Here is a 288,358-nt window from a genome sequence, read left to right as displayed (position 1 = left end):
GAGGTACATGTGACAAAGATTTTCTCTCATTCTGTAGGATCTTTCTTCATGTTATTGATTATTTCTTTACTGTGAAGAAGATTTTTTTTTTTGTACTGGAGATTAAACCCAGGGGCACTTAACCACTGAGCCACATCCCCAGTCCTATTTTTATATTTTATTTAGAGACTGAGTTCCTAAGTGCCTTGCTCAGTTGTTGAGACTGACTTTGAACTTGCAATCCTCCTGCTTTAGCCTCCTGAGCCACTGGGATTACAGGAGTGCACTACCTTGCACAGCTGTAAAGAAGCTTTTTAGTTCAATTCCATCCCATTTATTGATTCTTTTTTTTTTATTGGTTGTTCACAATATTACAAAGCTCTTGACATATCATATTTCATACATTAGATTGAAGTGGGTTATGAACTCCCAATTTTTACCCCAAATGCTGATTGCAGAATCACGTCGGTTACACATCCACAATTTTACATAATGCCCTATTAGTAACTGTTGTATTCTGCTACCCCATTTATTGATTCTTGATTTTACTTCTTGGGCTTTAGGGCCTTGTCAAATCCTAAGCTAAACAATACCCAAGTGTCTTGAGCAAATGGGTTAGTAAAAGAAGTGCCTATACTTCTAGCACAGTTTTCAGTACTTAGGCACACTAACATCTCAAGAATTCATTTCTGCTGGAGGTGGAAGTGCACACCTGTAATTCCAGCAATCCAGGAGGTCGAGTGAGGAGGATCACAAGTTTGAGGCCAGCCTCAGAAACTTAGTGAGGAATTAAGCAAATTAACAAGATCCTGTCTCAAAATAAAAATTTAAAAAGGACTGGAAATATAGCTCAGTGGTTAAGTGTCCTTGGGTCAATCCCCAGTGGCCAAAAAAAAAAGAGAGACAGAGACAGAGAGACAGAATTCATTTCATTCCTTATACATCCAACAGATATGTGCTAAGCACATGCTATGTTGCAGATTCTAAGCGCTTGGGGCATATCCATGAGCAAAACATGCCTTACCTCCTAGAGCTCACATGCTAGTAAGGGAAAGCAGTTGACAAGCCGTAGTTGACAAGTAAGCAAATCAAATAGTATGTCAGAGTGGCTAAGTTCTGCAGTGAGGTGAGAGTGGGCGAATATGCTACAATGTTAAGAAGGACGGATATAGGCCTCATGAAGAAAATCATATTTGAGCAAAGGATTGAAGGAGAATATCCAGGGAGGAGTGTTCCAGAAAGTGGTAAGCAGCAAGGTGAATGTTCCCAATGTGGTGTGTGCATGGTATCCCGGAAAAATAACAAGGAATGAGGCTGGAATGAGCAGAGGGCACAAATGTGTGAGGTTAGGAAGATAAGAAGAGACTGTGTACAACTGGAAGGATTTCAGCCTTTGCTCTCAGTGAATTAGAAGATGTTGCAATATTTTGAGCAGAGGAGGGTTTGTGAGCTCTCTGAAGGGTTAGTAGTCACTCAAGTTGATCCCTTGAGAGCAGACTAGTAGGGTAAAGGCACAAACAGGGGAAACTGTAAGGAGCTTTTGCAATGACCTTCAGCAAAAAGATGCAGTGCCTTGGACCTGGTGATGGTGGAGGAGGAGGCAGGTGGTTGGATTCTCTACATCCTTCCAAAGGAGTCAGATCTCCTGAGGGGGTGGTAGATATTTTATCAGATATCATAAACATATCTTTTTTCACAAAAGATAGTCAAGGAAATCAACCATTTTGTTGTGCAGAGTATTCTCACTGAGTTGATCTGTTGAGGGTGCTTGTATGGAGAACCCAAGATCACTGGACCAGAGGCTATAAGTTTAGATTTTATGAGTTTAGCAACTTCTTGTCTGAGTACATTACCCTATTATTCAGAAGGTCATAAAGGATTTCCTTACATATTGTTGGAAAACAGCTGGAATTTTTCTTAATTAATGCAGAAATTTTATGTATTTATGAGGTTCCCATATGATGATACATGTATACATTGGGCAACATTCAAATCAGTGTAAGCTCAATAAATAAATTTAGCAAAATATGGGTTAGGGTGGTAGTTCAGTGGTAGAGTGCTTGCCCAGCATGTGTGAGGTACTGGGTTTGATTATCAGCACCACATATAAATAAATGAATAAAATGAAGGCCCATCAACAACTAAAAATACATATAAGAATTTTGTCTTTTAATTAGCAAAGTAGCAGTTTACAAAATCAACAAACAAAAGTCAATATTTTTCCTATACACCAATAGTAAACCTGATGAGAAAGAAATCAGGAAAACAATCCCATATACAATAGCCTCAAAAAAATACCTAGGAATAAATCTAACCAAAGAGGTGAAAGACCTCTACAATGAAAACTATAGAATGCTGAAGAAAGCAATTGAAAAAGTCACAAAAAGGTGGAGACCTCCAATGTTCATGGAGAGACAAAATTAATATTGTTAAAATGATCATACTAGTTGGGTGTGGTGGCACATCCCTGTAATCTCAGTAGCTAGGGAGGCTGAGGCCATAGGATCACAAGTTCAAAGCCGGCCTCAGCAATTGCAAGGCGCTAGTCAACTCAGTGAGAACCTGTGTCTAAACAAAATACAAAATAATGCTGGGGATGTGGCTCAGTGGTTGAGTGCTCCTAAATTCAATCCCTGATACAAAAAAAAAAAAAAACGGTCACACTACCAAAAGCAACATACAGTTTCAATGCAATCCCCATCAAAATACCAATAACATTCTTCACAGAACTAGAAAAACATGATCCTAAAATTTTTTTAGAAAAATAAAAGACCAAAATAGCCAAAGCAATTCTAAGCCAAAAAAGCAATGCTGGAAGCATCACAATACCTGACTTCAAATTATACCACAGAATTTTAGTACATGGGGGTGGGGGGATACATGCACCAATGGAGCAAAATAGAAGACACAGTGACAAACCCACATGGACACAGATATCTGATCCTTGAAAGGGGCACCAAAAGCACACAGTGGAGAAAAGAGAGCTTTTTTAACAAATGGTTCTGGGAATACTGGGTATCCATATGTAAAAATGAAACTACAGCTCTTTCTTCACTCTGCACAAAAGTCAACTCAGAAAAGGATCAAAGACCTAGGAATTAAACCAGAAACTTTGCAACTCCCAGGAAAAAACATAGGCTCAACACTCCAACATATAAACACAGGCAAGAACTTCCTCAATAGGATCCCTAAAGCTCAGGAAATAACGCCAGGAATTAATAAATGGTATGACGTCAACTTAAAGTTTTACACTGCAAAGAAACAATTAGGAATGTAACAGCAGAACTTACAAAATGGGAGAAAAAAAATCTTTGCTAGCTACTCTTCTGGCAGAGGATTAATATCTAGAATATATAAAGAAGTAAACACCACCAAAAAATAAATAAATAACTCAACTAATAAAAGAGCAAATAATTAAACACTTTTCAAAAGAAGAAATACAAATGGCCAATAAATATATGAACAAAGGTTCAACGTCTTTAGTAATTAGGGAAATACAACTCTAAACTATTCTGAGATTTCATCTCATTCCAGTTAGAATGGTGCCATCAAGAATACAAATAATAAGGAACTGGGGTTATAGCTCAGCGGTAGAGCACCTGTCTCACACATGTGAGGCATTGGGTTCAATTCTCAATACCACATAAAAAAAATTTTTTTAAGTAAATATAAAAAACTTTTACAAAAAAGAATACAAATAATAAGAAATTATGGAGAGGATGTGCAGAAAATGGAACACTTTTACACTGTTGGTGGGATTGTGAATTTGCAGAACCACTGTGGAAATCAGTATGGAGTTTCCTCAAAAGACTAGACATGTTACCAACAAATAAAAGCCCAGGACTAGATGGATTCTCAGCCAAGTTCTACCAGACCTTCAAACCATTTCTCAAATTTTTCCAGAAATAGAAAACAAGGGAACTCTTCCAAACTCATTCTATGAAGCTAGATATCAAAACCAGATATCAAAACCAGACACAGAGACATCAAGGAAAGATAACCTCAAACCAATACCCTTGATAACATAGATGCAAAAATCCTTAACAAACTACTGGCAAATCACATACAAAAAAAATATATTAAAAAGATATTGCACCATGATCAAGTGGGATTCATTCCAGGGATGCAAGGTTGGTTCCATATAGAGAAATCAATAAACATAATTCATCATATCAATAGACTTAAAGACAATATCTCAATAGATGCAGGAAAAGCATTTGATAAAATTCAGCATCCATTCATTGCTCAAAACACTAGAGAAACTAAGGCTAGTAGGAACATATTTCAACATTGTAAAAGTTATATATGCTAACCCCAAGGGCAACATCATTCTAAGTGGATAAAAATTGAAAGCATTCCCTCTAACAACAGGAACAAGATATGGATGCCCTCTTTCACCACTTCTATTCAACATAGTGCCTGAAACCCTAGCCAGAGCAATTTGACAAAAGAAATTAAAGAATTAATTAGGAAAAGAAGATTTCAAACTCTCCCTATTTACCAATGACATGATTCTATATTGAGAAGATCCAAAAAACTCCACTGGAAAGCCTCTAGAACTCATAAATGAATTCTGCAAAGTGGAGTAAAATTAACACCAATAAATCAATTGCATTTCTATATAGTAATGACAAAACATCTGAAAGAGAAATCAGGAAAAATATTCCATTCACAATAGCCTCAAAAGAAAAAATGCATGGGGTCAATCTAATAAAAGAAGTGAAAGATCTCTATGATGAAAAGTACAGAAGAGGGCTGGGGTTGTGGCTCAGAGGTAGAGTGCTCTCCTAGCATGTGCGAGGCCCTGGGTTCGATCCTCAGCACCACATAAAAATAAATAAAACAAAGGTATTGTGTCCAACTACAAATAAAAAATAATTTTTAAAAAAATTACAGAAGACCTAGAACAAAACTGAAGAACTTAGAAAGTGGAAAGATCACCCATGTTCTTGGATAGGCAGAGTTAATATTGTCCAAATGGCCATACTACCAAAAGTGTTATACAGATTTAATGCAATTTCTATTAAAATCCCAATGACATTGTTCAGAGAACTAGAAAATGCAAAAATTCATTTGGAAAAATAAGAGACCCAGAATAGTCAAAGCAATTTTTAGCAAGGAGAGTAAAACAGGAGATTTTTCACAACACCAGATTTTAAATTATACTAGAGATCTATGTAACAAAAACAGCATGGTATTGGCACCAACACAGGCATGTAGACCAATGGAACAGAATAGAAGACACAGATTAAACCCACATAAATATATATCTCATACTAGACAAAGGAGTCATAAATATACATTAGAGAAAAGATAGCCTCTTCAACAGATGATGCTGGGAAAACTGGAAATTCATATGCAGTATAATGAAATTTAACCCCTATATCTCACTGTTCACAAAACTCAACTCAAAGAGAATCAAAGACCTAGGTATTAGACCAGAGACTTGCACCTACTAGAAGAAATATAGGCTCTCTATCATGTCATCTCAGGAACAGACTCAAGTACAAGAATTAATAAATGGGTTGGTATCAAACTAAAAAGCTTCTTCTCAGCAAAGGAAACAATTAAGAATGTGATCAGAGAACCTGCAGAATGGGAGAAAATCTTTGCCACCTGCACCTCAGAGCATTAATCTCCAGGATATACAAGAACTAATAAACTTAACACCAAAAACAAATAAGCCAATCAATAAATGGGCTAAGGAACTGAACAGACACTTCACAGAAGAAGAAATACAACTGGTAAAAAAAATATGAAAAAATGTTCAACATCTCTAGCAACAGAGAGATGCAAATTAAAACTACACTGAGGTTTCATCTCACTCCAGTCAAAACGGCAATTATCAAGAATACAAGCAATAAGTGTTGGCGAGGATGTGAGGGGAAAGGTACACTCATACATTGCTAGTGGGACTTCAAATTGGTGCAACCACTCTGGGAAGCAGTATAGATTCCTCAGAAAACGTGGAATGGAACTACCATGTGACCCAGCTATCCCACTCCTTGGTTTATACCCAAAGGACTTTAAATCAGCATACTAGAGTGACACAGCCATATCAATGTTTATAGCAGCTCAATTTACAATAGTTAAGCTTTGGAACCAACCTAGATGCCCTTCAACAGAAGAATGCATAAAGAAAATGTGGTACATATACACAATGGATATATTACTCAGCCCTAAAGAAGAATAGAATTATGGCATTTGCTTGTAAATGGATGGAACTGAAGAATATCATGCTAAGTAAAATAAGCCAGTCCCTCCCCCCCAAAAAACAAAGTCCAAATGTTCTCTGATATGTGGATGCTAAACAACAAGGGGGAGTGGGGAGGGGAAGAATAGAAGTTCATTGGATTAGACAAAGGGAAATGAAGGGAAGGGAGGGGGGATAGGAATAGGAAAGTCAAATGAAATAGACGTAATTTTCCTTTGCTCATATATGAATATAAACCAATATGTAACAACAAATCTCACTATTTTGTATTATATTAATGCATTATTTTTTAAATGTGGGAAAAAATCAGGGTAAGCTCAGTTATAGACAGTTAAGACAATAGTAGATGTTCAAATCTTCGACACAGGAGTTTGAAAAGTTGGAAGTATTATTCTAGGCCCAGGAGTCAAAATCAGTACATGGACCTGGGACCCTAAGCCAAGCAGGAATTATTTTTTGTTGTTGTCATTATTAATTGTAGTTATTATCTTTTTTTCCTTTTTATTGGTGCATTATAATTATACACAATAGTGAGATTTGTTATAATATATTCATATGTGCACATAATAAAACAGTATGATTTGATCAATTTCATTCCCCAGTACCTCCTCTTTCCCTCCTCTCCCTTCCCCTCAACCCCTTCTTCTATTCTACTGGTCTCTCTTCTACTTTTTTTTATTTGTTCTAATTAGTTATACATGACAGTAGAATGCATTTTGACATATAGTACACAAATGGAGCAGAACTTCTCATTCCTCTGTCTGTACATGGTGCAGAGTCACTCCAGTAGTGTCATCATACATGTATACAGGGTTATCATGTCTGTCTGGTTCTACCATCCTGCCCATCCCCATACTCCCACCCCTCTCCTCACTCCCTTCTGCACAATCCAAAGTTCCTTCATTCTTCCCTACCCCCACCCCCACTATGGATTAGCATCCACTTATCAGAGAAATCATTCGGCCTTTGGTTTTTTGGGAATTGGCTTATTTCTCTTAGCATGATGTTCTCTGGTTCCATCCATTTACTTATAAATGTCATAATTTCATTTTTCTTGAAGGCTAAGAAATATTCCATTGTGTATATGTACCACATTTTCTTTATCCATTCATCTGTTGAAGGACACCTAGGTTGGTTCCATAGTTTAGCTATTGTGAATTGTGCTGCTCTAAACATTATGGGGCTGCCTTACTAGAGTATGCTGATTTTATGTCCTTTGAGTATAAACTGAGGAGTGGGATAGGTGGGTCAAATGATGGTTAGATTCCAAGTTTTCTAAGGAATGTCCATACTGCTTTCCAAAGTGGTAGCACCAATTCGTAGTCCCACCAGCAATGTATGTACCTTTTTCCCCACATCCTAACCAACACTTATTATTGCTTGTATTCTTGATACTTCCAAGCAGGAATTCTAAAGCAAAAATATATCCTTGACAATTAGCCCTTAATGACTGGAGCCAGTCCTGGGGCTGAGAGGAGATAGCTTCTCCCAGGCATTGCACCCTGTGGATAGGGGACTATGACCTACACAAGGAGGACCCGTCACCACCTTCTCCTAGGACCCACAGTGCATGCAGTCCATGATACTGCCACCCGTCTTGGCCCTAGTTCACCCTCTGCTTACGTATGCACACCCAAAAACATCGTGACAGTTTTGAGGCCAGTGGAAATCCCTAAGGACTGATCCAGGAGATAACAACATAATTCTGTCAAGGACCTGGGATAGTTTGGATAAGCAACCCCCAAAGTGGGTTCATGGTCTGGTCTTCAGTCTTTGGCACTATTGGTAGAGGCTTTAGGAAGTAAGGTCTACCAAAAAGAAGTTAGGTCTTTATAGCCATGCCCTTCTCTTCCTCTTTCTTGGCTTCCTGGCTGACATGAGGTAAACAGACATCCTCCACACTTCCGTCATGTTGTACTGTGCCACCACAGACCAAAACAACAGGGCCAAGTCACTGTGAACTGAAAACTAGGAAATTATAAGTCAAAATAGGCTATTCCTCCTTTTAAGTGGATTCTCTCAGGTATGTTGTTACAGCAATGTAAAGCTAACTAACCCAGGGCCAGATAATAAATAGAGTGTCTAGCATGACTTCTCAACTCTGTTTTGTAGGACAGAAAAAGCCAGAAATGATACGAAAACAAATGAGTGCAGTTGTGTTCCAATTAAAAAAAAAAATTATGAACACTGAGTTTTGATTTTTATTTCATTTTGACCTGTCAAAAAAAATCAACCATTTTTAAAATGTAAAAATTATTCTGATTTTCCTAGCCAAACAAAAAATAGGCAGTGGTTGAATTTGATCCTCCAGCTATAGATTGAAGACCCTTGGACCCATGTGTCTTAGGGCTCCAGTGACTGTGGTAGAAGGGAGGCCCTGGTTCCTTGCTCCATTTGGGTACAGCCAGGCCAAGCACAGAGCTTGCAGGTGGTGCTAAATGCAGTTGTCTTTATGCTGGGCCCTCAGCTTAACAGTGACTGATGTAAATCAGTTATGCCCTGTGAGAGTCCTGGCAAATGAATCAAGAGATGCTACACACCACAAGGCACCTCTTCTTCATGGCACTTTACTGCCATCTGCTGGAATATTGCTATAAAATACTCAGCTATGAGTTTGTATCGTGCCTCTTGGAATTTTGCAAAGTGTTGTTTACTCAGCTTAAGCTGTGGCCCTGCATTCAGGAAATACAGAAGAGAAATCAACTAATTCATGGAATTCCCAGAAGTCATCGTGCAAATAGCAAAAATATCTCAATCCCATATCTTTCTAGAGTTTGGGGGAGAGGAAACAGAAGGGAAAAGAGGAAAGGAAGTCATCTGGTGCTCTGCAGATATAGGAGGTGGTTTGCAAATAAGTGAAAGTCCCACAGACATGCCTCAATCAGATAGATACTAGAGATGAAGAGAAAGGAAGAGTCCATCCACGCTTCCTACTAAGCATCACTTGGTGACTCTGCTCAGCTCAGTGCTCTGCATGGCACTGGGTTCTGTTAATTCCAAAGGACTTCAGGGAGAACCAGAAGAACCTGAGAGAGGCTATGTTTTCCCTCCAACACTGACCTTGGTCAGCACTTACCCCACTCCTGCCTCAGATTTTGTCCCTTAGTGGGAATCACACTACTAGATGTTGCTATCTCGTGACGGCTGTGTTACAACATCATAATTATGATCAACAATCCTTCATCTAAAAGGCTGTAGAAATAACAGAAGGTGAAAGGAGAAGGATCGGTTAAACTGCAATAGTGAAGGGTAACAGGAAAGCCATGAAACACTGGGAGATAGTTGGTAACAGAACCCAGGCTTCTGGGACCTTACAACAAATCCCTGACTATCAAATTGAAGAGGGAAAAGGTGAGAGACTGAGACCAAGGGATGTTTGTAAAAACTATAAGCTCCACTGTCTCTGATTTAAAACCAAAACATTTGCCTTTGCTCTAGGGAACAAGGGAAGAGAGAAATGGAGTGATTGTTTGGCCCTGCTCTCCCAGTCTTCTGGATGCTTCCAGAACTTGTCAGCAAGGAAAGAGGCCAGGTCAAGACCCCACAACAAAACAGGTGTGCCCAGGATCCTCGAAGTCTTGGGAAACCTCTGCACATGTCCTAGGACATGGAGAGCCCTCTGTTCAGCCTGGAGTGGGGGCAAGGAAGGGCATCATGTACAAACATCATAATCCAGATCTGATAACACAAAATTGTCCCAAAGAAAAGCAGGCAGGTCCCAATGTTATGACAGCTGCAGAAGGCAATGCAATAATAAAGTCATCTGCATGGGGACAATGAGTCCTTTATGGTAAAAGGCTGATTTGGGGGAGTAAGGCAATACAAAGAGGCAGATTCGTCTTCAGATCTCTGGAGGACCCCCAGGAAGGAATCATTGCATGAAGGGCTGAGTATTATGGTTCAACACACACTTTTCTGCCACAGGCTGACCAAGTGCTTGCTCAGATTTAAAAACTAGTTTCTATGACCTCATCCACTTATCATGATCAAATTGCAATGTTGATGCCTCTTTCTATGAACAGAGAGTTTCTGCTGGCCCTGGCACGTGGTAGAGATATGCTTCTTGGAGCACAGAAGGACAATCCACATAATACACATGGCAGACAAATCCCAGGCCTATGCCTGATCCCAGTCTGATCTGAAAAGGAAGGCAGGAGCCTCCAGTGACTCACTGGCCAGTGCTTTCTAGAATTATCTCAGGAGGCTCAACAGCAGGACTCTTGGGCTCTCATCTCTCCTTCCGTCCCAGCTGCTTTTTACCTCCTGCCATGCCTTCACTGCAAGTGGGCCCCCAGGAATCAGGTTCATAGGGACCAGCCACCCTTGGCCACCTTTGCAAGAATTGCTCTGTCTGGGAGGGGAGGGGAGGGGGGATAGTAGGGGATAGGAAAGGTAGCAGAATACAACAATTACTAATAGGGCATTATGTAAAATTGTGGATGTGTAACCGACGTGATTCTGCAATCTGCATTTGGGGTAAAATTGGGGGTTCATAACCCACTTCAATCTAATGTATGAAATATGATATGTCAAGAGCTTTGTAATGTTGTGAACAACCAATGAAAAAAAAGAATTGCTCTGTCTCCAGGACACCGGCACTGTTCCCCCATGCTAATTACCAAACTAAAGGCATAAAATCCTCCCCAGCCCCCAGCAGCCCACCACACTGTGGAACATAGATTGTCACATTCAGTGAGAATTTCCTGAAGACACAGGAATAAGCCAAGGGAAGTTTAACAGAGGTAACCTAGATGCAGGCTCTATAATGAGCCTAGAGTCCCCTAATTGACCAACCACCCGCCTGACTCAGGACTGCCCCCATATGGCCCACCCACAGCACTGCTAGGGCCAGGCTTTGGCTCCATCCTCCCCTCTTGCTGTATAACCAATGTGATCCTGCAATCTGTACATGTAGAAAAATAAGAATTCATACCCCATTTGAACCAAATGTATGATATGTCAAGATCATTGTATTGTCTTGAGCAACCAATAAAAAAAAAAACAGTTCTCAACTTATTTAGAATCTCAACATTTAGGGTACATTTACTGTATCAAGTCCAAGTCCTGTCCTGGAATCCACCACTTCCCAGGATGAGAAGTATCCTGCCTCCATTAAACTCCAGAGAAGTCCCTGGGTTTCAGATGTGGTCAGGGTTCAGAGTCATCCCTCAGCATTCCCAAGAGGCACAGAGGGTGGTAATGCAACCTGGACCACAAGGGCTGGCGTACTCCTTCCATATCCTGAAGTATTCCTTCCAGCCAAAGGACTTTCCCTTCCACAGAGAGACCCAGATGCACTGATGCTGTGTGGAAAGGGAATCACTGTGTAACCAGAAAATAGAGAAGATACATCCCCAGCCTCTCATTCCACAAAGACCATCTAGGTGTGAGCCTGAAGACTGAAAGGGGATGAAGCAGATAGATTCAGGGCTCAGGTGTTCATCATCCACCACCTCCCATTCTCATTCACAACATGTGCGTACCTGTGACACCAAAAACTAAGGGCCTGTTTTCTTTGCATTTCTAATTGTGTCTCTCTGTGCTTTTGTCTTGTGAGTATCTCTATGTCTCTCTCTCTCTCTCTCTCTCTCTCTCTCTCTCTCTCTATATATATATATATATATATATATGTATATATATATATATATACATATATATAAATATATGTGTGTATATACACACATATATATGTATGTACTATATATTTTATATATATAAATATATATATACACACACATACACATATATATATATCACACACACAGACGTACCCCCAAGTATTGTATATATTTATATTTTTATATATATGTAAGGAAAATGAAAAGAAACACAGAGACGAAATGCAGAGGCAGAAAAAGGAAAGAAAGAGTGGCTACTGCTCCAAGTAGCCACGTTTATTTATATCAAAAGTTACATAGCTTGTTAGTACCATCACTCCATTATTATTTAGTATTTCTTTAATCCCAGGTACTATTCAGATCAAAGTCTGGGCTGATTAAGACAGTCCCCTTTTCTCTAAGGACATTACCATAGTAACTAGATACTGCACCTGTATAGTTATCTCACTAGCTTCAAGAGAAACTGCTGGGCATTCCAAGTGTGGGAAACAGAGTGCCTGTTACCACCCCCACCCCAGGACTTTGTTCACCAGAGGAACGCTTCCCTGTACATTTCCATGGTCAGAATACCTACATATATACACATATCTGTGTGTCTTGTGGGTACCTGTGTGTGTCTCTATGTAACTGTCTCTATGTATCATTATACCTGTGTTTACATCTGTCTCTGTCTCTGTGTGTCTGTGTGTATCTGTGTCTCTGTTTCCATCTCTGTGTCTGTGTGTCTCCATCTCTGTATGTATGTCTAGATGTGTCTCTCTGTGTGTATCTAGCTCTGAGTGTGCCCTTCCAAGGTGAACAGGGGGAGGAAAAGTTGGGGAAGAAAGACTGAGACACTGAGACCTGCTCTCTCCTCTCCACTCCATGCTGAGTACTGCAGGCCTTCCGGATGTACAAGTTAGACTCCATCATAAAGTCTGAGGGTTTGTTTAGGACTGAGACTGAAAGACACAGCAATAAGCTCTCAGAAAGGCTGTGCCACCAGGCCTCAAGGGAGCAGTGGGGATATCAGATGACCCCCCCACAGTCCCCTCTCTACCCAAAAGGCATAGAAGGGGAACCTTATGTTCCTTAGGCCAAGAAGGATTGAGAAGTTGGGCACCTCAGTTAGCTCTAGAGTCTTAAAACTAGAATGCAAGGAACTACATCAAAGTTCATCCCAACAGACAGTTTTCATGAGGCCAAGGTGGGTGAAGATGCTGTCACTGCCTTAGTACATCTCTGTCCCAAGGAGCCCAGGGACCACAGACACCGTTCTAGAGCCCTACCCAGCCCTCAGCAAAGGCTCCAGAGAATGCAAAACACACATGGGAAACAGGCAAGGTCAGCAGAGACCTGGAAAGACCAGGGCCTTAGAAGGGACCAGCCCACACAAGGGTACCTCAAGGACAGTTGTGTCAAACTCTAAGCTTTACTAGCTAGTATCTACCCAAGGATAAGGGGAGGGGCAGCCAGAGAGTTTTAACCTAAAATAGCTGAGTAATCACTAACTTGGCAGAATTAACCAGGAAGTGGTTGACTGGTCTCCATTGACCATAAAAGAGAAGCAAGACAAGAATCATGAAAATAATGGGAGTTTTTTTATACCCGAGTCCTCTGAGATCTTTGGACACTGCAAGGCATTTCTCACAGTCAGCTAGTCTGTTCTAACTCCCCTGAATAACTAACTCCCCACCAGGGCAGCACCAGGCAGAATCCACATCCTCTTTCCTTTCCCAAAGGGACACATCTGTGGTAAGTTGTCCTACCAGTGTGACAGAAGTCCAAAGCAAAGGGGAGAAAGTTCCATCTCCACTCCGTTGTAATCTATGCTCCTGGCTAGAGTTAAAAATCAATAAACTTCAAGCCATAAAACAGAAACCAAGCCTCTGCAAGCTTTTCTACAGTTTGACTTGTAGGGTGTCCTTCAGTGTGACCACATCGCCCTCTGCTGGAAGCTTCAGAACCGCCAGACCCTGGGTGGCTCTATGGTGACAGCTTTTGCAGGCTCAGTGTTATACTGCTTCAAATGCACTTGCCAGGCCATCTAAGTAGCATGGTTCTCAGCGCTTGGAAATCACCATGTGTCAGTTACTGACTCAGGCCTGAGGGACAACCAGATGCCCAGAGCGCAGACCAGGCAGATGGACTATGGGTGCTGAGCCTGGGCCAGCAGACAGCTCAAGTAAGTGACCTTTGTCTCCGTGTGGGGACTGTTGTAGCTGGGTCTCCCAGAGCTATAGTCTCCCCTCACAAAAGAGGAGGCAGGGCAGGAGTCTGAGGTGACTTCCTTCTGAGCCCCAGGAAGCTGCTAGGACCAGGTTAGGGAGGGGACCCATAATCTCTAAGAAGGCAGGGATACCTCTGAGGAAACTTCAGAGAGGAGGGCAGCAACCGAAGCCACACAGTAAGAAAGAGAGAACAGTGTAACAGGCACTAAAGGAGGAGAGGAGGAGGAGGAGGAGGAGGAGGAGGAGGAGGAGGAGGAGGAGGAGGAGAACGACTTTATTAAATTTCACATTCAAAGCATCCTAAATGTTCTACAGCATAGGAATGAATAAGTTTAATACATATACAGAATTATACTATTTGCCTCTCTACAATGATGTTTTAGAGTTTGTTATAATTTGGGGAAATTAGGTTATAGTTAATAATATCCATTAACTGAAGTCAATTTTTATTTACTAATATGACCACATGTGTATTTTTCAAATGCATTCAAAAGTACACAGAAATTTCAAGGTGGTTTTATTTTCTGTTTGACAAAATTCATGACACAATTTTTCCTCTTTGTATTTTTCTGTATTTCTCATCTTTGTATTAAAAAGAGAAAGAGGAGCTGGGGTTATGTAGCTCAGTGATAAAGGGCTCGCCTAGCACATGTGAGGGACTGGGTTCAATCCTCAGTACCAGTACCACGGAGGAGGAGGAGGAGGAGGAGGAGGAGGAGGAGGAGGAGGAGGAGGAGGAGGAGGAGGAGTAGAAGGAGGAGGAAGAAGGAGGAGGAGGAGGAGGAAAGGGAGGAAGGAAAGAAGAAAGGTATTGTGTCCATCTACAAAAAAAAAATAATGAGAAAAAATTTGAAACATTTGGAAAGAATATAGCAAAAGTACAAGTTCCCCAAGAAGACATGCAGGTTCCACTTTAATGTCATATATATCTTAAAAGAACAAATTTAAAAAGAGGGGGAAAAAAACAAAAAAGGAGGAGGAGGAGGAAGAAAAAGGAAAAGGAAGGAGAAAGAAGAAGAAGGAAGTGGGAGGAAAAAAGAGAGGAGGGGGAGAGGACACACAGGTTAGAATGTGACCTGTGCAAAAAGCAAATTCCATCTGCTTCTCAAAGAGGTCTGGGCATCTGCACGATGCCTGCCTCCTTCGAAGGACCAGATGCACAAGAGCTAAGGGCTGGCATTTGACTGTCCTCACTTCCTCTCAAACAGGAGGGTGCTGTCTGCTGAGGAAAGGGTAGCAGCATAAGAAGACCACAGATTCTGGGGAGTAGAAGAGAGACACGTAGGAGACAGAGTCACGTGCTCAGAAGCATGAATACCGGTGCTAGACTGCCTGGGCTGGAAGGTGCCACCTCCTTGCTTTAGAGCAAAGGACAACCTCTACCTTATTGCCTCCATGAGTGACTGTCCTCCCAAAAGGTACTAATGACTACCTGCCTCCTAAATCTGTGGCGAGAGGTACACAAATCAGCATCCACGGAGCCCCTGGCAGAGGCCAGCACAAAGCAAGTACGCAGCAAGAAAATGGTCCGCAGGGGTAGCTGACGAACTTTGGAACTGGGCATGCGCACTGCCTTCGCAGTCCATAGCCGTTCTGTGTAACTTCCAGGAATGAAAGACCCACAGAGAATCCATTCGTGCAAAGTGTGGATGGAAACTGAAAATTCTCCCACTCTGCCTAGACTTCGTGCTCACAGGACTTTTCACAGAGTTCTGAATTGTTCCCTGCATAAATACTATCTTAATTATAAAGGGAAAATTTTTAAGTTTAATTATTTACCTAAATCTCACTACTCTCAAATTATCCTTTGCCTTTTCAAAATGTCTACCTCCTATCCTTCCTCTCGTTCACATATATTTTGACATAGTGCCAGTTAAGCATTAACTCATATTCTAGGTTTTTTTTATGGAAATGAGTTTGGGGGTAGGTGGGTAGGAAAGGTCAGATTAAATACATATGAAGGGTTGGTGATGTAGCTCAGTGGTAGAGCAATTGCTTAGCATGTGCAAGACCCTGGGTTTTATCTCCAGCCTTTAAAAACTAAATAAAATAAAATAATAAATGTATTTGAACCGAGGTAGCATCATAAAGCTCCTTTGCAGGCACAAAGACAAGAACTGAGGGAGGAATCACTACTGGACTGTATAACAAGTGCTATATTGGTTGAATATCCCTTTTCAGAAATGGTTGGGACCAGAAGTGTTTTAGATTTTGGAGGTTTTCAGATTCTGGAATATTTGCATAGAACTCTACCAGTTGAGCATCTCTAAACCAAAAAAATCTACCTAGGAATTTTCAAATAGGGATTCACACTAAGGATGCTCAACCTGTATTCTGAATAGCCAATCATCAAGAGCAAAATCAAACTCACATAAATCATTTGAGAAAATATTCACCCAAATGAATTTGGTGTGAGTGTGAAAGTTTTGCAATGGATTTGCACAAATTACCAAGTAATAAATGGGGACACTGTCATTCAAACAATAAATAAACAGATAAAATTAGGTGGGCCCTGAAACTACTTACTTGAAGGGGGTGAGAAATTAAAGAAAATCACTAAACCCAAGTAAGAGAGGATATGTTATTAACAAATTGAATGGAATAAGAGAAATGAATACAAAACACACACACACACACACACACACACACACACTTCGAGAGAAGATAGTATCATTTTAACACCACACTTTAGTTCACAGAATAAATAATAAAGAATAGGAAAATCAGGGGAAGTGGATTGAGGGAAGCCAAAATCATTAAAGTCTTACACTTACATAAAGTACAAATAAAGTCTGATATATTTATTGCCATTTTTTTATATATTTACAATGAGGCCAATACTGTTTTAGGATAACAACCATATGATCAAAAGCGGGCTGATTTCCTGCCTAACCTTATCTGCTGCCTCCATTCTTCCCTCTCCAACACTGCCCTAGTTCATTTCTATTTTTCTGGATTTCTACAGTAGACTGCTAAGTGTTCATTTGTCTAAACTACACAATTCACTGTGCATGTTAGGCACCAACAAATAGTAAATGTGGGTATTTTGATATATTTGATTTGAATATGTTAAGTTTTTCACCTATATAAGTATAATATAAGTATATCTGCACATCAGGTTTTACTGTCAGTCTCGCTAGATTCACTAAAGAAATTAGGAAGGCTAATAAAAAAAAAAAAGGGACTGGGGATGTGGCTCAAGCGGTAAGGCGCTCGCCTGGCATGTGCGGGGCGCTGGGTTCGATCCTCAGCACCACATAAAATAAAATAAAGATGTTGTGTCCACCGAAAACTGGAAAATAAATATTAAAAAAAAAAGAAATTAGGAAGGCTTTCATTTTTCTGCCCCTGTAGCTGTTCTGAAAATTGTGTATGGGATAGGAGTTGTCTATTCTTTAAAAACATAAAATGATTTGACCAGGTATTTCTGGTTTATCCTGTTTACTTACTCATTTACTCTTGCAACCTATATTAGTTGGATCTAGCTACCATAACAAAATATCATTAACTGAGTGATATAAACAACAGAAAATTATTTCCAACAGTTCAGGAGACTAGAAGTCCAAGGTCAAGGTGCCAGTTTATTTGGTTGCTGACAAGGGCTCTTCCTGGTTTGTAGATGGATATTTACTCCATATGTCCTCACTTAGCCTTTTTTGAGCACGAAGCATGCATCTCCACAGATATATTTTGAATGTTTATGTTACCTCCAAAATACATATTGAAACTTAATACTAATGTAACAGTATTAAGAGCCTTTGGAGATTAGGCTATGAGTGTTCCACTTCCATGAAAAGGATTAGTAACCTTACAAAAGGACTAGAGGGAAATTAGCTAGGCCTGTTTTAACCTCTCTGCCATGTGAGGACATAGCATTCAAGGACCCACACCATGACTTGCTGTTAATTTGATCTTGGACTTCCCAGTCTCCAGAACTGAGAGAAATAAACTTATATTACTTATAAATTATTCTGGTAATAGAATTTTGTTATAGCAACACAAATGTACTAAGAGACCTGATGTCTCTTCTTCTTCTTCTTCTTCTAAGAATCCGTACTGTTGGATTAGGACCTACCATAATGATTTCATTTAACCTTAATAATCTGCTTAATGTCCCTGTCTTCAAATGCAGTCACAGTGGGTGGGGGAGCTTCAACATATGGATTGTGAGGGGTCATGAGTCAGTCCACATCAGCTTTCTGGCTGGCCAGAGGATAGTGTTTCCTGGCACACTTGGGGATGAGTTAGGGATGGAATGGATAGTTCTGGCCAAGAAACAAGCAGAGTGATTTGTGTCATTTCTGACCTATACATTTACTTGCAAGTGTAAAATCTTCCAAAGCACTCTGATCTCTGCACCATGATAACTAGAAGCTCTCAGAACAGTGACTGCTTTGTCAGCTCAAGTTGCTAAATATCTACAATGAACAGAGTCCTCTTGTAGTTGGGTGCATGAAAATAAAATGGAAGAGAAATACACTTTTTTGAATTAATTCACTAAAATTTGGTATTTTTACTGGTACATAATCTAATCTATTCTCACTGATACAACTTCTTTGAAGATCATTTTAATAAAAGTATAATTTATATACAATAAAATGCAAATTATTCACTTTGATACATTTTTGGTGATTATATTACTCTCTGACAACTACTCCAAACAAAACATATTGTATGTCCATTGCCCCAGAAGTTTCTTCAAGCTCTTTCCAGCCAATCTCCCCATCCTCTCCCATTCAAAGAAACTTCTCTGATTTCTATCATTATAGGTTAATTTCTCTCCCCTGGAACTTCATATAAATGGGATCATATTGTAGGTATTTATTTGTGTCTGGTTTGTCACTCAACCTAATGTGTTTGAGATTGAGCCATATTGTTGTGTGTCAGTTGAACGTTTTCTTTATTGCTTATTAGTATTCCATTGTACTGATAGACACCATCACAATTTATGTGTCCATTCTCCTGTTAATGGATATTCAGGCAGATTTTCCTTTTGGGTTATTACAAATAAGTCTGAAATGAACATTCTTGTGCAAGTATCTTGATAGACATGTTTTTAAAAAAAAAAGAGAGAGAGAGAGAATTATTTTAAAGAGAGAGAATTTTTTTAATATTCATTTTTTAGTTTTCAGTGGACACAACATCTTTGTTTGTATGTGGTGCTGAGGATCGACCCGGGCCGCACTCATGCCAGGCAAGCGCACTACCGCTTGAGCCACATCCCCAGCCCAATAGACATGTTTTTATTTCTGTTGTTGTACACCAAGGAGGAGAATTTCTGGGTTTTTAGGTAGGTATATCTTGAAATAACAAATAGGTGTTTAAAGTTTTCAAACTATTTCCCACTCCTTTCAACAATATATGACTTCTGCTTCCTTCATATCCTTGCCATATTTAGTTTTGTTTAAATAATATTTGTTAGCCATTCTAGTGGGTAGTTGATTGTTATTTTAACTTTATTTCCCTTAAAACTAAATGAAATTGAATACGTTTTCAACTTGTTCATGTTGTTTGACCACTTTACAATTGGGTTGTTTGTCTTCTTACTATTTATTTGTAGATGTTTTATATATATATATATATATATATATATATATATATATATATATATATATGCTATAGATAAGTCCCTTGTTGAAAAGATTTGTAGACATCTTCTCAAAGGTCCTTGACTTACCTTTTAATTTTCTCACTGGTGGCTTTTGATAAGCAGAATCTTTTATTCTAATTTTTTTATTATCATGGCAAAATAAATGAATAAAATTTACTATTTTAACCATTTTTATATGCATAGTTCAGTATCATTAAATACATTCATGTTTTTGTGCAACCATCACTAACATACATCTCTAGAACTTTTTAATCTTCTCAAACTGAAACTCAGTAATCATTAAGCAAAAACTTCCAATTGCTCTCTCCTCCCAACCTCTAGCAACCATCAACACCCTTTCACCTATTATTCTAGGTACCCTGTGTAAGTGAAATCATAAAATATTTGTTGTTTCATAACTGGCTTATTTCACTTTGTAGAATATCTTTCAAGATTCATCTATGTTTAGCATGTGTTAGAATTATTCCTACTTAATTTCTGTTTAATTTTATATGTCTGTGTCATACTTTGTTGATCCATTCATCTGTATTTGGATTTACATCTTTTTGCTATTGGGATAATTCATTACAGACCTTGTGTAAATGTTTGTTTAAGTCCATGCTTTTAATTACTTTGTATATAGGAGTCTGACTATATCTTTAAGTTGCCGGAAAACTTCAATAGTACCAATGTAAACAGCCCTCTGTATCCATAAATTCTGCACCCTCAGTTCAACCAACCTGTAGATTAAAAGTATTTGGGAAAAAAAATTGTGTCTGCACTGAACATTACAGACTTTTTTCTTGTCATTATTCACAGACAATGCAGTATAAAACTATTTATATAGCATTTATATTGTATTAAATATTATAAGTAACCTAGAGATGATCTAATTATATGAGATTGTGTATAAGTTATAAGCAAATACTGCACCATTTTACATAAGAAATTTGAGTGTCCAAGAATTTTTATATTCTCGAGGGATCCTAGAATCAATCTTTGGATTCAAAGATAACAAAAGATGGGGGCTGGAATTGTGGCTCAGCGGTAGAGCACTCGCCCGCCCAGCATGCGCGGGACCCGGGTTCGGTTCTCAGCACCACATAAAAATAAATAAATAAATAAAGGCATAAAAAAAAGACATCAAAAGACAAGTGTTTCCCTACACATACAGACACAAGTTTAATGTTTAACCATCTTAACTAAGCATTTATCATGCACTGTAGCTATAACTTCTGTAGTTTGAGGTGTGACAGTAAACAAGTATGAAATTTTTTCTTCTTCATGGTTTCCTATATAGATGATTTGTTCTTACTGTTGATTTGTCCTTACTGTTGATTTTTAACAACTTCAGCACAGGACTTTTTTGCTTTCCTTATTAGGTAAAGTACTTTTACTTTTTCACTTAAAAGAAGTACATCACGACTTCTCTTTGGCATTTCTAAATTGCCAGCATCACTGTTCTTGCTCTTTCAGGTCATGATTGAGTAAAATAAGGGTTGCTTGATGGGACTGGAGCTGTGGCTCAGTGGTAGAGTGCTGGCCTGGCATGTGTGAGGTCCTGGGTTGATCCTCAGTACCGCATAAAAATGAATGAAAATAAAAAGATCCATTGACAATTTAAAAATATCTTTAAAAAAAATAGATAAATAAGGGTTGCTTGAACACAAGCATTGTGACCACAACAGTCAATCTGATAACAAAGACAGCTAAAGGCAGGAAGTGTATGGAGTAGATGTCCAAAAAGATGATTCTCATTCCAGGTGGTTGGAGTGGACAACATGAAACGTCATCACACTACTCAGAATAGTGTGCAATTTTAACTTACAAATTGTTTATTTCTGGAATGTTCCATTTTATATTTTCAGATCATGGCTGATCATGAGTAACTGGAATCTCAGAAAGTGAGACCACTGCATAGTCAGAAATGGAATTGCAGGATCATAGGTAATTTCGTGTTTTTAAAGAACTGCCATACTGATTTCCTCAGCAGCTATACCATGTCACATTTCCACATGTGCACTAGGGTTCCAATTTCTCCACATCCTCACCAACACCTGTCATTTTTGTATTTTGTTTTTGTATAATATTCATCACATTGGATGTGAAGTGGTACTATCTAAATTTTTTATCTGAATTTCCCCAATGATAAAGATGTGGAACATCTTTTCATGCGCATGTTGCCATTTGTATATTATTTTCTTTGAAGAAATATCTATTCAAGTCCTTTGGTTTTTTTCTTTGTTTGTTTGTTTGTTTTGTTTTGTTTTGTTTTTGTTTGTTGGTTGGTTTGTTTTTGGTACCAGGGATTGAACCTATCCACTGAGCCACATTCCCCAGCACTTCTTTGTATTTTGTTTAGAGACAGGGTCTCACTGAGTTGCCTATGGCCTCACTAAATTGCTTAGACTGGCTTTGAACTTGCAATCCTCATGCCTCAGCTTCCTGAGTCACTGGGATTATAGGTGTGCACCACCACATCTGACATTTATTCATTTTTAGTGGTAATACTTTTATGAAGCTAAGTTTATTATTTTTAACGATTAGTGGGTTTTTGCCTAAAACTCTTTGCATACTCTAAAATCAAAACAACAATCTCCTATGTTAACCTCTTAATGCTTTATGGTTCTAGTTTTATTTCTAGATCTATGATCCATCTTAATTTTGTGAATGCAATGAAGTAAGGGTCAAAGTTCATGTTTTTCTAAATGAATATTTAGTGTTTAAGCATCTTTTATTAAGAAAGATTTTCCCCTTTGGGTGAACTTTATTGAAAATCAACTATGCATGGGTCCATTTCTTGATTCTCTATTCTGTTCCATTGATTTATGGATCTGTTCTTATGCTAATAAATACTGACTTTACTACTTAATTTCTAAAAACTCTTGAAATCAGATTAGATAAGTCCTCTATCTTTTTCTTTTAAAAAAAATTATTTTGGCTCTTCTATGAAAATGTGGGAGGTAAGCCAGGAGCCTCTTCTCTATCAGAGAATGCAATCAAGCTCAATTTTTTATCTTCCCTGTCTACATGGTTGTCTTTGGACGAGTGAACCACATTCCAAATTTCTTCCATTTTTGCTAAGGTTAAGCAGGAAATCAGCCTACTTTTGATTCCACAGTTATCTTAAACCATGATTAGCTTTATTTAAAACATATATTAAAAAATCAGCAATAAATACATGAAATTTTATTTGCCCTTTATAGAAGTATAATATTTTAATGATTTGGGTTTCCATTGTTTCCCAGATTTTCCTATTCCTTATTATTTAATCTGTGATCTGGAACACAGTTTTAAAATGATACTATCTTCTGTCACAGTGCGTGTGTGTGTGTGTGTGTGTGTGTGTGTTGCATCTATTTTCTTGGCCTATCCTATTTATAAATCCTTTTCTTGTTGAAATTTAGAAATTTACTGTCCCATCCCTCAAGTAGTTTGGGGCCCACCACAGCTTTTGAATTCTCAATAAGACTGATGGTACTGTAGAGTTTCCAGGTTCATACAGTGCTTTCTATTGAACTTTCCAGAAAACAGATTCTGAGACAAAGTCCTGGGAATAAGCAGTTTGGAAAGCACATGCCTTGGGAAACAAGTCAAGGAAGATAGGACTGCCAGTCAAAGATGCATGAAAGAATGAGTTACCATTTGCAGTCACACCAGCAAGGTATGAGGGTACCCTTTTCCCCACATCCTCACCAATGTTTATTGCTGATTGTATTCTGAATTGTTGCCATTCTGATTGGAATGAGATGAAATATCAGTGTGGTTTTGATTTATATTTCTCTAATTACAAGGGATTTTGAACAATTTTTCATATATTAGTTGATCATTTGTATTTCTTCTTCTGTGAAGTGCCTGTTCACTTCCTTTGCCTTAATTGGGTTATTATTTGGGTTTTTTGGTATTTAGTTTTTTGATTTTTTATATATCCTGGAGATTTGGAGTTAAGGTTTTTGTTTTGTTTTGTTTTGTTTTGTTTTGTTTGCTCTATCTGAGGTGCAGGTGGCAAAGATTTTCTCCCATTCTGCAGGCTGTCTCTTCATGTTCTTGATTGTTTCTTTGCTGTGAAGGGGATTTTTAGTTTGATACCATGCCATTTATTGGTTCTTTTTTTTCTTCCTTTTTTTAAAATTTGTTTCATTAGTTGTACATAACAATAGAATGCATTTTTACTTATTTACATAAACAGAGCACAACTTCTCATTCCTCTGGCTGTACACAGGGCAGAGTCACCAGTAGAAATCATACATGTATACAGGGTAATAATGTCTGTCTCATTGTATTGTCTTTTCCATCCCCACAACTCCACTCTTCCCCTCATTCTCCTCTACACAAACCAAAGTTCTTTCATTCTTCCCATCTTCACCCCTCACCCCACTATGGATCAGCATCTGCTCATAGAGAAAACATTTGGCCTTTGGTTTTTTTGAGATTGGCTTATTTCACTTAGCATAATATTCTCTAGTTCCATTTATTTGCCTCCAAATGCCAAAATTTGATTCTTCTTTAAGACTGAGTAATATTCCATTGTGTATATATACTACATTTTCTTTATCCATTCATCTGTTGAAGGACATCCAGGTTGGTTCCGTAGTTTAGCTATTGTGAATTGAGCTGCTATAAGCATTGACATGACTGCATCACCCTAGTATGCTGATTTTAAGTCCTTTGAGTATAAACTGAGGAGTGGGATAACTGGGTCAAATGGTGATTCCATTCCAAGTTTTCTGAAGTATCTCCATACTGCTTTCCAGAGTGATTGCACCAATTTGCAGTCCCACCAACAATGTATGAGTGTACCTTTTCCCCCACATTCTCGCCAACACTTATTGCTTGTATTCTTAATAATTGCCATTCTGACTGGAGTGTATAATGCCCCAAACAAGATGAAGTTTCCCCACTCTAGAAAGTTCTTTATGCTCCCGCACAGTCTGTTTTCCTCATCAGGTCAATGCTATTCCAATTTTGATCAGATATGCTGTTTTGACTATTCCATACTGATGGAAACATAGAGTCTGCTCTTGTTCAACTCATTTTAACTATGTTTTTGTGCACAGAATAAAGATTTTGAAATCTTAAAAAAAAATGGGCTAGGGATGTGGCTCAAGCGGTAGCGCTCGCCTGGCATGCGTGTGGCCCGGGTTCCATCCTCAGCACCACATACAAACAAAGATGTCGTGTCAGCCGAAAACTAAAAAATAAATATTAAAATTCTCTCTCTCTCTCTCTCTCTAAAAAAAATTAAATTAAAATAAAAGGAATATATCACCACTGTGAGAAAACTGGGTGCAATTCCACCGGGGTCCTTTGAGAGAATGTAGAACACAATTCAAAATGTTTGACAGAAAAGGGGACAAGTTGGAATGCTGCTCTATGAACTCTTATTTCACTGGTTGAAGGTAGCTTATGGAAGATTAAACCCCCAGCACTTGAGACCTGCCACATTCAGAGAGCTAGGAAAATTACTGTGTCCAAAAGAAAGTCTTCAAGCAAAGAGCCAAGGTTCTTGAGATGGGAGGTTTTCAAGATATAGGGATTGTCCACTGATGCTTAAGGTAAGCTCAGAGGATATGAGAGGGTAGCCAAAAGCATCTTCTACACTTTATATTTTACAAGCAGCATGAGGGACTCTGCCAAGTGAACATATTTTAGAATGACTCCATCATGGTGCCTATGCCCCAAGAACATCTTACCAAGAAGACTTCCAGGTATTTGAACAAGAACAGGGTCCTAAAATTATAATAGCAACTTCTCCTTTAGTTGTAGAAAGATAATAGAAAAATATTGTGTCTCTAATTTTATTGGACACAATTTTATTGGGTCAATAAAATATTTTTAAAAGTAAAATATGTTTGTTATGGTTTGGATCTTGAATGTCCCCCAAAGGCCCATATGGTAAAGGCTTGGTAGCCAGGCTGTGGTACTATTGGGAGTGGTGGAGCCTATAGGAGGTGAGACCTAGTGGAAGAAAGTTAAGTCACTGAGGAGCACACCTTTGAAAGGAATATTGGGATCTTGCTCTTTCTCTCTCCCTCTGCTTCGCAGCAGCCATGGAGTGAGTGTAGCTTTGCTCCACCACATGCTCCCCACCATGATGTACTGTGCCACCACAGGCCCAAAAGCAATAGAGCCAGCTGATCATAGACAGAAACCTCTGACATCATGAAACAAAAAAAACCTTTTCCTTCTTAGAAGTTGTTTATCTCATTTTTTGTCACAGCAACAGAAAACCAACTAACACAATTTTCCAAGTAAATATTTTAAATTTTTATCACTGTAGGCATTTCTGCAAATGCCATTCAGAAATTTTAGGAAAATGTTTTCTGAAAGCTCTTTTTATGAATTAAAACAGCACAATCCAGTGCAGGGGTGCACACGTGTAATCCCAGTGGCTCAGGAGGCTGAGGCAGGAGGATCAAGAGTTCAAACCCAGACTCAGCAACTTAGCAAGGCCCTAAGCAACTCAGTGAGACCTTGTCTCTAAATAAAATATATAAAAGGGCTAGAGATAAGGCTCAGTGGTTAAGTGCCCCTGGGTTCAATCCTCAGTACCAAACACACACACACACACACACACACACACACACACACACACATTTCAACTCATATTGCAGTAAATTATATTTTTAAAGCATTCTAGTTAATAAACTAGAAAGTTTAAATGCTAGAAAAGTCTTAAGTAAACATTTACCATCATTCAAAATACTAACAGACTATGGTGCTTTTTAATAATTGGGACTTCTAAATAATAGGAAGGATTTCAAAAATATAGAAGACAAAAGCAAAAACCTGGGCTGGGGATGTGGCTCAAGTGGTAGCGCGTTCGCCTTGCATGCGTGCAGCCCAGGTTCAATCCTCAGCACCACATACAAACAAAGATGTTGTGTCCGCCGAAAACTAAAAAATAAATATTAAAAAAATTCTCTCTCTCTCTCTTTAAAAAAAAAGAAAAGAAAAGAAACACCATCCATGTCCATCTCCATCTAACTTGTTATTCCTTGACTGTGTTCTGTCCATCCCTTTGATTCATTCATTAACCCATTTAATAAACAAATTTAAAAAAAGCAAAAACCTATGCATTCATATGTGCATAATGTCACATTTGTCATATATTTCAACTTTTTAAATGAAAAAATCTCTTCCAAAAATGCTAGAACATAAACTATTTTCACAGTTAAAGCCTACTCTCTGAGTGCTCAGAAAACAGCAGTCCTTTATAAAGTAAAGTATCAAAGTAACCTTCACTCTATAATTTATCTTCCCTCTTACTGGGGAGGGAGGGGGTACTAGGGATTGAACTCAGGAGCACTGGATCACTGAGCCACATCCCCAGCCCTATTTTGTATTTATTTAGAGACAGGGGTTCACTGAGTTGCTTAGCATCTCACCATTGCTGAGGCTGGCTTTGAATTTGTGATCCTCCTGCCTCAGTCTCAAGAGCTGCTGGGATTACAGGCATTCGCCACTGTGCCTTTACTCTATTTAAATGAACAAAGAAAACTTCTGTTTTCACAAACTTAATAGCCACCAAGGCAAGTTCAATTGCTTGGAAAATACTCTACATTTGATGTGCCTGGCTTCCATATTTAAAAGATGCACTCAACTCATCAGATTTGGAAAGATACCCCCATTGCCAAAATTTACACCCACACTCCCTCCTCTGAAGTTATATAAATGTGTTTAGCATTAATAAAAATGTTCTTGGTCCTGAAGAACTTAGGTCTTGACAAAATATTTCAGATATTTTTAAAAGCTCTGGGCTGTAGGCAGCTACATATGTGACCTACAGTATTAGTCAACAAAATGCCTGACACAGACTGCTTATGAAGTAAAGAGCCACTTCCACAGTTCTACGGGTTCAAGTCCAATATCAAGTGGTCCTGTGATTCTGGACCTTTGGTGAAGACAAACAATGGCAATGGTGGAAGCATGTGTTGGAAGGAGAGTTCACATCTCAAGCCAGGAAACAGAGAGACAGAGAGACTGAATTCCCCCAGTCCCCTTTGGGAGTATTCCCTCAATGACCTAAGACCTCCCACGAGGCTCCACCTCTTGAAGATCAATAGCAGCCCACAGTATGGCCTCCCTAGGGGCCAAATCTTACCAAATGGACATTTGGGGGATAGTTATCCAAACCAGAGCCTCTACCAATAAAGATTGCCAGGGGTCATGGTCAGGGTCTTCCAAAACTGGTTCTACACTGAGTTCAATCTTTACTATACTTAGAAGTGATCTAATGCATGTTAAAAATCTTCCGCACACCTGAGATAACTTCAAGTGTGAAATTGATCAAGTTCTGTTCTAAGATTTTCTTTTCTTTTGTTTGTTTTATTTCTTTGTAGTTGTAGATGGCAGAATGCATTATATTTTTTTGTTTATTTTTTATGTGGTGCTAAGGATCAAACCTAGTGCCTCACAAGTGCTAGGCAAGCACTCTGCCACTGAGCTACAGCCCCAGCCTAAAATTTTCTTGTAAATGAAACAGAAATATAAAGAAGGAAACTGTCATTGAAATGCTCTTGTTAGATGACAGTTTATTAGTAACAATCTCTTATTTATCTTGAAAGAAGAATGATTTTTATCTTCAAGTGTAAATAATCCAGTAATCTGAGTTTCAGATTCATCTTTTAAAGTCACTGTAAACTTCAAAATCAAAGGGACAGTCCACAAGACTACCCTCAATTAAAAATTTAGGGGTACTCAAAATCTTCAGTTTGATCATTCACTAGATAGACTCACAAAACTCACTGAAAGCCATTGTACTCATAGCTATGATTTATTGCAGTTAAAAAAAAAAAAACTAAAGTCAGCCAAGGCAAGAAGTTCATGGGGCAGAGTCCAGGAAAAATGCCAAATGCAGTTTCCACTATCCTTTCCCTGAAGTGTGAAGGCAGCAACACTTTCCCAGCATCCATTTGTGACTATATGCACAGAGCATCACCAACTAGGAAATAGCACTCAGAGTGTTTATTGGGACTCCATCACACAAGTATGCTTGATTGCCTGCATGGATGACTTCAGTCTCCAGGCTCCAGGTCACCTGGAGGTTGACAGATACTGCACAACCCCAAACCCACCCTGCATCATGTTATCCCAACCTGGAGTGTTCAGGTCCCATCCTCATAGATTCCACAGTGTGGCAACCTTCACCTCAAATCGTATTTTAGATGATCCCGTGTGAACCAACACCTCCAGGCAAACAAATACAGTCCTGTCAGCCATGATATGCTAAGGATCATCTCCCAGTAAAAGGAGGACAAAAGTCACACCTCTTTTTGGACAGTTAAATCCTTTACTACAGAATCATGAAATCAGCTATGTAATTTCAGTACTGTATTTTAAATTTCAAGAAACATGTTTGAGTAGACTGAGGTACAAAATAGAAGACACAGAGACAAACCCACATAAATATGGTTATCTCCTACTAGACAAAGATGCCAGAAATATACTTTGAGGAAAAATAGCCTATTAAACAAATGGTGCTGACAAAACTGGAAATCTATATGTAGCAAAATGATATTAAACCTCTATCTCTCATCCTGCACAAAAATCAACTCAAAATGGATCAAATACTTTGACAGTAGAACAGAGACCCTACACCTATAGAAGAAAAAGTAGGACCAAATCGTCATCATGTCAGCTTAAGACCTGACTTCCTTAACAAGACTCCTAAAGTGCAAGAAGTAAAATCAAAAATCAATAATTGGAATGGATTCAAACTAAAAGGCTTCTTCTCAGCAAAGGAAACAATTAAGAACGTGACCAGAGAGCCTACAGAATGGGGAAAAAAAATCTTTACCACATGCACCTCAGATAGAGCACTAATCTCCAGGATATAGAAAGAATTCAAAAAACTTAACACCAAAAAACCAAATGATCCAATCAATAAATGGCCTAAGGAACTGAACAGACACTTCGCAGAAGAAGAAATACAAATAACCAAAAACATATGAAAAAAAGTTCAGCATCATTAGCAAATAGGGAAATGCAAATCAAAACTACACTGAGGTTTCATCTCACTCCAGTCAGAATGGCAATTATTAAGAATACAAGCAATAAGTGTTGGTGAAAAGGTACACTCATACATTGTTGGTGGGACTGCAAATTGGTGCAATCACTCTGGAAAGCAGTATGGAGATACTTCAGAAAACTTGGAATGGAATCACCATTTGACCCAGTTATCCCACTCCTCAGTTTATACTCAAAGGACTTAAAATCAGCATACTAGGGTGATGCAGTCATGTCAATGCTTATAGCAGCTCAATTCACAATAGCTAAACTACGGAACCAACCTGGATGTCCTTCAACAGATGAATGGATAAAGAAAATGTAGTACATATACACAATGGAATATTACTCAGTCTTAAAGAAGAATCAAATTTTGGCATTTGGAGGCAAATAAATGGAACTAGAGAATATTATGCTAAGTGAAACAAGCCTATCTCAAAAAAACCAAACGCCAAATGTTTTCTCTGATAAGCAGAAACTGATCCATAGTGGGGTGAGGGGTGAAGATGGGAAGAATGAAAGAACTTTGGTTTGTGTAGAGGAGAGTGAGGGGAAGAGTGGAGTTGTGGGGATGGAAAAGACAATAGAATGAGACAGACATTATTACCCTATATACATGTATGATTTATACTGGTGACTGCCCTGTGTACAGCCAGAGGAATGAGAAGTTGTGCTCCATTTGTGTACAATATGTCAAAATGCATTCTACTGTTATGTACAACTAATGAAACAAATTTTAAAAATTAGAATTTTTAAATTTGTTTAAATGTGTTTGACTATTCTGAAAAATGCTTAAACCCTTGAGACTATTTTGACTATTTTAAAGCAAAAAATCATTACTTGTTTCTTGCATCAGTGATAACAAATGAAAATAAGCTAAATTTAAGCTTTTCTTAAGAAAGAAAATGGGGAGGGGAGGGGGGATAGGAAAGGTAGCAGAATACAACAATTACTAATAGGGCATTATGTAAAATTGTGGATGTGTAACCGACGTGATTCTGCAATCTGCATTTGGGGTAAAATTGGGGGTTCATAACCCACTTCAATCTAATGTATGAAATATGATATGTCAAGAGCTTTGTAATGTTGTGAACAACCAATAAAAAATGTAAAAAAAAAAGATTAAACGGAAAAAAAAAAGAAAGAAAATGGATAAAAAAAATGTGGCATCTATACACAATGGAGTACTACGCAGCAATAAAAAATGATAAAATCATAGAATTTGCAGGGAAATGGATGGCATTAGAGCAGATTATGCTAAGCGAAGCTAGCCAATCCTTAAAAAACAAATGCCAAATGTCTTCTTTGATATAAAGAGAGCAACTAAGAACAGAACAGGGAGGAAGAGCATGAGGAAAAGATTAACATTAAACAAAGACAAGTGGGGGGAGAGAAAGGGAGAGAGAGGGAAAGCATATGGAAATGGTAGGAGACCCTCGATGTTACACAAAATTACATAGAAGAGGATGTGAGGGGAAAGGGGGGGAAACAAGGGAGAGAACTGAACAATAGCAGATGAGGTAGAGAGGGATGATGGGTGGGGAGAGGAGGGGGGATAGTAGAGGATAGGAAAGGTAGCAGAATACATCAGTCACTAATATGCCATTATGTAAAAATGTGAGTGTGTAACTGATGTGATTCTGCAATTTGTATTTGGGGTAAAAATGGGAGTTCATAACCCAATTGAGTCAAATGTATGAAAGATGATATATCATGAGCTTTGTAATGTTTTGAACAACCAATAAAAAAAAGAAAGAAAATTAATAAAAACAAAAGGATGAGAGAAAGGCAGATTGTTTATGTGTCCTTACAGTTACCTTGAATTTTAATATCATCACTACCAATGGATTTAATTTTCTTTTTTAAAAAGTATTAGTGCTGCAGATTGGAGGCCATTAAGGAGAAACCCCAACTATATAGATGTGGGATTCAGGATTGGATCTTGGAATCGAAAATGAAAAATAGAGGAAAAGCTGGTGAAATTCAAGTAAATTCAGTTGTTTACTATTGTGTTCTACATCAATGTTAATTTCTTCATAAGACAGTTGTTGTCTTAGACAGTTTTCTGTTGCTGTAAAAAAAAAAATCTAAAACTACAAAATTTATAAAAAGTAGAAGTTTACCTGGGTCACAGTTCTGGAGGCTAGAAAGTCCAAGAGCATGACATCAGCATCTGCTTAGCATCCAGAGGGGGCCTTCCTGCTGCATTATACCATGGCAGAGAGTATCACATGCCAAGACAGAGTGCCATATCTGGTCTCTCTTCCTCTTAGAAAGCCACTGATACATTATGGGGTGTTAGAGTCTGTAAACAAGTCTGGATGGCGCCTGGCATTTTGCCAGAGGGAGTGGTTTGTGAAGTAACGCCAGCGAGCCATTAAGTGTGGAGATTCCTTATTGGTTGACTGCTATATCTAGTTTATGCTAATTAAGATAAGCTGTGTGGAATGTATAGATACCGCTCCTGTCCTACAATAAACGGCTTCCACTCCTGCCGTATCAACATACACAAGTTGTTCGTCACCCCACCCCCCCACCCCCCCACCCCCCCACCCCCCCCCCCGTTATTTTGCTGCAGCCAGACTGCGGCAATGGGAGCCCACTCTCTTGATCTCATCTAATCTCAATACCTCCCAAAGACCTCCTCTCCAAATTTAACATATGACTTTGGAGATTAAATTTCCAACACATAAATTGGAGGAGGGGGGCATATTTACACCAGAGCAATTTTTTTATCTTTTTTGATCAAGCAACTCTAACAAAAAGTATGTATCATTTGCCCTAAAGATCACTCAAATTCACCTTTGCCATGTATAGAACCCATCCATGGAACCCAGTGAAGAACCCTGGCTCCAAGGGACACAGCTTGGTTCTCAAGTGTGGGAGGAACTGGAATCCAACAGAAGATCTAAAGAGAAACAGCTTCTAGTTCCCACCTTCAGTTTCATTCATGTCTTTACCCTCTGGCCGCTTGTAAGAGGACTTCTTCCTACAAAACATATGAATAAATGCAGAATTTTGTGCTCCACCCTGACATGTGCTCAGAAGGTTTGTTATGAAAGAGCAACACTCACTCATAAAACAAAGGGTGTTCCTCCTCTTTGTAAGCCAAGCAGCACCATAAACTCATCCTAAACTGCAGTCCCACTCAAAGATACAACAGGATAATCAGCAATGGACACTAGAACCTCAGTAGGAAATGATGGCCTGACCCATACCCCTGGAAATAGATGCAAATATATACTAAGTGTGGTCATCTATCCACTTCTTATGCTTTTCCTTGCACCTTTTAGTTTATAAGAAATTCTATCAAGATGTTCAAAAAGAGCACAGCTATCTAAAAGGCAGAAATATCCCTGTAATCCCAGCAGCTCAGGAGGCTGAGGAAGGAGGATCGTGAGTTAAAAGATAGCCTCAGCAATAGTAAGGCACTAAGCAACTCAGTGGGACCCTGTCTCTAAATAAAATACAAAATAGGGATGAGGATGTGGCTCAGTGGTCAAGTGCCCCTGAGTTTAATCTTTGGTACCAAAAACTAAATAGATAGATAGATAGATGGATAGATAGATGATAGATAGATAGATAGATAGATAGATCTACCACGCGGCCTGCGCAGTGGTTTCATTAATGAGGTTCTGGCATTCAGTTAGTTAGAAGAGATCAAAATAAAACACACAGACAGTACCTTATTTTAATGCTAGGTCCGAGACGGCTCGGTCTCCCTGTTTCCCTGCCTCCAGCCGCTCAGCAGGGCAGCGAGGATTACTCTGGGCTAGCAGGAGAGAGAGAGAGCGAACACGCCGGGGATCAGCCTTTTATTTGGGGGAAACAAGAGATTCAGGGGAGAATTCCATCCAATGAAGGTTGAGGGGGGGCTGTACTCCAAGGTCAGGGTCAGTGATTGGGTCTCCAGGGTCAGTGGTTACGCACACCCCCACACGGATGGGCTCTCTCATCAGGAAAGGGTCGGGATAACTCCGACACAGCCAGAGTGCCTCAGGCCCTTAACGGGAGTCACCCAATCACGTGTTAGAATGGCTCCCCACATATTCCCCCTTTCTATTCTTAACAATGAGGCGGCGGTTCACTCTCTGGAGTCCCCGGATTCTTGATTGGAGGACTCGCCATCCTATAGTTACAATACAAAAGAGAATTAACAGCAAAGAGAATAATCCAATAATGTACCAAGCGGAGTGCTTAAGAATATTTCCAGGGTTGAATCCATTTAATTCCTTCAATATTTGGTTAGCCAAAGAAGAAGGATCTGAAAAATCAGCTCTATTATTTTGAATGTCTTGGATATGGTGATGAAGTTCCAGAATATCCAAGCTATTATTACTATTTTGCCAAATACCTAATAAATGGGTTTTAACCTTCTCTCAATCCCAGAGAGAAGCATTGTACTTGGCAGCTGTAACACATACATACTTATAATTAGCATGGCATTTAAGCCTTTCCTTAAATTTTAAGGCTGAAAGTTCATTACCAATGTTAATAACAGTCGCCTCTAAGGCGTTTAATTTAGTTTCAATCCTTTCATCAATATTTACTTGATTACGCAGAGCCTTGGAAGTATTTTGAGCTAAATTATTAAGAAATTTTGCATGCTGAATATTCTGAGACAATGTCAGAGATGCAGAGACGGTTGAGGCAATAAATGAGACCAGTGCTAAGACACCAACAATTATGACTCCAATAGCACGTTTAGGTCTTGTTAGCTGGGCATGAATTTGCTGCAGAACTTGTAAGCCAGCATCAGCATACCATGGCTCTGAAATATTAGCAGGTAATAAAACAAAAGAGGGCTGATGAAGTATCAGTACTCCTTTTGCTCTATTATACCTAGAAATACAATTAGTTAGGTTGCACTTATTACAAGTAACAAAATATCTATTATTTATCCATTTAACTTTTACATTTCCAATAATTAAAACATAAGGAGATTGGACACAGGCTCTTAGGCCATAGCAAGATCCCTCTTTACAGTTCTTGCCGACAAATTTTGGTAAAGGTTTGTCTGTAAAATGTAAATATTCTGAGGCAGCAATTAAACGCCAAATATCTTTTTGAATACCTCCTTCACTATAAGTCAAAATATTACTAACAAATCCTGCAGGTGTCATAGCAGAATTTCTTCGTAATTGTCTCATCAATTTTTGGAGACCAGTCTAAAATATACCCACTAGCTTTAGACACCTTATGTTGTACAGGAAAGGTATTTACACAATTCATCCATTTAGGAAAGGTGCCAATTTCAATTATAGAACTATTTGGACAGTGGGGTACCGGTGGAGGTTTTGCAGAAATGACTGGCTTGTTATGGGAAAGTCCCATCTTAATTATTGATCTAGTATTAGGTTTTAAGTCTCCATAAATAGAATTATTTGTCAGTCTAGGTTTACCAATCGCTGTCTTTTCTTCAAATGATACTTTTAGACAGCCAGCATGTTTATCATGTGACCAACATAAAGGTAATTGGGCACTGTAGCCAGAATAATTAAATCTAGTCACATGATTGGGAGTAATATGAGCATCTGTAAATCCTCCCATCATGAATGAGTCATTAGTAAATACTGGAATAGATTCTCCAGTCCACACAGCTGGGTGTACCAGGGGTGGATCTGGGAAATATGTCCAATAAGTGTCTACTTGATTCCCTTTTACCTGACAGCCCAGTAGGGCAATTACTGTCGCTACCATCAAGACTGGGGTCCTGTTCTTTCCTAGGCGTCGAAGTATTTGGGAAGCCTGGGTTGTCAGTTTCTTCACATCTTTCCACGAAATCAGCTTCTCGGCTGGTTCAATCTGGTCTTTCTTCATCTTTTTCCGATATCTCCTCCTTCTGGGTTGTGGCTCCTCCGTGTCTATCCTCAGTCGCTTGAGTCTGGGTTTTATCTCCTCCATGTCTGATAGCACGTTCAGGCACCCAGATAGGACGAAAAGCACCTTCTGGAAAAATACAAGCATGCCCTCGGCCCCATGATATTACCGGATCTGGGCCCTTCCACTGACCAGTCTGTAAATCTTTCCACAGAACTTTGCCTAAAGGGCCTGTCACTGAGGGAGACATTTGTCTCTCAGCAGCAGTGTGACCTTCTGTGTCACAGTTTAAAAAATTTAAAACAAATAAGGCATGATTAAGGCTATTTTGGGGAGTCATTATCTTATTCCCCCTTTTTAATTTTTGTAATTGAAGTTTAATAGATAAATGAGCTCGTTCTACAATGGCTTGACCTTGGGGGTTATAAGAAATTCCTGTTTTATGATTAATTTGAAACTCTTGGCAAAATTGTTGAAAAGCAGAGCTTACATAAGCTGGAGCATTATCTGTTTTAATCTGCATAGGACACCCTAAAACAGAAAAAGCTGCTAAGCAATGAGAAATTACATGTTGAGTATTTTCCTTAGTACGTGCTGTGGCAAAAATAAATCTAGAATAAGTGTCCATTATGACATGCACATAACATTGCTTATCAAATTGAGGAATATGAGTTACATCCATTTGCCATATTTGATTTGGTTTTAATCCACGGGGATTTACCCCTGATGGCAGAGATGGAGTGTAAATAACACATTTAGGACATTGGCTTACAATCTGACGAGCCTGTTCTCTGGTAATACTAAATTTTTTACGTAAGCTAGAAGCATTTTGATGATGCAAGGAATGGGAAGCTAGGGCATAGTCATATGAAGACATCTGTTGACAAAAAGCTACTAATTTATCAATATTATCATTACCTGCAACCAAAGGTCCAGGGAGGCTAGAATGTGCTCGGATATGTCCAATAAAATATGGGTACTTTCTCATTAGCACTGTCTTTTGTAAATTATGAAATAATTCAAATAACTCCTGTGATGAAGTAAACCCAATAACTGAGGTTTCAATATTTTTGGTAACTCTGACTGTATATAAGCTGTCAGAATAGATATTAATAGGCTCATTTGAAAAATAATCTAAGGCCAAAATCAGGGCTTGAAGTTTTGTCCTTTGAGCTGAAGTATAAGAAGTTTGTATTACCTCTGTGTGAACACGGCTGAAGAAACCTGCCTTACCAGAGCTGGAACCATCTGTGAACACCGATAAAGCTCCCTCTATTGGATGGGAAAGTACAATCTTTGGAAAAATAAGTGATGTTAATGATGCAAATTGTACAATCTTATCACGAGGATAATGGCTATCTATCTGGCCAGGGAAATCTGCAAAAGCTATCTGCCATGAACTAGAAGTTTGAAAAAGCCAATTAGTCTGTTGAACAGAAAATGGAATAATTATGATATCAGGCTCAGATCCAATTAATTGTAAAATCCTAGTTCTACCCTTAATCACTAATTGAGCTGTAGAATCATGAAAGGGAATTAATGTCTTTTGAGGGGAATGAGATAAGTAAATCCATTCAATAACTCCTAATTTTTGCCATATGGCTCCTGTTGGGGTATGTTCAGTTGGAAATATTAATAAATATATTATTTCTTTAGGATCTATTCTAGTAAGCTGTGCATTTTTAATTGCAATTTCCACTTTCCTTAAGGCTGCTTTGGCCTCCAAAGTTAGTTGACGTGGAGAGGTTGGAGAAGGATTTCCTTGTAATATCTGAAATAAAGGACTTAACTCAGAAGTAGTTAACTTTAAGGATGGTCTTAGCCAGTTAATATCTCCTAATAGTTTTTGAAAATCATTAAGGGTATGTAACTCCTTAACTCTTATCTGAAGGTTTTGAGGACGGATTGTACTCCCTTGAATTATCTGACCTAGATATTGAAAAGGAGATACCTTTTGAATTTTTTGAGGAGCTATACTTAAACCCATAGTTGTAAGTGAAGTCTCTAACTGAGTAAAAATTTCTGAAAGTACTTCTGAATTAGCATGGGCCAATAATATATCATCCATAAAATGAATAATGTATGCATCAGGGAAGCTATTTCTAATGGGATCTATTGCCTGATCAACATATTTTTGACACAGGGTAGGGCTATTACGCATTCCCTGAGGGAGGACTTTCCAGCAGTATCTTTTAACAGGTTCCTTAAAATTAACTGCTGGGACAGTGAAAGCAAATTTTTCACAATCTTTAGGATGTAACCTTATAGAGAAAAAACAGTCTTTTAAATCTATTACCATCAAGCTATAATCTAAAGGAATGGCTGTGGGGGAGGGAAGTCCTGGCTGTAATGATCCCATAGGCCGAATTGCCTGGTTTATTGCCCTTAAATCTTGTAATAATCTCCAATTTCCTGACTTTTTCTTAATAACAAAAATAGGTGTATTCCAAGGGCTAAGTGTTGGTTCAATATGACCAGCCTGAAGTTGTTCCTCAACTAATCTATGAATTATTTTAAGTTTTTCCCCTGAGATGGGCCACTGAGAAATCCAAATAGGCTCTTCTGTGAGCCATGTAATTTTTTCAGCTGTCTTAAGGATCGGGGAAGTACTCAGTGCCCCTAATAAAAATTTTGTCTTGAAGTATTTACTAATCCTTGTCGTGGAGACTGGCTTGTAAACAGATATTCTTCCTGAAAGTTTTCCCTATCATCTCCAGGAAAATACCTTTGATTAATTTCTTCAACTGACCTTATAGAATTTGGGGTGACTAGTAGCAGTCCCATTTTGGCTAGTATATCTCTTCCCCATAGATTAGCTGGTAAAGACTCTAACACATAAGGCTTAAATATTCCACTGTTCCCATCAGAATCTTCCCAACGGAGATAGTTGGCACTTTGAGCAGGCTGTGAAATTTTTTCTATTCCTTCTAGATTAGCTGAGGCTGTATGCAGAGGCCACTGCCTGGGCCAAAATCGGCTGGACAATATTGAACTATCAGCCCCTGTGTCAATTATTCCTAGGAAATTTTTATTATTAATTCTAAGTTTTAATAAAGGGCGTTCTTGTCGCACTAACTGGGACCAATATACTCTGTCCGGCGGTTTAGAAACTGAATCTGCCGGCAGGTGCCTTTCTGAGACACAAGGCAATAATATTAATTGAGCAAAAATATCCTTTGGGGTGAGTCTTAGGGCATAATTGGATCTTACAGTAACATATAATTGCCCTTTAAATTCTGAATCTATCACGCCAGGTATTACTTCAATAGCTCCCTTTAAATTATTACGCCCCAAAATTAAACCTACAGTATTTTCAGGAAGTGGCCCGAAAATCCCAGTAGGGATTTGTGTTGGTCCCGTTTCAGGATCTAATTCAACTGTCTCTGAAGGTCCTAAGAAAACTGTCTGTGATCCATGTCTCTGCTCCGGTAAAAATCGCGGACTGTCCTGGTCGGCGCCGCTAGTGACGTCACACTGTGCGACGTTTCCCCATATTGTTTCTGGGCCCGGGGAGGGGCCGAACGGAAGTTTTTTGTCCCCTCGCTAGGAGGAAATACTTGTGGCGAGAAGGCGGGCTCATCCGCGCCACCCGAATCAACCATGTGGCGCCGAGTCCTGCAATATCTATTATCGCCAGTAGATGGAGCCCTAAACCTAAATTTGCGTTGGCGACATTCGTAGGCGAAATGACCGGGTTTTCCGCAAACGTAACACTTGCTGCGGGACTTCTGAACTGAATTTTGTGGCCCCAAAGTTTCCTTTAATACTGTTGCTAAGGCTACCGTTTGCAACTGAGTGGAATCTAAGTCAGAACACAAGCGAATATACTCAGAAATTGTTCCTTTCTTACGATGGGGGCGGAGAACATCTTGGCAAATTTTGTTTGCGTTCTCAAAAGCCAATTGTCTAACAATAAATTCGCTAGCTCCTGGGTCTCCGATGGACCTGTTCGCAGCCTGATATAGTCGGGCTACGAAATCTGAATAAGTCTCACTGGCACCTTGTCTGATTTTGGTAAGAACTAAATTGGACTGGTCCTTGGGGACAATTTGCCTCCAGGCACGTTTTGCACAATCAGTTATTTGATTGTACACTACAAAATCATAATTTAACTGTCTTTCTAAATCAGCAAAATCTTCAGTCCCTAAAAACATCGTTACTGGCGTTTCTATGCCCTGTCTTCTGTTTCTTTCTGCCTGTTCATTACAAAAATCAGTCCAGTAAGTTTTCCAAAGTAAGTAATCTCCCCCGCTCAAACAAGATCTGGCTAAAAAAACCCAGTCACTAGGAGGAAGGGGTTGTGAGCAGATATTTTCTATCAGACTCTGAACAAAAGGCGAATTTGGGCCGTACGTTTCACATGCATTTTTTAATTCCTTGATAGTTTTAAATGGAATTACAGCATGAATTCTAACTCTCTGATTTTGCTCATCAGTTTGCTCAAAAACTGGAAAGAGGTGAAAACCAGTAGTATCCTCCCCCATTTCTTGAGCCTTCTTAATACCTTGCTGAACTGGGGTAAGAAAAGTCATCTTTAATTCAGCACACCTGTTAAATTTGGTTCTTCTAGCAGGTATCGGCTGAATTTTAAAGGCTTGGGCAGGTGGTGCTAAATGCAATCTATTAAAATTTCTCTCTAAGTCCTGAGTTTCTATGTCTAATTCTTCTTCCTCAGACTGCGAGCTGCTATCAGACTCTGTACTATCGCCATTTGGAATTTGGGTTTCTAACTCACGTGGCTGAGAAGAAACCTGAGCCCCGCTAGGAGTTTCCTTTGTATTTTCCTCTCCAGGAAGATTGGTTACCACTTCTGGAGGGCTCTCCAAGATTAGAGATGCTTCTTCTTTATCATGCTGTTCTGTATAATCTGTCTGCGGGCTAGCTTGCACATTTCTAACCTTTGTTTTAGCTCCTAGCGCTTTTGTTTTAAAACGGCTCAAAGGAAAGGAAATTAACTTAGCCTCAGGCTGATTTTCCATTTGAATAGACCTAATGGCTCTTTGAATACCTCTCAGAAGCTCTTCTGGTGGCCACGGACTCTGGTCTATGTATTCAAAGAGACAAATTTCTAGGGCCGTCCAAGTTTTCTGTATATTCTCTATGCCTCCAGGTATTTCAGTAGAAAGACAAACTCTCTGTAACTTTCTTCCTAATTTCTCCCAAGTAAGTAAATTTGGAGACTCTTGGTCACAAAACCAAGGACAATATTCACCTACAATCTTTAAGAATTGCAATAACTGAGTTTTCTTTATCTGTTTTCCTTTCTGATTAATTATACTGTCTAAAATAGTTAGATACATTTCCTTATCCGAAGAAGTAGAATTTCCCATTTTAAGTAAATTAACGTCTCTTTCCTTCAATAGTTCCTGGTACTTTTGTGACTCAAATGTCACTTTTTTCTTTCTCTTATCTTATTTCTATTTTCTTTATCCTCTTTATTACTTTTGTGACCCAAATGTCACCTCTTTCTTTTCTTTATTCTTTATTCCTTACTTTCCTTTATTTTCTCTTTATTTCTTTATTTCTATTTCCTTATCTTCCTTTCTCTTTATTTCTTTCCCTTAATCTTTTTAGCGCGCGCTCCCACTCAATTTAACTAATTCAGAATGCCCCCCTCTTGGGCGCCAATTCTACCACGCGGCCTGCGCAGTGGTTTCATTAATGAGGTTCTGGCATTCAGTTAGTTAGAAGAGATCAAAATAAAACACACAGACAGTACCTTATTTTAATGCTAGGTCCGAGACGGCTCGGTCTCCCTGTTTCCCTGCCTCCAGCCGCTCAGCAGGGCAGCGAGGATTACTCTGGGCTAGCAGGAGAGAGAGAGAGCGAACACGCCGGGGATCAGCCTTTTATTTGGGGGAAACAAGAGATTCAGGGGAGAATTCCATCCAATGAAGGTTGAGGGGGGGCTGTACTCCAAGGTCAGGGTCAGTGATTGGGTCTCCAGGGTCAGTGGTTACGCACACCCCCACACGGATGGGCTCTCTCATCAGGAAAGGGTCGGGATAACTCCGACACAGCCAGAGTGCCTCAGGCCCTTAACGGGAGTCACCCAATCACGTGTTAGAATGGCTCCCCACAGATAGATAGATAGATAGATAATAGATAATCTGAAGCATGCACAAATAGCTTTCATAAGGAGGAATGATTTTCATTTGAATGGTGTAGGAATTCTGAAGGGATAAATCAATAATGTTCATCCTAGACTCATGAAGTCCAAATTCATAGTATCCTGAATTTGTAAATCAGGTAATAGAGTAAACAGAAGACAAAAGAACAGAGGCAGCTTCAGTTTGTCCAAGGAGAGACTAATGTGATTTCAGGCCCTGAGAAATAGTTGAAAACTCAAGATACATCTGGATGGCTCTAGCACAGGGTTCAACTGTCTTTTCAGAGAAATACACAGATTTCTTTATCCTCCTGGATCCAGCTTCTCAGGCCTGATCACTGACCAGAGGACTGGGCAGGGTTTGGGAGTACCTGAGAGATGGTCAACTTTCTCCCAAGTATTGGCCTCTATGATAAACAGAGTAGGATGAGGGTTTGGAAGCTATGAGAAGACTGGTTAGTTCAGTGAATGTACACAGTAGCTGCAAGGTAAGGAGATAAGCACAGTTATTAACAGATGTCTTCAGAAGCTTACATTTCTAGCAAGGACTGGTATAAACTCAGAAATTGTTCTTATAAACTCTTCCAGAGGGGGCTGGGGATGTGGCTCAAGCGGTAGCGCGCTCGCCTGGCATGTGTGCGGCCCGGGTTCGATCCTCAGCACCACATACCAACGAAGATGTTGTGTCCGCCGAGAACTAAGAAAAAATAAATAAATGTTAAAATTCTCTCTCTCTGTCCCCCTCTCTCTCACTCTCTCTTTAAAAAAAAAAAAAAAAAAACTCTTCCAGAGGGTCAAAATGCTCATTCTATCACTCTAGACCCCAATGCTCGGTTCAGAATTAATATAGCAGTGAGGCTTGAGCTTCCCTTGAGCTTGGCCATCTCATGGAAGTTCCAGGGGCAGTTACTTCCTTCAAAGGAACCAAGAATCTTTCCAAAGCCAGAAATTCACCTCAGAAACCTGGACACTACAGCTTTCATTCTGCATTTAGGATATAATTATCTGATTTTTCCTGCCAAGGAAAATATTTCTAATAGTAGTATGTATACATTTGAGACTTACTATACATATGTCTAAATGTTTAATCAGAATAATTGTCTCAATTTTACACTTGGAAAAAATATCCATTTCTAACTCCCCTTTGCAGTTTTTGCCATTCAATAGTTAGAGGGAAACTTTTGTTTCAATTTTAAAATGAATAGTCAATCTAAATCTTGAATATTTTTCTTTTAATTGTGTGTGTATGTGTGTGTGTGTGTGTGTGTGTGTGTGTGAGAGAGAGAGAGAGAGAGAAAGAGAGACAGACAGAGAAATAGGGAAGGAGGGAGGGAGAGTTGTGCTTGGCTGCATTTCTATTTAAATGTTTTTTCTTATTGATTTGTATGACAATTGCTAATATTTTCCTAGCTCTTCACATGTTAACTTCATTTAGTGATATTTTACCCATACTGAGTAATCTTTTTTGCACTATTTCTGCCTTCATTACCATGGTTAGGAAAGACTTTCTATGCCAAGATTATAAACCAATAATCCATCTGTACTTCTGAGCCTTTTATGGATCTGTGTCTACAATCTACATTTAATCCATCTGGAGGTTATCTTGGTGTTAGCATAAAATGACCAAGCCGGGTGCAAACTTCACAGATCAGCACAGCTTTTATTCAGCAATGAAATCATAATGTGATGGACCCACTTTCCTAGTGGGAAATGAGCTGCTGGCCAAAGGGGAAGTCTGGCTTATATGGTTACACTGGGAGATGACTTAATTATTGACAGAGCATGTCAGTTTGAGCACTCAGGAAAGAGATTTGTTTTTTACTGGGCAATGTTGTGAGAACTTGAGATTTGTTTATACTGGGCAATATTTTGACTTGGAGAAAATGGAGGGTCTGGGGTCAGTGGTCAGTATTTATCTCTTTCCCTCCAGGGTCCCATTGCACTGTCGCTGGGAAAGGATTTATTTTGGGAAGGATCAATGCTTTGGCCTCCTCCCAGAGGCTGTCATTCTAGGCTTGATGGATACCTCCTCCCCAGGGATTGCCTTGCCACTGGGAAAGAACATATTAGGAAATGATCAATGTAATCAGTGTAACCTTCTTCCTCACTCCCTCTTCCCAGGCCACACTATTTTGTGGTTTGTCATTTTCCATATCTTATATTGGTATAGTAATTAAGTAAACATTTAACTTTACTTTTCCCCGCAAATGGCTGGACTTCTGTCATACCACAATTTATTGAATTATTTTTCCTTCCCCTAACATTTTGAAATGGCTGTGAAGTTTGAGGAATAATTTTGTGACAAGCTTTCAACCCTACACTGCTGATGGGATTTTCCTTTACCTCTCACTGAACACCCTCCTTCCTGCTAATTGCCTTCAAATGTGGGTTGTGACTGAGGACCTGGTCCCATTTAGGAACTTAGCAAAGACTGGTGTCTATCTAGGGAGAGCTGGGTCTCATCTGAATCTCATCAACTCCAGTCCTAACCACTCTTTTCCCCACTTTCCATTCAATGTATCACTTTCCTGAGACCACTTAAGGAAATTTTTGTAGATTTAGGAGAGAAACATGAATATAATTCCACTTCATAGCCACCTTTTCCCACCAAATACTTGGCATCTACCTTCATGGCAGTATCTGAAACTTGTCCTACTCCTACAGCTGGTCTTGGCTTCAATGGGACCAATATACCTGGAGTGACTTCAAGATACTTGGTGCTGGAGTGGGGTTGTGGCTCAGTGGTAGAGTGCTCGCCTAGCACGTGTTAGGCCCTGGGTTCGATCCTCAGCACCACATGTAAAAAATAAGTTTTAAAAAAGATATAGTGTCCAACTACAACTAAAAAATAAACATTTAAAAAACAAAAGATACTTGGTGCTATTTATCAGCAGGGGAAACATTCCTAGCCCCCCTGAGGGAGAGCACATGAATCCTCACCCACACAGAGCTCTGGGGAATGGAGAACAATTACACAGGACTATCTCACCAGACACAAAGACTGGGCTTTGGAGAATAGTAATGTCTGTTTGTGGCTGCTCCAGAAATAACAGAAAGAGAGGTGATTGTGAAGGAGGCAATCCAGGAATCTTTGCAGTGCTGCTGAGGTGCCCTCCGGGAATGGTGAGCGTCTGGGCAGTAGCAGCTTGGACTTGGATTCTGACCAAAGTTTGAGGAAGGTGGTGTGTTTCTGTTCTGTCTACAATGTCAGTACCCTCTCGAAAAAGCAGAGAGGATGTCTTGCTCCCATTTGTGTTTCCAGCACTTAGCACAGCACCTGACACTTAAAACGGACTCAACTCAATGTTGAATGAAATGATTTATTAGCAATATTAATAACACTTAGGAATCAGCATTATTTCCATAACACAAAAGCATATTTGTGAAATTAAATATTTCTTTTGTCTAATTGATATGTGGCTTTGGAGTAGAGAACAAGCTCACAGTAACAGGAAGAGTTCCTATGAAGCCCTGCATTCAACAGGATAGACAAGAATACTGAGTGCGGGACTGGGGCTGTAGCTCAGTGGTAGAGCACCTGCCTCGCATGTGTGAGGCCCTAGGTTCCATCCTCAGCACTGCATAAAAACAAATAAATAAAAATATTTTGCCCATCTACAACTGAAAAAAATAAAAAGAAGAAGAAAAAGAATACTGAGTGAGTACTGTGGAGGCACTAAAAAAAATAAGAAGAAGAAGAAAAAGAATACTGAGTGAGTATTGTGGAGGCAGAGATCCCCAGAGCAGTACAGTTCACCACGAAAGAGTGCTCCAAGAGGAAGCCAGGATCTTGTAAAAGTATATTCGAAGGCGGCTTAAGGCATTTTATAGAGCCTTTATATCATGGATATTCACAAACAACCGTGTACCCTCCCAAGGCCAAGGACTTGGCTGCCTGTGTTCTTGACTTTCTTCAGAGAAGCCCCGTGAAAAAGGGTTCCTGCCCCAGGTACTGAATCATTTTCAGGATTTATAATTCTCAATTCTTCAGTCACATCTTTATTTAAGAAAGATCTGAGTTGTTGCTCTAGGAAATAGTTTTCTCTCCGTAATCCTTAGGTCCATGAATTTGTTCTGCATTCACGAAGTCCTACCCTTGGCCCTCGAGACGCGAGGTCGCCGGCCGTGCCCCGATGCATCCTCCAGGCTCTGCGCCCCGGGCTCCCACCGTACCCAGAATCCCCAAGCTCGTCAGTGGTGCGTCTACACGGAATTCAAGACAATCCGCTGCCTGATGGTATCTCACCCTTTATTCCTAGTAAGAATTCTTATTAAATGGATCGGAACTGTGTCCCAAATTCTTCTACATTTTAAACGCTACTCGGGTTTCAGACACCCAATGACAGAACACTTAAATCTTGGCCCACGCAGTGACTCAACATATAACTTCTGAGAACCAGAGGCTTAATCGCCTGCTTTGTCCCAGGACTTTTCCTCTCTCGAAACCCTGCCAACTCTGTGCCGGCTTCCTAGCCTCGGGGGGTTCCCACGCCGCGCTCACCCCGGGGCGCACTTTCACCCCACGCCGCTCCCACCTCAGGTCTCGCGCGCCGCAGACTACGCTTCCCACAGTGCCCCGGGCCGCGCGCGGGCTCCTGGGAGCTGTGGTCCGGCCGCCGCGCGGCGCGGCTGAAGCGGGCTTAGCGCCGGCCTTTGTCTATCTGCTGGCGCGCGCCGCTGCGGTGAGTGAGGCCGCGGTCGGGTCCATGCGCCCGGGCGAGGCGGGGCCGCGCTGTCAGGCCGCCGCCCCTGGGCCCTCCATAAGCAGGCCGGGCCCTGAGGGTAGCGGCCCACGGCCCACAGAGAAGCGTCCACTGGGCTGGAAGCAGGAGGCTGAGTCCAGGACGCGGGGCGGGCCTGGGGGCCTGCGGCAGGCGGGGAGGGTCTGCAGCGCGTAGCTGGGCCCCTAGGACCGCGGTGTCGGCAGGGCTAGGCGTTGGCGAAGGCACAGCATTCTGCAGAGGGAAGGGACACAGGCAGGTGCACACCCGCCGTGAGGGTTCCATAGAGGGACCCGAAGAAGACACGGGCCCCTAGGGAGGTGAGGAGACCCTTCTGGGTGGAAAATAGGGAAAAGATAAACTGGAGTTGGGTGTGTGTGTGTGCGCGCGCGCGCGTACACACACACACACACACACACACACACACGCTACTAATTCTGGAACTCTACCCCAAGAGGCCCCCCAGATGAGAACTCTAGATCTTAGGCCTTAAATCTGTAGACCCAGTTAGAGATCTCACATTTAGCTCTTCTGTTCTCCCAGGAGCTACTTGATAAGAAAGATATTAATCTATTCAGTAAATGAGGTAATAGAGTCAGAGCAGATTGGTTATTTGCCCAGGTCAAACACTGAGGAAGCGAAGGCAAAAGTCCCAGTTTCTAGGGACCTAATTCTGAGCTTTTTTCAAAGGATTCTATGCATTTCTGATAGGAAAAGCAGTGTATTCTGTTATAAAACCAGTTTCTTCCAGAATTTGATTCTTCAGAGAGGGGACAATGACAGTTATCCCCTTATTAACCAAGAAGGTTCTGGAGACACAACTGAATTGTTATTTGTTTAAGACCTCACAGGACGTGGAGATGGAGAGTTGTAGGTTCTACCCACTTGATCTGACTAAAGCCTATTTTCTGGAGTCCTCAATAACAAGAGTCCATCCCCATGCAGCAGGTACCATGTAGTTTTCCAGTGACTCTTGGTGGATGTGCAATTGTTGATCAGTAATACCTTGAACTCTCAAGTGAATTTGCTAGCACTTTGACAAAGTTGGAAGTGCATCCTCCAAGTAAGAGTTCCTAGTCATCACAACATATAGCTAAATATGCAGTTATCAAGAATGCTCAGGTTAACAAGACAAAGAACTGTAGTATCGTAATACTAATTCCTTAAATCAGGAGTCCAGCATTTTGATAGGACATATTAGAGAGAAACAAAGATTATACATTAAACCATTACATAAATAAAGTATAACAGTTCAGAAATTAGAGTCCTGAAGTTAGAAGGAATATTCCAAAAGGGAAAAAGTAGAGCAGGAGAGGGGTGGGCCTGGGTCTAGAACTTCCTAAGAATTGTTCAAAGGTAACATGAAATCCCTTATTTGGTTCTTATAATCTAAGAGAAACTGGACAGGAGCCAGTTATGAAAGCTGAAATGTTTTTTTTTTGTTGTTTTTTTTTTTTTTTTTTTTAGGATTCTGAATTCTTTGGGGCTTAGAAAATAGCAGGCAGCAGTTAGGAAATGGAAGATCCCATTCTCATGCCAAAATCAAAATACAAACAGGAGTGACCATTAAATGGGGAGAAAATATATATATATATATTTGTGTTCTTTGCTTTCCTGCCTCCTATTTCCTTCTAGACTCATGTCTGTGTGGTCCTTTTGTCTTTGAGCGCATTTTACAGTGACTTTATATATGATTATGGTTATATCGAGCAATCAAAATGTCCTTTTTCTACTCAGTTCCTGTTTATCCTTCACACTTAAAAATTCTGCCTTTTTCCGTTTGTTGTTTTGTTTTTGTTTTTTCCTCCTTAGGTGCTCAGGAACAGCCCATGGAAGAATTATATGAAGAGGTGGTGATTAAGATTATAGAGCAGGAGTGGACATGTTTGGATTTCCAACAGCTACCCTGCTGGACTGTCATGGAAGATATGCCCAGAATGTAGCATTTTTCAGTGAGTGAGTCCGCTGGTGGCTGGGATGTCTTCTGCACACAGATACTCAGAGTCCATGTCCTCAGCACTGGTCTTCAGTCTGAGGAAGCAGAGGAGACGTTCCTTTGATGGAGCTCACTGTTCCTAGGGCTTCAGAAAAAGCCTGCAAGCTAGAGGGCTATACTAGCCCTCACATGCGTAGAAATAGTCAGAACAGAGCAAGAGAACAGTCTAGACATGGAGGTAGACTCAAAGTAATATCAGAATGAGTGAGCACCTTTAACTGTCAGCACTATCACTGGATAAGAATAAAGCAGGAAATAAGGAGAAATTTTCCATAGGGGAAAAAAAAACAGTGATGAATGGATCCATATTTAAAGCACATAAGAGGCTCAGATACAGGACAGTATTGGAAAATACTATTGATACCTACATATGAAGTTTGAGAATAACTTCCAAACCAAAATTTATTTTAGTTCCACCATAGCTTAAATAAACTAAAAATAGTATAGATTTTAAAGGAAGGAGTTTGTTAGATTCTATAATTTCCTGGCTATATTTTAATATCAGATAAGTTACTTAACTTCCTTAAGCTCCAGGCCTTCATCTGTAAAATGGAACAATGAGCTCTGACTTGTACAGTTGCAGGTATTAAAGACAATAGATGTATAAAATCTAGGATTGTGCTACATATTTTCTAAGGTCATAGCGCTTACTCCACTCTTAAGAGCAAACTTAAGGAATAGGGTGGAATTGGGTTGACTTTTCATGGAACTAATACAGCTTGTGTGTCCGGAGCCCTTGCATGCATTGGTCTCTTCAGGACCCTTTGCCCAATTTTGTACTTTTTTTTAAAGGGGTACCTCTAAAGTTTTAAAGCTTTAGACCCTTTACATCCTGGAACCACACCTGTTTAGGAATCAGATAAAGCTTGAGTACAGGGCTCTTGTGTGATCCTGTATGTTTTCCTTGATTTTCAGAGCCTATTTTCTTACCTACAAAATAGAGGTAATTTTGTCTACCTCACAAGATTATTCAGAAGACTAAATTAAATGTAGAGGCAATACACAGCTGTGGAGTATTCCAGTGTTTGAAACCCACCTCTAACTTATTTAGCTACATGGTCTTGACAACCTCCCTATGCTCTCTTTTCCTGATCTGTAGCAATCCCATAGGATTAAATTATTCCAGGATTAAATTATCTATGCAAAGTTCATAGTCTAATGCCTGGCACTTAATAAGCACTCAAACGATTGTGTTTCTATTTTCCATATTCTTCTCACTCAGCATATTGGTACCTCTTACATGACTTCCCTCTCATTTTATCAGATGTGATGACAGAAGCTCACCACAAATATGATCACTCTGAGGCCACAGGATCCTCAAGCTGGGATTTCCAGAATTCTTTCAGAAGAGAGAAGCTGGAACAAAAATCCCCAGATTCTAAGACACTACCAGAAGATTCACCTGGAGTGAGACAGAAGGTCTATGAGTGCCAAGAATGTGGAAAGTCCTTCAGGCAAAAAGGTAGTCTAACATTACATGAGAGAATTCACACTGGTCAGAAGCCCTTTGAGTGTACCCATTGTGGAAAAAGCTTCAGGGCCAAAGGCAATCTTGTTACACATCAGCGAATACACACGGGAGAGAAGCCTTATCAGTGCAAGGAGTGTGGGAAAAGCTTTAGTCAGCGTGGTAGTCTGGCCGTCCATGAGAGACTCCACACTGGACAGAAACCCTATGAGTGTGCCATTTGTCAAAGAAGCTTCAGGAATCAAAGTAACCTTGCTGTTCACCGAAGAGTTCACAGTGGTGAGAAGCCCTATAGATGTGATCAGTGTGGAAAAGCTTTCAGTCAGAAAGGAAGCTTAATTGTTCACATTAGAGTCCACACAGGTCTAAAACCCTATGCCTGTACCCAGTGCAGGAAGAGTTTCCACACCAGGGGGAATTGTATTCTGCATGGCAAAATCCACACAGGAGAGACACCCTATCTGTGTGGTCAATGTGGAAAAAGCTTCACTCAGAGAGGAAGTCTGGCTGTGCACCAGAGAAGCTGCTCACAAAGGCTCACCCTTTGACCATTCTATTCAAAGGAAGTTTTATTTCTGAATTAAGGATACAAAACCCTCTGTTATTGAGCTGCATATCCAGTTCTATGGAATGAATGGAGAATATTCTAGGAAGACCAGTAGGGCAAACAAACTTTTTTCCTTATCCTCAGATGAGTATGAAAAATAAATGTCTTGTTTATCATTATCATGTATTTTTCATAATTTGTCATGTATTTTTCATATTTTGACTTAATTTCCCAGGGTACCCTCATTAATCTAAAGTCATACTAGAGATTGAGTATAGTAGATACAGATTTTAAATTTGTATTTGACACCATCAGCCTTTAAAAATATCAGCCCCTAATCAACCCCAAGGTCATTTTCTTCTCTACATATTCAAATTAATAATTGTTTTGCATTCAAGACCAGTAGGTGGAACACAAGGGGCAAATTTAATTAAGAATTCTCTTTGAACATTTCATTACCTGGATAATGAATCATTACCCCAATAACCTATTCTAAAAAACCACTCTGTCCATAGCAGAAGCCTTAGCCTTTTCTTACAAAAGAAGTTTCCTTTCCAAGACTACAAAGGTTTGGAGTTTGTACGTTAAGATTTCCTTCAGTCCTCCACTTCTAACAGTAATAATTTGCCTGTACCTAAAGAGCTGACAAGTACAACTGTGCTCTTTTGAAGAATCATGAACTGAAAAACATAATGACCCTCCCTGCCACTTTGGCAACAGTAGCAACATATTAGGGTTAGGATCACCTAGAAAGGACATAAGTGTCCTTATTACTAAGCCTAGACTTTCAATTTATAGTCAGTTATGACATCCCACTCTTCTAACAATACTATCCTTTTCCTTCTACACACAGAAAATAAATTTGGAAAGATAATTTGTTCTTTATTTTTTTCCCTCTAGTGTATGAGATTTGAAGAAGGTTGTAGAGAAGTTGGTTTTGTGAGGAATTTAGACTTCCAAATGCCAAAATTTCATGATAGCAAATCTTTATGATCTAGAGAAGTAAATGAAATCAAAGGGCATTATGGATTTGATTATTTTAAAAGAGTAGTACTCCCAGAGACATTCTGATAAAACTTGAAGATGTATGCAAGATTGTGATAATATCCTCATTTATGATAATCACACACTGGAAATTACACAAATGTCCAACAACAGGTGGGGAATGAACAAACTGTTTAATATACATACAATAAAACAATAGCAATAAAAAATCTGATATTGGCAACTTATGACTGAATTTCAGTCCAATGTTGAGTGAAAAAACCTAAATACACATACATGCAGATATAGTGTATAATTCCATTTATATATCTTCACATGAAAAAATGGGAATGATTTAGAACAGACACAAGAATTTTTTAAAGTGTTCTATACCTTACTTCAGGTGGTATATGGAAGAGTATAATTGTTAAAATTCATTGAAACCAACACTTGAGAACTATGCATTTTATTATATGTAAAATATATATCCATAACAATGAATCAGTTCTTAAATATAAATATTGCCCACAGGTTCTTTGACACTAATTCATGAAGAGATGGGGTAAATATCACCTTCCTTTTATCTGGATTGGCTGGTGACTGCTTCAAACAATAGAAACAACAAGTGATGCTATATCACTTCCAAAGACAGGTCTGAAAAGCCCTTAAAAGTTTTGAAACAATTGCTGGGTTCTCTTGGGACACTTGCTCTTGGGGATCAGCCACCTTATAAGAACGGTTCAAAAACCACTATAGTACACAAAGTGCATATTAAGTGAGCTGAGCTCCCAATAGATAGCCAGCATCAACTCCCAGCCACAGGAATGAGTTACTGCAGATGTTCAGCCCAGAAGAATCATCAGATTACTATAGCCTTGGCTGAGATCTGATCGATACTGCATAAGAGATCCCACAGTGTCAACCCACAGTGTCATATCCACACCATTGACTAGAGAATGTCCCCTCTAATCAATAAGCCCATTCATGTAGTAGCAGAATGCATTTCTTAGTGGTAATAGGATTGAGGCTCCCTCAATCTTACTGGCTGAAGTTTGTCCTAGGGCCATCTCATGTTCTCAGCTACCACATGGCAGTTTGCTTCTTTAAGTCCAACAGAAAAAAATTTCTCTTTCCAGTCTGCTAAGAATAGTCTTATGTGACACAGCTTAATCATAGCAGTGACATTCAATCATATTTGCTATTCCCTGTCAGTTTGAAATGTTGGTTCTACCCGTACTCAGGATTATACAAGGGCATGACAGATTGGGAGTAACTTTAGTGTAATCATTTTCAAGGGCTTCTAGAACAAAGCATTACAAACTAGGCACCTTAAAAACAACAAAAACCTATCATCTGACAGTTATGGAGGCTAGGAATCCAAAATCCAGGATGTCTTCAAGGTCATGCACCATCTGAAGCTTGTTGGGCAGAATCCTTCCATGCCTCTTTTTTTTTTTTTTTTTTTTTTTTTTTTTTTTTTTTTAAAGAGACAGTGAGAGAGGAGAGAGAGAGAGAGAATTTTTAATATTTGTTTTTTAGTACTCGGCGGACACAACATCTTTGTTGGTATGTGGTGCTGAGGATCGAACCCGGGCCGCACGCATGCAAGGCGAGCGCGCTACCACTTGAGCCACATCCCCAGCCCCTCCGTGCCTCTTCTTAACTTTGGTTGGATTGCTGGAAATCTTTGGTGATCCTTGACCAGCTGCAAGACTTCATTTTCTTTCTGCATATGTAGTCACATGGTGTTCTCCCTCTGCCTGTGCCTCTGTCTGTCTTTTTTTTATATGGACACCAGTCATATTGGATTATGGGCCCATCCTATTCCACTCTGGCCTCATTTTAACTACTTAAATCTGCAAAGACTATTAACAAATAGATAACATTCTGAAGTATTGGGAGATAGGACTTTTTGAAGAACACAAGTGAACCCATTACACTTACCATGTGTCTACCACAGTATCAAAAACATTACTCTGAAGAAATTCATGTAGTTGTAACCTAGTGGTACTCCAACTACAGTTCAAGGGCATCAGCATCACCTGGAAACTTGTTAGAAATGCCAATTATCAGGCACAGATAGACCTATTGCACCAGAAAATGCAGGGAGGCAGAAAAAAAAAGGGACAGCAATCTGTTTTAACAAGTACACATAATTTGACTCCCAAAATGATTAGATTCTCTAGTTTGGGGAGTCAAACAACCCAAAACTCAAGGGGTTGGGGATGTGGCTCAAGTGGTAGCCCACTGGCCTGGCATGTGCGAGGCACCACATAAAAATAAATAAAGATATTGTGTCCAACCCAAAACTCCTTTTAAGACAAAAGAACATAAAGAAAAATCTAAAATCATCAGGAAACCTGGAATGTCCTACCCTTTACAAAGAGCATCAAGAGAGTACATCCGCCTTTTCCATGCCCAATTCCTGATTGCTGAATTTTCCATTCAAGATTCAATGCCACCATAGATAATAAAAAGTCAATGTGAGCGGCTGGGGTGTATCTCAGTGGCAGGGCATTTGCTTAGCATTTGTGAGGTACTGGGTTTGATCCTTAGCACCACATAAAAAATAAACAAAGACATGCTGTTCATCTACAACTATCAAAAAAAGAGAGAGACTTTTAAAAATAGTCAATGTGAATAAATAAATACAAGATTTCTGGCCTAATTTTGACTTCAAGTCTAAGGGAAGAGCACAGATCAGCCATGACACCAAAAAGTCCGACATAACTCAAATGTTAACACTTCAATCTTCCCTTTGATCATCAGCACAAGCCTCTCCCAAACTCTTTTACCAGACCACCCACCAAGACAGCGAAAACCAGAGTGTCTGTGGCCCTGTCACTGGTTATTACTTTTCTTCACTTGCATTCTTGGTCATTATGATGTCACTGCCATAGGATCAGGAACACAGTAACAGAATGAAATGTGTACAGTCCAGCTGTTATTAAGACTTTTATTTCTGCAGTTCTGAATCCCACTTTACTTCTAGAGAGCCTTTAATTAAAAGTAAATCATTCCACAATTCTGCTTCCTTTCCAGTTTGTATAATGCCATGGTTCAAATGTATTCCTATATGTACCAAATTTCATGTGTTGGAAACTTAATCTCCATATATTTATAGATTTTTAAAGAGGGTTAGATGAGATCATGAAGTTGGGGCCTCCATGATGGGATTAGTGGCTTTATGAGACAAGGAAGAGAAAAAGAGACCTGAGCTAGCATGCTTGTTCTCTTTCCATGGGGAACCTCCTGCCACATCATGTCATAAAATGCAGCAGGAAGGCCCCCACCAGATGCCAGCACCTTAATCTTGGAACTTCCCAGACTCCAGAAAATAAATTTGTTTATAAATTACACAATCTTCTTTTATGTTCTCAGAAAAGTAGGCTGACTAGCTTTGACTTCTTCCTAGATTGCTACTATGACAATACATCAAATACATCACATACTACAGATGTAATCGAACATGTTTGACCATTACCATAACCACTCAGGATATTGGGTTTTTGTTTTTTTTTTTTTTAATGGTGCTGGGGATTGAAGCCAGGGCCTTGTGCATGCTAGGCAAGCGCTCTACCAACTGAACTAAATCCCCAGCACTGTTTCTTGGGTTTTTGACTCTATAAACATATAATCCTAACCATTATCTGTTCTCAGTCCACTTTATTCATTCATTTTTTTTCCCTACCTGATTCTTTCTGTCCTTGTCTCTTAATTCCAACTTTGAATCTCCTGTTGTAACACTCTTGTATAAATGTCTCCTCTTTCTAGCAGTCATCTACTACCCCCTGGGTCAGTCTTTGAAGATTTTAGTTCCTATATCATTGTCACTCACTCAGCTCTACTCACAACTGTTGAGATACTTATGAATGATCCCTTCATCACTTTTCCTCCTTACTTCCAATGATTTTCCTCTCCATACTGCCAAAACCAATTGCCTCCATTCATAATCATATTTTTAAGTTTATTTTTCTTTTCTTTGTGTGCGCTCTCTCCCTCCGCCCCCCCTCTGAAATTCTAGCTATGTTGTCTAGGCTGGAACTCCTGGACTCAAGTGATCCTCCCACCTCAATCTCCTAAGTAGCTGGAACTTCAGACACCCACCACCATGCCTGGGTTTAAGTTTTTCATTATCAGTTCAACAGTATCTCAATTTTAATCATCCCATTTTCTGATTATCAATTCTAATCTTTGCATCTAACTCCCTCTAGTAAGTTAACTCCAATAATTTGCCTGCTCTCTCATATAATTCATTTATCCCACTATTTCAAAAGGTAAGGAAATTTATCTTTTCCTTAGCAGCTTAAATTACATTTTTTTAAAAGTTTTTAGTTGTAGATGGACAAAATAACTTTATTTTAAGTTTGTGGTGCTGAGGATCAAACCCAGTGCCTCACACATGCTAGGTGAGTGCACTACAACTGAGCCACAACCCCTGCCCTTAAATTACATTTTAAGCTCATTTTAACCATGCATTTATAAACACCCTCAACTCTTATACCTCTGTCATTTTTCTAAAATAGATTTATTGAGCCAAGCAGGGTGGCACCTGCCTGTAATCCTATGGACTCCAGAGGCTGAGGCAGAATTGCCTTAGCAATTTAGAACTTGTCTCAAATTAAAAAAAAAAAGAAAGAAAGAAAAGAAAAGAAAAGAAAAGAAAAGAAAAGGGAGGGAGGAAGGGAGGGAGGGAGGGAGGGAGGGAGGGAAAGAAAAGATAAAAGAAAGAAAGAAAAGGGCTGGGGGTGTAATAAAGTGCTCCTGGGTTCAATCCCCAAAACTCATCTTTTATGCATGTGGTGTGGATATTCAATTATTCCAGCATCATTTATGGAAAAGACTATCTATCCCAGCCCCATTGAATTGCCATGGAACGTTTGTCAAATAGCTACTGACCAAAAAAGTAAGGGTTTATTTCTGGAATCTCAGTTCTGTTTGATTGGTCTACATGTCTGCCAGGGTCACACTGTCTTGAATAATGCAGCTTTGTAGTAAAGCTCTGAATTCAGGAAGCATAAGTCTCTTAGTTCTTCTTTTTCAAGATTTACTATTCTTTTTGAATTTGCAATCCTCCTGTTTCAACCTCCCAAATCAGTAGGATTTCAGGTGTGTTCCCCCACACCTGGCTATTTTTATTATTCTTGATTCTTAGCTTTTCTGTATAAATTTTAGAACCAGTTCATCAGTTGTATAAAACAGGCCTACTGGAAATGTGATAGGTATTGAATTGGATCTATTGATTATTTCAGAAAGTTTCCTAATCTTAAAATATTGAGCTTCAAGACCATCAATGTGGAATGACTATTTTACTTAGATCTTTTAAATTGTATTTCTGAAAAGTTTTGTGGGTTTTGTTGATTTCTTCAAAGAAACAAGTTTTGGTTTTATTGATTTTTTTTCTGTTGTTTTTCTTTTTTCTATTTCAATGATTTACATCCTAATATTTATTTTCTTTCTTCTGCTTGCTTTGGATTTAATTTGCTCTTTTCCTAGTTTCTTAGAGTGGAAGGTTATGTACTGATTTGAAACCTTTTTTTCTTTTCTAATGAAAATGCTTACAGGCCTGGGATGGTGGTGCATGCCTGTAATCTCAGTGGCTCAGGAGACTAAGGCAGGAGAATTAGAAGTTCAAAGCCAGCCACAATAACTTAGTTGCACTAAGCAACTTAGTGAGATCCTGCCTCAAAAAATAAAAAGGGCTGGGGATGGGGCTCAGTAGTTAAGCACCCCTGGGTTCAATCCCTAGAACTCTTAGGGAACAGATAGATGTGAATGGTGGGAACATGAGATTAAGAGAATGGTTCTATAAAATATTCCCCCTTTGATTACCCCCACATGCTTTCTTGTCCAAGAAGCAATTTACCTGCTGTACTGGCTGACTTAAGTGGACAGGTTATGTAACATTACTCAGGAACTGTTATCTTCAGGAGAAATGCAGGCATAAAATAATGTCAAAAAGAGAAACACAAGTTACCCTAAAGGGGGGAAACTTTTGTATGCCTTTTCACAGACCAGATCTTGAAACTGGTTAAGAATCCAATTAGAACCTGTCAGCCTGGGCCAGCGTGACCTAGAATTGTCATGGCACTGGGTATTTGAAAGTCTAATGTTATCTTGCTATCAGTCAAAAGTCAAGAGGCAGACCTGGGCAGGACTCTATGGAAACTTCTCTGGGATCCCCAATAAAACTGGAGGGTAGGAGAGGCACACTGCCCCTCTATCTCTCTGAGAGGATCCACTCTCTCCCTTGAGAATGAATGTCCCCTCACCGTTTTCCTTTCAATGAACCCATTTCTATTACTCTGAGTGATGTGTCTGAAATCTTTCTGACTTGAAGGCAAGAATCAGGGTTTGAAGGGGGTGGAGGTTTTCACATTTCCTCAATTTCTCAGAAGGCCCCAGTTCTGTAATGGTACCAAAAAGCAGGGAAAAAACACACACACCATCCTCTCTTGGAGGTGGTCAATACAGTTTCTATGCTGTACGTTATCCTTGCTTCTTACTCTACTAAATTTTTGCTTACTACTCTTGTTTCACTTGAAGTCTTTCCAGCATATTCACAAGAACTGGCATCCAAGGACTGTAGTGGCTGCCCCAGCGCAAACTGGCAGGCCCCCAGCCCCAGAACAGAATGTTCAATTTTTGTTGTCAAAATACTTTAAGTCTGTGGGTTAGGGTTGTAGCTCAATGTTACAGTGCTTGCATAGCATCTATGAGGTCCTGGGTTCAACCCCCAACACTGCAAACAGCAAAAAAATATAAGTCTGGCTTTCTCATACAGCAGACACTAGCAATGATCAGAAAAAAAAAATTCCACTGTATCTATTAGCACAAAAATACCCAGTCAGATACAAACTTCACAGATTTTTATTCAGGAACAGAATTATATCCACGGAAATGGCCCCACTCTTCTGGTAGAAACCCACTCTCCTGAACAAAGTAGAGAACTGAGCTTATATAGGTATACTGAGAGGTGACCTAATTAATGAGCTGTCATTTGGGGGCACTTAGGAATTTGGAGTCTATCTTATTGAGCAAGATGGAGAGGAGTCTAGGGTTAGTGGTCAGTTTTGGGCACTCAGGAAATAGGAAATAGGTTTGTGAGAACTTTGGCGTTGTTTTATTTGTTTTTATTGTTTTTTAAATATTTTTATTAGTTATTGATGGATTTTATTTGTTTGTTTATATGTGGTGATGAGAATCAAACCCAGTGCCTCACACATGCTAGCCACTGAGCCACAACCCATCCTTGAAAATTTGTTTTTACTGGACAATATTTTTACTTGGAGAAAGAGTGGAGGGTCTAGGGTCAACATTCAGTGTTTGTCTCTGTCCCTTCAGCATCCCATTGTACTGTCATTGGGAAAAGATTTATTTGGGGAAGGATCAATGCTTTGGCTTCTTTTCTAGGGATTGTTCTGTCACTGGGAAAGTATCAATGCTATAAATGTGCTGCTTTTCTCTACATTCCTTCTTCCCACACCATATTATTTTGGGATTTGTCATTTTCCATATCTATTAGTATCCATTGCAATTCTGCTTATTCCAAAGGAATCTGAATAGCAATAAGGGCATATAGTCTTCCTTTAATTTTTTTTAAGATACTCATTCACATCTTTTCAGTTTGGTATGATTCTTAATACTGTAGTGAGGAAAAATGAATTAGAGCTAGGGATATAGCTCAGTTGGTAGAGCACCTGCCTTACGTGAAAAAGGCCCTGGGTTCACGACGAAAGAAAAGGAAGGAAGGAAGGAAGGAAGGAAGGAAGGAAGGAAGGAAGGAAGGAAGGAAGGAAGGAAGGAAGGAAGGAAGGGAGGGAGGGAGGGAAAGAGAGAGAGAGAGAGAGAGAAAGAGAAAGAAAGAAAGAAAGAAAGAAAGAAAGAAAGAAAGAAAGAAAGAAAGAAAGAAAGAAAGAAAGAAAGAAAGAAAGAAAGAAAGAAAATGATTTACAGGAAAGTTTCTGTAACAGTAATTTACCTCATGTTTTGAAAATAGCCCTTGCTCTGCCACTGGGACTTATTTTAAAATGAAATGTTTCCTTTGCCTCTTCTCACCCTCTTCCTCCCTAATCTGGCAGGGGTGGGAAGGAGGCAGGGTTACCCTTTTCCCATCCTAGGATAAAAATTATCTATATTTAGAAACCAAGTAATTCAGACTTCAGGGATGGCACCAGAAGATCTAAGGCACAAATTATCAAGTGAATCACAAGCCCCTACTCCACAGGGAATACCTGAAATGAATCACTTCTTTAAAAACCCTCTGTTTTCCAGGATGGCAGAATCACAGATTCTGGGATAGGAGCCCCCTGTGTTTCTCTTTTGCTAGAAAGCAATAAAACTTTTGTGGTTTTTTTTTTTTCGAAATCATGTCCTCCTTATTGACTTGGCATCTGGGACAAGGACTAAGCTGCCTCAGTTTTCCAGAAGTCCCCAGATCTGTAACAAACCCAAGCTTTGTACATGCTAGGCAAGCACTTCACCACTGAGTTATAACCCCAACTCCTGTCTTGCCTTTTTTTTTCTTAAGGTAACTCAATCTTTCTAAAATCAATCTTTTTTAAAATTTATTTATTTATTTTGTTATATATGACAGCAGAATGCATTTCAATTCATAGTAATATATAGAGCACAATTTTTCATGTCTCTGGTTGTACACAAAGTAGAGTTACATCATTCATGTCTTCATACATGTACTTGGGTAATGATGTCCATCTTATTCCACCATCTGTCCTACCCCTTGCCCCTTCCCTTTTTATCCCTTCCTTTTGCCCTATCTAAAGTTTCTCCATTCTTCCCATTCTCATATCACAGAAGACATTTGGCATTTGTTTTGTTTTTTGTTATTGTTTTTTTTTTTTTTGAGACTGGCTTACTTCACTTAGCATAATATTCTCCAACTCCATCCATCTACCTGCAAATGCCCTGATTTTATTCTTTTAATGCTGAGTAATATCCCATTGTATGTATATACCACAGTATCTTTATCCATTCATCTACTGGAAGGCCATCTAGGTTGGTTCCACAATTTAGCTATTGTGAATTGTGCTGCTATAAACATTGATGTGAATGCATTACTATAGTATGCTATTTTTAAGTCCTTTGGGTATAAAATAAGGAGTAAGATAGCTGGGTCAAATGGTGGTTCCATTCCAAGTTTTCCAAGGAATCTCCATACTGCTTTCCATATTGGTTGCACCTTGCCTTTTTTTTTTTTTTATCTGCTGTTTATCCTTTACCATCTTCTCTTGTACTGAGTAAATATTTTTCAACACATCATTTTAATTCCTTTGTTAATATTTTTATTGTTCTGTGTTGCCCAGACTGGTCTTGAACTCCTGGGATCAAGTACTCCTCTCTGTGGAACCTCCAGAGTAGCTGACACATGCTACCCCGCTGGCTCTTTTGTTAATACTTTATTTTTCATTATTTTCCTAGTGGATACTCTACTGATTACAATATGCTTCTTGCCATAATCTATTTCAGATTAATTACTTTCATAATTCAAGTAAAATGCAGAAACTTCTCTTCAATAAAGCTCCCTGCACCTCCTTGGTGGTATCATTGTCATATGTGAAGTGAATGAGGACCAAAATGAAAAACCCTAGAAACAGTATGGCCTGAGAGGAAGGTAGGTGAGACAGAAACTTTGAAGATGGCAGTCCTTGTGAAATGAGATCCCTTCCCCTAATCAAATCTTTTCCCAGTGAAAGTAAACTGTCCATCAATCTTGCTTCCAGGACAATACGAAGACCCCTGAAGGTTAGAATGAGCATTGATCTCTGAACTCTGAACCCATCTCATGCATAGTAAAAATACTGCCTAATATAAATTGTGCCCAGTAAAAACAAATTTCAGATGCTTGCAACCTTTCACCCACAACCTGTTAAAAGTCTTCAAGGGCTAAGCCTCCCCATCATAACTTACATAAACCCTGATTTCTCCTGTAACCATAGCCATACACTTTTCTAACCATAGCCATACACTTTTCTAACCAGAAAGTGTACCCATCTGATGCACAACTTTGATGCTGAATAAAGGCTTTGCTGATCCATGAAGCCTGTACTCTGCTTGGTCATTTTGCACTAAGAATACGTATTATATACATTTCTGCTATAATTCTAACGATGTTACAATTATTATTTTCTACCATCTTTTGTAATTTTAAGAAGCCAAGAGGAGAAAACAAAAATATACAAAGAAGGGCTTGGTTTATAGCTAAGTTGTAAAGCACTTTCATAGCATGCATGAGGCACTGGGTTCAATTCTCAGCACCACATATAAATAAATAAAGTTCCATTGACAACTAAATAAATATTAGAATATATATATATACACACACACACACACACACACACACACACACACACAAAGGAATATTTCATATATAACCTACATTTTTACCATTTTTGGAACTTTTCATTGCTTCCCCTGGATTTGAGTTATTGTCTGAGGACATTCTCTTGGTCCAATGTAGTTCTCACCTTATTTTATAATTATTACACTTTTATATGTAAGAAGTTAATTAAAGCACTTTTACTATTTTATATAATTAACTTTTAAACAAAAGACACATGTATATTTATACTGTGTTTTAAACTTATCTACATAATTATCTTAACTGCTGTTTTTGGTGTTCTATATGGATTCAGGTTATCTCTGGTATAACTCTCTTTCAGCCTGAAGAACTTTCATGAACATTTTTTGATGGCAGGTCTGGAGAAAATAATTTCTCTCAGTCTTCATTTGTTGTCATCTTTTCTTTCAGGACTTTGAATTCATCATCCCACTATATACTGCCTCCATTGCCTCTAAGAAGTTTATTGTAACTCCATCGATGTTGCTTTTCTTCCACTCTTTTTAAATTTTCCCTTGTCTCTCATTTGCATCATTTAACTATGATATTTCTTCTTATGAGACATTTTGTAACTATTTTAATTGGAGTTTATTGAGTTCCTTCTGTGTAATTGTTCACCAATTTCAGAAGTTTTCAGTTATTATTTCTTCAAATATTTTCTACCCTATTCTCTCTTCATTTTTCTTTTGGTATTCCCTATATATGTATGTTGGTATGCACTGAATGTCAGCCCATAGGTGTCTGAAAATCTATTCTATTCTTTTTCTTTATGCTTTCCAGGTGTGTAATCTTAATTGCTTTATCTTCAGTATAAGGAAATATTTCTTCTTTAGTGAATCATTTCCATTAGTATATGAGCATTGTGTAAATTTTTTGGGTGGGTGTTTAACAACAGGGTGCTTAACCACAATAAGCCATGTCCCCATCCTATTTAATTTTGTGAGACAGGGTCTCACAAAGTTGCTGAGGCTGGCTTTGAAGTTGTAACCCTCCTGCCTCAGCCTCCTGAGTCACTGGGATTACAGGTATGCACCACCATATCCTGTGCATTTTGTAAATTCTGCCACCTTAAAAAAAAAATCACTCTCAAACACTATAGTCCCTCCAACTATTACTCCACCCTTTACACCAAAACTCTTCAAGACATTTATTCCTTCCAGGCAATTCCACTTTAATTAAAATTTCATATCCACTATTTTATCAAAATTGCAAAGTCAAAGTTACTATGCTCTTGATGTTGCAGAAGCCAGCTGTTAGTGTTCAACTATCATCTTTCTTGGTCCACCAGTTATATTTGATCCTTTCTTTCTTCTTTATGATTCAAGGACAACAAAGTGTCCTGGTTTTCATCTTACCTTCTAATTGTTCTCAGTATCCTTTACTGTTTCTTCCTCATTTTTTAACAATCTCTTAACATTACAGTGTCAATGAAAGTTCTATTATCTTCTGTTTGCATTTAAGTTCCTTAGTAATCTAATCTTGTGACTTTAAAATATCAACCATTGAAGGAGGTGAAAATTTATAACACCCTTGGCAAAAGGAAACTAAGGACTCTGAACTTTTGTAATTTCCCTTACCAACAAAATTCCCATACCTGCCCAAAGTAAGCACACTAAAGGCACCTGAGAAACTCCTCCCATAATGTGGCCGTGCTAAACCAACACGTCGTTGGTTGTTACAGCCAACCACCATTTTCCTCTTGAAGATGTGCTCCTCCATTTAATAAAGCATTACTAATTTGTTGAGATCGGTCTCCGATTCTTTGTAGTCTCCTTCATTTTCTTTCAACTACATTGTAATGTCTCCTACCAGGGCATTGTCACTGAACTACTTGAATGCCTAACGTTAACACATCCAAAATTGAATGCTTTATCTTGCACATCAGACTTGATTCTCCCAAATTATTCCCCAAACCAGTACATGGAACCTACTCCCAGATATATTGCTAAATTAGATTTCCAATATTCTACTGAGGATCTTTGCTTCTATGTTTATGAGGCATATTGGCAATTTTCTTTTATTATTCTCTCGTATCTCATTTTGGATGAATACTACAACTCTTCTTTTCTAAATAGAAAATAGTTTTTGTTGTTCTGGGTTTTGTTTTTTTGTTTGTTTTGGTTGATTTTGTTTTGTGACCAGGGACTGAACCTAGGGATGCTTACCCACTGAATCACATCCCCATCTTTATTTGGGGCAGGGTCTCACTAAGTTGATTGGGGCCTTACTAAATTGCTGAGGCTGGTTTTGAACCTGATTCTCCTGCCACAGCCTCCCAAGCTTCTGGAACAATATGCATTCACCATGATGTTTTTGGAGGGTTTTTTAATTTAACATGTAACCACTGCTGGGCACAGTGGTGCACACCTGTAATTCCATCTACTCAGGAGACTGAGGCAGGATAATTGCAAGTTTGAGACCAGCATGAATAACAGACTGGTCTGAAATAAAAAGGACTGAAGATGTAGCTCAGTGGTAGACCACCTCTGGATTCAATCATCCGTGTGTATGTGTGTAATCAAAAATTCTATGATTACCATTATCAAGGATTTTATTTTTCATATTTTAGTAGATTTCATCAATGAGACAAGTCAGTAGCCAGGCTGTGTGATACTTGACTGTGGATAAAACCACTAGTCCCTCCTGAGCCTGTGTATCATATGTATGAATGATGGTGGAGAATGTTCTTTTGAGACCTTTATAAACTTAGAGACTTCATATATTCATACATAAGTAACATGTCACTTAACAAGGAGAATACATTCTACCAAATGCATCGTTAGGCAATTTCATCTTTGTCTGAACATGACTAAGTGCACCTACACAAACCTAGATGGCAAAGGTAAGTCAAGAGATATAGCTGTTGCCAGAGTAATGTGAAAAACTTTCAAAGTAATTTTTTTTTTTTTAAGTAGGAGTACACTCTAAAAAAATGACAAGGCATGTACAGTGCCACAACTTGGGAGGCAGAGGGAGGAGGAACCCAAGTTCAAAGCTAGCCTCAGCAACTTAGCAAGGCCCTAAGCAACTCAGCAAGACCCTATCTCATAATAAAAAATAAAAGACTGGGGACATGGTTGAGCACCCCTGGGTTTAATCCTGGTACCAGATAATAATAATAAAATAATAATAAATAGTAAATACATAAGCCAGTAACATGGTAATTTATTAAGTATGATGTACTATAAATAATGTTAAGGGGCTAGGGATGTAACTCAGTTGATAGAGCACTTGCCTAGCATGTGCAAAGCCCCAAATTAAATCCCCAGAACTGCCAAAAATGAAAACAACATAATTTCATTTGCTATGGTTTTATGACTAGCACCACAGATCTGCTTATGTAAGCATTACCACAAATACATTTGTTATGCTATGCCACTGTGATAGCTAAAATATCAATGGGAGAGTTATTTTACAGCTTCATTATAATCTTATGGAACTACCTGGTATATATGATCCATCATTGACTAAAACATTATGCAATGCATGACTGTGTGTGTGCGTGTGTGTATGTATGTATATACATATACATAAATATTATACATATATATTTATAAAATAGAATTAATATGTATTATATATTCATATATAATATAAATCTATATATATTACATGTACACATATATAATTATATATACTATTCATATATATAATTCATATTTATACTAAGCATCTAGCAGTCTGATATGCACTTTACAACAGTATCTCCTTTAAACAAACAAAAAAATTTTATAGATGCTTTGACAGGCTACATGATTTGCAAATAGTTTTACAATGTATTTAAACAAAGTTACCTCTTGCACTCTAACTTCAAAACTTATGTTCTTGATTGCTGTCATACAGCTTTTAGACATTATTCAGTAACCTACTTTTTTCACTCAACATGCCTACTCCATTCATCAGTTGTATCATATTTAAATAGTACACACTATTTTTCAAAAGGGTTACAATAATATCTCCCATTCAATATGCTCTTCTTGAAATGTGCCTCTGATACTCCTCCCAAGAAGTATGGTCTATGCTTCCTCCCACATGAAGTTGGGTTGATTTGATTACAAAGGAAGTGACATCAATTTTTAAAGCTAGGTCACAACAGGCAAGTTCAAGGCCAGCCTTAGCAATATAGCAAGACCCTAACCAACTTAAACTCTGTGACAAAATAAAAAATAGGTGCCCCCCACCAAAAAAAAAAAAAAAAAAACAGGCAACACTGTTTCTCTGGAACCCAGTTGCTATAACATGAGGAAGCCCAAGTAGCCATACTGAAAAGCCATGTGTAAAGCTAGGCATGATAGAACATGCCTATAATATCAGCAAAATTCAGGAGCCTGAAGCTGAAGAATCACTTGGATCCAAGAGTTCAAGTACAAACTGAGCAACATAGGAAGATCCAGGATCTCTAAAGCAGGGGAAAAAAAAAAAAAAAGTCACATGTGTGGTGTTCCTGTTCATCAAAAGTAGCTGAGGTATCAACCACCAAATTTGTCTTCAGATCAAAGGACTTAAAAACAGCATACTACAGGGACACAGCCACATCAATGTTTATAGCAGCACAATTCACAATATCTAAACTGTGGAGCCAACCTAGATGCGCCCTTCAGTGGATAAGTGGATAAAAAAAAATGTGGCATATATACACAATGGAATTTTACTCGGCATTAAAAGAGAATAAAATCATGGCATTTGCAGGTAAATGGATGGCGTTGGAGAAGATAATGCTAAGCAAAGTTAGCCAATTCCAAAAAACAAATGTTGGATGTTTTCCCAGATATACAGAGGCATAGTGGGGTAGGGAGGGGGAGATGGGAGGATTAGATGAATTCTAGATAGGGAAGAGGGGAGGGAGGGAAAGGGAAGGGGCAGGGGATTAGCAAGGGCAGTGGAAAGTGATGGACAACATTATCCAAAGTACATGTATGAAGACTTGAATTGGGTGTCAACATACATTATAAACAGATATAAAAAATTGTGGTATATATGTGTAATAAGAATTGTAATGCAAGAAAAACAAAGTACATGTATTAAGGCATGAATTGGTGTGAACATACTCTATATACAAAGATATGAAAAATTGTGCTCTATGTATAATAGAACTGGAATGCATTCTTCTGTCGTGTATTTAAAAAAAATAAAATCAATAAAACTAAAAAAATGTAAATAATATACATATATGGGTCACATACATAACTTGAAACATTCTAGTTAACCACATTTAAAAATCAATTTTAATGTATTTAATTTAGCCAGGCATGGTGTCACACACAAGTAATCCCAGAGGCTCAGGAAGCTGAGGCAGAAAGATTACAAGTTCAAAGCCAGCCTCAGCAACTTAATAAACTGTCTCAAAATTTTTTAAAAAAAGAAAAAAAGGGCGGGGATGTGGCTCAGGGTTTACTGCCCCAAGGTTCAATTCCTGCTACCAAAAAAAATACATATATATATATTTTTTTTATTTTTTATAGTTGTAGATGGACAGAATGCCCTTATTTTGTTTGTTTATTTTTATGTGGTGCTGAGGATCAACCAGTGACTCACACATGCTAGGCAAGCACTGTGCCACTAAGCTACAGCCCCAGTCCTATACATTTTTTCTTAATCAAACATCCAAAATATCATTGCAGCATATAATTAATATTTTAAAAGTTGATATTCTAGTTTCTTTTTTCATAGTCTTCAAAATCTGATACACATTTTAGACTCATCACATCTTGATTCAGACTAGTCTTATTTCAATTGCTCAACAACCATTTATGACTACTGAATTATGGCAACTTGAGATAATTCTATTGCACAGCTGTCAACTCCAGCCTCCAGTTTTCCCAGCTGAAATGCTGGGCCCTTACTGAATTCTCTTTTTGCAAAATCTGTAAGTATAACTCCCACCCACATCCAGCATGGGCGGTGGGAATGGGGTTCCCCTCAGTGGAATGGACTGGCTGAGAAATAAAAGCTAGAAAAAATAGAACGACAAAGAAACTACAGGACACTGAAAATAGTCTCAAATGCAGGGACAGGACAGGCAAGCCAATCATACAGATCAAGCTTCTATTCTAAGGAAAAATGGAGCCTGTACCTGCTTTATTTATATCGAGAAACATCAAAGGCCTTCCATAGAATGTTCTTCACCAAAAAAGGTTAAAGGTAGGCTGTACAGTTCCCAATGGGTTACACCCATCTCTGGAACTACCATGAGATCTTCCATGAGAGAGCTGAGACAGTTTGCAATGCCAAACCTAAATCTCCCTGGCTACAATAGCAAGAGAAGACCCTCAAGTAATTCATGGATGGCTTCCTGAATATTCCCTTTTTACTTGGCAAATGTAAATGATGAGCAGTTATTTCAAGTTCCCAGATTCTTATTCTGAGGGTGTGACAACCTATTATCACAATACAAAAGAGAATTAGTAGCAAACATATCATTCCAATAATATACCATGTAGAATGGTTTAACATGTTTTCAGGAGGGGAGCCAATCAACCAGCTAGAGATGTAGAGCCCATGAGATTGGTCCTGCTTTTTTAAGTATCCTAGGTGTCCTGATGTATCCCCATGAGGTTTAAGCCATTATTATGGCTATGCCAAACATCCATCAGATGATTTCTAATTTTTTCCAAATTTCATTGGGAAGCATGAAATTTGACTGCAGTAATACAAGCTTACTTATATTTAGCATGGCATTTAAGCCTTTGTTTGAATTTGAGAGTAGAAAGCTTATTATTGATACCTATAATAATAGCTTTTAGAATATTTAATCTAGTTGTAAGCTCTTATTAATATTTACCTGATTGCATAGGTCTTTAGAAATATTTTGAGCCAACTTATTAAGAAAATTAGCTTAGTTAGATTATGTTTTTTACAATTTACAGGATATCTATTATCCGTTTTTTTATTTCTATAACTCCAATTATTAAAACAAAAGAGAATTAAATATAGGCTCGAAGGTTATAGCAGGAAACCACCTTGTTTTTCCTGCATATAAAGTTAGATATGGGGCCATTTGTAAGATGGAGAAAATGAGGAAACAATTAAATGCCAGAGATCTTTTTTGAATATCATCTTTCTTGAAAGTTAGAAAATTACCATAGAAAATTTCAGGGGTCATAGAGAAAAGAGAATGGATTTTGTCCATAAATATAGTAAATATGGAGACAGATATAAATAAATATGAAATAAATGTAGTGGCTGGGGTTGTAGCTCAGTGGCAGAGCACTCACCTAGCATGTGTGAGGTGCTGGGTTCAATCCTGAGCACCACATAAAAATAAAGGCATTCTGTCCATCTACAACTATATATATATCATGAATGATATATGCATGATATACACATGATATATATATGCTCCAAATTATCATCAAATAAGAAATGACTGTTATAAATCCAAAAGTGAGTTATTAATCTTTCTAGTGTAATATTAGTTTGCCAGGATTTAATTTGGCCTTCATTATATGGCTGTAGATAATATAGAAAATAATCTAAATAATATGGATTTTTATAGTGTATCTAATCTCATTTTTTTATTCTGAAAATAGTTTTAGATAACTCAATTACATTTCTAGTTTCTTAGATCTTTTACTAAATGATCCAAATTAAAACAGTTGTTTGCAAATTTCTTTTAAAAAGTAAAAGTGGAACACATTTAGTGGTAGTTCTTCTACATTAAGTCCTCCTGACTTTGGACTTTCTGTAGGAAGAGGTATCATGATATAACTCTTTTATCAATTTTTTGAAGTCAATTCAAAACATATTTATCACCTCTGTACTGGCAAAGCATTGTACACTTCATTCATTTAGGAAAGATGCCAAAATCTATTGCAGAATGATTAGAGCAGTAATATTGGTGGATATTCTATGGAAATAACTGGCTTGTTATGGGAAAATTCCATTTCAATAATCATTCCATTTTAATAACTGTCAAATATAACCCTAAATCCTAAGGACCAGTATAATTGGATAGTCTAGATTCTTCCTATGTTGTCCTTTCCTCAAAAGTTGCCTTTCAATAGCCAGTATATTTATTATGGGACCAACATATACTTAGGTTCCTACTCTAGCCAGTATACTTAAATCCAGTCACATGGATGGGTATAATATGAGTATCTGCAAAACCACCCATCATATGAGTATCATCAGTAAACACTGGGATGGATTCTCCAGTCCACATTGCTAGGTACATTAAAGGTGGACTTGGGGAATGGGTCCATAGAAGTCAAGGCATGCATAGCTAAAAACACTGTGGTTGGAGATTTACCTTCCTGTGTCAAGTTTTTTAGACATTTCCAAGATGACAGTTTTAGAGTCTATCCTTTGAAATCTGATTTATCCTATTGTTCCATGTGTTGCTCAGCAACAGTAAGACTTTGGTGTCATGACTTAAAGAAATTTTTAAGAATTTTATGAGATTAGCAGGACATGTAGGGTTCTGTTTTCCCTCTTTTTTATTTAAAATTGAAGAAAAAGTTGATATACGCTAGAGTATCATTAGTCTTAAATTGTAAATAGTGGCCTAGTATAGTCCTATGAACCTAACTTTAAATGAACTTGGATGGGTACTTTAATGACGTGAGAGGCAGAGTTTTACCTTATGAAAGGTGGCATCTATAAAGGTATAGAAGACATAAATAGACATCCTTTTTAGAATAAAATATATATACATGTTTAGTGAGCATAGGAAAAAGATATTTACTACTAATAATGAGAAATGAAATAAAAGAATTAATAGTCTTTTATTTACCAATTTAGAAAAAAAAATTATTATCTTTAAGTCTAATGTTGATCTAAGTTTGGGGAATCAGTACTTTAAATATTGATTGGTAAAAGTGAATCAGTACTATTGCTTGGGATAGTGATTTAATAAATTATTTAGAAAAATTTAGAATTGACCCAGCAATGATATCTCAAGGGACTTATGGCAAAACAATTTTTATGTACAAAGATACAGCTGTGTGAATATCTTTATAATTTTGATTTTAAAGTAGTAAGACTAAGTGTTTAACATAGGTTTTGATAAAGAAACAATATGATAAAAAATTGGTATTAAAAGTAACATTGTAAAAGAGCATTAACAATGTACAATTTAGAGCTGGAGATGTGGCTCAAGCAGTATCGCGCTCGCCTGGCATGCATGTGGCCCGGGTTTGATCCTCAGCACCACATACAAAGATGTTGTGTCCACTGAAAACTAAAAAAAAAAATAAATATTTTTTTTAAAAAAATTCTCTCTCTCTCTCTCTTTAAAAAAAATGTACAATTTAAAATGTTTTTATAAGTCTTGAAAATATCAATATCAATATGATCCTATTTTTATATAAAATATGTATAGAAAACAGTTTAGAAGGCTATGTATTAGTTTTTTTTTTGTATTAGATATTATAGTAGTTATCTATGGGCAGTAGAACGTTATGAGATTTTTATGTATATCCCTTAATTTCTAACAATGGGTCCCTTGGCAAAAGTTAGATAAGGTGTTTTAATTTTGTAATTAACTTCAGTTTCTCATTTGAGTATCAGTCTATAAACTTTGGTATGTAATCCTTTGGGTCAATAAAAACTAGTTGACCCATTTTAATGTTATATCTAGAATATGAAATGGACAAATTAAGAGAACCTTTAATCCCTTCTTGAGAGAAGATGTTAAAACATTTTTATCTTATAATGTTACCCTTTAAATAAGCTAGTGTCTCTCCATTGTCTTTTAAAAATATAGCTAAACCTACTTCCCACTGTATAGAGTAACATATAAGCTCTATAATATATTTATATAATTATACAATATCATATATTTAGGAAATAGAGATACAATTGATATATAAGAATTAGTAACAGGGCTGGGGATGTGGCTCAAGCGGTAGCGCGCTCGCCTGGCATGCGTGCGGCCCGGGTTTGATCCTCAGCACCACATACAAAGATGTTGTGTCCGCTGAAAACTAAAAAAATAAATAAATATTTTTTTTAAAAAAATTCTCTCTCTCTCTCTCTTTAAAAAAAATGTACAATTTAAAATGTTTTTATAAGTCTTGAAAATATCAATATCAATATGATCCTATTTTTATATAAAATATGTATAGAAAACAGTTTAGAAGGCTATGTATTAGTTTTTTTTTTGTATTAGATATTATAGTAGTTATCTATGGGCAGTAGAATGTTATGAGATTTTTATGTATATCCCTTAATTTCTAACAATGGGTCCCTTGGCAAAAGTTAGATAAGGTGTTAATTTTGTAATTAACTTCAGTTTCTCATTTGAGTATCAGTCTATAAACTTTGGTATGTAATCCTTTGGGTCAATAAAAACTAGTTGACCCATTTTAATGTTATATCTAGAATATGAAATGGACAAATTAAGAGAACCTTTAATCCCTTCTTGAGAGAAGATGTTAAAACATTTTTATCTTATAATGTTACCCTTTAAATAAGCTAGTGTCTCTCCATTGTCTTTTAAAAATATAGCTAAACCTACTTCCCACTGTATAGAGTAACATATAAGCTCTATAATATATTTATATAATTATACAATATCATATATTTAGGAAATAGAGATACAATTGATATATAAGAATTAGTAACAGGGCTGGGGATGTGGCTCAAGCGGTAGCGCGCTCGCCTGGCATGCGTGCGGCCCGGGTTCGATCCTCAGCACCACATACCAACAAAGATGTTGTGTCCGCCGAGAACTAAAAAATAAATATTAAAAATTCTCTCTCTCTCCTCTCTCACTCTCTCTTAAAAAAAAAAGAATTAGTAACAATTATTTTAATTATATTGATGTTTTTAAATCAATTAAATTTAGCTTTTAAAGAGAAGTTTGAAATTTGGAATTTAGATGGCATTAGAAAATATTTTTTATTTAAGTAGAAATGTATGAATCTTAATTCCTTAAAAATTAGCCCTTTTTTAAGTAATAAAACTTACCACACATAAGTTATTGTTCTATTGGAAACAAAAGTAGATTAATGCTTTAATAAGTTCTTATCATCTCAATGTATAGGTTAAAATTTTGGTTTATATTAGCACAACAATGTTTGCTCTAATGGGAAAGCCTCAAATGTTTTTAATTGATGGGTAAAAGTGAGTCAGTAGTATTGCTTGGCCAATGATTTTTTTTTTTAAATAAGTGCCTTTTATTTATTTTTATTTATTTATTTTGAGAGAGAGAGAGAGAGAGAGAGAGAGAGAGAGAGAGAGAGAGAGAGTTAGTTAGTTATTTATTTTAGTTTTCAGTGGACACAACATCTTTGTTTGTATGTGGTGCTGAGGATTGAACTCCCGGCCTCAGGCATGCCAGGTGAGCACGCTACCGATTGAGCCACATCCCCAGCCCTGCTTGACCAATGATTTAATGAATTATTCCATATTTTTATAACCAATTTAGTTACATACAAACTTGTTCTCTATTTACACAGATCTTCTATATTACTTACTTAGACCTTTTATGTATAATCATATTAAAGCCTTCAATACAATAAAGACCTTTTTATCCAGAGATGTTTTCTTTCTTCCTTCTAGGACTCTCCAATTTTTCTTTCTTCTCTGTAGAAGCTCTTTCTAGAATTTTTCTTTTTGGTTACATTTTGAAACAATTCCTGTAAATCTTTGAATCTAGATAATTATATTTTAATAAGAAAAAATATTTCAATGGAAATGTATCCAAAGCTTTGGGACCCTTTGTACATATATCTGGTTTACCACTTTATGAAAACATAAACAACAGTTAGGCGTTAAGATTACTTGATGTTAACATCTTAACTTTATAAGTCAATATATATCTCTTGAAATAGGCATTTATATAATGAATTACATTTACCCTGAATTTATTTTAAACAGTAAAAGGCAGAGCATCAAGTAAATATACATAATAATGTTATGTATTTCCTGTTGAAGAAAAACAGTTAAGAGCAAATAAATACATATGTTAATTACCCTATAAATTAAAAATCTTTTAGATTATTTAATCAGCTGGAAAATATATTAAGAATGAAGATATAATTTATTTTTATTTAATCAGCCATTTTAAATTGAATTTTATTAAATCACATGACTTAAACGTATTTGGATCCATTTTTATTTTACTTTAAGTATTATAAGTGTACTCTTTTATCTATGTAAACTTTGACATTATGTAATGTAGTTAAAGTAGAATTTTTATGCATATACATATTTAATACTTGTGGCGACATATTTAGAAATCAGAAGAATAAAAATTTTGACCATTATGAGAACGTTGTGACATTAAATATTTCAGATTGCCATTATTTTGTAATGGTCAATTTACATTTAGTATCCCTAAAAAAGAAAAACAATGTGTGAGAAAACATAAGTAGAACATCTTTTGTTAACGCAATAATTTTTTGCAATTCTTTAGTAGTGTGACTGTCAAGAAAAAGGGCAATTCCTTGGAGAAACCTGTTATAGAACTATAGATTAGTTTATTTAACTCAGCATTGGGAAAGAATTCAGAACAAGGCTGCTATAAAAGATGCAGGAATTTGTTGTTTTGGATTTTGCCTGTTAAATTTTTCTTCCCACCCCCACCCCCTCACCCCAACCCGGGTTAGCAAGTATTTATTTGGGAACATGAAAGAAAATTTTGCCGCTGGGCATTCCTCTTTAAGGAACAGAGACGTTCCTTAAATGTTGGGGGAGGGGTGCGGGTATTTACTTGGGGCTTGTGGGGGTGGGGGGGGGTCCCAATCTGGCCCCAAATTCCTGAGCGCCAAGGGCACTGGCTTTCGCTGCTGGATCTGGGCTCCCAGACTTTACACCTAGAGTTCCAGTCGGGCCTGAGCTGCCCGGCCTTGACGGAGCATCTGGGGCTCCAGAGGGCTGTTATCCTCAGGAGGTGTCCGGTCTTGCTGGTTCAGCAAGCTTGATAAGTATGAAGCTTCTGTCTTTGGTGGTCTTGGTCGGGGGTTTGCTGGTGCCCCCAGCTCAAGCCAACAAGAGTTCTTAAGATATCCGGTGCAAATGCATCTGTCCACCTTATAGAAACATCAGTGGGCACATTTACAACCAGAATGTATCTCAGAAGGACTGCAACTGCCTGCACGTGGTGGAGCCCATGCCTGTGCCTGGCTATGGAGGCCTACTGCCTGCTATGTGAGTGCAAGTAGTCTACCTGTCCGTGGTGGGGGCCCTTTTGCCTTTTGCTGTACATGGCCTTCCTGATGCTGGTGGACCCTCTGATTGGAAAACCAGATGCTTACACTGAACAACTGCACAATGAAGAGAAGAATGAGGATGCTCTGTCCCTGGCAGGTCCCTGGCAGTGGCTGCTGCATTCCTCAAGTGCGCGCGCGCGCACACACACACACACACACACACACACACACACTCACCCAAACACCGTCCTAGAGCTGTGGAGGGTGCTCAGCAGCGGTGGAAGCTGCAGATGCAGGAGCAGCGAAAGACAAGTTTTCGATCAGCACAAAATGCTCAGCTAAGGGGGAAGCTCGGTCAGGTCAAGGACCCAGGTTGTGGCTGCCAAATTCCAGACCTGCAAGGAGCCGGGGGGCCACTTTCTATTTTGCCTCAGCCAATCTTCCCTGGGTCTTCCCTGTAAAGGCTCATGGCATCTTCCGGTCTCCCTGTTTGGAAATGTTGTACCCAACCATTTTAATTAGGGACTGTGATGGGTCTCTGATTTCTTGTGTCTCAGATCTTTGGGGTAGAGGGGGAGGGGAAAGGAAGTCCAGAAAGGAATGAAGATTATCCAAGGTGGCCTCAGGGTTGGGTGGCATCTGTCCCTTCTGGCTCCACATCTTGGGGATGTCACTGCCCTTTGCAAGATGAAGCTGTGTCATCATTGGGTGGGAGCAGGGCCCAGCATTCGGCAAGTGCTCCTGTCTACAGCGGCTCTTCCTCCACCTCCCTTCCAGCCCCTGTACCTCTGCCCAAATCTAGCCAGTGCCACTGAGCTTATGGAGGTCTTCAGGGCACTCTGGGAACTTGGCTCCTTCTCCCTGGCCTCCTTGTCCCGGATGCATGGCGGTGCCCGTGCATCCTGCCTGCTCTGCAGCCTGCCTCCCTGCTCCACACCAGGAGTCCGGGCAGGCTCTCAGCCCTCCCCAGTGTCTGCAGTTGTTGAGCCGGACAGTGGACTTTAATACCAAAACTCCTATCCTTGGATTGCCAGTTGTCCCTGAATTTCATTGTCCCAGTGCATGGAGGGAAACTTTGTCCCTCTGTTGTCTTAGAGTTGTCTGTACATCAAGGAAGCCATCATTAAATTGTTTTATTTCTATAAAAAGAAAAGAACAGGGCAAAGCTGGAGGGCGTGGCTAGAAGGTCCCCCCAGCAATGATGCGAGGAACTGAAAGAAATCCCAAGTATGGCAAGCAGAGCTTGCCATGTCGCTGCTGCATGGCCCTTCTGTGCATTCCAAGTGACCCGAAATCCCGCCTGCAGCCTGGGGGTCCCAACCCTGGGCGCCGTTCTGTCTTGAGTGTTTTTCATGTTTGTCCATCTTAAGTTAGAATATTGGCAGTCCTGTCTGGAACCCGCCAGGCTGAGGACAGACACATTGGCCCAAGCCCCACCAGGCCAAGAGCTGCAGCAGCCATGGTCCTGCACTAGTCACTCTGGGCCCTAGAAATCACAGTTCGCCCCCAGAGCTTCCCCAGCTGCTTGCATTCTGCCTGCTCTGGGAGCTGCTGCCCTTATGGTTGCGTCCATCTCGGGTGCTACTATGAGGGATCTTCCTAATAGAGCAGAAATATTGTGCGATCTATTGTCGCGGAAGAGCTACGGATAGTTCGAAACGCCAAACCTAAATCTCCCTGGCTACCATGGCGAGAGAAGACCCTCAAGTAATTCACGGATGGCTTCCTGCACATAAGAAAATAAAAAACTAAGTTTGGAGTGATTATTATTCTTCATTTCAAGAGACACTAGGAATACCAAGCCTACAAAAGTTTGATACTAAACATTTCCCTGCCTCTTTCCAGGAATTTACTATAACTAGTACATTGATGAGCAATGCAATCTCTGTACACTAGACTATTTCCTTAAATTTGAGTGGCATTTCTGGATCAATAAGAACATGTATTTAACAGATATATATTTACATTGTCAAACTTATCCAAAGCAGCTTAACCAGTTTTCACCAATCACTTTTTGAGTGGCCAATTCAGTGATATATTTTTTTTGTCATAAAGGCTCAAGTAATAATGTATGCAACAGGTACTACACCATTATTCTGTGATTTGGCTTTTTTCCCTCTTAATGTCTGAGAAATATTTTCCTGTCAATTCATACAAATGAAACCCATCAAAATATTAACTGATTTGGCCGGGCATGGTGGCCCATTCCTGTAATCCCAACCACTAGGAAGCTAAGGAAGGAGGATTACAAATTCAAGAACAGCCTCAGGCATTTAGCAAGGCTCTAAGCTTCTCAGAAAGACCCCATCTTTCTGTGGCTCAGTGTTAAGCGTCCCTGGGTTCAGTCCCTGGTACTCACCCCCCAAAATAAAAACCTGACTTAATGATAAATAATAGCACGGTAGTTCAAAGAATGCGCGTATCTTAATAAAACCACTGCTCTGAAAACAAAGCATTACAACAACTCCAACTTTTCATTGCTACCATACTATAAAAACATTTTTTTAATTTAAAAAAAAAAAATGAAAAGTAAAAATACTTTGGAGGGATGGGTAATGGAGATTCGACTCAGGGTCACTAGGCCATTGAGCCACATCCCAAGCCTATTTTGTATTTTATTTAGACATAGGATCTCAATGAGTTGCTTAGCACCTTGCTTTTGCTGAGGCTGCCTTTAAACCTGCAATCCTCCTGTCTCAGCCTTCTGAACCGCTGGGATTACATGTGTGCGCCACCATGTCCAGCTACCATCTTTAGTTTTTATTAGATATTACTAAGTAGAAAGAAATGTTAAGTTAAAGGGCAAAGTGGTAAGTCAAGAAGTTATGCTTCTCACCACCAAGCACATTATTCACAATTCCTTCAATAATGTGTAAATATACCAAAGTTCTTGTACCCTTAAAAGCACAAGATAGTTTCACTGATTTTCGCCAAACAGGTGCTCCCAAATCTGATTCACAGATCACTATATTTGGCCATTTCTTTTTATTTTAACCATTTATATTTCTTTCTTGATAACTGCACAATAGTTTCCAAGACCACATCTCTGCTAGGATTTGTCTCACACATTTTTTTTTTGTAGTTGTAGGTGGACAGAATACCTTTATTTTATTTTTATGTGGTGCTGAGGCTCAAACCCAGTGCCTTGCAGATGCTAGGCAAACGCTCTGCCGCTGAGCTACAGCCTCAGCCCTGTCTCACATATTTTTAAGCTCTCTCTAGTATCTGTTAAACATGTAGTGGTAATACTTTCCCATTTCTGACTCTTTGTGTTTTAATATTGTGAAGTCTCTGGTCATGAACAGCTTTTAGTGTTTATGTAAAATATATCTTTTGTTTGATTTTTATAGCTTCTAAATTTTCTGTTTTAGAAAACTATATTAAGCCATATGTGGTGGCACATGCCTATAATTCCAATAACTTGGGAGGCTGAGGCAGGAAGCTTGCAAGTTTTGCAAGGTCCTATTCAGAGCTCTACCCCATTTTTTTCAACTGGTACACAGTATTCTTTTGTAACTATTCCCATGTTGATAGATACTTAGATTCCAAATACTTCATTCCTGCAAACCACACTACAATGAACATCCTCACAAGTAACTTCTCCCAGAGAAACACAGAATATTTTTTCAAATATGTAATTTATTGAATGTCTCCTCTAATGATAGGAAGGAATAAACCACTCCTGCATGAGTTACCACACTAACATTAGACTGCTCTTTCTTGATTATGAATTTTCTTATGTTGTTTAAGGGCTGAACTCGTTCCCCCATTCATTACATTTGTAAGGTTTTTCTCTGGTATGCAGCCTCTGATGCTCAATAAGACCTGAGTGGTGCCAAAACAACTTCCTACACTTCTTATTTTGATAGGATTTTTCTCCAGTATGAATTTTCTGATGTCCAGGAAGGATGAGGTTTCATGAAAGCTTTCCTAGTCTTTACACTGATAGGGTTTATTTCCACTAAGAGTCTTTTGATAATCAAAGATGAGCGGTACCTGAAAGATTTCCCTCATTGATTACAGTGATAGGGTTTCTCTCCTACATGCATTCTTCGATGATTATTAAGAGCTGAGCTCTTCCAAAAAGCTTTTCCACATTCATTACACATATATGGTTTCTCACCAGTATGGATTCTTTGGTGTTGCAATATAGTTGATCTATCCCTGAAAGCTTTCCCACATGAATTACATTTAAAAGGTTTCTCTCCACTATGTATTCTTTTGTGCTGAGTAAGGGATGAATTCTGAGCGAAGACTTTCCCACAGATTTCACATTTGTAGGGTTTCTGGCCAGTGTGAACTCTCTGATGACTTAAAAGGATAGAATTCTTTCTGAAAGCTTTTCCACATTCATTGCATTTATGGGATTTTTCTCTAGATTCATTCTTCTGATGGTTAATAAATGTTGATGGCTTCTTGAAGAATTTCCCACATTTACTACATCTATAAGGTGGACTGCCCAAATGAATTTGATGATGATTTAAAAGAGATGAACTGCTCATAAAAGCTATCCCACATTCTTCACATTTATATGGTTTCTCATGAATGTGGTTTCTCTGGTGGCTAATAAAGGAGGTGTTATATTTGAAGACTTTCCCACATTCCTTGCATTTATAGGATCTCTTCTCTGTGGAGTCTCTGCTCTCCCAATCCAGGCCTCTTTCCAACATGAGAGTTTTTGCTTGCTCTCCAAGAACAGATCCTTCAGAAGGATTTTGCGTTAGGGCTGACATCTTTGTTTTAGGCCAATACTCTTGGACTGAAAGAAAATTTTAAGAATTCAAATGTCCTCTTTATTAGCAAACTGAAAATGAGAGTAATGTTCTATTCTGCATGACTAAGAGATAAGTACAATTATCAATGTGTCTCGTTTGTGATTCTTGCTGAGATGGCAAGAGTAATGACAGGAGAAGTAGGATTCAGTAAGAAACAGAAGAACTTTAAACATGAATATAGAGCACCTAAGAGGTTGATAAGTTAAGAAAATAACACAGAAAACAGCAGAGGGGAGGGGAGGGGAGGGGAGGGAAAGGAAGAAAAAGAATGTGAGAGGGGCTGGAGTTGTGGCTCAGTGGTACAGCGCTTACCTAGGACACGCAAGGGGCTGGGTTTGATCCTCAGCACCACATAAAAAGAAATAAAATAAAGGTATTTTGTCCAACTAGAACTAAAAAAAAAAAAAAGTGGCTGGGATTGTGGGTCAGTGGTAGAGCGTTCACCTAGTATGTGTGAGGCCCTGGGTTCAATCCTCAGCACCACATATAAAAAATAAATTAAATAAAAGTATTGTGTAAAAAAAAAAAAAAGTGAGGATAAATGCAAATTTGGGAGGAAAACCAAGTGCACAAAGCAAGCCATGATAACTAAACTCTTGTCAGTAGGATATTTGAGAACTTGAAAATTACATTTTTCTGAGAATTCAACAATATGCCAAATTTACTGTCTTGGAGGACAAAAACATTAAGGAAACAAAACAGTTCTCAGGCCAAGAATTTATTATAACAATCTAAATTTCTAACATGAGGTGAACTATGTGATTTTCCTCTAGCTGCTTACAGTTAACAGACCAACAGAAACTAAGCAAAATGATTTTGACAAGAATGTTTTTAAAAAATTAATGCAGCCAAACTTGTGAAATCAACAATCACTGATCAATTCTTTTACTGAATGCATTGGGGAGTGCGGGGGAATACTGGAGATTGAACGGAGGGAATAACTGAGCTATATCCCAGCTATTTTTATTTATTTTTTGAGACAGCATCTCAATAAATTTCTTAGGGTCTCATTAAATTGCTGAGGCTAGCCTCAAACTTGCGATCCTCCTGTCTCAGCCTCACAAATCACTGGGATTACAGGTGTGTGCCACTGTGCCTGGCATGAAAACAAATTTTTCTTACAAAATAATATAGATAAATAGATATTGTATCTGTATATATTATACCTATAGATATTATGTCCACTATATACCCTTACTTGTATTTATATGTGTATTAGTCTAGAGAAAAATTATATACATCATATACTAACACTAAGACTTATTTTTCAAGGAAATGTAAGTTGAAGGTAAACCTCGGTAAGAAAAAAATCCAGCTCTGTGTAGTTAGATTAATGTGTAATGATTTAACTAGAGAAATTTCCAAGGTACTAATTGCAGAATAGGTGAAGTTAAATTAGTTATATGAAGAGAAAGATACACACATGAACACTTTGTGACAAAGGTAGCACACAAATTGATGAGGAAAAGGAAACTCTTCATTAACACATTTTTGGGGAGAAATAGTAAACATGAAATCTACTCCATACAATGCACAAAAATCCTTTCTAAAAGAATGATTAATCTAAATGTAAAATACAAACTATAGGGCTGGGGTTTGGGCTCAGTGGTAGCCTAGCACTGGGTGAAGCACTGGGTTCAAGCCTCAGCACTGCATAAAAATAAATCAATAAAATAAAAATAAAGGTATTCTGTCCATCTACAGCTAAAAAAAAAATACATATTAAAAAAAGACAAACTATAAAGTTTCTAAAAATCACATAGTATAATTCCTTCATGAACATGGGGAAAGGAAATAAAAACAGGAAGAACACAAAAATAATATTGTTTTAAAAATGCAGACACACAAAAAATCAATGACAAAAAAGGGAATGAATGATAAACTGGGAAAATTTTCTATTCATCACAAGTCCATTAACTGTAAAAGTACAAACCAGAGAGAGGGATGATACCACACATGTAATCAAAAATGGGTATTTGGGGGCTAGGGTGGTGACTCAGTGGTAGAGCGCTTATCTAGCATATATGAGGCACTGCATTTAATTCTCAGTACCACATAAAGATAAAAATAAAGGTATTATGTCCATCTACAGCTAAAAAATATTTTTTAAAAAATTAAAAATGGGCATTTTGACAGCATACTACAGTGATGTGGCCATATCAATGTTTCTAGCAACTCAATTCAGAATAGCTAAGCTATAGAATCAACCTAAGTGCCCTTCAACAGATGAATGGATAAAGAAAATATGGTACATATATACAGTGGAATATTATTCACCCTTAAAGAAAAATGAAATTATGGCATTTGCAGGTAAATGGATAGAGTTGGAAAATATTATGCTAAACAAATTAAGCCAACCCCAAAAAAACCAAAGTCTAAATGTTTTCTCTGATATGCAGATGCTGATCCATAATGGGGGGAGGCTAGGGAAAAATGGAGGATCTTTGGAGTGGGCACAGGGAAGTGAGGGGAAGGGGGGGGGCGTGTAGAGATGGAAAAGATGATAGAATGAGATGGACATTATTACCCTATGTACATGTATAATTGCATGAATGGTATGACTCTGCATCATGTACATCCAGAAAAATGAGAAATTGTGCTTCATTTATGTACAATGAGTTGAAATGCATTCTGCTATCATGTTTAAATAATGAGGACAAATTTTTAAAAAATAAGTAATGGGGATTAAAGCAGAATTTTCAAAACAATTTTTTTTTAAATTTTGAAATAAAGTCTTGCTAAATTGCCAAGGCTGGCCTTGAACTTTCAATCCTCCTGTCTCAATCTCCCTAGTCATTGGGATTACAGGCATGTGCCACCACACACAGCTCAAACAATGTATTTTTAAATTCAGAGTCAGTTAAGTGAAATAATAATCAGTGCAATAATTAAATACAAATTTATTTAAAAACTGTTCACTCTGATATATAGATGCTAACTCTGATATACAGATGTTCACTCTGATATATAGAAGCTGGGCCGGGGCACTAGAAGTTCAATGGATTAGATAAAGGGGAATGAAAAGAAAGGAAGAGAAATAGGGAAAGGAAAGACAGTAGAAATTGGACATTATTTTCCTATGTTCATATATGAATAACCAACCAGCATAACTCCACATCATGTATAACAATAAAAATGGGAAATTATACTCCACGTATGTGTAATATGTCAAAATACATTCCATTATCATGCATAGCTAAAAAGAACAAATAAAAAAATTTTTAAAAAGAATGGGAATTTTGAATAACTATTTAATAAAATAGCCAACAGACATTTAAAAATGTCTTTAACCTCATTAGATATCAAAGGTATAGATATTAAAACCACAATGGATGGGTATGGAAAGTTAAACCCACTGCATAGCCAACTAGAACGATTAACTTCAAAAGACTGACAATATTAAGTGTTAACAAGGATAGAGAATAGAATTTGTAATAGAAAGATTCTAGAAAATCCCTAACATCTGCCTAAATATAGGTGATAAACTGCAGTATAGTCAAACAATGAAATACTTTATAGGAAGTTTTCATAGCATGATCCTCACATCAACCACAACAGCACACCTGAGAACACACTGAATAACGAGGTAGGGGCAACAATTTTACTCCAACATGTAATTTAATACATGCAAGAATTTTAATAATCACTGATCTCCAACAAAGAAATTAATGAAAACTTGGGCATGGTAGTGCATACCAGTAATCACAGCCACTCAGGATTACTAAATTACACTCCAGAACAACAACAAAAAAGGAAGGGCTCGGAGAATAGCTTAGCTCAATGGTGGAGTACATACATGGCACACACAAAAGCCCTGGGTTCAATCCCCAGCACCAAAAACAAAAGAAAATGTGGGGCTGGGATTGTGGCTCAGTGGTACAGTGCTCGCCTAGCACGTGCAAGGTCCTGGGTTTGATCCTCAGCACCACATAAAAATAAATAAAATATTGTGTCCAACTACAATTAAAAAATATATATTTAATAAAAATTAAAAAGAAAATGTAAATATATTTAAATATAAGTATAAACATTTGAATACAAGATTAGCAAACATGATTATCCACTGGTATATTAGAATAATGTAATACACCATGACCAAATGAACTTCTAAAAAAAATGCAAGGTCACTAACTGAAAATGAAATTTACCATACTAACACAAAAGGGAGAAAACACATTACTTCCATAAATGCTGAAAAAGCACTTAACAAAATCAGCAATTATGCCTGATTTGAAGAAATAAAAATTTCTTGGGGGGATCAGAATATAACTCAGAATAAAGAATACTGAGTTATTACTGTCAATGTATAAAGAATCTACACAATAACGTGGGGAAGAAAAGAAATTATACACAGCAAAAATAAACGGAATTATTTCAAAAGCATTCAAAACACCCTCCTCCACCTCCCATAAATGCTATTTGTCACTGGTATTTTCCATGAAGTACAGTTATAAAAGTTCCCCTGAAAATAATATAAGCAAAAGAATTATTTGAAGGCCAGGCACAGTGGCACACGACTGTAATCCTAGCAATTTGGGAGTTCAAAGCAGGAGGATGTCAAGTTGAAGGCCAACCTTAGCAACTTGGCAAGGCCCTAAACTATTTGGCAAGAACTTGTCTTAAAACAAAAGATAAAAAGGATGGGGTAAGCACCCCTGAGTTCGATCCCAGGTGCCAAAAACTAAAATAAATAAAAATTTAAAAATAAAAATAAATACACCTTTTTCTTTAAATAAAAGTTGTGAGTTAAATGTCCTTTACATACATATAGGTATTCAAACCTAACAGCCAGTTCAACTGAAGAATCCTAGACACAATCCACTAAAGATACAAAAAGACCAGCATAACCATCATTACCATTCTAGTTGACAATACAAAGTAAAGGACAATACTAAGTAAACCTTTCTTAAAATTTACAATATGGCCAGGCATGATGGCTCATGCCTGTGATCCCAGCATCTCAGGAGGCAAAGGCAGAGGATCACAAATTCAAACCCAATCTCAGCAACTCAGGCCCTAAGCAACCCAGCTAAACTCAGTCTCTAATAAAACACAAAATAAATAAAATACAAAAAAAAAAGGGGCTGGGGATGTGGCTCAGTGGTGAAGCACCCTTTCAATCAAGACAGGAAGGAAGGACGGAAGGACAGACAGAAGGATAGACAGAAGGAAGGAAGAAAATGACAGCTCTAAATGACATAACTATATGAAATGATTTCCAAAATATGAGTGACAAAAGTAAGATGCAAAATAGTGTGCTACCATGTGCTTAAAAAAATGAATATACAGGGCTGGGGATGTGGCTCAAGCGGTAGCACGCTCGCCTGGCATGCGTGCGGCCCGGGTTCGATCCTCAGCACCACATAGCAACAAAGATGTTGTGTCTGCTGAGAACTAAAAAATAAATATTAAAAAAAAATTCTCCTCCCCCCCCCCTCTCTCTCTCCTCTCTCACTCTCTTTAAAAAAAAAAAGAATATACAGCGAGGCACAGTGGTGTAAACCTATGATCCCAGCGGTTCAGAAAGCTAAGCAAGAGGATCTCAAATTCAAAGCCAGTGTCAGCAACTTAACCTCAAAATAAAATATTTTTAAAAGGCGAACAGCTCAAGAGGCTGAGGAGGAGAATTGCAAAGTTCAAGTCCAGCATCAGCAACTTAACAAGGCCCTAAGCAAGTCAGCAAGACCCTGTCTCAAAATAAAATATAGAAAAGTGGTTAAGCGCTGCTGGGTTCAATTTCTTGTAGCAAAAAAAAAAAAAAAAAAACATATATTTCACACAGAGCACACATATCTAGAAATTTCCACGTGAACCTTACACAGGATGCCTCTGGGGAGTGAAACTGTGTGATCAGAAAGGCATGTGAAGGATACTGCACAAAATTTAAACCCATTGGAAATTTATACCATAAGCATTTCTAAATTCTAGCAAAGAGAGGGAAACATAGAAAAAGAAAAATTAGGACAAAGCACCAAACAGTGGTTAAGTCTTTGCAGAAACATTTATTAGTCCTCTAAATTGATAAAACAAATATCAAAGGTATCAAATCAATAAAGATAATATGTGCTATAAAAAATATAAAAAACTAAAATATCAGAGCTGGAATTGTGGCTCAGTGGTAGAGCACTCAGCTAGCATGTTACATAAATAATAAATAAACACCAGAGGAAACAGCTAGCTTATATTACATCTAAATTGTAAACATCCTATTTCAAATAACAATCAAAATTAAATCAGAAAGACAGACTAAGGAATTCCGAATTATAACTGTCAATATATAAAGAACCTACACAATAATCTGGGGAAGAGAGGAAATTATACAGCAAAAATAAAAGGAATTATTTCAAAAGCATTCAAAACACCCCCCTCCACCTCCCATAAATGCTATTTGTCACTGGTATTTGCATGAAGTACAGTTATAAAAGTTTCCCTGAAAATAATATAAGCAAAATTACCTGAGGGAACCTCTTGCACCTCCATCCAAGGCTCCTCTCCTTGCTCCAACTGAGTAATTAGTTTGGGTTTGGAAGAGAGAAGCCCTATTCATAGAGAAAGAAAAGCAAACTGACCGTGGTTATGAGCCCAAGGAATCATCCCAGACCTCAATATTCAGGGAAGCCTAGAAGATAGTTTTAAGCATGCCTAAGTCATGTAGTAACACAACTAGAGGAGGTAAAGTCAATTAGAACTGGGTCCTTCTTACAGATGAGAAACTCTCACTATATTTGGAGGCAGATAAGTTTTAACATGAAAGTCAGAGAAATGAGCTAGTCTGAACAACAATGTTATCCATCTTAAATTCTATGACTCTGATCTCCCTGAGGAGTGGAAGGATTCCAGCATCTAAGCCCATGTTTTGTTTTGTTAAGTCATTTAAGATTTTTTAATATCCCACACCATGTACCCTATGAAAACACAAAGTTGTCCAGTAAACCAATTCTGAGTTCAGAAGAAAGATATCCTTACCCACAGACACCAGATTCCCATAGTTCTCCATCACCACATCCCTGTACAGGGCCTGCTGGTCAGCATCCAGGTGTCTCCACTCCAGCCGGGTAAAGGTCACAGTGACATCCCCAAATGTCAATGACTCCTGCAAAATAAAACCCAATTCTGCTCATCTAGGAACCACTGTTTACATCCTCACCCCTGAGGCCTAAACCAGGATGACTTCACTAGAAAAGGAAAGCAAGAGGTTCAAGGCCATCTGGAACAAGACAGGGATGCCCTCTCTCACCACTTCTATTTAATTTAGTCCTTGAAATACTAGCCAGAGCAATTAGACAGACAAAAGAAATTAAAGGCATAAAAATAGGAAAAGAAGAACTTAAATTATCACTATTTGCAGACGACATGATTCTATACCTAGAAGACCCAAAAGGGTCTACAAAGAAACTACTAGAACTAATAAATGAATTCAGCAAAGTGGCAGGATATAAAATCAACACGCATAAATCAAAGGCATTTCTGTATATCAGCGACAAAACTTCTGAAACGGAAATGAGGAAAAACACTCCATTCACAATATCCTCAAAAAAAATAAAATACTTGGGAATCAACCTAACAAAAGAGGTAAAAGATTTATACAATGAAAACTACAGAACCCTAAAGAGAGAAGTAGAAGAAGATCTTAGAAGATGGAAAAATATACCCTGTTCATGGATAGGCAGAACTAACATCATCAAAATGGCGATATTACCAAAAGTTCTCTATAGGTTTAATGCTATGCCAATCAAAATCCCAATGGCATTTCTTGTAGAAATAGATAAAGCAATCATGAAATTCATATGGAAAAATAAAAGACCCAGAATAGCAAAAGCAATTCTAAGCAGGAAGTGTGAATCAGGTGGTATAGCGATACCAGATTTCAAACTATATTACAGAGCAATAGTGACAAAAACAGCATGGTACTGGTACCAAAACAGGCAGGTGGACCAATGGTATAGAATAGAGGACACAGAGACTAATCCACAAAGTTACAACTATCTTATATTTGATAAAGGGGCTAAAAGCATGCAATGGAGGAAGGATAGCATCTTCAACAAATGGTGCTGGGAAAACTGGAAATCCATATGCAACAAAATGAAACTGAATCCCCTTCTCTCGCCATGCACAAAAGTTAACTCAAAATGGATCAAGGAGCTTGATATCAAACCAGAGACTCTGCGTCTGATAGAAGAAAAAGTTGGCTCCGATCTACATATTGTGGGGTCGGGCTCCAAATTCCTTAATAGGACACCCATAGCACAAGAGTTAATAACAAGAATCAACAAATGGAACTTACTTAAACTAAAAAGTTTTTTCTCAGCAAGAGAAACAATAAGAGAGGTAAATAGGGAGCCTACATCCTGGGAACAAATCTTTACTCCTCACACTTCAGATAGAGCCCTAATATCCAGAGTATACAAAGAACTCAAAAAATTAGACAATAAGATAACAAATAACCCAATCAACAAATGGGCCAAGGACCTGAACAGGCACTTCTCAGAGGAGGATATACAATCAATCAACAAGTACATGAATAAATGCTCACCATCTCTAGCAGTCAGAGAAATGCAAATCAAAACCACCCTAAGATACCATCTCACTCCAGTAAGATTGGCAGCCACTATGAAGTCAAACAACAACAAGTGCTGGCGAGGATGTGGAGAAAAGGGTACACTTGTACATTGCTGGTGGGACTGCAAATTGGTGCGGCCAATTTGGAAAGCAGTATGGAGATTCCTGGGAAAGCTGGGAATGGAACCCCCATTTGACCCTGCTATTGCCCTTCTCAGACTATTCCCTGAAGACCTTAAAAGAGCATGCTAGGGATACTGCCACATCGATGTTCATAGCAGCACAATTCACAATAGCTAGACTGTGGAACCAACCCAGATGCCCTTCAATAGATGAATGGATAAAAAAAAATGTGGCATTTATACACCATGGAATATTACGCAGCACTAAAAAATGACAAAATCATGGAATTTGCAGGGAAATGGATGGCACTAGAGCAGATTATGCTTAGTGAAGCTAGCCAATCCCTAAAAAACAAATACCAAATGTCTTCTTTGATATAATGAGAGCAACTATGAACAGAGTAGGGAGGAAGAGCAGGAAGAAAAGATTAACTTTAAACAGAGACATGAGATGGGAGGGAAAGGGAGAGAAAAGGGAAATTGCATGGAAATGAAGGGAGACCCTCATTGTTATACAAAATTACATATAAGAGGTTGTGAGGGGAATGGGAAAATAAACAAGGAGAGAAATGAATTACAGTAGATGGGGTAGAGAGAGAAGATGGGAGGGAAGGGGAGGGGGGATAGTAGGGGATAGGAAAGGTAGCAGAATACAACAATTACTAATAGGGCATTATGTAAAATTGTGGATGTGTAACCGACGTGATTCTGCAATCTGCATTTGGGGTAAAATTGGGAGTACATAACCCACTTCAATCTAATGTATGAAATATGATATGTCAAGAGCTTTGTAATGTTGTGAACAACCAATAAAAAAAAAAAAATTTAAAAAAAGAGGTTCAAGGCCAGCTTCTGGTAATTCAGACTGTGTCCTGGGAATCAGGAAGCTAGAAAACTGGGAGGGGTGGCTATAACACTCACCATGGGATCTTCCAACATGACAGTCATGCTTTGAGGGGCCTGGCCTTTACTCATTTCTCCCTTCATTGATGATTGCTTCTGTTGCCTCTTCTTTTTTCTCCATCACATTCTTTACCCAGAGCCTTGCTGCATTTTCCATCCTGTAATTTCTCATTACCTGACAGGAGAGGCTTGTATTTACTGCCAGTAACCTCTCAGATGTGAGCTCCATGGGGGTGAGTATTTCCTGGGTCACTGCTGGCTCCCTAGCCTGAAACACTGCCCAACACAGAAGTGTTCAGGATTTGTTCCAACAACAAATGAATAAACTGAAAGACATGGAAAATGATACTGGATTTCTCTCTAAAATTTACAGGAAGCATGGTCTGACTCTGGGGAATAATTTTTTTAAAAGAGAGGAAAAAAACTGTTTTCCAAACCTGTAACTCAATATACACTAAGATACAGTGCCAAGTTCTAAGAAATACATCATGACTCTGAATTTTCCCAATTGTATAGAGTACTACTATATATGTTTCGTTTTGAGGTTTTGTTCTTCTTTTGTTATGGAGAGATTGCAATAAATCACTGAGTAGATCTTAAAGCAGGAGAAGGAACCATCTTTATTCACCAGTTGGTGGTCTGGATCCACCAGCTGGCGGGCTAAGGGGCAGACTGCAAGTCTACACACCCTTTGACATCCTTCCAGAGTTTGAGTACACCTTTTATAGTTCAAAACCATATTAATCATAAGTGGCTGTTGCTATGGTTCAAAACCATAAACAAATGTCATGAGATCTAAAAATCATAAGTAGAAGGAGAAATTAGTCAAAACAACCCTAGTTAAGTACAAATTAAAGAATGGTTACTAAGGCCTAGACAATCATTCTCTGACAGGGTACATTGTTCCACAAAAATGGGAACAAAAGGGGCTGGGGATGTGGCTCAAGCGGTAGCGCGCTCGCCTGGCATGCGTGCGGCCCAGGTTCCGTCCTCAGCACCACATACCAACAAAGATGCTGTGTCCTCCGAAAACTAAAAAATAAATATTAAAGTTCTCTCTCTCTCTCTCTTAAAAAAAAAAAAAAGTTTAAAAAAAATGGGAACAAAAAGAAAACAATTTTACATTGTATAAGAATTGCCATTTTGCTTGCCAAACAAGCTATGCTAACCAACTGTTGATAGGTACAGAGGTGGGGTGTTCCCCTGGGAGAAGCATTCCTTACATGACATTGAGTCTTATGGCAAAATGGAGTCTGTTTAGTCATTGCCCATACAGCCTGGCCCAAAACAACTTCGAGGTACTGAGAATGAAACCCATAACCTTATGCAGGAAAGTCAAGAGAGTTGCCTTCCTTGCATGAATGATTCACCAATCGTTCACCAATAGCCTAAGTGCTAAATGTGTCTACTTTCCATTTTCTCTAAGTCTGCAAACTACTTTTCCATTTCCAGCACTGTAGAAGGCAAGTGCAGCAATAATCTGGTGACATGTATGTAAAGGAGAAGAAAATGAAGGAATAACAATAGAGAGAAGGGGCTGGGGATGTGGCTCAAGTGGTAGCGCGCTCGCCTGGCATGCGTGCGGCCCGCGTTCGATCCTCAGCACCACATACTGAAGGACCCCAGCCCCATAACCTAAGGCCCGATTATGAAAAGTAGAAAGTATGCAGTAAACAGGTGAGCTCACCACATGACCTGTTAGAAAGGGCACCCTGCCCACATCACAGGACATGCTTGAGCAAACTGGGATCATAAGCGGGAACAGGGAGGAAACAAAATGTAATCCTGTGAGATTTATGAGTTTTTCGGGAACCTATAGTGAAAAACAAGTTTATCATAGTGAAAAACAAGTTTACCCTTTAAGTGACATGTATGCTGGATTCAAAAACACCTGTTATTGTGCTAGGTGGAAAACAACTCCTTTTTCCCTATAAAAGATCTGTACCCCAAAGCCTGGTGTGCCAGTTCACCAAAGCTTCCGCTGAGGTTTTGCTGTGCACCCACAGGCGCCTGTGTATTAATAAACTTGCCTCTTGCTTTTGCAGCCAGTGTGACGCTAGTTCTCTTTTGGACGGGGGATTTGAGGGTCTGGGGGTCTTTCAATACAAACCAAGATGTTGTGTCCCCCGAGAACTAAGAATAAATAAATAAATATTTTAAAAAACCAATAGAGAGAAATTGTATTGGCTCAAGCAGCTTGGCCCAGACACAGAGCACTGCATCTTCAGGTCAACTGGGCATAAACCTCAACTCACAGTGAAACGCACTGGGATCTCCTAGGATAAGGAAAATGCAACTTGCCTGGATCTGGGGTCGTGGTAGTCTTAGCGCCATCTGTCTCTTCCAAGCAATGGCAGGGAATCCTGCGTTAGCCCATCCGAGAAGACAGCCGCAGGAAAAAGTCGTTCTAAGTCCTTCAGAAAAGGAAAAAGACCAGCCCACCACCGGCCCGATTCCCTACCACGTGGGTGAGATCAGTACCTTTGCCAGCGCGGGTGGGCGGTCTGGTCGGAACTTCAGTCCTGGCGGGAGCCAGCCTCGCGCAGCAGAACCCCTACCTGGGGCCTGGCCCACGCACGCCTCCCTCCCCACCGGCCCCAGGAAAAGGAAGGGCGCCCCCGCCAACCCCTGAGGGGCTCAGGACCCGGGCTCCCCGAGGCGGCCAGACTCCGGAACTGAACGGTGAGAGACGACTACCACCCGAGCCGCGCGATTGGGTGAGAGCCTGGGCGCGCCTTCCCCCGGCCCGTGGGGCTGGGAGGTGGGGGAATCGGAGATGGCCGCGGAGGCCTCTGGGAAATGTAGTCTATGCCAGAAGTCTTCGTTTCCCCCGCCCAAACCAGATGGGCATCAGCCCCTGGAGCTTTGAAAAACAGAGGACAGGAGATGTAGCTCAGTGGTGGGGTGTTCACCTCGTATGGGTGAGGCCCTAGGTTTGGTCCCTAGCGCCACAAAGAACGTTAAACTATTAAAAAATAAGTAAATAAAGGTCCCAGCTGGAGATTCTGAACTAATTGATCTGGGTGTTGTACTGGCATCATCCTCATCCTCATCATCATCATCAGTAGTAATATATATTAATTGTGCAAATTAATAGGACTCACTGTGATACTTCTGAAGCCAGAATTAAAAACAGGCAGTCAGTGTAGATAGGCAATCCTGTCAGATGGAGAAAATAGAGGCCAGTTTGGATCCAGGAACTTGGAGACTGCCCCTGAGGAATTGAAATGTTAATGCCTTCAGGAGCCCTGCCTCCACCCTTATCAAGATCGCCTGCCCCTGCTCCAATCTGTTGCTAAGGTAACCTGCCCCAGAAATTGTCCCTTCCTACAGGGAGTTTTAAAAGTTGTAAATTAATGTCTCCTTGATTGCTTCCTCCATGGATCACTCCATTCTTGTGACCAAGCCAGAATGTTCAGACATGTCACTCAGTAATATGTATGAGTTTACTGAAGGTATAGGAAAGTGAAAGGGGACACTCTCTAGGGAGAGAGTGGGTCCTCTGAGACAGGAGAGGGACAAAGTGCCTGTCCTGCAATCCAGTTTATTGAGGATTCCAGAGAAGTTTCCAGAGAGCCTTACCCATGTTCACCTCTTGACTTTTGACTGACAGCAAAATCACATCAGATTTTCAAGTCCCCACTGCCATGCCAACTCTAGGTTACTTTGGCCCATGCTGACTGATTCTAATTGGATGTGTGTGTGTGTGTGTGTGTGTGTGTGTGGTGGTGGTGGTGGTGGTGATGGTGGTGGTGCTGAGGATTGAACCCAAAGCTTTGTGCATTCTAGGTAAGCACTCTACCAACTGGTCAGAAGCTCAATGTCCAGACTGGTGCAAGCCTCAGGCTGCACAACTGCTGTGTTAAGGCCCAGCCCACACACGCTGGTCCGACTCTATCCCCAGCCCCTAATTGGATTCTTAAGCACACATTTCTACAGATTTTATGGTTAGGAGAAACTATTCTTATCTCCCAGAGTTTCAGGATCTGTTCATAAAAGTCCCCTGAGTTCCTCCTGAAAGACCCTCAGGCCCCCAAATCCCCCGTCCAAAAGAGAACTAGCGTCACACTGGCTGCAAAAGCAAGAGGCAAGTTTATTAATACACAGGCGCCTGCGGGTGCACAGCAAAACCTCAGCCGAAGCTTTGGTGAACTGGCACACCGGGCTTTGGGGTACAGATCTTTTATAGGGAAAAAGGAGTTGTTTTCCACCTAGCACAATAACAGGTGTTTTTGAATCCAGCATACATGTCACTTAAAGGGTAAACTTGTTTTTCACTATGATAAACTTGTTTTTCACTATGATAAACTTGTTTTTCACTATAGGTTCCCGAAAAACTCATAAATCTCACAGGTTTACATTTTGTTTCCTCCCTGTTCCCGCTTATGATCCCAGTTTGCTCAAGCATGTCCTTTGATGTGGGCAGGGTGCCCTTTCTAACAGGTCATGTGGTGAGCTCACCTGTTTACTGCATACTTTCTACTTTTCATAATCGGGCCTTAGGTTATGGGGCTGGGGTCTTTCACTCCCATAGACATTATCTTGGGCCACAATTTCTCCTGCAGTTAACAGGTAGTTTGCTGAGGAATGTGATATATCCTGTCCATTTAGGCCAGGCAGAGCTGTGGGTAAATATCTTCTTGGAAAGGAAAGCACGTGGGGGTCAGCACAGCGGGCCCATTTTATAGAATTATTCTCTTAACCCTGTGACTCCACCAGTCACATCTGTCTGTCCCACAACACCACCTATCGATATAAACCTAGTGTAAAGATAAAATTTCTAAGCTGCAAAATCCTGAGTTAAAGTTAAACTTAAAGTGTAAAAGACTAGGGCATTGTAAAGCTTCTAGATTACAAGGCCTGGGCTAAAAGGTAAAAGCCTATTGTTACAATTCCCCTGCTATCCCCAGAACCTGTTATCTCTGTAAAGTTGTTAGGACAATGCGGGAGCTGCTCAGTAAATATCTCTATTGATTCCCTGGTTGTTTAATAGCTAAGGGCTCCAGGTAACATGGCAAGTAGGCATCCAGGCCCCAGAACCAATCAGTTTGAATGTGTACCCCACTTAGAAGTGACCAATCACCCCTACCCAAACTGTTCCCGCCAATGAATGGACTAATCATGTATCAGAATTGTTGTTCAATTTCCCCGCGCCTCATGATGATTTGTTCTGATGTATGCAAGGCCCCCCACCCTCTCCAAAAAGTGTACTTAAGCTCTGCTTGACCTCTGCTCTGGACTCTGGGCTGCACTCCCTTCTTGAGTGAGTACAGAGTCCCAGCGCGCTGGAACGGATCCCTCTAATAAAAATCCCCCTTGCCATTGCATGGAGCTAGTCTCGTGTGGTCTCTTTCTCCGATGCTTTGCCGGACCCTTACACTAGCTAAGAAAAATATAATGTTTTACTGTAACTGTCTAATCCTTACTATTGTACAATCTTGCAGTTGGAGTTGGTCTGTCAGAGATACAATAATTGAAAGGAAATCTATGTGTACAGGCATGAATCCAATTGCACAATAAGGAGTCTGAACAGTCTACAACTAAATTGAGGGTACAAAAAGGTGCCAGCTCTAATGTGCTAGAACAGCAGGACACCAAAAGAAAGGTTTGTGTTTTTGTTTTTTTTAATTTCTTTAATCCTTTCAATCAAGTGTTGATCTTCTGGAGTACTGCTTCTCAGCCAGGCACCAGGAAGCTGCAAATCATCCTGCTGTGTGTCAGGGACACAGTCCTGGAGAAATTAAAAGAAAAAAATCCCAGGAAAGCTGCCTGGTCTTTAGAGAAATGGGTAAAAAGAACCTGGCCTTCACCCTGCCTTCCAGCCACTCTTTGCCCCTGGGAATAAAATTTGAGTTTGAAAAAGGAACACAGTTCACTGCTTCTGCTGACAAATGAAATCTACATGGGCTGTAGGTGAAGGAGATGGAAAATGACACCCCCAGAACAAAGAAATGACAATGACCAGGAGGAAGGGGATGAGCAAGCAATCATTAATCCACTCCCTGTAAACTCTTTCCCAGTAACAGTGGGCCCCCTGGGGAAAGGAAGTAAACTGTCATCCTTCCTGGGTTCATCCCTGAAAGAAAAGCCAGGCACCAAGAAATCAAAGGAGACCAAGCAGAGATACACAAGAGAGTTTGTCAGAGCTAACAAATAAAGTTACATCTCTCCATAGATGGAGAGAGACAATACGGGCAGGGATTAGAGCAGGGCTGGTTCTAATGTGGGTGGTTAAGTGTGAGTTGGTATGAGGGAGTAGTGAGCCTTTCTTAGAAAGGCCCTTGGACAGGAAAGAGAAACTTTTTCTTAAGATGGTGGCTGTCACTTAAGATGGCCATCCAGATGCTAAGCAAGGACCTTATAATCCCCAGCATCTCCACCAAAAGCAAATATTCATCCCTTCCCAACCACAATTGGTCCTGAAGGGAGGAGGCTGATACTGAAACTCTGGGCTCTGGACTTTTATTCTTTCCCATGAGTCTGGAAGAAGAGCAAATAGTGAAGCTCTGGGTAACAGAGGAAGAAGATAAACAGTGAATTCTGGCCAAGTTCAGAGCTTTTCCCAGTGACATTGAGTTTCAGGCTTTTTACAACTGCTTTCCTGACTGTCCAAACCAACATGTCCTACTTCAGTCTCCAATAATTAAACTACCCTCATTGTAAACTATAAAACTCAGACTCCATCTGTAACCAGCAGCCATTTTTGTGCCCAGAAAATGAGCCTAATTGATTGACTTTACTCTGGAATAAAGGAAAGCTTGCTGATCCGTTTGAGGTCTGTTTCTGTCCTGGTTATTTGTATTTTCATAATGGTGCTGAAACCATGTGGTTATTTTTGCTTATCGGAGGCCTCAGTGATTTCTTTCAGGGTTCTTATGGATTCAAATAAATCCACAGATGGTGGCAGAAGACAAAAATAAAAGAAATAAAGTTTGTTTTGAATGAGAAAAGGAAAGATGAAACTCCCTGTGCTTCTAGGAGAAAACTGGTAGAAAGTTTTCCACTTGAGTATACTATCTGGGGACTTAAGATTCTAGAAAAAGGCATTGGTCAGAGTCCCTGCTAAACAGACATTAAAAAGCATTGGGGCTAATTGCTGGAATCTATGTTGTCAAAAGCTTGGTCCTTGTCCCTTTTGCCAATCCAATAATGAGGACACAGTTTTGAGAAGAAAAAAAAAAAGAAAAAAGATTTATTGTTTTGCCAATGTCTTGGCTGGGCACAGAATCACGAGCCACCACACAGCTTTGTAGATTCAAACAGCAATTCTTTATTCCCGAACTCACACCGGCCTCCACACACTCTCTGGGGCAATCCCAGTTCTCCTCCGCCCAATTCACCTACTCCACGAGGCTTTTTTCCAATCTCCTTTGAATCTCACGAGAACTCAACGGGAACAAGCAGCAGGAACACCCTAATCCTGGCAGCAATAATCTTCAACCTCCAACTTCCCTAAAACCCCTATTGTCTAAAACCGGGAATGCCCTAAACCCAAGGACCGGGATACTTCCTCAAACCTGATCAGCTCTAAACCCGGATCCGCCTTGGTCCTTGAGCAAGGTCACCTTACATGCAATGTCAACAGCGAAATCCATTTAACATGGGGTACGCGAGCAAGGAAATTTTGATGCGTCATTCCTACTTGGCAATGGCCCTCAGCATTGTTTTGCTAGTAAAGGAGAAACACAGGGTACTCCTGTCCCAAAGGCTATGATTCTGCCCATCAGTAGGAATAGGGGGTTTTTAAAGAGGTGATTTAGAGAAAATGGATTAGGGAGTAGATCAGAAAGGAGAAGATGGATCAGGGAGGTTAGGGAAAGGAAGATCAGGAAGGAGAAGATCAGGGAGAAGAAGGTTAATTAAAAGAAAAAACATGTAAGTTTCAAAGCCGCAGGGACATAGTCAAAGCATCATGCTGTATAGATAGATATTGGGAAGGTACTAAGGCTCTTGGCTTGGCCCATGACCTTCTATTTGGCTGTGTGCTTTTAGTTCTTTTTTTTTTTTTAAGAGAGAGTGAGAGAGGAGAGAGAGAGAGAGAGAGGGAGGGAGAGAGAGAGAGAGAGAGAATTTTTAATATTTATTTTTTAGTTCTCGGCGGACACAACATCTTTGTTGGTATGTGGTGCTGAGGATGGAACCTGGGCCGCATGCATGCCAGGCGAGCGCGCTACCGCTTGAGCCACATCCCCAGCCCCCTTAGTTCTTAATTCTGAATTTTTTTTTTTTTGTAACCTGTATGCAAAAATAACCAACATGGTTTTTGCACCATAATGAAAATTCAAATAACCAGGACAGAAGAACTCAAATGGATCAGAAAGCATTTATTTTATTCTGCAATGAAGCCAATCAATCAGAAGGCTCTTTTTCTGGGCACAGAAATTGCCTACAGATTACAGGAGTCTGAGTTTTACAGTTTACAACGAGGGTGACTTGATCTTTGGAGACTGCAGATGTGCTGTTCAGACAGTCAGGGACCTAGTTGTAGAGATTACAATTTTAATTCAGGAAGGCAGTTGTAAAAAGTTTAAAACTCATTATCATTGGGAAGAGCTCAGAACATAGTGTTCACTGTTTATCTTCCTTCCTCTCGCACCCATTGTTACCCAGAGCTCTTTGACAATGGGAAAACGTAAAATTCTAGGGCCCAGTGTTTCAGTATTAGCCTTTTCCCATTGTGGTTGGAAAGGGATGAGTGTTTTGGTAGTATTGTTGGGTATTGGGAGACTCCCCCTGAAGTTAAGTTTCTGTCTCACTAGAACATCACATAATCCCTTACCCCCCCCTCCCAAGGGCGCCAAGCTGAAGAGCGCCAAATTCAAAGGTTTTTCTCCACCAATCTCCACAGGACACAGTGTCCACTAGCCTTTCCTGAGTCACCCTGCCAATCAGCACCGCCACTTCGCCTAGGCAACCCTTCTTAAGCCCAAGCTTGCAAGCTCATGCTCTCTGCCACCTCCTCTCTTCCTCTCAGCTTTCTTTCTCTTCTTTCTCACCTCCCTCTGCTCTCTTTATCTCTATTCTCCTCCTCTCCTGTCTCTGCTCTCTGCCTCTCCTTTCCTTCCCCTTCGGGTAGCCCCCCAAAAAACCTCTTGTTGAATCTCCGTCTAGAGTGAGTCACTCGCCTTTCAGTATTGGCATCAGATCAATATTGGCATCAGGTTCACCATTTTAGGTTGGGAGCCAGTTTATCTAGAGGCTCCAAAGTTTCTTTTTTTTTTTTTTTTTTTAACTAACAGATGTGAAAACTGGTCATTAATGGCACAGATCTTTTTATTTATTTTTTATTTTTTAGAGAGAGTGTGAGAGTGAGAGACAGAGAGAGTTTTATATATATATTTAGTTAGTTAGTTAGTTTTCGGCGGACACAACATCTTTGTTGGTATGTGGTGCTGAGGATCCAACCCGGGCCGCACGCTTGCCAGGCGAGCGCGCTACCACTTGAGCCACATCCCCAGCCCTCCAAAGTTTCTATTCTGTGGCAATGCTGTTTAACTTCCCGTAAGAATGTATGCCTGCTAAACAGTCAACCCCACCCCAGTTTATGACACAATTTCTAGGCAGCTTATGAAATTCCTCTTGCAGACTATAAAGTGGCACTATGAGTGCCCACACACTGCTGCTCTCCTCCAAGGTAAGCCTTGTTGGTTTGCCTCAGGCTACTGACAATAATTATTTCTTGTGTGAGATTCCAGTGTGCAGCATGGTCTTTGAACTTTGTGTGGACTCTGTAAGTGTCCTTTCAGGTAGAGATGCTGGGAAATGAACCCAGGAAGAGATGAAAGTTTGCTTTTTCCCTTGGGGCTCTCTTGTAGGAATATTATTTTCCTTAACCCTTCATAAACTCCACTTGGGTCAACTTCTATTTTCATTTTCCCACTACTCTAGGATGACGGAGTGAACTAGAATGCTTAACCTAACAGGGTTGTCTTTAAATTTGGGTGAAAAAAAAATTAGTTGGTGCCCATTACCCTCATTATCTGACAATTAACTTGCCTATCTTATGGGATAAGTGAAAACTGCTAGTCACAAAGAATGTGGTAATGGGCACCAGTACCGTTAAATTATAACCTGGGGACAAAATAGTCATCCCTTGGTAAGATCTGACAGGATGCCCCATTTGGCTACAGGACACATTGGGGCATAGCCCTGACTGTTGCCTACAGAGATAAAATACAAGGGCTTCCCAAAGTTCCCATGTATGCAGGTACTTAAGTCTTACACCTGCTGATTTCTGCACAGAGAGGTTCCTAACAGTCTCCCTATTTTCTATATGACATTCACTGGACAGAGTTGCCTGGAGATAAACACACACACACACACACACACACACACACACACACACGTACGTTATATATGAGAGAGAGACAGAGAGAGAGATGTGGGAGGGAGAAAAAGAGAGAGTTTCTGGATACAATTGACAGTGGAGAACTCCTTTAAAGCTTCAAGTTGATGGCATTTTGATGATGATAAAGGGAGACCGGCCAAACAACAATATTCCATACTCCAACCACTTTACAAGCTGAAAAAAGAAAAGGAAAAAAAAATCAGTCTCATTCTTTTCTGGACAAATGTTTAAAACATTAATTAAGTCAAAGGTTTTTATAGAAGCTAGACAGTCAGGATCCCTCTCCTGAGATAAATTTTGTTGTGTAAATTAAATGTACGGATAACATTTTCACCCCAAAGCAACAACTTCATGTGCAAGTGCCTCCCAGGAAAAGGAAACAGAGCCTGCTCTGCTAAAGGTATTCTAAAAATGACCTTTTAGGCCAAAGGAACCCTGAGAAAGGTAATCAGTGTTATCGTAACCAAAATTCTATTTTATAAGGATGTAGTGGTATCCCCTTTCTCCTCAGAAAAGTCTTAACTGGGCTTCTCCAGAAATCTTCACCATGGCTGATTTGGGGACTGTCAGCAAAAACGTCTCTGCAAAAGAGTTCAGTGTAGATAAACTTCCTATTTTCCTGTTGCCCTGTTTTACTTGACCACTGGCCAGGAAGATACCAGCACTCCAGGTGCTGGACACCCCCTTACTAGTTTTTCACAAAAATATCCAGTAAAGTAGTTTGTAGAAATGTGCAAACAAGGCCTCTGGCCTTGAGCTGGGCTTCACAGAGATGTCTGCATTTTTAAGATAAGAGTAGATACAAATTGGGCTCCATGGTAACAGCTGGCAGGGAGGAAAGAAAGAGGAGAAGAAGCTCTCCCTTTCTCAGGTGTTGTCCTTGAAGTGTTAACTTGCCCAAAACAGTGAAAGAAAAAGCTGCTTTTGTGTGAACTTTTGCAGACTGTGAACTTCTGATCCCCTCACCTTACATGCTGGATATAAAACTCTGAAACTACCTGAACTGGGGGTTCAGGGGATTGATTGATTACAGCAAAAGCTGTGCCCTCTGAACCTGTCTGCAGCCAAATAAAAACTGTTTCCTGCTAACCAAAAGAGAGGCATTAATGGAGATTCATTCTTTTCTGGACAAATGTTTAAAACATTAATTGAGTCAGTTTTGCCCGATATCCTACAATATGCTTATTCTGCCTGCTTAAAAATAAAACAAAACAAAACAAAAACCCTCAAATTGATGAGTACCAATTTATGCAAGATGTAAGAGCTATAAAATATTTAAGGTTTAGTGTTTATTAGGATTTATCATTGTTAGAGAAACTGATGACTTAAAATTTTGACCAGGATTATTTTCATAAATAACCTTTAAAAAAAAGGATTAAGTCAAAGGTTTTGTTGTTGTTGTTGTTGTTGTTGTTTGTAGAAGCTAGACTGTCAGGATCCCTCTCCTGAGATAAATTTTGTTGTATAAATTAAATGTACTGATAACATTTTCACCCTAAAGCAACAACTTCATGTGCAAGTGCCTCCTAGGAAAAGAACAGAGCCTGCTCTGCTAAAGGTTTACAAAAACAAAATGCAGGTACAAATTCTAATTTCTTTAAGACTTAGTTCCCTAAGTAATAAAACCTAACAGATACAAGAAAATTATCTTAATAGATAAGAGCAAATCATTGTTACACAAAATGTTGGGATTTACCTTCTGTAAAACTTCTTCGACTTAAACATTCACAACTTGTTTATACCCTTAGCTTTCTCCTCTTTCATCTTGGACTTTAAGCACAAGAATGTTACTTTACTGGACAAAACACTTTCTTATCCAGAGACATTTCTTTTGTCTTCTAATTTTCCATACTAAAATATAGTTCCATACTTATAACTTTTTTAAATCTTCTCTAGTTCAGACCCTTTCTTAAATTCATATTCTGAAACCATCCTTATAAATGTTATCTGTGCATTTAATTTACACAATAAATTTCATTCCAGGAGAAGACTGGACAATCCAGCATATACACAAACTGTGCCTTAATGTTTTTTTCTCCCAGATTACATTACGTGGAGTTGGAATGCCACAGGAAAACAGGGAGCTGAAACTCCAAACTTTGGTTCTTGTGTTCCAATGAAAGAAAATTTAAAGTCAGACACCAAAAGTCATGCAATAGAACTTTATTAAAAGTGAAGTAAGGGGGCTGGAGATGTGGCTCAAGTGGTAGCGCGCTCGCCTGGCATGCGTGCGGCCCGGGTTCGATCCTCAGCACCACATACCAACAAAGATGTTGTGTCCGCCTAAAAATAAATAAATAAATAAAATTCTCTCTCTCTCTCTCTCTCTCTCTCTCTCTCTCTCTCTCTCTCTCTCTAAAAAAAGTGAAGTAAGGTAAAAATAAAGTAACATCAAAATGAGTCTCAAGCAGAAAGCACTTTCAAGACAAAGTGGGCCATCTATGATCAGAAAACAACAAAGGAGACAATGCTCTCTCTAAATTTATTATTGTTTGATGTTTACCAGGAGACCTGGGAACCACCTTCTGTACTCTTTACCAAGCAAGCATTTAACTCCTTCTTCACAATGGGCCATGGAGTTTTTTAACTTAGTTGGTCCTCTCCAGAACTGTTATGCTGTCCCTCCTATTTAAGAGGACTTCATCTACAAGTCAATCCCATGTTATTGTGGGCATTGAGGTTGATATCTGGTCAGAAGTTACCTTAGTGCACCTATGATACTAAAGGAATCTTCCCAGACAATTGGAAACACTTATAGCAATAATTTCTAGCTGTACTTCAATATCAATGGACCCTGTCAAGGGTTAGTCCCATTAATTCTTTTCTCCTGACACGATTTCCAACTAGCTCCCTTGCTTCTGTTTATTTTTTACAAATTAACTACCACCCTTTGCTTTCTTGTCTACCTTGGAAGTTGTTTTAAAAAGACCTTAAAGTAATTTAAAGAACACTAGTGACCTTACCTGCATTTCCCTGTTTATTGCTAGCTACTACCTAAAAGGAGCCTGACCTGTCTCCATTATAATCATCACAATTCCACAAACTTTAAGTGAGTTTCCCTCTGTCAGTTGTACCCAGAGTTTCCTTTGGGGCCTTTTTCTTATACTAGGCAGATTGATATGCAACGGAAGAGGCCCTTTTCATCCTTTTCTTTAGGCTTCCCTGAAGAGCCTTTACAGAGGCTGCCTACCAAACACAGGTTGGCCTTAGTTTCTTTTTCTTTTCTGGGTGCAGTTGTTTATCCTGCCAGTATCCACAAGCATTCAGTTTGATGGGATATTGTCATAGCAACAATTGCTTTGCCCGAGTGATAAATATCCCCTGGCCAAATAGGGTGTCCTGTGAGATCTTAAAAGGGGAAACTATTCTTATCCCCAAGTCATAAACTAACAGTGCTGGAACCTACTGCCACATCTTTTGTTGCCAACAGTCTTCACCACCCTTCACCCACCATGGGCAAAAGGGGCTGGAAGGCAGGGCAGATACCAGGTTCTCCTTGGCCACTTTTCTACAGCTCAGGGAGGTTTTCTGGAATATTTTTTCTAGCTTAGGGCTAGTGTTCTTGACCCACAGTGAGAGGATCTATTGATGCCTGGAGCCAAGTGCCAGCACAGGGTTTAAAATATTTAAATTTTTTTTAACCCTTTCCTCTGGTGCTATCCCATACACCAGAAGCAGTGCCTTTTTGTCACCTTCAAATTCGTTCAGACCCCTTATCATGCAACTGCATAAATAACTATACATACAGAATCACTGTCATACATTACCTGTGACAGACCAGCTTCAACTTCAAGATTGTAAATAATCTTGAAAAACCATTCAAAGGCCAGATTGTGTTACCATAACCTGCTTTCTCTTAGAAAGGCTTATACCTATAGGTTGCCCTTTCTTCGGCTTACTTTATCTCTGACAGACCAACTCCAATTGCAAGATTGTATAAAAAAGAAACAGAGAGAGGGGCTGGGGTTGTGGCTCAATTGGCAGAGCACTTGCCTGGCACATGTGAGGCACTGGGTTCGATCTTCAGCACCACATAAAAATAAAATAAAGGCATTGTGTCCATCTACTAAAAAAAAATTAAATAATAAAAAAAAGATTTTTCCCAAGAGACTATCTATAGAATCAATGCAGTACTGGCCATGTCTAGTATTTCCATGAAGAGGAACCAGATGTGTGGAATCAAGGCTTTCAGTGTACACACTGGGGGGACTTACCAGATGACCAAGGATGTCACAGCTTTACAATTTTCTTTTTCTCACAGTGGACCTTAAAGGGTAAAGTTTCTAAGCTGCAAAGCCTGAGTTAAAATATAAAAGACTGGGCATTGTAAAGTTTCTAAGCTGCAAGGCCTGAGTTAAAAAGTAAAGGACCAGGAATTGTTAAGTTCCTCTGCTACACCCAGAACCTGAAATTCCTGAGGCAGTTAAGACAACGCCCTACTGGCCATTTAGCCTAGGGCCCTGTGCAGTTTGTAACGTAGGCATACAGGGCCCGAACCAATCAGTTTGAATGTGTACCCGCCTGACCAATGAATGTGCTAATCATGTATGAGAGTTGTTGTTCAATTTTCCCGCGCCTCATGCTGATTTGTTCTGATGTATACAAAGCCCCCGCCCTCCCCAAAAAGTGTACTTAAGCACTGCTTAACCTCTGCTCTGGGCTCTGGGCTGCTCTCCCTTCTTGAGTGAGCCTGGAGCCTCAGCACGCTGAATTGGATCCTCAATAAATCCCCTTCTGCAATTGCATGAGTCAGTCTCTTGGTGGTCTCTTCCTCCGACTCTTCGCCAGACCCTTACAGACCATGATGGAGCAACCTGTACCATTTAGGTTCCATGAAGCAAAAAGAGCTTCCACAGTTGCTGAGATTGTCCCTAAATCCCTCCCTTTACTCATAAAAATAACTCCTCTTGTTTGACCCATGACAAACTTACCTGCCTTCTAACTCTCCTGCAGTTGGCTCTCAACAAATTTGATAGCACCTTGCATCTTCAGCATGAAAGTGGGGTTCCTTAAAGAGCAGAACCAGCCCAAAAAAAGCTGGAGTATAGGCTGATCTTGGATCCCAACTGGGGTACTAAATTTGTTACTGAAACTCAGTCCTGTTTCTGATTCCAATCCAATAATGAGAACACAGTTTTAAGAAAAAGGAAAAGAAGTTTTTTTTCTTTTTTTTTAAAGAGAGAGTGAGAGAGGAGAGAGAGAGAATTTTTAATATTTTATTTTTTAGTTCTCGGCGGACACAACATCTTTGTTGGTATGTGGTGCTGAGGATCGAACCTGGGCCGCACGCATGCCAGGCGAGCGCGCTACCGCCTGAGCCACATTCCCAGCCCAGGAAAAAGGAAAAGAAGTTTTATTGCTTTGCTAGCAAAGGAGAAACACACGAGACTCCTGTCCCTAAAACTGTGATTCTTCTAGTATACAAGTTTTAATATATAAAGCTTAGGAAAGCACTTTACCAAGCTGCTGTTCTCCAAACTAAAAGTTGTCTGTAATGGGTAATTTTAGACTTACAGAAATAGCATATTTAATTGGGGATTTATTTATGTCATTTAATGTTCTGTAACTGGATAAAGATAACCTGTTATCAATAAGATGAATATAAAATTTTATGTTACTTTTTACACTGGCCTGGAAATTTAAATGTACTTTTGGATGATAATGAAGCCTGATCTGTTTAAAGATTAACATTGTGAAACATGAAAACATTTTGTCACTTTTGCACAAAAAGGGATTAAAAGGTTGTTTGATCCATGTTTCAGATATAATTTTGTATTGTGTTAACTAAAATTCATATAGACTAAGGAAACAGTATTTGAGAACTTTGTAAAATGATACTTAAAAATGAATGGAAAAAGATCAGCTTCAGAAGTGAAACACTTTACCTAAGATTTATTAAGAGCCCTACCTCACCTAAGTTAAGACATTGCCTCTCAACTTACTCCATTTTAGGATGATTTCAATGTAGGCTAGACTTCAGCTCATTTAAAATTATGTTGAAGGGTAAATTTTTATTGTAAATATTACTGTGATCTCAAACAGGAGACACAATATATAACTAAGTGAGGTTTGGGATTATGAAAATCATGATTTTTTTATTATAGCTATTAGATATAATTAATATTTTTGCTATTGTAATTTTCATTCTATATTTTCCTCATAAACTGTATAGCTGTTGCCTGTTAGTGTTTTACAGTGGTACTCTTTCTAATAGAACAATCTGATTTAATTTGTGATAATAAGCCATCATCTACAGGACAGACAAGATAGAATGCTAACTTCCAGTGCTAATACTGACCCCAATTAAGTGGAAGGGGTAACTGTAAAAATAAAATCTAACACTCCCACTTAAATATTGGTGAAACTGGTCTGCTGGATGTTTAAAACCAAAAACATGGCCCTTGCCCTGTAGGGTCAGGATCCATGGAATGACAGAAACCTTCTTGGTCCTCCAACTCTGCTGAGTCACCTGATTTGCCAATTAGTGGGAGAGTGAGAACCCTAGAGAACTGGAAGCCAACCAATGCACATTCTACAGAGGAGGCTTGTTGAAAAGGGAAATGTTCCTAATGCTTCCAAGAGAAGCCACATGTGATCTGCAAGACCCTGGATCTGTTACTGAAAGCTTGGCCCTTGTCCATGATGCCAATCCAAGAAGCAGAACATGGTTTTGCTTTGTTTTGTGGGGTACCAGGGATTAAACTTAGGGGCACTCAACCACTGAGCCACATCCCCAGCCCTAGTTTGTATTTTATTTAGAGAGAGTGTCTCACTAAGTTTCTTAGTACCTCACTTTTGCTGAGGCTGGCTTTGAACTAATGATACTTCTGCCTCAGCCTCCTAAGCTGCTGGAATTACAGGCATGTGCAACTGTGCCAGACTGGGCACATGGTTTTAAGAAAAAGGAAAAAGAAGGATTATTGCTTTGCTAGCAAAAGAGAAACACAGGGGACTGCTGTCCCAGAGGCTGTGTTTCTGCCCATCAGCAGGAACAGGGGGCTTTTAAAGAGGTGATTCAAAGGCTACATTCCATGATTCTCTGTTGAAGTTGTAATTCACTTCTTAATTTGGGAGACAGTCATTTCTGAGATTTTCTGGTGCCATACCCAGAGTCTGTATTGCTTGATTCTTATGATGGGTGTGTGATCAAGGACAGATAAATCTGCCTAAAATGAGGAAGAAAGGTAATCCTGTTTCCTCTGAGATTAGGGAGGGGGAGAGATTAGGGAGGAGCAAGAAGAGAGAAGAGGAAAAAAATGTCCATTTTAAAAAATAAGTGGTAGTGGCAGAGCAGCAATGGCTATATTCAAAGCATAAAATGCACCACAGTTGCAGACCCATCCTAGCAGATGACACTACTGGTAGAGGAAGCTAGAGAAGCTATGAGACTTCTCATATGTTCCCAAGAGTGATCCCTAAGGAATCTCAGCTGATTCTAACAGTAGATAGGAACAAGGTCAGTTTTGACCAACTTGGTCAAAAAACCATAGCCATACATGGACATTTAAAAGGAATTTTTTTAATGTAAAGTAAGATGTACATTTGTGTTAGTCCAACCAAGAGTAAGTAAAACTGGAAACTGTAAAGAAAGGGTTATTACGTGAGAATGCCTAACAAATATCACAAAGGACTCTATAGTCACAGGTTTGTCCTGAATCCATTTGAGCCTCATCTCTTAGACCTACAAATCTTCCTCATCTCATACATAGATAAACTTGATATGTTTTTCACTGATATAATTATGAGTTACTGTCTTCATGGTTTTTAGAGACTGGCTGAAATACTAATTGCTTTTGTATTAATTATTTACAAAAAAGTAATGTAGAAATTGAGAGTTGGAAAATGTAACAGTGGTCCACTTTACCATTTGAATATATCCCTTGCTGCTTAATTTAAAGAGATGTTTTTCTTTTCCTCTTCTCCCCTTTCCCACTCCCTAACCTGGGGAGCAGTGAACAAGATTACCAGGAGTTATTTGTTCTCCACAGAAAGTGAGAAACTGATGTGACTCCATTTTTGAAAAACCAGCCTGTACCTCAGAGCAGGGCCTTGTCCAAAGGGGGTGACTTTTGTCCTTGGAGAACCCGTTCCTAGGCACATAAGCTACCCTGCTGAGTCATTTGTCTGTACTAGATGTCCTTGAATCAGCAAATGCAAGTTCCTGAAAAGACCAAAAGAATGACTGAGGCCTAATTTCGGACCATAGCAACCACCAATCAGAGTGAGACAGGGAAGATACCTGAAATACCAGGTGACCCTCCTAGTAGTTTTGGTGATTGATAACATGATTAGGCAACCTTGCAAGTTTACCATATACACTCTTGCAACCCCCTGCAGCCTAAACCAATCAGTTCAAACGTATCCACCACTTGAACTAACCAATCATCCTTACCCGACTTGTTCCTGCCAATGGCCAATGAATGTGCTAATCAATGTTAAGAGCTGTTGTTTGACTTTCCAGCAGTGAGAAATTATTTGCTGTGTGATGTTGTGATGCATAGAGTATCCCCAAAAGAACAATAAATCGGGCTGGGGATGTGGCTCAAGCTCGCCTGGCATGCGTGCGGCCCAGGTTCGATCCTCAGCACCACATACCAACAAAGATGTTGTGTCCGCCGAGAACTAAAAAATAAATATTAAAAAATTCTCTCTCTCCTCTCTCACTCTCTCTTTAAAAAAAAAAAAAAAACCAATAAATCTCCACTGAACTAAGAGTCAGGACTCACTCCTGGGACCACTGCATCAGAAATGGTTGTGAGTCCAGGCTGGAGCTTGCAATGTGTGATTGCATCGGATTCAGCTCCTGGAGATCTATTGGGGTCCCATGAATCTGGCATTACAAAAGAAGATGTCACCAGAAGATCTAGGAAGTGACTATCTCACCTGGGAACCCCTTCCAGTTACACCTAGAATGCAGCATTTGAAGAGTTACTTTAAGCGCCCCTCTGTTTTCCTTGATGAGCTGAATAACAGCCTGTGGTACTGGAGTCCCCTGTGTTTCTTGTTTGCTAGAAAAGCAACTAACTTTCTCTTTCCTTATTCTCAAAACTGTCTCCTCGGGCTGGGGATGTGGCTCAAGCGGTAGCGCGCTCGCCTGGCATGCGTGCGGCCTGGGTTCGATCCTCAGCACCACATACCAACAAAGATGTTGTGTCCGCCGAGAACTAAAAAAAAAAAAAAAATTAAAAAATTCTCTCTCTCTCTCTCACTCTCCTCTCTCACTCTCTCTTAAAAAAAAAAAAAAAAAAAAACTGTCTCCTCAATATTGGATGGGCATCTGGGACAAGGACCAAGGTCTTGGTAACATAGTGACCACTATTCCACTCTGTAGTTCTACAAGGTTGACTTATTGGTTTCCATAAATAAGTGAGAATGAGGTTGTAACAGGGGTTCACTTGATGCTTTGACTATATCCCTCGTAGCTTGGAAACTTACATTTTTTTTTTTCTTTTCCCAACCTTCTCCTTCCTGATCTCCCTTCTGATCTTCTGATATTCTTTTCCCTAAACTTCTCCCTGAGCTTCTCCTTCCTGATCTCTCCCTAATCTTATTTTCTCTGAATCACCTCTATAAAAGTCCCCCACCCCATTCCTGCAGATGGGCAGAAGAATCACAGCCTTGGGGACAGGAGTTCCCTGTGTTTCTCCTTTGCTGGCAAAGCAATAAGCCTTCTTTTTCCTTTTTCTCAAGAATTTGTCTTTGTTATTAGATGGGTGTCAAGGACAAGAACCAAGATTTTGGTTACAAGGTAGGATAGGATTTAAAAGTAAAAGGATAGGTTAAAAAAAGACAAAGAAAGATAACCATGGAGATATATATATGCCGGAAATTAAAACCCAGGGCCTTGTGCATCCAAGGCAAGTGTAGGAACAACGGAAAAAAGCTCCGTAAACTCAACAAGCCAAAACAACTGCTTACCTGATGAGATTTTATTAGCAGGACCATAGCGGCCAGTCGCAAAAAAGAAGTGGGTAGAGAGAGAGAGAGCACAGAGGGAGGGGAAGAGTGAGAGAGAGAGGAGAGAGGGAACAGAGAGAAGAGGGGGGAGAGAGAGAGAGAAGAGGGGGGAGAGAGAGAGAGGAGAGAGGGGAAGAGAGAGAGGAGAGGGGGGGAAGAGAGGAGAAGGGAAGAGACAGGGAACACACGAACAGGGTGTTGATATTTATGGGCTCAACGCAGGATGAGGAGGAGCAGGGAGAGTGGGTTGTTACTTCTTCATTGGCTGGGAGCTTGCGCCACTTCAAGGACTGGAGGTGATGGTTTGCGCACCATTCAGTGGGTCATGGACCTGAGCTCCTGGAAGAGAAGCGCTCCAGGCACCATCTTTACCAATGAGTTATATCTGCACTCTACCAATGAGTTATATCTGCAGCAAGAGAATATATTTTTAATCTTAAAATTCTGCACACTTTTCCATGTCTATCACCCCCCAAATTAGTTTTTTCCCAGGCATATCATTTTCAATTTTCTTGGAAACCCTTAAATCTTAGAGTTATTGAAAATTCACCCACTTGTGAAAATTACCTTGTGCACTATTAATTAGCACACATAATAAATAGGTTAAGCAAAGAAAGATCTGATATTTTAAGAAAACTATATTTTAGGGCATTTTCAGTGTTATCTACAGGACACATAATGGAGACATCAGCCTAAGAATCTTGAGCAGGCAAACATAAACCATCTTGTGATCAGACGAGACTTATGCATTTCACACATACCTTCCCATGTCTACCCCTAATAAAGTTTTCTTTAAAAGAGCTTGTGAACCCCAAGCTCTCAATGTATATCTCTCACTCTCAAGATGACCCACATTCTCCCTTGAATGTGCATACATGGCTTTCCTATTTTCTAAATCTCTGTGTCTCTAATTGGCTAATTCTTATATTAAACCTTTGTCAAGGACCCTACTCACCCTGATTTGAGGTCCTCCTCTCCAGGAATATCTCAAATTTCCTCTGGTGAAAAGCATATGTACTATTGTTACTGAAAGTTCAGTTTTTGTCCTGGATGCCAATCCAATAAGAAGATATGGTTTTGAGAAAAAGGAAAAAGAAGGTTTATTACTTTGCTAGCAAAGGAGAAACACAGAGTACTCCTGCCCAGAGGCTGTAATTCTTCCCATCAGAGGGAACTGGGAAAATGCAGGTCATTTTTAAAAGGTGATTTAGAGGCTACATTCTACACGTCTCTGTCTGGAGTTGTAACTTCTTAATTAAGGAGATTGTCATTTCTGAGATCTTCTGGTGCCATCCCCAAACTCCACAAATGTTGGCACCCATTTTTCCATAGAAAAATGGAAAATAGATGTTCCTGTGGTCAGTGTGTGCTTAAGGACGTAACTTTGCCCAGGATGAGAAAAAAGGGTTTTCCCTGAGATTAGGGATGAGGAGAGATTAGGGAGGAGCAGGGAGAGGAGAAGAGAAAGAAACATGTCCATTTAAAAAAATAAGTTGCAGGGCTGGGGTTGTGGCTCAGTGGTAGAGGGCTTGCCTAGCATGTGTGAGGCACTGAGTTCAATTCTCAGCACCACATATAAAAAAATAGATAAATAAAAGCCCATCAATAACAAATAAAAATATTTTTAAAAAATAGTTGCAGCAGCAGAGCAACAAGGGCTATATTCAAAGCAAAAAGTGGACCACTGTTACTGTATGTCTTTCTGTGTGTCCTGTAATCCAATTACAGCGTTGTTACTGAAGTCATAGATCAGAGACTGACCAGGGACCTAATAAACCAGGTCTGGACACTTTCCACAAAACAAACAGAAAAGAAAATAATAAAAAGCAAGAGAGGAACTTTAATTAGGGTAGCTACACTAGCAGGACAAGGTGACCCATGTCTTTAACCCTTTCTTGGAGGAGCTGAAAAATGACTCTGAGGTTTTATAGAAAGGGAAATGAGGGCAAAGACTACAGGTGGGTGTTGAACAGCTGTAAGCTTTTTATAGCTGCCAAAGCAGGTGAACTTGATCAGGCATGGTCTGTCCATAATTTCAGGACTGATTAAGTGGAGCCTTGTCCCAGATAAGAAAGCCACTTGTTGCCTCTGGGGTAGCTTCCACTAATCACAAAATGTTTATCAGATCTGACTATGTTCCTAGAATCCAAGGTGACTTGGCACAAAGGAGACAGGTACAAAATGGAAGTAGAGATGACAAGTTTTTAATTCTCCTTTTAGCCACACTTCAGACTTCAGACATCTATAGGCAAAAGTGAATAATCTAAGCTCTTGATACAGCATCAGATCCCACAGGTTGAGGTTTTAGTCCACAGTACTGCCCACACGCCCTATTTCAGATGTCAGTCTTAAGCCCCATTTTTTAAAATCTGTGCTCTGACCAACCAGCTATTAATAATTTCTACCATCTTCTCTTTAAATTAATTTTTGAGAGTGACTCACAAGACAAAGGGAAACATTTATGTTTACCAATTTATTATAAAGGATATTTCAAAGGTTGCAAAAAAAAAAAAATCCAGGTGAACAGATACACAGGTCAAGATCTGGAAGGGTCTCAAATGCAGGAGCTTCTGTTTCCAAGTAGTTGGGGTATACCATCCTCCTGGCATATATGCCAGCCTTCACATGTTTGGCTAACTATGAGCTCTCTGAATCCAGGTTTGTTTTTGTTTGTTTATTTGTTTGTTTTGTTTGTTTTGCAACAGGACCACTCCCTTGGGAAGTTGTCCTTGGCAGTTACTTTTGCCTCCTACCCCTCTTTAATTCTTTTGCAAGATTTATGTCCCCTACCTCCACCCATACCTGGGTGCTGGGGATCAAACCCAGGGGCTCATGAATGCTAGGCAAGCGCTCCACCACTGAGTTATATTCCCAGCCCAGTACCCTGCTTTTGCCCAACATTCTAAATTCTAAAGGAAGCCACCTACAGCATCAAATTCTTCTGAAAAGCAAAGAAAACAATTAAGGAATATGAAGAGAGAACCTACAGAATGGGAGAAATATTTGCTAGCTACTCTTCTGACAGAATTAATATCTAGAATATATAAAGAACTAAAAAAATTACACCAAAAAATCATATAACCCAATTAATAATTGGGCAAATGAATTAATCAGACCCTTCTCAAGAGAAGAAATATAAATGACAAAAATACATTTTTAAAAGTTCAATATCATTAGCAATTAGGGAAATGCAAAACAAAACTACTGAGGTTTTATCTCACTCCAGTCAGAATGGCAATTATCAAGGGTTGGGAGTGTGACTCGAGCGGTAACGCGCCCGCCTGGCATGTGCGGGGTGCTGGGTTCGATCCTCAGCACCACATAAAATAAGATAAAGATGTTGTGTCCACCGAAAACTGAAAAATAAATAATTCTCTCTCTCACTCACTCTCCTAAAAAAAAAAAAAAGAATGGCAATTATCAAGAATACAAGTAACAATAAATGTTGGCGAGAATGTGTGGGCAAAGTTACACTCATACATTGCTGGTGGTGTAACCAAAACCTAGGTCCTTGTCTTTGATGCCAATCCAATAAAGAAGACAACATCTTGAGAAAAAGGAAAAAGAAAGTTTATTGCTTTGCTAGCAAACAAGAAACATCAAGCATACAAATAATAAGAAATATTGGAGAGCATCAAGCATACAAATAATAAGAAATATTGGGGAGGATGTAGAGAAAAAGGAATACTTTTTCACTGTTGGTGGGATTTAAATTAATACAACCACTCTGGAAATCAGTATGGAAGTTCCTCAAGACTAGGCATGGAACCACCATATCAACCATCTATACCACACATTGATATTTATGCTGAAAATTAAAGTCATCTTGCTACAGTAATACATGCATACTCATGCTTATAGTAGCATAATTTACAATAGCCAAATAATGGAACCAGCCTATGTGTCCATCAATGGATGGATACATAAAGAAAATGTGGGGGCTGGGGATGTGGCTCAAGCAGTAGCGCGCTCACCTGGCATGCGTGTGGCCCGGGTTCGATCCTCAGCACCACATACAAACAAAGATGTTGTGTCCACTGAAAACTAAATAAATATTTTTTTTTTTTTTAAATGTGGTTTAATGTAGAACAGAGTGTGGAGTTGGGTTGTCTTGTGAATTCGGAGACTGAAATCCACAGACATAAGGAAGAGAGCAAAGTAACAATGGTTAAGAGTAAAAGAAAGTAAGAAAGTAGGGCTCCCAATGGGGAGGGATCCCAAGAGAGGAATACTGAGAGTGGCTATTGTCTAGAGATTTATATAGATCTCCAGTGTTAAGGGAGGTAGCCCCTTACCCAATCTTGGGTAAGACACTCAGTGTCCACAAAGTCTTCATGTGGTCTTTGGTCCAATCAGATTACCCTGGAGAGTGATTGTATTAATTTATATGCCTACCATAGGAACAAAGTAATCCAGACTTTGGGGATGGTACCAGAAGGTCTCAGAAATGACTATCTCCCAAATTACAAGTAAATTATAACTCCAGATAGAAAACACATGGAATGTAGTTTTTTTTTAAGAGAGAGAGAGAGAGAGAGAGAGAGAGAATCTTTTTTGTAGATGGACACAACACAATGCCTTTATTTTTTTATGTGGTGCTGAGAATGGAACCTGGGTCCCGCCCATGATAGGGGAGTACTCTACTGCTGAGCCACAATCCCAGCCCCTGGAATGTAGTTTTTGAGTCATCTCTTTAAAAGCTTATGGGAGAATCACAGCCTTTGGGACAGGAGTCCCCTGTGTTCCTCCTTTGCTAACAAAGCAGTAAACCTTCTTTTTCCTTTTTCTCAAAATTGTGTTCTCATTATAGGATTGACATTGGGGACAAAGACAAGCATTTGGCAATACAACTATAATAAACCAACTTAAAAAATGCGAAAAAATAAAGGAAGCCCCACCTAAATGGTGAGAATGTTAACTCCTAAATAATCTTTCCCAGATAAGGAAATTGACCCAACTTTGATTTTTTTCCTTGTGAATAAATAGGTTTTGTTCTCATTTGATTGGTTTCCTGTATTTCCACAAATTCTATAGTATATAACATCCAGTCCATATTCAAACCTCCTGAAGTGCCTCAAATATTTCTTTTATAGGTATTTGTTTTAATCAAATAGGGGAGATCTTCCTGTTTGTTAGCACAAATGATGCACACATGATGAAGACAGGAGGCAGAAAGAAAGCCTTAGATCTGCAAGCTTTTCTTTATTCAGGGTTTAATAGCAGAGTCCCTGGCATGAGTCATTTTGGGTACAGAAAATGGCAGTGGGCTGAAACAAAAAATCTGGGTTACATACACTTCATTCAGGGTGAGACAGGAGAGCAATTCCTGGAGTTCACAGTGTTGGGGTCCATTGACCCATTAGGATTGTAAGGGTCCGGCGAAGCATCGGAGAAAGAGACCACACGAGACTAGCTCCATGCAATGGCAAGGGGGATTTATTGGGGATCCATTCCAGCTCCATGGGGCTCCATGCTGACTCAAGAAGGGAGAGCAGCCCAGAGCCCAGAGCAGAGGTCAAGCAGAGCTTAAGTACACTTTTTGGAGAGGGCGGTGGGCTTTGCATACATCAGAACAAATCATCATGAGGCGCGGGGAAATTGAACAACAATTCTGATACGTGATTAGTCCATTCATTGGAGGGAACAGTTTGGGCAGGGGTGATTGGTCACTTCCAAGTGGGGCACACATTCAAACTGATTGGTTCTGGGGCCTATATGCTTATGTGCCATGTTACCTGGAGCCCTTAGCTATTAAACAACCAGGGAATCAATGGAGATATTTACTGAGCAGCTCCCGCATCGTCCTAACAACTTTACAGAGATTACAGGTTCCGGGGATAGCAGGGGAATTGTAACAATAGACTTTTACCTTGTAGCCCAGGCCTTGTAATCTAGAAGCTTTACAATGCCCTAGTCTTTTACACTTTAACTCAGACTTTTGCAGCTTAGAATCAGCTTAGAAATTTTACCTTTACAGGATTGGAGGGTCAGGGGAGAGTTCTTTTTGTGTTCCTTCACTCTGGCTAAGGTCTGGGATTTTAAATGACAGAAGCTTGGGGAAAATGTCCTTGGACTTATTTTCCATATTCTTCATTCCAGACTTTGAAAGGTAATAATAAATTAGGGTAAACTGGATCATCAATATAAAAGCTGGCTGCTTCCTGCTGAGAAGAGCAAAGTGGGCAGACCTCCACCTTTCAGAGTTTTGGAAAAGAATATGAAGACACTAGTGGTTGAGGCTGAAAAGGGGTAAATGTGGGAGGAGCCTCAAGATTGTCTGAATGAAGTCCTCCTTTTCAAAAAGTCAGGCAATGGGTGCAGGAGAGAATGTGTCCTGGGAGGCAGCTTGGGATGGGCAGGTTACCTGTGCTAAGAAACCATTTCTTGGAATTATATTTTCCTGATGATTTAATCATTTCCATCCTTCTTGACACACTATGAAAAACAAGAATAGAGATAAGTTTAACAGTATGGTTATAGCTAGTAACCCAGCTACATGTAAAGGAAAGTAATTAAAAGGTTTAAGGGAAGAGATTATTCAGTCAAATTGCCCCAAACTTCTTCATCGTTAAAAGCAGGTGCCTTTGCATCAACCATGGCCAGAATCTGAGATTGTAATTTCAACACATCCAAAGAAACATTTTTATGAAAAGCATCAAGTCCTACTAGGTGACTGTATACATTTTGCCATTGAATCTCAGTATTACTGTATGGAACTGCAGTAACATAAAATTGGGTAATATTAACAACATTGAATTTATGAATCCATCAAAAAGCTTATATTTGTTCTCCTAGCCATATAATAGAATATTTTAGTTCTTCAATTTTACTTAAAATTTCCTGACAAAAAAAGTACTTGAGTTTGCCAGGTCTCAGTAAAATTCTTTTGAAATTGCAAATGTTGATGCAGAAACAATTATTCTAGCCAAGATAACAATGCTAGCCTTTAGTCATCAGTAAAATATTTAGCACTTTTACAAGGAGCCAGGTGGCTACTGGCCTTTTAAGAACTATAACAGTTTGTTCTGAACTTCCCCATATAGTTTGATTGACACATTGTTTTAGCATAAATACATATTTTTATGAGGCATTATATTGTACTTGAATAAGTTCAGATGATAAAACATAGGGATTTAATACATATGCTGTGAGATAGAATTCCTTATGAAAGGAAATATTAAGATGGGTAATATTTTAAAACACTGTATTGAAAAATTACCATTTCAGATCCCAAAATGCTCCTGAGTCAGATCTATTTTTCATATTCCAGGTGGTCCTGGAGCCTTTTAAGCTTGTCTCTTACTACTTCCAGTTGGTTTACATAGAAACAGTTCTCTTCCCTGACTGATTTTGCAGGACAACAGATGCCAGGGAGTGCAACTGATGTTGTAAAGTCAGTACCAAATCAGTGATCTTTGGGATATCTGCAATAATCTGTACTGATAATTTGTATAGTGAGTAGAGGTTCCTAATCCTGCTGTTCCTGTGCCAATCCCAGTGGATAATTTTAGCCATATGGGTAAGGTTATAATTTGGGGGCTTTCCTACATTTGATGTGTGCTGTTATTGGAATGGGGAGGCTTTGATTGTGAGGTGAATTGTCAGTTTGAGGAGTAAGGAAGATTAAGGTACAGAGGTCAATCTAAATTTGGTAGGCGGGGATAATCATGAGCCTTGCAAAGGAAAAAGCCTCAGATTTGGGATGCATTAGGGCTGTGGGACTGACATGGTGTATATCTTACGTTTTATTATTTAAAAGAATGATTATGTTTCTTCTAAAATGCCTAGGTGCAGCTGTATCTTGGTTATAACTGTTTTTGCTGGGTGTTCAAGACCAAGCTGGTCAAATTGACCTTGTTCCTATCTGCTATTAAGAGTCAGCTGAGTTCCCTCAGGGGTCACTCTTGGGCAACTTGAGAGCATATTCTTAGCTCTTTTAGTGCCATCTGCTAGGTAGGATCTCCTTAATAAGGTGGCTTCCCTTGGGAAGATGAGGGATGTCTCCATTCTCCAGTGACCCACCTCTTTGCAGCAGGTGCATTGATTGCCTTATAGTTCTCCAGTGTTCTCATTGATCGCTCTGATCAGGAGGTCATGTGGCCCAGAGCTGTAAAGCACCTTAGAGAAGTTCTTTCAGGCTGGGGATGTGGCTCAAGCGGTAGCGCGCTCGCCTGGCATGCGTGAGGCCAGGGTTCGATTCTCAGCACCACATACAAAGATGTTGTGTCCTCTGCCTCTCTCACTCCCTCTTTAAACAAAAGGCTGATTCAGAGGGCAGAAGCCAAATATTGGTTTTCTTTTCTTTTTCTTTTAAAGAGAGAGTGAGAGAGGAGACAGAGAGAGAGAGAGAATTTTTAATATTTATTTTTTAGTTCTCGGCAGACACAACATCTTTGTTGGTATGTGGTGCTGAGGATCGAACCTGGGCCACATGCATGCCAGGCGAGCGCGCTACCGCTTGAGCCACATCCCCAGCCCCAAATATTGGTTTTCTAGTACCATTTTTTAGCCTGAATTTTTTTTTTTTTAAAGAGAGAGTGAGAAAGGAGAGAGAGAGAGAATTTTTAATATTTATTTTTTAGTTCTCGGCGGACACAACATCTTTGTTGGTATGTGGTGCTGAGGATCGAACCCGGGCTGCACGCATGCCAGGCGAGCGCGCTACCGCTTGAGCCACATCCCCAGCCCCTAGCCTGAATTTTTAAGCCTTGGCCTTAAATATCCCGCAAGCCGGCCTCACCAATCTTAAAGTAAGAAAATTGGGCTATAACTTTAATGTCTATAAATCTTACAGTGATTCACCCCTTTTATTTAATCGGGGTCTATATTAATATTGGAAATTAGCCTTATATTCTATTTGTCCTGTAGGTAATGGCTTATTATCTCAAATTAACCCAGGTTTTTTCTTCTGGAAGCAGTACTTCTGCAAAACATTAATAGGCAACACGTATAGTTTTACAAGGAAAATACAAAATGAAATTAACAAGAGTAAAAAGCATATTCAGTTTGTGTGATATCTATCTTGAATTTTAGCTAAGTTATACATTGTGTACCCTGTTTGAGATCACAGTGATCTTTACAACAAAAATCAATCTTTTGAACACAATTTTAAATGAGCTGAAGTCTGGCTTCTTTTGGAACTATTCTAATATGCAATAAGGTGGGAGGCAGAGCCTTATCTCAGGTAGGGTGGGGTTCTTCACAAATCTTAGGTAAAGCGTTCTAGTACTGAAGCTAATCTTTGCCACTTTCTTTAATAAAGTTTACATATATTGTTTCCTGAGTCTATATGGATAACTAACACAATATAACATTACATGTAAGACATGAATCAAAGAAAAGCTCAGAGAGCCTTTAACTTTCCTTCTGTTTGAAAAAGTGGCAAAATACTTTCATGTCTCACAATATTAACTTTTAAACAGATTAAGAAGGTTGTTGTCTTTTAGAAATACCTCCACATTTTTACCCCAAGGTAAAAGGTAACTTAAGACTTAGGTTTGGTTATAGAACATTAAATGATATAAATAAGTCCCCAATAAAATTTGCTATTCTTATAAGCTTTAAGTTACCATTATAGGCAACTTTAATTTAGAAAACATCAGCTTGGTAAAAATGTTTTTTTAATCCTCCTGCTTTAAAAATTTGTATACCTGGAAGATATGAACACATTAATATGCTATACTGATGTTTTTACATTAAGCAAGTTTAGCTTTTAACATAAAATTTAGAATCTGTATTGTAGTGTAATACTCAAATATAATGATTGATGCTATGTAATACGTGTTATATAGACCTTAATTCCTTTAAGATTGGTTGCTTTATTTATTTATTTTTTTAAAGAGAGAGTGAGAGAGGAGGGAGGGAGGGAGGGAAGGAGAGAGAGAGAGAGAGAGAGAGAGAGAATTTTTTTTAAATATTTATTTTTTTTTTTTAGTTCTCGGCGGACACAACATCTTTGTTGGTATGTGGTGCTGAGGATCGAACCCGGGCCGCACGCATGCCAGGCGAGCGCGCTACCGCTTGAGCCACATCCCTAGCCCCAGATTGGTTGCTTTAAAGAATAAAATTTATGGCTCTAGAAGCTAGGCAGGAGGATCAGGAGTTCAGAGCCAACTCAGTAACTTAGCTTGTGACTCAGTGGTTAAGTGCCCCTGGGTTCAATCCGCACCCCCCCCCCAAAAAAAAAAGGAAAATAAGATTCCACTATACACCTAGCAGCACTACAGTTGAATAATCTGCCTGACCTTGCCAAGTTTTAATAAGAATGTGGAACAATAGTAATTCTTGTACACTGCCATGGGAGTATAAATTAATATAGTGGTTTTTAGTAGTACCTATAAAAAATAAATATGCCTCAGCAATTCTGCTCCTATATATGCTTATGTAAATATAAAAAAGAACATTTACAAAAGTCTTCATATTAACTGTATTTATAGTCATCCCAAACTATAAACAACTCAAATGTCCAAAGAAATAAAATGAACAAGTATAAAAAAAAGAATAAAATTTAATAGACACAATGTTAAGAGTAAGTTAATATTTTAAGAAATCCTTGTCAAGTTAATATGTATATTAAAACTTGGTTTTATATCAGTACATTAGTATCTGACCTCAGGGAAAAATCCTTAAATAGATTTTTTTTTCCTAAATAGATTTAACTGATGGTTCCACATACATATATTCAACTTAGCTATACAAAAACTTGTTCAAATTTGCCCTTTACTTGCATAGATCTTCATGCTGTTTATTTCATCACACAAAGACTTTTACCCAGAAACATATTTCCTTCTACTAAATATATTTCCATACCTTCTGATTTCTCTTTCCTATCTGTTGATCCTTATTTTTGTTCATATTAAAAAATAACCCTAATGAAATTTCTGAATTTAGATAAATTACTCCATTTCCTTTTACTTTTAATAATTATTTTTTAGTTGTAGTTGGACACAATGCCTTTATTTTATTTATTCATTTTTATTCGATGCTGAGAATCGGACCCAGGGCCTCACACATGTGAGGCAAGCACTCAGCCACAACCCCAGCCCCCAAATTACTTCATTTTCACAAGAACACAGCTTCAACTTTTGGACACTTTGTACATAGAATCATGAAAACACAAACAATGTTCAAGTATACCATCCCATTGAATTCAAGAAGTTAAGAGTACTTGATGTTATATTTAACAGCATTTTAACTTTTTTTAATATTTATTTTTTAGTTGAAGTTGAGCACAATACCTTTTTGTCTTTTTCACTTTTTTATCTTTATGAGATTTTCTTTTTTTTCAATTGATTTTATTTTTTAAATACATGACAGAGGAATGTATCACATTTTTTATTACACATATAGAACAATTTTTCATACCTCTGTTTGTATATAAAGTATGTTCACACCAATTCATGTCTTAATACATGTACTTTGGTTAATGATATCTATCATATTCCACCATCCTTGTTAATTCCCTGCCCCCTCCATGTTCCTCCCACCCCTCCACCCTATCTAGAATTCGTCTATTCCTCCCATGCTCCCCCTCCCTACCCCACTATGAGTCAGATTCCTTATATCAGAGAAAACATTCAGCATTTGTTTTTTTTTTTTGGGGGGGGGGGGATCGGCTAACTTCACTTAGCATTTTCTTCTCCAACGCCATCCATTTACCTGCAAATGCCATGATTTTATTCTCTTTTATTGCTGAGTAAAATTCCATTGTGTATATATGCCACATTTTTTTTTATCCATTCATCCACTGAAGGGCATCTAGGTTGGCTCCACAGTTTAGCTATTGTGAATTGTGTTGCTATCAATACCTTTATTTTATCTACTTATTTTTATGTGGTGCTGAGGATTGAACCCAGGGCCTTGCACATGCTAGGTGAGCATCTACCGATGAGCCACAACCCCAGCACCTAGCATTTTAACCAGATGTGTCTAACGAACACATTTATGAAGATTAATGCCATATATGTCAAATATAATTAACTTATTAACTATAGAATCTAGGTATTAGACAAGTATATTGAACAGCATTTACCTCTTTAGTTAATTTAAAGACATCCTTCATTCTCATTTGTTTATCCAGTTCAAATTGAATGTTTTAAATCACATGAATTAAAGGTACATGGATCCAGTTTTTTGAATTTTAACTTATGAGCACTCTATATGTTGGTTTTGATACACAAACATATGTAGACAAGACAATATAGAGAACAAACAAGCAAAGGTCTTATAGCTTTTTATATATATATAAGAGAGAGTGAGAGTGAGAGAGAATTTTTTAATATTTATTTTTTAGTTCACGGCGGACACAACATCTTTGTTGGTATGTGGTGCTGAGGATCGAACCCGGGCCGCACGCATGCCAGGCGAGCGCGCTACCGCTTGAGCCACATCCCCAGCCCCAGGTCTTATAGCTTTTTAAAAAACTATTAGAATAAGAGTTAACCCTCATAAATTGGCCTCTGAAGAAAGCCAAGTATAAAAACCTTATAGTTGAATAAAATAGGTCTGATCAGAAATTTTAACTTAGGCACACATAATCAAAATCATGAGCTCAAAAAATATAGAATTTAAAAAATGAAGAGTCCTAGGAAAAATGATATGGCCATTAATGATTACAGTAAAGCAGCATGAGAGAATTAGAATGAGAGGAGGAGTAGGGGGTGGAGGGGGAGAGGGAGAGGGAGGGAGGGAGAGAGAGAGAGAGAGAGAGAGAGAGAGACCTGAAGTCATTTTTCTGCATTGCATCCAGAGAAAAATTAAATAGATATTTTTCCTCTTTTTTTTTTTTCCCCCTTTAGTTTCAGAATGGTCCCCTGATGGGGCCAGCTGGCTTTTGCAGCTTCTATTCCCATGCAGGCTTCAACCTGGCTGGAGAGATGCTACCTAGGACTTTCCCCCACAGTAGTTGATTAGGCCAGATGTGGATGCAGGAAATCATGAAACATTTTCTCACATTACTTTTCAGGATGAGAACTGAGACATGCCATTGGCTGTTGGGCTGGTTACGGTTATTTTTTTCTCTCAGTAATAAATTGGTTAGATTTTTGCTCTATAGGTAAGTTGAGGGTAGGAAATTGAAATAATACTCCTTTTTACATGGTTTTTGGGCTGGGACCTCACTCAGAATGGAGGACACTAATTAACCTTTTTAAATTATTTTAAGATGGAACATTTACCAAATAGCTGTACCCTTGGAATCTCTTCAGAAGGGGAATATTTGCCTGTTCCTCAGCTGTTCATCATCGCTGAAACCTGGGGTTCCTTGGATGTATTAGGAGACTTAGGAAACCGACTGCACCAAGGGAGGGGTGATCTTCCCTGGGCACAGTCCACCTTCCAGTGCCCCCACTGCCCACATTTGGGATATGGTTTGGTAGGGGGTCTTGGATTCTGACAAGCTCTTGCCCCTTGTCCAGCTTGTCCACATCATAAACCGGGTCTAGGAGATGTATTATCTGTTGGGGCCATCAGCAGCAGTGGGTTTTTTAGGTCTAAGGATGGCTAAGGCTAGGTTTTAATGTTTAATTTTAAAATGCTTTTCCTTCTCCTGTTTGGTTTCATCTTTCTTATTGTTAAAGTTCTCGAAAGTAGTATAGAGAAATTGCTTCTGGGAAGCCTTGGTGCCCTTCCCTGTTTAAGTTTTTATGGGCATCAGGTGCAGACCTGCTGATAAATTGGATAAGGAGAAAAAGAGTACCTGCAGGAGTATGAGGGTCTAGGGTGGTATATATTTTTTTGTTTGTTTGTTTGTTTGTTTGTTTTTTGAGGAGAGAGGAGAGAGAGAGAGAGAGAGAGAGAGAGTTTTTTTAATATTTATTTTTTAGTTCTCAGCAGACACAACATCTTTGTTGGTATGTGGTGCTGAGGATCGAACCCGGGCCGCACGCATGCCAGGCAAGCGCGCTACTGCTTGAGCCACATCCCCAGCCCTAGGGTGGTATATTTGGTAATTGAGTGAAAGAAAAAGAAATCTTGGAGGTAGAAAACCTCAGACCACCTTTCTATTCTGTAAATTTTTAGACAATTTTGCCAATCTGTAATAGGTAATTTTTAAATTTTGGAGAATTTGTATTGTGACCAAATTTGATTTGAGGCATTCAATTTCAAGATCAGTTTGGGAGTAGAGGGTCTGAAAATTGGTAGAGAGACAGCCCAAAGAGGTGTCTCTGGGGACTGACTAGGTAGTTCCCATATTTGGAGAGGCTCAATAAAGGTGACAGTGGAGGGCAAAGCATCCTCTGCACTCTTTATGCCACGATGTGTCAGTTTCAGCCTGGACTTTTCCCATTAGAGATTGGGAAAATGTCTTTTCCTCAGTCCCAGAGGTGAGGGACAGGATCTCTATTAGCCTGGGCGAAGTCTCTACGTGGTAGAGATGAAACAAATGAGAGATGGGGTCCTGATTAATGAATGGGGACTTACCTCTTCAAAGAGATGAGAAGACTGGTGGTGGATGTGGAAACAAAATGGCAAGGAGGTCTCTGATCCATGAGGTTGCTAAGTGTGAAAGGGAAGGGAAGGTTGGAGGGGCAGGGGAGTAGAAGTAGCCCTCCTTTAATGTTAACAAAAGGATTTGTACAAATTCATGTAGCATTAAACTGCGAAATTTTAGCAAGTTGTTGATATCTGTTGCTGGAGTCAGATTTTTAGATTCAAAGCTTTTATGCAACATTAGGGAGTTGCTCCAGCCAGATGGCTTCAGTTGCTTTGAGTTCTCTCCTGTTTCACGCATTAATTTTTTTCCACATTTAGTGAACCACAGAGGGTGTGGAGGGTCTATGATCTATGGAATGGGAAATGCAGTTTAGGGATTCAGCCATAGTTTCATGAGCAGTGGCTGGGAGTTCCCCAACCTCAAAGATCCTTAGGGGTGCTGGACACTCAACGGTCACTTCCCAGTTCCTATTATCCATTTAATTTAACTGCAGGGGAAGGAGAACTGTTGGGGGTAGGGTACGGGTTAATTTTAGCTTACTCTTGTTCCTGTTGGCACAAATGACGCACATGATGAAGGTGGGAGACGGGAAGCAAACCTCAGCTAGCAAACTTTTCTTTATACAGGATTCAATGGCAGAGTCAATTGGTAGAACACTGGCATGGCTCATTTTGGGGGCAGAAAATGGTGGTGGGCTGAAGCAAGGGTCTGGTTTATATAGACTCCGCTTAGAGTGGAACAGGAGGACAATTCCAGGGCTTCATTGTATTTGGGGTCCACTGACCCATTAGAGTGAGGGGGTCAGGTGCAAGTTCCTTTTGAATTCCTTTGCTCTGGCTAAGACCTGGGATTTTAGAGGACAAAAGCTTAGGGAAAATGTCCTTGGATTTATTTTCATATCTTTCACTGTGTGTCCTGGAGCCTTATTGCTAGGGAGAACTTGACCTAGACAACACCATTTTGAAACACATCCTTCTTCTTTGAACAAGTCATCCCAGGGTTTCTCTGAATAAATTTAATCTAAACCTCAAGCAGTACTCATCATTACACAAAGAAAGGGAATTTTTATCTGGGATTGTACTTGGAATATAGCCCTTATGGCTCTGCCACTGCAATTTATTTTTTAAATGGACATCTCTTCCTCTCTCTATCCTCTCCCTAATCTCTTCTCTCTAATCTCAGGGTTGGGGGAACAGAATTACCTTTCCTCCTCTTCCTAGGCAGATTTCTGTCCTTGAGCACACACCGGCCACAGGAAAAAGTAACTCAGACTTTAGAGACAGCAGGATGGCCAGATCTAAGGAATTACTATCTTCCAAATTAGCAAATTAGAAAGTGAATTACAACCCAGGACAGGGAATACCTGGAATTTAGTCTCTGAATCACCTCTTAAAAAAAAACAAAAAACAAACAAACAAACAAACAAAAAACCTCTGTTCCCCCTGATGGGCAGAACAGGTGTCTCTGGGACACCTGTCCTCTCTGGGACACCTGTCCCTGTATTTCTAGTACAAATGTTTTCCTTTTTCTCAAAACCATATTGGATTGGCATGGGGGTGGTGGACAAGGACCAAGCTTTTGGTAACAATGGAAAGGTAACCACTGCAAAAAAATGAAGGTGATGACCACAAGAACCCCTCCCTGACACCCCCCCCCACTTCCTCACTTTCCTATAACTTCCTAGGCACTAAGCAGGGAAGGGGTTTCAGTCTCCACTGAGGCCATCTCAGGTTTTCCCCCCCAAAATTGTGTTACTGTTGAGTTACCTTTCCTATTTCTCTCTTTATTTCCTTCATTCAGTTCTTTCCTTACATGTTGGTGCTGAAACCCAAGTCAGGTGTCTGAGGTTCCAGGCCTCCCTAGCCTCCACCCAGTCTCTTTCTTTCCCTGTCTCATTGTCTCTGCTCTCCTTCCTGGGGCTCCAGTTGAGAACCATTCACATTGCTGGGCTTTTCATCCACCAACAGCCATTACCTACTGGGTAAGTGACCCACTTCAACTCCCTTGGATTCCTGGAATCCCTGCCTTGGTTTCTGTCTCCATGGACACCATTCCTCTGACAAATCCCAGAACTGGGAAAGAGAAACCACCCCCCCCATGGTACTTTATTTAAAGATGCCCATTGATCATTCTTCCTTCCATCCATCATTCCTGGAACATCCTTAGAGAAATCAAGATTCTTGTGGGAATGACCCTTGATTTTGCCTTTTCTCTCTGTTGGAATCCTTGGGAACCCTCCTTAATTCTTTTGTCCAGCATGGGCCAGGCCCCCTAAAAACTCTCACAGACACTCCTTAGAGTGTTTCCTCAAACACATTAAGACCCTGAGTTCTCATGACACTCAAATCTAAAAGACTGATGTTCTGCAGTACTGCCTGACCCCCATATAGGTTTGCCTGAAAATGGCACCTTCAAATTCCAAATTCTCCAAGATCTTGAAACCTTCTCCAAAGCAATGGCAAATGTCCTCTATGTCCAGGCTTTGTGCCTTCACTCCAGACCTTCTCTCTGCCAAAACTACTCAACTTTTCACATTTTCAACCCCTCAATTTTTCCCTCTTGGGAACTCTGCTTTGTATTACACTAATAAATCCTGTTACTTTGCCCTCTTTCACTCCTGTGTCTGTGGATTATATTCCTTTGAAATCTAGAAACAAAGATCCCACTCATCCACCCTCTGTGTTACATTTATAAGGGCTTGCCCAGAACCTACCAGAGGGCGAATAATATGAACAATGGAACTCTCATTTCTCTTCTCTGTGCTTTTTTTTAAATTTGAATGCATTTATGTACTTTGATATATTATACATAGACGGGATATAATTTCTTATTTTTCTGATTGTACATGTTGTAGAATCACATTAGTCATGCAGATATATATATATATATATATAAAATCTGTTTCATTCTACTATCCTTTCTATCCTCATATCTCCTCCCTTCCCCTCCCCTCCCCTCTCTTCACTCCCCTTTATCTAAAGTAACTCTATTCTTCCCCACATTGTGAATTAAAATCCACATATTAGAGAAAACATTTTGCCTTTGGGTTTTTGGGATTGGTTTATTTCACTTAGCATGATAGTCTCCAACTCCATTCATTTACTGGCAAATTCTATAATTTCATTCTTCCTTAAAGCTGAGTAATATTCCATTAAATATATATACCATATTTTCTTTATCCATTCATCTACTGAAGGACACCTAGGTTGATTCCATAGTTTAGCTATTGTGACTTGAGCTGCTATAAAGATTGACATGCCTGCATCACTATAGCACGATGATTGGTTTGTTGCTTTTGTTGTTGTTGTTGTTGTTGTTTTGGTGTGGGGATTGAGCCCAGGACATTGTGTGTGTGAGGAAAGCACTCTACCAACTAAGCTATAACCCCAGTCCTGTAGTATGTTGATTTTAAGTACTTTGAGTATAAACTGAGGAGTGGCATAGCCAGGTCAAATGGTGGTTCCATTACAAGTTTTCTGGGGGGATCTCCATACAGCTTTCCAGAGAGGTTGCACCAATTTGCCGTGCCACCAGCAATGTATGAGCGTACCTTTTCCCCCACATCCTCACCAACATTTGTCGTTGCTTGTATTCTTTTTCTGTACCAGGGATTGAACTCAGGGGTACTCAACAAATGATCCACATCCCAGCCCTATTTTGTATTTTATTTAGAAACAGGGTCTCACTTACTTGCTTAGCGCATCACTGTTGTTGAGGCCGGCTTTGAACCTGCGATCCTCCTGCCTCAGCCTCCCCTGCCTCTGGGATTACTACTTTGTGCCATCACACCCAGCTACATTTGCCTGTATTCTTGATGATTGCCACTCACTCTAGAATGACTGGATTGAGATAAAATCTTAGTGAGGTTTTGATTTGCATTTCTCTAGTTGCAAGAGATGTTGAACATTTTTTCATATATTTGTTGGTTGATTGTATTTCTTCTTCTGTGAAGTGTCTATTCAGTTCCTTAGCCCATTTATTGATTGGGTTATTTGTTTATTTTTGTTGTTGTTTTTGTTGTTGTTGTTTTTGTTTTGGTGTTAAATTTTTTGAGCTCTTTATATATCCTAGAGGTGCATGTTGTAAAGATTTTCTCCAGGTCTATAGGCTCTCTCCTCACATTATCTATTGTTTCCTTTGCCTAGAAGAAGCTTTTTAGTTTGAATCCATCCCATTTATTGACTTTTTACTTTACTTCTTGTGCTTTAGGGCTTTTGTTAAGGAAGTCAGATCCTAGGCCAACATGAAGTTTGGGCCTACTTTTTCTTCTATTAGGTGTAGAGACTGTGTTCCAGTGCCTAAGTGTTTGATCCACTTTGAGTTGATTTTTGTGTAGGGTGAAAGATATTTAATTACATTTTGTTACATATGAATTTCGAGTTTTGCCAGCACCATTTGTTGAATAGGCTATCTTTTCTCCAGTGAATGTTTTTGGCACCTTGTCTAGTATGAGACAATTGTATTTATGTGGGTTTGTCTCTGTGTCTTCTATTCTGTACCATTGGTCTATGTGTCTGTTTTGGTGCCAGTACCATGCTGTTTTTATTAATGTAGCTTTGTAGTATAGGTGTGTTATTATAATGCCTCCTGCTTCACTTTTCTTGCTAAGAATTGCTGTGTCTATTCTGGGTCTCATATTTTCCCAAATAAATTTCATGATTGCTTTTTCTATTTATTTTTTTTTCTTTTTCTATTTCTATGAAGAATGTCATTAGGATTTTAATAGGAATTGCATTAAATCTGTATAATGCTTTTGGTAGTATGATCATTTTGACAATATTAATTCTGCCTACCCAGGAGCATGCTCACATCTTCTAAAGTCTTCTTCAATTTATTTCTTTAGTGTTCTGTAGTTTTCATTGTAGAGCTCTTTCATCTTTTTTTGTTAGATTGATTCCCAGGGGTTTTTGTTGTTGTTGTTGTTTGTTTGTTTGTTTTGAAGCTATTGTAAATGAGTTAGTTTTCCTAATTTCTCTTTCAGTGGATTCATCGATGATGTATAGAAATGCATTTGATTTATGGGTGTTGATTTTATATCCTGCTACTTTGCTGAATTTATTTATTAGTTCTAGAAGTTTTCTGGTGGAATTTTTTGGATCTTTTAGATATAGAATTATGTCATTGGTAAATAGTGATAATTTTTGTTCTTTATTTATTTGTATCACTTTAATTTCTTTCTTCTAATGCTCTGGCTAGAATTTCAAGAATGATGTTGAATAAGAGTGGTGAAAGAAGACATCTTTGTCTTGTTCCAGTTTTTAGAAGAAACGCTTTCAAGTTTTCTCCATTTGGAATGATGCTAGCTTTTACGATGTTGAGGTATATTCCTACTTTCCTTCGTTTTTCTAGTGTTTTGACTACATGAAAGTATGCTGTATTTTGTCAAATGCTTTTTCTGCATCTATTGAGATGATCATATGATTCTTGTTTTTAAATGTATTAATATGATGAATTACATTTATTAATTTCTGTATGTTGAACCAACCCTGAATCCATGGGATGAATCCCACTTGATAATGATGCACTACCTTTTTTTTTTAATGTTTGTTTTAGTTGTAGGTAGACACAATAACCTTTGTTTTATTTTTATGTGATGCAGAGGATCAAACCCATTTTTGTCACAAGTGCTAGGTGAGCACTCTACCACTGAGCCACAACCCCAGTCCCGCACTATCTTTTAAATATGTTTTTGTGGGCTGGGGATGTGGCTCAAGTGGTAGCGCGCTCGCCTTGCAAGCATGCGGCCTGGGTTCGATCCTCAGCACCACATACCAACAAAGATGTTGTGTCCGCCGAGAACTAAAAAATAAATATTAAAAAAATTCTCTCTCTCTCTCTGTCTCTCACTCTCTCTTAAAAAAATAAAAATAAATAAATAAATATGTTTTTGTATGCAATATGTCAGAATTTCATTGAGAATTTTTGCATCTATGTTCATCAGGGATTCTGTGCTCTTTCTTAAACTTCAGACAGCTGTCAGACAGTTAAAAGTGACTAGAATGGGGGCTGGGGATGTGGCTCAAGCGGTAGCACGCTCGCCTGGCATGCGTGCAGCTAGGGTTGGATCCTCAGCACCACATACTAACAAAGATGTTGTGTCTGCCGAGAACTAAAATAAATAAATAAATAAATTCTTTCTCTCTCTCTCTCTCTCTCTCTCTCTCTCTCTCTCCCCCCCCCTTTCCTCTCTCTTAAAAAAAAAAAAAAAAAGATGTTGTGTCCACCGGAAAAAAAAAAAGTGACTAGAATGGTTGCCAGTCTTAAGACTCAGGTGACAGGTGACAGGCTTGCTAGGTAGGCAGGGCTGATCTCCCTTTGCCTAGATATTAGGAATGTTGGTCCTGACTTATTTCAGTTCCCTTTCCTTGGGAGAGAATTGGTGTGTGGGACAGACAAAGGCTTGAGACAACTGAAGGCGGAAGACCACAGAAACTCCCTGGTGCTGCATGATGGTCTCAGGTCCCAAATCTGACCTGACAGCTCTCAGGGGTACCAAATATTGACCACAATCTATCTGATGTTATTCATGACTGGTGTTTTCTTTCTCTCTGGCAGGACAAGGCATCCCAGTTTCACACTGTGCTCTGCCATGAACCAACTATTTCTCTAAAGAGCCCTTGATACTTCAGTTCTCTGTAGTCTTGCTTGGACTTGCCTGCAACCTGGGGCTTGTAACAACAGTTTATGGAGGAATCTGTGGAACCTTAGCCTGATTTCAATGGTATTCACAGAACTGTGTGCTGATAATTCCACTCACAATGGGGCTTTCTTCTTTGGGACTGTGCTACTTGTTAGTAACCTCTATTTGTTGGCAACAAAATGTTGTGCAGAGGGATGTTTCTTCTGTTATCCAAGTTACTCTGTCAATTCTTACGAGTTATTTTAGGTGATTCTAAAATGCTACTGCCATCAGGATCTCACCCTGAATTTTATTTTTTTAAAAACACATAAGGAAGATAGAGACTAAATAACATGGTATCAATTTGCTCATCTTCAAAACAGTTAATACCTTCTGCTCATCTATTTCCTAGGACCATTGTGATAACTACTTGAGATAAAAGAAATGGAAAAACTCAAGAGCCTCAAAGAAGAGGGTTACTACAGGGAACAGACACATCAGGAGCAGGAGTAAAACATTCCTTCCATCATGCCTTCCTGTCTCCAAGGTTATACCTCCAAGAGAGTCATCTGAAGGTCAGATAGCAGCCAACTTCTGCCAATTCCTGTGATAAGCACCTCCCATTATTTCATGTACTCTTCCGTGGGAAGGTAGGGAGTGTACAAAATGAAGGAATAGAGACTATGAGCCTTATTTGACAGGGGGTTTAGACACAATTGATAAACCTACTCAGACTCACAGTTTCCTGGTGGCAGAGCCTGTTTTTTAACCCCAAATGATCAATCTGACTCCACAAACCCTGCCTTTAGCTGCTATGTTGTGCCTCCTGGAGCTGAGGAAGTTTTCACCAAAGATTCAGGAAAAACAGAGAAGAGAGTAGAAGGAGGGCCTGGTTAGGACTTTTCTTTTGAGAAGCTTTGGCTACTATCCAGTATGACACAAGTGCTATTCTCAGTGTCCTCCTTCTCTGTGGTAGATGACTTGAGTTGAAGGTAGAATCTTTTAGGTAAACTTACAGGCAAGTCTTTTCAGGAGTTCTTGGAAGTATAAACCCTCCATGGGTTGCCAATAAAATACACGATGCTCAGTTACTTTGAATTTCAGATAGGCAAACATTGCCTGTAATATTCCTTTGAAAAACAAAATTAATACGGGAATAATGTATATTTATTTGCTAAATCTAGCAACTTGACCTTTCTTATGCCTGTTTGTTTGTTTGTTTGGTTGGTTTTTTTTTTTTTTTTTTTTTATTGCTGGGGATCAAACCCAGGGCCTTTCACATGTTATGCAAGTGCAGGCAAGCTATATCACCACTCCTTTTTTTTTTGGGGGGGGCACTGGGGTCAAACCCACAGGTGTTTAACCACAGAGACACATCCCCAGCCCTTTTTAATTTTTTATTTTGAGACAGGGCCTCACTAAGTTGCTTAGGACCTTGTTAAATTGTGAGGCTGACTTTGAACTTGTGATCCTCCTATATCGGACATCAAAGTCCATGGAATTACAGGTAAGTGTCACCATGCATGATTTACAATTATTCTTAATGCATGTATTCAAATCCCATTCACCAACATGCTACTAGCCAGAGCAAGTGACACTACAGAGCCAAACACCAATCGGCCTGTCATTATTTTCTCCCTCTAGTAAAAGGCATGCAAATTCATATAGAAAAGAATGTGAATAGGTTAAAAATAATTTAAAATAGGAGTTTCTCATTTCAGCCAGGAAGAAATTGTTCCATTTCTCCAATTTTCTCTCCTATATCTAAAACATCGTGAACATAACACAGGCCCAAGAGATCACTTAAAAATAGAAAAAGAAGGATGCCTAGGTGCCTTGGCACTGGAAGAACAACAGTGAGTTTCCAGGTTTTCTTACCCTCCAACTTCACCACCCTGGATCAAACCCAGGGTCTCACACAATGCTAGGCAAGTGATCTACAACAAAGCTACACCTGTAGCCCTAAAAATTGTTTTACTTTCCTTTTTTCAGTGCTGAGGATAAAACCCAGGGCCTCATGAATGCTAGACAAGAGTACTAGCACTGAGCTACACCCCTGGCCTAATTGTTAGGTTTTCTTTTGTGCTTTCCAAATACCCCTGACTGTGCCCTGGGGAAAACCATAGCCCAGGACCACCAATAACACAGACTGAAAAATAAAAAGCTTCAAGAGAAACCTAGTCCCTTAGGACAAAAGCCTGGGAAAAGAAGCTTGACAGTATTTTTTGACAATGCTCAGGCTAGTGTAGGCTAGTAGGCTCCAATAGGAAATTTCTCTGCTCCATCCCTCCCCACCCCCACCAGTTTTAGCCAAGAAAAGTGAATGGCTGATTTTCCACATGCCATTCTGAACTACACACACACACACACACACACACACATACACACACACACACACCCTGGAAAAGTAATCAGCAATGTTCCAGCTTATCCCATCCCACTACACAATGGTAGCAGAGCTGAGTAGGGAGCTCTTCTTCCAGCTAACAGGGCACTGATCTCTCACCAGGAGATGTAGACAATACTGATCGAGGAGCAGACTTGCATCCCCTGCTAAACAGAAGCAGATAATTGATTCCAATTTCCCCACTGGAATAATATTAGAGAGATCACAGGATCCAAGACCAACACTCAAAATCAACAGCTTTTCTACACAGTAAAAAACAAATGTGGAAATTATGATTAAAAACACAGTACCAGGGTTTGGGGCTGGGGCTCAGCAGTAACGCACTTGCCTGGCATGTGTGAGGCACTGGGTTTGGTTCTCAGCACCGCATACAAATAAATAAATAAAATAGGGATTTATTTTATATATATATATATATATATATATATATATATATATATATATATATATCACAGTACCAGGACTGAAGGTATAGCTCAGTTGAAGAGCACATGCTTATCATGTATAAGGGCTTGAGTTCAATCCCCAGTGCCAAAAACAAAACAAAACAATATGATCTGCAACCTTTCCAAAGAAAATTAAAAGTACTTAGGAAGTTTAATGAAACATGTATAGGATCCATATCTTAAAAAAAACAAAATTTAGTTATGCAAGATGTACTATTAGTAGAAACTGAAAGTACAGGGATTCCTTTGTGCATTTTTCTGATTTCTTGTAAATCTATAATTACTTTAAAATAAAAAGTTTTGGGGGAAGTGCCGGGGATAAAATAAAAAGTTTTACAAAAACCTGGACTAGAAAACTAAGGAATAATAATGCAATCTACCACACATAATAATGGGTGAAATGTGAATATATATGTGAATATATGCTGTGAACAAATATGTTGTGAGAAGATACAAATTGTATTTAAGAATATAGTTTGTGTGATGAATATGAGATATATGTTTGTGGCAGCTTGGTCACTATCAGCACAATGCCATTCAGCATGCATCCTGTATCCCATTATCACTCAATATAAACAAAGAAATGTGATCATTCTCCATGGACACCAAATTGCACATAACACAATGTGAATATCTTGTCTCTATTATGTCCCCTGCTGAGACCCCTCAACTTCCTCACAAATACCTGGAACTATCATCCCACATTTGAAGGAATGAGAATAATCTCCAATTCTATAGATCTCTAGAAAGTTCCTAACAATTTAACATCCTTTGCCTTCCTGGGAGCTTCAAAGAAAGGGTCTATGATTATCAGTTCCCTTTTGCTGTGATGGATGTCAAAAACAGGCCTGGTTGTAAAATGAAATTATATGAACAATATTGTGAAAAACTAGTGCCTGGGGAAAGAGTGAGTTCCCCTCCTCTTTCTATCAGCTCTACTTCAGGAAAACCTAATTAATCCTAGGCCCCAGCCTTTTGGATTGTAATTTACTCCCATTTGAAGTGTAAATAAAGCCCTTGTTGAGGCTTGGGCTCAAGGCTAAAGATTTATCAGAGGCCTGTGAGAAAAGTCAGTTTTCCCCCTTATCACACTCTGCTTCTGTAAACACACTTCCCACTGGAGCTGGAAACTCCTACTATCTTGTAAATTAGAAATTTTAGGGCACTATATAGCTTATAAAAGATGTGTCAAATGGATAGGGGCTCAGAATCTGGAGTTTGATCACCTCTGGGCCTGCTGGTGGAAAAATAAAGTTTGAGTTCTCCCACTTCTTGACAGGTCTGATTCCCGAAACATTATAAATGGAAAAAAAAAAAAAGTCTTATGAGGAATAACCAGATAAAGCAAGAAAGTAATAGAACCAATTAAGAAGAACATGTGCTTTTGGATTTAATACATACACACATGCCAGGCATGGTGGTACCTACCTATAATCCTAGTTATTCCAGGTATTGAATCAGGAGGATTGCAAGTTTAAGGCCAGCTTCATCGATTTAGGAAGACTTTGTCTCAAAATAAAAAATAAAAAAGACTGGGAGTGTAGCTCAGTGGTAGGGCATCCCTGTGTTCAATCCCCAGTAATAAATTTAAAAAAATGTAAATAAACATATAATAACACACCCACACACAAAATCATATAAACTGGGTTTGCATCTATACTCTGGCCTTTATTAATTATGAGACACTGTATATACTATTTTCTTTCTTGCTTGTTTGCTTTTGTTGTTGTTTTTTGTTTTTGTTTTTGGTACTGTGGATTGAAACAAAGGGCACTTACCACTGTGCTACCCCAGCACTTTTTAGTTTTTTATTTTGAGACAGGGTCTTTACTAAGTAGCTTAGGGCCTTGCTAAATTTCTTTTATTTTTTTTTAATATTTATTTTTTAGTTTTTGGTGGACATAACATCTTTTTTTTAAAATTTAATTTTATTTTTATGTGGTGCTGAGGATCTAACCCAGAGCCCTGCGCTTGCCAGGCCAGCGAGCTACCACTTGAGCCACACCCCCAGCCCCTTGCTAAATTTCTTAGTGTCATGAACGGTGCTATTAATAATTACTCGGAGGCATATTGTCTTTAAATGGAAGCATATATTCAATCATTCCAATCATCAAATATAAACAATTAATGCAAAAAGTGGTGGGTGTGCCAGAGCACCAAACTATCATTAATGCACACTAATTCAATACTATAAACAAATCATACAATGCTGGGGTAAAGTCGAGCCCCAAAATACCTCCAATGCCATGTGACTTCTCTAAGCCAAAGAGCAGACATTGTTGTTGTCTAGTGGTTCTCTCCAGACAATGGCTGGATGTCAGGGAATGGTGAAGGTGGTTCAAGGATGGACAGTAAGACAGCCAGTCTCACCAATGTCCTTGGAGAAAAACTCTTCAATGTGGCAGGACAAGACAAGCAATTTAAAAATACAGTTCCAAGTTGGTAGTGTATGTTGGCGATGGGTTACACCCAATGTCTATTGTTTATGTCCAGTGAAGTGATGTAATTGCAATTGGGCATGTTCTTTGGGCATGTTCTTTGCTCATGTCCATGGAGCTGTGCCCCCTATCAATTGTAATTGGTCATTGCTAAGCATGTCTATGGCTAATGCCCCTTCCAGACCTTATCAATTGCAAGCAGACATGACTAAGCACTTCAACAGCTGCTGTTCCTTATGGCCAGCAACTTAGTGGGTCCCATCATGTCCCAGAATATCTATGGCAGCTGCTTATTACACTTCGGCTGGTCTGAAGTTTGCAATCCTTCTGCCTCAGCCTCCCATGTCGCTGGAATGACAGGCCTGCGCCACTGCACCTGCCTGGCTGTGCTTCTCAAGGCTGTGTGTGTGTGTGTGTGTGTGTGTGTGTGTGTGGTGTGTATGTGTGTGTGCGTGTTAAATCCCAAAGCACATGTTCTTCATAATTGATTCTACTACTTTCTTGCTTTATCTGGTTATTCCTCATAAGACTTGGTTTTTCCACTTATAATATGGGAAGAATATATGGGCCTTTTCCTGTTGCAAATAATCAGCTGTTTCATAGCAGGCAGCAGAATCAAAAAATGCCATTACCCTGTTAATCAGAGTGTGAATACCAGTTTCTCTTCCTATCCTTTTGTTTACCATCTGACCTTATCTCCCTCCCTTTAGGATGGACCTCTGTCCCATCTACCCCATCTCTATTCTAGGTGAAGAGATTTTGAAGAAAAAGGACTGTCCCCCAAAGAGGAAATGTTTTGGCCTTATACGTTGAGTAACTTCAAGAGAATTGCATTTTGGTGTTCCACGCGGTCTGTCCTATTTAGCTGACTAGCTGCTCTAGTTGCTGCACCATGGACGCCCTGAAGCAAGTAATAAACTTCGGGCCCGGGCCCGCCAAACTGCCGCACTCGGTAAGACTCGGCGGTGTGCTTGGGAGTTAGCTCGAATTAGATCGCTCACCTGGGTGGTTTTGCATCCGTGCTCCGGGTGCCCAGATCCCGGCTTCCAACGCGAGTCCCCCAACCTCTTTGCAACCTGCATGCATGCGGGGTTCAGGAGCTCTTGTGAGAAGGATTCTAGAAGAATGGATTTGGCAGAGGAAGCTCTTTGGGACATGTCTCTGCAGCTGTTCTTGGCTCTGACTGCAGCTCTCCTGCATGCAGATCCCTTGGCCGTGCCTTCTCCCCGACCCAACTGGACCAGGCGGGAAATGCGGCGCGGTAGAAAAGAAAAAGTTCTTATCTCGGCTGTGCTGCAATCCCTGGCAGTGTGCATGGAATGCATGACTGGGTACTGTGAGTGAATGATACAAGGGAATGAGCAGATAATAGATTTTGCATACTGCAGTGGTTCAGGATTTCTGAAGGGGATTGCAAACTGAGGGATCGCTTGCCCTCACCCCCAAACGTATTTAGTTCAGCCGTCGCTGGGAATACTGTAGTCAGAAATTAGATTTGAAAACCCCCTGGTTCCTGTCCTCCACAGAACTGACCCATTCTTTCTTCTCTCTGTTGTGTTTTTAAAACCTGCTTGTCCTCTAAATTAGGCATTCAATGATTCAAACTCTAGTAGCATTGGTCTGCTTTAGTCCAGTCTGTTCACTTTGTTCTGGAGCAAGTAGATTAGATTTTTTTTCCCCACCTGGGCTACAACCACACGAAGCAAATGCAAGTGGAACTCAATTCTTGCCCTCCCAGCCCCCAGCCAGGCTCTGGCCCCTCCCTTCTCACCACCCTCCCCACGAGCACCCTCCCCCAGCTCCATCAGCTGTGAAGAAGGCAATGTCTCTGATGTGCCTTGCACCCTTTGACAGGCTTCCGCCTGTCTGATAATGTGCAGCAGCATGGGAGCGTAGCCAAGTATTTTACAATTATCTATTGTTGAACACTAGAAATGTCCCTGGGACAGAGCCTTCTCTGTGTGGTGGTAAGAACAGGGAATCTTACAATGTGAGAGAGGAAAGGAGATCTTGCTCTTCCGGGGCGCTCACAGTAGCTGAGAACAGAGCCCACCTGCAGCACTGGGGATTGAACCTGGTCCTGCACGTGCTAGGCATGTGCTCTTTCTCAGAGCTGCATCTCCAGCCCCCAGGGCTCATTTTTTTCTGTTACCATTGTTCATTTTCGATGATAGAGCTATGGAAATAATTCCTGTAGTGCCCCTCATGCCCAGCTGTGTTTTAGAGTCTTCCAAGTATTTGTATCCCCCTGTTATTTGTTATGAAATTGATTATGGTGGCATTTGCCATAAATAATACACTTATTAATTATTTTTCCTGAGAGGACTTTTTTTTTCCTTCTATTACCCTGTAACCTGGTGGGGCAGGTGCTGCTGCTTGGGTGTCTTTTTGATTTAGTTGAATTGTAAAAATTAGAAAAGTTTTCAACCTCTGTCACCATAGTGGAAAATATGTTTTACAAGATGATGAAGTACATGCATTATAATTATAATTATAATCTAAAAATATTAGGAAATAATATTTATCCTACTTGTGATATACACTCTTTTTGTGTTCTATTCTGCTCTAGTTTGCTCTGTTTCCTTAAATAAATTAGTTGTGAACCACAAAAACTAAAAAAAAAAAAAAAAAAAAAGAGAATTGCATTTTCCCCTTAATTTCCCACATCTATAAAACCAAGCCAAAGTTGGAAAGACAGGATCCTTAGGTGGATTTGTACATTACAGACAGCAAAATAATACAGATGACATAAAATCTTGGGTTCCTGGAAAATGGGAATTAGAGCCACATATAAAGAATTTATAGGCTCTAATTTGTTTTGGTATAAAAATACAATATATAGTTTAAATATTACAAATAGATTCTGCTCCAACTGTAGTTCTTTCCTAGAAAACCACCATGTCCTTCCCAGGATCTGAGACTAGTTTGGGCTGTGTAAGTAGTATTTGATTCTCTGGGCTCAACAGAACAAAGTTCAGTACTTTGGTGAATGGTGTCAGAAACCATGTGGGCAGCATATTCATGGGATAGCATCTAGAGGGCACCTTTGTAGGGTAGGCTTGAAAATGGTAGAAAAGTGCTTTACCACTGAGCTACCACAACCTCCTGAAGTTTCTCCCCTCCCACTGTACTGGGGATTGAATCCTGAATCCAGGATTCTGAGCTTCATCCCCAACTCATCTGCCTGCATGTTTGTTTAATTTTGAGATAGGGGTCTCACTAACTTTTCAAGACTGTCCTCAAACTAAGCAGCTGCCATAGATATTCTGGGACATAATGGGACTCACTAAGAGTCCCCAGGCTGCTAAGTAGCTAGAATTACAAGTGTGCACCATCACATCCAGCCTGAAGTTTCTTTTGGTAAGTGAAATTTTACTGTATAATATCAACCAAAAACTTGTTGAAATTTTGTTCCAGATTTAATGGAAATAATTTTTGTGACTGTTTTATATTCAAAATGTTCAATTTTTTTTTTAATTTTGGACTTCACTATTCTATATCTTCTAAATCAAGTATATTAACTGTTTTTCTGGTTTTCTGTATTCCAAGCATATTATTGTTGATACTTTTTTTTTTTTTTTTTTGGTACTGGGGATTGAACACTGGGGCGCTCAACCACTGAGTCATACCTCAGTCCTATTTTGTATTTTATTTAGAGACAGGGTCTCACTGAATTGCTTAGTGCCTCACTTTTGCTGAGGCTGGTCTTGAACTCACAATCCTCCTGTCTCAGCCTTCCAAACTGCTGGGATTACAGGCATGCACCACCACACCCAGCTGGATACTTTTTTTTTTTTTTCTGTAAGAGTGTGTGTTCCAGAAAAATCCTCCACTATGATAGTTAACATAAATTAACATTCACAACTTTCAGGTATTAGGAAAGATTTTTCCTGTTAATGAAAGTGGTGGTTTCTTTGATTTGAGTTTGGGTTTTGTTTTGGGGCTAGGGATTGAACCTAGAGCCTCATGCTTACTAAGCAAGTGTTCTACCACTGATCTATACCCCCAGGCTAAAACATTTTACTCATATATTTTGAACCTATGCTGTTGAAAGTTAATGATGACTTTTCCATTGGACTGGTAATGGAAAAACACCTAACTGCAGTAGGTTTAAGGGAATAGAGGAGAATTGGAATTGGAAATATCTATAGAAAATTCTTTGAGGAGGTCTGCTGTAAGGGGAAGCAGCAAAATTGGGTGGTAGCTGAAGAGAAATAGGGTGGGAGGAAAACATTTTATTTTAAAGCAGATAGCACAGCATATTCATTAGTATGTTGGTAATTCCGTACAGAATGAAAAACTGGTGACAGAAGAAAAAGGTGAATGTCATCATGCATGAGAAAAGGAATAAGATCCAGGACCCAGAAGGAGAGTTCATTCAGAATGCAAAGTGGAGCACACAGGTTCCGTGCAGAGAGGTCTGCAGATGTGCTTGTGCTTGGGTACAGAAATTCTCTTTTCTCAGTAACAGAGAAATCAAATTCATCAGTTATTAGTGAGGTGGGAGAAAGGAGTTGTTGGAGACTTGGAGAAGGAGGAGAAGTTGTGAATTAGTCATTTAGGAAAATAAATGGACTAAGAAAAAGTAGGATAGCTGGGCAGCATGATTGGTCCACTTGAACTTATTGGTCACAAATTGAAAGCAAGAACTTTCAGGGGCTGTGTGTTTTTCTTAGGCCACATCTGCTATTCAAGTACAGGCAGAGAGCAGACAGGGAGTTGGAATCAACTAGGTTTTATGTTTTATCAGAATGAAATAAAATGAGACGGAGCAAGACAGTTAATGGTATATACAAAGGACTGATCATATGGTGGTCAGTGGTCTCTAAAATATATCAGCAAAGAGGGATATGAGGACATTGGGGTAGGGGTGAGGGGTGAGGCAAGGGTTATAGAATCAAAAGATTAGGGAAGAGCTCTATGATTTTCCATCAGAGATTAATAGTGGTGAGTCAAAAGAGATAACTTTGTGTTCCCAGACAAAAGGTAGGAGAGTAGTTCTGAAGAGGAGCCCAGACAGGAAATGGGTCCATGCTCCTACAATAGGCTGAATATAATAGTTCCCCAAATGTGTCCAAGCCCTAATCCCTAGAAGTTGTGAATGTTAATTTATATGACAAAAGGGATTTTCAAAATGTGATTAAATTCAGCATCTTTTTTTTTTTTAAAGAGAGAGAGTTTCTCAATATTTATTTTTCAGTTTTCGGTGGACACAACATCTTTATTTTATTTTATGTGGTACTGAGGATCGAACCCAGCGCCCCGCTCATGCCAGGTGAGCACATTATCGCTTGAGCCACATCCCCAGCCCCAAAATTAAGCATCTTGATGTAGAATGATTTTCCTGCATTATCCAGTTGGGTCCAATATAATTGCAACTTATTGTAAGAAAAATATAGGAGTCACCAGTGTCTGAGAAAGTGATATCATGAAGGAAGAAAGTGATATCATTACAGTACTTGGAAGACAGGAAGAGGCCACAGGCCAAAGAATACATTGAGTCACTGGAAATTGGCAAAAATTCTTCCTCTAAAGCTTCCAGAAGGAACCAGCCCTATAGACACTATTAGCCCAGACTACTGACCTTCAGAACTGCAAAATAATAAATTTGTTGTTGTGTACACCAATTTGTGATAATTTGTTACAGGAACAAATGGAAACTGATAGACTGAAGAAGAAGAAGGGTATAGAAGAGACGCCCAGGAAGCAGCTTTCTGATCTCCCAAATAAATCTGAAAAAGATTTGAAAGAGGCCAAACGGGCAGCTCTGTGTCACTCAGTGAGAGGTGAAGGAGAGGTGCAGCCTGGTAGAATTATGGTGCCACCCTATTAAGATATCAAATTAAAGGGTCTCTGAGGCAAGATTTCTGCTTCCCCTAGTAAATATTTGATACTATTCAATTGTAAAAAACAAATTGCAGGCCCACATACATGGCATGTTTTTGAAAATACGTACAAACAAGTCATATCTGTGTAGTTGAAGGAGAGTTCTGATTGCTGAATGCCACATGACCAATCCTCTCACCTTCTCAGTCTTTCAGTTGTACCCTACATAAAATCAACCACACATAACCACACAAGCACCCCTCATCAACCTATTTTTTCCATAACATCTTTCCATATCACCTTATACCATACTATGTCATTTATTTCTATTTAGATTGCTTGTTTCCCCCACTAGAATTTAACAAGAATCACTGAAAGGGCAATGATTTGGGAGTAACATCTTGAAGAGCTCCTGCTATGAATGAACTTCGGAACTGAGACAGAAGATATCGAGTGGTAAGTATTAATTTCAGAATTTTTTTTTTAATGGTGGTATTTACGTCCTTCTCCCCCAGCGGAATTTTAACATAAAAAAAATCATAACAAGTATTCCTAAGATAATTCTTAGGCGTTTGTAAGAAAAAGCCTGGAGGATAACTTTACCACTTCGCAAGGAGCGGCGAACAGCAGCGTGGACAAATGCCTACACCACTGCTCAGCTCTTCGCAAAACACTCTCATCCCGGGCGCCGCCGGAAGTAGGTGCCGGAAGTGGGCTGTCCCGCGCGCGGTTCGCTGGGACTTGTAGTTGGGGGCCCATGGCGAGGGCACGGGTCAGTTTGCCGTTCACTGCGTTGCCAGGTGTGGGATCTCACGTGGGAGGTGAGACGGGGCCGGCTGCCTTCGCGGCTGGCAGAGGTGTCACGGATCAGGGTCGTGGGCCTCCGATGAGGTGCTGGGCCGCCGAGATCGGAAGCCGGGCGAGAAGCCAAAGGAGAGTGCGACCCGCGGAGGGCAACTCAGGGCCGCACGTGTGTCTGGGCGCCGCATTCCGAGCAGTGGCGCCCCCTGGGTTGGGCCACACGGAGGCCAGGCCTCTACCGCAAAGGAGGCCTGGCCCCTGAGGGCCCCTCCTCTTGTGTGGCTGAGCCCTGGCCTGGGCCTGCCTGGGAGCTTTGTGGTTGGCTACATCGGCCTTTTCCACGCCAGTGAATGGCCTTAATCCAAGGAGTTGGTCTGTGGACATTAGGCAGTCGAGAAGGGCTCCCTATGGGACCCAGGTTTCTGCTCCACAGCACCGTCCTCGCTGAAAAAAATGTTACATCAGAACCCCTTTACCCCAGAAATGAATCAGGTTGCAGAGAAAAAGGATGGCGTCTTGTGTATCCAAAATCCCATCTCAGAAGCGATCTATATAACCTGAGAGCTCCTACTCTAACCAGAACTTTAGGGCAAAAATTGGGAAGTCTGAGGGAAAAGGCTTTCAGATGCAGACAGCTACCGAACTTGCTTACTCTCACGTGCTTTGATGGGAGACTTGGCCTGTTTGTTCCAAAGCCCTGAGGAGAGGGGTAAGAGAACTGCAGGGAGTGCGAGAGGAAGGCTTGACTGATAGCAAGAGCTGAGTAACTTTTTCCAGTGTGGGACCGGCTAGTCTGTGTCCTACAAGGTGGGCTTGGTTTTTATGGATTTTTCTCTGCCTTTCCAGGAATCTGCATTTCCCTGAGAGGAAGATATGACAAAGTTCCAGGTGAGTTGCGAGTTTTTCCTAAAATTCCTTTCTGAAATTAAACATAACCTTTTTTTTTTTCCCCTTGGGACAAAGAGAACATGTGCATGAGAGCTTGGCTAGTGTTAGATCCTGTGTCTGTACTGTACTGTATTTATTTTCCTCTCCCTCATCCTTTTTATTTTTCCTTTGTCAAAAAGTTCAGTATGAGAAACATATATTTCTGATTATATTTTATACTGCCCTACTTCTTTACATTTGGTCTGCTCTTCAGAGTACCTGCGTGTGCACTTCTAAAGAAAGACCACAGGAGCATCTTTGCCTGGTCCTTTCAAAGCTAAACTTTTCCTGCCAGACATTTCACTCACATCCTGTTAGTTAACTTTCTGTTGCTGTGAGAAAATGCCTGATGTAATCAATTTATAATATTTATTTTGGCTTACAGTTTCAGAGGTTTCAATCCCACAGTTGCTTGTGGGCCTGTGACAGCACAGTGCATCATGGTGGGAGAGCAAGGTAGAGGAATTCTCTTCATCTCATGTCAGGCAGGTCACAAAGAGGTGAAGGGGCTGAGATTCCAATAGTACCTCCAAGGGCATGCCCCCAGTAACATAGTTTTGCTTCCAGTAGGCCCCACCTTCTTAAAGTTTCACTACCTCACAGGCTGTTCTTTTAGCATATGAACCTTTGGGAGACACAAAAGATCCAAACTATAAACTATAGCATGTTGAAAGTCATTCAGAGCTACTGTATGTCCAGTCCAGTGCTAAATGGTCTCAGGAAAACAAATAGAATGATAAACTATGGTGCTTTTCTTCAAGGAGCGCACTTCTTGATGAGCATATTATGTGTACTCAAAACATATGCATATTAATCATGACCATTTATAATTGTGAAAGAATGAAAAATATTAGAACATTAGTTAAATGTCAGCACAGTGATAACAAAATCACTGCTACAAATGCTCCTCACCTAGGCGCTGCATCAGAATCATCTAGGTTTCCAAGAATTAAGGTTCTTAGCCCTCCCCTGCAGATCTACTGAAAGGAGATTCTCATTCCTCTTTGTTATTTGAAGATTTATTGTGAAATAATAATACTCCACATACTTGATGTTAGTAAGTATGGTAGGTAAGATGACTACCTAACCAGATAATTTACGCTCTGGTTGCTATGTTCCCTTCCACCAACATGTCTACTAAATTGATACAGTGAATGTAGATTTACCAAATAGCACTTTAAAAAAAAAAAATTGTCTCTGTAAAACCATGTGTAGATAGTTACGTAAAGATTGACGGAATCATGAGTGTTTGAGATGGAAATGGTCAGCCCACCCACTCTCTGTCAGGGTGCTAGTGTTTTATGGCTGCAGAGAGCTGTGACTCAGAGGAAGTTGAAGAGAAAGGCTTGTTTTTTGTTGCAAAAAACAGCAGGGCCAGAAATAAACTCCGTGTTTTTCAGATCCAAGCTGCTCTTTCTCCATAACTAAATAGGTCATCACACCTGAAGTTATTTGAATAAAATATTAGGCTACATTTTTTTTTTTTTCCAATGAGATGGGGTCCTCTGTGTTGCCCAGGTTGGCCTCAAACTCCTGGGTTCAAATGATCATGTTGCCTGATACCACAGGCCTATGCCTCTATGTTGGGCTCAGATTGCATTTTAAGGAAAAAAAGAGAATTGGTTCTCTCTCTCTCTCTCTCTCTCTCCCTCTCTTTTAATTTAAGAATTGATTCTTAACACCACCAGCAGTAGAAGCCTCTTTTTGTGTCCTGGTTTACAGGAAGAGACCATTAGCCTTATAAAAATCTGTGTATATGGAGGATAGTAATCTTCCTGGAGGTACAGAGAGCATTGAAAATGTTTAAGGACTTCAAGAGAGATTAACATGCACAAGACCCTGTGTTCACTATATTTTTCTCCCTTCTACCTATTCCCTTATAATTATTCAATGTTGATGTAGTTAAGGACTGCAGGCATAGTAAATTTTGAGATTCTGGTATGTTAAGTAATACGTTAAGTATGTTAACTTATGTTAAATAATAATTTTTTTAATTTAAAGAAAGCACTTTATTCTACCACATATACTTATTGTTTTCTGTATTCCAGACATCATCTTTGTGTGTGCCAAAAGGCAGGAGTCCCAGTTTAACCCTTTTCTTCCTCTACAACCTTGGATAAGTCACTTCATTCTGAACCTTGGTTTCTCATCTATAAAATTGGGGTGTCTGGCTTGATGATCTCTAGGGTCTCTTTATTTGTTGCATTTCATTAGTCATTTAAATTGAAGGTGGCCAGGCATGGTGGGGTACACCTGTAATCCCAGCAACTTGGAAGCCAAGGCAGGAGGATTGCAAATTTGAAGCCAGCTTTAGCAACTTAGCAAGGCCCTAAGCAACTTAGTGAAACCCTGTGGATGTAACTCAGAGGTAAAGCAATCCTGGGTTCATTCCTCAGTTCCAAAAAACAAAAGAATTGAATGTGAATTTATAAACTTCTATCTTTTAGATTCCAAGTTGGTTGTGTTAATTGCTGGGGATTTAAAGATTAGTTGAGTGTGACCTCTGTCCTTTACAATCTTACAGCCAATTTGGGAGACAGATTTAATAGCTATATCAGAGATACGAGAAAGATGCTCTGAGGTCTTAAAGAAAGAAGCACCTGGCTTATCCGCCTGCTTCAGAAGGGGCTTGCTGATTATCCTGAGATAAAGGAATTCCAAAATGGATGTGAGAAATCTAAGTCAGGGTAGAAGCAACGTGAAAAGAACTATGCTAGACTAGAACATGCTGGGTTTAGATGGTTCCAAGTAATCCACTGTGACTATGCCACTTACCAGCTTCTGCATTACTGTGTCCTGCCTCTCAGTAAATTGTTATATCAAGCTGGGAGGCATCTGGAATGGAAGTTGAGAGCCATGGGATAACCTGTCTGGAGTAATGAGAACTTTAACATTTGTCAGGTTAAAATAGGAAACTACTGGTCCTATGACCTTCCTCTTTGACCAGCCTGCAGGATATTGAGAACACTTTCCCACTGTATGCAGAAGTTCAGTCTTGGGGGCGACTCATTAGCTCCACTGATACCAAGGAAGACTGTTTATTATTTAGATTCTTTTAGTCTCAGCTCTCTCTTGCTGTAAAAGGAGCATTATTTTTTTCCCCTTCCATCCTCCCCTTCCTCTCACTTGGTCCTCTCTTGTAATATTTCTCACCCTGGAATTTTTAGTCTTCTACGGTTAATAATCCACCCACATATCCTTTTCATTCTTGGCATGGATTTCCCCCTGCCACTTTGTTTACAGGATCTTAAAAACTACTAAGTCTGACTATGGACTGAAAGACAATAAAACTTGTTCTGTGAAAATTTGGTAAGAAGTTATTGTGGTCTAAGGTTTATTTTAAAAACGATGACCTTACTAAGACATTGGTAATGGAGGAGAGAGAACACATTGGAAGGAAATTCAAAGGATAGAACTGACAAGATCTGAAGTGGTTTGAATATTGTTGAGGTAGAGAAGGACGCTTAAACAATCCAGGTGACTAGTGGAAAGGGATAAAAATTGAAAGAAAAGATAATTGATTGAATCTGAGGAAAGAGGAAGGGATTCAATCTAGAGTACCCAAAGAGAGATTAGCTTGAGCAGAAAGAAACCTTTCTAAAGTGGGAAAGAAAATGTCTGGTTGATAGGAGTGACTGATTCCTCTCCTCCTCACTGCCCCCAGCCCAGTGCAGGGGATTGAATTCAGAGGCTCATGCAAAGCCAGGTTAAGTGCTCTCCCCCATCCCCCGAGCTCTACCCCAAAGAATCCACTTGCTTGATATTCACTGGGCCCTGCTTCACTAGAGGCTATGGTGATGGAGCACTAAGGCATCATTCTCCGCTTCTTCTTTGTCCCGCCTTTGCCCAGGCTTCCGTTGCCTAGCCTTTTAGGCAGAGTGGAGGCACAGTCATTGAAAGGAGAGCTTGAGAGAAAGCTTCTACTCTCCTCATTTTTACTTTGTCCACTGGTGACTAGTTGGGTAAGTCACATGTCTCCTGCATGGCAGGCCCGGCTGTCCTCAATTTCTGAGGAGGGAGTAGTGGTGTCTCCTCAGCCTCAGGTGGAAGTTGTCTAGGCTGATCAAATTTATGAGGTAATGCTGCCTTCTCAAAGGTATTGTGGACTTCCTGGTCCATAATTTAGGTTTCATTTGACTCATTATTTTTAATATATTCTATCACTTTGCTTTTCAAAGTGTGCCTTCTTAACTAATGCCAGCCCATGAACCATGCAGACATAAGTATAGAGAGTAAATTGTTTATTAAAAAACAGAATCCTGGTCCTTCACAGCAGATAGTTTGAAAAGTGTTGCACTATCAGAACCCTGGAGAGAAATAATCATCTGAAATTAAATGAATAAGTAATTGGATTCCTTTTATGTCCCAGCCTGTTTGAGGCCTTAGGAATGCAGCAAAGAATGACAACCTCTCTGTCCCAGGAAACTTACATCTTAGGGGAAGAGACAGTAAGTAAGAAAGCCCTTGAATAGATAATGAGGTAAGATAGAAGTAGAGTGAAGAAATTTAATTGGGAAAATGATTAGCTGGTCAAGGAAATGCTTTTCTGAGGAGACAGTAGGTGGGCTGGGATCAAAATGATAAGGAACTGGGATGAAGGTGTGCAAAAGCACATTTGGGACAAAGAGGGAAGCTAGTGCAAAGGCCTTGAGAATGAATTTGATGTGGTTCAGGAACCTGCAAGGTTGCTGAGACCAAGTATAATATTAAGAAAGGAGTGTGTATAGCTGAGGTTGGGAAAATGACAGGTATTGAACTGTTGATTACCAGTGACCCAAGTTCCATTTCCCAGAAGTAAAGATTAAACACTGAAGCAAGTGTAGAAAGCAAGTTTTATTTAAAGAATAATAATAAACTTCTCTCGGGAGGAATAAAGGGCCATAGCTGGTATTCTGATATCCAAAGTAGGAGTGTCCTATACCTTTTAAACATTTTAGATTTTCTTTGTTCTGCCCTCTTCTCTTATCTTGTTCCTTCATTTTCCCATCCTGCCTACATGACTAGTGACCTGATTAGTTGGGAGGTGGTGGGGTGCCGGTGGGATGGCCAAAAGGTGAGAAACAGATGGGCTAGAAGGGCCAAAGATGGAATGATCCTGGGTAGGAAGGGAGCTATAGCCCAGGAGGCATTAATTAACAGCTCCCTGTCTGCTCAGGAGGTGCTTGTTAACATCCTTTTGGGAGGAACAGTATAGATTGGTAATCTTGGAAATGGGTGGAGAAAGGTCTCTAGAGGTATTAGCATTTCAGTCCACCAGAAGCAGTCTCCAACTTCCCAGACCTAACTCAGCTTTCATTTTCCCCATCACCTGTCTACACTAACTAACTAACTGCCTGTCCTTAATCATTGCTTTAGTACTGGCTCTGCAGAAGCTTCCAAGCCAAGATGAAGGGTCTGGATTTTATTTGATGTTCACTGAAAAGCCTTGGAAGGTCTCATTCCTGGTTTGTGATTTTCAAAAATCACGATAGCTGCTGTATGGCAAAATTTTACGTTCATAGGAGTGAAAGTAGAAATAGAATGATTAAAAGTTTGGTGCATGTGGAAGACGACCACCCCTCAGGCTGTAGCAAAAACAATGCAGTGGCCCTAGAGCTGCAGCTCAGAAGCAGAGCACTTGCAGGGTGCTTGCCTAGCATTTGTGAGGTACTAGGTTCGATCCTCAGCACAAAATAAAAAATAAACAAATAAAATAAAGGCATTATTTCCATCTATAACTACAAAATTTTTTTTTAAAAAAGCAATACAGGATGGAGAGACACAGATATGTTCTAGAGTGAGTAGGGGTGAGAGTTTGTGATGGATGAAATGGAAAGAAGTGTGAAGGAATCAAAGAGTAAATTATTCTTGATTATAGTTATTGTGATTTAATGAAATGAGGCTGAGATCATTGGCTCAATGGAGTTTAACAAATGCAAGGTCAGAATGTGCGGTCAGTTGTTGCTAGTGTTGAGGTTGTCAGGATAATGGTGAGAATGGGATTTGAGAAATTATATTCCATCTATGTATGATATATCATAGTGCATAAATATATTCTACTGTCATTTTTTTTTAAAAAAGACAACATAGCAATGACCATGAGATGACAATGACAAGGAAAAATGGAATAGCTGATAGCTTGAGCTTGGATGGGTAGTGGGCAAGAGGGGAAAATTTGAATGGAAGTAGCAAAGTAGCTGGAAAAGGAAAGATTTTCCAACACAACTTGATTTAGTTTGCTCAGATCCCTGATCTGCAAACTTCTCAACTCTTCTCACCTTTTCCAGTGCTACCAATTTCACTTTTCCAGGGCATTTGTGCAGTAGTTGTTGGTTCCTAATATTTTAGGAACCAGTAACATTCATGGATGTGTGTATGGTTTCACTGAGGAAGAATGCAGTTACTTGGATCTTGCTTAGAGGAAGCTGTACAGAGTTGTGATGGTGGAAAATTACAGGAACTTAGTCTCAGTGGGTAAGAACATTACAAACCTGAACATTGCTTATTGGAGTCTTTGTTTCCTAATTCTTTTTTATGCCAAAGGATATTTTCTAATTATCCTAAGCAGTTGAAGAACTTTATTAAGAATTGAGACTAGGCTGGGATTGTGGCTCAGTGGTAGAGCACTCCCCTAGCACGGGCAGGACCCGGGTTCGATCCTCAGCGCCATATAAAAATAAAGGCATTGTGTTGTGTCCATCTACACCTAAAAATATATTTAAAAAAAAAAGAATTGAGACTAGTGAGTGGCTTCACTGAATCCTTTTCAGAACCCAGACGTGTTCCTTTTTTATAAACCAGGGATTGGGGTTTATACCTGTGGGTTTAATCCCTAGTACCAAAAACTAAAATAAATAAATAAAGTAGTGAAAAAAATGTGTTGCTTACTAAATGTATCCAAGGGTAATAGTTAGATGAATTATTATGAATCACAGAAAAGATAATACATCCTGTTGATAAAGAATTTTTAATTAGTTGGGAAGATGAATAGACACATACTAGGTTAAGTCATGTGAAATTACCATTTTGTAGTCAAAAACAGACACCACAAAAATGACTGAAAAAAAGCATACTGTTGTGGTGGCTCTTTAGGGTTTCCCTGCCTCAGTCTGTGGCAGATTCCTGGTTCTTCTTCTCTTGGTAAGTGTGGCTCTTCATTCATTATTCCAGCTAAACCTGGAGAGGAGGTTGAAAAATACTTCTGAGTGGTAAGAATCATGTATTTTCATGTCCTAGGCCTGTGCTTTACATAGGTACCAAAATTGCTTACTTGGTGCAATAAAGCAAGACTTTCATAAGGAAGTATTTTAATTTTTTATTTTGTTTTGGTACTAGGGATTGACCCCAGGGGTGCTTTACCACTGAGCAACATCCCTATCCTTTTTGTCTTTTATTTTGAGACAGCATCTTTCTAAGTTGCTGAAAGTCTCACTAAATTGCTGAGGCTGGCCTTGGGACTTAAGATCCTCTCTATTGCCTCAGCCTCCCAGGCCACTGAGATTTCAGGCATGTGCCACCACACCTGGCTTGACTTTGTGATTTTTGAAATGGGGTATCTCTGTGTTTCCCAGGCTGGACTTGGACCTTGGGCTCAAGAGATCCTCCTGCCTCAGCCTCCCAAGTAGCTGGGACACACCTATAGGTGTGTGCCACTATGCTGGCTTGTTTGTCCCCTTCAGAGTTTTTCCTTTTTCTTTTCTTTCTTTCTTTTTTTTTTTTTTCTATTCCAGAGTATTTACTGTTATCAGTTTTATTAATGGGTTCTACAGTGTTAACCTTTTCTTGAAATTCATTGCCTTGTATGAGGTCATAGTTGTCCTGTTTCTTCCAGCCTCCTTCATATTTCTTTTTGCTGCAGATTTACTTTCTTCTGAATTTGGAAATCCCAGAGGGCTGTTTTGTTTTTACAGTTCTGGAGATTGAACCCAGAGCTCACAGATGGCTAGGGTAAATGCTCTATCATAAGGTACACTCCAAGCCTGCCTTTTTGTTGTTGTTTGTTTGTTTGTTTGTTTGTTTTTGTTGTTGTGTGGTGCTGGGATTGAACCCAGGGACTTGTGCATTCTACCAACTGAGCTATATCCCCAGCCCCTGTTTGTTTGTTTTTGTTTGTTTGTTTGGTACTGGGGATTGAACTCAGGGGTACTGGACCACTGAGCCACATCCCCAGCCCTATTTTTTATTTTATTTAGAGACAGGATCTCTCTGAGTTGCTTAGTGCCTCACTTTTGCTGAGGCTGGCTTTGAACTCATGACCCTCCTGTCTCAGCCTCCCAAGCCACTGGGATTACAGGTGTGCACCATGGCACCCCACCGCCTGTTTGGTTTTTGATCACTATACACCCCATTACTATATGTCAATGATTCACAACCATTTCTTCCTAAGGAGACAAATTGAATTAAATTTCTCTCCAACAGAAATTAAGTACTAAGGAATAAGGTTTTGCCAAGTAGAATTGTTTAGAGGACTAAAAACCAAGTGTAATGTGTTAAGAACAAATTCTCATCCCTTTGGGGGTGATATTGCCCCTCTTGAGAATGCATACTGTGTGTAGATATTTGAATAAAGAGATAATATATATTTAAAAGGCTTCAACTACCTTTCTATTTTGATAGCCCTAATGTCTTTATTTTTCTATCCTCATATTAAACCCTACTCCCATGTGTTTCTTGGCCATGGATAGATATCTTGGCCATGGATAGATAGCCCTTGAATATCCAGGGCTACTTCAAATTCAGAGTTGAAAATTTTAAGACTTTTCCTTTTTAACTTCTCATATTCTTACTTTCATTTTTCCAGTCCCCTAGTTTAGAAATAGGCCTTTATTAAGTTCTTTCTCCCCATCTTCAGTATCTGCAAATTTCACTGTGTGTACATGCACTTGTGCTTGCACTTGAAGGACCACAGGAAAACAGACTTAGCTGAAAAGAAGGGTGAACTTGGCAGCAGAGAACAATGCTCCATAGACCACAGGACACAAAAGACCTCAAAAGTCAGACAGGGAGCTTAGCCTCCACACCAGCAACTAGGGTAATTCTGGCTTTTTATCCAAAAATGACAGATAAGTGACATTTAAGGGAGAAAAGTCACTGGGCATGGCCACACTGGCCTGTAATCCCTGTAACCCAGGAGGCTGAGGCAGAAGGATCACAAGTTTAAGGCCAGCCTCAGCAATTTAGTGAGGCCCTAAGCAATTTAGCAAGACCCTGTCTTAAAATAAAAAAATTAAAAGGGCTAGGGATGTGGTTCAGTGGTTGAGCACCCCTGCATTCAATCCTTGGTACCAAAAATAAATAAATACATAAATAAATAAGGGAGACAAGTCTATGTATAATATCTAATTTGAGCTTGAAAACTTAAGTTAACAATCTGTCTAATTTTTACCATAATTCAAACCTTAAGTGCAGCTGAACTCTGTGGGGCTTAAGTGTGCAAGTAGGAGGTAGAGGAGGACAGTGGGAAGTTGGAGAATAAGTACCCAGACACAGTTAGATAAAAATAATAAATTCTAAGTTCTATAGAACAGTGAGGTGACTACACTTCACAATAGTCAATTATATACTTTATGATACCTGGAAGAGAAGAGCTTGAAGTCTTCAAACACAAAGCAATGATAAAGAGATGGAAACATAAATTACCCTCATGTTCTTAGTACATACTGTGTGTGTGTGTGTGTGTTGAAATATCATACTGTACCCTATAAATTTGTACAATTTAAATAATTTTAAATGCTAAGGAGGTAGCTCAGTGGTAGGTCATTTACATAGCATGTGCAAGCATGGTAAAAATAATAATTTAAGTGTTAATAAATTTTAAATAGCTTAAAGTAAACAAAAAAATCAGTGGCTAGGGTGTGGCTCTGTGGTGGAGTTCATCCATAAGGTCCTGGGTTCAATCCTGTGATTATCCCATGCTCTGGTTCCTGATTGGTTTTGTCCTTTAAGATTTTTTTTTTTTTTGAAGTTCAAACCTATATGAAACCTTTTACTAAGCCTTCCACTTGACCCCCCCTTTCAAAGCTTTCTATTTATATCTCACAGTCTCACAGTCTCAGACCCAGTGGCATATTCTTTTATATGTTCTTCTTTTAACCATTGGATGTTCAAATCTGATTTTTTCCTTGTTTCCAGCTAGGTTCCTGGAGAGAGCCAGCTATCTAACACAGACATCCATCAGTATCCATAGATTTGTTCCAGAGTCCCTGCAGATACCAAGATCTGAGGATGCTCAAAACTCATATGAAATGACTTAGTATCTACATGTAAGCTGTGCACATCCTCTTGCAAACCTTACATGATTTCTAATACAATGTAAATTCTAGATAAATTGTTGTTTTGCTATATTATCTAGGGAATAATGATAAGAAGAAAATTTGCACATGTTCAGTTACAGGCATAGTTTTTTTCCCAGATATTTTTCATCCACAATTGGTTGAATCCATGAATGTGGAACCCACAGACATGGGAGACTGACTCTATTTTCAGTGCTGTATGTACATGGTCAATATTTAATAATTGACTACTGCAGAATTTAGTAGAGAAGAAACTTTTTTTCCTCAATGTTGAAATTATTATATATTAATTCTTTGTATTATTGCAGGTTTTTTGGTGGTGATTATGGTTTTGTTGTTGTTGTTTTTTGTTTTGTGTTTTTTCAGTGCTGGGATTGAATCCAGGGATGCTTTAACATGGAGTTACCTACCCAGCACTTTTTATTTTTTGTTTTGAGACAGGGTCTCCCTAAGTTGCCCCAGCTAGCCTTAGGCTGGCCTTGAACTTGCTATCCTCCTGCCTCACCCTCTTGAGCCATTGAAATTACAGGTATATGCCACCATGCCCAGCCATATTATTTTAAATATTTAAAAATCTGATAACCACAAAGTTTTATTATTACTTGTGAAAGCTTTCAATAAAATTTCTCCTTCATTGATTTCATACACCTGTAATTTTTGTAGCCACTAGCCATTCCCAAGTATTGTACAATGAGGATGTTGAAATCGTATCCTTTCATTATTTGATAATTTTGGCTTCAAATTAGTGGTTTTTCTTTTGTCATTTTTTCTTTTTTTATTCTGTTTGTGTCAGTGTGTTTTTTGTTGTTGTGTTCTTCTTTTTTTTTTTTTTCTTCCCATTACTCTTTTTCTTTTGGTTCTAGAAATCTAACCCAGGGGCTCTTTACCACTGAACATTTTTACTCTTTATTTTGAGACAGGGTCTCACCAAGTTGCTTATGGCCTTGCTAAATTGCTGAGGCTGTCCTCAAACTTGTGATCCTCCTGTCTCAGTCTCCCAAGTTGTTGGGATCACAGATGTATACCACTGTGCCTGGCTCTTCTCATTATTCCTAAAATTTGTAAACACAATGATATATATTCACTAGGTAAGCAAACTATAACAAAAGGCTTACGATAAAAGCAGTTCTTTTGATGCTCCTCCAGCCACACTGAGGCTTCCTAAGGGCACTCAGTTGTGATCCTTTCAGCTGTTCATTATTGAGTGTGTCTTCATTCCAAACCATATGCTTAGACAGCTGTTTATTATCTCTCTTTTTAAATAATAAATATATTCACATGGTTAAGAAAAGAAGTTTGAAAAGGAACACATTGAAAAGCTTCTTCGTGTTCCTAACAACTGTCTACCCAGATTCTAGTCACTGGCTTTTACAAGCCACATAAGGTGATTAATCTTATATAAATGCCTGGAAATCTAGAACATGAATGCACACATTTATGATTTTGATAGATAACTATCAAAATATTCTTCCTTCGTTGCCGCAGTCTGGCTGGGCACAAAATCACGAGCCACTCACAGCTTTGTAGATTCAAACAGCAATTCTTTTTTCCCGAACTCACACCGGCACTCTACACACGTTCTGGGAAAATTCACGTTCTGCCACAAAATTCACGTACTCCACCAGGCTTTGAATCCCAAATACTTTCTGAATCCCACGAGAACTCAACGGGAACTCAAGGATCCGGCGTGCCTGAGGCAGCAGAATACGCCCTATTCCCGGCAGGGTACACCTTAAACCTGGAACTGCCCTAAACCCATGGATGGGATACTCCCTAAAACCTGATCCGCCCTTGTCCTTGAGCAAGGTCACCTTACTCAAGCATACATGCAATGTCACTGCGAATGTCCAAGGCAAGTCCATTTCCACGAGTCCTTCCTCTAAGCAACATGGGGTACGCTGGCAAGGAAATTTCGATGCGTCATTCGTACTTGGCAACGGCTCTCAGCATCTCCCCCCTTCTGATTAATTAAACAACAAGCAATGTGGCTTAAGGACTGTGCCTGGTAGGTTGTCCAATTCAACATATGGTTCTTACCCGTCATGGGAAAAACTGACCTCTAGGCGTCAGCCTCCTGTCTTAGGTTGATACCACTGCAATTGGATCTTACCCGTCACTGACTACCGGTCCAGCATACAGCCATACTTGTGGATAGGCCTATGCACCAGTGGGGGGGTGAGGTTCTTGCCTCACTTCTGTTGGCCCTCAAATTTAGCCTTGGTGCCAGTGGGGGGTGAGGTTCTTTGCCTCACCTCTGTTGGCCCCCAAATTTTAGACCATCACTAGCAGAAGGGAGAAGGATACAGAAATGCCACGACACCAAGCCAGTTGACAGCTCCTTTGGAAAAATTGCATCACTGGTGACACCATCAGCAAAGATATGCCAGCAGTACCACAATTCGCTGCACCAGACGATAGTTCACAATGCATACAACTGATATATAGTCCAGGCAAGTTCTGCAAGCACTTCAAATCGGAGGAGTCTATCAATATGTCCATTTCCTCCCAAAGTAAATCAAGTCCTTGATTGAGCATTACTTGTTGAGTTATATTCATTGATGCATCAGTTTATACAGTTTACTGTGATGGCTATCACAGAAGTTGTAGTTTGGTTTTATCTTAGTCTTCACTGGCACTGGGATGGAGATGGGAATTTTGGCAATGATGCTAAAGAGACATTATCCTGAACAGAATTATTAAATATAATGAAAAGGAAAGGTGAAAGTAAACAAACAGATCTGTTAACTTCCTTTAAAAATAATCCTTACCTAATTAAATTAGTAAACAGATCTGTTAACCACCTTTAAAAACAATCCTTAACAGCTGTTTACCTAATTTAAATTAAACCATTTAAATCACGTGAATAATAAAAAATAATAATTCGGATCCATTTTTTCATGAGCACTCCTCATATATGAAAAATGGACATATGCACATACAGACATACAACACAAAACACAAGAGTGCACACAAACGTACAACACATAAGAAATAGTAAAGGCCTTGTAGCTTTACCTAGGTGAAATCTCCATTGCAATGTTTAAAAACTCCACAGTCAAAAAATAAAACTGATTAGAAAAATATTAACCTAGGTTTGTATGAGCTCAAAAATAAAATAGAACTTTATGATGTGGGAAAAATGCAATAATAAAATAGATATTGAAAAAAGCACCCTGGTTAATCACTGTCGCAGATGTAAGAATAGCCAAGCTGGAGCTCTGGATATCAGCTGTTATGGATTTGAGCCAAATCATCTTCTTTTTGGTCTGTAGAAATTGCTGTAGTTAATCTCTCTGGAATCCAAATCAGCTGCTGTTCTCCCTGTAGAAAAACACAAACAGAACCCCAACTCCAGACAATCACTGGATCAGGACCTTTCCATTGTCCTGTTAGAATATCTTTCCAAAGTACCTTAGGCTTATGTACATTTTTTGGATACATATGTCTTTCTGCAGCACTGAGTCCTGATGAATCCAAATTTAAAAAGTTTAGAGTAAAAAGGGTTATTTTAAGTTTATCTTTGGGGGATATATACCCCTTTCCAATTCCCTCTTTTTGCTTTAATAACTACGTTTTAATAGTTTGATGAGCTCTTTCAACTGTGCCTTGTCCCTGTGGATTGTATGGGAGTAATACCAAATGATGAGCAAAATTGTTTAAAAGAGGTAGAGGTATAACCAGGGGCATTATCTGTTTTTAACTGTTTAGGAACGCCCACAGTGGCAAAATTTTGTAAGCAATGAGCTATAACATCTTTAGTTTTTTCTCCGGCATGAAGGGAGCCCATCAAAAATCCAGAAGAAGTATCAACTGTAACGTAAATATTTTAATTTTCCAAATTCTGGCAAGTGTGTGACGTCCATCTGCCAAATATGGTTAGGTATCAGTCCTCTAGGATTGACTCCAAGATAGTCCATTTCCATGAGTCCTTCCTCTAAGCAACATGGGGTACGCTGGCAAGGAAATTTCGATGCGTCATTCCTATTTGGCAATGGCTCTCAGCACTTCGTGATGAGTGATACCAGTTTGTACTGAAGTATGATGAGTGATACTAGTTTGGGAAGTATGCCTTTAGACTTTGAGTTTGTGCTGGTATAAAAAATGGGAAATAATACCTCTGTATCATTTTAATTTTAATTTGTAGTATTGTGATATACTGCTATTTCCCAGTTTATCAATATTTGATATTTTCTATTGACTTCTTCATATCAGAGATGAGGATATAGCTTTTTTTAATTTAACATTTTGTTTTAATTAGTTATACATGATAGTAGAATGCATTTGTACACTTTGATATACATAGATGAGATATAATTTCTCATTTTTCTGAGTGTACATGTTGTAGAATCACACTGGGCATGCAGTCACGTATATACATAAAGTAATCTCTGTTTTGTTCTACTAAAGGATACAGCCTTTTTTTTTTTAAGAGAGAGAGAATTTTTTAAATATTTATTTTTAGTTTTTGGCGGACACAACTTCTTTGTTGGAATGTGGTGCTGAGGATCGAACCCAGGCCGCACGCATGCCAGGCGAGTGCGCTACCGCTTGAGCCACATCCCCAGCCCAAGGATACAGCTTTTTGATCTTACCTCCCCTAGCATTCTTTTTTTTTTTTTTTTCTAAAAGAAAGAGGAGAGGGAGAGAGAATTTTTTTTTAATATTTATTTTTCAGTTCTCGGCAGACACAACATCTTTGTTGGTATGTGGTGCTGAGGATCGAACCCGGGCGCACGCATGCCGGGCGAGCGCGCTACCGCTTGAGCCACATCCCAAGCCCCTCCCCTAGCATTCTTATTCTCCTGTATGTTAGTCTTTCAGTAACTAATGCTTACATTGCTTTTTACATTGAACTTATGGGTCATTTTAGAGTTAAGTAGTGTGTATTATGATTATGATTCCTTTTTTTTTCACAACTCTAGCTAATACTTGCTTCTCTTCCCCCCCTACCTCCACCACTGCTAGGACTTGAACTCAGGACCTTGCTTATGCTAGGCAGGCAAGCAGTGTGCCACTGAACTATCTATACTCCTAGCCCTTATAAAAATTTTTGAGACAGGCTCTCATTAAATTGCCCCAGCCAGGGGCTGGGGATGTGGCTCAAGCGGTAGCGCGCTCGCCTGGCATGCGTGCGCCCGGTTCGATCCTCAGCACCACATACCAACAAAGATGTTGTGTCCGCCGAGAACTAAAAAATAAATATTAAAAAAATTCTCTCTCTCTCTCTCCCCTCTCTCACTCTCTCTTAAAAAAAAATAAAATAAAATAAATTGCCCCAGCTGGCCTCAAACTTGCAATTGTGATGCCTTAGCCTCCCAAACTGCTGGAATTATGGGTGTGCACCATCATGTGTGGATGATACTTGAATTAAAATATATATATATATATCTTATTTCAGGGGATTTTGATTCCATATTGCTATTGTAGAGTCTGGGTTATTTTTTTATATGTTAACTGTAGATGCAACCTAATTATGTATTTTATTGACTTATTTGCTTGCTGCAATTCTATCATGCATCTTCTTTTCCTTTTTCTTTTTTACCATACAATTTATTTTTATTTTTTTAGTCATACATGACAGCAGAATGTATTTTGACATATAATACATACATGGAATGTACATACATCAATCATATTGTCTATTCTACTCTGCTGCCCTTCCTATCCTCCCTACTCCTCCCCTCCTCTCCCATCCTTTCTCTCTATCCAATCTAATGTGACACACTTTTTTTTTTTCTCATCACAACATCATATATGTATTCTGTATAACAATGAGGTTCTCCTTCCATCTTCTGTGCAACTCCCCTTCTCCCTCTTTTTCCCTCCCACCTCTCTTCCCTATTTAGTGGTAGTCTTCTCATGCTCTTCCTCCCTATCCCATTTTGAGTCACCCCCCTTATATCAGAGAAGACATTAGGCATTTGTTTTTTAGGGATTGGCTAACTTCACTTAGCATAATCTGCTCTAATGCCATCCATTTGCCTGCAGACGCCATGATCTTATTCCTTTTTAGTGCTGAGTAATATTCCATCGTGTATAAATGCCACATTTTAAAAAATCCATTCATCTATTGAAGGGCATCTAGGTTGGTTCCACATTTTAGCTATTGTGAATTGTGCTGCTATAAACATTGATGTGGCTGTGTCCCTGTAGTATGCTCTTCTTAGGTCTTTTGGGTATAGTCCGAGAAGGGAAATAGATGGGTCAAATGGTGGTTCCATTCCCAGCTTTCCAGGGAATCTCCATACTGCTTTCCAAATTGGCTGCACCAATTTGCAGTCCCACCAGCAATGTATGAGTGTACCTTCCCCGCCCCCCCCCATGGTGAGCATTTTTTCATGTATTTGTTAATTGATTGTATATCCTCTTCTGAGAAGTTTCTGTTCAAGTCCTTGGCCCATTTGTTGATTGGGTTATTTGCTTTTTTGTTTTTTAACTTTTTGAGTTCTTTGTATACTCTAGAGATTAGAGCTCTATATGATGTTTGAAGGGGTAAAAATTTGTTCCCAGGATGTAGGCTCCCTATTCACCTCACATATTATTTCTCTTGCTGAGAAAAAAACCTTTTAGTTTGAATTCGTCCCATTTGTTGATTCTTGGTTTTAACTCTTGTGCTATAGGTGTCTTATTAAGAAATTTGGGGCCTGCCCCCACGTGATGAAGATTAGGGCCAACTTTATCTTCTATTAGACGCAGAGTCTCTGGTCTGATTCCTAGCTCCTTGATCCATTTTGAGTTGACTTTTGTGCATGGTGAGAGAAAGGGATTCAATTTCATTTTGTTGCATATGGATATCCAGTTCTCCCAGCACTGTTTGTTGAAGATGCTATCCTTTCTCCATTGCATGGTTTTAGCACCTTGGTCTAATATAAGGTAGTTGTAATTTTGTGGATTTGTCTCTGTGTCCTCTATTTTGTTCTTTTCCTTAATTAAAAAAAAAAAAAAACTGCAGTCCATCTCTGAATGTTTCAGTAATTGAATTATTTCTTATCTGAAAAATTATCTCTTGGGCTCTGGTTGTGGCTCAGCGGCAGAGCGCTTGCCTAGTATGTGCAAGGCCCTAGGTTAGATCCTCAGCACCACATAAAAATAAATTAATTAAATAAAGGTTTTGTGTCCAACTATAACTAACTAACTAAATAAATATTTTTAAAAAATATCTCTTTTCCTTCTATTGGATTGACTGTGTATAGAATTGTTTTTAAATGTTTTTTTTTTTAGTTGTCAATGGACTTTTTTTTTTTAATTTTTTATTTTTTAGTTTTCAGCAGACACAACATATTTGTTTGTACGTGGTGCTGAGGATCGAACCCGGGCCTCATGCATGCTAGGCGAGCACACTACCGCTTGAGCCACATCCTCAGCCCCATCAATGGACCTTTAATTAATTAATTAATTTATTTATTTATTTATATATGGTGCTGAGAATTGAATCCAATGCCTCACACATGTAGGCAAGTGCTCTGTCACTGAGCTAAGACCCCAGCCCATAGAATTTTTATTGCACAATCACTTTTCTCCAGATTTTGTTTAATGTCCATATAATTCATATTTTTTGCACATAGTCTGGCTTTCCTATCTGGTTGCTTTTAGCATTTGGGGGGTTTTATGGGATTTTTATTATTTTGTTTCTCATCCTTGGATTGGACCCAGGTGTGCTCTACGACTGAACTATATCCCCAGACCTTTTAATTTTTTTAAATTTTGAGACAGGGTCTCCCTAAAGTTGCTTAGGCTGCTCTCAAGCCTGTGATCTTCCTGCTTCAGCTTCCTGAGTTGCTGGGATTGCAAGCGTGTGCCACCATGCCCAGCTTTTTGTTTTGTTTTGGGTTTGTTTTTGTTGTTTTGATTGGCCTTGTTATTTTTTGTTTTTCTTGAATTCCTGAGGTTTTATAAGGCTGTGCCTAAAAATTATGGGTCATTTCACATACCATTTTAGCATCGGCTCTGAATCTTGATTTCTGAGGGGAGAAATTTTTTGTTATCTCTTTGATAATTTTCTCTGACTTTATTATGCCATTACTACCTTCATAATACTAGTAGGAAATGGGCCTTTACTTTTATCTTTCTTCTAGGAGAATCCCTCAATCTTCCAGCTTAGCCATATTTTTTTTTTTCGCCATTCCCCCCATGTAGATTGTAGGCCTTAAAATAAGATAGCCTGACACTTATCTGTGATACAGGTCACTCAAGCTTTTTCAGCCTGAGTTTCCTCATGTGCAGAATGAGTATCCTACTAGCTCTTGTAACATAAAATTATGCAGCCAATACTTGAATGCTTTAGTTGGGTACAGCAGGTATTACTTATGATTAATCATTTTTTAGAAGAATTATGATTTGTTTTTCATAGCAGTATGTTTATATTATTCAGTTGTGTTTAAATATGATATCCTCTGATTTCTCTGGTATTTTAATTATGTACCTTTAAAATCCTATTTCCTCTGTTCACTGTTTCTTGAGTTTGTGCCTCTTAGTAGTTTTTTTTAGTCCGATTATATATATTTTTAATTGACTCCTTATATATTTTTTCAAAAGTCTTGTATTCCCAGTATGATGGCATCCTCAGCCAATGCTCTACCACTGTGGCACATGTGTGTTCTACTTTAGGGATTCCTCTGCTGGTTGGCCTTGGGAGAATCTAATGAAAATTTAGATGGTGGATGGGAGAAGCCACTTTTAAAGGCCACCCCTTTGTTCCAGTAAGTTACTTGGGCAAGTCCTGCTTCTCCAGCTCAAGCTCTGGGCTATCTTGCTTTCTCCAGAAGTCTGCTTCAGAGGTTACCATAAGGCTATCCTGGGCACATATGGAGTCAGTTGCTTCTTTTTGTACCTTAATTGGTCCTGTCATTGTGTAGATTCAACAATAACCCAACCTCTGCTTCTCTCTTCAGCCCAAGTAATACTATTAGGAGCCTTCTGGCTGGCTGATCGTGTTTCTTGAGACTTTATATGGGGTCCCTGCTGTTAGTCACCAAAATTTCAGGTTTTGTGGGCAAGAGGAGAGTTGGGAGAGTGGTGCTACTAATGACAACATGTGCATTTGGAATGCTTAACTTGAATTAATAAGCCTGTCTTGCTTTATATTGTTAATTCTGAGTCTGGTTTTAAATTTCTAGGACTTTTTGAGAATCCCTTACCTCCAAATTCTTCTCCTATACATGATTTGAGCTGTGTACTTTTTTCTTTAATTTTCCCATCATTCCTAATCTATCTGTTTTCCATCATCTAGAAGTTCCTCAACATTTCTATTCTAATAGCAATCTAATATATTTACATTGTGTTTTAATGGTTTTTTTTGTAGTTATAGATAGACAACGTCCCTTTATTTTGTTTCACTTTTATGTGGTACTAAGGATTGAACCACATGCTAGGCAAGTGCTCTGCCACTGAGCTACAGCCTCAGTCCGACACTGTGTTTTAACTAGCATACATACCAGTAAGTAAACTCTGTATTCTGAGCGCAATTCTCTTAGGATTCTAGACCCATGTAGCTCTCTGGTCCTGGGCAGCTATAACAACACCCCACCAGCACCACAAATTAAACAAGTCAAATTTTAAGTTTGTTATCTGTCTCCTTCCCTACTTCAACCTTTTCCCCTTTCACTTCCTATCCATTATAGCACCAACACACCAGTCACTCAGACAAGGAACCTGGAGAGCATGCTTAGTGTTTCTTTCCCATAGGCTTCTAGGTTTTGTTTTTTATCACATGATTTAGAATGAATTTCTCTCTGTCTCTCCACAACAGTCACCCTTACCATTTTTTTTTATGAATTGCTATAGCAACTGTCTATCTAAAGTCTTGCTTTCCAGTGGTGTTTATAATCACAGTTATTTCACCCTAAAAGTAAAATCCTTAATAGGTTTCAGTTAATGCTAGGGTTGGCTGGAAGAACTCAGTGTCAGACAGCAAGCCCTTTGCTCTGCCTCCTGCTTTGTGTGTTTATGTGTATGAGAGAGAGAGAGAAAGAGAGAGAGAGAGAGAGAGAGAGAGAGAAGAAAGAAAAAATGAATTGGGTATGAAGCTCTGGGACCTTGTATGTGCTAGGCATGTCCTCTTCCACTGAGCTACACCCTCCAGTCCCACTGTTACCTTTGTTTTTATCTGCTTTACAATAAGCTACTTTTAGTTTTTCCAAATACATATTTTCTCTCCATATTTCACTTTTTTTTTTTTTTTTTTGGTACCAAGGATTGAAGCCAGGGGTGCTTAACCACTGAGCAACATCCCCCAGCTTTTTTTTTTTTTTTTTTTAATTTTGAGACAGGGTCTTTATTTTTTAATTTTTTATTCTTTTTAGTTATACATCACAATAGAATGTATTTTGACTTATACATACATGGAGTGTAACTTCCCATTTTTGTGGTTGTGCATGATGTGGAGTTACTGGTCATGTATTCATACATGAACATTCGAAATGTTCATGTATATGTACAATTCATTCTACTGACTTTCCCATTCCCCTCTCCTCTGCCTCTGCCCCCCCCCCCGCCCCCGCTCCAATCTAGTGAACCTCCCTCCCCTCCCCCAGCCTATTGTGAGTCAGCATCCACATATCAGAGAGAACATTCAACCTTTGATTTTGGGGGATTGGTTTATTTCACTTAGCATGATAGTTTCCAGTTCCATCCATTTACTGGCAAATGCCATAATTTCATTCTTTAAGGCTGAGTAATATTCCATTGTGTATATGTATCACATTTTCTTTATCCATTCATCTGTTGAAGGGGACCTAGGTTGGTTTCATAGCTTAGCTATTGTGAATTGAGTTGCTGTAAACATTGGTATAGCTGTATCGCTGTAGTATGCTATTTTTTAAGTCCTTTGGGTATAAACTGAGGAGTGGGATAACTGGGTCAGATGGTGGTTTCATTCCAAGTTTTCTGAGGAATCTCTAAACTGCTTTCCAGAGTGATTGCACCAATTTGCAGTCCCACCAGCAATGTATGAGTGTACCTTTTCTCCCACATCCTCACCCATGTTTATTGTTACTTGTATTTTTGATAATTGCCATTCCGACTGGAGTGAGATGAAATCTCAGTTCAGTTTTATTTTGCATTTCTGTAATTACTAGACATGTTGAACATTATTTCATGTATTTGTTGACCGATCATTTTTCTTCTTCTGTAAAGTGTTGAGACAGAGTCTTGCTAATTTGGTTAGAGCCTCAGCCTCCCAAGCCCTAGGGACATTTCACTTTTTCCCCCGCTTTGGCCATCATATTCTCTGAGAAATCTTTCCAAGGCCCCAAGATTTGGGTTGATTTCCCCTATTTTGTGCTCCCGTTGCTAGTTGTGCATGTATTATGTTGTATATACATCTGTACCACTTACCTTGGTATTATTGTTGTTGATATATTTGTCTTTCATCCCAGGAAGCTCTAGCTTGCTAAGCAGAAGGATTTCTATTTTCTTGTATCCCCAACACCTCTGAAAGTAGAGTATCAATAAAATAAGAATTTGTTAAAAATAAAATACAGTAAAATGAAATGTTATTTGTGGGAAAGAAGGGTATAGGATTCAGTAACCTCTTCACGATTATTGGCCTTGTTTTAGATCAGAAAGGGAATGTCTGACTTCTGAACTCAAGGCTTTTTCCTCCTGACATTAACCCAAGGACATGACTAGAAAGACAAGCTGAACTTTCTCCTGGTTACAAAGTCTTCAGGCCTTACTACTCCTGTTCTGCTATCTTGAAATTTACCCTTGGTTCTTATCACTAAATTCTTCTTGTTCCCTAGGAGACATGAATGAAAGTTCTGTGGAAAACCAAGAGAAAGAACTTCAGGATCTGTTATGGCATCTACTGGCTAATTTTGAAAGAGATGACAATATAATACCTGGAATCTGGATTACATTATAAATCCTTAAAGACGTACATGGGGATCCTGAGATATTTCCCTGTGTCAAAAGTGCAGAGAAGCATCTTGTCATAGTTCCGGAAACAGGAATAGTGTAGTTCCTCTTCAAAGTGATGATTTCGGAAACATTGCAAGTGAAATATATTTGTCTTTGAAATTCCAAGCCAAATGGCTACACAAGACTCCCCTGTGAAATTCTGTAAGAAAGAACTTCAGGATCCTCAGGAGAGCAGAGATCTCTTTGTAACTGAAGAAAGCACTGAGAGAAAAGTAATAAGAGGGGAAAATCTTTCGATAAACCACTGTTCAGAAAACCTTCAAGTTAATCTTGTGTCTGATGTAACAGAACTGGAGTCACCATTGTTTGGTCATGAGGCAAATTGCCAATGTAGACAGTTGGAGGGTTCTTTGGGTCCCTTTGACTGTAACTGTAAAGATATTTGTAGATGGAGATCACAGTTGGTTAGCTGTAGTCATCAGAGAGCTCACACAGAGGAACAACCCTGTAACCATAATGACTGTGGGAAAATACCAATTACCAGCCCAGATGTTCACCCCTCTGAAAAAATCCATACTGCAGACAAACAGTGCAAATGTGGTGGGTGTGGCAAGGACTTCAGTCAGAACTCAGAAATACCACTTCATCAAAGAGACCACACAGAAGGAAAACCCTACAAATGTGAGCAGTGTGGGAAGGGCTTCACCAGGAGTTCAAGTCTGCTGATCCATCAAGCAGTCCACACGGATGAGAAACCTTATAAGTGTGACAAGTGTGGGAAGGGCTTCACCAGGAGCTCTAGTCTGCTTATCCATCACGCAGTCCATACGGGCGAGAAACCTTATAAATGTGACAAGTGTGGGAAGGGCTTCAGTCAGAGCTCCAAACTGCACATCCACCAGCGAGTCCATACTGGGGAGAAACCCTATGAGTGTGGGGAGTGTGGGATGAGCTTCAGTCAGCGCTCAAACCTGCACATCCACCAGCGAGTCCATACAGGAGAGAGGCCCTACAAGTGTGGAGAGTGTGGGAAGGGCTTTAGCCAGAGCTCAAACCTTCACATTCACCGGTGCATCCACACAGGAGAGAAGCCTTACCAGTGCTATGAGTGTGGGAAGGGTTTTAGCCAGAGCTCAGACCTTCGCATCCATCTCAGGGTCCACACTGGGGAGAAGCCCTATCACTGCGGCAAGTGTGGGAAAGGGTTCAGCCAGAGTTCCAAACTCCTCATCCACCAGAGAGTGCATACTGGAGAGAAGCCCTATGAGTGCAGCAAATGTGGAAAGGGCTTCAGCCAGAGCTCCAACCTTCACATCCACCAGCGAGTTCACAGGAAAGATCCCCACTAAGTGACATGAACCTGTTCAGGCTTTTGAGTACTTGTACTATAAAGACTCAAATATTTTTAATATAACTCTTATTGTATCTCATGAAGGAGATAGATAGTAAGGTTATTCATATATGTTCCCTCACTGAAAAATCATTCATCCATTTAAAGTATTTAAGTATCACGCACTGTGTTATGCTATACTATGAGTGGACTATTATTCTGGTTGATGACAGTGAAAACATCTGTGCTGTGCAATTTAGCAGTGTTATTAGAATTATGTATCCTATCCAGAATTTTTAACTGCAAGAACTTTATGTTTATCCGAGCAGGGCATGTTTTTCTTTGTTCACATTCTCTTGAGAAATTAGACTTATTGTTTCTCTTCAAATTATGTGCCTTATGTTTTTCATATTTCCTTTAGGTTCTACGTAGCCCTCTAAAATTCAAGAGCAGGGATCAAGTTACTAATGGAAATGGAAAATGGTATAGGCCTTTGGAAAACAATTTGTCTGTTCCTATAAAGTGAGACAAACTTATCACCTGGCATGGCAATTCCACTTCTAGGAGTTTATTTTAAGAATAGTGAAAATTAATGTTCACCCATAGCCTTTACATGAAAGTTCTTTGCAAGTTTATAACAGGTGTAATAGAGTGAAAACAACCTAAGTATCCATCAGAAGATGAAAAAGCAAAACAAACCAGAGATCCATATAATGAATACTTTTTTCATAGTAAAAAGAAACTGCTGAGAAAACAACAGGGATGAATTGCAAAAGCATTATGCCAAGGGAAAGAATTCAGGCTCAAATTACTGCATAATGTATAGGAAATTCTAGAAAAGGCAAATCTGTAACGAGATAAAGCAGTTTAGTGGTTGTTAGTGGGGTAAGAGGTGACTGAAGTGGCATAAGGGATGGAAATTTTCTGTAACTGTCTGATCATTCAATTGAGATAATTCACTACCTTCAGACCAGCCTGAGGGATGGAAATTTTCTATATCAGGTTTGACTACATGACTGCATTCACTGAATTGCTCACATAAATGGGTGGATTTTATTGTTTATAAATTGTACCTCGATAAAACTAATTGACATAAACACACCAGTGCACATCACCTTGACATCAAAACACTGGTTTCACAATCTCTCCTTAGGCAGCGTTGGCAGTTTGTTCTACTATTGAAAACTGGAGTTTTAAACTCTGCTGTTAGATAGATACTAACCATGGGTTTCTTTGAACTCAGGGAAAAATTCTCCCCACATAATTTTTGGTCAGGTTTTCTTGGGTCACCAACTGATCTCTGATTTCCTGAGAACACTGGCTCATTTATATGAATTTTCCTCCCACAGATCTGAGGCAGCATGATTGTCAGGATTTCAAAAGACTCAGAATCTTTATTTGTAAAAGTCCTTTGGTCCTTTTCATCTTGAAAATTTACCACTTGCTCCTCATTTTGGGCAATCTGAACAGATGATCCTCTCTTTTCTCCAGAGAGAAAAGATTTTGTGGCAGGATTCTATTTTTTTTTTTTTAAGGAAAAGGAAAAAGAAGTTTTATTGCTTTGCTAGCAAAGGAGAAACACAGGGAACTCCTATCCCAAAGGCTGTGGTTCTCACAGGATTCTTTTTTTTCTTTAATATTTATTTTTTAGTTGTAGTTGGACAGAGTACTTTTATTTATTTATTTTCATGTGATGCTAAGGATCGAACCCAGGGCCTCATACATGCTAGGCAAGCGCTCTACCACTGAGCCACAACCCCAGCCCTCACAGGATTCTTAAGCTTTTTTTATGGAAGCTCTAACTCACAGTGTCATAGTCTGTTTTATGTTGCTAATAATCATACTACTAATTGGGTTATAAAGAAAAAAGGTTTACTTTGGCTCATGGTTCTGATCCAAGGTCTAGGGATTATATCTAGAGAGGTTTTCTTGATGGCAGCAGAGGCATCACATGGGAAGTGTGCACGTGTCATTATATCCTCCCTCTTATAAACCCACCAGTCTTCAATGATGGGGTTCCACCCTAATGACCTTACCTAAGTCCTAATCAATTCTCAAAGGCCCAACTCTACCACGCGGCCTGCGCAGTGGTTTCATTAATGAGGTTCTGGCATTAAGTTAGTTAGAAGAGATCAAAATAAAACACACAGACAGTACCTTATTTTACATTGCTAGGTCCAAGACGGCTCGCCTCCCTGTTTCCCTGCCTCCAGCCGCCCAGCAGGGCAGCGAGGATTACTCTGGGCTAGCAGGAGAGAGAGAGAGCGAACACGCCGGGGAGTAGCCTTTTATTTGGGGGGACAAGAGATTCAGGGGAGAATTCCATCCAATGAAGGTTGAGGGGGGGGCTGCACTCCAAGGTCAGGGTCAGTGATTGGGTCTCCGGGGTCAGTGGTCAGGCACACCCCCACACGGATGGGCTCTCTCATCAGGAAAGGGTCGGGATAACTCCGACACAGCCAGAGTGCCTCAGGCCCTTAACGGGAGTCACCCAATCACGTGTCAGAATGGCTCCCCACACCCAACTACTAATCACCATAGTTGGATTAAGTTTCCACCCTCTTAATACCTCACAATAGGGTTTTTGAAGGGGATAAGCCATTTCAAACCATACTGCACAAATAAAATTAAGCACCCATCTTTCCTAGACACTCTAGCCAGAGAAAGGTCCAATTTGTGTGTCTTCATTATTGTTTTATCTTTGTACTATAGAAGATTTCAAACAGTAGCAGCAAGAAAAAACAATAAAATGTTGCTCCATTTCCTACCATTTTAATATTCCACATCTGACCCCTTCTCACCACCTTTACCAGCACCACTGTGGTTACTGCCTTTGCTACAGTCATCTGTCAATTCCACTTTTGTCCCCTTTAGACTAAACACAAAGAAACTGGAGTTATCTTTTAAAAACCAAATATGTACAAAACTTGTTCAAAACTCCTTTAATGGCTTTTCATGACAAAGTAGAATCCAACTTCTGCAGTCTTTGTTCTGGGTCCTTCTCCCTAATCTCATTTTCAGGCACACTATCATTCTTTTCACTTCAACCATACTAGCCTTGTTCAAAATGTGTAAGGAGAACAGAAATCCTACACAGTGGCAAGCCTCTATGGTAAAGGGAAGGAGGAAAATAAGAGAAGGTTCCAAGGAAGCAAGGAGATGGAGAGCATCTACAGGAGAGGGATCAACCATATTAATTCTGTATGCAGCAGAAGGGTGAGCATGTTAGATTGTGGAGTAGGGCTTCAGATGGGGAGGAGGAAGAGACATGCATGGTCATGTGAGGTGAAAAACCTCACTGGTGCTTGTAAGTCCCATCTCCTCCTCCCAGCATTTATCTAAACATTCCCTAAGTAGAAATGTCAGTATTCCTCCCTTCTATTCCCTTCAGGTTACAGAGATAGCAGAACTGTTAGAAAGTAGAACTGAGATAAAAAGAAAAGTGGTCTCATCCTAGATTCAGATTATGAAGACTTTAGTGTTACTGTGCCTGGACTCTTGTCGCCCCACCCTCCACACCCTTTTGGGTTGTTTTTGGTTTTGGTACCAGGGGTTGAACACAGGCATACTTAGCCACAGAGGCACATCCCCAACCTTTTTTTTTTTTTTTTTTTTTGAGACAAGGTGTCAGTTGCTTAGGGCCTTGCTAAGTTGCTGAGGATGGCCTAGAACGCCTGCCTTGGCTTCCTGAGTCTCTGGGATTTAGAGTGGGCCACCACACCTGGCATTCCTCATCTTTTTTGACCATCTTTTAGCTGGCTCTAGGTGTTTAAATTGAGCTGCCGGCAGTGGAAACAGAGACACAGAAAAGACATTGCAGACTTAGCTTTAATCTTTTTCTCCATATCTGGGAGTCTGCTGACCTGTCAACCACCCAAAAAAAGTTTGGGTTATTTTTTTTTTAAGTTTACTAGTGGGCTGAGGGGGGATAGCTTGATAGTAATAGGATGCTTGTTTAGCATGTGAGAGGAGTTGGGGTTCAATACCCAGCACCCCCCAATTTTTTTTTAAGTTCACTTAAGCAAATTGTAACTTGATTTTGGCTCCAGATACTAGAAAATGCTTCCACCCAGTTCAGGAGCATAATCTTTATGTATGTGGTACAATAAGTGGCTTCAGGGCTCTCTAAAATTATACCCACTTATATTTGTATGATGTTTTCTAATTTTCCATTGTTATTCTGTGTTATTTAATCCTCGCCAACTACCCTGTGAAATAGAAATTCTCATTATACAGATTTATGAATTAAAAATACTGAGATGGGCACAAATCAGTCACCTGAGAAAGTTGATGGCTGGTAAAAATAGTAGTTAACACATGTAGTACTCATGAAAATTAGGTACTGATGGCCATCATACTATTGACATGACCTCTGAGGGAAGGACCATGATTATCCTCTGTTTAACAGTTGAAGAATCCAAAACAGAGCGAGCAAGTTGCTCGAGTTCACACAACAGGTAAGAGGAAGGCCTGGCATTCTACTCCAATCGGCTGTCTCTAGAACCTACACTGAACCTCTAGTCTGTATGTGATGGGCTTCTAAGGCCTCAACTTGCATTCGAACTGAATCATATTCCTTTGTTGTTAAAGATATCTTTAAGTTTTTAGAATAATTGGAAAAGAACAGTAACAGATCCTAGTTATAATTCTAACCCACCAAACACCATTGACATCCAGGCCAGAGCTCCAACTCTTGGAGCTCCTCCTCCTCTAGCTCCCCCACCTTTCTGCTCCTCGATATGTCTTCCTCCTTTTTAAAGTGGATTCCTTTAGTAATAGGAATAAGGTCATTTTAGTTCATCTTGTCTGTAAACATGAATTTTCTTTTCTTTTTTTTAAAGAGAGAGTGAGGAGAGAGAGAGAATTTTTTTTTAATATTTATTTTTTAGTTCTCGGTGGACACAACATCTTTGTTGGTATGTGGTGCTGAGGATCGAACCTGGGCCGCACGCATGCCAGGCGAGCGCGCTACCGCTTGAGCCACATCCCCAGCCCCTAAACATGAATTTTCATACATTGGGTATGCTTTAAATGAAATACAAGTAATTGGTATGTTCCTCTCTTCCTTCTTTCAGGCTTATAGGATTTTATTTTTTGTTTTTTGTCTACCATTCCCACTAGCAAGTGGCCCATTCTCATTAGCACCATGGGAGTTTTCAGTGGATCACTATTTTTTTTTGTTTCTCTTTTTTTAATTTTTATTTGTTATACATGACAGCAGAATACTCTTTGATTCATTGTACACAAATGGAGCACAATTTTTCACTTCTTTGGTTGTACACAAAGTAGAGTCACACCATCTGTGCAATCATACATGTACCTAGAGTAATGATGTCTGTCTCATTCCACCATCTGGGCCATTCTTTTCTGTTGCTGTATCTCAGTAATATGTCCACCATTTTGTGTGAGTGGATTTTTGGACTGACATTTTGTAATCTCTTGATACATAAGGTGATAACCAATCAAAAAGGCAGAACTTTCTTTACCTTGGTAAGCATGTGTGTGCTTCCTCCTTAATGTAAACACTCTTTGTTAGCTTATGACTGTTGGTACCCAACCTCATTTGTGGACTGAGAGGTATACAATGTGGAATTTTAAGAACAAGAATGCTGGAGGTTGATTCCAACTACCACTAGCGAGCCCTGGCCCTGTGTGTCACCTTGGACAAGTTGCTTGAACCTTTCATTTCTTAGTTTTATCTGTAATCTGAGTTTGTGATAGATAGTTCCTCTCCTCATAGTGTTGTGAGGATTGAGCCAACAGAAAGGATTTAAAACAGGCATGTTCCATAGTAGATGAGATATAAATATTATTGTTATTTCCAACTGAACCAAATGCAAGATGCTTGGTGTGCTGAGTAAGAAGGTCCCAAAGATGATAGAACATTGGCAAATGTTTATATATATATATATATATAGACAACCTGTAAGGAATGATCTGAGAGAGCATCAGGTCTGCACTATTAGAAGAAATGTGATGTCACCCTGCAGGTCAGGGTCTGAGAATGTTTAACTGTTGGGAGGCAGAATCAGATAATTCTTTGGGAGAAAATATGTCCTGTGCATAGTAGGCTGTTAAGCAGCATTCCTGGCCTCTACTTGCCAGTAGAAAACCCCCTACATTAGTGTAAAAACCAAAAATATCTCCAAAAATGTATGGGTTGGGTGAAGATTGTCCCTCATGAGAAGCCCTACATAGCCCTAACCAAACAATGTCTACATTTGAATCCTATCTAGGAATACAGGGATGAATTAGTTTTTACTTATTGCACTATCACCACCTTAATGTTAATGATTTATTGAACACATGCTTTGTGCCAAGCCCTGTGTGTGTCTATATGTAAGTATATGTACGTGTATATGTGTATGAGTTTATGTATATTGTTTTCCCTCTGTACCCATGGAGTATTGGTTTCAGGATTTCCCCATCCCCTAAAGATAACCAAGTCCACAGGTGTCAAGTCCCTTTATAAGGTATATAGTATTTGAATGTAACCTATGTATGTTCTCTGTATCCTTTGAATCTAAATAATTTATAATACATAATGCAGTGTAGGTACCATTGTGTATTTAGGACATGACAAGAATAAAAAGTCTGTATATATTCAATACAGATGCAATTTTTTTCAAATAGTTTTGATCCATAGTTGGTTAAATCCATGGATGTGGAGCTTATAGATGTGGAGTATATATGGCAGAGAAAGAATATATGGTATTTGGTGGATCCCAGAAGGATGAAGAATTTCTACCACCATTGACAAATAACATTTTTCATTGAAGCCAAGATCCTGAACAAACAGGAGTGAGAATGAATACTACTCACAATACCTCTTGTCCACGGAATCTCTCATACCAACTCACTGCCACAGTAGAAAAATCAATAAGTATTTGTGAATAAATGAAAACTGTATGATACTATGAAGACTTTAGATTAAAAAGCACTTTACTGTAATGTGGCCTTCTCTAAGGGAAAGGCAGTGTTATCTCTTGTGGGCAGTCCCCATGGCAGCAATGGGAAAAGATGATTGCTGTTGGTTAAGTATAGAGACAGATGTGTTTATTTTTTCTTCCAAAGTGCTCACATTGCATTTCAATAGGTATGTATTCAGGTATACAGGAGTCACATATGTAACAAAATGGCCATGTCAAACTCAAATGGTTTTGGAAGGCCAGTGGTTGTGTCTCAAAAGTAATCCTTCAATGGGGCTGGAGCTGTAGTTCAGTGGCAGAACGCTTGCCTAGTACATGTGAGGCACTGGGTTTGATCATCAGCACCACATAAAAATAAATAAAATAATGGCATGCTGTCCATCTACAACTACAAATTTTTTTTTTAAACAAACTAATCCTTCAAAAACTGTGGAGAGATAAGTGGAAAATAAAACCTTTTAGTTGACGTTAAAAACAAGCACACAAATAATGGAGGAGTTCAACCAGGGAGCACAGATTGTGTTTCTGAGAGCCTGCAGCAAGGATATCCATCCACCTTGAAGACCCAAATCTTCAAGACATTCCTGCCTGCATGTAGTTTATCTTTAGGGTGAATCTGGCAGTGCTTTTATCTATTTCTATTATAGGGAAGATTTTTATCTTTGGCACACCTTCTTTTTTAGTCTTAATTTCTTTATTATGTTTCCTCTCTTTTAAGCACAGGAGGAAACCTCATTAGGAGCAAGGAAAATCTTCCCTTCTGGGCTCGTTCTTTTCTCAATTTGATTCCACACACTGTATCTTGTACTCACAATTCTTTTTCTAACTCCATTGCCTGTTAATGTTCACCATTCATCTAACTCCCTGTTTTGTCCTTTCAGAATTTTTATTAGGATGTGGACTATGAAGATCTTTCTGGAGATCTTCATTTATATAATCAAATGAGGCCATTTCACATGGATCCCAGGAGAGAGCTGTTCTGAGGGACCCTGTTTGTTGGCAGTTTCTGTATGTGAGCTGGTGTAGGGGCAAGTGAGATTTTCTTTCTTTCTTTGGTTTTTATATAATACGTATAACAATTCTCTGAGCCTTGGTGCATAAATTAAGGACTTGACATAATATAGGGGAAAATATATGAGTGAAGATATTCGTTTGGCTGCAGTTTCTATGAGTCTGAAATTCAAGAGAGGTGCTATGATTCGGATCTGGAATATCCTCCAAAGGCTCATATTTGAAGACTTGGTTCCCCATGCACCAACGTTCAGAGGTGGGCCTCTTGGGACATGGTTGACTCATGAAGGCTCTGATCACATTCGTGGATTTTTTTTTTTTTTTTTAAGAGAGAGTGAGAGACAGAGAGAGAGAGAGAATTTTTTAATCTTTTTTTTTTTAGTTTTTTTCGGCGGGCACAACATCTTTGTATGTGGTGCTGAGGATCGAACCCAGGCCGCACGCATGCCAGGCGAGCGCGCTACCACTTGAGCCACATCCCCAGCCCCCACATTCGTGGATTAATCCATTGATGGGTTCATAATTGAATGGACTGTTGGGAGGTGATGGAAACTATAGAAGGTGAGGCCTAGCTGAAGGAAATAGATTACTGGGGCATGCCTGGAAGGGTATATCTTATCTTGGCCCCTTTTCTCTGCTTCCTGAACACCATAAGGTGAGCAGCCTCCTTCACCATATGTTCCCATAGCCATGATGTTCTGCCTTTCTTCAAACCCAAAGCAGTGGAACCAACTGACCATGATCTGAAAAACCTCTGAAACCTTGAGCTGAAATAAATATTTTTCTCCTTTTAATCTGTTTATTTCTGCTATTTTTGTCAGTGCAACAGAAAACTAACTCAAGAGGGTTCTTCTTTTGAGATGTAGTAATGTCCTGATAAACCCATTGTAAGTTGAAAATATCATAAATTGAAAATGCACTTAATGCAACTTACTGAACACCCTATCTCAGTAACACAGTCTATTGTAGAGTATTAGTTGCTGCCTCTCCTGAGCTGTCTCCCACTGCACTGCCCAGCATGAGAAACTTATACAGCAAATCACTAGCCTGAGAATAGATCAAATTTTAAAACTGAAAGTATGGTTTCTACTGAGTGCACATCTCTTTTGCACCATTGGAAAGTCAAAAGATCATAAGTTGAATCATCATTAAGTCAGGGATCATCTGTATATAAATCTAAGTGTTATTAGCATATAGATATTTAAACCGACAGACTTGCCAAAATTCCCAGGGAGTCAGAATAGATTGAACTGAGGGTAAAGGACTTAGGACTGGGGAGCTCCAGTAATTAGAAGTGGAAAAGACAAGGAGGAATTGAAAGTGACAGCCAGGACAGTAAGAAACCCAAAAGAGGGTGAAGTCCTGGGAGCCAAGTGATGAAGGTATTTGATTGATAAAGGAAGAAATAATCAGCACTGGCAAATAATGCTTATTCTTTAAGTTACTTGGATTGACCATTTTATCTGGCCACCCATAAGTCATTATGCATTGATCACTGATGCTTTGACAAGGACTGGTTCAGAAAAAGGCTGAGCATGAACCCTAACTGGGGTGAACACCTGAGAAACAGACCAAGGGTCTTCATCAATAAGACTGGAATCATAAAATCCCTATCTGGGGACTGGGGTTGTGGCTCAGTGGTAGAGCGCTCGCCTAACATGTGTGAGGCACTGGTTCAATCCTCAGCACCACATAAAACATAAAAATAAAAACAAACAAAATAAAGGTATTGTGTCCGTCTACAACTAAAAAATAAAAATAAAAGAACCCTATCTGTCTCTAAGTATCTCTCTAAAGATCAAATATTACAGGTGAAAAAGTTTAATAAAATAGAGAGCAGGATATAAAAGACATAGAGTTTTCATTATAATCACAGCTATTGATAACCACCCACAATCAAAAATGTGTGCATTTACTTTAACATTCAGGATTACTTCACCTCATATTGGAAAAATAAGTACACCTCTCCTCCTTTCAGGTTTTACTTCATTTCAGTTCTCAAAACTACTAGCTGCTCAGAAGACTCAGGAGAAAATGAAAGACCATATTATAAAAACAAATCAAAATTAATCACAATTATTTACTAATACTTGATGGTGAGGCAACATTGGGAAATTGGAGAAAGAAAGCATTGGAAGCTATACAATAGCAGATAACTATTTTAATAATGAAATAATAATTGTCAGAAACCCTGACAATGGGTTTCTCTCACTGCTTACTACCACTTCTTATTCTCTACATGTCTCTTGCCTAAATATGTTTCCCTTTTTCTGGTAATTATGGAGAATCCAAGCCCTTGTCCCAGTCAATATGGCTCTCTGGCAACCAAGCTGCATAGCTAATCCCCACAGAGAAGCTTCAGTGGAGTGTAGGCCCCCACCAGCTGGAGTGCAGGCTGAGGTAAGCCAGGGTGCACCAAGCTGTCGCCCTTTGGCAGTCTGGATCCGATAAACAGTGTGAAAATGGAAGTGGGAGCAGACCCAAATGGAAGAAAGTTCAGACTCAAGAGCTATCTAATAGTGTTGATACTTTTCTGAAACCTGATTAACATAAATTTGGATCAACAGCATTGACCCAAGAGCTATATAAGTCCCTAGATCAGCACACTCAAGCAGCAACCTGCTATCAGGTCCTCCTCGCCTTGTAACAGTTCTATTTCTATTCTCATATTTAAATAAATCCTACGCCTTTTACTTTTGCATTCCATTGTTTGTAAATTTCATTCTTTGGATTTGAGAGACAAGAACCCAGAAAGAAATTGGCAGTTAACTGTTGAATCTGCTGTGACACTGAATGGCATAGCCTGCCATTAAGAGCTGCTACATGTCACTTAATAGGAGTGAAGAAGAATCCAGGTTTGCCAGTTGTGACCCCTGCAGCTATTGCTGGCAGGCATCCCCTGCCTTGATTATCTGATAACACTAAAATGAGCTTTCTTAGCTGCAGAATCCTGCAACTTATGCAGACCCTACCCACCAGCAGAAGCAGAGAAACTCCAGTTTTAGTGGGACTGAGCAATCAGCAATTATGTTCAGCTAGGGTCCCATTTGAGGAGTATAAGATACTTCCTCCATATTTCATATATCTTTCCTCTCAAAGCAATTTGGAGATGACAGTTGTTATTATTATGCCCTCAGTCCCCTCTGTGTGCATTCCCCACCTCCACTGACCATCTACTAGGTACACAGCATGTGTAGAGCATAACAGGAACATTGTAGCTAAAAAGGAGGCCCAGTTTTGCCTTTGTAATTAAACATAAGGCTAAAATGCAGTCACTATCTACATGAATAAGATATTGCAGTCACCCCTGACACTCAAATACCCTTATCCACAGACTCCAGTGGATGCCTGAAAGAACAGATAGGACCAAACCCTATATATACTGTTCTTTCCTATACATACTATGATAAAGATTAATTTATAAATTAGACCCAGAAAGAGGATAACAACAACAATATAACAACAAGTATAACACTATTCTATAACAAAATTTATGTAAATGTGGTTTCAAAATATTTTCTTATACTGTGTTCAAACTTCTTGTGATGAGGACATGAGACACAATGCCTATGTGATGAGATGAAGTGAGGTGACTGACATAGGCATTATGAAGAAATAAGGCTACCACTGGCCTTCTTACCAGAACAGAAGCACTGCAATACCACAATCTGATAGCCAAGATGGCTACCAAGTGACTAACAACAAGCTACACTGAACAAAGGGATGAATCATGTTCTGGGATAGATGGAACAGGACAGCATGGAATTTCATCACCCTCCTCAGAATGGGATGCAACTTAAAAGTTCTGAATTGTTTATTCCTGGAATTTTTCATTAAAAAATTTCAGACCACAGCAGACCACAGGTAACTGAAAGTATAGAAAGCCACCCATAAGGGTGGATTAATGTATTACTTACAGGGAAGATATAACAAGATATAGTGACTTTGGTCCAATGCTTTTCTTCTGACTTTTTAGGGAAATCGTCCTTTCCAGGATCTTGGTAAGAGAAGGAGAGTGTGTAAAGCACATGGGTTGAGATGGGGGAGTAGTGAATTCACCTATCAACCCTGAGATCTGCTTTGTCTTAATGGTGAGCCTATCTTGGAGGAAGGTAAAGGTGAAGGAGACAATCCTCTAAGACAAAAAAAAAAAAAAAAAAAAAAAAAAAAAAAAAAAAACCTCCCAGTAAGCAATTTTTATTATTTGTTTTAATTAGTTATACATGACAGTACAATGATCTTGACATATCATACATTTGAATCAGTTGGGATATAATTTCTCATTTTTCTGAGTGTACAGGTTGCAGAATTACATTGGTCATGCAGTCACTTATATACTCACAGCAATAATAATGTCTATTTTTATTCTGCTGTCCTTCCATTCAATAAGCAATTTTAGCATGTGCTCAACCCTGGGGAAAATGTGGTACTTCAGTAGAAGGAGAAAACTTTATTTCCTAATCTCATATTAGTACATTACTAGTGTTGTTTAGCTGGACTTATCACTCATTTTTTTCTAAAGTTCATTTTCCTTATCTATGTCAAAAATTCATGAGAACTAACTAAAATAATAAACATGAAAAAACAACTTTGTAATGCCCAAGATCCTACACTGTGAGGTGTAAGACACTTCAGGAACACATCCTAGTCTGTCACTGATCTCCAGCAGCTCCCTGACTGTTCCATAGTCACTGTTAGGAACAGCTCTCCACAATCAGGGGATGTGTGGCATCTTTCCCACAGGGGGATATAGTGTAGCTTACCCTCTAGATCAGTCTGGCAATGTTCTTGATCTCTAATTTCTCTGTACCAAGACATGCCGTGGTGCCACCTGAAATGCAGGTTCTCTTAGTCCCCCTTCCTGATTTACCTGCAGTGGATCAGCTCCCCACCAGTAATGGGTTTTCTTCTTTTATTTTACCATATCCAACTTTCTGATTCCTTAAACTGTTCTGAGAGTCTAGTATTAAGTCCCAGTTAAATCTCTCTTTTCACGAACCACCTCACTGAGAAGCTGTTTATCTACTTTCCTGGTCTCATGCCATGGAGCAGCTTGGAAAACAACCTCCTCAACCTTTCCATCTTCCTCCAACCCCTGTCTTTTCATGGTTTCTTACGGTGGAATGTTAGATGACTAATTTGAGAATTTTTAAAATATAAACATTATACCTATAAATTCCCTTTAAGAACTGCCTTAGCTTTATCACATAAATTTTAATATAATATATGATTTCATTCATCTCAAATTATGTTCTAGATTTATTTTTTATTTCTTCTGTCACTTACTGGTTATTAAAGAGTGTTATTTAATCTCTATATTTTTGTGAGTTCCTCAAATTTGGTACTGATTTTAAATTATTTCTCTGGTGGAGAAGAAACTTTATATTTCAATTATTTTATATTAATCAAAGTTTGTTTTATGTTTAGTATATGGTCTGCCCTGGAAAATGTTTCATTTATATTTGTAAAAAAATTATATTCTGCCCTTATTAGGTGGAGTGTTCTTTATAAATGACTCTGTTAGGTCTAGTGGATTACATTATTGTTCATGGTTTTTCTCTTCCCTTATTAATCTTCTGCATAATTATTCTATACATATCTTAATCAGTTTGGGTAAATAAAACAGATTACCATAGACTGGATGGTATACACAACAGAAATTTATTTCTCACATTTGTAGAAAGTTTGAGATCAGGAGGCCTGCATGGTCAGATTATGGTGAGGACATTCTTCTTGGTTTGTAGATAATCATCTTGCTCTGTCTTCCTCACAAGGCAGAAAGCATACAAAAATTAGTTCTTTTGTCTCTCCTAATAAAGACACTAATCACCTCAAAATGGTTTCACAATCATTACCTCCAAAGGCCTCATTTCCTAATGAAAATGTCCTCTGGGGATTAGAGTTTCAACATATGAATTTTAGGTGAGCCCATTCATGCAATCCATAACAATACACTACTGAAAGTGGATTACTGAAATTTTCAAGTATAATTAATTTTCTTTTTCTCCCTTCAATTTCTGTCAGTTTTCACTTCATGTATTTTTGCAATATACACACACAGTATACACACACAGTATACACACTTGTTATATCCTGATGAAAGTACCCCTTTTATCACTGTAAAACATCGCTGTTTACCTCTCTATTTCTAGAAACATTTTTGTGTGTTTTAAAGTCTACTTTGTCAAATAATACATAGCTAATTCAGCTTTCTATGGTTACTGTATGAATACCTTTTTTTTTTAATACTAGGGATTGTGCTTTACCACTAAGATTCATCCCCAGGACTTTTTAATTTCTTTTTAATTTTATTTTTTTGATAGCCAGGGGAAATTTACCACTGAGATACATTCCTAGCCCTTTTTATTTTTAATTTTGAGACAGAGTCTCAAAATAGAGGCTCTCTAAATTGCTGCATAGTATGCCTTGAACTTGTAATCCTCCTGACTCAGCCTCCCTACTAGTGGGATTACAGGCATGTGGTGGCTATATGCATATCTTTTCCATACTTTTACTTTCACTCTGTTGGTATCTTTGAACCTAAAATGTGTCACCTATAGATAGCATAGAGTTCATTTTTATTTGTTTTTTCCTGTTGGACAATCTGTACATCTCATTGGGTTGTTTAATCTATTCCAATTCACTATTTTAGCCAGTGATTCTTCAGGAAAGACGCTGGAGACTGGTAGGAAGGCACTTTCTTCCTCTTGGAAAATTCAAAGGAATTTCATCTCTCCCTCTGGATGTGAGCAAGAAAGAACTGTCACCCTATTTTTATAACCTCATGGGAAAATAGCCAGTATTGTGGACAGAGCAGATAGAAAGAACTTGTGATAACTAATATCAACTGCTTAAGATAAAAATAACCATTTGCTTCAGGTTCATCCTACGTGTGTGAAAGTCCTCTTCAGGCCCAGTCAAGACAGTGATGTTTTATTGTGGCCCATCTAACCCATGGGCCACAAATGCATCTTTTTTGTCCCATCATCCCTACACACTCTTAGAAGCAAACCACAACCTATTGCTTCTCTGAAGAGGATCTCTACTGAGTGTCTCTGCCATCACGGTAAAAGCAACCTCACATGTGTTGACATACTGGAATTTCTGTTCTTTCTGTCTCACATCCCAACAACCACTGACTTATTAGTTATTTGATGCAGTTAGGAAGATTTTTGGAAATATTTGTTCAAATCTGGCAATTTCCTTCAGTGCATAAATTGGTCAAAATTATCTTGTTTACTCAATGGAATAAGTCTACTTACCGAGAAAAAAATAGAGGCTATCTAAATATCCAAAGCTAGGACATGGGTAAACTGAAAAGCAATTTTGAAAAGTGGAAAATTATTTGGCCATTAAGGACACCATTAAGATAAAATAGGGACATGGAATAAGATTTCATTGCTATCATAATATTTAAAATGTAATGACATAAGAACATGTAAGATATGATCTCTTTTTAAATACTATACACATATTCATACATTCCCAGCCCTTTCAATTATTTTTATTTTGAGACAGGAACTTACTAAATTGCCAAGGATGGCCTCTAACTTATGATCTTCCTGCCTCAGCTCCCTAAGTAGCTGGGATTACAGATGTGCAAAACCATGCCTAGCTAAAATTATCTATTTATTTGTTCTAATCTGTTATACATGACAGCAGAATGCATTTCAGTCCATAGTACATAAATGGAGCACAATTTTTCATTTTTCTGGTTGTATACAAAGTAGAGTCACACCATTGGTGTCTTCATACATGTACTTAGGGTAATGATTTCCATCTCATTCCACCATCTTTCCTACCCCCATGTCCCCTCCCTCCCCTTTGCCCTAACCAAAATTTCTCCATTCCTCCCATGCTCCCCACAACCCCCATTATAGATCAGCATCCACTTATCAGAAAAAACATTCAGCCTTTGGTTTTGGGGATTGGCTTACTTCACTTAGCATGATAGTCTAACTCCATCTATTTACTGTAAATTCCATGATTTTATTCTCCTTTAATGCTTAGTAATATTCTTAGTTCTCGGCGGACACAACATCTTTGTATGTGGTGCTGAGGATCGAACCCGGGCTGCACGCATGCCAGGCGAGCGCGCTACCGCTTGAGCCACATCCCCAGCCCTAATGCTTAGTAATATTCCATTGTGTATATATACACCACAGTTTCTTTATCCATTCATCTACTGAAGGCCATCTAGGTTGATTTCCACAATTTAGCTATTCTGAATTGTGCTGCTATAAACATTGATGTGTCTGTCACTGTAGTATGCTGTTTTTAAGTCCTTTGGGTATAAACTGGGGAGTGGGATAGCTAGGTCAAATGGTGGTTCCATTCCAAGTTTTCCAAGGAATTTTCATACTGCTTTCCAGATTGGTTGCACCAATTTGCAGTCCCACCAGCAATGTAAGAGTGGGGAAAACCACATCCTCGCCAACACTTATTATTACTTGTATTCTTAATAACTGCAATTCTGGCTGGAATGAAATAAAATCTTAGAGTAGTTTCAATTTGCATTTCTCTAATTGCTAGAGATGTTGAACATTTTTTCATATATTTTTGGATCGACTGTATATCTTCTTCTGAGAAGTATCTGTGCAGCGTCTTTATCTAAAAATTTTAATGAAATAATTCCATAACAATTTTCCTTTAGAAACTGAATGAAAAAGGATGCATTCTTTTTTAAAAAATACCTTTATTTTTTATTTATTTATAAGCAGTGCTGAAAATCAAACCCAGTGAAGCATTCTACCACTGATCCACAATCCCAGCCCCGAGAGGATGTATTCTTATACAACATAAATTCAGACAACTCCCACATATTTTTATTGTGGCTTTATATTTTTATAAGCATTTAATTTCAATAAAACAATGAAACAGTGTATCAGAGTACATTTCTTCTCAGTCCCTGGGTATACTATCTAACCTTATGAACACCTGGGTGACATTCTTATGTAATTTTAAATTACAACACTGGATATTAAATAAAAACCAAAGTCAATAAATCATCTTAGAAATCTAAAAAGCAGGTAAATAACAGGACAATTTATTTTTAGGATACTGCCATGATAATTTTTCTCCTTAGTACCACACCAAGCAGAAATAAACTCAATTTATAATTCACCAAGCATGTGAATTTTAACCTTTGTGATATCAGATATTTATAAAATATTTTGAAATTATCTTAAAATTTTCATACAATGTGAAAGTATTCATTTTTAAGGTAGATTTGAAATTTTCATGACTCAAATTCCAATGAACTGTCCATACTGGGATATTTGTGCTTACATAGGAAATGATCAGGAAGAGTGAGCACTAATCTAATAATATTGGTTTATTGGGTAACAAGTCCTAATATTGGAATCAGTGTATTAAAGGAGACTTTACTTATCAATTCATTTAGGAATATATGTTATATAGTACTTGTGAAATAAAATTAACTTTAGAAAAACAAAATAATCATATTCAGGTATAGGTATACATTTTTATATTTCCATTTTAAATAGATAGGCAAAATCAATCTTTCTCCTTGTCTATATCAGTGAGGCCCAATCTCTAATCCTCATTTGTTTCATCATTATCACAGAGAACCCACTATCTACTATGCCCAGTTTTAAAAAATATGAATTTGAGCATTTCCAACACAATTCCACAGTAGGTATTGAAGAAGGTGCTCTTAAGCACCTACTACCATACAGAGTTTGAACCATTGAGATGGGAAATGAGTTGCCTAGATTCCCCCCAGCAGTGACTCCAGGGGAACCTGATCTCTCCTTTCCAGTATGATCAGATGGTGCTAGCAGAGCTGGTAATCCTGAGCTCTGAGCCATAAACTTAGGAACTACCAATGCTGAGGGAGGGTCCTAATACCCTATGAAGATGGAGCATGGTTCCTACACTCTTCCAAGTTTTCTTTCTCTTCAATAGAATGTTACTCTGGAACTATAGAACATGACTGCATTCATTCACTGAGTTGGAATTGTGCAGCCATCACATCTAAGCCCATTCTCCTAGAATCCCCGAGTAGCAGACAGAATACCTTTTTAGACAATGGATTAATGGAGTATTGTTCAAGGGACATTTCTCTTCTTGCTTAATGGGATAATTCTCCCACATAGAGATGGAGAAATAGAAGCTTCATGGGAGGGGAAAACGATAAGTAATACAGAACCTAGAAGCTTCATTTCAAATATCTGATAAGGACAGAATGTTCGTATCCCTTGATCACCATCAAAATACTTATTTTGAAGCTTATTTGGAGATGCAACCCTGAAAGAATTAAGGTAAAATTAGGCCATAAGGATGGGGCCCTGATCTGATGGGATTCATATCTTTAAAAGAAGAGACACCAGCCAGCTCCCTATCTGAATGCATGTACTGAGGAAAGGCCATGCAATGACATACTAGGAAAGATAGCTGTTTGCAAGTCAAGAAGACCTCACCAGAAGTAGAATTTGCCAGCACCTTGGTCATGAACTTCTATTCTCAGAACCGAGAGAAAATAAATGTTTATTGTTTAAGCCACAAAGTTTGTGGGTTTTTTAAGGCAGCCCAAGCAAATTCACACAACATTAAAAACATCCCTAAAACTTGTCTACTCCCAATATATTCATGGGGGGATGTAAAAAAATGCTAACGGGAAAAAGACTGTGATCTTAGGATCTGAAGGAGGAGGGATCTTGTTTGGTAGAAACATGGATGATTATCAACTCTGTATGAGCCTGGGGAAGTGTTTGTCTTAGAGTTCCCCAGTAATAGTACCTTCAGCAGCCTGCTCTTTTTTGCAAAGCCTTAAAGAAGCTCATCTTTGTGCAGAGTAGCACTCAGATTTCTCAAGCTCTTTTTCTGCTAGCTCCCTTTTCAGAATGCTTCCCCACACATTCCGCTGCTTTGAGCTTCCTGAACTCTGAATTATCTATTTTTTATGAGCAAGGGTATGTTTTCAATTACCTCTACTTTTGCCATAGTTTCAGAATCTCCTCCTGACCTGAAGTTGAAGCAAGTTCAAGTTTATAGGAGAAAGCAAACATTCTTTAAATAAATTTGTATTTAACTATTGTACTGATTATTATTCCATTTAACTGACTGAATTTTAAAATACATCGTTTGAACTGTTATGTGGTAATACGTGCCTGTAATATTAGTGACTTTCCTGGCTGAGGCATGAGAATTGCAAGTTCAAGGCTACCCTCAGCAATTTAGTGAGACCCTGTCTCAAAAAAAAATTTAAAGGGCTGGGGATGTGGTTCTGTGCATAAGTGCCCTTGAGTTCAATCTCCAGGATCCACTCCCAAATACATTGTTTGAGTTCTTTATTGGGGAGTTAATTTAGGAATAATGGCCATACGTATTCATATACAGCAAGAGTAGAAAGAAAGATATGTCAACTTATATTTCATAAAAAATTCAGTTAAAATATATATTTGTTCTTATGGATAGAAATCTAATATCCAAAGAAAGCATATACTTAGGCTGTGGAAACAAGATCAGGTGCACAGTTTATTCTGCTCTGTATCTTCATTTTCTTCTACCAGAGTTGTTCTCTAAAGAACCTGTAATAGTCTCAAACCATAAAATTTTCCTTTCTATCAAAGACCCAAGTAAAAAGATAAAATTAAAAAAACTTTTAAAAGAAAATATATGTGTAAATCTTCAAGTCCTTGGATTTGTAACAGATTCTTAGATTGACAGCAGAAATACAAACAATAAATAAATAAATAAAATGAAACAACCCAAATATCCATCAATAGATGCATAAAATGTGACATACTCACATGATGAAATGTTATTCAGTCATAAAAAGGAATAAAGTACTAATATATGTTATAGCACAGGCAAACCTTGTAAACATTATGCTATGTGAAAAAAAAGGCAGATACAAAGCCACATATTATATGATCCATTTATATGAAATGTTCAAAATAGGTAAGTTCATAGGAAAAGAAAGTATATCAGGGGTGGCAAGGAGCCTGGAAGAGAGGAAAATAAGGAGTCTGCTTAATGGGTACAGGTCTTCTTTTGGGGATGGTAAAAATATTCTGCAGTTAGATAGTGGTTGGAAGAACACTGTGAATCAGAAACCGCTGAATTGTATATGAGTATCTCTTATCCAAAGAATGGGACCAAAAGTGTTTCTGATTTGGGAATATTTATATATACATATTTAGGTATCTTGGGGATAGGATCTAAATCTAAACACAAAATCAATTTATTCTTCATATATACCTTATACATAGCCTTAATTTTTTTTTTTTCAGTATTGAGGATTGAACCCAGGGTCTTTTACATTCTAAGAAAGCACTCTATCAGTCAGTTACATCTCCAGCCTTTTTTTGAAATTTTATTCTGAGACAGTCTTTTTTTTTTTTTTAAAGTGGGGGGGGGAGAGGGAGGGAGGGGATTTTTTTTTAATATTTATTTTTTAGCTTTCAGTGGACACAACATCCTTGTCTGTATGTGGTGCTGAGGATCGAACCTGGGACGCACACATGCTAGGCGAGCGCACTACCGCTTGAGCCACATCCCCAGCCCCTGAGACAGTTTTTCTAAAGTTGCCCAGGTTGGCCTTGAACTTGCAAACCTCCTACCTAACCTCAGCCTCCTGAATAGCTGGGATTATAGGCATGCACCACTGTGCCCAGCTCTTAATGGTAATTTTATACAATATTTTAAAATAATTATTTTCATAACAAATGAGGTCAAGTATGGTATTCAGTAGGTATTTCTGCAAAACTTTCAGAATATGAGTTGGGCACAGTGGCACATGCCTGCAATCTCAGCGTCTGGGAAGGCTGAGGCAGTTAGGATTGCAAGTTCAAAGCTTGCCTCAGCAACTTAGTGTGGTGCCTGCCTCAAAATAAAAAATAAATAAAAAATGGCTGGGAATGTGGCTCAGTAGTAAAGCACCCATGGGTTCAATCCCTCAGTACCAAAAAAGAAAAAAGAGGGAGTTGGGGATGTGGTTCAGTGATTAAACCCCTCTGGGTTCAATTCTCAGTACCAATAAATAAATAACAAAAAAACCCCAAGAAATGTATTAAAATGATATAATTTTGTAACTTGTTAATGTAATAGCATTTGAGTTTAGTGGTTGCTATAATTTGAAATAAAATCAGGTAATATTTTTTCTCCTTCCATTGTGAACTGTGTTGGTTTCAAAGGTGAACTGAATGCCTTTCCAGTATCCCAGTAGGCTTTTTTTTGGGGGGGAGGAGGGTGGCGGGCAGTTCTAGGTATTGAACCCAGGGCCTCCCATATGCTAGGCAAATAACCCACTAAGCCATATCCCCAGCCTGCAGTAGACTTAATTTTTAGTGTAATTTTAAATAATTATGGTCACTGTGCCATTGAAAATTAATTTTTATTAAGTGTTATTTTCCTATTGGGGCATGTGGCAGATTCTTAACATTTATGTGTAACCTGGTTTTCTTTTTTTTTTTTAATGGAACAAATATCATTTTTAAATGTGGATTTTAAAGTTTTTACTCTTCAATGTTTATTTTCTTCAAACAAGATTTTTGTCCATGATCTTTTCAAACAACTTGTAATACTAACAAATGTTCACTTTTTTCATTTACTCAGAAGACACGTGCAAATATCCCATTGTTTTCACAAGTAACCAGGTTTACAAGTTTGCCAAGTTATTTCATCTCAAAAATAATTATTATCATATGCTTTCAACATAAGGTATTTTTTCATTACATAGATTTTACTTTACATGCTTCTATTGTTACAGCTATTATTTGATCATCATTTGTCCTTCACTGGTACCAAAATGTACATCATGCAGGTGTGAGTCTCCTCTTAACAAAGACCACCAGGACCATACCTGTTGTCACATAGTATGTAATGAACTGTACTAATAAATATGTCTGCACATCATTAAAAAAGAAATGAATTCTCTGGGGGATGGTGCTGCGTCTCAGCAGTAGTGCACTTGCCTGGCATGTGTGAGGCACTGGGTTTGATTCTCAGCACCATGTATAAATAAATAAAAAAGAAAGATCTATCAACAACAAAAAATATTTTTTAAAAAAATGTATTCTCGGGGCTGCAGATGTAGCTCAGCAGTCAAAGTGCCAACACAGGGCGGGGGGGGGGGGGGGACATATGTGCTTTGATTTTCACCTCAAAGGGTTTTTCTAAAAAAAATTGCTAAAATATTACCCTCAAGGCTGGGGTTGTGGTTCAGTGGTAGAGCACTTGCCTAGCACCCGTGAGACACTGGGTTCAATCCCCAACACTACATAAAAAAAACAAACAGCTGGGGTTGTGGCTCAGAGGTAGAGAGCTTGCCTAGCATGCATGAGGCACTGGGTTCGATCCTCAGCACCACATAAAATACAATAAAGATATTATGTCTACCTTTAACTAGAAAATAAATATTTAAAAAACTAAATAAACAAATAAAATATCACTATTCTCCAAAACAAAAATATATATTCCACAATAGCTTTTTATACTGTCATGTCTAGCCTCAGTTCACAGACATAACTGGCACATAAATTAATAATTTTAAAACTTATTGAATGAATAAATGATACACAACTAAAATAATATATAATTAAAAGATGACTAATAGGGAGGAAATGAATAAGAAAATGATCTAAAATGAGACAGGTAAGAATTGGATTTGGGGGCTGGGGTTGTGGCACAGTGATATGTGTGAGGCACTGGGTTTGATTCTCACCACGCACCAAAAATAAACAAATATTAATAAAGGTATTGTGTCCATCTACAACTAAAAAATATATATATAAAAATAATTGGAGCAGGGTGCAGTGGAACATGCCTGTAATCCCAGCGGCTTGGGAGGTGAGGCAGGAGTTGAGTTCAAAGCCAGCCTCAGCAAAAGCTAGGCACTAAGCAACTCAGTGAAACCCTGTCTCTAAATAAAATACAAAATAGGGTCGGAGATGTGGCAGTGGCCAAGTGCCCTTGAGTTCAACCCCCAGTACAAAAAAAAAAAAAAAAAAAAAGAAGAAAAGAAAAGAAAAGAACTGGTATTTGTAAAGGAAAACCCAAAGTCTGAGAACATTATCTGTATGCAATGTGTATCTAAAGAATACAGGCCAGTTATTCTCAGCCACTTTGAAAGTGGTGCTTTAAAAACCAAAATCCTGCCAGGTATGGTGGCAAACACTTGTAATCCTTACTGCTTAGGATAAACAGCAGGATTACACGTTGCAGGCCAGCCCAAGCAATTTAGGAAGATCCTATCTCAAAATAATAAAAATAAATGAATAAATAAATAAAGGGTTGGAAATATGTAGTGTTTGCCTAACATGTTCTAGGCTGAGGGTTCAAGTCCCAGTACCACAAAAGAAGAAAGGAAAGAAGGAAGGAAGGAAGATCTCCAAATTTCTAAAAACTCAAGACTCAACACCTGAAGGGATCAGAATACCTGGATGGCTCTGGCTTGAGAAATTCTTCTAATGTCCTCGGCTCCTTTCCTTGCTCCAACATGCAGATTGCCTCTGTCTTGGTGACACAATACCCTACAAATAAGAAAAAACACAAGACTTGGGCCAGGTTTGTGGATTTCCAGGTTCTTGAAGGAGAAAAGTACAGCTCCAGGATCTATATAACAATAGGGCCATTTAAACTTTTCACTGGAAGTGGGGGGAAATGTTATTTCTAGATCAAAAGGGAAAAGACCTTCGGCCCACTGTTTAGCTTTGGATCCTATTTTTCAATCTAAAAATCATTAATCTAGCTAGGCATAGTGGCACATGCCTGTAATCCCAGTGGCTCAGGAGGCTGAGGCAGGAGGATTCCAAGTTCAAATCCACCCTCAGCAACTAAGCAAGACCCTGACTCAAAAATAAAAAAGACTTTGGATGTAACTCAGTGGTAAAACACCCCTTGGGTTTAATCCCTGGTAACCCACTCCCCAAAATCTATAATCTCTATAAAGGATGATGTGTACCAGCAACTTTAAAAAGAAATTTTTGGGCTGGGGATGTGGCTCAAGCGGCAGCGCGCTCGCCTCGAATGCGTGCGGCCCGGGTTCGATTCTCAGCACCACATACCAACAAAGATGTTGTGTCCGCCGAGAACTAAAAAATAAATATTAAGAAAAAAAAATTCTCTCTCTCTCTTTCTCTCTCTCCCTCTCACTCTCTCTTTTAAAAAAAAAAAAAAAGAAAAAAAAGAAATTTTATTTGGAATTACATAAAACACAATCCTTACCCACTGAGATGAAGTGGTTGTAGTTCTCCAGAATCATGGCCCTAAAAAAGGTCCTTTGAGCAGGGTCCAGGTGCTGCCACTCCTCTTGGAAGAAGCCTACAGCTACAACCGTGAATGACCCTGGTCCCTTTAAAAGATTATTTGTGGGGCTGGGGTAGCTCAATGACAGAGCGCTTGCCTAGCATGTGTGAAGCACTGGGTTTGATCCTTAGCACCACACAAAAATAAACAAATAAAATAAAGGCTTTCTGCTCATCTACAACTACAAAAAAAAATTATTTTTAATTTCTACAATGAGCTGAAATGGACAACATGCAATGTTTGAAGCACAAAACCTTGTTGTGTTCACTATTGACACCTGAAGAGAAAATGTCACACATAACACACCTAATCTAGAAATATTTTGGCATTTTAATGTTGTGGGAGAACAAATAATAGAAGTACCCTCAGAAGTACCTATCCATATACTAATGGATACTTTAATCCCAGCTGTTTGGGAGGCTCAGGTAGGAGGATTGCAGAATCAAAGCCAGCCTCAGCTATTTAGCAACGTCCAAAACAATGCAGCAAGACCTTGTCTCCAAATAAAATATATTAAAAAAGGACTAGAGATGTGACCAATAGTTAAGTGCCCCTGGGTTCAATCACCAGTACCAAAAAAAAAAAAAAAAAAAAGTACCCTATCCATATACTAATCTTTGATTCATGAAAAAAAAAATCTGAGGTTCCTCAATTGTCTCACTTTCTGGGAATGTAAAAAATGAATTTTTGGCTATTCAGTGTATTATTCATCAGGAGGGACTGTAAGCAAAAATAACCAACATGGTTTCAACACCATTATGAAAACAAATAACTGGGATGGAAGCAGACCTCAAATGGAACAGTAAGCTTCCCTTTATTCCACAGTGGAGACAATCAATCAGGAATTGTAAGGGCTCCTTTTCTGGGTAGAAAAATGGCCTTCAGTTACAAAAGGGGTATGAGTTTTAAAGTTTACAATGAGGGCAGGTTTAATCGTTGGAAACTGCAGACATGCTGATGGAACAGTGAAGGAACTAGTAGTGTAGTAGAATCCCCTTTCTCCACAGAAAAGTCTTAACTGGGCTTCTCCAGAAATCCTCACCATGGCTGATTTGGGGACTGTCAGCAAAAACGTCTCTGCAAAAGAGTCCAATGTAGATAAACTTCCAATTTTCGTGTCACCCTGTTTTACTTGGCCACTGGCCGGGAAGATACCAGCACTCCAGGTGCTGGACACCCCTTACTAGTTTTTCACAAACGTATCCAGTATAGTAGTTTGTAGAAATGTGCAAACAAGGCCTCTGGCCTTGAGCTGGGCTTCACAGAGATGTCTGCATTTTTAAGATAAGAGAAGATACCAACTGAGCTCCATGGTAACAGCTGGCAGGGGGAGGAAAGAGAGGGGAGGAGAGAAGAAGCTCTCCCCTTCTCAGATGTTGTCCTTGAAGTGTTAACTTGCCCAAAACAATAAGAGGAAAAAGCTGCTTTTATGTAAACTTCTGCAGACTGTGAACTTCTGGGCCCCTCCCCTTACATGCTGGATATAAAACTCTGAAACTACCTGAACTGGGGGTTCAGGAGATTGATTGATTACAGCAAAGGCTGTGCCCTCTGAACCTGGCTGCAGCCAAATAAAACTGTTTCCTGCAATCTTCGGTGCCTTACCTAGTCTGTCCCTACAACAGTAGTCCAGGTTGAAATTTTAACTCAGGAAGGCAGTTGTAAAATGTTTGAAACTCTAACAATGAGGAGATAGGAACTCAGATCCTGAGAGATGAAAACTCAAATCCTACTCATTGCATTTCTTCTTCCCGTGGGATCCATTGTTTCCCAGAGTTTCTCACTATCTACTGAGCTCTGCTCAGGACTAATTGGTAATTGCGGAAGTTCAGAGTTTAGGGTCCAGGCTTCAGGCTTCAATATCACCTCTTTCCTTCAGGGCCCATTGTTCTTGGAAAAGGTTTAATGTTTGGCTAATTTCTCTCCCTCTCCTGAGCCACATCCTCTTTCCTTTTTTTTTTTTTTTGCTTTTAATTCAAAATTGTACTTACATATTTGAGTGGAAATTTGCTTAAAATGAGAATGGACTTCAATTACAAGGAGCCTGCAAAAATAGGAAAGAATTCTCAAATATTAAAAACCTTGCCAGGGGCAGTGGTACATGCCTGTAATCCCAGCAGCTCAGGAGGCTGAGGCAGGAGGACGGCAAATTCAAAGCCAGCCTCAACAATGGCTAGACACTATACTACTCAGGGAGACCCTGTCTCTAAATAAAATACAAAATAGGGCTGGGGATATATGGCTCAGTGGTCAAGTCAATCCCCAGTACAAAAAAAAAAAAAAAAAAAAAAATCCTTGACTACTGAATTTGAAAACCAAAATCAAAATACCCAACTGAAAGAGGGAAGGAGAATGGATAAATAAGAGATCCAAACCTTCTTTCCTGAGTATCTAAAATAACGACATTTTCTAGCTTATTAGAAGAAAAAAAAAACTTATTTGCCCTCTACCTTATTTGCAAATAAGTTTTTTTTTTCTTCTAATAAGCTAGAAAAATAAATTAGCAAAAGTCACACCAGCTCAAGAGATTCTTTAACAAGTTTAAGGCCACACTTTGAACAAAAACCTACAAAGCATGCCAACAGGCTAAAAAATAAAACAAACTCCGAAGAACAAGCAATCAGAACCAGACTCAGGACCCAGATGTTGGAATTATATATAGACAATTTAAAATAACTATGATTAATTTGGTATGGTGTTTTAGTCAGCTTTTCATCACTGTGACCAAAAGACATGACAACAACTTAGAGGAGGAAAAGTTTATTTTGGCTCATGGTTTCAGAGGTTTCAGGCCATGGTCAGCCAACTTCACAGATCTAAGCCTGAGGTGAGGAAAAACATCATGAAGAAAGTGTGTTGGTGGAAAGCTGATGAGTTCATGACATCCAGGAAGCAGAGACAGAGGTCTGCCCACCAGAGACAAAATATAAACCCAAAGACATGTTCCAAAAAAAAAAAAAAAATGGCCTACATTAATATAATTGTGAATGACAAGGATAAAATCTTAGAAGCTTCCAAATGAAAGAACAGCTGATATACAAAGGAAAGAAAGATTCTTGCTTCAGATTTTTCCTCTATTGTGGAGGAAGCAAAAATACAATGAGATAATGAGAGAAGAATTTCAGGAATCCTTCCTATACATACACACACACACACACACACACACACACACACACACACAAATTGTCTTTCATTTGATAGGTCCAAAATCAGACATGTTCAAATGGGCAGGGCCTCGGGGAATAAAATACCCATAAATCTCTGCAAGGAAAATGCTGAGGCGGGGTTAACAAACTGCCTAACAAGTCTCCAGCCCGGGCAAAGTGAAGAGGGGGGAAATGGGAAACAAGGTCTTGCTATTAATAATATAGTTACAACAACATGCAGAGTGCCCACATGATCCACAATGTAACATGAAATGTCAACAACTTTTGAAATAAAAGAGACCACCAGAAAGGAAAGAGCCAGTAATATCATGATAAATCAGCAAAATAAAGGAGGTTGGATATGGGTTGGGCTGGAGTATGGGATAGGGTGGGTAAATTAAAGCTTTCTAAAGTCATCTAGGACAGGCTAGAGAAATGGCAATCAGTACACCACGGATCAGGAGAAGAGCAATTAATTTATCCTAATATAAGCTGGGTTATAATAAGAGGTTATGGGTTAGTAACAAAGAGAACTGAATACCAGAAAACTACCAAACTAGCAGAAAGAATAATGAGCAAGAAATCTGAACAAAACAGAAAAAAGAAACTAAGTATGTTAATTGTATACATTACAATGCATGTTATAATTATACTCAGATATAAGGATTGAAAAACCAAGTTGCAGAGCAAAACCAAAATAGAAGCAGAAAATATGAATGGCTAAATTTCTTCTCTGAGATATATTATCATAATTTTTTTAAAAATCCAGTTATATAATGTTTAAGAAATAAATTCAAAACAAAGAGATGAAAGAAAGCAAAGAGATGGGCAAAATACTTCAGGTAAAAGCAATTAAAAGGAAAGCAATAGTGGCCTTACTTATATTAAAGTGAAAATTGCAGTCTTAGTCTTGCCTTTAACTTAATGGTATGAAAACAATTATCACCCAGTGATAAATTGAAAAAGTAGTCAAGGATAAAAGTCAAGTTTTTGTATATCCAAAGACAAAGTCAATTGCAACCTTGGTTATAGAAAACAAACTCTTGAGGCAAGATACTTCTTTCAACTTACAAGGAGATAAAAATTAGCAAATATAGCCATCACATGGTATTATAAACAGAATATTTCACCCTTTTATTCTAGGAAAATTAACAAAACTTGATGAGATAATGACACTTAAAATTCAAATATAAAATTTAATACTGTAAATTTTGTATAATCTAATAATTCTCAACAAACATGTAATATAGGTATTATTATCTGCAACATAAAATATAAGAAAACTGGAGTAAAAGAAGGATAATTAACATGTCCAGGATGGGAAGGAAGTCATATGACAACAAAAGCATTCATTTATAATCATTAGATCATGTGTTGGTCACTAAGAAAGAAAAAAAAAATTTACCACTGAACTACATCCTCAGGCTTTTTCATTTTTTATTTAAGTCAGGATCTCACTAAGTTGCTAAGGGCCTCACTGATTTGCTGAGGCTAGTCTTAAACTTGCCAGCCTCCTATTTCAGCTTCTCAAGTAGCTGGGATCATGGGCATGCACCATCATATCTGGCCATTAAGAAAATTTTTAATAAATTCTAGAAAGCATGGGGCTGGGGATGTGGCTCAGCAGTAGAGCGCTTGCCTTGCATGTGCAGGGCCCTGGGTTCGATCCTCAGCACCACGTAAAAATAAATAACGAAAATAGAGGTATTGTATACAACTACAACTAAAAAAATAAATAAATATTAAAAAATAAAAACTTGCAATCCTCATGCCTTGGCCTCCCAAGTCACTGGGATGTAATCCCAGTGCTGCTGGGCCTGACATCTTTAAAAAAAAAAAAAAAGAATTTTAGAAAGCAGAAATGTATTAAAAGTAGCGTTTTGAGATACTACAATCTCAATTTTGAGCTTTAAAATTGAAAAAAAAAATAGATTATTTTACCTAGGATATGAACTCATTAAAAAAAGAGAAACAGTTCTATAAGAAAAACTTTGGACCAAAGATAAATACCAAAATCTAAATTACTAATTATCTGGCATTAAATGTAATGAAGATACTTTACATGACAATTTTAGGGCCATAACCAAAGGTATTACAAAATACTTGCCTTTAACTTATTTTTAAAACTAAAAGACTAAAAATAGATTATGAATTATATATTTCTATAAGAGAAATTAGGAAAAAACAGGATAAGTTAAGGATAAAATCATAAATGATTATAATTAAAATAAACAAAAGGAAATAAGGAGTGAGCCTAAATATAAAACTAAAAGCGGTTTGTCAGAACTAGCCTAAGAAAGAGATTAAATCTAAAACTGAAAGCCAGAGCAGTGGCCCAAGCCTGCACTTCCAGCTACTCAGAAGGCTGAGGCAGGTCAATCACAAGTTGTAGGCCTCAACAATTTAGCATGACCCAGTCTCAAAATAAAAAGGGGTAGGGATGTGGCTCAGTGGTAGAGCATCTAGAACTAGAACTGAAAAAAAAAAAAAAATCTGAAGTTGATGTTAGAAACTTTAAAACAGGGTAATAAGGCAAAAATATAAATATAGCTTTGAGAAAGTACACTTAACATATCCTATGAAATAAGTATTTACACAAAAAGAAACCACAGGAAAAAGGAAATCGCAGGGAAAAATAATCACTTAAATATTTTATTTAACTAGGGAATGATTCTGACCAAATTATATTGTTGTATCATGTGCATATATGAATAGGTAACAATGAATTCCACTATTCTCTATAATTATCATATTTTTAATTAAAAAAATTTTAAATTTTTATTTAAATGTTACAAATAAAATAACAGCTGGACTATATTGTTATGGTTTTGCTCATGTGTGAGACAATGCAAGGAAGCTTAGAAATAAATGATTGGATTATGAGAACATTAACATAATTAGTGCATTAATCCTCTGATTGAGGTTAACTGGTTTGTAACTTTAGGCAGGTGGGAGGAGGTAGGTCATTGAAGATGTGCCTTTGGAGTTTATATTTTGACTGTGGTAAGGGGAGATTCATTCTCTCTCTCTCTGTGCTTCCTGGTTCCATGTCCTGAGCCTCTTTCATCCGCCACACTCTTCTGCCATGATGTTCTGCCTTACCTCAGTCACTGAGGGATGGAGCCAGCAGTCTGTGGACTGAGAGCTCTAAAACCATAAGCCCCAAAGTAAACTTTTCCTTCTGTAATTGTTCTTACCAGTTTTTTTTTTTGTTGTTGCAGCAGTGAAAAAGCTGACTGAAACATATATCTAGAAGTATACTGAAAGAATAATACAGCATGTTCCATTAAAATATGCTACTTATGAAAGAAAGTGATAACTTTATGGTTCATAGTAATCTTTCCCACACAATAAGAATAAGGGTCCAATATATATTCAATGAATAAATGACCAAGTAGTGTTTATCAAGAGTGTACAGCTTCTTCAACAATAAGAAATTCAGAGATACTGTGCCAATATATTAATCTTGGGTTCAAGATAAATTATGGAAGTCACAAGCTAAATGAATAGACACAAATTTTAAGCATGTTAACCAACAAGTTAGAAATGGTAATGAAAGAAAAAAGGGAGTAATATCAAAATCAATAAATTAGTTAGGAATAAAATTAGCTTCATTGAGGGGCTGGGGATGTGGCTCAAGCGGTAGCGTGCTCGCCTGGCATGCGTGCGGCCCGGGTTCGATCCTCAGCACCACATACCAACAAAGATGTTGTGTCCACCGAGAACTAAGAAAAAATAAATAAATATTAAAATTCTCTCTCTCTCTCTCTCTCTCTCTCTCTCTCTCTCTCTCTGTCCCCCTCTCTCTCACTCTCTCTTAAAAAAAAATTAGCTTCATTGAGAAAATGACATTAGGGCTGGGGATAGCTCAGTTGGTAGAGTGCTTACCTTGCATGCACAAGGCCCTGAGTTCAATTCTCAGCACCACCGAAAAAAAGAAAATGACATTTGAGCAAAGTCCTGGAGAATCATAAAACATACTGAATTAATCCAATAGAAAACAGAAAAAGAACAGTTAAGACAATTAGATGACAGACCTAAAGAAGATCATATCAATATTCATATTATATATAAGAATGTTTTGGGGACTGGGGTTGTAGCTCAGTAGTAGAGCACCTGCCTATCATGTGTGATGTACTGGGTTTGATTCTTAGCACCACATATAAATAAATAAAAAATAAAGGTCCATCATCAACTAAAAAAATAAATTAAAAAAAAAAGAATGCTTTGGGGCTATGATTGTAGCTCAGTGGTAGAGCACTTGCCTAGCATATATGAGGCCCTAGGTTTGATCCCTAAGGCCATATAAAACTAAATAAACAAAATAAAAGTATTGTGTCCATTTACAACTTTAAAAAAAAAGAAAAGAAAAAAGAAAAAAAAAGAATGTTTGGCCCAAACATCCAAAGGCAGGGATTGTCACAGTGGGTTAAAAAAAAAAAAAAAAAAAAAAAAAAAGCAAGGCCTTTTTATATACTACCTACAACAAACTCACATTAATATAAAAATAGAAACAAGTTAAAAGGATTGAAAAAAGATGCATCATCATCCATTTTATGCTGCTCTAACAGAATACTTGAGGCTGGTTAATTTATAAAGAACAGAGATTCTTTCTTACAAGAAAGAAGCTGGAAAGTCCAAGTTCAAGGAGCCCTTATCTGACTTTTGTGCTGCATAATGCCATGGTGGAAGGCAGAAGAACAAGAAAAGGTGTGCACTTGAGAGAAGGAAGAGGTTGGGACTCGTCCTTTTATCCAGAATTTACTCCCCCATGATAATAACATTGTTATGGTTTTGTTCATAATCCATTCATGAACTCACAGTCCTAATGAATCAATCACCTCTTAAAGGTCCTTCAAACCATAGCAATATATCATGCTAACACTAATCAAATGAAAAAGATACAGTCTAACAGTTACTAACAATTAGATGAAGCAGCTTTCCAAGCAGAATATTACTAAGGATTAAAAAAAAAGTTTTATGATGATAAAGGAGTTAATTCATCTAGACATAAAAATCCTAAATATTTATATACCTCAAAAAGCTTCAAAAATACATGAAACAAAAACTTACAGAATTATAAGAAGAAATATATAATTGAAGATTTATAGTCAAATTTCAAACTCTTTTTTTGTAATAACTGATATAACAAGTAGACAAAAAAACACTATATGTATATCTTAAAAATCTAACCAAAACTATAAACTCAACTAACTTTACCTGAGACCCTACAACAGAATACACATTCTTTCCATATTTCTGGTTCATAAAAAAAAGTTTCAGGGATTGAGGTTGTGGCTCAGCAGTAGAGTGCTCACCTAGCATGCCCGAAGCGCTGGGTTCAAGCCTCAGCACCACATAACATAAAATAAATAAAATAAAGGTATTGTGTTCAACTACAACTAAAAAACAAAATTAAAAAAACAAGTCTCAATCAGTATAAAAAGATTCAAGTACTACATACAGACAGAACACAATAAAAGAAATCAATATTAGAAAGCCAAAAAATCTTCCCACAAAGATAATTCCTGAACTAAATGAATTCACTGGTGAAATCTATCAAACATTTAATATGCAACAACAGACAAGTGTGGTGGTACATGCCTATAATCCCAGCAACTTGTGAGGTGGATCATAACTTGGAGACTAGCCTCAGCAACTTGGTGAGACGCTGTCTCAAAATAAAAAATAAAAAAAGGGCTGGGGATATAGATAGCTTGGAGGTTAAGTTCAATTCCCGGTACCAATTAATTAATTAAAAATGTAACAGCAATTCAACACAAATTTTTTCAGAACACTTCAGTGGAGGGGATACTTCCCAACACATTCTATGAAGCCAGCATTATTTTTATAGCAAAACATATCACAAGAAAACTATGAACTAAGCCTAATAAACACAGATGTAAATATTCGTAAGTCAAACAAATCTTAATCTTAGTAAATACAAATCTAACAATATATAAAAGAATGAGAAATGCACTTGTCCCAGATACTTGAGAGCCTGACATAGGAAGATCACTTAAGCTCACAAGATTGAAACCAAACCAGCCTGGACAACACAGCAAGACCACTATCTCAAAAAAAAAAAAAAAAAAAAAAATGGAGAGACAGAAAGTGAGAAAACCCGTTTACTAATTAAAAACAAACAAACAAACAACTCCATGTCAATTTAAAGAAGAAAAATACAGCACAATGGTGTAAACAGGCAGCTACTTTGTGTATAATAAAAAGATAAATAAGAATATTCCAATTTGCTCTTCTACACAAAGACATAAAAGGAGGATATACAAAAAGCTAATAAGGCGACTGTGGGGAAAATGGAGAAAAACAATGAGACTTCCTAATATATATGTATTTACGGTGCTTTTAACTTATACAATGTGAACAAATTAATTAAAACCATAAAATTATTATTATTATTTAAATTTATGAAATTTTAAAAATATACCAAATAAGTAGTGTACACCTATAATCCCAGCTTCTTGGGAAGGTGAGGTAGGAGCATCTGAGTTCCAGTCCAGCATGGGAAACTTAGCAAGACCCTGACTCAAAATTAAAAATAGAAAAGGCTGGGCATGTAGCTCAGTAGAAGCTACCACAAAAAAAGAAAGAACGGACAACTGACCAGATGAACAGGAAAACTGAGACATGCAATGGTTTACAATGAATCCTAGGGCTAGGGGTGCAGCTCAGTGGTACAGCACTTGCCTAGAATGAATTCTGCTTTTAGTCATTTGGATGACTGCTAAGCAGTGTTAACATCTTACAGGGAATAAAGGAATATGACTACTTTCATCTTAGATCTGCTACGTTGAGATGCCTTAGGACAAATTATACACAAACGGCAAGCTCTAAGGTGCACATCAGGGTCCATAGGTAGAGCTGAGAGCCAGAATAAAAAGACAAATTCTAAAATGCTCCCAGCAGGTGCTGCCCAGCTATGACCACAGAAAGGATGGAACCCATTCTATGGAGACCAGGAAAGCCTTTTAGGAAAACATAATGTTCAAGAGAAGGAGGCTGAAGAAAGCATCCTGAAAAAGAAAATCTAGCAAAGGCACTGAGATGTTGGCGTGGTGTCATAGAAAACCTCAAAAGAGACCAGTGGGCAGTGTTGATGAGACAGCAGGCACTAGAGAACAGCCACCATTTGATTATAATTAGGTCCCTGTGACCTTTACTAAATGCAAACGCAAAGGCAGAAGGAAGAGAGGTCTGAAATGTGAATCAGGATTGTAGACAGCATAACTCTGATCTGGGCCTCCCCATAAATACAGCGTAAAGGTGAGAAAAAATTTACTGAAATAACCTGAAAATACACTCAATATCTTCTTCCAAATATTCTATGCTCTATCCCTAGATGAAGTGGCAACATCAGAAAATGCTCTAGAGTAGCACTGCCCAATTTGGTAACTTCTAGTTACACACATGACAACTATGCCTTTAAAATGTTGTTATATGACTTAGAAAATACATTTTGATTTTATTTAATTAAACTGCAATATCCACATATGGTTAGTATCAGACTTATATTTTGATTCTCTGAAAACTTATATTCACTGAGGTTTTCCTTAGTTTTAGAATTCTCTGTTCCCATGGAAGAACTACTGAATGAAAGAAGCTGCATTTGTTTTATTGAAGTTATTGGAAGGTTATATATTTCATCACTCACACAAAGTGCATAAAAGGAATGCCAGAGTCTTCATGTCCCATTAACAATATTATTTTTCCTCATGGAAAATGTAAATCCCATAACAGAGATCTGCATTTTGCCATGACTACCAGAAAGATCAGAGGAAAATTTGCAGTTAAATTTGGATAACACTATAAGATCAGAAAGCCTATACACATCTACACAATAAATCATCCTGTTATTGATCTGCTACTAGATATTTCTCCATTGTTTTGCATATATTTCTGTATTTCCATTCTAATCCAGTGAGCCTTGAAAATTTCATACAAGACATACTCAACTGGGATCTCTTCATTTTCGATTGGTCTTGGGAAAGCAGGGAGAGTGTGAAGGTGGGGAAAAAGAAGGAAGAATGAAGTCAGGAAAAATCTGGCCTGTCTTGCAGCTCCTAAATTCAACTTCCTAAAATGTCCACAGAAGAGACAGTACAAACAATGTGAAGACACATGTATGATCATGTATAATCAGTGTTGAATTTAGACATCCAATTTTTATTTATTTTTTGTATCTGAGATTGAATATAGGGGCGCTTAATCACTGAACTACATCCCAGCCCTTTTGTTGGGGGGCGGGGATGGCGGAAGGGAGTCTCTCTAAATTGCTTAGGCCTTCACTAAGTTGCTGAGGCTGGCTTTGAACTTTCCATCCTCCTGCCTCAGCTTCCTGAGTTGCTGGGATTACAAGAAGGCACCACCACACCCAATAAGAATGAATCTTTAGAGAGGGGATGTACTTTAGGAACCTATACCTCTGTCCCTGCTGGTCATGGCTCATTCCCAGACACTCTGGGGGCACTCTGACTGAGTGCCCCCATCTCTCTACCCTTTCCTGTCTCATTTCCTTGCTAGGGCCAGCATCGTGTGTGTGTTTGTGTGTGTATGTATGTGTGTGTGTGTGTGGGGGGGGGGTGTATGTGTGTTCACGCTAGGCATGAAGCCCTCTACCAATGAGCCCAAGTGCCCGTTTTTAACCCTACTCGTCAATCATTTCAAGAAACTTCCATTTACTCTGCAGCACCCAGGAGAAAGATTCAACTTGTATGTCTGACAGATTAAATTTCACATTATCATTTTTAAAATAACAAAACTCAAGGTGGTGTGGTACTGTCATAAGGACATACATATAGATCATTCAAGTCCAGAGATAAATCTTTATATTTATGGTCAAGTGATTTTCAATAAAGGTACCAATGGGGAAAGATACTCTTTTCAATAAATGGTGCCAGAACAACTGAATAGCCTCACATAAGAAAATGAATTTAGACACTTATACCATACCTAATAATTAAGCCAAAATGTGTCAAAGACATCAGTAGAGAATGGGTGTGGGGATGGGGACTGACTGCAAGTGGACGTGAAGGATCTCTTTACAGTGATGGAAATATTATAGAACAGGACTACAATTAAAAAGTCATTGAGATCTATATTTTAAGTTGTTAAATAGGTGAATGTTATGGTATGGAAACTGTACCTCAATAAAGTAATTTTAATTAACAAAAAAAGAATGAATCTTTAGTGTTCAATTTTTAAAAAACAGTAATACTAATTTGATTTCAACTTCAAAATTTTTTGTTTTAAAAAGAATTGTTTTAACTGTGCAAAAGTATGCAGAAACCAAAAATCTCTTGCCTTGATCAGTTACAAAGGAATGGCCTATAACAATTAGTTTACACCTCTCAGAGTCCAAGTTTTAACTTTTCTTTCCTTTTTTTAAACTGGGGATTTAACAAAGGGGCACTTTACCAACTGAGCTACATCCCCCCTGCCTCTTTTTTATCTTTTGTTTTGAGACAGAGTCTCACCAAGTTACTCAGGCTGACAGTTTGATTGAGGCTGGCTTCAAATTTATGATCCTCCTGTCTTAGCTTCCTGAATCACTGGTATTACAGGAGTGCCCCACTGCACTGGCCCAAGTTTTATCTTTAAAATTAGGCAAAATAGATAAACTTTGTATAGTCCACCTGCATTATTATTTTGTAACTCTAAGAACATAATAAAAAGGGAATAAAAATATCCATATGCTAAATACATGTACACTCAGTTATCTGAAATCTGTGAGCAGAAGACAAAGGAAATTGTGGACTGGAGAGGTTTAAACTTCCTCAGTTCTGGTGAAGGATCCCTTACCTCTGAGCAAGCAACCACAGGTAAGAGACATTTCCTGCACAATCTGTCCCTCATTCACAGTTCTGGCACAGCACACCTCTCTGCAGAAACTAGCTTGGTCATTCCACCTGTCACAAAGCCATATGGCATCAGATGTGTCTCAAGTCATGCTAAGTATTTAGCACAGGGGGGATTGAACATTGCTTTTTGTCCTTGCAAACCTAGAATCTATTGGGGTAGGGGAGAGATTCCTTCCACTTCTGTTCTGAATTTGTAGAGAGAGGTCTGAGGTCTCATGTTTTCTTATAGCTGGGGTTCTAGTACATGTAGGTCTTTCCCTCTCATCTGTCTAGAATTGCTTTGTTTCAAGGGTGACGGGATCCAGGCCCAGTGACTGAATAATTTCATTGAAATTTCATAAAGGACCCCCAATCTGACTCTCTGTAAGGTCGCTGTCCTCTAGAATACTGAAAGCTCTTCTGTGGGGAACTCCTAAGGGTAGTCAGGAAAATATCTATGCCAGGGAATTGACCGACTTTGGGTATGCTATCTACCCTAGCAGCAGCAACGTGAGATTTGGACTACAATAGATCTATCTTCCAGTCCAACTCCTCCATCACTTGCCATGCAAAATTGGTAATTCATTCACCTTTTCCCAATCTGTTCTTATTTGCTAAAACAGATTGCTGTGAAAAGCCATCGAGATGCCAAATGAAAACAGTTGCTGCTTCATCATTAGCTACCAGACACAAGACCAAATACTTCATATCAACGCCCCTTCAGAGCACGGAGACACAGGCCAAGAGCCTGGAGCTGGGGCTGGGGCAGTCAGAGCCACAGCGGGAGGAGGAGGGGTGGTCCATGGGGTCAGGGGCACCTTCTGAGCTCTCCTGATGGGGGCTGGAAGCCGTCCCTCGGACCGGACCGGACCAAACCCCTCTCCACAAACCCTTGCAGTTCCAACGTGTGGCTCCACAGGGGTACCAGATGCCCAGCTGGCTTATCCTGGAGAGGCAACCGTGCAGCACAGTGCACAAGTGCACAGAGGCTAGCCCCTCTGAGAGACTAGGCACCTTTGGGGACCTGGTGGCAGCCAGGGCAAGACACCCGAGCTGTCCGGCTCCCCCAGCACAGCAAAATACTGAATATTTCATTATCACAATTTTCCAGTCCAGCCTCACCACCTCTGCCACCCTGCAGAACTGTAAACATAAATATATAATACTTATTACCATTTTTTAATAAAACATTTTCTTGGAAACTACAACACCAGTTTTTAATACAAAAATAAGAGGTAAGTTCTGTTCACAATTGTTTAACAGTGGTCCACTTTATACTTTGAATATAGTCCTTGCTGCTCTGCCACTGCAACTTACTTTTTTTAAGATTTTTTTTTTTTAGTTGTAGATGGACACAATACCTTCATTTTATTTATTTATTTATTTGACACCAGGTATTGAACTCAGGGGCACTCAACCACTGAGCCACATCTCCAGCCCCATTTTGTATTTTATTTAGGGTCTCACTGAGTTGCTTAGCACCTCACTTTTGCTGAGGCTGGGTTTGAACTTGTAAGCCTCCTGCCTCAGTCTCCTGAGCCACTGGGATTATAGGCATGTACCATCTCGCCTGGTCTATGTGTTTATTTTTATGTGGTGCTGAGGATCAAACCCAGTGCCTCAAATGTGCTAGGCAAGCACTCTACCACTAAACTACATCCCCAGCCTGCAACTTATTATTATTATTTTTCAACTTATTTTTGGACATGTTTCGTTCTCTTCCTCTCTCTGTTCCTCCCTAATCTCTCCCCCTCACTAATCCACGCATTGATTTTACCAGTAGTCTCTCAGAAATATCTTGGCTGAATGGGCCACCTATAGGTATAAACCTCTCTAAGAAAAGGTTGTTTTACTGTAACACAATCTGTCTTTGAATGATTTTCTGGATTATTATACAATCGTGCAGTTGAAGTTGGTCTGTTCAGAAGTAAAGAATATGAAAGAGATTCTGTCTATACAGGCATTTATGCAGTTGCATGATAAGTAGTCCAAACAGCCAGAAACTAAGTTGAAGGGGCCAAAAAGTCACTGCCTCAGGTGTGCAAGGATAGTAAGAAACTAGAAAGAAAGGGTTTTAAAAAATAAAGTTTTAAATCCTTTAAGCCCAGTGCTGGCACTCCCAGCTCTGTTTCTCAGCCCTTCCCCGGCAGACGTGGATCATCTCCTTGTGGGTTGAGGACCAGCCAGGGCTGGGAAAAAAAAATTGCAGGAAAGCTGTCTGGACTGTAGAAAAACCAGCAAGGAGAACCTGGGCTCACCCATTTTTCCATAGAACTGGAATGTAGAAATTGACAGTGGGAAATGTGACAGTGGTCTACTTTCCACTTTGGATATATATAGCCCTTGCTGCTCTGCCACTGCAACCTATTTTTAAAATGGACATGTTTCTTCCTCTTCCTCTCTCTCTGCTTCTCCCTAATCTCTCCCTCTCCCTAATCTCAGGGGAAACAGAATCACCTTTCTTCCCCATCCTAGGCAGATTTATCTGTCCTTCAGTACACAATCACCACAGGAAAAAAGTAATCCAGACTTTGGAAATGGCACCAGAAGACCTCAGAAATTATAATCTCCCAAATTAATAAGTGACTTACAACTCCAACAGAGAAGACATGGAATACAGCCTTTGAATCTCTTCTTTGAAAGCCCTGTTCCTGCTGATGGGCAAAACCACAGTCGCTGGGACAGAAGTCCCCTGTGTTTCTCCTTTGCTACAAAGCAATAAACCTGGTTTCTCAAAACCGTGTCCGAGTTACTGGATTGGCTTTAGGGACAAGGACCGAGCTTTGAGTAAAAATAGTATAAAAAATTGTACAAAATACTTATTCAAGTTAAAGAGGAAAAACTAAAGAAAATGACATTTTGTAGCACAGCACTTAAAAGAATTAAACAAGGCCTCAGTTCAGGTGTGGTAGCACATGCCTGTAATCCCAGCAGCTCATGAGGGTGAGGCAGAAGGATCATGAGTTCAAAGCCAGCCTCAGCAATTTAGTGAGGCCTAAGCAATGTAGCAAGACCCTGACTCAAAATAAAATATATTTTTTAAAAGGCTAGGAATGGTGACTCAGTGATTAAGCACCCTGGATTCAATCCCCAGTATAAAAAAAATATATTGAAAATTAAATGGGAAGTGATTTCTAGAAATTTCTCAAAAAAGAAAGCTCAATTTTTGTTAATCATTTTAAACAAGAAGTTTATTTAAACACAAGATGCTTGACTTGAAGGGAAAACAATCTAGGAATCTTTATTGTTTATTTTTTAGTTATAGGTGGACACAAGATCTTTATTTTATTTTTTTATGAGGATCAAACCCCCAGTGCCTCACGCATGCTAGGCAAGCGCTCTACCTCTGAGCCACAATCCCAGCCCGGAATCTTTTTTTTTTCTTTTTTTCTTAAGTAATTTAAAGAGATATTGCCCTACATGTAACAGCTACGTACAAAAAAGTTATAAAACTGTCCTTTGTCTTACAATGATAAATGAAAAACTTTAAAATTCTCCAATTGAACAAGGTATGCAAGGATTTTTATGTTGTTCAAGTTTTGTTTTTGGTTTTTTGTTTTTTTTATTTTGTTTTGCTGTTGATTTTTTTTTTTTGTGTGTGTGTGAAAACAGTAAGAGCAAAATAACTTACTGGAATATAAAAATAAGAACTGAATGAGCCTGCCACTAATGGAGAAAGGGGATATTTTCACAGAACCAGTATTTTCCCCACCCCATCTCCATTTGATGTCAATCAAAACATATCATTGGCCATTTTTTTAAAATGTGATATTCTTGTGCACATACACCAGTTACTTTATGTACAATGAAGGAATGGGAAGGGGAAAATGAAAGAATAGAGAAAACCATACTGTAATAGTCAGGAAGTGGTGGAACCAAATTGCAGTTTTCTAATTGAGAATGTATTCTTGGTTTGTAAGAACAGAGTTCTGAAGTAGCGGGTTCCCTTTTTAGTAGACACCTCCTGTCTGCTGCTGGAACACAAGAATCGTCTCTTCATCCTCCATTTCCAACTGGGCAGGTGTGTCTGTTTCATTAATTGGCTGCGCTTCACATCAGAATCTGATCTGCCTCACCGACAAACCCTGTCCTTCACAGATGCTTTCATTAGCTTGTCTTAAAGGCACTACCACCACCTTCAAGTTAATGCCATCGTCCTTCTCAGTCTTGACTCCTTCCTTGGGCTTTTCGTGGGTCCTCAGCTGCCGCTTCACAAGAGGTACCAGGTCCGCAGAGAAGGAGCACACAAGCAGCTCCAGGGGCAGCCGAAGAAAGAGGAGGCAGCGGAAAGAAAGCTCCATCTTTCACAATATTCTGAACCGAACTGCAACAAGTTTCTGAACCACTTTTATCTATTTTGTATTCTTACTCCAAGAAAAATATTAAAAATAATAATAATACCTACCATATAGCAAAAGGATTTTTTTCTTTTTCTTTTTTTTTTTTTTTTTTTTTTTTTTTCCGGTACCAGGGATTGAACCTGAGGTGCTAACCAGTCCTTTACTCAGAAATTACTAAACCTAGCTGGGTACAGTGGCCCACACCTATAATCCCAGGGACCTGGGAGGCTGAGGCAGGAGGCTCACAAGTTCAAAGTCAGACTCAACAATTTAGTAAGGGCCTAAACAATTTAGCAAGACTCTGCCTTAAAATAAAAAATAAAAAAGGACCCGGCGTATGGCTCAGTGGTAGATCACTTCTAGATTCAATCCAAGTGCCAAAATAAATAAAACTAGATAGCAATTTTGGAAAAGGTGGTTGAATGTACTTTTCCAGGAAAAGAATAAGATGAAACTGGGAAATCTCACTGTACTAGAGAAACAATGACGTTAAAAAAAAAATAATATAGAAGACCCTTATAGTTATACAAAATACATGTATAAAGATGTGAATTTGGTGTCAACATATCTGTGTACAGAGATATGATAAACTGTGGTATAAAGGTGTATTAAGAATTGTAATGCAAATAATAATAAGAGAGCTCATGAAAAAAATAAATAAAAATTTTTAAAAATTAAAAAATAAAATGCTTTCTTGTGGAAAGAATTTTAAGTACTAATAAAATATTTTAAAAATAAAAATAAAATATGTTACTATAGTTCCCCCCCCAAAAAAACTAATAATAATATGGGAGCCAGATCGAGGATGTTACTGTTAGCAAAATTTGGGAGTCAATTAAAGCATCTAAAAGGTTTTTGGTTATTATTATCATTTTTTTTAGGTTTTTTCTTTTTCTTTTTTTCTTTTCTTTTTTTTTTTTCTTTTCATTGCTGGGAATTGATCCCAGGTCTTCATGCATGTTAGGCAAGTACTGTTCTACTGAGCTCCCTCCCCAGCCATAAAGAATAATATTTAAAACAGAGGGAACACTTCCATTTCCAGGAAGATAAAATAGATGTACTTTCCCTATTTCATTTGCTAAGTACAGCTAAAACCCCTGAAAACTATATATAAAATAAACATATGAAGACTGAGAAAAGAAATAGAAAACAGCAATGGACCTCAGGATCCAAGGAATAAAACAGTACCAGTTGGTTGGGTTCCCCTTTTTCTCTTTCTTTCTTTTTGTACTAAAGATTGAACCTAGGGGTGCTTTCCCACTGATCTACAAACCCAGACCTTTTAATTAATTAATTTTGTTTTGTTTTGAGTCAGGGTCTCACTAAGTTTCTTAAGCCCTCACTATATTGCTGAAAAGGCTTTGAACTTGCAATCCTCCTGCCTCAGCCTCCTGAGTTGCTGGGATCACAAGCATGAGCCACCATGGCCCCTGCTTTTGCCTCAAATATTCCATTTTGGGAACAAAAGGAAGTGACAACCTGGAAATATCAACAGGAACAGAAGACAAATGTCCCAACACAAGTGTTCTCTTTCAACCCAAGAACTAGAAAAGGTTTAGACTAGGAAGACAGAAAAATTTTCAGTCATTAACTATTTTACCACAGGTGGGTGTGGTAAACTCATCATCACAAAGAGGGAGACAAGGAGGCACGATGAACCCCCAATACGATGCAACATCAAGAACATGGTGCCAATCTTTTCAACCTGAACTTGACCAACTCTTCTCGTAACTTCATTTTACTCATAATGTAACCATTTATACACAATGCATGAAATATCTGAACAATATTAAGTTAAATGATTCAATGAGGAATTAATCAATCTATTCTATACTATGGGATAATCAAGTAGCTTGGACTCCTTAAAAAGTCAATGTGAAGGGGGAAAATGGTGAATGGAAGAGTACTCAACCAAACTAAAATAGACATAAAAATCAAAAGCAATGACCTAAGCTTGATAGAACACTGTTTTATGAAATATTGGATACTAGATATTCATTGGACAATTGGGAAAATTAGAATTTGAACTGGATATTATGTAACATGGAATTATTTATTTTTTTACATATGAAAATGGAATTCTGGGTTATATCAAGAAATGTTCTTATTCTTCTTTTAATATTTATTTTTTAGTTGTATTTGGACACAATGTATTTATTTTATGCACTTTTATGTGGTGCTGAGGATTGAACCCAGGGTCTTGCACATGCTAGGGGAGTGCTCTACTGCTAAGCCACAACCCCAGTGCAAGAAATGTTCTTATTCTTAGCAGAGGAAGACTGAAATTTTTACGCATGAAATGTCAGACATCATGTTATTCTGAAATGTTTTAGCAAATATAATAATAAACTGCACATGGAAAAATCAATAAATCAAATACAGCAAAATTTTAATAGTTGCTGGATCTAAGTAGAGAATATCTGGGTGTTCATTGGGTTATTCTATTTTCTCCTATGTTTGAAATGCTCATCTAAAAAAAAGTTGAGAAAAAACAAACTATAAATTAAATAATATTCTTAAAGCAAGTTGGTGTGCACACCTGTAATCCCAGAATCCCTGGAGACTGAGGTAGGAGGATCACAAGGTCAAGGCCAGTCTCAGAAACTTAGTGAGGGCCTAAGCAATTTAGCAAGACCCTGTCTCAAAATAAAAAATAAAAGGGACTGGGAATGTGGCTCAGTGGTTAACCACTGGGTTCAGTCCTTGGTACTGAAGGAAAAAAAAAAAAAAAACAAGTACTTTGGGCTGGGGTTGCAACTCAGTGACAGAACACATATGAGGGCCTGGGTTCATCCCCAGCAGTAAAAAATTAAAATTAAAAATAAACTAAGTGCTGGGCGTAGCAGCTCAGCAGGCTGAGGCAGGAGGATTGCTAGCTCAAAGCCAGCTTCACCAAAAGCAAGGCACTAAGCAGCTCAGTGAGACCTTGTCTCTAAATAAAACACAAAAATAAGGCTGGGGATGTGGCTCAGTGGTTGAGTGCCCCTGGGTTCAATCTCAGAACCAAATAAATAAATAATTAAAACCAAGCACTTTTATTTATTTACTTATAAATAAGTAATATTTTATTTATTTATTATTTATTTAAATAAAACTAAGTACTTTTATTTATTTATAAATAAATAAATAAAACTGAGTACTGGGCTGGGGTTGTAGCTCAGCAGTAGAGCACTCATCTAGCATGTGCAAGGACCTGGGTTTGATCCTCAACACCACATAAAAATAAATAAATAAAATAAAGGTATTTTGTCAAACTACAACTAAAAAATAAATATTTAAAACCAAACCAAGTATTTTGGGTGAATAACACTGAAATCAGGAATCCTAAAGTTATAGACTGATAAATTTTAGTACAAAAAAATAAAACACTTTCAAGTAAAAAATGTTTAATAGCAAACTAGAAAATACATTCAGTACAGAATTCATTACATAATTGGTGCACCATTTGGTGGTTTCTATTACATTTTTTTAAACAAACCAAACTTTTAAAACTTAAAAGTATTCTTAGCTCATGAGTCAAAATAAGTCACAGGCCAGATTTGCTTTAGTCAACTTTTTTTCCCTTTCTTTACAGTACTGGGTGATTGAACCCAGGGCTTCGTACATATGAGACAAGCACTTTACCACTGAAACATTCTCAACTTTAGTCAATTACCTTTTAAAGAAAAAAAAGTTTTTGTTGTTGTTCATATTTTTAACCAGGTTGGGGATGTAGTTCAGTAGTAGAGTATTGTCTAGCATGAGTAAAGCCCTGGATTCAATCCCTAGTACTGACAAAAAAAAATTTTGTGATTACCTATATATTTACGTTTCCAGTATAGAACAACTATTTGTGAAGATCCAAGTTTCCATCTCATATAATTTTTCATTTCTAAAAAACTTCCTTTCACATATCATACAGTGCATATCTGTTGTCAATTAAGTCTCCCAAAGTTGCTCATCTGATTAAGTATTTTGCTTTTATTTTTGGAAGATATTTTTGCTGCATAGAGAATTCTAGATTGACCATTTTTTCTTTCATCATTTTAAATATGATTTTCTATCATAATCTAATTGCTGGGGTGGTACTCTGTTGTTCTATGATGTATCTATTTTCTCAAACTGTTTTTAAAATGTTTTGTCTTGCAGGTCATGGTGACACACACCTAGTTTCAGCTACTACAGAGGATGAGATAGAAGGACTGCACATTCAAGGCCAGCTTCAGCAACTTAGGGAGATGATATCTCAAAGTAAAAAATAAAAATGGCTGGGCATGTAGCTCTGTGCTACAGTGCCCTGGGTTCAATCCCCAGTACAGTGAAAAAAAAAAGTTTTAATTTAAAATTTAAATATTTTTCCTTTCAACTGGTATTCAACAATATGATCATGATGTATGCCATGATTTGAGTGTGTCTTCCAAAACTGTGTGTGTGTGTGTGTGTGTGTGTGTGTGTTTGTTCCTGGGGATTGAACCCAGGGCCTTGTGCATGCATGGCAAGCAGTCTACCAACTGAGCTATATCCCCAGCCCCACTTATGTTAACACTTAATTGCCAGTGTGATAATATTAATAGGTGGGACCTATATGAAGATTAAATCATGAGGTAAAGCCTGAGGTAGTGGTTTTGTAGCTTCTATCTCTTCTACCAATGTAAAGACACAGGGTTTGTCTCTTGCCCTTCTGCCCTACATTATGTCAATGTTACAAGGTCCCATTTTGGTTCTTTTTTGGGGGGAGGGGGGACCAGAGATTGAATGCAGGGGCGCTTAACCATTGAGCCACATCCCTAGCCCTTTTTATATTTTATTTTGAGACAGGATCTTGCTAAGTTGCTGAGGCTAGCTTTGAACTTGCATTCCTCCTGCCTCAGCCTCGAAAGCCACTGGGATTACAGGTGTAAGCCACCATACCCAGCTCCATTTTGGAAGAAGTAAACAGACCCTCCCTCACCAGACATTGAGTATGCATGCACCTTGATCCTGGACTTCCTTCCTTGATCTTGGACTGTGAGAAATAAATTTCTACTTGTAATTACCAAGTCTCAGGTATTTTGTGATAGCACAAATGGACTAATACAATATATCTTGGTAAGATTTTTTTTTCTGCTTTATTCTGTGTGGGAAAAAAAACATTTTTGTTTTTTACATTGTTCTAGAGAGAGGGTCTCACCATTTTGCCCAGACTAGTCTTGAACTCCTGGCCTGAAGTGATCTTCCTGCCTCACTCCCCATGTAGCTGGAACTACAGAAGCACAATACCAAGCTCAGCCCATTCATGAATAGTTTAAATAAAATTTAGAAAAATTTTAGTCATCAGTTCTTAAGATATTTTCTCTCAACGGATGTGGTGGCACACACTTGTAATCTCAGCAACTTGGGAGGCCGAGGGAGGAGGATTGACAGTTCAAAGCCAGTATCAGCAGTTCAGCAAATCCCTAAGCAACTTAGAAAGACCCTGTTTCAAATAAAAAATAAAAAGGTTTGGGAATGTGGCTTAGTGGTTAAGCACTCCTGGGTTCAATCCCTGGCACCAAAAAAAGAAAAAGAAAAAAGATATTTTCTTTCCTTTTCTCTACTTTTGTTCTGACACTCCATTTTGCAAACCACTTCAGAGCTTATACTGTAACACAGTTAACTAGACTGTTTTTCTTTCTTAGAGCCTGTCATTTTGGTGCATTACTTTGGAAAGTTTCTATTGCTATTCACCAATCCTTTTTTTCTGCAGTGTCTTGTCTACTTAAAGTTCCATTCAATGTATTCTTCTTTAAAATTCCACTGGGTTTTTTTTTCTAGCATCTTAGTTTCTCATTATGGTCATTTCCCTTATAAATTTTAATCTATAATTAATACCTAGAATACTATTCAGCATTAAAAGAGAATAAAATCATGGCATTTGCAGGTAAATAAATGGATGGAGTTGGAGAATATAATGCTAAGTGAAGTTGGCCAATCCCCAAAACCCAAATGCTTTCTCTGATATAAGGATACTGATTCATAATGGGGTTGGGGTGTGGAGCATGGGTGAATTAGATGAACTCTAGATAGAGCAAAGGGGAGGGAGGGAAAGGGAGGGGGTGTGGGGATAGGAAAAACAGCAGAATGAGATGGATATCATTACCTTAAATACATGAATGAAGACATGAATGGTGTGACTCTACTTTGTGTACAGAGATATGAAAAATTGTGCTCTATATGTGTAATATGAACTGTAATGGATTCTACTGTCATATATAACAAATCAGAATAAAAAATGAAAAAATAAGATATTTAATACCTTTCTTAAAGGTCTCTTTCTATCTGTTATGAGTTTCTACTGTCTGATTAGTCATGTGGATTTGGTTACATTTTAACGTTTCTCTTTGAATCCAGTAAGATTTGAAACTAGTAAGTGGCATGCCAGCCACTGACTTTATTATTGAATGCTGGATTTTACTAAAATGTTTTTTGTCAATGTTTTAAATAATTATTTGTAGATCAGTTTACTTTCCTCAGAGCTTATTATTAAGCTTCTGTAGAGTTGGTCTATAGGAGTTTTTCTTCTGTAACTAGAAAGCTTGTTTTTATTCAGCGTTCTTTCCACTCTGCCTGAGTTTTCACGAATCACAGGAATATTCATCTTAGAGCTTCCCAGTAATTGGTTCTCCCTGCCAATGTGTTCCTTTCCTTATCAAATGGATCTTTACCTTCACACACAAAGCCAACTAGTTCTATAATTGTTCCATATAATAGATTTCTTATTGTTTGTGGCAGAAGTGCAAGACCACAGGAGTTGTTTTAAACTTAATAATCACATAATAGAATTATATAATAATTCAACCCTAAGAAGTATTTTACTTAAGGTATATTTTGTTTTCATTGTACCAAAATACACAGCTATCTGTAATGCAGACAAGATGGCACAGAGATTAACTGTAGGCTATAAAACCTGGGACAGTAATGAAAGAACAATTCTGACCGTAGTAAGAGGGCAAACTGGTTTGGGAACCCAGGACTAGAGGAACAATACAATGGCAGGGAGTCCTAGATCCCCACCCCCACCCCCCCCACAGAAGAAGGTAACCCAGTTCCGGCACTTCCCATTCCCAACTTGGTAAGAAAAGGCAGCACAGTTGGGCTTATTCCTGTCGCAGACTGAATAGAATGACTAACACCAGATGAGCCAACATCACTAGCAAATATTGATTCTCTGCTAATAATAAAGCCAAAATTACAAGGACAGCTGGGTTGCACTAGAAAGAGGGACTCTGCCATCATAATCAGCCCAACCTTGGAAGACTATTTTTCCTCCATGGCCGAGATCTCCACCCAGAGACAGCAGGGCAGATGGTCAGCAACAACAAAAAGACACCACCACCACCACCAGCACCAGTGTGAGAAGCTTCCTTTTCCTAGTAGGCCAGAGACTCTCCTATCCTACTGAAAAATACTAGGAAAGTTGGATAGCAGCAGCAAAAGGAACTCTTCCATAGCAAGAGATCTAGTCTGAGAAACCTCTTATCCCCATGGGCTGAGACTCCCCGACCCCATGCTGAGAGATACCTGGCATCACAGCCTGCAAAAAGCTTTCTGCCTCCTCAAACAGGGCCCACAGGGACCAGTGGGAGCTCCAGAGAAACCAAGCCAACCAAGGGTCTTGCACATATACACAAGTAGACCAGGCCAGCATGAAACATCCGAGGACAATGCAATGAAGTTTAGTTGTGGGCTGGGGATGTGGCTCAAGCGGTAGCGCGCTCGCCTGGCATGCGTGCGGCCTGGGTTCGATCCTCAGCACCACATACCAACAAAGATGTTGTGTCCACCAATAACTAAAAAATAAATATTGAAGACAAATAAAAATTAAAAAAAATAAAGTTTAGTTGTCTTGAAACGACTGGATTATGAGATCTTTAACCTAGTCAATACATTGATCCCCCAACAGGGATTAACTGAGTAGTGTCTGTAGGCATATAGGGTGTGGCTAGAGGATGTGGGTCACTGGGGGCATGTCTTGGGGTATACTGTTCTTGATGAGCACAGCTCTTGGCTTCCTGGTACCTGAGCTGCTTTCCTCCACCACACTCTTCCACCATGATATTCTGCTTCACCTCAGACCCAGAGCAATGGAGTTCCGTCTATGGACTAAAACCTCTGAAATCATGAGCCCTAAGTAAACTTTCCTAATTGTTCTCATCAGGTTTTTTGGTCACAATGCTGAAAAAGCTGACTTAAGTAGATAGCAAGAAATATAAGTGAAAATCATATATCATACTAAGAATTAGGAAAAACAGAAATGAGAAAAGACAATTCACTGAAATTAATAGAAGCAAATCAGTTGTTGAAGTTTTAAGGCATCTAGAATAAAAATGCTTTAAAAATTAATTGTAGGGGCTGGGGATGTGGCTCAAGCGGTAGCGCGCTTGCCTGGCATGCGTGCGGCCCGGGTTCGATCCTCAGCACCACATACAAACAAAGATGTTGTGTCTGCCAAAAACTGAAAAATAAATATCAAAAAAAGTTAAAAAAAAAAAAATTAATTGTAGGGCTAGGCATGGTGGCACAAGCCTGTAATCTCAGTGGCTTGGGAGGCTAAAGCAGAAGGATCACGGGATCACAAGTTCAAAGCTAGTCTCAGCAACTTAGCAAGGCCCTAAACAAATTAGTGAAATCCTATCTCTAAATAAAAAACAAAAAGGGCTGGGGATGTGGCTCAGTAGTTAAGTGCCCCTGGGTTCAATCCCTAGTACCAAAAAAAAAAAAAATTATTGTAGGAGCCAGGCATGAAGGCACCTGCCTATAATCCCAGCAACTCAGGAGGCTGGGGCAGGAGGATCACAAGTTTAAGGCCAGCCTCAGAAATTTAGCAAAGCCCTATGCGACTTAATAAAACCCTATCTCAAACAATTAAATGAAAAGGGCTAGGAATGTAGTTCAGTGGTGAAGCACCCTGGGTTCAATCTCTTAAAAAAGAAAGAAAGAAAGAAAGAAAAAGAATACAGCATTAGTCCTGTAACCATTAAAGAAGCTGAATTCATAATTTAAAAGATTCCAAGATTTGGGGATATATAGCTTACCTAGGACACACATGGCCCTGAATTTATGATATACAATAGCCAAATTATAGAACCTGCTGACAGATAAATGGATAAAGAAAGTGGCAAGTATACAGAATGGAGTTCTATTCATCCATAAAGAACAAAATTATGTCATTTTCAGGAAAAGGATGGAACTAGAGAACATCATGGTAAGTACAATAAGCCAAATTCAGAAAGTCAAAGGTTGTATATTTTCTCACATATGAAAAAGTTAAAAAAAAATTAAAAGGGCTTCATGGAAATAGAAGAGACTCAGGAGAGTAATAAAAGATCAGGGAAAGGAGGAAGGAAGGGAGAAGGGAGGTATGGGAAGTGAAACAGAAAAAATTATGGTATGTGTATGTATGAATCTATCACAATGAATCCTAATAGATGTAAAATTATAGTGCGCCATTTAAAAAGTAATTTTTTAAAAGCAAGATGTAGAACAATAAAAAATAAAAAAGGTTCCAAAAAATCTCCAGACCTAGATTCACTGAGGAATCTACCAAATATTTAAAAAAGAATTAACACCAATTAGACATTCTTTTCCAGGAAACAGAAGAGGAAGGACATTTTACAGCTCATTTTATGACACTAGTTATAACCTAATACCAAATCAAAGTGCACCAAAGAAGAAAGCTACAGACCAATAATTCTCAAAAACTTTGGAGAAAAATCTAAGCCAGGCATAATAGCACATGAGTATAATCCTGGTTACTTACAAGGTTGAGGCAAAGAATCTCATCTACTTAGCTTTGGACTAAAGTCTGGGCTACTTAGTGAGACCCTATCTTAAAATCTAAAAAGAGTTTTGGAACATAACTAAGTGGCAGAACACTTTTTTAGGATGCATGAAACCCTGGGTTCAACTTCCAGCACTGCCAAAAAAAAAAAATAGAATTTATACAGACCAGGTGCATTGGTCAAGCCTGTAATCCTAGAGGCTTGGGAGGCTGAGACAGGAGGATCACAAGTTCAAAGTCAGCCTCAGCTATGGTGAGGCGCTAAGCAACTCGGTGAGACCCTGTCTCTAAATATAATACAAAACAGGACTGGGAAAGTGGTTCAGTGGCTGAGTGCCCCCTCAGTTCAGTATTTTTGGTACCCTCCCCCCGCCCCCCCAAAAAATAATTTATACAGAAAAGGCTGTAACAAATATTCACTGATTAAATTCAACAATATAAGAGTTATACATCATGACCAAGAGGGATTTATTCCTATTGGTAAGAATGGTTTTACATTTGAAAAACCAAAAATGTAATCTATCATGTAAACAGGAAGATGGAGAAAAATCATAGGATCATATCAGATGCAGAAAAAGTATGTGACAAAAATTCAACACCCAAACACTCAGCTAGTTAGAAACAGTATACAAAAGAGTTAATGTACCAAGCCTGAGACTGACATCCTTAGAAAAGCCTGTTTGTGTGGTTGGCCTCTGGCTGATCCCTAGGAACTTGGATTTGGGATGAGGTCCCACAATTCACTAAGAATAGTTCGATGTGCCTGAACTGTTTTGTAAATAATGATGTAGGGCTGATGACCCACTTCCTACAGGGAATCTGGAATTTCAGTACATGCTTGTCAGAACATCTTAAACACAGAATCTAACAAGTTTTCCTGATAGACAATACTTTACATGTATTGTCACAATGTGATGGTGACAGAATTAAGAGTATTCTGTGCTATGTCACACAGTGAGTATTCATGAAATCTTGTCCGTTTTCCTCTAATCTTTGCCCCCATGTGCTTATTGTCTTTTTCTGATTTTGCTTTGTGTCATTGCACTGTAATAAACCTTAGACATGAGTATGACTATGGTGAGTGGTCTAAGTCTATTAAGCAAGTCTCCAAACTTGGGGGTGGTCATGGAGTTGCCGGACACAGAAGAAAATTACCTCAGTCTGATAAAGACAACATATAAATATAATCATCACACTTAAATGATTAAAGACTAAGTGTTTTTCCCCTAAGATTAGAAACAAAGTTTTCTAGAAGTTGACTTTTTATCAAATGTTTTTTCTGCATTTGATATGATCACGATTTTTCTCTACTTTCCTGTTTATGTTGTACATTAAAATTATTGCTTTTCAAATGTTTAACCATCTTTACAAAGAGGAGTTAAGTCTCCCTTGGTCATGATATATAACTCATTTATACAGTGTTGAACTGAATTCTCATCATTCATTCAGCAAGGTCTCAGATCTAGTCAGCACAGTGAGGAAGAAAAAAAGGTGTAAAGCATAAAGAAAGGAAGAAAATTATCCCTGTTTGCAGATGACCATAGGGCTACCTACAAAATTCCCAAGAATCTACCACAACATCATTCCCACCACTGGTGAGTTCAGAAAACTCATAGGTATGAGAAATCAAATTTCTATAAACTAACAATAAACATGGAGAGACAAAACTTTAAAAACACATACAATTTATAATCACTCCAAAGAAAATCAGATTCTTAGGTACATACTTAATGAAATATGTACAGGATATATATGCTCAAAAGGGCAAATGCTGAAGACATCAAAGATTTAATAAATGGAACAATGCATCATGTTCATTGTTTGGAAGACTCAACATAGTCAATATATCAACTCTCCCCTGATCTATAGGCTTTATATAATTCCTATCAAAATCCAGGGAGGCAAACTGTTGAGAGCCACAGCCAAAGGGGCCCCAGCAAACTTCCAGCTGCCAGCAAACTTCCAGCTGACGGCTGATGATTGGCTCACAGCAGCCCCAGCAACATCTAGCTGATTGGCTCCTCTGCGGTGATGTTCATTGGGCTGTTTCCCTGCCCTTTCAGACCACGGAGCTGCTCATTGGGGGACTTCTTTGGCTCTGCCCACGTAACCCAGCCAATCGGCCTCAAGAGCAGGAGGATTGTGGGAGGTGGTGAGGCTTGTGTGGGTGAGAGGCTTGTGGGAAGCCGGTGGTGGCAGTTGGGCTCTGAGGGTTTTTTCCTGAGGAGCTGTTTTGTTTGGCGTTTGTTGTTCTAAAAATAAAGTTAGTTTCTTTTGACAAGTGGCTCCTGAATTGTGCCCAGCCAGACTGCGGCAGCAAACATATTCTATAAATTACAGGGAAAAAGCAAACACCCTAACTAGAGTACCTAAAATAACCCTGGCAAAGAATAAAGTGAGAAAAATCATTCTACCTGATATTAAAGATATATATACATAGGGGCTGGGGATGTAGCTCAAGCAGTAATGCGCTCACCTGTCACGCACGGGGTGTTGTGTTTGATCCTCAGCACCACATACAAATAAATATTTTATGTCCATCGAAAAAATAAATATTAAAAAAATTCTCTCTCTTTAAAAAAAACATACACACATACACACACACACACACATACACAGAGCTTGGGACATTGTAGTATTAGAAAAATAAGAAAAAGATGAGTTGAACAGAGAATAAAGAAAGTCACATATAAATTTGATTTTTTAAAATAAAAGTACAAAATTTAATAGAGTGAGGACAGCATTTTTAACAAATAGTACAGGATAGTGGGAGACTATCCACAGGCCAAAAATTGGACTTTGCCCTAAATCCGATGCTTTATATAAAAATTAACTTAAAACATCCAGGAAAAGTAGAGTATATACTGTAATCTCAGCTACTCTGGAGGCTGAAGCAGGAGGACTGCAAATTCAAGGTCAGCTTCTGCAATTAAGCAAAACCCTGTCTCAAAATTAAAAAACAAACATGTATTGTCACAATTTGATGGTGACAGAATTAAGGGATATAGCTCACTGGTATAGCACCCATGGATTCAATCTCTGTACCATCACACACACACACACACACACACACACACACACACACACAATTAAACAGTGTATTGTGGACTTAAATGTAAAAACTGGGCTCAATGGAAGAACACTTGCCTAGCAGGTGTGAGGACCTGGATTCTATCCCCAGTACCACAAAACAAAAAACATAAAATGTTTACAAAAAATAGTAGAAAAGCCCCACAATCAAAGTTTAGGCAAAACAAACAAAAAAAACAAAAAAAAAAAAAAAAAAAAAAACCTTAGAAACACCAAAAGCACAATATATATAAAAAAAAGAAAATTAACAAAGTGGATTTTGTAAAAATGAAAGAAAAACTTTCACTCTGCAAAAGACAATTCAGAGAATGAAAAGAAAAGCTGGAAAACTGTATTTGTAAACCACATATCTGACAAAGGACTAGTATCCATATGTATAAAAAGAATTGGGGTTGGGGATATAACCCAGTTGGTAAAGTGCTTGCCTCACATGCACAAGGCCCTCAGTTCAATCCCCAGCACCACCAAAAAAACCTCAACAGTGAAAAACAACCTAATTTTAAAATGGGCAAAAGGAAGAAAAGGACATTTCACCTATGAAAACAGAGATGCCTGCCAGGTGCTATGGCACATGCTTGTTATCCCAGTGGCTCAAGGAGGCTGAGGCAGGAGGATTGTGAGTTTAAAGCCAGCCTCAGCAACAGCGAAGTGCTAAGCAACTCAGTGAGACCGTCTCTAAATAAATTACAAAATAGGGCTGGGGATGTAGTTCAGTGTTGAGTGCCTCAAATTCCTCTGGTACCAGAAAAAAAAAAAAAAAAGAAAATAGATATGGAAAATAACATGTTAAGACATTAACATTAATCATCAGGAAAGAAGTTCAAATTAAAATGACAATGATATATCACTATTCACCTATCAAAATGGAAAAAAAAATTAAATGGCAAACCAAATGCTGAGAATGTTGAGAACTTGGTCATTCATACATTATTGGTAGGGAAAGTAAAATGGTGTGGCCATTCTGGAAAGGCCTGGCAGGTTTTTTTTTTTTTTTTTTTTTTGGTAGGGGAAATTGGTACTGGAAATTGAACCAATTATTTTGAGACAGGGTCTCACTAAGTTGCTTTAGACTGCACTTAGTTGCTAAGACTGGCGTTGAACTTGCAATACTCCTGCCTCAGTCTCCTGAGTTGCTGGGATTACAGGTATATGCCACCATGCTCAACAAGTCTGGCAGTTTCTTTAACATGCAAATACCACACCACCATGCCAGTTGCCCTCTTAGATATTTCTCTCAAGAGAAATGAAAACTTGTTTTCTCCCAAGTATCTATACACAAATGTTCCTAACAGTTTTATTCATAAACAGTTGTATTCATAAACCAGAATCAGCCTAACACCAGAATCAGCCCAGATCACTTCAACAGGTAAAACAAAACTGTGGTACATCTATATCATGAAATAATATTCAGCAATAATAAAAATAAATTATTGATAAATAAAAAATGTGAATGAATAAAACTCCAAATAATTATGCTGAGTGGGGAGAAAAGAGTTTGAAAAGTTTATGATTTCATTATTATAACATTTTTAAGTGATAAAATTTGAAAAATGGAGAATACATTGCTAGTTGCCAGACATTAGAAAGGATTGAGGAGGATGAAAAAGGGAGAATCATTGTGGTGATGGAACTGTTCTGATTCTTGACTGTGGTGGGAGATATATTAACCTTCAATCATGATAAAATTATGTAGGACTTAATGCTCATCTGCTACATAAATGCATACAAAAATGGGGAAATATGAATATTATTAGTGAATTGTTTCATCGATCCTGACTAACATGTACTACAGTTTTGCAAGATTTTGCCACTGGGGAAAACTGACTAAAGAGTACAAAGAATCTCTGTGTATTATTTCTTACAACTGTATCTCATAATCTACAATTATCCCAATAAAAATTCTGACTAATATAAAACGTTACACAGATAATAAATATGGGACAACTTATACATTTCGTATTCATATTAAAGATTATGAAATATATCAAAGTTATTAAACAAACATGTTATTTCCTATTATAAGGTTGGGTTCTAGTTGGTAAACCTAACACAAATTTTTAAGGATGATTTTAGAAGTATAAATCTTTCACAGCATACTTGCAAAAGGCTTCTTCATACTTTTCAATATTAGAGATTATTAAACTCATTGATGCCTTTTTAAAAATTTCTATTTCAGGGCTGAGGATGTAGCTCAGTGGTAAAGCACTTGCCAAGCATATTTGAGGCCCTGTATTCAATCCCCAGGACCACCACCACCAAAAAATATATATATATTCCACAGTACATCTATATTTAATAATAAAATTTTAAATCCACAAATCTCAAAGAGATAGTTCCATTCAGTATAAACTCACTAATATATAAACTTTAGTTACTGCCCTACATCTTCAAAACATTAATAAAGTTTGCAAATATTATTTGTTCTTCAATGAAATGTCACTTTTAGGCAAAGGATTTCTCATATTTATTGATTGCTGGACTCCCCCTCTGAATTTTTCTGCTATGCAATGAGTCCAAGAAGAAGAGAAAGACTTCTGAGCCTTCAGGATGTTCAAGGGCTTCTTGTTTCTTTGTTTAATGAAGTTAGGATACTAGTGAAAGAAGTCAGAAGGTTGCTTCCAAGTCTGTGTTCTCAGATGTGTTGTGAGAGTTGACTTCTAGTAGGTTTTCCCACATTCATTACATTCATAGGGTTTTCCTCCAGTATGGATTCTCTGACATACCATGAGGGATACTTATAGAAGAAAGTTTTTTCACTTTCACTACTTTCATAGGGTTTCTCCCCTGTATGAATTCTCTGATATAGTATAAGGGATGACTTGTAGTAGAATGTTTTCTCACATTCACTACATGCAGTGTTTCTCCCCTGGGTGAGTTCAATGATGTTGTCTGAGTTTTGACTTCACAGAGAAGGATTTTCCACATTCATTACTTTCATAGGGTTTCTCTCCTGTGTAAGTTCTCTGTTGACTGAGGAAGTTTGGCTTCTGGGAGAAGGTTTTTCCACATTCCTTATGCTCATAGGGTTTCTCCCCAGTGTGCATTCTCTGATGTACTGGGAGAGTTACTCTGTCGCTGAAGGCTTTCTGACATTCTGTTTTTGTTTTTTTTGGGGGGTGGTACCAGGGACTGAACTCAGGGGCACTCAATAACTGAGCCATGTCCCCAGCCCTTTTGTATTTTATTTAGAGACACAGTCTCACTGAGTTGCTTAGCGCCTCGCCATTCGTTGCTGAGGCTGGCTTTGAACTTGTGATCCTCCTGCCTCAGCCTCCCAAGCCACTAGGATTACCGGCATGCACCACTGCACCCAGCTTCTGACATTATTTACACTCATAGGGCTTCTCTCCTTTGTGTGTTCTCTGATATACTGCAAGTCCTGACCTATATCCAAGTTTTCCCACATTCACTGCATTCATAGGGTTTCTCCCCTCTGTGTACCATCTGATGTAGGATGAAAGAGGATTTATGGATGAAGATTTTTCTGCATTCGCTACATTCATAAATGAGTTTACTCCCAGTATCTGTTTTCTGATATATATAGTAAGTTTTGGATTATTGCAAAATTCACTAGAATGCTGATTGATTCTACAGGCCTTTTTTCTATATGTGTTTCTTGATGCCAAGTGTAATTTAGCTTCTTGCTTCTCCGTCTCCATTATAGTCAAAGCTTTTTCTCCCTTATAAATTTGCTGAGTATGAATGAGCAGTGTCTTCTTCCTGATACTATTCTTCTTCCTGATACTATTCACCATTATTAAATTCATAGTATTTCTTTCCTATGGTAACTCTACAGTGTTTATTTGGGGTTAAACTCGTCCCAACACACCTCCTCCCACAATCAAATTCACAGAGATTCTCCCTTGTTTGAGTTCTTCAGTGGGCAATGTATGTTTGTCTATCAAGGCTTTTACATGTCCATTATATCCACAGGGCTTCTCCCATAAGCACACTCTATTATAAATAATGAAGGCCTCCTCCACATGGAAAGGTTTCCTACATTCAATACAATCAAATATTGTAAAATATTGCTAATAATATAGAACAATAAGATAAGGATAGTCTTCATCTGAAGCCAAGAGCTTTACATATGTGCATATGTCCAATCTCATCCTTCTCTTTTCTATTCTACACACCACTAGCAAATAAATTTCAGAAATTACCAGTTTCCACATGTTCAAAGGAAAATACTATTTCCTGCACTATAATTATATTCTGGCTAGAATTCATAAGGAGTACTAATGTCCAAAGTAACTACACACTCAGGTTGTTCTTAAAACAGGATAAATGCACATATTTATTCATCCAGGATATTATTATCCAAAATTCAACAGTCTGAGTTTCACCTACATAATTAATTCCACCATAATCATAGATTACAACATTATTCCTACCTGTCTCTTTACATGCCTCTTCTAATTTGTCTAATAATTGTGAAAAAAGTATTCCTCCTGTCTATTTTCTACCCTGCGTAACTAAAGTAAAAAAGAAAATTCAAATTCTCAATTCTCACCTATGCCAAATGAAATCTAAAAAAAAATAGCTAGAGATGTAGCTCACTGGTACAGTACAGCACTGCTTAATATGCAGAGGACCCAGGTTAAATACCTAGTACAAAAAAAATTAAAAAAAAAACACAAAGAAACTACGAATTAAGTATCTCCATGTTTCTTTCATATCTTCATCAAAATGGATGCAATAAACCAGGAGCAGTGGCGTGCACCTATAATACCAGCAGCCAGGGAGGCTGAGGTAGGAGGATTGCAAGTTCAAAGCCAACCTCAGCAACTTAGCAAGGCCCTAAGCAACTTAGTGAGACTCTGTCTCTAAATAAAATACAAAAGGGCTGGGGATGTGGCTCAGTAGTTAAGCACCCCTGGGTTCAATCTCTTGTACTAAAAAAAAAAAAAAGCAATATTTCAGGTAATCCAATAAGAAAGCTGAAGGATGATATAATAGCAGTAATTTATTTCTCTATTTCATTATCATTCTAAGCAATTTCATTAATCTTTCATGTTCATACTGTTTTGGTCCATTTCATTTTACCATAGTGGGGCATAACTGATGAATAATGTTAAAATAACTCTACAGTGATAAAACAGCAAAAGCTTTCAAACTTAGGAAAAAACAGATCACTATAGCCTCTATAATGTTTCTTAGATTTATAAATGGAACCAATTCACCCATATGGTTAATTATAAACAGACTTTTATTCAATTAATAAATGTAAGTAAATATTCTCTGGTCATTCAAATTAAATTTTTGATAATTTATAATTACAAAAAATGATGAGGACTGTGGATGTAGCTCAGTGGTAGAGAGTTTGCCTAGCATGTATAAGGTCCTGGGTTCATTTCCCTAGTACCACCAAAAAAATTAAGAAAAATTACAAAAGGCATGAAATATCAATGCTTACAAATAGTGAGAAATGCACTGAACACAAATTCAAGAGGTAAAACTGGGCTGGGCATGGGAGAACATGCCTGTAATCCCAGCTATTTGGGAGCTTAGGCAGGAGGATTACAAATTCAAGGCCAGCCTGGGCAATTTAGTGAGATCCTGTCTCAAAATAAAATCTGAAAAAAGTGCTGGGGATGTAACTCACTGATAGAATGTTTTCATGCATGTGCCCTGGATTCAATCCCTAGTACTAAAAGAAAAAGAAAACATCTTGGGACTGGGGTTGTAGTTCAGTGGTAAAGTTCTTGCCTAGCATATATGAAGCACCAAGTTCAGTTCTCAGCACCGCATACAAATGAATTAATTAAGTAAAGGTCCATTGACAACTAAAAAAAATATTTAAAAAACACCTAAAGTTGGGTCAATGGAACCCTTATAATATATTATATCAAGAGTTAATCCCCGGGCTGGGGATGTGGCTCAAGCGGTAGCGCGCTCACCTGGCATGCATGCGGCCCGGGTTCGATCCTCAGCACCACATACCGACAAAGATGTTGTGTCCTCCGAGAACTAAAAAATAAATATTAAAAATTTTCTCTCTCTCTCTCTCTCTCTCTCCTCTCTCACTCTCTCTTTAAAAAAAAAGAGTTAATCCCCTGTTTTGTTTAGTATTTTATTAGTATCATTTCATATTCATATTTCATATTCATATTCTTTCATATTCCTAAATTTCCTATCCATATTTCATGTGATTCTCAAACACCACAGAAGTAGATTTTTAAAAATCCAAATTGATAACATCTGTATTTTAACAAGAGGGTTTAAGTCCCTTTGAATGTACAGTAAACAATAAAACATGTCAATTGGTTTCCTTTTTCTTAAAACCTGTGTATGTGTATGTGGGTGTGGGTGTGGATGTGCGTGTATGTGTGTGTGTTGCTGGGGATGGACCCGAGGTCCCTGTACATTCTAGGCAAGTGCTCTTTACTAAACTACAAGATAAAAACCTTTGATAAACCTCAACCCAATATAAAAATCTTTGAGATTATGCTTATTATTCTTTCCTTGTACTCAATCCAGTCTAACAGAAAATCCTGTTTTGGCTCTGACTTCCAAATATATTCCCAGTCCAACCATGTCACTTGACTTTCAGGATTTCTAAAGTAGTATAAATTACTGCTATTCTTTTCACTGGCTATTGCCAAATGCCTGCCCTCCCTGATTTTACCAAGCCTTTTCCCCACCCCTCAGTCAGCATTCCACCATAGCTGCCAGAGATACATATACATGGAGAGTATGTGCTCCTTTGCTCAAAATTTGTGGTTATGGTTTGGATCTGGGATGCTCCCCAAAATAAATTCATTTGTTAGAAAATGAAACAATGTCCGGAAGTGAAATGAGTGGATTATAAGGGCTGTGGATTCACCTCATCAGTAGATTCACTCTGATGATCATTTGAATGGACTACTGGGTGGCAAGTGTAGGCAGGTGAGGCATTGCTGGAGGAATTAGGTCATTGGGATGTGCCCCTAGGGACTATATCAGTCCCTGGCCCCTTCCTGTCTCTATCTCTCTGATTTCTGGCTGCCATTAAGTTTAGCACTTTCCTCTGCCACACACTTGCACCATGATGTTCTGTCTCACCTAAAGCCCAGAGAAATGGAGTTGGCTAAGCATAAATTGAGCCCTCTGAAAATGTGATCCAAAATAAACTTTTACTTCTCTAAGAACATCAGGCATTGGTCGCAGCCAAGAAAAGGTATGAACACACCTACCAATGGCTCTATCTGAACTAGAATAAAATGAGCTTACAATGACTAATAAAGCCCAACACAGTCTGGTCCTATATCTCTCTCTGACAACATCTCTGATGTGATCCCTGTTACCCTCAGATTCCTATATAGCGTGTCTCTCTGCTGTCCTATATAGTCACCACTCTGGCCTCAAGGTTCATAGCACAAAGCATACCATCTAGCCAGAATGTTCAGAATCCACTGCCTTACTTCATTCAAATTTGTGTTCACTATTATACTGACTTCAAAGAGGCCATTGCCTGATCACACTTTCTTAAACAGTGCACCACATCTCATTCTTTTTAACCACTAGAGTCATTATACTGTTTCCTCCAGCATATAAATACAATTTACTGAATAAGTAACTAATATATGATGAAAAGACAAGAGCAGAAATTGACACAGAAAGAGTAGGCAGATATCTAAAGTGAGGTAAGGATTGAATTTTTGGAAGAAAACAAAGCCCATTTAGTTGTTATCTGCCAGTGTGATGTATATATATCTGAGGCATTCATGCAAATTACCCTGTCATTTCCAAAATTCTAGTAACTCTAAAAAAATATTCTTGGAAATTTTCAAAGTAATGTAAATGCATTCCTGGATCCAGTTACTCAATATTTATTGTTTCCTATATATTCACTAACTCGCCAGGTGACTCTGGTTTGGGGATTCATTCTCTAACATCCATGGCTCCTTTCCTTGCTCAAATCTGAAATAACCTCTGGTTTGGTAACACAAGTCATACTCCAGATAATGTGAGGTTCGGGACCTTAAAAGAAAAAGTGTGCCTGCACAAAAATAAATCCACTGGGCTGGGCATGGTGGTACATGCCTAGGATTCCAGTGGCTCAGGATCACGAGTTCAAAGCCAGCCTCAGCAAAAGTGAGGCGCTACGCAACTCAGTAAGACCCTGTCTCTAAATAAAATACAAAATAGGGCTGGGGGTGTGGCTCAGTGAGTGGTCAAGTGCCCCTGAGTTCAATCCGCAGTACCGCCCCCCGCCAAAAAAAAATAGGTCCTCTTAAACATGTAAGAGAGAACAGAACACAGATATTCTTTATGGTGTCCCAAAGGGATCAGTCAACTTTGATACCTAAATCCCATGCCTTCATATTGTTTAGAAAAAACGTGTAATTGGCAACATATCGAAATCTCTGGGACACTATGAAAGCAGTACTAAGAGGAAAATTCATTTCATGGAGTTCATTCCTTAAAAGAAGGAAAAGCCAACAAATAAATGACTTCACACTACACCTCAAAGCCTTAGAAAAAGAAGAACAAATCAGCAGCAAACACAGTAGAAGGCAAGAAATAATTAAAATCAGAGCTAAAATCAATGAAATCGAAAAAAAAAGAAACAATCGGAAAAAATGACAAAACTAAAAGTTGGTTCTTTGAAAAAATAAATAAGATTGATAGACCACTAGCCACGCTAACAAAGAGAAGAAGAGAGAGAAACCAAATTACTAGCATACGGGATGAAAAAGGCAACATCACAACAGATAATTCAGAAATACAGAAGATAATTAGAAATTATTTTGAAACCCTATACTCTAACAAAATAGAAGATAGTGAAGGCATCGATAAATTCCTTAAGACATATGAACTACCCAGATTGAGTCAGGAAGATATAAACAACCTAAACAGACCAATATCATGTGAGGAAATAGAAGAAGCCATCAAAAGACTACCAACCAAGAAAAGCCCAGGACCAGACGGATATACAGCAGAGTTTTACAAGAACTTTAAAGAAGAACTAATACCAATACTCTACAATCTATTTCAGGAGATAGAAAAAGAGGGAGAACTTCCAAATTCATTCTATGAGGCCAATATTACCCTGATTCCCAAACCAGATAAAGACACCTCAAAGAAAGAAAACTACAGACCAAGATCCCTAATGAATTTAGATGCAAAAATCCTCAATAAAATTCTGGCAAATTGGATACAAAAACATATCAAAAAGTTCGTGCACCATGATCAAGTAAGATTCATCCCTGGGATGCAAGGCTGGTTCAATATACGGAAATCAATAAATGTTATTCACCACATCAATGGACTTAAAGAAAAGAACCATATAATCATCTCGATAGATGCTGAAAAAGCATTCAACAAAATACAGCATCCCTTTATGTTCAAAACTCTAGAAAAATTAGGGATAACAGGAAATTACCTCAAAAAGGTAAAAGCTATATACGCTAAGCCTCAGGCCAGCATCATTCTAAATGGAGAAAAATTGAAGGCATTCCCTTTAAAATCTGGAACAAGACAGGGATGCCCTCTCTCACCACTTCTATTCAACATAGTTCTTGAAACACTGGCCAGAGCAATTAGATAGATGAAAGAAATTAAAGGCATAAATATAGGAAAAGAAGAACTTAAATTAGCACTATTTGCCGATGACATGATCCTATACCTAGCAGACCCAAAAAATTCAACCAAGAAACTTCTAGAACTAGTAAATGAATTCAGCAAAGTGGCAGGATATAAAATCAATACCAATAAATCAAAGGCATTCCTGTATATCAGTGACAAATTCTCTGAAATGGAAATGAGGACAACTACTCCATTCACAATATCCTCAAAAAAAAAATATCTGGGAATCAACTTAACAAAAGAGGTGAAAGAGCTATACAATGAAAACTACAGAACCCTGAAGAAAGAAATAGAAGAAGACCTTAGAAGATTGAAGGATTTACCTTGCTCATGGATTGGTAGAATTAATATTATTAAGATGGCCATACTACCAAAAGCACTTTACAGATTCAATGCAATTCCCATCAAAATCCCAATGACATTCCTTGCAGAAATAGAAAAAGCAATCATGAAATTCATCTGGAAAAACAAGAGACCCAGAATAGCTAAAGTAATTCTAAGCAGGAAGAGTGAAATTGGTGGTATCGAGATTCCAGATTTCAAACTATATTACAGAGCAATAGTAACAAAAACAGCATGGTACTGGCACCAAAACAGGCTGGTAGACCAATGGTACAAAATAGAGGACACAGAGACAAATCCACAAAATTACAACTACCTTATATTAGACAAAGGTGCTAAAAGCATGCAATGGAGGAAGGATAGCATCTTCAACAAACGGTGCTGGGAGAACTGGAAATCCATATGCAACAAAATGAAATTGAATCCCTTTCTCTCGCCATGAACAAAAGTCAACTCAAAATGGATCAAGGAGCTAGGAATCAGACCAGAGACTCTGCGTCTAATAGAAGATAAAGTTGGCCCTAATCTTCATCATGTGGCGGCAGGCCCCAAATTTCTTAATAAGACACCTATAGCACAAGAGTTAAAACCAAGAATCAACAAATGGGACGAATTCAAACTAAAAGGTTTTTTTTCTCAGCAAGAGAAATAATATGTGAGGTGAATAGGGAGCCCACATCCTGGGAACAAATTTTTACCCCTCAAACATCATATAGAGCTCTAATCTCTAGAGTATACAAAGAACTCAAAAAGTTAAAAAACAAAAAAGCAAATAACCCAATCAACAAATGGGCCAAGGACTTGAACAGAAACTTCTCAGGAGAGGATATACAATCAATTAACAAATACATGAAAAAATGCTCACCATGGGGGGGGGGGGCGGGGAAGGTACACTCATACATTGCTGGTGGGACTGCAAATTGGTGCAGCCAATTTGGAAAGCAGTATGGAGATTCCCTGGAAAGCTGGGAATGGAACCACCATTTGACCCATCTATTTCCCTTCTCGGACTATACCCAAAAGACCTAAGAAGAGCATACTACAGGGACACAGCCACATCAATGTTTATAGCAGCACAATTCACAATAGCTAAAATGTGGAACCAACCTAGATGCCCTTCAATAGATGAATGGATTTTTAAAAATGTGGCATTTATACATGATGGAATATTACTCAGCACTAAAAAGGAATAAGATCATGGCATTTGCAGGCAAATGGATGGCATTAGAGCAGATTATGCTAAGTGAAGTTAGCCAATCCCTAAAAAACAAATGCCTAATGTCTTCTCTGATATAAGGGGGGTGACTCAAAATGGGATAGGGAGGAAGAGCATGAGAAGAAGACTACCACTAAATAGGGAAGAGAGGTGGGAGGGAAAAAGAGGGAGAAGGGGAGTTGCACGGAAGATGGATACATTATATACATATATAATGTTGTAATGAGAACAATTTTAAAAAGTGTGTCACATTAGATTGGATAGAGAGAAAGGATGGGAGAGGAGGGGAGGAGTAGGGGGGATAGGAAGGGCAGCAGAATAGAATAGACAATATGATTGATGTATGTACATTCCATGTATGTATTATATGTCAAAATACATTCTGCTGTCATGTATGACTAAAAAAATAAATAAAAATTTTTAAAAAGTGTAATTGGCAGGTAAAAAAGAAATAAATTCCATTTGGAGGTACAAGTTACACATTCCTTACCCACTGAGACAAGGTGGCTGTAGTTCTCCAGCATCACATCCCTGTACAAGATCCTCTGAGAGGGCCCAGGTGCTGCCACTCCTCCTGGGAGAAGCCCACAGCCCCATCCCTAAATGATCCTGACCCCTAGAACCTAGAAAGCTACTGTAGAAAGAACATCTGTGTTCTTTCTACAGTAGCCAGAACTGCACAACATGAAATGCTTGGGATCTAACACCTTGTCACATTCACTGTAAAGTTTTCACATCCACCATAAAGTTTTCACTGTAAATCTTCAACTATGAAGTTGAAAAATAAAACAAATTAGAACATAAATACCTATACTAAGTATTACAGTAGCAATATTGTAAGTTTCTGAGAGATAAACAGTCACAAAGAGAAAAGTTAAGGCTAAACTTCATTGAGGAGTGAATTTTTAAGTCTTGACACATAAATCATATTTTCTTCATAGATATGAGTCAACTATATAAGCAAAGGCATTCAGGCATAAGGGCTGAAATATATAAAGTTAGCCAGGTGTGGTAGCACACACCTGTAATCCCAGCAGCTCGGGAGGGTGAGGCAGGAGGATTGTAAGTTCAAAGTCAGCTCAGCAACTTCACGAGGCCCTACGCAACTCAGCAAGACCCTATCTCTAAATAAAATATAAAAAAGAGGCTGGGGATGTGGCTCAGTGGTTAAGCACCCCTGGGTTTGATCACCAGTACCAAAAAAAAAAAAATTCTATTAAGTTAAAGCCCCATATAATCAGAAACAAGACTATAACTGGAAACATATTCCTACCACATGGAGGTTCCAAAATATTTGACTATCTACCCTTTAATTAAAGTGTGAGTACTCAAGCCAGGTACAATGGTGTGTACCTATATACTGTACCTATAATCCCAGCCACTGGGGAGGCTGGGGTGGGAGAATTCTGGGTTTGAGGACAGTTTAGGCAACACAGCAAGACCATGATCTCAAAAAAGAAAAAGTTGAGCTTTCAACTAGCATAGCTATTTATTTATTCATCTATTTTTTTTTTTTTTGTACTGAGGATTTAACCCAGGGGCACTTTACCACTAAACTACATCCCCAGCCCTTTTTATTTTTGATTTTGAGACATGATCTCACTAGATTGCTTGACTTGCAATCCTCCTACCTCCTGAGTTGCCAAGATTTCAGACATGCACCAAGTAGTGTAGCTATTTATACATATATGTCTATGCAATCTCTTTTTTCTGCAAATACAAAATGCATAATTCCTTTCCATATTTCAAAAGCTTTCCTTGGGCACTCACATAGTAGTGTTTTCAAAGTATATTCCCAGATCAACAACAGCAATATCACCTGTAAACCTGTTAGAAATGTAAACTCCCAGGCCCCATCCCAGATCTTCTGTAGTAGTCAGCTCCCAAGACCCCAGCGACTTTCATCACCTGCTGTTCCTTCCTTTATACAATCTCCTTTTGTATTAAATGAAGCTGGACCTTAGTAACCAAAAAGATGTGAAAACGATAATAGTGACATTTTTTTTCTTTTCCTGTACAAGGGATTAAACCCAGTGGCACTCTACAAGTGAGTTATCCCTCACCTTTTATATTTTTTGAGACAGAGTCTCACTAAGTTGCTCAGGCTGGCCTTGAACTTAAATTCTCCCACCTCAGTCTCCCAAATCAACAGTGTGACTTCTAAGGCCCACTCAAAAAAGACGATTGCTGCTTCTACCTTGCTCCTTTCTGGATCGCTTTCTCTGGAGAAAGCCAGCTGCCATGTCATGAGGCTATTCAAGCAGTAGTATAGAAAGGTCCAGATGGCCAAGAAATGAGGCCTCCTGCCAGATGTTAGCACTAACATGGGTAGCCTGTAAGTGAGCCATCACAAAAGCTATTCCTCCAGCCCCATGAAGACTACAAGTAACTGTAGCCCATGACATCCCAAGTCAGAGCCACACTAGCTAAGCCTCTTGCAAATATCCAACCCCCCAAAAAAAATATTATACAAGATAACAAATGTTTGTTGTTGTCTTAAGCTACTAAGTTTTTAGATAACTTCTTACATAGCATTAATTAACTAGTATATATAAAACAGACACTTTTGGAGGAAGGTCCAGCAAATGCTGTTTTAACAAGCCCTCCAAGTGACTGTAATAAACAATGAAGTTGGAAAATCAATGATCTAAGAGCAGGGTTTGGAAAATTTTCATTAAAGAGCCAGATGGTATTGGGCTAAGGCTATGGCTCAGTGGCAGAGCACTTGCCTAGCATGTGTGAAGCACTGGGTTTGATCCTTAGTACCATATAAAAGTAAATAAAGGCATTATGTCCATCTACAACTACAAAAAAAAAAAAAGCTAGATGGTATTATTTTACGCTTTGAAAGCCATTGGGTCCCTGCTACAAGTACTCAATTATAATGTGCCATCAGTCTTAAACAATATGTAAATACATAGGCTCATCTGTTTTCCAGTAATTATGCCACATAAGTCAGAAGATCAGAGCTGACTTATGTGGCATAATTCCCTGAACCTCAATCTAGAAAACAGACAATACAGAAGAAAAATATAGTAATATCAAATTAATCTCAAAAAAATAAACCCTAAATACAAGCAGGAATGCCTACAGAATAACTAAATCTGTTTATTTTTTATGATTTTATTTGAAGAAATGGTCTCATTAAATTCCTTAGAGCCTTGTTAAGTTGCTGAGGCTGACTTTTAACTTGGTGATCTTCCTACCTCAGCCTCCCAAGCCACTAGGATTACAGATGTGCATCACCATGCCCATCCTAAATCTGCATTTCTAATAAGCACCCAGGTGATGCCCAAGATGCTACAGGTCTAGAATCCATGCTTTCAGATCACCTCCGTAGGGCATAAAGCCCACTGTTGAAATCATAGTTGCGAATAATAGTTAACAAAGAAATGAAATAAACACTAGAATTACAAGTCTAAGTCTGCTTCAGAAGAAATGATGCAGATTTCTGATAAACCACAAGGATTACCGAGCACTGGAAATGTGGCCAGACAAAACTGTTTGGTGTGGGCTAGGGTTGTAGCTTAATGGTAGAGTATGTGCTTTGCATGCTTGAAGCACTGGGTTCGACCCTCAGCACCACATAAAAATAAATAAATAAAGATATTGTGTCCATCTACAACTAAAAAAAAAATATTAAGGGGCTGGGATTGTGGCTCAGCAGTAGAGTGCTCGCCTAGCATGTGGGAGGCTCTGGGTTCGACCCTCAGCGCCACATAAAAATAAATAAAATAAAGATATTGTGTCCAACTACAACTAAAAAACATTTTTAAAAAATATTTTAAAAAACTGTGAAGTGCTTTAAGTATAAGATACTCACCAGATTTCAAACACTTAGAACAAAACAATATGAAAGGGGACTGGGAGAATAATTCAGTGGTAGAATATTTGCTTCACTTATTTGAGAGCCTGGGTTGATCACCAGAACCCCTGAAAAAAGGTAAAATATTTTATTCATTGTATTTTAAGGTATTAATTATTCATAGCATTTAAAAATATTAATTATATATTATAATACTAGTTAAATTAAATATATTAAAATTAATTTTCATGCCAGGTGTGATGGCACAGGCCTGTAGTCCCAGCTACTAAAGAGGCTGAGGTGGAACTGTCACTTGAGTCTAAGAGTTTAAGACCAGCCTGGGCAACATAGTGACACTCTATCTCAAAAAAAAACCAACAACGAAATTAAATTAATTTTCCCTGTTTGTGTGTGTGTGTGTGTGTGAGAGAGAGAGAGAGAGAGAGAGAGAGAGAGAGAGAGAGAGAGAGAAACAGAGAAAGATACTGGGGATTAAACTCAGGGGTACTCTACCACTGAGCTACATCCCCAGCCCTTTCATTTTTTTATTTTTTATTTTGAGACAGGGTCTCACTAAGTTGCCCAGGCTGACCATCAACTTGCAATTTTGCAATTCTCCTGCTCTGGCCTCCCAAATTGCTGAGATTACAAGTGTGCACCACTGTACCTGGCTCCTTTCTATTTTTTTAATGTGGCTATTAGACAATTTAAAATTACATGTATGAGCTGGAACCAGTGGCACACACCTGTAATTCTGGCTACTCAGAAGGTAAATATAAGAGGATGGTATGTTCAAGCCAGCCTGGAAAACTTAGCAAGACCTTGTATCAAAATAAAATTTAAAAATATTTGAGGATGTAACTCAATGGTAGAGCACTTGCCTAGCATATGCTAAACCCTAGGTTGAATCCCTAGTATTGACAAAACAAACAAACAAACAGAGATTTAATGGTTAAGAATGCTCACTTTTCTACAATTTACCACTGATCCCAACAAGCCCCAGCATAGTAAAACTGGTGAAAGACAGACCCTCTCCCAAGTAACCTGAAGTCAATAGGGTAGAGAAATGTAGGGTGTGGTAGCAGGTGCCTATAGTTCAACCTACTTGGGAGGCTGAGGCAGGAGAATTGCTTATTCCCAAGAGTTTGAGACCAGCATGAGCAACAGAGTGAGACCATGAATCCAAAACAAAAAAAAATAAAAATAAAATAAAATAAAAAGAAACAATAACAACAAAAGGAGTATTCTCTCCCTCTCTTTCCCTACCATGTGAGGACTGAAAAGAAAAGACAGAAAGACAGTCACCTATAAGTCAGGAAAAAGAAAATAGAGAACAAACAAAACTGAAAATGTTAATGGAATTTGAAACCTCTGGAAACTGGAACTATTGCAAATATTCAACAAACCCAACTCCTAGCCAGATAACATAAATCCTCACACAAAGGCCTGTTTACATCAGTTCATATTAGCAGATGCAATACATCTAGCTTTCAAAATACTGTAAGACATGCTAAATGCCATGAAAAAAGCACAGTCAGAAGAGAAAAAGCAATCATCAGGACCAGACTCAGCTATGACACAGATGTTAAGAGTTATCCAGGGAACATAAAATAACTATGATAAGCAGGGCACGGTGGCACACACCTTTAATCTCAAAGGCTCAAGAGCCTGAGGCAGGAGGATCGAGAGTTCAAAGCCAATATCAGCAACTCAGCAAGACTGTGTCTCTAAATAAAATGTGAAAAGGGCTTGGGGATGTGTCTCAGTGGTTAAGCGCCCCTGGATTCAATCCCTGGTACAAAAAAGAAAAGAAAAGAAAAGAATTATGATGAATATATTAAAGCACCTGAATGAAAAAAGAGCAGACAGCACTTAAGAAAAAAAATGAGTAATATAAGCAGAGAAGAAATTCTAAGAAAAAAACTTAAAAGAAATTCTACAAGTCAAATACACAGTAACAGAAATGAGGAATGTCCTTGATGGGCATATCACACCAAAGCTGATGGAAAAAAAAAATGAATTTGAAAATACGTCAACAGCGCCAGGCTAGTGGCACACACCTGTAATCTCAGCTATTCCCAGCTGAGGCAGGAGGATCACAATTGTGAGAAACTTAAAAAATAAAAAGAGCTGATGGTATAGCTCAGCTGTACAGTGCCCCTGAGTTCAATCCACATTACTGAAGAAAAAAAAAAGACACAAGGATAAAAATTATAGCAAACTTCTCAGAATCCACATAAACAAGACAGTAGGGTAAAACATCTAGTGTTGAAAGAAAAAAAACACCAACCTAGAGTTAATGAAAAAAACATATTGAGACATATGTTCATATAATTCTGATTGACAAGGAAAAAAATCTTATAAGTTTCTGGATGAAATAATAGTAGAGTATTGCAGGTAAAAGAGATATCCTTGCTTCCAATGTCTCCTCTGCGATAGAAGGAGCAAAAAAAACAATGAAATTATGAGAAAAGAATTTTAATCCAGGAATCCTGTATACATACACACACACACACACACACACACAAAAAAAAAATATTGTCTTTCATTTGAGAGGTCCAATACCAATGTGATCAAATGGGCAAGGACTTGAGGAATAAAGCACCCACAAATTTCTGCAGGGAAAATGCTGAAGAGGGAAATGCTCCTTAGTGGGAAACAAGTTCTTGCTATAGATGTATAGTTACAACAAAATGCAGAGTGCTCACATGATCTGCAATACACCATGCAATGTCAAGAACTCTTGAAATAAGAGAGACTCACCAGAAAGGAAAGAGCCAGTAATATCCTGATTAATTAACAAAATAAAGGAGGTTGGGGTAGGGAAGGATGGAATTGGAGTGGATGGATTAAAAATTTCTAATGTCAACTAGGGGTAGAACTCAGGGGTAGAGAGTATGCTTAGCATTCACAAAGCCCTGGTTTTAAATCTCCAGCACCAAAATAAATGAATAAATACATGTTTTAAAAGTCAAATTTGTAGAGCCAAGGGTGGTTTTGCATGCTTATAATTCCAGCTGCTCAAGAAGCTGAGGCAAGAGAATTGCAAGTTCAAAGCCAGCCTCAGTAAGTTAGTGAGGCCCTAAGTAACTTAGCAAAATCTTGTCTCAAATTTAAAAAATAATAATAATAAAAATAAAAAGGGCTGGGGATATGGCTCAGTGGTTGAGCACCCTAGGTTTAATCCCTACAACCAAAAAATGGAAAGAAGACAAAAAACAATTATGGTAAGTGACAATATATATATATTTTCAAGGACAACTATCAAGTGGAGAGTTCATGTCACTCTCACATTCAGGTAATAAATGATAATGATATCTGCAATTCAATGGGCACCTCCTATTTAGCAGAGTACTTTTCATAGGTAAATTTTAAATATCATCTCATAATTAGAACAAACCTATAACACAGATATTTTATTTTCCTCATTTAACAATTAAGGAAATTGAGGCAAAAGGCTAAGGGTGTAGTTCAGTTGGCAGAATGCTGGCCTAGCATGTTCAAGGTCCAGCACTGGCAAAAAAAAAAAAAGGAATGGGATGGGGATGTGGCTCAAGCGGTAGCGCACTCGCCTGGCATGCGTGCAGCCCGGGTTCGATCCTCAGCACCACATACAAAAAAGATGTTGTGTCCGCCGAAAAACTAAAAAAAAAAAAAAAAAAAATGAAAGAAAGAAAAAGAAAACTGTACAGAAAAAACGTTTATGATCCTACTTCCCAAGGCCAGCATAAATTAGAACCAAATAATCTAACAACAAACTTCCACTAGTAATCATTATATTATGCTCTGCTCTTGTAGAAAATATTACTAACTTCTACAAATCAGAGCTTTTATAAGCAATAACACCTTCTTATATAAATACTTCCAAAGAACAAAGAGGAAATACTTAATATGTGTTTGGAGGCCATCATAAAATTGATATAAAACCTGAAAAAAACATGAGCCGGGCACAGTTGCACATGCCTGTAATCCCAGCAGCAGGGGAGCCTGAAGCAGGAGGATGGAGAGTTCAAAGCCAGCCTCAGCAAAAGCAAGGCGAGGACCAACTCAGTAAGACCCTGTCTCTAAATAAAATATAAAATGGGGCTGGGGTTGTGGCTCAGTGGTCAAGTTCCCCTGAGTTTTTTCTGGTACCAAAAAAAAAAGGGGGGGGGGGAGACCAAATAATTTCTACAAATTAATACAGCAGAAACAAACTATTTTTTGTTCCTGAGGATTGAACTCAGAGCCTCACATGTGCTAAACACCTTCTCTACCACTGAACTACACACCTAGTTTTCCCTATTGTTTTTTTTTTCAATATCTTTTTTTTTTTCATTTATTTTTATGCGGTGCAGAGGATCAAACTCAGGGCCTCACACCTTCCAGGCAAGTGTCTACCACTGAACTACAGCCCCAGCCCCTCATCTATTGTTTTTTAATGGACAAGACAGAAACATGCACTTAAATATATGTATATGCATATATATGTGTGTGTGTATTATATATATAAAAGTCATCAAAAAACATGAAAAGATGCTTAATATCATCAGTCAGTAGAAAAATACAAATTAAAACCACAATGAGCCAGACACAGTGGTACACACCTGTAATCCCAGTGGCTCGGGAGGCTGAGACAGGAGGATTTATGGGTTCAAAGGTAGCCTCAGTAAAAGTGAGGCACTAGCCGGGCGTGGTGTGCATACCTGTAATCCCAGCAGCTGAGGAGGCTGAGATAGGAGAATCACGAGTTCAAGGCCAGCCTCAGCAATGGTGAGGCACTAAGCAACTCAGTGAGACCCTGTCTCTAAATAAAATACAAAATAGGGCTGGGGATGTGACTCAGTAGTTGACAGCCCTTGAGTTCAACTCCCAGCACCCATTTAAAAAAACAAATCAAAACAATGAAATACCACTACACTTGCCCACTTAATACTAAGAAGGAAAAACCAAATAAAACATTGCTAATAATGTAAGGTGCTGATGAGGCTATGGTGACACAGCTGATGAAATTTTTTAAAACATATTTATTTTTTAGTTGTAGTTGGACATAATACCTTTAATTTATTCATATATATATATATATATATATATATATATATATATATATATATATATTTATGTAGTGCTGAGGTCCAAACCCAAGGTCTCACAGCTGCGAGGTGAGCACTCTACCGCTGAGCTAAAACCCCAGCCCGGCTGATGGAATGTTAAGTGGTACAACTATCCTGTAAAATCTCTTGGCAAAAATCTATAAAGGCACTGACCTATCAATTTCTTTTTTTTTTTTTTTTAATTTTATTTTTTTTTTAAAGAGAGAGTGAGAGAGGAGAGAGAGAGAAAGAGAGAGAGAGAGAGAGAGAGAGAGAGAGAGAGAGAGAGAGAGAGAGAGAGAGGAGAGAGAATTTTTAACATTTATTTTTAGTTCTCGGCGGACAAAACATCTTTGTTTGTATGTGGTGCTGAGGATCGAACCCGGGCCGCATGCTTGCGAGGCGAGCGCGCTACCGCTTGAGCCACATCCCCAGCCCCTGACCTATCAATTTCACTAATGAATGTGTATCACTCAGAATCAAATGCATATGCATACCAAAAGACATGCACAAAAGCCATAATGAGTAACAACCCTAATATGCACAATAGAATGGATAAACTGTGGCATATTCACATAGTGGAAAAAAGTAAATTACTGCTATATGCAACAATATGGGTGATCTCACAGATACAATGGTTGATTTAAAAGAAAACGGTTGATTTAAAGAAGTCAGGCCAGGCTAAAAGGGTAGTTACGCTCTGCTTGCCAGAAGACCTGGGCTACCCATGCCTCCCAAAATGCTTCAGGTATGAAAGAGACAAGTGCCTTGAAACAAAAAGATACTTCTAAAAGGAAAGCAGAATTAGAAGCAGCTGTGAAAAAGAAGGCGGAGTTTAAGAGAAAAGCTTCTACATATTATGGAACAACTTTCAGAAGAAAATTCTTCTTACAGAATTTCTAATGGAGTGTGTATGTGCTAACAAATTATTAGTTTTGTAGTACAACACCTTCAAATCTCTGTAAAATGAAACTTCCCTGTATTATTGAAATTAAATTTTTTCTCAGTCATTAAATGTAGGTAATATGCTTTATACTTCATGCTTTTTAGCTCAATTCACAATAGCTCAGCTATGGAACTAACCTAGGTGTCCTTCAACAGATAAATGGATAAAGAAAATGTGGTACATATACACAATGGAATATTACTCAGCTATAAGGAAGAATGAAATTATGGCATTTGCCAGTAAATGGATGGAACTAGAGAATATCATGCTAAGTGAAATAAGCCAATCCCCAAAAACCAAAGGCCAAATGTTCTCTCTGATATGCAGATGCTGACTTCACAATGGGGAATTACCAGATTGGACAGGGCAGAGTGGGGGGAAGCGAGGAGGGATGGGAATGGGAAAGACAGTAGAATAAATTGGATATAACTTTCCTATGCTTGTATATGAATACACAACCAGTATAACTCCACATTATATACAACCATAAAAATGGAAAGTTATACTTCCTGTATGTATGAGATGTCAAAATGCATCCTACTGTCATGTATAAAAAGAACAAAATTTTTAAAAATAAAAATAAATAATAATTCATGCATTTCAGTGGTGTACACCTTTAATTCCAGCAAATTGGGAGGCTAAGGCAGAAGGATCACAAGTTCAAAGCCAGCCTTGACAACTTAGTGAGACCCAGCCTCAAAATTAAAAATAAAAAAGGGCTTATGATGTGACTCATGGTAGGTGCCTCTGGGTTCAATCCCGGGTACCAAAAAATAAATAAATAAAATAATCAACTATCATAATATTCATTGCTGTATAATGACTTTAAAATGCATTAATGAAAAATAGCCCCAAAAAAACAAATGCTGAATTTTTTTTTTTTTTATATATAAGGAGGCAGATTCATAGTGGGATAGGGAGTGGGAGCATGAGAGGGTGAACATACGAACTCTAAATAGGGCAGAGGGGTTGGAGGGAAAGGGAAGGGGCATGGGGTAATTAATAACCGCGGAATGTGATGATCATTACTAACCAAAGTACATGTATGAAGACATGAATTGGTGTGAATATACTATGTATACAACCAGAGATGTGAAAAATTGTGCTCTACATATATAATAAGAATTGTAATGCATCCTGCTATCATATTTTTACATAAATTTACATAAAATTTTACATAAATTTACATTAAAAAAGAAAAATAGCAAGTATACAGCAAGATGTCTATAGTTAATGTGTATGTGTGTACATATATATTTTTGGGGGGGTGGGGGTGCAGGATTGAACTCAGGGGAATTCGACCATTGAGCCACATCCCAGCCCTATTCTGTATTCAGAGACAGGGTCTCACTGAGTTGCTTAGCACCTCACTTTTGTTGAGGCTGGCTTTGAACTTGCAATCCTCTTGACTCAGCCTCTTGACCTGATGGGATTACCATGTGCACCACCTCGCCCAGCTAAAATAATGTATATTTAAAGTTACTGAAAGAGTTAATTTTAAATGTTCTTACCACAAAGAAGTATGTAAGGTGATCGATTTGCTCTGATTTGTTCATTCCAAAATGTGTATGTGTATTGAAATATTATTTTGTACCCCATAAATGCATATAATTACTTTCTGTCAATAAAAATAAAACTTAAAAATTTAAGAAAAGTAAAATAAATAAATAAGTCAGACATAGGTAGGCATAGTGATGCATGCTTTATTCCCAGAAACTCAGGAGGCTAAGGCAGGAGAATTGCAAATTGGAGGCCTCAGCAACTTAGAGACCCTGTTTCAAAAAAAAAAAAAAAAAAAAAAAAAGGGCTGGGAATGTAGCTCAGTGGTAGAAGAACATTCCTGGTTTCAATTTCCAGCAACCTCCACCTCAAAATAGTCAGATAGACACGAAAGAACATGTACTGCATGATTCTGTTTATTTGAGGTTTAAATAGATACCAGTCAAACATTGGTTACCCTTGGACAAGAGTGGGCAAATATGTTCTTAAAAGGAACACAAGGGCCAGGAGTGGTGACACATACATGTAATCTCAGTGACTTGGGAGGGTGAGGTAGGATTGCAAGTTTGAGGCCAGGCTCAGCAACTTCGTGAGACCCTTTCTCAAAAGAAAAAAGAAACAAGACTGGGGATGTAGCTCATTGGTAAAGCATCCCTGGGTTCAATTCCCAGTACCAAAATATAAAATAATAAAAAATTTAAGGCTGGGGATATAGCTCACTTGGTAAAGTGATTGCCTCTCATGCAAAAGGCCCTGGGTTCAATCCCCAACATCACAAAAAATTTTTAAAAATTTAAAAAGAGGACACAAGGAAACCTTTGGTGGTGTGAAAAATGTTCCTAACCTTCACCATCTTCATCTGAGTAATAACTATCCAAGTGCATAGCATCTGAAAATTCATCAAGCTACAGTTAAGACTTGTGCACTTTTATTTATTTTTTAATTGTAGTTGGAAACAATATCTTAATTTTATTTATTTACTTTTACGTGGTGCTGAGGATCGAACCCAGGGCCTCGCACATGCTAGACGAGCACTCTACCGCTGAGCCACAATCCCAGCCCAGACTTGTGCACTTTTATTTTTACTTGAAAAGAAAAGAAATATGGACAAGGCATGGTAGCTCACACCTGGAATCCAGGCTACTTAGGAGGCCAAGTCCAGAGGATTGCAAGTTCAAGGCAAGACTGGCCCTCTTAGTAAGACCTTGTTTCAAAATAAAAAATAGAAAGGACTAAGGATGCAGAGGAGTGGATCACTCCTGGGTTCAATTCTAAAAACAAGGAAGAAATGCAGGCAGGCAAACAACTTAAAGCCACAAAACTTGATCACTGACTATAAGCATAGGTGGCAAAAAATGAGCGGTAAAGAATGAGCAGGTAAGGATAGGCAGGTAAAGGACATAGGTGAGGATTAACGTTGGGTTTGTTGTTTAGATGACAGGCTGGCTGGAGATAACATTCTACTGGAAATAAAGAAGAAGTCTGGAATCTGTAAATAATAACCTTCTCTTTGGATCTGTGGAGTTTGAGAGGCCTCCAGATTATATAGAGATGCCCAGCAGAGAATTGGCCATTAAGATCTAAAGTAGGGCAGAGGTCAGACTACAGAGCCAGAGTCAAACTGTCCAGCATCTCCAGATAGAAGAGATCAATTATCAAGACCAAGAAGAAGTGAAGACAAAAACATAACAAGAATGGACACTTTCACTGGGCACATGCCTGGAATCCCAATGGTTCATGAGGCTGAGACAGGAGGATCACAAGTTCAAGGCCAGCCTCAGCAACTTAGCAAGATCCTGTCTCATAATAAAGAGCTGGAGATGTGGCTCAGTGATTAAGCATTCCTGGGTTCACTCCCCAATTCCAAATAAATGGACACCTTGACAGCAGTAAGAGAATGAATACTCCATGGAGAAGACACAAAAAAAAAGAAACCACAGAAAAAAGAAACCAAACAAGAAGACATTCCAGGGGAGACTGCACATGAATGTCAATTAGCCAGGTGTGGTGGCATACATCTGTAATTCCAGCAATTCAGGAGACTGAGGGAGGAGAATCCCAAGTTTGAGGCCAGCCAGGGCAATTTAATAAGACCCTGTCTCAAAATTTAAAACATAAGAAAAGCAACTAAAAAAGGGCTGGATAAGTGGCTGAGTGGTAGAGTGCCCCTGGATCCAATCCTTAGTACCACAGTAAATAAATAAAACAGGAGTGTCAACTGGACAGAATGCTCAACTAAAGTAAGCACTAAAGTATTCATGATATTCACCATGATAAGGTCACTGCTGTCCCCCTTAAGCAGATCCAAAAGTTATATAGTTTAAAACATAAAGAGAAATAAAGACACATTTGACAGAAAATATAACTTTCACTTATTTGCTGTACAATCTGTACATGATATTTAAGAACTTTACCTAAAGGTGATATAATCCATCCTTTATTGCAAATAACCCAGGTTCTATGCCCGGATAGAACCAGACCATCAGAGAGAGGTCTACAGGATCAAGGTGTTTCAGTCCTTAGAGTTCTCCTTTGGCACAAAGTACTCTGCTTCCCCTGAGTAGCAATTATAGGCAGCATGCTGCACTGATTTCCAGTCATCACTGAATGATTACGTAGGTGACCTAGAGGAAGATCGGGAAAAGAACACTGATTGTACTTCAATCCCAAGAACTCTTAAGGTCCCATGAGAAATTCCTGATAATTTATTTTAATGGCCAATGCAAATCACATAACAGAGAATATCTGCACTATTGCTGTGAACTTCAGAAAGACAGATCAATTTGCCTTAAGATCATGGAACCTATTTCTATGCAACATTTTGTCCCGATATTGATGTTGATCTTTTTTTTAATATTTAATTTTTAATTGTAGTTGGACACAACACCTTTATTTTATTTATTTATATATGGTGCTGAGGATTGAACCCAGGGCCTTGCATGTGCTAGGTGAGCACTTTACCACTGAGCCACAACCCCAGCCACCACCACCCCTTTTTTTTATACTGGGGATTTAACTCAGGGGCAATTTACCACTAAGCTACATCCCTAGGCCTTTTTATTTTTTATTTTGGGACAGGGTCTCCCTAAGTTGTTCAGGTCCTCCCTAAGGTGCTGAGGCTGGCCTTGAACTTATAATCCTTCTGTTTCAGACTCCGGAGCTGCTGGTGTTACAGGTGTGCACCACCACACCCAGCTTGCTATTGATCTTGTCTACTTTCCCTGAAGCTGATTTTCATCTATTTCTACATTTGCATTCTAACCTAAGACCTCATAAACAAAGTAGGAAATAAGAAATAAACTATTTACCTCAGACCTGCTCATTTTCTGCTGCTCTAGGAAACAGGTAGGGTGAGCTGGAGAAGAAAGAATGGATCACAAAAGGTTTGATTTGCCTAAAAGTTCAAGATAATAAAATGTCTTCCTGTAGGAGAATGTCCTTTGGCCCTTAATTACCTTGACAATACTTTCTGTCTTTAAACTGAAACTGATTTTTTGGGGGGAGGAGGGTACCAGGTTCAATACTAGGTTCATGATATTCACCATGATAAGGTCACTGCTTTGCCCCTTAAGCAGATCCAAAAGTTATACAGTTTAAAACATAAAGAGAAATAAAGAGACATTTGACAGAAAATATAACTTTCACCTATCTGCTGTACAATCTGTGGATAAGTACAAGGGTTAATTATCCACTGAGCCACCTCCCCAGCCTTTTTTTTTTTTTTTTTTTGTATTTTTATTTAGAGACAGGGTCTCACTGAATTGCTTAGGCCCTTGCTAAATTGCAATCCTCCAGCCTTAGGATTATAGGCTTGCACCACCACATCCAGCTTGAAACTGATTTTGACTTAACTATGTCAGAAATTCTGACTAATGGCTTAGGCACTAATGAATGTGATAACCTGGATCTTCACCCTCTGAAGCTCAGTGGCTTTCATCTTTCATATTGGGCAGAAAGCAGTAATCCAGGAAGCTCTTCCCTGTACTACTTTCCAGGTCTATATGACAGAATGGAGGAAACACCCATATCTCTCAAGGCCACCAGGGGTAAGAGTCATGGTATGAGAGCCCCTTGAGGATCTGTAAAAAGCAGACAAACTTGAAAGGAATCAAAGGTTGTTGGGTGGGAAGTGGGAGCGGGAATTAAGTTTTTCTTAATGGTAGGTGGTATTTCCCCCCACCACCACCAGGTTCTCTCACATCCTTAATTGAAGTGACATTCCTGGACAGACCTGCCTTCAGCCTGAGCCCTAGCTCACCTCTTTCTTCTGAGGCGCAAACCTCCCATTGTCTCAGTTTGGGTGGCCTGTTTCTAGACATGCAAACCTAGAATCTGCTCTTTCCCAGCAGGGCTTTCTGCTCCACTCAGATGGTCCATTCCACAGGTGCCTTCCTCCTCACTTAACGAGAGCTGCTTGGTTCCTAAGAACCAGGATCTGGGGCTAGGGGACAAAATAATTTTAGTTGGAACCTACACCTTGGGGACCTAAATCTTGAGCTGACTGGGCAGTTCAAACCACAAGTGCAGTACCTAGCAGGTTGTACCCAACCGGTCGTTTGAGCGCGAAGGTTCCGGGCAGTGCCCACTAGGGCGCGCACATCCTCCGCACAGGAGGCAAAAGCGGCCACTACCGCTCACCAGATCCTTCCGCCTGCCCGCCATCTCCTACACGACAGAGGGCCAAGTTGGAGCCACCCGCCGCACCCGTCCAAGAGCTTGGATCTAAGGTCGGGTCCCGCCTTTGCACGGGCTCGGCTAGCCTTTGATCCAGGTTGCACCCTGACCACGATCCTCGTCCGTGTCCCGGGCCTGACCCGCGCATGCGCAGGGGTGCCTGTCTCTGGTTCCCGCGCAGTACACGCCCGGGATCTGGAGGAGCTGTTTCCCGTCGGGCTCCGCGGCAGTAGCCGCGTCTCAATCCTTCCGAGGGAGGAGCTATGTCCGCCGGGCCAGGAGGCGTTGCGCCTGGCGTTTTCCGCTAGTTCCGTGCTTACCCGGCTCCACCAGAAAGGACGCCCGCGGAGAAAAACTGTCCCTAACAGCAATGTTGCTTTCAGGAAAGCAAAGCAGCGAGGTGCCGGTGGTTTTGTAGTTAGTAGTAACGAAGACAGTAAAATGCCTCAAAATTACTTTTAATACACAAAACTTGGGAGATCAATAAAAATGCACGCAAACTAAAAAGAAAATGGCAGAGATTGTAGCTTAGTGATAGAGCACTTGCCCAGCATGAGACCCCTATGGGCTTGGGATATAGCACGGTTGGTACAGTACTTTCCTGGCATGCACAAGGCTTGGGTTCTAATCCCCAGCATCACTTAAGGAAAAAAAAAAAAAAAGCAGGAGGCCCTTAGTGAGCTCTTCAGCACCTCCAAAGTAAGTAGAATGACTGTGACACCCAACCTCACCTAACAACTTTTACAAAAAATGCGATTTAGAGCATAAAGAGGATCGCAATTCAAGACCAGATTGAGAAATTTAGGAAGATCTTGTCTCAAAATAAATAAAAATAGATAAATAAAAGGCCTGGGAATATAGCTTAGTAGTAGTGAGTTCCAGGGTTCAATCTCCAGTACTAGGGGGGCGGCAGAGGGTGATAGGGAGGTGCGAGCTGGCAGGGGAGAGGAGGGGGGAAAGGGGGACCGACGACATAATTACTATGGCATGTTTTCAAAAAATATATTTTCTTGGTCGTTAAAAGCCAGGGCTGCTCCGTGTCAGAGCATTTGCCTAGCTATGCAAAAAGCCTTCTGTTCGATCCCCAGCATAATCCACACACAAGATTTTTATTAATAAAAATTGTTTATTTTTTAAATAATTATTTTGCAGCACTTAACAGATTGAATGGGGCGAGGGGGTCTCTACCACTGAAGTACAACCCCAACCCTTTTTAGTTTAAAACAAGGTCTTCCTAAATTGCCCAGGCTGACCTTGAACTTTAGATCCTCCTGCCTCAGCCTGAAGAGTAGCTGGGATTACAGGTGTTGGCCACCCTGCTCAGCTCAAAATAACCCAATACTAAAATAGCACAGGTCAGTAGATTTCTCACAAAAGTTTCAAAGCACACACATAATTTATAGGATATGGAGTTAATTTTTGTTTACTAGTGAAAGTAGACAATGTGTAGTAATAATTTCCTATTCAAGAGTTTTGGTCTGGCATGGTGGTCTGTAATCCCAGCCACTTGGGAGCCTGAGGCAGAAGAATCCCAAATTCCAGGCCAGCCTCAGGAATTTAATGAGGCCCTAAGCAACTTAGTGAACCCTTGTCTCAAAATAAAAAATAAAGAGAGCTGGGGATCTAACTCAGTGGCAAAAGTGTCCCTAGGTTCAATCTCTAGTACACCCTCCAAAAAAAGAAGTTTTGAAATTCTGATTTCCCACAATTTTTTTCTCATTCTTTCTTTAAAATGCCCAATCACTCTGCACAAATCAAAATGGAGCTCAGCTCTTTCCCCTGCTGTCAGTACTTACCAAATGAAATGTTTTCACCACTTGAATTGATGTGTGGCTGTTAATCTCTGACACTACACTGAATATATAAAATAGATCTTGTATTAGTAAGTTTTCCAATACTATAAAAAAAAACCTGGCATGCGTGTGGCCCGGGTTTGATCCTCAGCACCACCTACAAACAAATGTTGTGTCCGCCGAAAAACTAAAAAATAAATATTAAAATTCTCTCTCTTTAAAAAAATATTTAAAAAAAAGAAGAGTGTGGGCGCACTGGAAATGCTGGAGAGTGCTTTCAGGCTGGCTGGGGAGTCCTTGTCCCGGTCAAGTTGGTGGTGGAGCGAGTACAGAGGTTCACCTCCACCTTGGAGGCTAAGTCAGGAGGATAACAAGTTCAAGACCAACCTTAGCAGGAACCACCTAATTTCAACTGGCTGAGCACAGTCCTGCTCTTCATGGAGAGCAGGTGCTTCATTTCTGTTCTGAGTTGCAAATGAACTGAATAAACCATGCTGAGCCAGTCTGCTCCTGGCCTGGCTGAAGCTACACCCAGCAGCAAAGAACCTGTGGAGATGGGAGAGCCAGCAGTCATCTCAGGCTTCCCTTGGAGCTGGTGCAGCCCTCCATACTCAACCCTGGGTAGCCAAACCATGGAATAGAGCGACCAATAGGAAGAGGTAGCAGGGTACCCAGCCTGGGGCATCATCTTTGGGGTCATGGTGACCCTAGACTTGCCTGGGGTACTGGGCAGATACTATCTACTCGTGAGTTCTTGTGTCATCAAATGTGTTGTTTTTGAGAAAACCATATTTCTTGTTCCCTTAAGTGTTGTGAGGGTGAGTGTTGAAGACCCTGCCACTCTCAATAAAGACCTGGCCTGGAGCTGTGCTATGTGGGCTAACTAGGCTGGACTCCTCAGCCTGTCAACCCTACACCTGGGCTAAAAAAAAAAAGATCCCAAGTTCAAAGCCAGCCTCAGCATTTAGCAAGTCCCTGTTCAAAAATAAAAATTAGAAAGGGTTGGGGATGTAGTTCAGTGGTTAAGTGCCCCTGGGTTCAATCCCTGGAATCTTCATACACACACACACACACTCCAAAAAATTCTTTTTTTTTTTTTTAAAGAGAGAGAGAGAATTTTTAATATTTATTTTTTAGTTCTCAGCGGACACAACATCTTTGTTGGTATGTGGTGCTGAGGATCGAACCCGGGCCGCACGCATGCCAGGCGAGCGCGCTACCACTTGAGCCACATCCCCAGCTCCCCCCAAAATTAAAAACTGATGATAGTCCCATCCAGGCATGGTGATGCTCACCTGTAATCCCAGCCACCTGGGAGGCTAAGTCAGGAGGATAACAAGTTAAAGACCAACCTCATTAATTTAAGCTATCTCAAAACAAAAAATATCAAAAAAAACCTATCTCAAAATAAAAATAAAAAGGGTAGGGCTGGAGATGTGGCTCAGTAGTAAAGGATCCCTGGGTTCAATCTCCAGTATTCTCACATGCCTAAACTGCCAAAGCTAGCCTTGGCAATTTGGATTTCTTAAGTAGTAAACAAAGGTTTACTACTTGCATGATGATATTTTCTTGGGAGAACAGGATGGCTCCCAAATAGGCTCCAGAATAAAGTGATAACAGGAAAAATGACTCACTTCAAGGTGTTACTGTGGTTAATGGGTATGGCAAAAATGAGGGCTCCAATGTACACGCTGGCTTGTGTGGCTCTCACTTCCCTTCAAATCCAAACCTGGGAGTGTCTGGGCTTTCCTATAGGCTGTCAATGTGGAGAGCAAAGGAGAGGGGAAGAGGTAGGGCTTCAAGCTGTCAAATGTCAAATACAGAGTCATACTCTAGTACATGAACGCATTAGACAAAAATAAAATAAAATAAAATAAAATAATTAAAAGGAAATATTGGCCAACAAAGATGACACTCCTGGAAAGAAAGAAAAGGGATACCACAGGACACAAATTTCAAAATGAATGTAAGTGGGCTGGGTGCGGTAATTGCATACCTGTAATTCCAGCCACTCTGGAGTTTGAGGCAAGAAGATTACAAGTTCAAGGCCAGCCTCAGCAATTTAGCAAGACCCTCATCAACTTAGTGACACCCTGTCTCAAAATTATAAAAAGCAGAAATAGGACTGGGGTTGTAGCTCAGTGGCAAAACATCCTTGGGTTAAATCCCCAGTATCAAAATATATATATGGAGAAACAGAAGAAATAGCTGAGGAGGGACAATACTAATATTGCCACCTGCTGTCAGAGGGACTAAGTGAAAGGAAACTAATAAATGAATGAGGAAAGTGATTGCTACAAAAAGGATGTCTCAGAGTAAGTGATACTGTTTTCCTGGTTTAGGTTTTTGTTGTTGTTTGTAGTAATAGGGACAAAACCCAGGTCCTGATGCATGCAAGGCAAGTGTTTAACACTGAGTCACACCCCCTCACACCCTAAGTCAACTGTGTGTATTAGTTATATATTTGATGTTCTACTAATATGGTAATGTCCTAAATATTGGTGGGATACTTGAAATATCTAAATAAATCACAGGAAACATGCAAAATCAATTATTTCTAATGCAACAGTAACAATTTGAAATTCTATTCATATGAACCCAGGGGCACTGTACCACTGAGCTACATCCCTAGCCCTTTTTTTTATTTTAAGACAAGGTCTCACTAAGTTGCTTAGGGCCTCATTACATTGCTGAGGTTGGCCTCAAACTTGCAACCCTCCTATCTCAGCCTCCTAAGTTGCTGGGAGTACAGGTATGCACCACTGTGCCCAGCTCAAGGTGTAATTTTAGTGAAAATAAACAACTTTTCTAAGAACAAATAAGAAATGGTTGAACAGAGGGCTGGCAATGCAGCTCAGAGATATAGCACTGGCTTCCCATGCACTAGACCCTGGAGGAACAATCCCCAGTACCATAAAATATAAAATAGAATGGTTGTAGAAATATAAAATAGAACTTGTTAAATGTAATATACTATGGACAACTCACTATTTGACACCTCACCCAGGGGCAGGAAAGGTTAGAATGGGACATTTGAGCTGTGGGCAACCAAGCGGAGTCCAATCCCAGGATAGGTAACACAAGGCCCCTGTGAGGGCAGCCTTTTTTAGCTTCCCTGTCCAGGATACTAGTGTTTCCTTCTAGGCAATGATACCATGAGATAGAATAGAATATACATCACAGATGAGCAATTGTGTAATTTACTAAAACAATCAGCAGAAACAACAAGTTTTCAATAGCCCAACACTCTCTTGAGAAGTCTTCTGAAACATTTGCTGCCTACCCCTTTCTTGACCATGCCTTTTGTCAGATATCCTTCCTAAATGAACTGCAAGGCACATCTATAAATTGTGTAACCTTAAGTTTCTAATCTTCTATTTGCTTGTTTCCTCAATTGTAAAAGAGTAGTGATTATAGTACTAATATTGCATACACCATAAGGGAGGTACTTTTAGGATATATTTCAATTACTATCACTTCAACATAATCCTAAAGGGTTTAACTAATAAAACATTTTATGATTTTTAAAAATATATTTTGGATATGTGACCCATGCTGAGTTAATGTACAAATATGAGGTTTCAACTAAAGTTCATTGTATTTGCATATGAATATCCAGTTACAATATCATTTGTTAGAAGACTCTTCTTTTAAGTTGAATTGCTACCTTCTTTGTCAAAAATCAATTGGCACCCATATTTGCATTCTCATCAACTCAGGAAAGTTGAAGGATGCAAGTTAAAGGTCAGTCTAGGAAACCAGGTGAGACCCTTTATCAAAATAGAAAATAAGGGGCTGGGGTTGTGGCTCAACGGTAGAGGGCTCACCTAGCATATGTGAGGCCCTGGGTTCAATCCTCAGCACCACATAAAAATAAATAAAGAAAGGTATCGGGTTCAACTAGAACTAAAAAATAAATATTAAAAAAAATTTAAAATAAAAAGAGTTTAGGATGGGGCTGGGGTTATGGCTCAGTGGTTGAGTGCTTGCCTAGCTCATTGGAGGTGCTGGGTTCAATCCTCAGCACCATGTAAAAATAAATAAATAAAATAAAGGTATTTTGTCCAATTACAACTAAAAAAATATTTTTAAAAAAAAGAGTTTAGGATGCAGTTCAGTGAGACTGCACCGTGAATTCAATCCCCAGCACAGAAATAAATAAATAAATAAATAAATACATTGACCAGCCAGCATGGTGGCACAATCCTGTAACCCCAGCTACTTGCAAGGCTAAAGCAAGAAGATCACAAGTTCAAGGCCAGCCTCAGCAACTTAGGGAGATATGGACTTAAAATAAAAATGTCTGGGTATATAGCTCAGTGGTACAGCACCTGCTTGGCAAGCATGGGGTCTTAAATTCCATTCCCAGCACGACACACTACAAAAAAAAAAAAAAAAAAAAAAGTGTCAATTTCTGAACTCTATTCTGCCCCACTGGTCTATCTCCTCACCAATATTATGCTACCTTGATTACTCTAACTTCATTTCTTAAAATTGGTGATTCCTCCAACTATTCGTCTTCTTCAAAATGGTTGTGGCTGGCTACTCAGTCCTTTTGTGTTTTTTTCATTATATACTGTCCTTCTTTATTCCTGGTAATTTTCATTGTTCTAATGACTACTCTGTTTAATATTAATAGAGCCATATCAAATTTCTTCTGCTTATTGTTTACATGTTATTTTTTTTTCATCTTTTTTTTTTCCTTTTCAGTGCTGGGGATTGAACCCAGGGCCTTGTGCACGAGGAAGGACTCTACCAACTGAGCTATATCCTCATCCCCATCCCCTCATCTTTAAACTCTCTCTATAGTCATAGATGTAATGACTTTCTTGCTTCCTACCCCCTTTCTTGACCATGTCTTTTGTCACAGAAATCCTTCCTAAATGAACTGCAAGGCACATCTATAAATTATATACCCTTAACTACACAACAAAGTTGGGTCATGGTTTTTTGGGTTTTTTTAATCCATTTTGACAATTCTGTCATTAATTGGTGTTTTTATGCCATTTATGTTGTGTTCCTAAAAGAGTTTAAAATAGAAAGCTTAAGACTGCTCTTAGAAAGGCCTGCTTACAAGGATGGCCCCTGGCTGGTCTTTGGGAACTTAATGGTAAACAGAGGCTCATACTTTGCCTAAATGATAAAGATAGCTCACTGTGCCTACATTGTACAGTGTACATTATGATGAACACCTGCATGCCTTCCAGATGCCTGGAAGCTCACTGACTACTGTCAGTCACACCAGCATTCTATTCCTACATGGCTGGCTCTCAATAAGGATCCAATTGACTGGGAGCATATCGCAATGGCACAGTCCTTGCCTAAAATGCATAAGTGTGGGAAGCCATTCTCGCATGTGATTGGGCACCTCCCTGATTGGGTGTGAGGCGTTCTGGCCAAACTGTGTCGGAGCTAATCCCCACCCTCTCCAGGTGCAAGAGCACCTGTCCGTGTGGGGGTATGACTGACCATTGACCCTGAGACCAATCACTGACCCTGACCTTGGAATGCTGCCCCCCTCGACCTTCATTGGATGGAATTATCCCCTGAATTTCTTGTTCCCCAATAAAAGGCCACTCCCTGGCGTGCCCTGCCTCTCTCTCCTGCTAGTCCTGAGTAAGCCTTGCTGCCCCACCGGGTGATTCAAGGCGGGAGCCAGAGGGAGGGCCGTCTCAGACCTGGTCAAAGAAAAAGGTAATTGAGTCTTGTGTGTTTATTTTGATCTCACTAGTTAACTTCTATGCTACAAACCTCTCGTATGAAGCCAGCGTGCTGGTCGTGCAGTTGACATAAGGCTTAGGTTTGATTCCCAGAATGGCAAAAAATAAATAATAAATAAAATCTTAAATAATCATAAATGAAAAAAGCCAATTTTTAAAAGTTATGGATCAAATCTTTAAATGAATTTTTTCAAAAATAGCACACTTTTCAAATGTGTTCAGTGTAATAATGTATATTTCACATAACAATACTGCTTCAATATACATATGTAGTTGCTGAGGTACACTACTGTAGTATAAATGGAATATTTTGAGGCATACATAATACCAGAAAAGAATTTTTTAAAATTATAGACTTCACAAGCTCACAGTTCTACTAGTATCAGTTCTTTATTGTTAAGTGGTTTGACTGAAATAAGTGGAGTTTTCCTATAAAAGTAGCTTTAAGACAGGGGCTGTATGGACTAATGCTACATGCATCGCTATACGTTAACATCCAATTTACTTCAGTTCTCTATGACTTGAATGTCAATATACCTGTGTCCCATGTTTTCTCAGTTTTTTGTTTTGTTTTGTTTTCTCACCAGGGCCATTTCATATACTCTTCCATTTAGAGTTCAACCAAAGATGAAATGTACACCTCATTTCTTCAATTTTCCGCTTCTGAGCAAAATGGATTCAGGATCAGGAACCAGATTAATCTTACCACCTGAAATAATTTAAAAAAATGAATTAATAAAATGCAAGAAAAGAATGGTTTCCAAGACCCCAAACACCAGACAACAAAAGAGAGTAATCCTTTTGAGATAGGAAAGAAATGAGATGAGCCCTATAAGTGCCCCTGCTTACTGACTTGAGAAGTTTTAGACCACACTGAGGCACAGCCTGAAGAATTCCCTGAATTGAAGAAACAGATTTATTTGAGAGTCTGGGAAGACCAAGGCAGCTATATTCACAGAACCAGAGAGAGAGAGAGCAGCAGAGAAAGAAGACCCTAGATATCTGCAGTGTCCTCCTTGAACATTCTTGAATCCAAGGCCTGGCATCTACCAGCTCCCAGTAGAGTATTTATTAATTAGTACATGAGTTAAGGAAATTAACTATGTATGGTAAAAGAACCATCCAAAAGGTCAGAAGAACAGTGACAGTGATCGCACAGGGTTTACCAAGCCAAGGCAGCCAAAGTAAGGAGAGTATCAGACTGAAGAATCTATCAGGCCAAGTGGAAAAATACCATAAGTCATGGGCCATTGGGTAGTATACTCAGGAAGGCCTTACCTGAGTAGTGGGGAATAATTAGTACTTAAATGAAGCAATGTTCTCCACCTAAACAGAACAAACAAACCCTAAACAGAAGATGAAGAACAGAAATAATCATAGTATTTTCAAACAACTAAAAGCTCAAGAAGGGCTGGAGACGTAGCACTGTTGGTACAGTGCTTGCCTTGCATGCACCAGGCCATGGGTTCAATCCCCAGCACCACCAAAAAAAAAAGTTCAGGAAGACTTATAATTTATAAGAATACAAAAATATCCAGCATCCAAGAAGTAAAATTCACAATGCATAACTTTCAGTGAAAGATAGTCACGTGAGCAAACAGACAGGAAAACATGACCTATAATAAGGATAGTTAGCAAAACCACTCAGCACCGACAATGATGTTGGGAGTACACAGAAGAAACTGGGCACAGCTGCACAGGCCTCTGATCCCAGCAACTCGGTAGGCTGAGGCAGGAGGATTACAAATTCAAGACTAGCCTCAGCAATTTAGCCAACCCCCGTCTCAAAATAAGACATAAAAAGGGCTGGAGATGTGGTTGAGTAGTTAAACACTCCTGGATTCAATCCCCAGTACCATAAAAATACTTAAAAAGTACACAGAAAAGTTAAATGTAGGCACAAAATATTTAAAAAGGCCCAATCAAAATTCTGGAAATAATGATAATGGCTGAGATGAAAAATATATTGAGGGGCTGGGGTTGTGGTTCAGTGGTAGAGTACTCATCTAGCATGTGCGAGGCCCTGGGTTTGATCCTCCGCACCACATATAAGTAAATAGATATTATGTTCAACTACAAGTAAAAAATCATTTTTTTTAAAGAAAAATACATTGAATGTTGAGCCAGGTGAGCTTTCACACACCTATAATCCCAGCAGCTCGAGAAGCTGAGGCAGGAGTTTAAAGCCAGAATCAGCAACTTAATGAGACCCTGTTTCTAAATAAAATTCAAAAAAAAGGGCTGGGGATGTGGTTCAATAGTTAAGTGCCCCTGGGTTCAATCCCTGATACCCAAAACAAACAAACAGAAAGACTGGATGTGATGAAAAGCAGATTAGACATTCCGGAAGAAAAGATCACTAACTTGAAAGCAGTCAAGTTCATTTTTCCAAAAAAAAAAAATCCAGAAAACTGAGAACATTAGTGAGCTTTGTGATGACTTCAAACAGCCTAAAATATAAATGACTGGAGGGAGCTATTTAGGATGGAGCAGCAAAAAATATATATTCGAAGAAATAAGAGCCTATAACTTTCCACACTAAAACGAACACAAAAACCAAAGCTCAAATGAAACCCAAACAAAAGAAAAATTAAGTAACGACACCAAGAAACATCATAATTAAATTGCTCAAAACAAGTGATTAAAAAAAAAAACCTTAAGGGGCTGCGGTTGTGGCTCAGTGGTAGAGCACTTGCCTAGCAGGTGCCAGGCCTTGGGTTCCATCCTCAGCACCACATAAAAATAAATAAATAAAATAAAGGTATTGACAACAACAACTAAAAAAAAAATAAAAAATAAATAAAAACTTAAATGCAGCTGGAGGTGTAGCTCAGCAGCAGAACAAATACTTAGCAGGGAGGCCTCAAGTTCAATCCCCAGAACCAAAAAAAAAAAAAAAAAGTTACATAATACACAGATATAGATGGCCGGGTGCATCAGTGCATGCCAGTAATCCCAGCTACTCAGGAGGCTGAGACAGAAGGATCATGAGTTCAAAGCCAGTCTCATGGAGGTGCTAATAAGCAACTCAGTGAAACCCTGTCTCTAAATAAAATATAAAATAGGGCTGGGGATGTGGCTCAGAGGTTGAGTGCCCCTGAGTCAATCTCCGGTACAAAAAACAAAGCTATGGATGACAAATTTGTTGGAAAAAATGCATGTAAAAAGATAATGGATGTTTTAGTTAGCTTTTTTTGGTGTTGCTGCACCCCAAAAAAAGTGACAAGAACAATTTTAAGGAGGAAAAGTTTATTTGGGGGGCTCACAGTTTCAGAGGTATCAGTCCATAGATAGCCAACTCCATTCCTCCGGGCTGAAGTTTAAAAACTGAAAGTAAGACATCCCATTCAGGAAGACACAGCAGATACTACTTTATACTCCTCCCACCCAGAGCAGCTAAATACTCTCAACATTACAGCACATAAACATAGCACAGACAGCTCAGTGGTAGAGAATGTCTAGTTGTTTTGTTTCGTGTTTTTTTTTTTCTTTGTTTGTTTTGGTACTAGGGATTGTACCCAAGGGTGCTTGATCACTGAGCCATATCCTCAACACTTTCTATTTTTTATTTGAGACAGGGTCCACAAGGTCCAGCTAAGTTGCTCAGACTGGTCTTGAACTTGCAATCCTCCTGCCTTAGCCTACAGAGTTGCTGGGATTAAAGGCACATACCACAGTTCCCTGCAGAGCATGTGTTTTATGTGTTTAGCAAACGAGGCGCTGGGTTTGATCATCAGCATCCTGCACACACAAATCAAACAAACAACAACAACAACAAAAAAAGAAAACAAAACCAAAAAAACCCTACCAACTGAAATGCTGAAAGAAAATGCAGACAAACAAAGAATCTTGGGACCAAATAATGGCATGGTGCTGGGTTCCCAAGTTTTCTTTTTGCCTCATATATTCAAGGCCAGACATTAGATAAGTCAGCAATCTGAAAATATTAATGGCAGCAAATTTATGTTTTTTTTTTTTTGTGGTGCTGCAGATGGAACCCAAGGCCTTGAACATACCAGGCAAGCATGGCACTGCTGAGCTATACTGCCAGCCCAGTTTATAGATTTTAGAAGCCTAAAAGAACCCCTTCTCTTTCTAGCCAAAGGACCAGGAGAAAGCAGCCTTACAAGATAGAAAACTCTTAGAAATAAAAAACCTGCTTCAGCCAAACTCCATAGGGTGGGCGGGGGGACCAGACATGATGCTACTAGTGTACTCATGTCAGCAAAAGATCTAAGGTGAACCCAGACTTCCACCCTCACTAGGCCTGCAAAACAAGTCAAACCTCACCCTCTCAGTCAAGGTGCTATTATTGAAGGTCTAGTGAAAGCCTGAAGTGGGAGCTTCCCTTCTCACTAATAGCTAGGCATGCCTCTTACTCCCATCTCAGATTGTCAAAAGAGGAAAAACCTAAAGGACAGTAATGAGGTGTCAGCTCCCCTCCCCATGCATGCTGTATCAGAGAAAACCTACTAAAAACAGGAGATATAAATAAAAGCCAAATTCTCATAATGCTCAAACTGTCCAGGATCTTTTTTTTTTTTAAGCATCATTACCAAGAAAGAGGAAAAATTTCCACTTGAACGAAATATAAAATCAACATCAAGATTTTGGCATATCTCACAAGGATTTTTAAGCATCCATCCAGAAATGCTTCATTGAGCAATCAAAACTCGTGCTTGAAAAGACTGGAAAAAAAAAAAAAAAAACAGAATGACTCAGCAAAGAAACAGACGACAACTGAATGATCCAAGAAGAAATGCTAGAAGGAAAAATATAATTACCAATATAATGGGCTCAAAAGCAGAATGGCGTCAAATAGGTGGGAAAATCAGTGAACATGAATTTTTTTTGGCAGGGGGGAGAGATAATGGGAATTGAACCCAGGGCCTGATGCACACTAGCTAAGTGTTCAACCACTGAACTACAATACCCAGCCCACAGTGAACATGAACACAGAATAGAAACTACTCAATCTGAACAGAGAGAAAAAAATGAACTGAAACTCAGAAACCTGCAGGACTATCACAAAAGATCTAACAATCATGTTATCAGAGTACCAAAGAAAGGAAAAACAGTTTGAGGCGAAAAGCATTAAAAAAATAGCTGAAAGTATCTCAATTTGACAAAGAAGCATAATGTTTGAGTTGATGTAGAAAAGGCATTTGACAAAATCCAACACCATCCATTTATGATAAAAACTCTCAGCAAGTTAGAAATAAGGGGAATCACTTCAACTTGATAAAGAGTATCTATAAAAACTACAGCTAGCATCACACTTAATTGTAAAAATTGCAGATTTTCCCAAGGTTGGGAACAAGGAAAAGATGTCACCTTTTTTTTTTTTTTGTATTGGGGGACCAGGGGTTGAACACAGGAACACTTAACCACTGATCCATACCTCCCAGCCCTTTTTATATTTTATTAAGAGACAGGGTCTTGCTAAGTTGCTTTGAACTTGTGATCCTCCTGCCTCAGCCTCCCAGGCTTCTGGGATTACAGTCACCACTCATTTTTTAATATTTATTTATTGCTATATCCCCAGCCCTTGCAATCCTTCTGAGTCAATGGAATTACAGGGATGGGTCACCATAGCTGGCTCATCACTCTTATTCAACATGGTATGTAAAATAGGCAAAAGCCAGGTACAAACCATTATTCCATCAACTGGTGAGGCTGTGGCATGAGGATCACAAATTCAAGGCCAGTCTCAACAATTTAGTGAGGCCCTAAGCAACTTAAAAGAGACCATGTCTCAATACAAAAAATAAAAACTGGGGGGTGTAGTTCAGTAGAAAAGCTACCCAAAGTTCAATTTCCAGTCCAGGAAAAAAAAAAAAAAAGAAAGAAAGAAAGAAAAAAATGGGCTGAGGATGTAACGCAGTGGTAAAATTCCCTCTAGTTCAATCCTGAGTACTGTTTAAAAAATAAATAAATAAATAAATAAATAAAAATCATTTAGAAAATAAATAAATAAAATCATTAAAAAAAAAGTCAAGAAAAGGAAATAAAGGCAGAATGGAACAAAAGTAAAATGTATCCTATTTAGAGATGGCATATGTTCTACATAAAAACAAATCCCAAGAAAAATGAAAAATAAGCCTTCCTAGATCTAATATTTTTACCTAGCACATAGAATATATAAACAACACAAAAATCAAGTATATTTTCAACTATAATTGAAAATGCCTATGAAAAAAATCAAGAAAATCTTAAGCAAATGAAGAGTACACTATGTAATAGTATGTGAAAAACTCAACATTGTAAAGATTGGCAATTCTCTCACAAATGACACAGGTTTAAAATATTTCCTATCAAAATTCCAGCAAGAGGGCTCAGAATGTTGCTCAGCAGCAGAGTGCTTGCCTAGCATGCCTGAGGCTTTGGGTTCCATCCCTCCCCAGCACCACCAAAAAAAAAAAAAAAAAAAAACACAAAATTCATTACTGGTTTCTTTCAATGTCCCCAAAATTCATCCATGTTGTAGCAGGTAATAGAACTGCCTTTCTTTTCAAGGTCTCCATTATATGCCACATTTTATTTATCCATTCATTTATAAATGGGCACTTGGGTTACTTCCACTTTTTTCCTCCCATTTATTTTTGCCAGGCTGGGAACCAAACCCAGGGCATCTTGCATGCTAGGCAAGTTATTCCTACTCAGCTACACTCCCAATCCTACTTCCAGTTTTTGACTATTTGAATAATGCTGCTATGAATGTGGGTTGGTACAAATCTGAATCCTTGGGGCTGGGGATATAGCTCAGTTGGTAGAGTGCTTGCCTTGAATGCACAGGCCCTGGGTTCAATCCCCAGCACCTCTCCCCACAAAAAACAAAAATCTGAATCCATGCTTTCATTTTTCTTGAATATATACCCAAAAGTGGAATTACTAGATCATATGGTAATTACATTTTTATTTTTTGAGCAAGAGCCATACAGTTTTCCATAGTAGCAGTACCATTTTATATTCCTACCAACAGTCCACAAGAGCATATTTCTTAGTTTAAGGATGAGAAAAAAGTCTGAATTATAAAGAAAATATATAAAGCCTAAGACAAAGCCCTGAACTTACCCACAAACTGCTCAATTCGAGTTCTTTCCAAATGAATTTTCAAAAGAAATCAGTGCAAAAATGCATTTAAAGATATGTCTAGGGAAAAAAAATAATTCGGGGTGGAAGGGGAGGTGGCAAATAGATGACTGCACTATACACACCCAGCTTCCAGACCAGAAGGCAAAGGAAATCCACGAGGAAATATTTCAGATCAAAATACTGTATACTAATTTAGTAAAGCTGATGAAGGAAAAGTACAGGGGAAAGATAATGATATAAAAGAAATAAAGTTTTTGGAGAAAAACTATTTACTAATGGAACAAGAAATGGGAAGGAGTTTTGAGAAATAGTCTTGTGCAAGTTCTGACCTTTCAATATATGAATGTATTGCCTCAAAAATTTTCTTAAAACGCCAGGCACGGTGGCTAATCCCAGTGGCTCCAGAGGCTGCGGCAAGAGGATCGCAAGTTCAAAGCCACTCTCGACAATTTAGCCAGGCTCTATGCAACTCTGCGAGACTCCTTCTTTAATAAAATACAAAAAAGGTCTGGGGATGTGGCTCAGTGGCTAAGTGACCTAGTTCAATCGCCACTATCTAAAAAATAAGATGAAATAAAAAACCTGTATCATCACAACTCAATACCCGTGAAGGGCACCCTGACATGAGAGCAGCTCTCTAGTGCCTCCAAATCCCTTCAGGCCCACCAGTCAGTCCCTGAATGCAACATCCGGGCTCTGAGAAAAGATTCTTCAGAACCGGTCCTTTCTGGTCTGTGCAGGATTAAGGGGAAGGCGCTCTAACTAAGCCAAAGATCCTCTGGAATCCTACTGCCATGACCAGCCCTAACCTCAAATCCCAGCAGGCAGTCCCATTCCAACTGGGTCCAATCCCAGCAGAACACAGGTGTGCGGCCCTGGACTTCGGACCTCCCGCTGGATGTCCTTCACCTGGGGCACTAAGTCTCCACGTGTCGGCTCTCAAACCAGGTCCCTAGGTGATTCCTTGGAGCACCTAGAATGCGGAACTGCAAGGACTTGGCAGACAGAGACTAAGAAGTCGAGGCTTGTTTACCATCACCGTGGAAACCCCCCGCAGCGCGCAAGGCGGGGCTTCTGAGGGGCGGAACCAGACGGGAAGCTTCCAGAAACCTTACCACTTCCGGCGTGGCGGGAGTGCCACAGCGCGAACACCTGGAAGAGCAGTCGGTGGACCCACGTCCCCATCCAACTGTCGACTGCAGGCGTGACCCCGAGCTGGCCCCTCATGATCTCCCCCTCTGGGAGGCGGCCAAGTCCGGCCTTCAGGCCGTAAGGACAGCGGCGAGGCGGGGCCTCAGTGGCTAACGCCCGGAGGTGGGGCTGCGGTGGCGCCATTGTTACGTGGCTAGAGCGCATTGGAAGCGGGCGGGCCCGAGAGACGGTAGTGGCTGCGCAGGCGCGAGCTTGTCTGTAGCAGGAAGGCGGGTAGGAGAACCCGGCTCTGCAGAGCGCCCCTGAGACCTTTACTACGGGCTGAGCACCGCTGTGGAAGTGAACGGGAGTCCATCCGAAGGACTTCTGACTTGAAACCCTCATGAGAGAAGGAAATGAACGTACTTTCCTAGGAAGGAAGAAAGGAAATGGAGAAGCCCGGAGACGGGACGGGCATGAGTTGAGAAGTGAGAAACTGGTCTTGGGAAGACAGACATTTGGGTCTTAACTGTGTACCCTCAGGTTACTAAAAGTGACACCTGGTTCCCATGGGAGGCAAGACTGGCCTAGTTCTCAGGGACAAATGCAGGGGCAGTAGATGTACCTTTGCTCCTGGAGAAAAGCGTCCATTTGTATGTGTTTAAAGTCTCGGCTACCTTCAGACATGGCGTGTTTGCTCTAAACAAGGCAGACAGTTCCCCAGCCCTTGCTGAGGAGTTAAGTGAATGCACACAGTATCAGAGACCATGATTTATCATATTTGAGGGGATGGGGTGTAGCTAAGTGGTGGTGTTGCCTACCTAGCATATGTAAGGTCACAGTATGATCTCCAGCAACACACCGACGCCAACATCCTTTCCATCTAAATGTAGTCAAGTGCAACACTGTTAAAAATAATAATAAAGAAGAAAAAACTCTTTTGCAAAAGTTAGTCTCCATGGAGGAGCCTTATTTTTACTTTTCACTAGGGTAGTGGTGGTGGTTATTTCATCATGAATGACCTTGGTGTGAATCACAGAAATAGAGTCAGTCACAACACCTCTTCAGTCCCCATCTCCAGGTTCTGACTCTTCTCTGACATTTCAGAAATCCCTCCCGAGTCTTCCCATACCCCCTCAAATAGACATGCAGCCATCAGTTACTCAAAGTGCAGAAATCACTCAAGCTGTAAGTGGATTAAAAATGCCAATGGATAGGAGAAGTTGTGGCAAGGCAGCATTATCAAAGAGGAAGGAAGGTCACTCTTTTTTTCTTTTTTGGGGGGGGGGATTATTTTTTATTTATTTTGAGACAGGGATTCACTACATTGCCCAGGCTGGCCTTGAACTTGTGATCCTCCTCCGCAGCCTCCTGAACTGCTAGGATTACAGGCTTGTACCACTGTACCGAGGTAGAAAGATGTCTCTTTCAACCTTGTAAGTACATCTCTTCAGGAACATGAGAACACAGCAAGGGAAGGCATTGGGCTCTGACATACCAACAAAACATAGAAAATAAGATACACAAATATTAACATCAGTTACTATGGGATAGTCCAGCCTTTTGCAGTAACAGTGGACAGACGTTTCTTCCTATAATAAAAGATGGATATGCCAGACGTGGTGGCATAAGACTATAATCACAGGACTGAGGCAGGGATCACAGTTCAAGGCCAGTTTCAGCAACTTAGCAAGACCTGTCTCAAAATAAATAAAAAGGACTGGGAATCCAGGCTCAGTAGTGCATGCCTTAATCCCAACAGCTTGGGAAGCTGAGGCAAGAGGACTTCGAGTTCAAAGATGGCCTCATCAATTTAACGAGGACCTAAGCAACTCAGCAAGACCCTGTCTCAAAATCAAAAAATAAAAAGGGCTGGGGGAACTAGGGTTGTGGCTCAGCAGCAGAGTGCTTGCCTACCAAGTGTGACGCATTTCGTTCAATCCTTAACACCTCATACAAAAACAAACACATGCTGTCCATCTACAACTACAAAATTTTTTTTTTTTTAAGTTGCGGGGGCTGAGGATGTAGCTCAGTGGTTAAGCATCCCTGTGTTTAATCAGAAAAGTAGAGAGTTTATTTAACATGTAGCAAGTATGATTTGGGAGAGGAGTTTTTGTCTTCTGAAATTTGGTAGTTTTCATTACATTGTGGGGGGGTAGAGGATATCTAACACTGCTGTTCAACAGAAAGATGTGAGCTTCATTTATATAATTTTAAATTTCTCGTTAGCCACATTTATAAAATTAACAGGTGAAATTAATTTCAGTATTTTAATATGTAAAATGATGCAGACACTATGGAAAACACTTATGATGGATCCTCAAAAAGTAAAAAGTAGAGTTGAGTGTGTAGTTCAATGCCTAGTATGCATGAGACCCTAGGTTTGATCCTCAGTACCACACACACAAAAAAATTTAAAATTAAACCAGATGTGGCGATACATGCCTGTACTCTCAGCTTCTCCTGAGGGAAGAAGACAGCATGTTTGAGGCTAGCCTGTGCAACTTAATGAGACACCGTCACAAAGTGAAATTTAAAAATTTGGGCCAGGGCTGGGGATGTAGCTCAGTGGTAAAGCTCCTGCCTCGCATGTGTGAGACACTGGGTTAGATCCTCAGCACCACATAAAAATAAATAAATAAATAAAGATATTGTGTCCACCTAAAACTAAAATATTAAATAAATAAATAAATAAAGATATTGTGTGTTCATCTACAACTAAAAAAAGATTTAAAAAAAAAAAAACGTTTGGGCCAGGCGCAGTGGCGCACACCTGAAATCCCAGCGGCTTGGGAGGCTGAAACAGGAGGATCCCGAGTTCAAAACAGCCTCGGCTATTTCGAGGCACTAAGCAACTCAGTGAAACCCTGTCTAAATAAAATACAAAACAGGACTGGGGATTTTGTGCCATGTTTGAGTACCCCTGAGTTCAATCCCCAGTACAAAAAAAAAAAAGTTTGGGAATGTAGCTCAGTGGTAGAGCGCTTACCTAGCATGGGTAAGATCCTGGATTCAATTCCCTACCACTGCAAAAAGTGAATTTAAAAATAGAATTACATATAATCCAGCAATAGTAGTACTGACTATTCATCCAGTAGGGGACTCAAACAGATATTTGCAAACCTATGTTTTTGGGTTTTTTTTAACCATATGATTTATTTTTATTTTTTTTAGTCATAAATGACAGCAGAATGTATTTTGACATATAATACATACATGGAATGTACATACATCAATCATAATGTCTATTCTATTCTGCTGCCCTTCCTATCCCCCCTACTCCTCCCCTCCTCTCCCATAAACCTATGTTTATAATAGCATTATTCATAATAGTCAAAAGATGGACGTCCAAAGTGATATATACTCAAAATGGAATATTACTTTATTTTTTTTTTAGAAATATTCTTTTTTTTAAGAGAGAGTGAGAGAGTGTGTGTGTGAGAGAGAGAGAGAGAATTTTTTTAATATTTATTTTTTAGTTTTTTCGTCGGACACAACATCTTTGTTGGTATGTGGTGCTGATGACGAACCCGGGCCGCACGCATGCCAGGCGAGTGCGCTACCGCTTGAGCCCCATTTTTTTTTATTTATATAATTTTTTTAATATATATATTTTTTTAACACAGTGCCTTTATTTTTATGTGGTGCTGAGGATCGAACCCGGGTCCCACCCGTGCTAGGCAAGCACTCTACTGCTGAGCCACAATCGGAATATTACTTTAAAAAGGAAGGAAATTTCGACAGGTTACACCATGCATGAATTCTATGCATGATGTTAAATGAACTAAGGCAATCACAAAAGGAATAATACTATATGATTTCACTTCTATGAGGTACCTAGAATAATCAAATTCATAGGGACAAAATAAAATGGTTGCCAGAAGTTGGGGGATGAGAAAATATGGCATTGTTAAATATGTGAGGAGTTTCAGTTTTACAAGATAAAAAGCATTCTGGTGATTGGTTACACAACAACATAAAGTTCAAGACAGTGTGTAGTTTACACCCCTGATATGTACACTTTTTTTTTTTTTTTTTGACTGGGGATTGAACCCAGGGCAACTGCCCATTCACCAGGCCTTTTTTATATTTTATTTAAAGATAGCGTCTAAGTTGCTTTAGGGCCTTGCTAAATCGCTAAATTGTTGACACTGGCTTTGAACTTGCAATCCTCCTGCTGCAGGCACTGGGATTACAGATGTATGCCTTCAGGGCTGGCCTGAACTGTATAATTAAAAATGGTTAAAATAGTAAACTTTGCTAGGTGCAGTAGAATACCAACTACTGAAATACCAAGTACTCAGGAGACTGACACAGGAGGATCACAAGTTCAAGATCAACCTGGACAACATAGCAAGAACCTGTCTCAAAATAAAAATTCAAAAGGGCTGGGGATATAGCTCAGTGACTAATTGCCCCTGAGTTCAATCCCTAGTACCAAATAAAAGTGTGTGTGTGTGTGTGTGTGTGTATGTGTGTATATAAATATATCCATATCCCCAGGCATATATGTGTGTGTATACATACATATGCTTGTATATGTACATATACTATGTATATTTGTGCACACATATATATGGATATGTACACACACACACACACACACACACACATGCATGCCTGGGGGTGTAATTCAATGCCAGAGCACATGCTTAGTATACACAAGGCCCTGGGTTCAATCCCCAGCACCAATAATAATGCTAGAAAAATTTAAAAGTAACTACGAAGTTACTCAGTGGCACTAGCCATGTTTCAAGTGCTCACCAGGCCTGTGTGACTAAAAGCCCCCTGTATCACACAGAGCAACTTCAGACTTAAAGGAAAAAAGGTTGGAAATCCCTCTATCCTCAACATGCCACTGTACAAAGGATGCCCCAGACTCCCTCTCTGCTCTAAGCCATTGACTTTCTTGACTTATTCTGGAGGGTTAGAATTCCTTTATCTGATAAGTCTTGCTTATCATTCTAATTATTTCATAATAAGCTTCCTATTGCTTTAGGGAGTTTTACTTGTATATACAGAAGAAAATGTGGCCTTCTAATATGTTATCTATCCAATTTCAAGAACTTACTCTAATTCCATTAGTCAACCATGAAATTTTACCCAAAAATAATGATTTCACATTGAGGTCACTGATCTAACATCTTAAGAATTAAAAGCAGCTTGTTATAAGGATATCTCATTTGTGAACAGGTTTCAAGGACAAAAGGGTGAAGGCGAGCTACCAGGCATCAAGAAGGTCAGCTCTGACTTTTCTTCCCTTACTGGCTTACGTGTGGTTGGTTTTTTCTTACAACTCTTAGTATAGTGTGGGCAACAGGTGCTCAATATACATTTATCTTAGACAAAGATTGGAGTTGTATTATTTTTCTATTAGTTTGTATATTTCATTACCCTCTGATGTAACAGAACCTTTTTTTAATTCTTTTTTTTAAAGAGAGACACGGAATTTTAATATTTATTTTTTAGTTATTGGCAGACACAACATTTTTGTTTGTATGTGGTGCTGAGGATAGAACCCGGGCCGCACGCATGCCAGAGGAGCGCGCTACCAGCTGAGCCACATTCCCAGCCCCCCCCCTTTTTTTTAACATTTCTTATATGTGGCTCCTAAAACTTTTTTTTCCTTTCCTTAAAAGGCATACTATACACCATGGAGTATTACGCAGCACTAAAAAATGACAAAATCACGGAATTTGCAGGGAAATGGATGGCGCTAGAGCAGATTATGCTTAGTGAAGCTAGCCAATCCCTAAAAAACAAATACCAAATGTCTTCTTTGATATAATGAGAGCAACTAAGAACAGAACAGGGAGGAAGAGCAGGAAGAAAAGATTAACATTAAACAGAGACATGAGGTTGGAGGGAAAGGGAGAAAAAAAGGGAAATCACACGGAAATAGAGGGAGACCCTCATTGTTATACAAAATTACATATAAGAGGTTATGAGGGGAATGGGATAACAAACATGGAGGGAAATGAATTACAGTAGATGGGGTAGAGAGAGAAGATGGGAGGGGAGGGGAGGGGAGGGGGGGATAGTAGAGGATAGGAAAGGTAGCAGAATACAACAGTTACTAATATGGCAGTATGTAAAAATGTGGATGTGTAACCGATGTGATTCTGCAATCTGTATTTGGGGTAAAAATGGGAGTTCATAACCCACTTCAATCTAATGTATGAAATACGATATGTCAAGAGCTTTGTAATGTTGTGAACAACCAATAAAAAAAAAAAAGGCATACTATCTGACTTATCCCTCAGCTTGGTGGGAAGCCCTCTCAATGTAAGTGCAGAATAATTTAATTCTCTGTATTTTCCATACCATTAAATGCTCAATAAGTTCTCAGTATTTGCCCACTAATAAAAATGTTTTTCCTAGGCGAGCAAAGTGGTGCACGCCTGTAACCCCAGCAATTCAGCAGGCTGAGGAAAGAGGAGTGCAAGTTCAAGGCCAGCCTCAACAAATAAGTGAGGCTCTGCTTACTTAGCAAGACCCCAGTCTCAAAAAATAAAAAGGATAGAGCCAACCAGAGTGGCGCATGCCTGCTTCAAGAAGTTAAAGCAGGGGGCTGGGGATGTGGCTCAAGCGGTGGCAAGCTCGCCTGGCATGCGTGCGGCCCGGGTTCCATCCTCAGCACCACATACCAACAAAGATGTTGTGTCCGCCGAGAACTAAAAAATAAATATTAAAAATTCTTGGGATTCCACCTCTTGGGTCCCCTTCTTCCTCCGGGAGAAGTCTTTTCTGCTGTCCTTTAATAAACTTCTAATTTCTACTCTGAAAAAAAAAAAAAAATTCTCTCTCTCTCTCTCTCTCTCTCTCTCTCTCTCTCTCTCCTCTCTCACTCTCTCTTTAAAAAAAAAAAAAAAAAAGAAGAAGTTAAAGCAGGAAGATCTACAGTTCAAAGCCAGCCTTAGAAATTTAGTGAGGTCCTAAACAACTTAGCAAGACTCTGTCTCAATATTAAATATAAAAAGTGCTGGGGATGTTGCTCAGTGGCAAAAGCACCACTGGGTTCAATCCCCAGTATAAAATAAATAAAAATAGAAAAATTTTAAAAGGCTCGGGATGTAGCTCAGTGGTAAAGCACCCCTGGGTTCAATCCTCAGTACCAAAAAAAAAAAAAGAAATATTTTCCTAGGTGGGTGGGGATAGTAGCTCAGTACTAAGAGCGCTGATGCAAGGCACTAAGATCGTTCCCAGTAACAGTGGGGGAAATGCTTTCTTCTATAGGGGTTTACATGTACTTTAAATGAAAATTTCCAGTTTTATTTAACAAAGGTAAATTTGTTGCTCACCAGTAATCAAGGGGAAGGACCAAGTTTAATTTAGTTACTGCTACATCCAGAGAGGCTAGCTTGGTCCCCTACCTAACAGGATGTTCAAGTAATGTTGAATTAATAAATAAATCCAGGGGGAGGTTTTGTTGTTGTTGTTGTTGTTTTGATACTGGGGATTTAACCCAGGGGCACTTCACCATTGAACTACATCCCCAGTCTATTTACTTTTTTATTTTATTTCATTTTGAGACAGTGTCTCATTAACTTGCTGAGGGCTTTGATAATTTGCTGAGGCTGGCCTCAAACTTGAAATCTTCCTGTCTCAGCATCCCAAATTGCTGGGATTATAGATATGCACCACTGCACCCAGCATAAATCACTTTTTAAAATAAACTGCTTTAAAATAATTAATTAATTTCATTTATTAGTCCTTGGAGAAAATTTTCAGACCTTATAAATTTACTTAAAACATAGAGCAAAAACTAACCTTTCTACATCACTCAATTTGGGGGGTTTTTTGCGGGGGTTACCAGGGATTGATTTCAGGGGCACCTGACCACTGAGTCACATCTTCAGCCCTATTTTGTATTTTATTTAGAGAAAGGGTCTCACTGAGTTGTTAGTGCCTCACTTTTGTTGAGGCTGAATTTGAATTAATGTCCTCCTGCCTCAGCTTCTGGAGCTGCTGGGATTACAGGCATGCGCCACCACACCTGGCTTGCTCAATTTTTTATAATCATAAAGATACCTGTAAGGGGCACAGTTGCCCAGAGTACATTTTGGCACCACAAAGAGCCATAGTGACAGCAGCTAGGTCAGGGAAATGGGGCTGCTGGCAGGTGTGGTCAAGAGAAACTAAAACCAACTTTATGACACTCAGCTAACATTGCCATAGGAAATGATGAGTTTAGAGATCACATTTACAGGAAATACCAAATTGTTTTTCAGTGCTTTTACAGATTTTAGTAGACTTGTTTATATATTTAATATATTGTAGATTGAATCAGGTGATTTTGTCTATCTTAGAGGACAAAGGCAGAAGTCAGACTAGCCAGGACAGAAGAGAAAGACCTCTTATTTCACTGTTGAGGAAATTCAGCCATGGAAGTTAAAATGAGTTTTCCATAGTAATCCAAGAAGTAAACGACTGCACAGAACCAGAATAGAAGTAGATACACATGCCTATAATTCCTGTGACTCAGGCTGAAACAGGAGAATAACAAGTTCAAGGCCAGCCTCATCAACTTGGCAAGAGTGCCAGGGATGTGTAGCTCAGCTCTAGAATTCTGCTGATTTAAATCCCTGGTATCACAAAAAAAAAAAGTAAGAGAAGAAAACCAGGATGCTTGGGTCCAATTCTAATGATTCTTCTCTGAAGGCAAACTGATTCTTTGTCCTGTGTATGTTTGTTTATGTCCTTGCTTTGCATATTAGCAAAAGACTGTAAAAATAAACTTGTAAACTGAAACCGTACAAAGCGATCTTGTTGATTAATAGGAAAAATTATGATTGTTCTGTAACCTTCAAAAATTTTTGCCAAGAGCCTGAAGGTGTAGCTCTATGATAGAGCACTTTCCTAGCATTTGTGAGGTCCTGGGTTCCATACCCAAAACCCATCCAAGCACAGTGGCACACAGCAACTCAGGAGGCTGAGGCGGGAGGATCACAAATTCAAGCCCAGCCTCAGCAACTTAGCAAGGCCCTAAACAACTTAGTAAAACCCTGTCTCAAAACTTAAAAAAAAATAAAATAAATAAAGGTCTTGGGATGGGGATGTTGTAGCTTAGTGGGTAAAAATGTCCATGATAGGCTGGGGTTATAGCTCAGTTGTAGAGCACTTGCCTAGCACATGTGAGGCACTGGGCTCAAGCTTCAGCACCACAATAAATAAATAATAAAGGTATTGTGTCCATCTATCAAAAAAAAAAAAAAAAAGAGAGAGAAAAAATTGCCCATGGGTTAAATCCCAAATTTAAAAAAAAAAATCAACAGGATAGCATACACACAAAATAACTTGCTGAAACATTAAAACCTCCATGTCAGTTATAAATGTATAAGGAAATGAAAAAATTAGTAAAACTAATATTTCTGTAGTACTGTGTATCTTTTTTTTTAAAAGAGAGAGAGAGAGAGAGAGAGAGAGAGAATTTTTTTTTTTAGTATTTATTTTTTAGTATTCGGCGGACACAACATCTTTGTTTGTATGTGGTGCTGAGGATCGAACCCGGGCCACACGCATGCCAGGCAAATGCGCTACGGCTTGAGCCACATCTCCAGCCCCTACTGTGTATCTTAATATATTAATAATAACATTATTATAATATATTAATAATAACTATATATTATAATATATTAATAATAATATAAAAGATATATGTTTTATATATATATATATATATATATATATATATATATATACCAAAGTTTAAATTTGCCTCTTCTTTTCACCTTATAATTTATAATACATAGTGAACATTCTTATCTATACTTATACTCCTTTATGAATTTGGATCAGCTTCCAACATTTTTATCCTTTACCTTTTCTTGGTGATGGTGGGGAGGGGATACTGGGGATTGTACTCAGGGGCACTTTACCACTGAGCCAAATCCCCAACACTTTATTTTTTAATTTTGAGACAGGGTCTCATTAAATTGCTTAGGGCCTCACTAAATTACTGAGGCTAGCCAGGTGTGGTGGTGCACACCTGTAGTCCCAGCAGCTCAGGAGGCTGAGGCAGGAGGATAGGGAGTTCAAAGCCAGCCTCAGCAATTTATCAAGGCCCTGATCAATTTAGCAAGACACTGTCTCAAAGTAAAATATAAAAAAGGACTGAGGGTATGGCTCAGTGGTTAAGTACCCCTAGGTTCAATTCCCCCGTACAAAACAAAACTAAAACAAAAGTTACTGAGGCTGCCCTCGAATTTGCAATCCTCTTACCTCAGCCTCCATAATCACTGGGATTACAGGCATGAGCCCTTTGCATTTTTTATGTCATGAAATATCTCCAAGAATCTTGGAGATACTTTAATGTAAACTTTTTGCCAGCACCTCTTCCCCTAGGACACTATCAGCCTTTCTGTTCCAAACATTTTCCTCATTTGAGTTGATAAGCTTTCTTCAGCAGATCCCTCTGCCTGCAGATATAAGGGGTTCTTGAACAGTGGAAGCATCAAGTCCCCAACAGGTTTTTTTTTTCCTAATACTCCTTTATATTTCACTCCAACTGTTACCATTTTTTCATTTCTTTGCTGTACTTCCATCTTTGTTGGCAAATATAAAATGTCTTATGTGGGTTAATTACTAGGAGATGAGAAACAATACAACTCCACATGCTTTTCTGTTCTTTGAACTGAGTAACAGATACACAGTGACCAATCACAGATTTGCAAAGAAATTCGGAGACTGGCCAATAATCACTGTGTGCTTAAGTTATGTGTGACTGGCCTGTGAGCTTAGCGAAGTAATGGGGATTGAACTCAGGGGCACTCAATCACTGAGCTACATCCCCAGCCCTATTTTGTATTTTATTTAGAGACAGGGTCTTACTGAGTTGCTTAGCACCTTGCCATTGCTGAGGCTGGCTTTAAACTAGTAATCCTCTGCCTCAGCCTACCAAACCTCTGAGATTATAGGACTGTGCCACCATGCCTAGCCTAGTTAGTATATTTTAGTAACTAAAATTTGAACTATATTATTGGGGAACTAGTGTTACTTGACAAAATCATGGTAAGTAAAATCTGTGCATATTTGGGGCCTTATAAAACTAGGCTTATTGGTGTCCAGGTACAGTCTAGTAGTATTTAAGAGGAACACATAGGTTGTAGCACAGTGGAAGAGCTCTTGCCTAGCATGGGCAAAGTTTTTGATGTAACCCCCAGCACATGAAAAATAAATAAGAGGAACACAGACTTGAGGGTTTGACAGTCTTACCTAAATTTCAGAAGAAGACCTGGAATTCAGATCTGCCATTCCTATCTAGATGACATTAGACAATTCCCTCACCTGTGAAACTGAGATTAAACTACCCATCTCTCAGGTTTACTGTAAGAACTAGTGATCATGTAAGTATCTTGTCCTAACGAGGTGTGGTGATACAGGCCTATAATCCCAGTGATTCAGGAGGCTGAAGCAGGAAGGTCAGAAGTTGAAGGCCAGCCTTGGCAATCCAAGATCCAAATCAGCAAGATACTCAAGAACTTCATGAGACTGTCCCAAAACAAAAAATGAAAAATAAGGGCTGGGGATGTGGCTCAAGCGGTAGCGCATTCGCCTGGCATGCATGCGGCCCGGGTTCCATCCTCAGCACCACATACCAACAAAGATGTTGTGTCTGCCGAGAACTAAAAAATAAATATTAAAAATAAAAAAAATAAAAAAATAAAAAATAATGAAAAATAAGGACTGGAGGTGTAGCTCAGTGATAAAGCACCCCTGGGTTCAATCCCCAGTACCAAAAAAAAAAAAAAAAATCTTGTCCCACACAGCACTGGGAAGATGGCTGCCAGGCATGTGAGTAGAAATAGTCATTCTCTGGAAGCAGAAACAGAATCTACATTTTCCATAGACAATTCTCAAATTGCTTTTAGATTCCTACAGATATAATTAAACAAACCTGAAATACTTTAAGTGCACATAGCTATTCACCTTCTTGCAGCGTGAAATCTTTTAAGAAAAGGTACCATGCCTAGTTCTGAGGGAAAGGGGAAGGAAATTAGACTGTCTAAACCTAGATATTGTGTAACCACCTAAGAGGACCTTTGCCTCCTTTCTAGGGAAAGAAGGGTGGAGCAGGGGTATAAAGTGAATTTCATTATTTGGTTTGCAAAAATGTCTAGAACATTAACCAGTCTATTCCCAAGTGCAACAATAAATATGTTCCAGGAACAAGTAACAGATATTTATTTATGTATTTTAAAACAGTTTTTCTAATTGTCAATGGACTTTTATTTTATTTATGTGTAGTGCTGAGGATTGAACCCAGTTCCTCACACGTGCTAGTGCTCTACCACTGAACTACAACCTCAGCCCTTATTTATGTATTTTTGAAGTGTACAGAAAAGCATAAAAACTGCTTCTTTAAGAAGTACACTGCTTCTCAGATTCTGCCAATGATGAGGGGAACTGACATTGGGAAGGAGCCATTGAGACTTATAAGAGCCAAGAAAGACAATCTATTTCAAGAAGGCACCCAGATGTCCTACAAATGAGTTTGCTGCAATGATGCCCCTGAATTTGGAGGGAAAAGTGAAGGAAGAAGAGCTGGAATAACAGAAGTCAGTTGTCTAATATTCTGAACAGGGGAAGGGTAGACTGTTAACATTTTTAGGTGCAGCCTTCTAGAACTTTTTAATGTCTGTAGTTACATATTATATACTTACAATACCATGTTACATCAATCAGGAAAATAAATGAATATTGTAAAAGGTCTAGATTATCTCTCCCTCATCACCGGAAAGGCAGCAAGGATTAACCACATATCTAATCGGTAAATTTATCTTTCCCAGGGTGTTCAACAGCATGGCCTCAAGAACTCAGTCATAAGCCAGGCGTGGTGGCACATACCTGTAATCCCAAGAGACAGTTGGACCCAAAGTTCAAAGCCAGCCTTAGCAACTTAGTGAGGGCCTAAGCAACTTAACAAGACCTGTCTCAAAAATTTTAAAAAAGGGCTGGGGATGTGGCTCAGTGGTTAAGGACCCGAGTTCAATCCCCAGTACAAAAAAAAAAAAAAAAAACCTCACTCATGTCGTTAAACCCATAGTTGTTGAAGTATGATATAGATATATATAATATAGATAAATATTATGCACACACACTTAATTACTTAACATCAGTAGTGACATCCTGCATATCTCTTAGGGTCCAAAGAGTGCAACAGATCCATCAGGGAAGGTGTACAATGATTTGTTACAGAGATTTGACGTTGGGCAACTGAGGGACCATTAGGAAGGGAAGTGGGGGACAGCAGGAAGAAGCTGGAACTCACCAGGGTTCTCGTCGCCTCTGACCTTGACAGTGTGGGCATCCTGTAAAAGGCGGGGCCTTCTTCACGAGGCGACACTCACACCTGGCCTTGGAGTCGTAATGAAGGGACAAGCCAAAAGCAGAAGGCGCAGTTGGGAACATGAAAGCCGCTGCAGTTAGTTCACGGAGAAGGAAAGGCGAGTCCCGCCCTGCAAATCTCAGGCCAGAATCTCCGACAGCCCCCTCCCCAGCCGGAAACTCCGGGAAGGGAATTCTGGGCTTGTAGTTTAGCGCAGCCACACTTGCCGGGTCGAGCTGCCAAACCTGAGATCTGCTTCTGGGGATGCCCTGAGAAGAGCAGGAGTGCAGGCAAGTTAGTGGCTCCCGATTTCAGGGGTGCAAGTTATGTTTGTTTTTTGGAGTTTTGTTTGTTTGTTTTTTATTTTGTTTAAATATATATATATATATATATATATATATATATATATATATATATATACAGGGAATTGAACATTGAACAAAGTGTCCCTCTACCACCAAGCTACAGACCCAGCCCTTTTTTTTTTTTTTTTTTTAAGTCAGAGCCTCATTAAGTTTGAGACTGGCCTTGAAATTGGCCTCTTGCCACAAATCACTGGATTACAAGCCTGCGTCACTGCGCTGGGTGCAAGTTATGTTTTTTGAGGAAAGCTTTGGTTTATTCTTTGTCCACAGGAGACGTCATTCAACCCTATGCCTTCTTTCTTTTTTACCCTCTCTCATTGTCACCCACAAGTCAACCCTCTTTATTCATCTGATCTTTTAGTTTATGTACCACCTTTTTCCATTTTTGTTACAAACTGTCAGAAAACTTCAAAATCAACTAATTATTATGGAAATATTATAAAGATCTCAAGGTTGTTCCATTTTTCCAGAATAAAATTTACAATTCACTTTTTTCATAAATAAAGTAGCCAAAACAAAAATGTTAGCAGGACTTAATTTCTGCTTAATAAATGCCAAGTGGAGATATAGATATATAGATATAGATATATCTTTCTGACAAAAGCCTAGGTAACAAAGTACTTAACACATAGTCAGCTCTCAGAGGAAGGCCTGGAATCTACATGGCTTGGGTTCACCTTCTATCCTCTGGCCCTGTTTCCTAGGTTGAGTTAGGCTCAGGAACTATTCACCAGCCACCCTCCTTTCTCCCAACCCTGCTAATGGCTGGTGCTCCATTGGGAATGTGGGGTTCATCAGAGACTTCAGGGCTAGGCTCCCTCCTACTCATCCAGCCACAGTGGTTATGAAATAGAAGCTGCAGAGGGGAGGAATTGTTTCAAACATCACCTTGAATGAGGTATGGTAAGGCTCAATGCTGATACAGACCAGAAAGAATTTTATAATTTTGGTATAGGAGTTTCCCTTATCTGCAGGAGATATGTTCCAAGATCTCCAGTGGATTCTGAAAATCTCAGAAATATATATATATATATATATATATATATATATATATATATATACTGTTTTTACACATATACCTATGATAAAGTTTAATTATAAATTAGGCACAGTAAGAGATTGACAATAATAATAAATCATAACAATATAATAAATTATATGAATGTGGTCTCCCTCTCAAATATCTTATTATATTGTGTATTTGCCATCAGAGGAGGGAGGATTGTCATATAAAGAGATACACTGGATGATACACTAGATGATTTAAGACCTAGGAAGGAAAGAGCTAGATTGTTCCAGATTTCATTAGACTACTCAGAAGACAGCACATTTTAAAATTTATAAGGTTTTCTGGAATTTTTCATTTAATATTTTAGGATCATAATTGGCCACTGGTAACTGAAACCCAGAAAGCAAAACCATGGATAAGGACAGGCTACAGTGCTCAGTTCCTGGCGCAGAGCACAGTGTTTCATACAGGGTCATTCAGGGGTTGTGGTTTCTGCAGGAAGGAAAGGGTTAGAGCACACATCTTGAGGATTGGCAATTTGAGTAGCATCAGGGGGCTTTGAGGCACAGGGCTGTCCCTGATGTCTGGTACATGACCCTGGATGATTATAGTGCATGAATAATGGCCCATAGTGTAGAAGCCCTGATAAGGGAGATGGTTGAGGGTGTGACTTAATCAGCAGCACAAGAGGAAGAACTAGCTGGCCTCTAGCCAGGGTCTAAAAACTGGGTCAGGGCATTGCACACCCCCATACACAAACTACATTACAGTAAACAGGGTTTTTTGTTTTGTTTTGTTTGTAGTTGTTTTTTGTTTTGGGTATTGGAGATTGAACCTAGGGATGCTTTACTACTGAACTATATCCCTGTATCCCCAGTCCTTTTTTTTTTGAGACAGGGTCTGGCTAAATTGTTGAGACTGGCCTCAAACTTGTGATCATCCTGCCTCAGCCTCCTGAGTGGCTGGGATTATAGTGTGCCATTGCGCCCAGCTAGGAAGCAGTATTCTTTAAAGAAATTTATGTAAACAGAGAACAAATTCTGTTACTTCCCAGATGCTAAAATTTCTATACTCCCCCCACTAACTGGACATTATCTTCACACTCTTTCTGAAATTTTGAATATTTCATCACTGAGAAATTGTATTTAGAGCCAGATATAATGGCAAATGCCTAATAATCCCAGCTACTCTTGAAGCTAAGGCAGGAGGATCACAAGTTTGAGGCCAGACTGTGTAATAGTTACTGAGAGCCTGTCTGAAAATAAATTCTTTTTGGAAATTCTATTTACAGTAATGCCTTTGTGGTGCTAGAGATTCAAGTCAAAGACCTCATGCATACTCACTCTTCATCTGACACCCCACCACCACCACTACCAGGCTCCTACTGTAATGGGTTTGTTTGTGATTTTTTTTCTATTACCAGAAATTGAACCCAAGGACTCTTGAACATTAGGAAAGTTATGTCCTCAACCCTCTTTTTTTCAGACAAAGTATGGTTAAATTGCCCAGGCTGGCCTCAAACCTGTCATCTTCCTGTCTCAGTCTCCCAAGTAGCTGTGATTATAGGCCTGTAATGCCATACCTGGCCATGCCTGGCTTCAGTGATGGGCTTTTCTGATTTTTGCAATCTGGGGGATCGAACCAGGGCTTTGTGAATGATTGGCAAGTACTGTACCACTTAGCTACACCCCTGGCCTTCAGTAATGTATTTAAGAGAGTTGTAAATCGATGTAGAGCACTGGTTTATCTGTAATCTTTGTTTTTAGTGTTTGTTTGTTTGCAGTGATGGGGATTTGTATCAGGGCCCTCAAGCATGTAGGCAAGTGCTCTACCTCAGTTACAAGCTCAGTCCCTATTTGTAATCTTTTGTCCAAAAAATACGAGATAGAGCAAAATGTCAATCTCTTAAATTTATTATGATATCTGTATTTTCTGTGTGTTTAAAATATGCCATTGTGGAGGCTGGGGTTGTGGCTCAGTGATAGAGTGATCGCCTAGCACATGTGAGGCACTGGGTTCAAACCTCAGCACCACATAAAAATGAAATAAAGATATTACATCCACCTACAACTAAAAAATATTTTTTAAAAATGCCATTGGGTGTGTGTGTGCGTGCGCATGCACACCCGTGAGTGCCAAGGATTAAACCTTTGATCTTCCTGCCTCAACCTCCTAAATCACGGGGATTACAGGTGTTTACCACTAAGCCAGGCCATAGTTTGGTTTTTAAATGGAAATAACTAGCAGGGCCTGGTGGTGCGTGCCTGTAATCCCAGCTATTTGGGAGGCTGAGGCAGAATGATTTTAAATTCAAGGCAAGATCCTGTCTCAAAATTTAAAAGGGGCTGGGGATGTAGCTCAGTGGTAAAGTGCCCCTTGTTCAAATCCTAGCACTGGAAGAAACAAAAACAAAACAAAACAAAAAAAGGAAGTTATGAGATTCAGGCAGAGAAAAAAAAAGAAGCTGCAAATTGACCCAACAAATTCTCATCCAAATGAAGTTTTCTGACTCTCTTGACACTCCACAGAGGTGAAGGCATCTACCTATATGGTGAGAAAAATTTATGATCAAATTAAAAAACTAAAAAAAAAATTGGCCTTCGGTTGTAGCTTTGTACGTCTGCCTTATCTCAGACTTTTATACAAATTACAACAGCAGATCTTATATCAGTTATGTTTTGACTCTAAATGTTTATGGCTTCTAAATAAAAAAGCAGGGGCTGGGGATGTGGCTCAAGCGGTAGCGGGCTCGCCTGGCATGCGTGGGGCCGGGTTCGATCCTCAGCACCACATACAAACAAAGACGTTGTGTCCGCCGAGAACTAAAAAATAAATATTAAAAAATTCTCTCTCTCAAAAAAAAAAAAAAAAAAAAGCAGTAGAGCGCTCGCCTGGCATGTGTGAAGCCCTGGGTTTGATCCTCAGCACCACATAAAAACAAATAAACAAAATAAAGGTATTGTGTACAACTAAAATATAAATATTAAAAAAAAATTAAAAACTGATGACTTTTTTTTTGTACTGGGTATTGAACCCATAGACACTTTACCACTGAGCTACATTCTCAGCCCTTTTTATTTTTTATTTTGAGTGAGGGTCTAAATTGCTGAATCTGGCCTTGAATTTACAATCCTCCTGCCTCAGCCTCTTGAGTCAATGGGATTAAAGGCATGCACCTGGATATTTTTTTTTTTTTTCCTTTTTAAACTGATAACCCAATGGAAATCGAGCTAGAATTTAACTCACTAACATCCAAGCCAGAGCTTCATTTGCTAGTCCTTCCTGCTGGGGAAATGGACAAAGGCTGTCACTCTGTGGGGCTGGGGCATAGGTCAGTAGTAGATTGCTTGCTCAGCATGTGGGAGGCCTAGGGATTTGTATCCTCATATCCCCAACAAAAAATCAAATAAGAACAGCTACTCTACCAACACTGCCCACTATCAGTGCTGGAGATTGAATTGGGGATCTTGTACATGCTAGACAGTCAGCTCTAACACTAAGCAACATCCCCAGCCCTTTTTATTTTTTATTTTCAGACTAGGTCTTGCTAAATTGCTGAAGCTGGTCTCGAATTTTCAATCCTCTTGCCTCAGCCTCTTCAGTAGCTGAGATTACAAGAATGCACCACCACAGCTAGCACAGCTGCATCTTTGTATGTATGGTACTGGGGATTGAACCAAGAGGCACTCTATCACTCAGCAACATCCTCAGACCTTTGAATTCTGAGGTAGGGTCTCATAATTTGCTGGTACTGGCTTCAAATTTGCAATCTTTGGGCCTCAGCCTCTTAAGTAGCTGGGATTACAGGTATGATCCACCAGGTCCTGCCACAGCAGCGTTTTTTATTGGACAAGAAACCAATTCAGGCAAGTGAGAAGCAAGCTCAAGGGGGTATCATAATTCCTAAGATTTAAAACAGTAAAGTGCTCTGAAAGAACTGAAAAGTGCTCTGAAATTAGCCTTCCTGGCAGTTGTGTCTTTAAAAAAACATTTTTTTTAGTTGTTTATGGACCTTTATTTATATGTGGTGCTGAGAATGGAACCCACTGCCTCACACATGCTAGACAAGTGCTCTACCACTCAGCCACAATCCCAACCCCAGTTGTGCACTTTTTAAAATAAACATGGGTGTTGCTTCAAAGGTACACTTTTCTATAGGGATCAAGAAAGTTGAGGGCGGGGCTGGGGATGTGGCTCAAGCGGTAGCGTGCTCGCCTGGCGTGCGTGCGGCCCGGGTTCGATCCTCAGCACCACATACAAACAAAGATGTTGTGTCCGCCGAGAACTAAAAAATAAATATTAAAAATTCTCTCTCTCTCTCTCTCTCCTCTCTCTCTCTCTAAAAAAAAAAAAAAAAAAAAAAAAAAAAAAAAGTTGAGGGCTGGAGATATTGCTTAGTTGGTAGATTGCTTACCTCCATGCACAAGACCCTGGGTTCAATTCAATCCCCAGCACCACATACACACACACAAAAAAAGAAGAAGAAGAAGAAAGAAAAAAAAAGAAAATTGAACAAGCTGGAGGTTAGCTTGTATGGTGCTTGCCTGTCATGCAAGAGGCATGGATTCCATGTTTGACACATACATAGTCCTAGGAAATAGTCAGTATACCCCATTGTATACCCCATTGTATTAGCTTTGCACCTGCCTTATCCCAGATTTTTATACAAATTACAACAGCAGATCTTATATCAGTTCATACGTTTTGACTCTAAATGTTTGTGGCTTCTAAATAAAGCAAAAGGATGAAAAATTGACAGTTTCATGCTAAGTACTATATGGTATCCATTATTTGTATGTTAGTGTATTATTGTAATCAAAAGGAGCTATGGAAACTGATGTGGTGTACGGCCTTAAAAAAAAAAGCAATCAAAACTTTTCTATTAAAATAAATTACTTTCATTTTTGCAAGATGACCTACTTCCATAATTCATATATTACAAAATAAAAGACCAACACAAGGCCATGGTTTTTCTTACTGGAAGATCTGCTAACTGATGCAGTTCTTCTATATTTTCCCATTAATTTCACATATTTGATTTCCAGTTAGTTTCCCACACAGCTTTCCCTGCTAAACCTAAATCATGTCAGACATTTAAAATCTTATTACAGAAATTTTAAATCTTATTAATTTTTATAACTCCTTTACATGGGTGCAAGGCATACTTTTTATTAGAGAATGTGAGGTTCTTTAACTGTTTAGATATTGAAATTGGTAGTTTTCTCTGTGAAGTTACTCATTCTGCCAATGACTCATAATATTTGGAAATCAAAAGTCATAAAAATGTCAAGCAGTACACAGTGTAACAAATTTAAATAATACATACATCATATTGTCTTAGAGATCTGTATAATCCTATTTTGGCTTAATTCCATTTATTCCAATTAATTCATTCTTTGAAAGTTTATTCTTGGGGTTGGGGTTGTGGCTCAGCAGTAGAGCACCTGCCTAGCACATGTGAGGCACTGGGTTTGACCCTCAGCACCACATAAAAATAAAGAAAAAAAAAGTTAATTCTTACCAGGTTAAATACAGAAAATCTTTTTTTTTAAGAGAGTGAGTGAGAGAGAGAGAGAGAGAGAATTTTTTAATGTTTTATTTTTTAGTTTTTTTTTAAAGAGAGAGTGAGAGGAGAGAGAGAGAGAGAGAGAGAGAGAGAGAGAGAGAGAGAGAGAGAGAGAGAGAGAGAGAAGAGAATTTTTAATATTTATTTTTTAGTTTTCAGCCGACACGACATCTTTGTTTGTATGTGGTGCTGAAGATCGAACCCGGGCCTCTCGAATGCCAGGCGAGCGCGCTACAGCTTGAGCCAAATCCCCAGCCCCCAGAAAATCTTAATTCACATTATTTAAACTGTGATCCTTGGCCATTATTCTACTAATATATTATTATATAGCATGGATTGGAAAATGTTCTGTAAATATTTTACACTTTGTAGGCCATATAGTCTCTGTTGTGATTATTTAACTGCTTCTATGACATAAAAGCTATGGGCAATAAAACATTATTTATAGGCACTGAAATTTAAAGAGGGGGGGAGGGTTCAATCCTCAGCACCATAAAAAACAAACAAACAAATAACATAATAAACAAAACAAAAAAACAAACAACAACAACAACAACAAAACCTCCTCTTGCCAGGCACAGTGAAGCAGGCCTGTAATCCCAGCAGCTCCAGAGGCTGGGGCGGGAGGATCTTGGGTTCAGAGCCAGCCTCAACAACAGCAAGGTGCTAAGCAACTCAGTGAGACCTTGTTTCTAAATAAAATACAAAATAGGGCTAGGGATGTGGCTCAGTGGTTGAGTGTCCCTGAGTTCAATCCCCAGCACACCCCCCCCCCAAAAAAAAAGAAAGAAACCACAACTCTTCTCTACAAACAACTCATCCATAATAGATGGTTCAGAGATTTGGAGTATCTTGAGTCTATGAAAATGTTCCAGTTCATAGCCATTGAAAAATCACTTTAACTGTTAAGCTTTGACACTTCTCCCACCTTCCCAGGACAGATTCAAGAGAAGTTTCTTGTTAAAACCAGTATCTGTTAAATAGCAGTAATAGTAACTAAGATATTTCACATTCAATGTGCTTTGACTTGTCTTAATCTCATTTAAACCATATAAGAACTCAGCAGTAGGTGTATAAGAACTCATCTTCATTTAGTAGAAGAAATAAGGCACCAAGCTGTATTTTCCAAAGGTTTTTAGATGGAAGGTCTGAGCATAGGGTTAAGGATGTTGCTTTCTGGTTCCAGGGTCTATACTCTGGTAGTAAGGATTAAACTCAGGGGCGCTTTACAGTGCTACATCCTCAGCCATCTGACCTTTTTTTTGTGTGTGTGTGAGGCAGGGTCTCACTTTGCTAAATTGCTGAAACTGGTCTCAAACCTGCCATCCTCCTGAGTCACTGGGATTACTGACATGCACCACTGTGCCCAACCTCAGGATCTGTACTCTGAACCAGTATACAGTACATCCTAGTGACTTTCAGACTGGCTTTTATAAGCCCTTTCTCTGTTTTCCTTTCCTGTTTGAGAGGACAATGAAGGACTTGAGAAAGTGAACTAACTGTCCAATCATGACAGAATAGGCTCTGTCCATATGTTACCTTTCTCCCTAGGGTCAGATGCTCTAGTAGGCAGAGATGAAGTATAAGATAACCCAGGAGGGAAGCAGGTAAATTCAGCAGTCACAGCCTTGTCTGGTTTCTTTATTTTTGCAGTGTTAGGGATCTAAACTAGGGCCTGTTCATGTTAGGCAAGCACTCTGCCACTAAACTTATATACCTTGGCTCAAGAAAAAAAAATATATTTTTTTGGTACCAGGGATTGAAACTTAAGGGCACTTGACCACTGAGCAACATCCCCAGCCCTATTTTGAATTTTATTTAGAGACAGGGTCTCATTGAGTTGCTTAGCACCTCGCTTTTGCTGAGCCCAGCTTCAAATTCATTTCCCTCCTGCCTCAGCCTCCCCAGCTGCTGGGATTACAGGCGTGCGCCACAACACCCAGCAATATTTTTTTAACTGAAAATACTGCCAGTCATGGTAGTACCCAGTTGTAATCCCAATGATTTAAGAGGCTGAGGCAGGAGGGAAATGAGTTTGAAGCCAGTCTCAGTAATTTATTGAGACCCTTCTCAAAATAGAGAAGGGAGTGGTAGAGTGGTAGAGCTCAGTGGTAGAGCGCCCCTGGGTTTAATCCCCAGTGTGGGAGCGGGAAGGAAATAAACTGAAAAAAATTATTGAATAGTACTAAATTTAAAAATATATTTATGTATAGCAAATAAACAGGCAGGTCAATCTTTAAGAGGCAGCATCTTGAAATGATCTTCATTTGTAAAGAATTCAATTTTTGAATATTTATTTTTTAGTTGACATAAGACCTTTATTTCACTTATTTTTGTATGTGGTGCTGAGGATTGAACTTAGTGCCCTACACGAGGCAAGCACTCTATCGCTGTGCCACAACCCCAGTCCTTCAATTGTTTTTTAAACCACAAATCTCAAAGGTGCATCTTTGTGTGGGTGCTTTCACTTTAAATACATCTGTTTAGATTTCACAGTTTAGAGGAGACACTTTTTTTTTTTAGTTGTAGTTGGTACAATATCTTTATTTACTTACTTTTATGTGGTGCTGAGAATTGAACCCAGTATCTCACACATGCTAGGCAAGAGCTCTACCACTGAGCCAAAGCCCCAGCCCTTTAGAGGAGACACGTTTATGGAGATGTAAAATAAAGATTTGGCAGTTGGTCAGAAGAGGCCAAACATTTGTGGAAAAGGCCTGGACCCATAGCACCAGTCTTGAGTGATTCCAGCCATCACTCTGGAAGAGTTCCTCTATGTGACTGTTCAATGCTGAAAAAGATATCACAGTAAACACCAGGGATGGACCCCTAGGACCAGCAGGAGCCTCAAGGCCTTAGTCTTGCATTCAGAGACGATCACCCCAGACTATGCATAACTGCAGACATGAGAGGATCCGAGAACCTATTTGGCTCAGAGGCCCTCTTATAAAGGGAAGATTATATTACAGAAAGATTATATAAACACAGCTTCTTGGAGCTTATTTAGTAGTCACCAAATCCTAAAGCGATTTTTTTTTTTTTGGTACTAGGGATTGTACGGGGGGACACTTCACTACTGAGCCACATCCCCAGCCCTTTTTTGAATTTTATTTAGACACAGGGTCTTGCTGAGTTGCTTAGGGCCTCATTAAATTGCTGAGGCTGGCTTCTGTACTTGTGATCCTCAGCCTCCCAAACCATAGGCATGTGCCACCTATAAGCATTAGATTTTGGGGGGAGTACATGTTTCTTGATATTTGACTGATTTGACATTTTCTCTCCAGAGATTATTCCTTAGTATGAGCTGTAATGGAATTATTCTAAAGTTTCTTATTTTGAATTCCTATCTGGGTTTTGGGGATGTAGGTCAGTGGTAGAGCTCTTGCTTAGAACAGGAATATCTAATTTGTGTGTGTGTGTGTGTGTGGTGATGGGGATTGAACCCAGGGTTTTGTGCATGCTAGGCAAGTACTCTATCAACTGAGCTATAGCTCCAAGAATTCCTAATTTTTGTAGGACCTGTTTTTTTACAATTTTGTTTCAAATCACTTCTTTTTCTTTCTTTGTGGCACTGGGGATTGAATCCAGTAGGGCTTAAACCACTTAGCCACGTACGCAGCCCTTTTTATTTTTTGAGACCTGGCCTGGCTAAATTGCCTCGAAGTCATGTTCCTTCTGCTTCGACCTCGCCAGTAGCCAGGATTACAGGCCTGCACTACCTGGCCACCTGTTTTTTTTTTTTTTTTTTTCCCCTCCAGGTGCCAGAGATGGAACCCAGGACCTCACACATTCGAAGCAAGGGCTCTTCCATTCATCTATACTCCAGCCCCAACATTTCCCACCTTTTGACAGTTGTTTTTACACTTCTTGTTTCCTGAAATCAGCTTTTTTTTTTCTTTTGAAACACTGCTCCTTCCTTAATGACCATCATCTACTGGTAATATGACACTATTTTACGAATCCTTTATTTTTTCCGATGATTAAAAAATTTTCAGCTTAACCTGTGGTAAATGCCCTGACATCACATCATGACACTACCGCAAAATAAAATGGTAATAATTACT

At 39.0% G+C, this 288,358-nt stretch overlaps 5 protein-coding genes, 1 long non-coding RNA gene and 1 pseudogene across 16 annotated transcripts; 3 read left to right on the top strand and 4 right to left on the bottom strand.

The window, feature by feature from the left end:
• The first annotated feature begins 46,095 nt into the window (after positions 1-46,095).
• ZNF32 (zinc finger protein 32) lies at positions 46,096-50,459 on the top strand. 3 transcript variants are annotated; one of them, XM_081268401.1, is made up of 3 exons: positions 46,096-46,230; positions 48,082-48,221; positions 49,530-50,459. In XM_081268401.1, exons 2-3 carry the CDS (start codon positions 48,152-48,154, stop codon positions 50,279-50,281), a joined length of 822 nt encoding a protein of 273 aa, XP_081124527.1. In that variant the 5' UTR covers positions 46,096-46,230; positions 48,082-48,151; the 3' UTR covers positions 50,282-50,459. The 3 variants fall into 3 exon arrangements, with proteins under 3 accessions (XP_081124527.1, XP_081124529.1, XP_081124528.1); XM_081268403.1 differs by lacking the exon at positions 46,096-46,230 and adding an exon at positions 46,237-46,524; XM_081268402.1 differs by lacking the exon at positions 46,096-46,230 and adding an exon at positions 46,237-46,589.
• On the bottom strand, positions 49,877-55,882 carry LOC308634544. Its single transcript, XR_014019024.1, has 2 exons — positions 52,918-55,882; positions 49,877-52,707 (listed from the first exon to the last, which is right to left on the bottom strand). It is a non-coding gene; the product is annotated as an uncharacterized lncRNA (long non-coding RNA).
• A 16,912-nt stretch (positions 55,883-72,794) lies between these two features.
• ZNF485 (zinc finger protein 485) lies at positions 72,795-91,548 on the bottom strand. 4 transcript variants are annotated; one of them, XM_081267484.1, is made up of 5 exons: positions 91,376-91,548; positions 89,093-89,400; positions 86,457-86,583; positions 85,946-86,029; positions 72,795-79,474 (listed from the first exon to the last, which is right to left on the bottom strand). In XM_081267484.1, the coding sequence occupies exons 2-5, from the start codon at positions 89,156-89,158 to the stop codon at positions 78,726-78,728; spliced, it is 1,026 nt and encodes a 341-aa protein (XP_081123610.1). In that variant the 5' UTR covers positions 89,159-89,400; positions 91,376-91,548; the 3' UTR covers positions 72,795-78,725. The 4 variants fall into 4 exon arrangements, with proteins under 4 accessions (XP_081123610.1, XP_081123609.1, XP_081123611.1 ...); XM_081267483.1 differs by having other exon boundaries at positions 89,093-89,350; XM_081267485.1 differs by having other exon boundaries at positions 89,093-89,249.
• On the top strand, positions 74,493-75,057 carry LOC308633984 (proton-transporting V-type ATPase complex assembly regulator TMEM9-like; annotated as a pseudogene). The gene has a single exon. The product of its transcript is annotated as a proton-transporting V-type ATPase complex assembly regulator TMEM9-like (transcript).
• A 5,885-nt stretch (positions 91,549-97,433) lies between the features above and the next one.
• Positions 97,434-283,148, bottom strand: LOC308634075 (uncharacterized protein; the record flags this gene model as incomplete). Its single annotated transcript, XM_081267648.1, has 5 exons — positions 97,434-99,596; positions 190,081-190,174; positions 264,009-264,454; positions 277,298-277,623; positions 283,143-283,148. 5 exons carry the CDS (start codon positions 283,146-283,148, stop codon positions 99,590-99,592), a joined length of 879 nt encoding a protein of 292 aa, XP_081123774.1. The 3' UTR covers positions 97,434-99,589.
• On the top strand, positions 142,051-176,267 carry ZNF239 (zinc finger protein 239). Of its 5 annotated transcripts, none has more exons than XR_014018927.1 (4): positions 142,051-142,370; positions 143,197-143,238; positions 174,548-174,694; positions 175,060-176,267. XR_014018927.1 is itself a non-coding variant. In XM_081267481.1 (3 exons), the coding sequence occupies exon 3, from the start codon at positions 165,578-165,580 to the stop codon at positions 166,754-166,756; it is 1,179 nt and encodes a 392-aa protein (XP_081123607.1). In that variant the 5' UTR covers positions 142,051-142,349; positions 143,197-143,238; positions 165,290-165,577; the 3' UTR covers positions 166,757-167,230. The 5 variants fall into 5 exon arrangements, 3 of the variants coding, with proteins under 3 accessions (XP_081123607.1, XP_081123606.1, XP_081123608.1); XR_014018928.1 differs by having other exon boundaries at positions 174,548-174,698; XM_081267481.1 differs by lacking the exons at positions 174,548-174,694; positions 175,060-176,267 and adding an exon at positions 165,290-167,230 and having other exon boundaries at positions 142,051-142,349.
• Positions 246,033-250,778, bottom strand: LOC308634034 (uncharacterized protein; the record flags this gene model as incomplete). The annotated part of the gene is made up of 4 exons (XM_081267625.1): positions 246,033-246,235; positions 246,920-246,966; positions 248,250-248,546; positions 250,625-250,778. The coding sequence occupies 4 exons, from the start codon at positions 250,776-250,778 to the stop codon at positions 246,212-246,214; spliced, it is 522 nt and encodes a 173-aa protein (XP_081123751.1). The 3' UTR covers positions 246,033-246,211.
• Positions 283,149-288,358: the final 5,210 nt, after the last annotated feature.

This window comes from Spermophilus citellus (genome assembly GCF_964194105.1).
Source record: "Spermophilus citellus genome assembly, chromosome: 15".
NCBI lineage: Eukaryota > Metazoa > Chordata > Mammalia > Rodentia > Sciuridae > Spermophilus > Spermophilus citellus.
This window is presented reverse-complemented; position numbering and strand designations above follow the sequence as displayed.

What these genes read in the sequence shown, in the direction of transcription:
- ZNF32 (XM_081268401.1), top strand. Translation starts at nt 48,152, where the DNA reads ATGTTTGGATTTCCAACAGCTACCCTGCTGGACTGTCATGGAAGATAT. An exon ending in CCAGAATGTAGCATTTTTCA is followed by an intron (nt 48,222 to 49,529) that starts GTGAGTGAGTCC and finishes TCATTTTATCAG; the next exon opens with ATGTGATGACAGAAGCTCAC.
- ZNF485 (XM_081267484.1), bottom strand. Translation starts at nt 89,158, where the DNA reads ATGAAGGGAGAAATGAGTAAAGGCCAGGCCCCTCAAAGCATGACTGTC. An exon ending in TCATGTTGGAAGATCCCATG is followed by an intron (nt 86,584 to 89,092) that starts GTGAGTGTTATA and finishes TTTATTTTGCAG; the next exon opens with GAGTCATTGACATTTGGGGA. An exon ending in GGTGCAAGAGGTTCCCTCAG is followed by an intron (nt 79,475 to 85,945) that starts GTAATTTTGCTT and finishes ATTTTCTTTCAG; the next exon opens with TCCAAGAGTATTGGCCTAAA.
- ZNF239 (XM_081267481.1), top strand. Translation starts at nt 165,578, where the DNA reads ATGGCTACACAAGACTCCCCTGTGAAATTCTGTAAGAAAGAACTTCAG.